General features: G+C 41.4%; 5 protein-coding genes across 11 annotated transcripts; 3 read left to right on the top strand and 2 right to left on the bottom strand.

Annotated features, from left to right (window-relative positions):
- Positions 1 to 41245: 41245 nt before the first annotated feature.
- On the bottom strand, positions 41246 to 45977 carry CUNH13orf42 (chromosome unknown C13orf42 homolog). Its single transcript, XM_057425072.1, has 3 exons — positions 45564 to 45977; positions 42114 to 42261; positions 41246 to 41487 (listed from the first exon to the last, which is right to left on the bottom strand). Exons 1-3 carry the CDS (start codon positions 45975 to 45977, stop codon positions 41246 to 41248), a joined length of 804 nt encoding a protein of 267 aa, XP_057281055.1.
- A 28890-nt stretch (positions 45978 to 74867) lies between these two features.
- On the top strand, positions 74868 to 115635 carry FAM124A (family with sequence similarity 124 member A). The gene is made up of 4 exons (XM_057425063.1): positions 74868 to 74992; positions 84194 to 84225; positions 101947 to 102686; positions 113504 to 115635. Exons 1-4 carry the CDS (start codon positions 74934 to 74936, stop codon positions 114302 to 114304), a joined length of 1632 nt encoding a protein of 543 aa, XP_057281046.1. The 5' UTR covers positions 74868 to 74933; the 3' UTR covers positions 114305 to 115635.
- Positions 114915 to 156735, top strand: SERPINE3 (serpin family E member 3). 3 transcript variants are annotated; one of them, XM_057425065.1, is made up of 9 exons: positions 114915 to 115053; positions 140510 to 140807; positions 145895 to 146128; positions 147409 to 147606; positions 149520 to 149718; positions 150793 to 150893; positions 151591 to 151677; positions 153007 to 153090; positions 155975 to 156606. In XM_057425065.1, the coding sequence occupies exons 2-9, from the start codon at positions 140549 to 140551 to the stop codon at positions 156013 to 156015; spliced, it is 1203 nt and encodes a 400-aa protein (XP_057281048.1). In that variant the 5' UTR covers positions 114915 to 115053; positions 140510 to 140548; the 3' UTR covers positions 156016 to 156606. The 3 variants fall into 3 exon arrangements, with proteins under 3 accessions (XP_057281048.1, XP_057281049.1, XP_057281047.1); XM_057425066.1 differs by lacking the exon at positions 114915 to 115053 and adding an exon at positions 139333 to 139687 and having other exon boundaries at positions 156488 to 156735; XM_057425064.1 differs by lacking the exon at positions 114915 to 115053 and adding an exon at positions 139333 to 139687.
- Positions 151747 to 200890, bottom strand: INTS6 (integrator complex subunit 6). 4 transcript variants are annotated; one of them, XM_057425061.1, is made up of 18 exons: positions 200695 to 200890; positions 200381 to 200458; positions 199415 to 199564; positions 180617 to 180706; positions 174093 to 174276; positions 172929 to 173054; positions 171927 to 172081; positions 168909 to 169061; positions 168623 to 168755; positions 168038 to 168132; positions 167524 to 167634; positions 165670 to 165885; positions 165435 to 165561; positions 164030 to 164172; positions 163128 to 163362; positions 162024 to 162395; positions 161448 to 161541; positions 151747 to 152742 (listed from the first exon to the last, which is right to left on the bottom strand). In XM_057425061.1, the coding sequence occupies exons 1-18, from the start codon at positions 200803 to 200805 to the stop codon at positions 152733 to 152735; spliced, it is 2583 nt and encodes an 860-aa protein (XP_057281044.1). In that variant the 5' UTR covers positions 200806 to 200890; the 3' UTR covers positions 151747 to 152732. The 4 variants fall into 4 exon arrangements, with proteins under 4 accessions (XP_057281044.1, XP_057281043.1, XP_057281041.1 ...); XM_057425060.1 differs by lacking the exon at positions 151747 to 152742 and adding an exon at positions 157096 to 158165; XM_057425058.1 differs by lacking the exon at positions 151747 to 152742 and adding an exon at positions 157096 to 157701.
- Positions 200891 to 222301: 21411 nt separating this feature from the next.
- WDFY2 (WD repeat and FYVE domain containing 2) lies at positions 222302 to 287616 on the top strand. Of its 2 annotated transcripts, none has more exons than XM_057425048.1 (12): positions 222302 to 222455; positions 259698 to 259765; positions 265264 to 265337; positions 272588 to 272642; positions 276732 to 276882; positions 278254 to 278366; positions 279278 to 279404; positions 281318 to 281423; positions 284710 to 284811; positions 286202 to 286332; positions 286630 to 286738; positions 287362 to 287616. In XM_057425048.1, the coding sequence occupies exons 1-12, from the start codon at positions 222319 to 222321 to the stop codon at positions 287389 to 287391; spliced, it is 1203 nt and encodes a 400-aa protein (XP_057281031.1). In that variant the 5' UTR covers positions 222302 to 222318; the 3' UTR covers positions 287392 to 287616. The 2 variants fall into 2 exon arrangements, with proteins under 2 accessions (XP_057281031.1, XP_057281032.1); XM_057425049.1 differs by lacking the exon at positions 222302 to 222455 and adding an exon at positions 233158 to 233215.
- Positions 287617 to 288358: the final 742 nt, after the last annotated feature.

Raw genomic sequence — 288358 nt, 5'->3', positions numbered from 1 at the left:
CCTACAGATGAGCAAAGCTAGTCCTGCTCTGAATGGAACCACCATAAGGTTCCTCTTGAATTCCCTGTGTAGCTGGCATTACTAGGAGTTCTTCATAAACTGTTCAAACTTAATTGAAAGGAGTGAAAGTAAAAGATGTAATTAATCAGAATGGTTACAGAGATTAGCAGTGAAGCTACCTTGAAGGAAGTCATTAAGGAATCATTCCTCCTCATTTTAACCACCTGAAATTTAGATGGCTACATAGCTTCTCTGCTATTAATAAAGAGCATCCTGAATAGGTGACTTCTGTATTCTAGCAGAATGGCCTACAGGAGCTGTGGCTTTTTCTCATAAACACTGAGATGAGCCTAGACACTGTGTGTGCCTGCCCACACATCTGTAGATGGCTGTCTTCAGCATAACTGCTGTGCCTTCAAGAACTGGAGGCAGTCCTGTGTTTGAGGAATTGAATTTAGCCTCCAGGCTCAACAGAATAGCTCAGGCTCTCAAGCTCTCTTTAGCTTTCCAGTAAGTATTGTTTCTCTCTCTCTTCTCCCTCCTAATTTTATAAATACATAATAAACTTAATTTTTAACCTGTTCTCCTGGGAGGGCAAACCTCCCCTCTCCACCCTACAGATTGTGTTCTGCACTGTTACCATACTGCTTTCCCTAAAAGTACTAAAACAATCATTGAAGTTTTGCCCTATTACTAGCCCCCCCCTATTACTAACACCCACCCCCAAATTACTGTTCTATGTTTGAGAGGGCAAAATTTGCTTGTAATAATTTTGCAGCCCCCTCCCTCTCTGGTGCCTGAAGCATTCCCGTCAGCCCACAGGGAAGGACTATCTGCTCTTTCTGCAAGAAATAAAGGTAGGTAAATTGATCTGGGCCTCTTCCCCCCTTTCCAGATGTACTCTAGTGAGTGATTTTAAGGAGTTTTTAGCCCTTAATTTCCAGTTATTGTTTCTCAGCTGTTAACTGCCCCCTGCCCCTTTGGCTGCGATGCTGTGACTTATTGTGCGAGGCACAGGCAGCCTTTCAGTGTGAATTAAAGCAGCAACCAACAGCCAGAGGGTTGTAACTGTTTAAGCTGTTAATGCTCAACTTAAAGAGTATATCCAAGCGTACTTCAACTCCCTGTCCCTCAGCCTTCAATCTATAAACTGTGAATTATGTCTCCCTACCCCATCACAGTAAGTTGTGACAGTTACTAGCTCACAGGATTTCAGTTTAAATAAAAATACATTTAAAACTGAATCCGGTGAACTCAACCTGAACTTCTTTGAATTCCCATATGCCTACCACAAGCAGGAATACCTCTCTGGAGAGTAAAGCTACACAGAGACACTGATTTGTTCTGATTTCAGGTAAAGCAATGTGAGATTACCACTTGGTTTGTAACACCGTGTGAGGCAGACAACCTGCTGCAGAGTAACTGGGCCCTGACCCAGGTTCCCAAATCTTCATGGAGGAAAGTTTTTCTATCAATTCAGGTGATGAGTTGTTGGTTTAGGCTGGGCTCTGCAGAATAGAGGCTTTGTGGAGGATTTAATGCTGCCATTTGTTGCCACAGACAAAAGCCTCTACAGTTTTTGTGTGGGTATGATTTTGCCCTTAGTAAGCACAAATTGTAATTGCTGTCCTTGCTGGAGTATGGTTATACCATAAACCTAGCAAAAAACAAACAAAAAACCATGTTCATGGAGTTTCAGCAGAATAGTTGCTCCCGGAATACTTTATTGAATGACAGGTTATTTGGGTAACTTGCACGATCCTTGAAGACAAGGAGAGATTCCCCATGCACACTCCTCCCAGGCAGGACAGGATTTTAACATTTGCAAGAGTTCCTCTCCCAGCACAGGCATAAGTATATGCTCTTCTCCAGCTCTAAGCAGATGGAGCAGTGGCAGAACTGGAGTAAGGTTGAAATGAAGAAATAAATTTGAATGTAGTGGGAAAATCTAGCAGAGGTAGGGACATGATTGTCCCATTCTGCTTAATGTTAGGAGGCACCTGGAGAACTGTGTCCAGTTCTGGTCCCCACAATTCAAGAATGATGTGGGCAGACTGGAGAGGGTTGAAAGGAGGGACAAAAAAATGATGAAAAGGCTGGAGAACCTGCTGTATGAGGAAAGACTGAAGGAGTTAGGTCTTTCTCCATGGAGAAAAGAAGCTTCAGAGGGGAAGCTCATCATAGCATTCCAGTAGTTAAAGAGTAGCTACAAAGAGAAAGGAGGCTTTCTCTTCATGAGGAGTCACATGGAGAAGACAAGGGGCAACAGGTATAAATTACACTTACCTTAAGAAAGAATTTTTTTACAGTAGGAGCCATCATTCATTGGAACAACCTCTCCAGGGATGTGGTGGAGTGCCCATTGCTGGAGGTTTTCAAGATGTGATTGGACAGGGTGCTAGATAATCTAGGCTCCCTTTCCCACAAAAGGCAGGACCAGATGCTATTTCGAGGTCTCTTCCAGCCTGGAGTGTTCTATAGTTCTGTGAAAACTATAATGGATGTGCTGCCACATAACTGCAGCAAGTGTGTTATGTCCTTTTTTCCCAGCCAGTTGGTTAGAGTGCAGCTTTGGCAGAGAGGAGGCCTTCAGGGAAAATTGTCGGCTGTGTCTTTTATTTCTACGGCAAGTTGTCCCTGTGTGCATATGCTGGGCTCAAAGAGACTGACGTTTCCCTTCCAGGGCTACTGCTTAGTGACCAGCAGCATGGGCCGAATGATCTTCTGCAGGGATCAGAGTAATTTTTCGCAGAAAATTATGGGGGGAAAATGGTTCAAGATGGGAAATAAAGGAGCAGATGTAGGAGGAGCAGAGAGAAGAGAGAGGGGTTGGATAGCACAGAGGAGCAAAGAGGACTGGGGTTCAGCACTTTCCCATCATCTCATTTTGTCTGGGAGTTGTGCAGTAAATGTTCTTTATTTGTGCCAGTGGTATGTGAAAACCACGAGGTAGCAGGCAACTACTAAAAAGCAGTAACTCATTAGAATAGTCATGCTGCTCCATGGCAAGAAGAAAAAGTTACTGGACCTTTTTAAGAGAAAACCACCACAGAAATGAGTTTACCAGAAACACTTGCAAGGATCAGAGAGATTCTGGGTCAAGAGTTTTCCAGGGCCTTTTTCAGCAGTTCTGTATGGAAGACTTTATTTTTACAGGGTACAGAAAAGTCCTGCTTCGCTTTGAAGACCACTGAGAGATGAGATATCTGTCCCAGAGGACTTGAGAATGACTGCAAACAGTGACATTCTCAGATGTCCTCGTACTTACGTCCGTGTGTTCTGTTCTATGTGTGTGTATTTTGAACTCTGCCAAAGTGTAACCACACAAATCCTATTGAGCAGAATGGGAGTTGTGTAGCTAATTTCTGTTCTGGAGTTTGGAAGCATTGAGTTTATATCAAGTGTGTATTAATGTACTTATGTTTATAGGTTGACAGAGCCTAAGCTTACAATACCTGGTCTCCATGAGTGAAGGAGAGGGCTTTGGGAGGAACAGATAGCTCTGGTGGGTCAATACCTGTTTGCACACCTAGTGTCCACAGGAATTTGGCATTTATGACCATGGGACCCCCTCTGAGGATTGAGGCCTTGTAGGAAGAGATGAGATCTGCCTGACAAGGCAAAACAAAAGCATCTTTGCCAATAGGATGAGCAACCTAGTAAAGGGAGCTGGACTAGGAAGGACAAGGGAGGGAGGTGGTGATGATGACCTATCATGAGTTAAGTGAGGTAGCAGTGTACAAGGTCAAAAGCAGAGGCAGCAGTATGTTGGATAAAAGAAAGACTTTATAAATGATAAAGCAGGGCAAAGGGACATTTGCCTCAAGTATAACTACACAAATGCAGTCAGTTTGGGAAACAAGCAGAAGGAACTAGAGTTCTGCATGCAACAGTGCAGCACCATTGGTATAACAGGCATAGTGGGACAGTTTGTCCAAGTGAAGAGTTGTTATTGACTGATATAAACTCTGGAAAGAGGCAGGGAAGATGAAGAGAGGTGTCCATACCTGTAGCAGGAGGGTTGGAACTAGATGATCTTGAAGATCCCTTCCAACCCAAACCATTCTATGATTCTAGCCACTGGTTTTCTTCCTTCTTTGTGGGGTGGAGAACATAACCGTGCTCTGTACCATGAGCTGTTCAGCTTTTTGGGGAGAAGATCAATAGATTGGAGTCTTTGCTATAAGGCTTACTTGCCTGTTCTCCTGGTTCAAGTCTGAATTTTTCAATATCTGGATCCTACTTCAGATTTTGCAATTTGATATCCAAGGATCACATTCCCCCTTTCGACCACAATGCTGCACATGGTGTGGGTGGTCCAGTACACTGGGCCCACACCATGCTTTTTTCTCAAATTCATTGCCTCCAGGGGTGGCCTGTGCTCTTTACCCCTAGGCATCACAGCATTAGCATGCATATGGGTTACTTGTGTCCCACTGTCCTGACAGTGACACTAACTTGTTTTTCTCCTTTAGCACCCAACCAGCTGCAAATACTCCTAGGAAAAATTCTGTGGATTTTGCCAAGTTGTTGCAAAACATGTATTTGCAGAGGGCCAAAAAAGCTCATCTCCCCCCATCCCAGCCTTGCTTGTCAGAAACCCAGCTGATGCTGATACTGATGCACCTTCTGTACTTACAGGGATCTCTACCATTGGGCTTGTTTGTTCATTTTTCCCACCTAACCTGTGGGGCATCGATTTTGTCGATTTTGTTGAAGAGGCCACATCTAATCTACTAAAGTGCTAATCTACTGGTTTTACAGCAGCACTTTTTTGTCCAGTGATCTTTAATCTCCTCAAGGAATGCTTTCAAGTTTCATGTGGTTGATCTTCTTCAAGGGGCTGAGAATGAAATAAATGAGACTGGAGAAAGGACAGGAGGGGGTGTCTTAATGAACAAGTGTTGCCTTCCCTGGAGGACCAGAAAAATAATTAAAACTGGAGCATGTGACCAGGGTTGGTGAGTGGATAGGAAAAGTGAGTGGGAAGCTGCAGAAGACAGGGACAGAAGTGTTCATGTCCTGGAGCCAATGGCATCAACAGTGGTTCCCAGCCTGAGAGCTATGGATGACAGTAGGCAGTTTCCCAGCAAGGCTCCTTGGGCTGTGGGGATGGGACAGGGTCTCCTCACATTCAAAAGATGTGTCCTGGTACCAACAAGTGTTTCTGCTCTGCATCTTGTGGAACAGCAGACCCTGGACACGTGCACCCAGGTGGACCCAAACTAACAACTGTGGGTTTTATTCCCTGCTCACACAAGTAAAGGTGACCTGACTGATCAGAGGAGGACCCTAAAAGCCCAGACTGGCATCTGGGTTCAGCTCTTGCTTCAAAACGCCACTGAGACCTGGAGTGGGATATTACCTTTTTTGCCTCATAGAGGGGGGAGGGAAGAATAGAAATCTCTGCTTCTGCCTTCCTGTCAATGGTTTTGTGATGCCTTGTATTTTTAATGCGAGCTCCTTGAGGTGAGGCCCATTTCCTCAGCCATGTTCATGCAGCTCTTGGCTTACAAGAGTCCTGATCTTCAGTTATCCCTCTGTAATCTCAATCAGAAGAATTTTGCCATAGTGAAGACTACAGGGTTTGCCCATCTAAAATATCCATTAAACAACTAAATCTTCCTGAGCATGCTTTTTGATCTTGTCTAGAAATCCATTTAACTGGATGCTTAGTTTTTGATGTACTGCACTGTAGTTCTTTACAGCCATTGCTGTAAAATGTGTGTGTTTACTGGTGAGCATTCGATTGAAACGTTTTTGAAAGACTTCATTTTTAAAGACATTCTTTTCCTTGGGCCCCAGATTCCTGTTGATTTCAACTGGGCACGAGTACAGCCCTTTGCCTGAGCTCACTCGCTGCCGGCTTTGTACTGCTGTTGGTCTATTACACCCGAGGGAGTAGCATGAAGCTAATGACCAAGGGCAGAGGGGAGTTACACAAAAGGCTGCTGAATAAAGCCTGTAACAAACCAGAAATCACTGGGGGGAGGCAAGGAGGAGGAAAGGCTGGTTGTGCTGCACGAGGATCTAGACTGGTGCTGTTCGCTGCCTTACAACGACAGAGCCACAGGGGCTAAGCAGAAAAAGTCCCCATCCCTATTTCATGCGTGGCACTTCATGCAGCACACGGTTCTCACCGGGCAAAGGATCCCCCAGCTCCCTGCCCCAAGGACACCACCTGGTCAGCTCAGTGAGAGGGCTGATGCTGAATAAACTGGGAACCAGCATGGCTTTTCACTCCTATGGTACTTGTCCTGGTGGCTACTTATACCAATTCCTAAATAATCAGTGCAAACAGTAAACACACAGTAGCGTCCTGGTTTATAAACCAGGCTGGAGGTGAAGACAGGGTGGAAAGCTTTTATTTGTGCTTTAAAAGGCTACTGGAAACCTCCTTTTCAGGGATGAGTTAAGTAGCCTCATTGTCATGTCGTTACTGCGTTTTGAAGTTAAACCGCTCCATGATCTATGAACTCCAATCACACAGTTAATTACCCCACGTTCCCCCTCCTTGCTCCCCTCCCCCTCCCTCTTTGCTCTTGAAATACATTATATTTCTTTGACAGTCCACGAGAACAATGTCTGCTTTTGTGACAGCGACATTGCCAGTGGTGTAAAAATCTATGCGTCTGTCAGGTTTCCCCATGTGAAACATAATTGCTTAATTTCCATTTGAAAGTACATCCCTGACATTAGAACAACGTAGACACACCAAGGATAACAATGATTTCCTGACACCTACAATGGGGCATAATGCAGTAATAAATATGTGTGCAAAATGAATGCTCCACACACAGAGGGAGCAGGTCTGAATTTACAGCTGCAGATGAAGTGTTCCTCAGGAAAAAAAAAATAATAAAAAGAAAGAAACCAACAGATTAGCATCAGTGTGAGTCTATGTCAACCAGATGGCTTGCTATGGAAAAAGAGCTTCCCTGCTTTATTCCAGTAACCCTGGCTAGCAAGCTGAATGTCTGAGATGAGAAGAGAAAAATGATCTCATTCAGTTAGGGTTTGGTTGTTTTTTCTTTTCTCTTCATGCATGCATACAGCTTGAGCTGAAGCAGCGTAAAAGCTCTGAAAAGAGCACAGAAGTTGTCCCCTTACAGTGGTGTGTGATGGACCAAGAGAGCTCGCGGACATGGGTTCAAGCATGCAGAAAGCATAGCAGAGAGCCCTGCCAGCTGGGAGGAGGGTAGCCCTCCAGGGACTGATGCTGGTTCTAGCCAGGCACCTACCCTGCACCTTGAGATGGTGATGTGCTTTTCCCTCTGGCCTCTCCCTCCCTTGTGTGGCCCCAAAAATGTTTGGAGCAGACGCCATCTCCCCTAGTACCCTTAGATGCTAATGCAATGCCAGTCATGGCCGGACATGTTGGTCCTCACCTGCCAGTGACCTTGGCAATGAAGCACACAGGCTGTTCATGTGGAGGCAGCTACACTGGGCTACTGCCTCATCCAGATCGCTTCACCTCATTTTAGGCATTTAACTGAACACTTTGTCAGGAACAGTTTCCTCCAGAGTCACTGGAGACAGAAACATGTCTTTATTTGAGTGCTGACAAAGGGTCTGGTGGTGCCTCCCTCTACAGATTGTGGGAAAAAAATCCTAATGTAATAAGACTTGCAACTTGGCTGAAGTTAAATGAGTCCAGGCCCATATGCCTACCTTGAGGGTGATGACTGCTCTCCTTGGCAGGATCAGGCCAGGATGCCCTCGCCATCAGACTCTCTGAATCGCATTATCACTTCTCCCTGGAGACACTCCAGTTTGATACCTATGTAAGGGACCTGGAACTGACAGTTTGAAGAGGACCAGTTTGGAGTGTACTTATCTTTATAGACTTGTGAGACCCAGTACTAGATTTATAGCAATGGCTTTCTGCTAAAATATCATTTAAAAAAAAACCCTGGGCCAATGGTCCCTAGGTTAGGCGTCTTTTTTTGGACAACATGCTTCACACCGCAGGCTTGGAGTTTGGCTTGGAGTTTGTGGATTCCAGTGAGAACTAAGTGCATTTTAGTGGCACTGTGATGAGAATCATCCTATAGAGAGGTTTTAAAAGTAATTGGAGTGATTTGATCTCTCTTATCTGCAACAAATGATGAGATGTGACTGTGCACCCAGAAACAGGAGATGAGAGTCCTCCTTCTCAGAGAAGGTGTGACACCATTTGTCAAGACCTGTCTCAAGGCTGAGGCACAATTCGCAGGGCAAGAGCTGAATAGCTATTTTTCGGTTTTCTTTGTTTAAATTCTGTGCCCAATGGAAATTTCTCACAGTACGAAGGGAGGATAATGTTTAACTTTGATTTAGTCTATGGCAGAATTAATGTGCGTAGAATAACCAGTCCTTGATTCTTTGCTTGTCTTTGGCAGTGAATGAATGTCTGTCATTGTGAATGTCTACAAAATTACTATTTTAATGACCTGTTTGCTTCAATTAAGGCCTGGCTATTATCTTTCCAAGAGGCAGAGGGTTGGGGAGGGGGAGAGGGAGTGGGAGAAAAAAGCTGATCACTAGGACGTGTGAGTAGAACATTTAAGGGGCCAGCTGAAACAGAGTGGATTTGGAAAGGCTGTGTGATGAATCTGTGACATTGCAATATTTCAATCATCACATTTCAGATTCTGGTTCATGCATCATTTGCTATGAAAGTTTTGAGATTTTAATCAGTGTTTCAAGAGTAAATTGATACAGCCTAATCATTTAGAATCTCTGGCACAAGACCAAAGTGTATTATATTAAGTGTATGTTATGTATTATAAAAGCTGCTTGCTGAAAATTAATTGAGTATTCCCGTGCTAGATAATGTTTCTCCATTCCCCAGAGCCCATCCCTTTGCGTGCGAGTGTTTTCCCAAGTGCAATGCAGATGCCAGAGAAAAGGTGAATATATAACATATGTAAAAGACTGGCTCAGTTCGACACAGCACAGTATCAAGCCTGCAAACCTCCCTGGCTAGATTGTGGGGCTGTTTATTTGTCTGCATGATGTGTAGGAGGAAAACTGACAGGTACAAAATAAAAGAAAACAAAAGAAAAGAAAAAGTAAAGTATTTTCCATAGAAGCAAGATATAATAAAGCCTGTGCCGTGACTCTAATTCATGTAAAAAATTGGAAATGTGTTTGCATTTCTCCTGATGACTTATGCGGACTTGGCAGAACAAGCAACTCAAGTAAATGACACGGTTAGCAGCCAGTGAGTCTAGGTAACAAATGTGCCATCATACTGTATATTCAAAGGCTCATGTTATGCTTGTCCTTCATTTTGTGTCTGTGGCAATGCTGATAAAAGGAATGCGCTCAGGGATGAGGGGTTGGGCACACCTTTAATTTGCCAAAAGCCAACAGTGGGTGACCACCAGCATTATTCATGCTCCATGCTGACATTTCTGATACAAACCATTTCCATCTGGAGGGGCTGATTTCTCAGGGGGACTTGGGCCCCTTTTGCAAACAGAGGGTTTTTTTGGAGCTGCCCCTAAGAACCCAGTACACAAGCAATAGGTTCAAATATTTCTGAGCTGAGTTCAAATACCCATGCTGACTTATTGACAGCTCTGCATCGTGGCTCCACAACAGAATCTCCCCACCATCAGGATGATCTCCTGAGCATCCTGGTTGAAGCTGTCCTGACTCATTTGTGGTTTTCAGTCATTCCCAATGTCAGGCGCAAGTAGATGGGTGTTCTCTGCATGCAGCTGGATCTCACTTCCTTCAGCTTCAGCCTCAAGTTCTCTTCATCACACAGTTACTTCCTCTTGCCTGCACAGCTACCATTTCTAGAAAGTGGAACAACATCAACACCCAAAGCGTATGCCCATCTTCACACCTTCTCATAAGATGTCAGTGCAAGTTAGTATGAACTGAGCAAACTAAAGGTTTGAAGCCCATTTGTACACATCCCAGGCATGAGCCCCTACTTGTTATTGCTTAAGACCTTCATCAACAGAGTGAGGAAAAAGATAGCATTTCTTTCAACAGCTTTGGCTAGGATACCTAGCCTCCTCCTCTAATTGTCTTTGCCTCTGCTTTTTTTTAAAGCCCCAAGGCAATGGAAGGAAAGCATTTGTTTGGGGTCACTTCAAATGCTTCAGTCAGACAGAATTAATTGTTTCATTTTGCTGAATATAGGGATTTTTTTTTTCTTTTCTGTTTCAGTTCAATGCATAGTTTCCTCCACAAATGGAAAATCAATAATTCTCAGTGGCCCTAATCAAAGCATACTCATTACCAGGCCTCTTAAGATCAGACGTGGTCCATAAGATGGAAGAGGGAGATAGCTGAAAGGAGGTGGTTCTGCTCTCCTGAGGAGAGGACATCTCAAGGCATTAGACTCATAGAATCATAGAATAGTTAGGGTTGGAAAGGACTTTAAGATCATCAAGTTTTAACCCCCCTGCCGTGGGCAGGGACACCTCACACTAAACCATGTCACCAAGGCTCTGTCTAACCTGGTCTTGAACACCACCAGGGATGGAGCATTCACAACTTCCCTGGGCAACCCATTCCAGTGCCTCACCACCCTTACAGTAAAGAACTTCTTCCTTACATACAATATAAACTTCCCCTGTTTAAGTTTTAACCCGCTACGCCTTGTCCTGTCACTACAGTCCCTAATGAAGAGTCCCTCTCCAGCATCCCTATAGGCCCCCTTCAGATACTGGAAGGTTGCTATGAGGTCTCCATGCAGCCTTCTCTTCTCCAGGCTGAACAGCCCCAACTTTCTCAGCCTGTCTTCATACGGGAGGTGCTCCAGTCCCCTGATCATCCTCGTGGACCTCCTCTGGACTTGTTCCAACAGTTCCATGTCCTTTTTATGTCGAGGACACCAGAACTGCACACAATACTCCAAGTGAGGTCTCACGAGAGCAGAGTAGAGTGGCAGGATCACCTCCTTTGACCTGCTGGTCACGCTCCTTTTCATGCAGCCCAGAATACGGTTGGCTTTCTGGGCTGTGAGCACACACTGAAGCCGGCTCATGTTCATTTTCTCATCAACCAGCACCCCCAAGTCCTTCTCCGTGGGGCTGCTCTGAATCTCTTCTCTGCCCAACCTGTAGCTGTGCCTGGGATTGCTCTGACCCAGGTGTAGGACCTTGCACTTGGCATGGTTAAACCTCATGAGGTTGGCATCAGCCCACCTCACAAGTGTGTCAAGGTCCCTCTGGATGGCATTCCTTCCCTCCAGGGTATCAACCGAACCACACAGCTTGGTGTCATCGGCAAACTTGCTGAGGGCGCACTCAATCCCACTGTCCTTGTCAGCGACAAAGATGTTAAACAAGAGCGGTCCCAACACCGATCCCTGAGGGACACCACTCGTTACTGGTCTCCAGCCAGACATTGAGCCATTCAAGCAACTCCATTCTGCTCAAATTTGTAGTCCCTTGCCTCCATACAGGTCCCGGTTTAAGAGCATCACAGGAGGGTCAAGAGTACATTTGCTGGGTGCATGTATACCATATCTCATTTCCTGAGCAGGAAAATCCCACATCTATGAAATACTCATCTTCTCTGTTTGTGTCATTTGGACACAGACAACATGCCTTCATGGACAGAGGCCTAGCAATATTTTCTAGATCATGGAAGAGCTTGGTAAACTTCCTTGGACTATCCTTCAAAGATATTGTACTCTTAACACTAGATGCCAGAAGACATTAATGCTTCTGTTTCTTTTAACACATACGTGAAATGACACAACCAGGCATAAAACCTAAAAAAGAGCCAGAAGTTCTAGGCTGCTAGAACTGAACATCTGCTTCCTGAAGCTCAGAGCCCATTTCCTGTCACTGGCTGTTTATTCACCATATGGCTGTGGCCATCTAACCACACCTGGTCCCATTTGCTGTTCCTTTCAAGAGGGAGCTCATGAGCTGTGATAACACTGAGTAGCCATGAAGAATTCAAACAAATGAGCAAACTGTCCTACTGGGCCAGCTGGGACATCTCAGAAAGCCTTCCTCCCCTGTCCCATTGAGCTGGTCCATAATGCAGAAATTGCAATGTTCCACTGTAATGTCACTGATAGGTCTTTTGTTTCCCCAGTCTCATCATTCCCCCATCACCACCCCTGCCCCACAATTGCTCTATTCCTCTCTTAGTTCTTCTTTGCATGTCTCAGAAGCACAAAGAGATGAAATGGCATTGGGATTTTCCCTTTGTCCCCTGTTCTCTGTATCCTTCACCTGGGCTAGGCAAATGCCCTGATGCTGAATGCCAAGCCTAGTGAATGAAGGCCATGATATCCATGAAAGTACATCTACTTGACCTCTTGTGGGCTTTGCACACCACTGCTGGGGCACACAACTCTGGAATTTGTTTGAATGGGATTAACACAGCCAACTACAACAGGACATAATAACAAGCACAGCTCAGCACTGCCTTCACTTGGTTTCCAGACAGGGGGGTTAGAAGTGGAGATGAGACAGTGTGAGTTAATGCTTGTCAGCACCGCAGGAGCCATGAGCACTCGTATCTCCCAAGGATGGGCCTGGGAGTGCTTGTGGGAGCTTTTCTATGGATGACCTAACAGAAAGTAAGAGGTTGTGGAGGTCGAGAGCCCCAGATTTCTCTTGTTCACATCATGATTTTTGCCAAGCCATTTTGTCTTTCTGTGTCTCCTTCCCCTTGAGCAAAATCAAATGGTGCTTATGCAGCTCAGTGAGGCATCTGGTGCTCTTACAATGAAGGTGCTAAATTTCGCCAAGGAATAACCAAGCTACAGTGAACTGTTAATGGGGTCTGACCTTGGGAATGCCTGCAGCAGAAAAGGAAGAAATCACAGGCAGAACATTCGGGCAGGTCTGCACAAACATCAAGGAGTGACATAGCCTATCAGCATGAGAATAAAGCAGGTGTCAGGGCCAGAAATAACAGCTCTATTCAATTCATTAAATTTGTGGCTCCCAAGTTTTTTCTTCCCTGTTTGCTGATCCCTGAAAGTTTTTCTAAGGGAAGGACACATCATGGTTTGGTGGATTTAAGTCTGCTAGTAAGAGGTATTCCTGGCCTCCATAGGTCACAGAGACCCCAGGTTCAAAATATTTCCTATGGCTGGAAGTAATAACTCTTAGGTACTTGCTGTTCCAGAACTTAGAGAACGACACAATCTGGGTTTCCTAGCCAAAGTATTACATGGGCCGCCTACTACCGGATCTCTGGCTCCCTGTGCTTAACTTTGTGCTGCGCTTCACTTGTGAATGAAATCAAGCAAGGGAGCCAAACTCCTTGGTGAATGTTACCTCTGAATCTTCCGTATAGCACAGGACTTGAATTATGGCTCCAGATCCAGCCTGTAGACACCTGCCCTCATCCTGTGTGTTTTTTATTAGAGTAGTCTCTCAGCGAATGTCATATTAGCACACCAAAGCCTGGGGGCTCTTTCCTCCTTTAAAGGGCAGTCACTGTTTCATGACATTATATTAGCAGCCAAAGAGAAAGGCTCTAGACTCTCACTTGATTCTTTAAAAATAAGCAGTAAGACTTAATCTCTTTTTTTTTTAGTTTTTTCATTTTGGAACCCACTGGCAAAAGCACTGAACACTTCTGTTTGCTTTTTTTATTACACAGTATTGGCATTCTTATAGCCTGGACCTAAACCTCACCATCTTGTTTCATTAAAGTGTTCAATATCAGGCTTTCTGCAATTTATTGTTCCTTCTTTTCCATGTGTTATAACAAACACTAAGCCTAGGATGTCTGTTGCCATTGCTAAAGCTCTGTGTCCTTGTCTGATTGGAAAGCCACCCTTCATTGTTCCCTCTCATACACTCTCCATTAAGCCAACTGGCTTCAGATGCTGGCACATAACAAGTGAGAACAAAAAGAGGTGTTAAAAAGAGTGCCAGGAAAATCTCCAAGCAGTGCTCTGTGTGAACAGATCTAGCTTGTTAGCCACCCCAGGAGAAAACTCTGGTGAAGTTGACAAGTCTTTCTCTTAGATGCCTGCAGAACTCACTTGTTCTCCTGGGTAGGGCTTGTTCATCGCATCCAGCACTGACACGGTTGCTACTTCTCTTCTAATTTCTTTTGTCACATGCCATATCACAAGTTCTACATGTCACGTAGAAAAAGAAGCAAAGCCAAAAACCTTAGAGTGACAGTGTGCTAGAAACTTGCTTATGGAAGGCAGAGGAAGACAGGAGGGCTGGAGCATAAAACCAGGCAAATGCGAGAGGTGGCTTGAAGGGACATGTCAGACCAAAGGAGTGGAGCACAAAGTCTTGGGAATGCTGCTTTTCTGCTTTGTGACTGTTACCCAGCAGACCAGAGGTGAGGATGATGGACTGAGGCAGCAACACTGTAGAAGCACAAGACGCCTGCATTATTTTACCCCTTTTTTCCCTTGGAGGTCTAGTGACTCATTCACCTTCATTTTCCGATGAAGACAATCGTAATTTTTGGATGTCCTTAGGAGACTCCAAAGTCTGCAAACTCAGCAATGACGGTGACTTTGTGACTTGAAAGTGAGGCTGCTGCAGGGCAAATGGCTATTGGAGGGAGGTGATTTGGCATCAGCAGGTGATGGTTTGTTCTACACAAAGTAAATGACCCTCATAGTAATTTGTCATCAACCCATGAAAGTGTGAACTCGTGCTGTGACCAGACCGGATTAGTATTGTATTTAAGGGTAGCAGTGTTAACAAAACAGGTAATAAAATTGCTTCACCTGACGTTAAAGTGTCCTACATAGTGCAAAATTTGAAATCCGGCTTTTAGCATGGCTCGCTGTGGTGGGAACCTGGTAGTAATGCCCTTTAGCTATGTTTGGGTTTAGTACTAGCATAAATCCCCACTAACAAATCCCGCTGCTGCTGTGCAGATACACCAGACTGGAGCACAGATTTCCACTGGCATTGGCAATTGTGAGTCTTTACCCTAGGAATAGCAAGGGACTAGATGCAAACCCAGCTTCCACCTCTCCTCCTGTCTCTCAAACAGAGGTAAATAGTTAGGGATGTGGGGACTCAAGTAGGAAAGCCAAATGGCCAGGTTTTGAAGGGACTTAGTTCCCTCACTTCCAGAACAATCAGGAAAAGTGGAGCACATAAATGATGTGGAAAGAAAACCCCAAACATGTGGCCCTCAGGTCACTGTTTGCCATAGCAATCAGATGAAGTATGACTTGGCTCTATTAGGCTTCTCCAGATCATCCTCAGCCCACCTCCATTTGTATAAAAGTATCAGGACCATTTTAAAATGACTTTGATGTACTCACCGCTAGCAGTGCTGCTTGTGGTGAGCAGCTGCTTGCCATCGGTGTGCTCTATGACAGGGGCCACCTCACTGCCCCAGCTTCCCAGCGCTGTCCTCGCTGCCCAAGCATCTGGCTCTGGAAGAAGGAACATCTAGTGTCCTAAGGAACCTGGAAACCAAGGACTCAGAAGAGGAGTAGGAGGGAAGGAAGACTCTTAAGGGCCAGGCTTTCTTATGTTTTATTTTCCTTTAAAATGAGCACAAGCTTGCTTGGACCCTCGCATCCATACAAAAGTGTGTGTGTACTTGCCAAGCTGTGTTTGTGTGTGCAGAGCTATCACAGAGCTATGGAGTCCAAAAAGGGATTAGACAAATTTAGAGAGTAAATTCATGATGGTTGTTAAACTTGGTGGTCTGGACAGAACCCCAGGCCTAGAAAGCCTTTAAGTTGCTGGTTGCTGGAAGCCAGGAGAGGATGCCAAGCTCAGCCTCAGTCTCTGCATTTCCCATTCTTAAGGATTTTCTACTGGCCCCTGCTAGGACACTGAGCTAGACAGACCTTTGATCTGACTGTGTTCCTCCACCTTCATGTTGTTATTCCCATATGTAATTTGGGCACAAAAGTGGGAAATGAGCTTAGCTGTCCTTCTCGATCTCAGCACCATCCCCTGCACGCCCAGCACATGTAGGATCTGCGCTCCTCGTTTGTGCTGGCTAAAGGCTGGTGGCTACATGCATTGAGGAGGAATTCATAAATCTGTAACTGTTCTCACACTCATGAGGTTCAAATATTCTTTGCCAGAAACAATAGCCTTTTCATCTTGCTAGATGGGAAGTGGGATCCTGCTGACTTGCTTTTTGACACAGATGCTCCTGCTCGGTCAGTATTTCACTCTTTCTCTATGGTGAGGTCCCATCCCTGTGTAGAGTGATATATGAGCCAATGAACAGGCAAAGCATTTTCATCTGGACTGAGGTTCATGGGCCACTTCATGGTACGTTGCTGACATTTGTTCTTTTTATTTACTGCAGGATAGGAGCAAACACCCCATCCATGGCCATTTCAAAGACAAGCCGCTAAGGAGCACATGTTGCAGTAAAGTCCCCTCCTCTAAGGGGCAGAGGTGTTTTAGTCACAGATGTTTTTTGGCTCCTACTGGCAGAATGGAGGGTGGTAGATGGCCCAGGGACCCACAACTTTCTGTGCAAGCATAGGCTGCCACTTGTGAAGGTGGGGCACAGCACATATTGCATATTCCAGGAGAATTCTGTTTGGAAATGGGGCTCAAAACCAGCCATTTGAATCATGTTTCTAGACCTAAATGAACCCTCAAACTTCCCTCTCCTAACCCCAGGGAAAGTTTCTATTTGTGCTTCTGACCCAGTGCAATGCTCTTCCCCTGATCCCATGTCCTTCTGTGTGCCCATCTCCTGGTATACCCAGACCATTTCAAGACACGTTCCCCTATTCCTGCCTCTGAGTGCTTGTTGGCTCTCCTCCCCCTTCCACCGACACTCTCCAAAGTATTAAAGTTAATGAGATAGAGAAAACATCAGCTCTTATGTCATTTGATACCCTATTCACGTAGGTTTTGTTTTATGTCCTCCAGTTCCAAGTGCTTGGTCACTATCTCTTTTGGGCCAGGACAATGTTTCCCTGTTTTACATGTATGGTTTCCCAAGCATGGGGAGGTATAGATCAAATTCCATGTCTACTGCTTCATTTTTCCTTTCCATCTACTTTCAAAAGACATCCTGCTATCTCATTTTCATATTCTCCAGTGTGCTCACTGACAGCCAACAGGGAAGGGGAAAAGAAGGTGTAACTGGACACTATGATATAAATTGAATTTCTTGAAGGATTTTCTTTGGGCTTTCAGAAGAATGGCTGAATTACTTGACAATTGCTTGACAATTTAAAATAAACTGAACTTGCTACCTTTTCCCAGAATTCAGAACAACATTGCTTTATCTGCTTTATATTGAGCCATCAGGCCTCCTGTATGTGCCTTTCTGCTCAGCCTGGCTGCAGTGAGACTTTGATTTCATCCTCAGTTGCATACAGATTCTTCCTCAAAAAACATGTGGCTCTTTTCCCTTTCACTTCCTCTTCAGTTTCTCTTCTTTCATCTGTTTTGAAGTTTTAATTTGGCAGAGCTCTGCACAAAAGAAAATGTGGAAGTTAGGACAAGGAAGCTTACGGCAACATGGGGACCAAGAATTACCAAAAGGAAATTAAAATCTGAAATGGCAGTGCAGCCTCATTAATGCTGGGTATGTTTTGATGGCCAGAACAATGGTACCCAAGGCAATAGCTTATTGTTCTAGGTGAGTTTGTGCTGTAATTGGTTCTGGGTGTAAACAGCTCCCAGTGTACTATGTCCTTATATAGCACAGCATAAAAGTACCTAATAATGTCAGCCCCAATCCTCCAAGCAGTCAGTATACAATAGATTGGTACTTCTGATAAGGATCTTCCCGGACTAGAAGAGATATCAAAAGCTCATTTATTTTTAGAAAGGAGACAAAAAACTGGATAAAGAATGGATACTCTAGATATTAAATTGCTGAATTCACTGAAACAGAAAATCACTCAAAAACTAGTTCATGATGTACAGCACATAGGTACACAGCTAAACCACATGGAGCTGTCCTGTCTCTGTCCCTGTACACAGGGTAGGACCCTGCCCAGGCATATCATGTTGCAGGACTGGGACTCAGTGAAGCTTCCTGTAATGGCATATTTCATTTAAGTATCCAAACTTCACACATGAATCAAAACAAGAAAACAGGAAAAGAGCCTGAGGATCCATATTTATGGCTTCTGGTCTGATTTGCTCAGTTTTTACCAGGAAACCTTCTTCACGAATGCCAGCTCTGCAGCCATTTGGCCTCTGCTCTTTTCTGGCTCATGCATCATCACCAGAAATAAAAAATCCTACAAATGGAACTTAACAATTCCACTGTGAGGCATGAATCAGAAAGGAATCCAGAGTTCTCTCCTACAGCTCCATTAGCTCTGCAGTGCTAATAAAAATTATTTGTTGCTAGCAATTTCATTTTTTGAGCAGAAAAGAGCTTTGCAAGACTTCTCAGGGGGGGATCTGCTCTAGGCATTTAAGACTTCATTTGCACACTTATTTTGCTGTTTATTATTGCACTTTACAGTAGCTATGGATGGTGTGAAATATGTGAAGGTGTTATACATACAGCACAGCAAATGGCATTTTGTGACTGTATTTAATGAGTATGTCTGTTCTTATGAGAGCATGTGTCAGTAATGCACAATACAAGTCAAAAACACTCTATGGTGCTCAACAAAAGTGGTTTTCCTCATTTATGTAACAACATGTAAAGTACTTGATCTCACAAACTGAACGTTGTTTTTCCTGCAGATAAAATCAGAATCATTCTGGGCTGCATGATACGAAGTGATGCCCAAAGTGACTAGGAATAAGATAGCCAGCTTAGAACGTTGGTTTTACACAGGGAGCAAGGCAGTCTAGTTTCAATCCACTGTGTCAGTTTTGTGGCCATGGAAGAGCAGATTGTAGACTACTGAGGCAGAAGTCCCACTAACATCAACAGAAATTTTGCCTGAGTGTGGAATGCAGAGTAGGACTCTTTATTTGTTCACTAGAGGTGGAAGTAATGCCACAGTAAGAAAGCTGTTATTTATTGCTGAGTTTGGGGCTGGTTAGGATTTGTGCCAGGTACTAAATCACTGTAGGTCGTGGAAATCTTATTTTTAAGCATTGCTCTTTTGGATGTCCCAAAAATTGCTTTAGCTGCGAATTATTCTGAAGACCATGACCAATAAAAATGTGCGAACCATAAATCAGAGCCAACACATCCCTGCTGAAGAACCTGAGTGTAAAATGGGAAACCAGAATCAGAACTACTAGGAAATAGGTTCATTATAATTCTGCAGGTAGGGGAAAGTATAAACCCTATGACCAAGTTTTCAAAGGTGTTGCCTCAGTTATTCCACAAAATATATATACCTGCAAAAACCTCAAGTTTATGTGACCAAGCAATATCTTTACATCCTCTATATATTTTGTTTCCTTTTCCCCCTCGTTCTTTACTCTCACTTTATTGCACGTTCACAGAAAGCCTGGTTCCAGCCTTTTAGTTCCACCGCTGTAATGCACCAATCTTGCAGAGAGCACTAGAGAACACAAGACTGAGGTGCTGAAGGACTCACCACATTCTCTGCAGTTCAACTTCCTCCAGGTAAAAGCCTGAATAGAAAGAGAAGGAGAGCCTGCCAGCAAAAAGTCGAAGCGCAGAAGGCAGTGGGTGATATACCCTTTCCAAGTTATTACTTCACTCAGTACACTCTGTTGCTGTGAGAAGCCTCAAGCCCATGGAAACCTGTCCAGACAGCGAAGCACGCTACTGCCGAGAGGTCTGGATCTGGCTGCCAACAATTGGCTCGTGTGTGAGTAAAGCATTTGCTAGGATTTTTACAAGGTGAGGGTTAGGAGGATCTTGCTCCTCCATTTAAGCACCTAGATTTTAGGTGGTGGGTGGAAATATTAAGTAATGTGAAAATAATTCTGTTCACATGATGTGTGTCTGTGGGTGGCACTGTTCACACCTCCATTTACAGCTTCTCTTGATGTCTGTCTTTGACATGCTAGATTGTCCCCTGAAGCGCCTACCTTTTTCCACTGGCTCACATATTGAACTGACTGATCATGGGGGTGTGCTACACCATCCTGTATGAAATCTCCAAAGTAGCCTGTGGCAGGTAATACCAAAATGGCCCTTGTATGACTGCTTTAGCCAGAAGTGATGGGGAAGAAAATAATTAGGTTATTTGCTCCATTTGGCACTTCCTTTTCCATGCCTAAAAGGTGCTGAGCTGAGGTGGATGCTCCTGAGAAGACTGTGACTCTTTTTCTGTGAAGCTGTGTTGACAGTGTCTCCAAGCAAGCAATACTTTGGCATTTTCTCATCAACAGCCTCAGTCAGCACCGGTTCAGTGTGGATCTTAACTCTGATCAGACAGTATGAATCAAAAAGGAAATATGATACATCACGTCTCATTGTCACTACCTAGAATATTTAGCAATCCTTACTGAACCACCATGCCATGCAATTTTCTGACTGTCACACTGGTGACAGTAATTGACAACAGAGAAGAAGGGATTACATCCCGATTGCAACCAAGGCAAACATCACTTTGGACAACTCCCACTGGACTGTTCTCTCCTCCTTGTTACCCAGCATGCTGAAGTCCGTGTTCTGTGCATTTACAATTAATGTTACTCTTTTGGAGCTGGCCAATAAAGAATGGCAAAATTCCATATTTTCAATGAACAATTTAACACATGCCCTTGTATAAAGAGATCTTGCAAACAAAAAGTGCAAAAAAATAAACCATTCCATCAATTATTTTGTGTCTGTGCATGAGTTACTAAAGGACTTTCTAGTTATCCCTAAACACAAACACCAACAGAGTTTGTTTCTAAGTACCTGTTTCTCTAAATTTTCAGTGAACTGACTATTTGACTACTGTTAAACGTGTGTTTTAGTGGATTACTGGATTCTGGACTGCAGAGTTCTCCTTGATACAAAATTAAAGCCCCACAGCCTGAATTCAGCATAGCATTTAACATGAGTGTTAACCTGAAGTGCAAGTATGTTGATGTTCACTGGAACTTGCTTAAATATCTACTGATATATAACATCTACTTGAAAGCAAGGATTCAGTCATCCCTACCTGAATGGGCTCCTCAGCTGCGGGTTTCATTGTCTCTTGTGAGGCAACTGTCATACCAAATGCAAGACTGGCTACTCTTAGTGCATAGATACTGATGCCTTCAGACACCAGCTATTCATCTCCTATTATTTCATCCTGACAGCAGAAAATTCTACAGTCAGAAAGTCCCCAATTCCTGTGACTCACTGAAGTCAGTGGAAAAGGTCCCATAGATGTGAGTTGGACTCAGATAATGGTCCAGTCTCCTGAGGTGGTAGATACTTCCATTTCCTTTCAAGGTATGGAATAAATCATTGAAAGCATTAAATGACCCTTATTCAGGATAAGCAATTATTTTTATGATTTCAAAGATTTTCTAGTGACAAATTTTTATTTTTTTTTTTTTTACACAGACAAGTGAAAAGGAAATTGAAAAGATCTCTACATTCTTATCTCAAAGCACTGAAAAGGGAAAGAGTGTCACTTTACATGGGATAATGTTTAAGTTCTGGAGGAACTCTATCAACCCCAAATTTTTAGCCAGTTCCACTTCCTATAATCATCACGGGTTCTATTTGGTTAGAGAGGATAACATTCATAATAAAAACAAAATAAACAAAAACCACAAACCCACTCGCTCCCCTCCCAAAAAAAAAAAATACCCCAAACCAGAACCAAACCAACACTGAAGAAATCAGTAACAGAAACATTTACTTTATAAACTCTATGGACATTGCCTAATCAATCAAACTTGGAATACATTTAATCCAGTCTGTTCACTGTTTGCATAGGCTCACAGGCAGAGCAGGTATTTGTGAATGTCATGTCACTGAAGAGTGTTGTGCAGGAATCAAATTCTCCTGAGGAAGAAGTCAGCTCTTAGATGTACATTTCTTCATAAAGGCTTCTATTCTTATTTGACTAAGTCAGTAATAGACATTAACAACAGATTTCTCTAACTTGCCAAAATTCTAATAATTGTTTTAATAGCTGAAGAAAAGCTCCCTGTAAGCATAGGAAAGGTTCCCATGATTCCCTGTTTGGTAGCTGAATTACACTGACTCATGGTATGGCCATTTCACTTCAATGTTTCTTTTGACATCCCAACATAAGTACTCTAATATCCTCATCCCTGTTAGGCAGAATTCGAGTCGTTTCTACCTTGCATCTCTTTAGAGAGAAGTTTAAGTGCCCAGAGCCACAGAGAGGCTCATGATACACAGCAGGATGAGACCAAAGAAAACTTATGTGCTGTGTTGTGGATGTGTGCTGTGAAGTCCTGGACTGACAAGTCCGCTGCCTGCTAACTAGATAGCTCCTTTCCCAATTAAGTGATTTTTCCTGCCTATGAAAGGTGGAGTGGGGAGACAAGGGACATGGTGCATTGTGAAGTTGTGAAAGGTGAAAATAAAGACCTGCACTAGGAATTTAGGAGCACTTTTGTGCCTCCCAGTTTAGCCATAATCAGAGAATCTCTCCAAACCCCTATTTTCAGTGAAGAATTAAAGGCATGAATTTGCAGAAGTAATTCCAAACTAATGGTCACCATTTTGTGCAGTCACACTTTGAAACTCAGAATTCTAAATCAAATAAGCACATGCAAAGTGGGCGGCAAATTGTGTGTGCTAAGCAAGAATTAGGCAGACATCTCTGTCTGGAGTGCTAAAAAGTGCTTGCTTAGCAAGTGCTGTATGGAACTTTGCTGAGTTGGTATGTTCTATATGGAAGACCAACTAATCCTCATGCCATCGATGTTCTTTTCTGCTGTGAACTACTTTTGCTTCTACTTCTTCATAACAAGGTTCTCTTTTGAAAAGCTTTGTATCAGTGGTGCTCAGGCATGGATTTACGATGCAATTCTCATAGCTGGAGTTTGCAGGCAAGGCCTGTTCTTTATGTGCAGCCATCTGTTCCCCATCATCATAGATGTAAGGGTCCCTGATGATGCTTGTAAGCTCTGGGTGTTGTAATTCATCCCATAGAGAAGAAGGATACCTTGGGACTGCTCTTGTAAATACACTGTTACAGAGGGAATTGCAAAGTTTAAAACTAGACATACCTGGACGACCTTACGCAGAGGAAAAGAAAGGAACCTGAAGTACCTGCATCCACATTTTTCCTTTACTTAAGCTGATTCCTTAAGCTTCCTTAAGCTGATGTGTTTCTACAGCATGGCATACAGCAAGTTCTCTGTCTCTTCTGTCTCCAAATTCTTGGAAAAGATCCTGAGCTCTTCCTTTTTCCTCTCCAGCTGGTTCGAAAGTTCTGTCTCTACTAGGTGTCACTGGCTCATCAGGGTAAGATTCCTTGCCACATCACGAGGTGCTATGTCAGGGAGTTTCATCTTCAGCTCCTATAGTTAAGCCAAGCTGCAGAGCTTGGGGGAGCACAAGTACCTCATGTATGAAGATCATAGATTCTTCAAATAAAAGTATGGGCCAGTGACACTACCAACACATACTTTTATTTCTTTACACCTTTGCAACCCAGAGATTAGTCTATGATAGAAACAACACAATCTAGCAATGCTTAATAATTTTTAGACACATGCAGTAGTACTTGTCCCAGCATAACAAGACACTTGGAAAGGAAAGCTGTAGTAATAGGCTAGTATAACCAATTGAGTAAAGCCTCCTGCATGGGCTGAGGTACAGCTGTGGCTTCTTCTCATGGAACTCCTCCATGGAAGAAGCTATACCTCATTCATTGGCAACACTATGCTCTCTCCTTTTTTCCATGCCTTAGATGTAGATAATCAGTTCCCCAATGAATCTGGCTCTTGGTCACAGAATAGAAGACCATTGCTAACCATCTAGGAAGAGTTCTGTACACACAGCAGTCTGCTGGGAAACAAGTCCTTGCTGCAAGATGTCATCTCAAGTCCCTGCCCTATTACACAATGAATGCAGGACTTGTTTCATGGAGCAGCATCAAAGACACTTGGAAGGTTTTTCAGACATTTTTACGAACACTGTCACCTTCATTTAAAGATGGACAAGGTGTTTCAAAAGAAATTGTTAAGAACAAGGACGGAGCTAACATCATTGTAATAATGCACTAATGAAAAGATTTTTGAATGTGTTCATTGGCAATCCATCTTTGTTCGCACTGAAGCCAACACTAAAGCCCACACTGGCAGCAGCTATGCCAACGCAAAGAGAATATGATCTTACCAGAAGATTACACTTAGGATCTTGGGTGCTTGGGAATGGAGGGTGCTAATGGGAAAAAGATCTCCAGAAGAATTAATATTCTGTATCACATTCAAGTTTCTTTTTCTATAAAACATATTTTCTCAAACTCTTCAGTTGCTCAAGCTTTTGTTTGTTAATTTTGGGTTCAGTTGCTTGGGTTTGGTTTTTTTTTGGTGAGGGCGTTTGTTTTGGGATTTTTTTTTTTGGTTTTGTTTGTTTGGGTTTTGTTGTTGTGGTGGTGGGGTTTTGTTTTGGTTTTGGGTTGGTTTTTTGTTATGGTTTTTCTTTTCTTTTTTTTTTCTTAAATCTTCTCTCCTTGCTTTCATCCCACAAAGAGAGAAGTAAAAAGATACTTCTGAGTTTCAGCATGGACTTGTTTCTCCATGATTTAGATGAATTTTCTCCTTTTGCTTTGAGAATGAAAGCTGATGATACATTTCCTCCTCCTGAAAATGTGGAAGGTAAGCAGTACCTGGATGATGGAAAAATATTTATTTAAACAGGTCCCTGGGTTCCACATTCCTGATGTGAACTTCTGAATATTCACTGCTTGATCCACAGCTGAAGGGAGGAAGATAATTCATAAATAAAGATAAAAAAAGGACCTTTTTCATAAGAAAAGATATTGCCACAATGTGTGTCTGCAGATGTGTGTGGATGGGGGATACAAGGAAAGACTGATATTATGGTAAGAGAGGAAACAAAAAGATAAAAAAGACACACTGGATGATGCGCAGCCCTGTTTCTCATCCTTGCTTTGGGAGCAGGGGCTGCTGCTACTATCGTCTTGAGGAAAAATCACAGGGGGCCAATGTTTATATGAGCACTGTTGATGCCTGATTAAGCCCGATTAATGTAGGGACATCATCACACTTAATGTAAAGAAACTGTCGCTCTAAGTTCCCTCTGTAGCCAAGGGATAAAGTCAGGCACTTTATCGTGGAGATCTCCCTCTCCCCACTGACTATAGGAGGGTCCTTGGCTGACCAAACTCTTAACTTCTGTGCTTCAATTTCTAACAGATTTGTGACTCCAAGATGCCAGACTTCTGTTTTAGTCTCAACCCCTTCCCTTAGGGAACAGTACTGATGAAGGTCACAAAGCCCTAGTCTCAGTGTCCTGAAGTACACATATCACTTTGGGAATGCTGACAAAGCTGGTTTTCATTTCCAGATACATTAACACATGCATGAAGTCAACAATGTGGTATTCCTTGATTTCCAACATTAGAATAGAAAGACTCTGAAAAACAAATTAAAAATCAGTCTGTCTATCTATCTGCATTGATTTCACAGTAGGCTGGGGCAATATGTACCAGGTAAGGAGCCAGTTTATAGACTTATTTCTCTAAAATAAAGGTTTAGTTCCACGGTCAACCCAAATATACTGCCCTACTGTTTCGTCAAACACAATGTGGGAAGCAAATGCACAGCTGAATCTTCTATCTTTAGCTCAAAGCTTCTCTGGATAAACAGGATCAGAAATAAGCTACAAGCTTTCTGTAAAGGAACATAACAAGACAAAAGAGAGACACAAAGACCAGGGAGAGGACTGTGAGTGGCATAAGTGGTGCTGAAACAAAAAAAGCCTTCCTGAAGTTGTTGGATGCCTTTCTTCTCCTTGTACCTTCAAAAACCTTTATCTATAATAAACTGGTCCCAGAGCATCAGTCAATTAATAAAAAATTTTTACTTTCCACAAAGCAGAATATCTGATTTGTAGAAACTTGTCAAACTTTTCCATGGAGTGATTTTTTTGGGGGAAAATAGAAAATAGTTTTGTTTTCAGGTTTTCAAGGAAATCTGAACTATTTCAATGAACCTTCATTTTACTTTGCCTGCAGAAAGGTTTACACCTTTCATGAAAAGAATGAATAAAAAATGTGGCTGGCTGGTTTATTCTGGTAAGGAAAGAGACAGCAGCTAATGCAGTAGTTTGGCATATTTCTATGAAGCAGGCTGAAAGCTATTTTTTTTCAGTTCTTGTGACAACACGCACATATGTTGTCTTATTCTCAGTGAATGCAACATTACCAAAGTAAAAGCAACAGGTTCATTTTGGTGTGCTAAGGGAGAGCCATGTAGCATCATAAAGAAATGAAATCTGCCAGCCTGAAACTAGGTACTGTCACATGCAACCTAGCATTGATCAAATTAATTTTAATTTCCCAAAATGAATATAAAAGCAAAACATAAGAAAATTGCTCTTTAACGCCAAATTTCTGCCCACAACAAGGTTTTATGGAGGCTGTATGAAGTCCAGAATACAAGTTTTGCGAAAATGTTGCCAGAAAAAGATCCTGAACATAACAATGCAAACATGATTTTTATTGCTATGCAAAACTTCATTGTGTAGAGCTGGAGGCTACCTCAGTGACTTCTGAAACAACGCTTTCTTCATTACAAATATTCTCATGAACACAGAAAAGCAATAGTTATAGTTCATGTGGCTTGGTAGAAATGGCAGTAACTTGGCTGCCTCAGCCTATTGAGATTCTGTGGCTGACCAAATTGGAGGGTTTTTTAATAATTGTGAGTTTAAGAGTTCAAAAAGAAGCCAAAGACAGTCCAAAAAAACCAGACTGAACTGTAGCACATCTGGGAACGTATATAAACACATACTGTGTATTAATCCTGTCATGTTCTAGATCCAGGATCCTTAAAACTGAGATCTTGTCTTTGGCCAGTGTACCTATATATAGAGAGATATATATGTGCGTATGCATGTATAAACATTAGTGGTGGTAGTAGACAGCCATCAACAGTTCATATCTAATATCTGAGGAGCTATCATTTTGCAAAGAATGAACTTTCTCTTCCTCTTCATCATCTTTCCAAACATCAGTGTCCCATCTGGCACCATCTATCAAAGACGTGTTGCATTTTTTCACTTCAAACACTTCTCTGGAAAGCTAACTGAAAATCATTCTTGTCTCCTCCTCCAGTTGCATGAGTAAGCGCAGCAATTATGTAACTGCTGAAAAATCAGCCTCCTTTCAGGACAAAATGTACAGAAAACAACTGAAAGAAACCAAAGGAGATCCTGGATACGTATTTTTCCTTAGCAGATAACCCAACACATCATACAAATGGAAGTTAAGCGAAAGCTTAACTACAGTCGAAAGAAAATAAGCTCACTGCATATCATGGTCTGGCTGCATTTAGACTAGAAAACCTCTCCCACCAAATCCAAACTCTGCAATCCTTGCATAAATCAATGACATCATCTTTTGTGACTCACTGCCTACAGTATTTATATTCAGCAGGCTGTCTCCCTCGTGGGAAAGTGTCTATACTGCTGAGACCCATAATTCATTCTGATCCTTGTACAGGAGGTAAAGAGGATGTTCTCTCACCTTGCCTTAATTTTACACACTTTGCACAATATCCCACTAGGATTTCTTTTCTCAATTTCACAACAATGTTGAACAGTTGTTTGTCTCCTGAGAAGCTTCATCTTGCGCTGTCTAGGGAATGGCTTAAAGAGGAACATATGTGAGTGTGCTCATGTCCTGGTGTATGATATGAATCATCTTGGTAGACTGTTTTAAGATGATACACTCAGATAATACGAAGGCTGAAATATAAGCATTTACAAGTTTACATGTTTACATGAGATGACAGTGGTGCATGCAATATTCATTTTGCTTCAGTCTGTGAAAGAGTGATGATGCACTCTTTCGTTACATGCTCATATGACCTTTCCCTAATACTCTTACATATTTTTGCTATGTTTTCCCATTATCTAAGTTGGTCACCCCAGGCTCCCTTTATAGTTAATAAGAAGAAACAGGCATTTCTGCAGTGCAATTCATCTCATCTTAAAATAGACATCTAAAGTATGACAGCTGAATCACATTTGAGAAGTACCCTTCAGTCATTTACCTGTATAAAATACAGTCATTTGCCTTGATTTACCTCACGGACCCTACATGGATGGCAAGACAAAGGACAATCCAACTCATCCGTCTCTCTTTAAACTTCAAGGCTGTAATGTGTGTTATCTCTAAAACATTACTGGTAGGAGAAAAACCCTCCAAACTCGCAGAGAAAATTGTAAGCAATTTTCCTCATTTTTGTAAATCATTGAATGCACCTTATTATCTTTATGAAATGCTCCATTTTCTGAATTTGTATCCATTCTTGTTTCCCACTTTGAGCTGTTAAACTTTTGCAGCACAAGGAATGCTACATGTTTCTCTCCCCCTTTGCAGTCTTCTCTTCATTAAAAATTTCCATTGTCACTTTACTGCTGAAGAACTCTGGCAACGGACTCTAGGTTACCTGTGATTTAAAAACACTCACAGCTTCATATTGTGGCCTAATGGTTTAAGGAAATTATTCTGCATCCTGCCGTTTTTAAAAGTTTATTGATGAAACACCTTTTCTCTTCTTCCTGTGGCTCAAACTGCATTTCTGCTGCTACTTAGCTCATCAGCAGGATTATTGGATATAAAATATGCCATGCAAGGAACAATTATAACCAGATTTAATAATGATTTATGTTCTTTCAACTTTGTAAATCTCAAAAAATATTAGTCAAGGCATAATGATTCCAGATTTTACACCAAAAGAACAGAGTTCAACATCTGGCTCAGAATTTCATCCGGAGTAAAAATGGTTCATACTGTGAGGCTTCTGCGTGTGTATGCTGGTAGGGGGTGAAAAGTGCGAGAAAGTGGGTGTTTTCTGAAATGGAAGCACCAGGCAATTTCATAATTACATTACTGAAAGCTGAAAAAGCAAGTTTTGTCTCCCACACCCAACATGAAATTATAAACCCAAAAATAACGATGTTCATCTGACCCTTTAAATGCTATCTCAATTATTTTCTGTCTGTGTTATTTATCTGTCACTACATACAGGCACCAGCTGCATAACCACAGCTATTTGGATATGATCAAGTTAAAGCCATAGAACTAAGAGTAACAACCATTAATTTCTACTATGATTCCCACTGCCCAAAACAATGTGATGCTCACAGTAATACGTACACACATACAGAAAATAAATCCTGATCTTCAAATGAACAGCCAGTGCTGTCTCTTTGCAAGTGGATAGGTCTTAAATACCATCCAAGATCTCAGATCTCAGGCACTTTAAAGCACAGATAATGCAAATCTTGCATTGAAACCAACACAGAGCATTTCTAGATGCACAGATATACGGCTCACAAGTAGCTTAGGCTTTGTTCAGAAAGCCACTTCTAGCTTTGATTGCCCTGGTAAAGGGAATACCATTCCCAGCCTGCCCAAGAAGTGTGTCACTACTTTACCTACTGGTTTAATCTGCAAGCTGTCATGTTCATGTAACTGTTCCCCATCTATTTCATCCAAAGCCCAGCATGTAGAAACGCACTGTCATTTCAGAAGAAAAAAAAACAGGGAGGAGTAGGAGGAGTTCAGAGTTGAAAAACTGAAGCATTTTGTATTATGAATCCCTGCATATGACTACACTTCCTCAGAAGGTGTCCTCTAATCACAGGTTTCCTTAAAGCAAGACTGTTTGGGCAACCTGGTCAGGTACAGTACATGTGAGGTAGCGCTTCTGAAGTGTCCACAGTCTGGGTCTGAACGGGGGCTACATGTCACTGCTTCATTTTGCACAGGTATGCTGATGCTCAGCAAAGCCTATCTGTAAGAAGACTGATCAGATCCAGCCAGCTGGAAGTGTCACTTTGGCATCAGATGGAAGGCCTGGGACATAGCAGAGTATATATACAGACCCTTTCCATGTCTTTTCACCAAATTTTGGTGAAAGACCCTGTCATCTGCAGGAAAAATCCTCACAGGGCTTTCCCTGGCATGGGAAATGATTGCCTCTTTCCCTCAGAGAGAGGCTACAGGCAGATATGCCACGATCTGACCTCTTGGTATGACAGCAAGATCTGCCAGGAGGAACTAGGATAGATGTCAGTGCTCTCTAAGCCATAGAGAAGTAAGAAACTGTCTTTAGTTACTGTGCCGGTCTTCTTGCATAAGTAACATCATCAGGTCATAAAGGTGTTTTTGACTCCTGCCTTGGTTCTGAAAAATACAGAGGATAATGACTTAAGGTGACATACAGGCAAAATATCCAATCTAGTTCCCTCAGAAAATGACCCTGTCAGTGATACAGCTGAACACAGGAGGACTAGAAAGCAGGGTCCAGCATTCTCTAAACCTCTTGATTCTATAAAAGCAATTTCCCAGGGACAGTAAAGAAATTGAGTCAATCCCTATTAAGAGATCTTTAGAGTGGCGGGCTGAGGGGGGGCATGCAGAAGTTTCTTTGTGCTTTCTCCAGAAGGTACAGTTCTTCAAACACAAACACAAGTGGAAAAAGAAACCATGTGAGAAAAGAAAATGTAGTCCTCTAGCCTTATCTCTTTAGAAAGCCTTATCTCTTTATGCTTATTTATCCTAAGCACTTTCAACTGAATGCAGAGCTCTCTTCTCTTCCACTATTGATAAAGAAGATCCATAGATGCTCCGGATAAGCTTCATTAAAAAACTAGGCAGAAGACCACAGTCATTCCCCAGAGCATGTGTGTAGCCGCTGTCACTCTGTCCCTCTGCATCTTCTGCACTTCAGCAACTTACAGAGGGCCCAGACAAGACCCTGGTCCTGGTGTGTCAGATGCTACAAACACCTGGCTAAAAGTCAGTCTCTGACCCAGAGGGAGCAGGGAAAAACTGAGAAGGTAAAAAAGATGTAATGAGTTTAGAGGAGTGGTTAACACCAAGGTTTCAAAACCAGGTTTTGGATACCCAGTCTGAAATACTTCAGAGGAACTGACCACGAAGTATTGTAAGCTGAATACCTAAAATCATTCGAAGTTTGGATAAGCCTTGACCTATACCACTGTGTTATGACAAACAATATTTTCCTCTACACATGGAACATTCAGGATTGAATGCTCATTTCTTAGTGCCCTCTTATCTACCTAGTGAATTTCCTGACAGAGACAGGTTCTGTCATAGCTGCTTTCTTGATCTGAGACACTAATGGCATAAAGCAGTCAGTAGTAAATTCAGATATCTTCCCAGCGCAGATACTGAGGCTGATCTAATTTGCAACCCTTTTCTCATGGCCCTGTAAGCATCATCAAAACAGCATAAAAACTGCAGAGGAAGGGACAGAGGAATATTCAGACTGCCCACAGTGTGCTTAAGTATGTGACTCCTTTCCACTTATGATCAAGAGCACTGGATTTGAGCAGCTCTGGGTAGCAGGCAGGCTGAATTGCTCTATCCATACATGTTGGAAATAAAACATTTGCAATTCATTTCACCTACCTTTGGGTTGCTGAAAGTCAGGCATGTAGTCAGAGCTAATTGCCTAGAGCTCTTTTATAGACTGCGAGAGAAAGGTGTTTTCAGAAAGTGATTCATCCTACCCATCCAACTCCCAAGATGAATAGCCTGCATGAATGGCTGTCAGCCTCTGGTGACTGCACAGGGAGCCAAAGCATGGCTTACACTAGATACATAAGTCTTTAGCTGTTAAGAGTCATTCCAGTCAGATTTATACAGGTTGAATATGAGCCCATGTACTCTGTCCAGAAGACTTCACATGTATGCATTTCTTTATATCTAATACAAAATGCTCAAATGAGTCTGTCCTCTTTTCCTTCATCCTCTTGTGTCTTGGCTACATCTATAATTAATCATTTTCTTCCTGTTTGCCTGATATTAATGCAATAACGCAGCATTGAATAAACTGAGTTATAGTGGGGGGAAAAGGAGGAATAAAACACACTGTGTGCAAACCCATTTCAGAGGCTGACAGCAGAAAATCAGAGCACAGGCAGAACAGCGTGAGTGTTTCTGGCGAGCTTGCAGGCACAACACAAGTAAACATCTGAAAGACAAAACTGCTATCAGTTCAGCATAGAAAGCAAGCTGCCAGGTCCACAAAAAAATGAGTGTCAGGCCCAACCTAAGCATGTGTGTGCATGCTGAAGAGAGCCAGAAAATCTCTACAAATGTCACCATCTACTCTGGTTTGATATATGGGCCCCAGAGGCCAAGAGCTTGACTCTTGGATCTTTTTTTGTGCAAACTGTGACATCTCAGACTCACTTCAAGAGCTTTCTACATGTTTTGGCTCAATATCTGCTCCCAGTTAGGTTGGTGGAAGGAACTTCAGATTCACACCAACCTAACAGAGTTTATTTTGCCATCTGTCTGTGTTTAGTCTTCATATTAATAATTAAGGCAAGCAATGCAGACTGGGAGGGAAGTTCTTTCCTGAGGAAGAGAGCTGTGTGTCATGCAAACTACCTAGCAGCCACTGAATCTGTTTCAAAAATTACTAGTGAGAAAGCCCACTACTCATTTTTCCACAAGGATTGGCATTGCTAGGATGTCCATTGCCGCGAGCCTGTTATTTAAAATTTCTGCTGAACAAGACCACACCCCAAAAGTAATGGGCTCTGTTAACAACATGCTGTGAACTTTGTGAGGGTTTTTTGAGCTATAAATGTACTTTCTGTGGTCTGTTAATAAAATCATACTTCCTGTCAAAGAAAGAGGGCTGCGGAGAGGCAAGTCGCTTGAGTTTCCCCTCATGGAGTTTTTCCCAGCCCACGCCACAGTTCAGGGTTAATTGCACAGAGGCCCTTTCACTGGCTCAGGAAACCCTTCCAGTCAAGGCCACCTCCCTCAAAAGGACCACTGGCATTAGTGTGGCTTTGGCTCGTGGCTTTCCTCCATCCAACAGACAGGTGGTGGGTCACCTCCAAGCCAAGTGGATCTCTGTCAGCCATTCGCCTCTTTCTAGCACAAGTCTGTTTAAAGATATGCCACATATGAAAACCCAGAGGGGGAATGTGAACCTGGCAGTAGGTAAAGGTGTTATTAACCTCATGGACAAATGCATCTGTCACCACCAGTGTGGGATGTTTTTGCCTCTTCTGAGTTGTTTCCTGATTTACACTGAACACAAACCACTCAACTTCTATAGGGATATGACTCAGCACTGAATTTTGGCACAGACTGCTCAGAATTAATTATAATTGTGAAGTGCAGAGCTGTGGGGGCCCCACTTCTACTGATAATCCTCCTCACCACGTAATCACATTTTAAGCCCCATTGGCCCCATTACAAAAGTCCCCATCCAGGACCAGTGCTTCTCATCTGAAGGATAAAATACTTACTTGAGTTTTTTCCCCAGGTTTCTCTACCAAAGTTCTCTATAATAAGAGATTTCAGACAGGAATTGATAAATCTATACTAAGGGAGGGTGAACATTAACATATTATACCTTGTGGAATAAAAGGGGAAAAACGAGCTCTTGAAATGCTAGTTAAAATGTAATGGCAAGCCTCTAAAGAAAATAACAATGTCCTCATTTCTGCGTACATTTGTTTTTTCAATAGCTCTGCTCATTTTGACCTGCAGTCCTAAATTCTACACATCAGTAATTCAAGTTTCCATAAAGAAAACATAGTAAATTTTGAAGCAAGATTGTAGTTAAAGACAGTTACAAGAAAATAATCTCTGGATAATTTGAATCCTTTTAGAACCAATATGGTTTAACTATTGACAGAATAAAGAGGGGGAATTAATGGATCTCATATCAGACTTGAGTGAAAGGCAACTGTTTTGTTTTGGAAAACCACACAGCAATTGGCATTTTAATCTGACTTACAAAGCTTGCTATTGACATTTTTCAAAGTCTTACCTCATATTTCCATCTTGAACAGTGATGCTGAAGGAAGCTTACTATGGTTTGGCTGTCTGCCTGCAGCTTCTGCAAGGCAGGTGCTCTTGTCTCTTTGCAGCAACCAAGTTTCTTCTGTCCTTGCTGTTCTGGCACACCAGAACAGAAACTTCGTTTCTTTTTTTATAATATACCAGGTTTGATTGTCTAGAGCCCATGGTACACAGGACTGAGAGATCTGCAGAAAAATATAACCCCCAGCATTTGACTTTCACGTATCCTGTCCCCGGAAAACAGGGCATACTGCTCTGAAGAAAACAAAGGAAGAAGTTATTTTCGTTGGGCTGAGTGTTTCAAGGTGAAACATGAAGCTGCTCAGGAGATGTTGGGAGTGGGTGGTGGTGGTGGTGTTATTTGTAGCAGAGAAGCCTCACTTTTGAAATCTATCGCTTCTGCTCACTTCTTTGAGTGCTGCTGTTAAGCTAGCTCAGATGCTCTCTGCCTGTATGTGTCTCAGGGTATGTCTAGCCAGCCAAATGCAGTCCATTGCCTCAGCTGGCCAGGTACCCTCCACAAGTTGCATGCCAACTGAATCTGGCAAGTCCTGCTGATCTTTGTCACCATAAGGCATCATACCACATGAGAAGTAGAAAGAGCAAATGCTGTGTTTAAAAAGGCAATACTTGCACTGAATCTCTTCATCCTGAGATCTTTTCTAGGTTATTTCTTTTCTTCCCATCCTCTGCTTCTCTTCAGCCCCCTAAAGTCAACAGACAAACTCCAGATCTACCAGAGTGAAGGGGATCAGACTCTGATCTTTGGTATCTCACTTCAGGGTAAAACAAGTCTGAAATCATCTTCTAAGGAATGGGAAGTGTGGTGGGATGTTTCCATAACAGCTTGTCTGTGTAAAATACCATGATGTCATGTGCAAGTACCCCCTGGCATACAGGTCCTTTTTCAAGAGCCCTTGAACATACTTGTGTGAATATAAGAGCAGCAGAATTTCTCAAGTCCACTTGGCATTCACAGAAGTCCTGGGTTTGTGAGTAATTGCACTTCCAGGTACATTACCAACAAATCTTTAGGGCCTGGGTTACATGGGAGCATCAGTAACAACCACCAGCCCTGCAGGAAGAGACCAGGAAGGGCTGCAGAAATCTGACAGACGTGTGGGACAATTCTTTCGTTCAGAATTACACCACTCAAGGTCTTAAAGTTACTGGGCTTAGAGGCAGACAGACTGGGCTAATTCTGGACTTCTTGTGAGTCTAATTTAATTCCTGGAAATGGAGCTGTGTCCGCTCAAGCTTGGCTCCAGACCAGCTTTTCCAAAAGCAGTCAGGCACCAGTGCAATTGTCACAGTCACTTAACTCCCACTGATGCTAGTTACGTGCCTTTTGAAAATACCACTAAGGGCGACTGCAAATCTGGCCCCTAGTATGCTCGTTTCAGTTTATTCAGCTGTAATTACAGGTCAGCTCTGCTCACACCGGAGCCCTTCCGCTGAACTGCTCACTTTCCTGGCACTCCAAAGACCTATATCATTGAGGTGAGGGAGGGGCAAAAATTAATTCTGCTTATTGGAAACTGAAAAGTGAAGCTATTAAAGGGTAACAATGTGATGAATTAGCTCTCCACAGTGAAGTGATAGTAAAGCAAGCTCCAACTTAGAAACAGCACAGAGTGATTTATTGTTGATCAATCCGCTTCTCCCTTTGTTGTTCCCCACACAGTTACCCGGAGACAATGATACTGCTTGTCAGTAAAAAAAATGGTGCAGTGTCATACATCAAACCACAAGCAAGCCCAGACTAAAAGCCTGTTTGTGAGCAGTCCCAGCTCTGATATTATACCAAGGCCTTACTAATGCAGGGAACCTCATTAATCTGAACTGTTTGTGACCATAGAGCCATCTGAATTAACGAAAGCTCCTATTGCTGATGTGGAGTCATAACCAGTGCAAGACATACTCCTGTTTTTGCTTTTTTTCCACTGTAGATGAAAACCTCTAGAAGTTTAGAATGCATGCACCAAGTATAAAAATACCCCTGGAAGCCACAGCAGCAGCTGATGTGGGAGCAGGTTAGCTTTTGACTAACTGAAATGCTTGGATTAACAAATTTTGGAATAACAGCAATACAGACCCCAAGAAGCTGGAAACCTCATCTATTGATTCTACTGGGCCTTGGAAGGAATTTCAGCATCAGGTCAGAAACTCTTAGCTCAAGCCTATCTCCAGATTGAACATCTGAATCTTCAAATCCTCTGCTTATTGTTTTTAATCCATCTTTATATTTTCTATGCCTGAGTGCATTGTTTCTGGCAATGACATTACTTTGTCCATTTGTTTTCAGACACAGTCAGGGGCAAATGGTCAGCATCTCAGACACAATTTACTGAGGTCTCAGTGCCCTCTATGATGTCATGGTTATTTAATTCTTTAGGAAATCATCTCCCTAGAAGAATAAACTCATTTAAAGAACTAATGTTAATTGGAAACTGCCGAACAAAATGCTTGTGAATTAAGGAGCCTAGGAGTGAATAACAGATACACACATTGACTGTTTGTCGATGAAGCAGGACAAAACACTTCCCTTTCCCTTTCGTCCCGATCTCTTGCTGACCAGAGAACTAGGAGGGCTGCAGAATAGCTAGGAATGAACTGCCACCGTGTGGCCAAGGAACAGTTTTAGCTACCTTCCTAGAAATCTCCTTCAAGAGCTGTTGCACTGAGACAAATGACAGTCCCCAGCACTTACAAGTGAAAGTTTTCTGCTCTATCGCATATTTCACTTCTGTGGTACTTGCAGTTCGTTCCTAGCAGTGGCCATAGGCTTCTTGCTGAGGACTTGCTCCCTTCTCAGACTCACTTTAATAAAAGGGTACAACACATCTCTTAATTCCATAAATCCATCCTATGTTTTCTCTAATAGGTCACCTCTTCTTCTGACGGGGGTCAGGGTATCATAATCCTGGAGCCAGTCAAGTGATGATTCCAGGTCTTGCCTTAAAAAAGAGAAGATGACTTTTTAATACAACAAGCCTGTTTGTTTGTTAGTAGAAAACTTATGACCTTGCACTAAATTATTGTTAGTCAAGTAAGACTCTGACCTCTGCTTTGCAGCTTGGTCTGAAGCAGCTGGACTCATGTTCTGACTTGCCCTCAAAATTCTTTTAGAAGAACAGGTTTTTCTAGCTGTTTAACTCAAGATAGATCACGAGTCATTCCACTGACTTGATGCAACTTTGTTCCACTTTACCATGGGCATAACTCAGAGCTATAGGTCTAAAAGGTGGCAAAAGCCCCCTAAACACACCATGTGGTGACTGGCCAGCTTCGTGCTGCTTGCATCTCCTTGTGGGCCACTCTATCATGAAAACATAACAGGCAGTCTCCTGAATTAGCCTAAGCAAAAGTGCAAACTGGACCTACAGCAGTGAAGATTTTGAGGACATCCACCAGGTGTTAATCCAGTATTTTTAGACACCCCATTCAATCTGGAGCATCCATCTTTGCTAAGCATTATCTTGGAGGACTTCCTGCATTACTTACTATAGTGCTGACACCTTCTGCCTTCACTGTAACTTTATGGCACTGCAAGATTCAAACCAGAGTGTACATCTTGTCCAGCTGCCAACTTTCCATTAGCACATTTATTTCTTCTGTTTCTGCCAAAGACGCTTACAATTTCAGCTCACTTATGTGTATCATGATTACACTGAGTTGCTGCACACAAAAGGACAAAATAATTTTGACTCCTCTGGGACACGATTTCTTCAACAGACTTCTTCTCTCTTCAGTTACTGGATTCTTGTACACAGTGTCTTTAATTTCTTATGGACAGCTGTGGATGTGGCATCACAGAAATTCATAGCCAGAGCCTTTTTAGAGCTAGTGCTCAGCAATGACAGCAGCTAGAAGAACCTGAAATACCCCAGTATTTCAGCTGACCCAGATTTGAAACAACAAAATAAGAGAAACCTTCCTAAAGGTCTTGCTCATTACTCCAGTGCACTCTTGAAAAGAGCTTTTGCGATCAGTGCTGCGGGGAATGCTCACACACAGTGGCCTTGATTGATATTACTCCTAGTTGATACTCTTCATTATCAGGGCCTGGGAGCCTGGGGGCATGACTGAAGGAGCTCAGTAATAATCTCTGCAAGGGATCTAGGTCATGAGGAGCTCTGCTGGTCATGAATAATTCTTCTGTACAATTTGCATTGTCAGAGCACCTATAGTAGATGCTTAATTAAGTAGCGCTTAATTCCAACTTTGGAATGCCTGAAAATAACTGCATGTTGCAGCAAGGTCATTTAGAGACCCTACCCAATGTAAATAGGGTTCCTTTAGTGTCCATGCAGAGAGCTCTGCCTCCAAAGGTCTTGGGGAAATAATTCAGGGAAGCCAAGGAGAATTAACTGCTCCTGGAAACTTGGAAAACTGCCTAGGGTGAGTCGATGTTAGGTAGGGACATGGCTCCCTCTCAGAGCATACAGAGGGCGCTGCCATCCACAATAAACCCTTCTCTGAGGACACAGCACGGAGGATGGAAATGCTTACCTTTCCTCTTTCCGGCTCCTTTTACGTTCAACTGCCATTTTCTCACACAGGTAACACAAGACCTAGCTTATGGGCCAAAGCTCCCGCAGCTTTCACCTCCCCAGAGAGTGGCCTAAGATGCTAGGACCACTCTCCATAGCCCTATTAGAGCTGGGACATGTCCAGTGAGGAGAACACAAGGGTTAATATGCTAGAATGAGAAAGAAGATTGTCTACTTTTATGGGATAGGAGGTAGAAAATGTTCTCAGAGAAAAACTGCTTTATTTTACTTGCTTAATTAAAATTTACCAAGAATGTAGCAGGCTTGAAATGACCTTTAGGAAAAGGAGAAACAAACAAACAAACAAACCAATCACAGAATTCAAATTGAAATTACACCTCTTATTTTCCTCCTCTGTCTCTTATTCATAAAAGCAAACACATTTCACACTAGAGTTTGAGTGTTGGACAGCAGGGGGACCCTGACCCTCTGTCACAGAGAGAGGATCGGAGACACCTGTTTTACAAGGACAGACAGAAGTCACAGGGAAGGTCAAAAATGCTGAAGCAGTTTGGTTCTGCACATCACAGTGCATCCTTAAAACTATAGCAAAAGATCAGCTACTCCAATGCATATAACCTTGGCACTATGAACATGAAGCACAGCCCAGGGCAGAACACCATTGGAATCCTTTTCTTCTTCTTTCATCAGTATTTTAATTATTCACACTCCTAATTCTATGATAGCAACTCAAAAAGACGGTGAAGTTTTCTGTCAAAATCCATCCTTGTTACAGGTTCTAGTAGCAAAACGGTGACCACACACTTACTAAAAATGTTCATTGGCAACTTCAGATGAGATTCTGCTTGGAGAGGGGTTTCAGGGTAATAAGGTTGCCAGAAATATGCAGGCTTGAGCACTGAGCCTCTCCCCTCACACATACACAGAGCTGCAACCTTGAGGCATGTCAGGAGCAACATGCTGTGCTCTGGCTATCTGACCTGGCCAAGTGGCCTTGAATGGTCATGTCAAAGGCAGAACATTTTTGATGACACGATGTTCAGTTCAGGACAGTCAAGACAGGACTGGGGGCATACAAAGGCAGCAACATTGTACAGAGAATACAGACTAATCAAGAGAAGCACCAACAAAAGGAAAACAAAATGTAGACCTTAATTTAATCTCTTCATGAATATATATTAATGCTGTTGGTTAAACTGGTCATTTTCAAGAGGATATAGACTAGACGAAGAGCAGTAAAAGTACTTCCAGAATTAAAGTGCTACAGAAACAATTCCTCCCCTTCTAGAACACCACCAGAAAAAAAAAAAAGCAGACTGCTTTAATCAAAAAGGAGATGCCAGCTCTGAATGCAGAAACACATGTTTTTTTGGCACTCTCCTATCTCATGACAGAAAATGTCCTAGATCAGTGAGATCTGAGAGGTACTTCCACATCATGGCAGAGGTGCTGTTTGATTTACTCAGTCCCAAAGACTAGGAAGATAAATCAGCAAGAACTGCTTCCAAATGTTCTGTGTGGTGGGCACAAGGTTCATGGAGTTTATGATATATCAGATGGGTTATATTGATGGCTAATGCCTTAGGAAATTTATCCAAGCCTGTGGGCATGAAAACAACTGAATATAGAAACAAGAATTCACCAGTAAATCACCAGCTGGTCGTACCAATGCTGCCATGATCCACCTGTCACAGTGAACCACCAATTGAACGCCAGATGGAAAAAATTAAAGTAAGCAAAGGCTTGATCCCAAATACCTTTGCAGTTTCTTAAGGCAAAGCATGATCTGGGGGTTGTGGCTCAGATTGATGTCTGTGATATAAATGGTATTGCATTATCTGAAGGGCCGTAGGCTAGTATTTCCACAGGGTGTTATTGCCTTGTCACTTTGTATGCATTTGCACATTGCTGTACATCAGTGGAACAGGCAGACATAGGTCTTAACAATTCCAAGTATGCCGTGGAAGATGTACCACCTCTAAGACTAAAAAGCCCAAAGAGGAACACTTCCAGTATAGTCTTTAATGGTGAAGTAGCAGAGTACCAAATTTTGGATATAATCTAAAGCTGATAGAGTGGATTTGCCTGCAGATTGTCTGCTGCATTTGAAAACAACCTTTGCTCCAATTTATTCTCAAAGTGCTCTTTTCCAAGACATTAAGCTTTTCTAGTATGCATTGGGATGTCTAGATTCAACAATTGGGTGTTAAAATAGAAAAAACCCTAACAGGTGGTGTAACCATATGAAAAAAGGTTGAATGCATTTTTGCATTCCCTTGATGTTGTATCCAAGGACAGAACAATTCCCAATAGCAAGCAGAGCACAAGATAGCTTGTTTTTTTCAATTCACACTGAAGCAGTTCCTCCAAACACAGGTTTCTAATGCTGATTCCTTCACTGCAGCTTTTTCTGCTTGTACCACAGCTTGCTTGTACCTCAGTGCTGTTGTACACCCTCAGATCACAGAATCAATGATGGCACATACAAATTTTCCCATGCAAAAAAAGAGAAAATTCTGCTTCACTGCTCTGAAGTTGGAAGCAATGGTGCAAAAAGCTCCAACATATTCACTGAACTGCTTGAACTGCTGTACTAGACTCAAAAGAAAAATTACTGCACCAGGCAATCTCTGAATCATTGCTTTCAATAGCAGCCCCAGAAAAAAGGCTTGCCAAGTTGGAGCTCCCCCCCAGGCTGAATGACAAAGCAGTATTGTTAGGCACAATGAACTCAATGAGTTAAACCCTCATATGAGCCCAACATTGAAATAGCCATGGCTTAGAATATGTCCCACACAAAGAACCTTCAGTGACTGCATAGTTCACTTCCACAGCGTAAGAGATGGATCAGAGGCTAAAAAACAAAAGCAAGTCTTAGATGTCCTATTTCAGATATTCTATCTTCAGCTGAAGAGGGAATATTCTTTCAATATTCTTTTTTACGTGTTTTGGGCTTAAATTTTAAAGTGCTATATGCCCCTTCCACAGCTTTGGGCAAGTACATGGGATGTCTTTCCAGCCTCTTCCTAGAGTTAGTGGTTCCCCGCTGGCTGTTTCTTTGAGACTGGTTTGCAGCCTTTGCTGTCTGGGCAGTCTCTTGTGAGTATCTCCGGGGAGCACGAAGGATCCAGTTTGAATGTAAACTGTGTTCGCTTGTGCTGGTAGCAACTGAAAGACATAAGATAATGTGGTGTTAACAGTTTACCTGTGATAATTTACATGCACAACTATGTCAGTTAATCCCTTTATACACACTTTTAAGGCACAGCTTATCAGGCCTCTTTTAGATATCCACTTTAGCCTAAGACAAAAGAGAGAAATGTCAGTTTCTCTCCACTGATTATACTAGGATAGAAGATAAGCTCACATGACATCTTCATTTAGTCAGGCAATCCCATCATTTCTGGTGGAAATGTACCATTATTTAGCCTTATTTCTAAATGACTTTTTTGTTTTGCTGGTTGGAGAGAAAACATCCAGCCATTTCTCAATGAGATGAAAAACAGATGAAGAATTCAGTACTGAGCAGAAAGCAAGCACTATTCCAGCACTATGCATGTTACATTTGGTCATGTTGCAATGGCCACACATAAAATAGTTGTACCCTTTCAGCAGGGAACAAGCAATATATTACTGTACTTTCACATGCTGCATGCAATGGTTCTAGATTTGGGAAACAACACTTGGAGGCAAACTGTGTTCATTAAATAAACACACATGGTCTTACAATGCCACTCCTCCCTCTACCCTTTGCACACCAAAAATAATCTTATTTTGGCTGGCTTATACTGCACCATCAAAATCAACATCCACATTTGGCAGATCCATGTCAGGAACTCTTCGCCATCTCTCTGAATCCAGGTCTGCAATAACTGAGTCAAAGAAAGCTATTGCTTCCCTTACATCTGAACTGGACTGTGGCCCTTTTCTTTCCGTGGATGCCTGTTGATCAGATAGGGAGTAAAAGGTTAGTTAAGGTTGGGCACAATGACCTCTTAATGAGCAAACTGTATAAGGAAGCTGAAAACATTGTATTTGACTCAGTACTTCAAGCTAGAAAAGGACATAGGTCAGACTGCTCCACAGGTTGTAGCCATCAAAGAAAGTGGGACAGCAGTTTAGCAAAAGTCCATCTTGTTACATGCTCAACACCAAACATCTTTCACTTGGACGCTGCCAGCCAGGTGTTATAAAATCCCTCAGAACCCCAGTATCAGTCCATTTAATTAGGCGGCTAAGTGACAGATGGGCTTTATGGCCTAATTTATTCTACCTAGCAGTAGGCACCTAATGAGACACACATTAGAAACGTAGTCATGCGGGGTTCCTTCTGTAATTAATGCACGGCTCCAGTATCTTCAGAAGATGAGTCAGGCCTTAGGTAGGCTGAATTCTCCTCTGCAGGCAGCTCGTTCTCTTAGCTGCAAAGGGATTGTGGGGTAACTTGGTTACTAAATCAAGCATCTTATTAAAATGCCTAGGTTAGGTGAAATGAATACAGATCTAAATTGCTAAAGTCCTTTTTAAATGGAAAAGGATCGTGTGTGCTAAAATATGAGTCATTCAACACTGTGCTAATTCCCACAGGAAAGCCACAGGGTTTAAAATTAGGAGCCTGTGTCTTGAGAAAAAAGCAAATGCCTTCCTGTAAATGTTGCAGCAGCCATAAAGCCTTGGCTGGCAATTCTGTAGGTCCATATGGGATGAATACTTCCTGCTGTGTTCTACCTAATGAGGAGCTGCGTATTTTTCTTGCCAGTCTGAGCTAGGTGTATTGTTTTGCAATACCAAGTCAGAAAATTGCTACCTTGGTTTTCAAACATGCAAACAAAGGATACATGCTGTAGCACATCTCTGAAGGACCAGCTTGTTCCCTGTTCTGTGGAGGAAGAGGGATGAGGCAGCTTATTCCCCTTCTGACATTATGGGTTGATTGAAATCCTCAAAAGTGCTAAAAGATAGCTGCTACCACACATCTACTGAAAATAGTGACTGCTATTATGACTAAGCCCTTATATGTTATAAACCATTTTAAAGAAATGCCTATGTACTTCCAGCATTTGACCCACCCCTCCATTTTTTTCTCTTTGTAGACCCAAGTGGCAAATTTTGAATCCATGCAGTCAGCCTGTAGTCCAGGTCCTAGACATCTTTGGATTAAACCTCCCATGATGACAAGGTTGTCTGGACAAAGTCCTTTCTTATTAATCATCCATCATGTAGGAGAAAGAAGCGAATTTCCACTGACAGCCAATTTAACACAAAGAGGTAGTTACGGACAAAACCATTCAAGACTGGTGATAAAAATGAACCTTGTAATCTGTCAACATAAAATCTGTAGTGAGGAAGCAGAGGATTCTGGCTATTCTAGAAGTCTCCATGACCTCTCCCTAATTTTTGTAAAGCCAAGGCTAGATAGCTGTGATCCTGCAATTTGTGTTGGCGATAATGACTTGTGGGTGGCATGTCCTGCTCTTGTCCCTGTCTGTTCTTAAGGGGGCAGCTCATGGAGTTAGCATGCCAGTCAGTAGCAGGGTTGTCCATACATAAGACCTAGCTGGCCACAGTCAGATGCCAGCATATTTAGACTCAGCCTGTAGGAGATTCATTTGTTTTTCCTAACTAGTATTTTCAGTGGCAAATCTCAGAGATTCACAAACCTGCATGAAGCCTAGTTGTGCAGAATGTATCTCCCAGCTTCCTGGTCCATTGTTTTAGTACCATTTGTGCTCATTTTTTTCCCACCTGGCTGATGGTTAGTCATGTATTGCTCCACTACATCACTGCTCAGCTCATCATGGAACTGGCATGCTGCAAATCTCTGCTACTTCAAGCCAATCATTGTCTGACAGTGTAAAAAGTCAGTTCACAGACTGTGTCTATAGTGTTGAGATTTGTCTCCTGGCACCTGGCACCACCAGGCCATTTTTCTATATCTCAGTCATTCTCTTCTGCTATTTCTCTGGCCTAAATAATAATGTCTTTATAAAATCTATACTCTCCAGCCCACTGAGCTGAATATTGTTTCCTCCTATTATCCCTAGTTTCTGAGAGTCACTGTGCACTGAAAGGATGACATAAAGCCTAATAAAACAAAATGAAAAATCCCACTGACTGAAAGGGTATTAGATCAAAATGTAAAATTGAAAAATGTGCTATCTAGTCCTAAACACGTGAGCCTTGTCATTTGGTTAAAAAATGCCTGCAAAAGAGCTTAGCTTCAGCCATTCTGACAATCTGCTGTAACACATCTAACTGTGGCAATATTTTGGGGAAAGTCTACCTAGCCTAATTGGTAAGTCAGCCAAACAGCCCTTCTTTCCACCATCCCCATTATTACCCAGTTTAAAGATTGCACTGAGTAACCTGTGTGTTTGCTGTCAAAGTCATGTTTATGGTTGTGTAACCTGAATGGATTTCCCCACCTGTTGCAATTCTTCCATTTGTCCTCACTGCATCAAGTCCAGAGTCAAATTAACCACCGAAATGTCTAGTGACACGCAATCTATATGCTGCAACCAGGACAAAGCTTTGCAATGCTTTTCTTTCTAGGATACGTGGAACTAGTCTGCACTAAAGATGATATTTCAGTTTTGCTTTTGTGGTATCATTACAGTAAAGGATAAAGAATTATACTATCTCAAAATGATCTGTCAACTTATTAATGGATAGAGTAAGAAACCGTTAAGAATTTCTCATTCCTGACAGCCCATCAGTAGAGCTTGCACTGATGCTAAATGTAGCACTGACAAGCTATCTGACCAGCCAGAAAGATTCCTATTTATTTCAATGAATTTACAATTATTTTGTGTAAGTAATTTTATGCCAATAAAAAGACTGCCAGTAAACCTAGGGATTACTGTGCTTGTCAGTCATTAACAGCTTTAAATAACCATAATGGAGAACTCAGAGGCATTTAAATAGCCTGCCAGAGTATTGAGAGAACAGCTCACTTTTCATAACATGTTTTCAGATACTTGCCCTACTCTCATGCCACTTTGCTTCCCATATTCCACACACACACACACCCCAAAAGTAGGAATATACATTTGTTTCCATGACCATTCATACTTAATTTCACACTACTCAGAAAGAGTTTCAGGTATTTAGCAACATTTCAACTGATGCAACAGTAAAATGACAATTGCATGAGACCAATGAAGCAGAAAATGAACACAGGACATACAGCATCAATTGCTTCGTAGACTAGGACCAAGCACATGACAAAAGCTCTTTAGAATTACCTTAGAAGATTCTTTGGAAGGAAGTGGAAGAAATGACTTCTTTCCAGTTTTGGATGATTTTGTGGACATTGGGGAATCTGCAGACATATGCATGGATTTCAAGTTCTTGATGTTGTCAAGGTATTTTTTCCTCAATGCTAACAGGTCCTGTAAGTACTTCAAGCAGTCCTGAGTCTTCGAGTACATCCAGTCTCTGTCTTCCTCTTTTGGCTGGAAGCAAGAGTCGATGCTGCTTGTACTTCTGCATTTTTTTAGTGGTTCACTAATTTTTTCCTGCTCACCTCCAAGGACATACATAGAAGTGCTGCGGATCAGCCTCACCGCAGAACCGGTGCCTTCACAGTAAGGGATGTCGTCTGTCACATTTCTTCGGTGGGAGTTGGGATGAAATATAGAATGGATCTTTTTGAACATAGTGTGCCACTTTTTCCCCTTTATACCTTTTCTCTTTTAGCTCCTTAATTTTACACTAGATCTGGTAATCAGCAGCTATTACCCTTGTCCTCAGCAGACAGACAATTTTGCCACTCACTGAAATGAGGAGAAAAAAAAACAAACTCTATTGCTGCACAAATTGCTTCTTTCAAACTAACACATTATGAAGAGCATGATGGTAATGAAGAAGCATGTTTTCAACTTCATTTGTTGAAACAGTTTTGTTCTTTCGTCGGTTTAAAATATAGTACAGGAGGTCAAATAGCATGCTTTGACCTTTTGTTTGACTGCTGCTCCCTGTGGAAACCATCAGCATCGAGGTAGAAATTCCTCCTTTTCCCACCTTCCCTTCGAGCTCCTGCGCCCCGGTCTCCGCCCGGCGCAGGTGGCCGGAGGGCGCCGTGCGCTGACCGTGGTGCTGAACCGCTCCCTCTCCGCCACGACCATCCAGCTGCCTCCCGGGGGCGCAGAGAGGCAACCTGGCAGCCAGCCTTCTACGGGACGCTTTTTGGGAAGAGCTTGTTGAGACCAGCCTCGTCAGGGATAAAAGTCTGAGTGGGAAAGAATAGTTTCTGTCGAGTGGAGTTCAGCTGATGAAAGAAGTCACCCTGGGTTTCATCCGCCTGTAACCAGGAGATGGCTACAGCTACCTGATACTGCAGCACTACTAGGAGCAAAGTGGATTCAGATGTCAGTCTCTATTACACTCAATACAAAGATGGCTTGTGTAAGGGATGCTGTAAAATAAAACACTCTTCCAAAGCACTAATCTAGCAAAATACTGCAAACAGAAACCAATGAATTTCTGTCTTTCAACATTAGTTCTTCTCTTAGATTAATACAAAACATCCAATACAGTGGTTTTGTTGACTGCTTTTTGGTTGAAAGGTACTGAGAACGTTGAATGTTATTGGCATATTCAAGCATTGCTAGTACTTGTAACTGTGTGACAATATGATTTATGACTTAGACATAGGTAGGTATCAAATTTGGTCAGCTTTCATGACTAAGACAATCAAAACATTTTAAAAGTGAGCAGTAATGTCCAGATTTACCATGTTCAAAAGGGTTTTCGTAATTCATCCTGATTGAGCACTGAATGCTTGAGAAAATAATTATTTTGAAAGACAGCGGATATCACTCTTCAGACTCGACTGAGAAAATCTCTGTTAATGCCACTGGAAGTGCCATGCGGAGGTTTGAGCATCCTAACAGCTCTACAATCTCAGCAGGAAAGATAAGTTCTAATAAAAATTTGCATTCATTCCCTCTGGAACTCTCATTTACTGAAACTAAACATATACCACAGCCATCTTAAACCATGCATTTTGTTCCTTTCACAGCTTATAAAGTTGAAACGTCCTTATAACATAGCTAAAAATTGAGACAAGCTAACTTCTGACACTTTTTCAGCATTAAAATACTAGCAGAAACATAAAAAATTCTCACTGCATCTGAGAGCAGCCTAGACACTGTACTTGTATAAAGGTATTTCATTATTAATAATCTCCAAAATCCTACTCAATCCCACAGCTAGATAATAGATTAAGTTGGCTTTATGTTAGCACAGACCATTAGAAATTAAAAAAAAAAATCTCTCCTCAAAACTGCACATCTGAGATGGGGAAAGTTTCTGTTCATCAGTACTAACATAGAATAAAAATAATTCCATTTATAGATTTATTTCATTTTCAGAGCAAAAGGCTACAAGGGGATTTTAATTTGTTGTCCTGAATGAGTAAGATAAATATGTCATAGTCATTCTAGACAATGTGTTTACCTTAGTAAAACTAAAGTTTACCTTACCTTAGTTGCAAAAATTTAGAGTTTTCCTGAATAGCCCTATTAAAAATGGCTTAGATTTGCTACATGTGAGGATACTGGTCTTTGCTTATAAACATTTTACGATGCCAGTGAGCCTCAGAGAGGCACTGTAAGTGAACTGATGGTCACAAAACCTGTGATTCAAGAAAATCAGTGGGAGTCCAAAGAATTATAGCCAAAGAGTGGAGCCAGAAGGGTCAATGGAACTCTACGAAGCAACTGCTGATAGGATCAGACATCGCCTTTCAATAGCAAATTGATTTCTAAGCTCATCTGGACTTACAAAGGGCTACAGGGTAAAAACCAATCCAAAACAACTAAAAAAAAAGAACAACAAAACAAACAAACAAACAAAATCACCTCAAGTTTCTGTTCATGAAACCATGGAAGATACACCTGTGAAGACTAAATCTGATGATATACACTGTGATTTGGAAAATTTTTTATGTGGGCCATAGATTTTCCTATCCTCCCTCAACTAGGTACTTAAAACATAAAGTGACATCTCACTAATTTAGATTAACGGTTTCAGGCTCTTAAGAGGATTCTCAATTTCAAACATGTTCATTGCCAATTTTTATAAAAGCTAGGTTGGCACATTCATTCTGTGCCAACATATATGTGGTTCCCATTGTTCACAGTGGTGTTGGAACAAAAAAGGATTAATAAATGTATGAGACAATACAGTAGCTGCATTATATACCAGAATTTAATTTTGAGTAATAAAGGGTCGTTTCAGACATTGTTATTTTATTCTATTCATCAGTTATGCACAGTCTTTCTCGCTATTATAAAAAATGAATGTTTGTTTTCTTCAGAGTATCTAATGTAATTCAAACAGCTCCATGGACTTAGAATGCTAAGGGAAAAAGAATGGATATATTTAAAGGTCACAAGTGTCTCTAGAGTGTTTTGTGAGAAAAGGAATACCCTGTGCCTTTTTAAGATATTTTCCTATAAGGCATTTGCATTGAAACGTGTTTCTTGAGTAGTGTTTTATTTATTTATAGTCAAATTCTGGTCCCCATGTACATGTAAGTGTCCCTGTTCAAGTAAATAAGAAAGCAATTATAATTCAGCCACCACAGATCACAGGTCTCTTCCCCAGTGTTGCTGCTGGGGACTGAATATGCTACTGTTATTTAAGAAAGCTGTTAATTAAAAACCAAGGTCTTATTCAAGAATTATTTTCTTCTGCACAATGACACTCATCAAATGGCAAATGAAAGAATATTTAGTCTGTTAATTCAAAGTACCAAGTTTATGAGCAGCTATTAAACCATAAACAAAGACCTCCCGAAGAAGAAGCTTGCGAGAGGCAGATCAAATAGACCACACTAATCAAACAGACCACACTAAATATTTAATGGCATCTAAGATTACTAACTTTGACAAGGCAATGCTCACACCTTGTTTGTTTATTTGGCTACTTGAATTTGACTTCTTTTATTCAATACTTTTTATTTTATGTGACTTCTCTTTTTTCCTGTTACTGTTTTCAGTGTTTGTGCCTTCTCTGTAGCTAGCAGAGTGATCTAAGTTCCATAGATCACCACCCAATCACTCCCCAAACTGCTTTGTTATTTAGCCTTGCTATTCTGGCAATTTCTGAGCCACCATGAATGGGTAGGAAAATCAAGCTAAAAAATTTAATGTATGTGTCCTGTTTGACTAAATTAAATGTACAGTTGGGGAAAAACAAACAAACAAACAAACAACCTGCCCACAAAAAAAAAAACAAAACAAAAAACAAACAGAAAACAAACAAAAACCCCCAAAATAAAGAAAAAAACACAAAACAATAAAATCAAATTTTTAGATAAATGCAATTAAAAATGGTCACACATATTTTGAGTTTTCCACAATAACTTGTTTGGCAAAATGCATTGCTATCTCCAGAATAACATTGTATCAAGCATATAAATCTACTTGATAGTTACATCTCACTCAAGTGACTGATGCACAGGAATGTCAAATCATCCTTGAAACAAACTAAAGCTCTGACGCCAAAGAAAAAAAACTTTGACAAATTGTAGACAAAAAGGTATTCTTTCTCTATCATAAAGTCGTATCTCATTCAGGATACTATATTTTATTATATTTTTTAAAGTAAAAACACTTTGCTTGTAAAGCAAAAAATCCACACTTACAAAATATGTGAGTGGATAGTGAAGTTCCTGAGCCTTTTGTTACTTTAGATAATTCAGAAATTAAATCAGAGCTGTCAATCTCTGTTGAATTCTGCTATGTATATATAGATACATAAAAGGGTAAACAGTTTGGAGAGAGCAACAAAACAGAGGAAAACAGAGAAACCAATTCATGAGAACAGGCATCTACACTTTGCTCACTAGTCCCTTACTATATGCCAGTTCATATGTTCCCTTGAAGTTCTACAAAGACACAACAAAAAAATTACAAGATCTCCTGGAGATTTAAGAGAAAATCAATAAATGCAGGAATGCTGAGCCCACAGTTCAGTACTAAAGGAAAATAACATCCCAAGGTTTGATACCTGTGTGGTTGTTGTGACACTTACTGTTTCCAAGGTCACACACACTTGAAAAGATTAGATGCTGGGACATTCCCGAATTATAGATCAGGTGCTGAATATCAGTGCTTTGGTGGGTGAAAAGAAACACCCACTATTAGAGGTAAAATACCACGAGACTCCTACCTTTCATTGACTAAAAGGGAAGATGCAAGAAGAATGGATCGTGTTATCAAAAGAAGAATCCTCAGGTTGTTTCTTCTCTTTCAGCCCAATAAGATAGCAGTCAGGAGGAGTTCTGCATCCCCAAAACTGCTTGGTATTATTCCTCTTTCAGGAGGCTCTCAAAGTATAAGAAAGGAGAGCAACTCTGATATCACGCATTTGAAATATCTACAATTGCTCATCTGAGGCATGAAGCTGGAGGAATAAGTTTCCCCAAGAATACAGCTAAAGATTTTCATTTGAGCTGATTTAGACATAAGTACAGTGAAAACTAGATGTGTCACCTACATCAGATTTAACAGGGATCATGCTTTTTCTGGGTACGTACTCGAGCCGTGCTGTCAACCAGGCAACACTGACCAGCAAAACCAGCTGAGTCAGAAAACTGAGGCTCCTGCCAGAGGATGAATAGTATTTTTGGTAAATATGGAGCATCATCTTTCCATCTAATCTAAATTTGAATCTGAGTATTTCCATTTGACTTAGACCCTGCATATTCTCCATAAATTTTCACCACATGCAAAATTTGCATTCACTGAATAGGTTTTCTTGCAGCATAAGCACTGACTGGGACCAACCAAAGCAGTGACTGCATACCTATCAGGCATGCAAAAATAAAGAAATGTCATTCATGTACACAGAAATGCTTAGGAAATGATCACACAAATGAAATAACAGTCAATTCTTTGATTATTTATTATTTCTTCTGGCATCACTTTTAGGAAAAGTTTTGTGAGCATCCTATGACAAAGTGGTAAATGCACTTCAGTGAAACACCCCCTGCTTTAGGCTATCTCTATAGATGTTGCCTGGCAGCATTTTCAGAGGGTGAGAGGTTACCACACTTATCTCCTGTTCTATTTGGCCTCCTCCTTCCCTTTGTTTCCTCAAATAACCCTGCTGTCATTAAAAACTCTATCTCTGTGACAAGCTTGACAAGGGAACTTTGTCTTGTCTTCTGTCACACAGGGTCAAGGGACAACCAGTTGGCTTTGCTTTTTTCATTGGAAGAATTCATGTCCTTTTAGCAGAAACACTGTTAGGACCTTTCAAAGCTTTGTTATTCTTTGTTGAATTAGTTATTGTCTCGCCTCTTGAATCTTTTGTTCCAAAGATGTCTGAAGAATTATTGCGATGTCTAGCTTGTTGCCTGTTACATCCATCACCCATTGATTAAGTCTTTGTAAGGAGAATGTGATAAACAGCTAAGATTCTTTCATCATAGCTCAATGAGGAATGAATGTTGTAAGCACCAGTTCTTCAAATTAGTTTATAGAAGTCAAATGGTTAAATGACCTGTCTGTCTTGGTCTTTAACTAGATCATCTGTTTCTTAGTCAAATTAAATTCTAATGCACTATTTATCCTTCCCACAAAGAACGTCCGAAGGAGGATTTATGACAGGGGACAGTATGGGACTTTTGGTAAGTCAAAGAGTTGCTAGACCATATCTATCATCTCCAGAAAAAGCCCGCTCACAATACCTGCAAGCATTCTCATAGCTGCCCTTGGAACCCTAATCCCCATTTCTATTTCCTACTCTGCTAACCCAGTGAAACAGGGCAGAGAGTAGTTTAATTGAAGAAGCAAAGAAGCAGTTTGTCTGGGAATGTACAAGTGACACATCATAGTGACACTAGGGAGGATGGAAAGAAAGAGAAGTATATCTTGAACTCCCAGTAGGGATTTTTTTAGTATATTAACTGTTTTTCTGCTCAGATCACGATGTCACTCGGGAAAAATACATCTGTATACAGCCTAACACACAGTATTCCTGCCCTGCCTCTGCCCCTGCTGCCGCTACATAATTAATGAAAAGGAACTATTCTTTTTCCTATACATTTCTTAAACATATCTCCTAGTTCATCTCCTTCAGCACCTGCCAAAGCAGTTTCTAACTGGAACAACTTTAGTCCTGCTAGGGAATACAAAGAGCCAATCAGGACCTTTCAACATAACCAGCCACCCCTTCAATGACACCTTACAAGGACTGAGTCCTATAACGCCACCACTACTATAAGTGCACACAACTAGCCATCTGCTCCAGCAACTGTTGTTACTACTCCATGGACAGTTGGAATGGAAGAGGTTTTACTGATCATTAGCTAGGATTAGCAGGACTAGTTTTGGTTGCTTCTCTCTGAGTGGTCAGCAAAGAAGTGGAAGGATTCAGATTCCATGTTGTTCTTGCTCATTTGCCAGTGTTAACAGGAAATACTGTTACAGATAAGTATAAATTCTTTCTCCTCTGATAGTCTGATCTTCTGCCTCTACTCACTTCCCACCTACCCTTCCACTGCACTTGTAACACAGCCATGTCAGTCTGTATTCAGTGAGACACATTCAAAGGATGGGGAAAACTTCAAAAAGTATTTCCCCTATATCAACAGTGAACAGTTAAATCACATACTTCTTCAAGCTGTAGCTATTTGTAGGGGCAAAGAGAGTTTGTTTATATCCTCCCAGGAATTTTCAGTCAATTGATGTCATCTTCCACAGTAGCTGACCTGCTGTGTGGAATCTAAATACGAGGAAAAACATGTAATTCTAAATCAGTGTCTGCACAGAAGTTGCAAAGACACCTGCCACCAGCTGCTGCACTTGAGAATGGAAAGGACTGAGGTAGCCTTCATTCCTCTTGTGATGTTTTTTCTAAACTCATTATTAAGAAAAAGCATCTCTAGGAAACTGTGGTAGTTACAGAAGCACACAGGCTGAAATAGCAGATCAAATCGTGGTCAGAGCTGGCAGCAAGCAAAGGTCACTGCATTTCTGAGTCAAAACACAGTCAGCAAGGACTTCATGGAGGATCTTTTAACACATTCACTGGAGCTAAGCTCAACAGGAACATCCAGAAAATTTGATGCAGTGGAAATGAAGTGCAATCTATCACCCATAATTCTTCCTGCATAAAGAGAAATCCAATTGTCTGAAAACATGAGGCAGCAGGAACTGAGTTCATAATTTAATTCACTTCAGTTCACCTTATTGACCTTAACAGTATGCAGAACACTATCTTTTATCACTCCAGTGTCACTGTTCTTCATTTTTTTCATAGTGAATATGGTTATGGTTATTGATGTGCTTATGAAATATGCACTTAGATTCCTCCACAGTGTGTCTGGATGTGTGCCTGGATATCAGTTATTGTTCTGTGGTGGCTGGGTGGGGTGTCTGGGGGATTGGAAGGTGTCAAGAGGGGAAAGAGGTAAGCTAATCTTGCAAAAGCTACCTCCACAAGGTCACAGACCTCTTTCTGTACAGAGTTCACTGCTGTTGCAGAGTCTATAATGACATTATAGTTTCCAAAAAGGGCTCTGTTTCTTCTTTTTGGCATATCCTTGCAGAAGTGATTATGAACCAGATTATAATTCTAAACCATGTGGGAGAAAAAGATTATCAAAAGCTCTTGACAGGATGATCGTAATCTGGAAAATGTCATTCTCCTCACTGTCCATAAGAGATATAGTTTTACGGAAAAATGAAATCTGAAAATATAGATCACCATGCAGAGACCAGGCTTTGCTTTCTGCCATGCCTGAGGCTGTGGGTTGTGCTCACAGCTCATGCAGTATACCCCGCTACTGCCAGTTCATCTGAAGAACGTCCTGCCTGACTTTAAAACAACCACCACAGTGAACTGTATTCCCTTCTTTCCTGAACTGTAATGCTCGACCCAAGCCTCGGAGATGCTGTGGATTGCCTGGCTTTTTTTCTCGTTTCATTTTCTTGCTCTTCTCCTCAGTCAGCTGTCGTTAGAAACAAGAAGGAGGATTCTCTCAAGGACCTCAGCCATCCTCACTCCAATCACCTGCTCCTTCTGCACCTTTCAGTTTTACCACTAGATGGAAGCCTTGACCTCCAGAGTTACTCAGATTTCTGACCATTCAATTGCACAGCCGAGCTTCTTGGTGAGGTGTTTACGCCGATTCACATATTTAAATAACAATTTGCTAGGCTCAGGCATTTCCAGAGATCAGTGATTCATACATTGAAGGTATGAAACCGTATAAGCCTCGCAGGTGTGGTGGCATTCTCAGATAAAGCTGTAGAGATTACTAGGGCTATGTAAATCTTTACTAACAATGTGAATCTAGATTGCATCACCCGTGATAGTCAAAGGAAAGAGAATGGGATCACTGCTTCCCACCAATCTCAGCACACGGGGTAGTCACTGGTACGTGTTGGGGGTTGCAGAGCTGGTTGAAGGCTATTCCCTTCAGCAGCACTGGAATGCCCAGCATAGCACTGAGGTTCCAGGACATAACACAAACAGTGGCTATATACTCTGAATTGCCAACAACATTTCTGGTTGTAAGCACCACATGAATAAAAATTGAGGTTTCAATTGTTACTATAAGAAAATACCGAATATTTCCTATGAATGAATACTTTTCATATCTTATTTCTGAAGAGCTCAATGTGATTTTTTATGTTTGGAATTCAGGGTGTTTAGGATATATTGTTCTCATGGGATCATTCTCTGACTGAGTTAGTAACTTTCAGTAATGGGATATGAACTGCTGAATACTCATGATTATGAACTCAGGATTTGCTTTTGAAGAAAACTCATGTTAGTTGTTAGCCAACATCAGAGATCAGTGGGAGATATTTCTGCTCCCAAGTGCCAAGTCAGATGCTGAGAACTCTACAGTTTTAGCAGACAGCAAATTCATTTCAATACTTTGACAAAGAAAAGAGGAAGCACAGTTTATAGAAATTTGCTTAGTAACTCAGAAGGCTATTTCTGAAAAGAATTTCTAATTAGTCCTTTCTTTTATAAGCCTAGAAAGCTCCAGGGGCAAAGGGGTGAAGTTCCTCGTTTGTTGCTCTTCAGTTATTTCTTTAATAATGTGCAGACATCTGATGTGATCTTGCTGGTTATCCCTGTGACTGTTCTCACAAGCAGTGCTGCATCTCTTATTTCTGTATTGCTACTAAACTGCAGAACAGTTAAGATTAGATGTTGCTCACGTCACCCAGTGGCATGGGAGGCTACATCTGTGCAGGTACATCAGGTAGTGAAAGACAAATTCTGGTTTTACCCCAGAATATGTGTCTTTACATCAGCTGGAAGGATTGTGCTGCTGCCCAAATTGTGACGAGTACTGTTCAATGGAGCACTAGCTGATACAGGCTAAAACTGCTGAAAAGCAGGCTAGTTATGATTTCATGATGCCATGAAGCTGTTTCATCTACCAGTATAAGCATAGCTCTTAAATCTAGGCCCTGAGCTGGTATAGATAAGCTAATTCAAAGGATTTACACACATTCACTCTAGTCAAGGATTTGGTGCACACTAGCACAGATCAGTACAAGTTAGGAAAAAACTTCTATGGATTTCTTTTTGTTATAACATAACTGGGAATTTCACATTGCCATTTTCAAATGAATTGTGCCTAGCACAGACTGCAAAAAAACAACCCTCTCATGGACCTCACAGGCATTTCTTTTCTGTTGGGCTTTGCCTGGGGGTTAGGATTGTGTTGTCATTGCTCTAGATGTCATTAATCCTTTTCTGTTCATTTCAGTCAATCTGTTTCATAGTTCTGCTTGATTTTAGTGGGTGTCTTTTTTGTGGGTTGGGTAGGAAGGGGGAGATGTATCACCTCTGTGAAGAAATTGTATTTTAACAAGCAATATTGTTGCTTATTATGAGGACAAGGCCTTATGTGTATGAGCCAGTCCACACCCTATATGTTATTTCAGTGGGACAGACTACTTAATGTCTAAATGTAGTATGTCTAAACTTCAGAAAGACACTGTAAAAAATTACTTTTCTTGGAAAATTGTTGGTTTGGTGTAACCACAAATAACACTGGGGTTATCGTAGCTGAAAGAAATGGAAAATCTTGGGCTTGGTCACAGTTTCTTGGTGTACACATTTCCATTCATTCCTTGTGGAGGATTAGGGCATGGTCCTTGTTGTGGTTTAACCCCAGCTGGCAACTAGGTACCACACAGCCGCTCACTCCCTCCCTGCCTTCCCCCGTTGGTATGGGAAGGAAAATCAGAAAAAGATAAAAGCCATGGGTTGAGATAAGAACGGTTTAATAATTGAAATTAAGTAAGATATATTTATAATAACAATAAATCCAATAATAACAGTAATGAAAAGGGAGATAACAAAAAAAGGGAGCTTTCCAGCGCCTAAAAGGGTTCAACAGAAAATCTGGAGAGGGACTCTTTACAAGGGGGTACAGGCATAGGGCAAGGGGAAATGGCTTTAAACTGAAAGAGGGAAGATTTTGATTACATATTAGGAAATCATTCTTTACTCTGAGGGTGGTGAGGCACTTGGACAGGTTCCCCAGAGAGACTGTGCCTGCCCCATCCCTGGCAGTGTTCAAGGCCAGGTTAGATGGGGTTTTGAGCAACATGGTCTAGAAGAAGGTGTCCCTGCCCATGACAGGGTGGCTGGAACTGGATGATATTTAAGGTCCTTTCCAACCCAAACCATTCTATGATGCTATGATTTTACGAATAAAGCCCACAACCGCTCACCACCCACTGACAGATACCCAACACAATCCATGCAGCAATCAGACCCTTCCGGGTAACACCCCCCAGTTTATATACTAGGCATGATGTGCTGTGGTATGGAATATCCCTTTGGCTTGTTTGGGTCAGGTGTCCTGTCTCTGCTTCCTCCCGGCTTCTTGTGCTCCTCCTGACTGGCAGAACATGAGAGACTGAAAAGTCCTTGATCAGGGTAAGCACTACTTAAAAACAACTAAAACATTGGTGTGTTATCAGCACTGTTCTCATACTAAATCCAAAACACAGCACTGCACCAGCTACTAGGAAGGAAATTAACTGTATCCCAGCCAAAACCAGGAAAATCCTTCAGCAGCTGGAGTTTCTGGCTAAGCTCACCTCAACTTCAGCATTGCAGGCTGATAGCATGAAAAAATAATATTCAGCTTGTATACATCTTCTATATGGGAACAAGGAAGGGAAGAAGGTATAGCTTAATCCAAAAAAGGCCCTAAGGCAGCAAGTGACAGGAATCATGAGTAGCTGCACTATCTGAAAATACTTTGTATTAATTTCTGAAACCAAATGCACTTCAGGTTGCCAGTGTCCCTTTAAGAAGTGCCATTGACTGTGAAAGCCCTTTGGAGAAAAGAAGCAGAAGTTTCACCGACAATGGTATCAGACTGGAATGAAGGATGAAGTCCCTGTATTTTATCACTGCCTTCTGTGATAGGGCTTGTGTTCATTGAATTGAAAACTGGAAATAACAAATAAGTGGTAAGCTGCTATAAATAGCACCTTTTTGTTATACTAATCATTCTCAGTTTTCCACGATTTGCAGATGCCTTGGATTTTGCAAGTGGAAAACGCACATAAACAGAGTGGACCCTGCTGTACGGGGAAAAAGTAAGAATGACATTTTGATGAGTAGAATTTGAATCCATAGTTGATTTCAGTTTTATTTTAATCTGTAGTTATAACACAGTCATGTGAACATTCATTTGATGGGCCAAACTGCTTAAATCTTTTCTTCCATTCATAAGCCAGCTGCTGCTTAGACATGCATCAAATTCAGTAGATTCACAATCTGTTCCTTAATTTAATTACTAATAAAGGTGTCCACAGAAAAAGTTTTTTGATTTCTCTATTTTATGAAGTTTAATGTAGTTTTATCAGTCAGATATACAAGTCAAAGGCTTTGCTAGTTCCAACGTCTGATACAATTAGGTTAATGGCATGAAGCCACTGGAGTGTGGGGAAGCAGGCAGACTGCTCTGTGCCCAGGAGTCAGAGCCATGGTCTTATTTGCCCTTGCTGTCAAAGAGAAGAGAATGGCAGTGACAACAGTGGCTAGGAGGAACTTTGTAGAAATAAAACCTGTCAGGCTCTCCTCGCATTCTCATGCCCATAGGCAGCTGTCCTACAAAGTGCCCCCACTTCCTAGAAATTTCAGTAGGGTTTTCTAGGCACGTGCAGAAAACTTTTCACAAAGAAAACCAAGCAATTTGGTCTAATAAAAGACATGACCCGCTGCTCTCCTCAGGTCTGAGTCTTTCCTTATGTAGGCAATAGCATAAGAACGTAAGAAGAGACCAGAATGATGTCTCTGCAAGCGAGAACTCATCTAACTTGCACACCCCTAGAAAAGTCACTAACTTGTTAAAATTCTTGCAACAGCTTCCTAAGCATAGGAGTTTTCTCTCCATTTTCTTCCTGCTCCTCACTTCCATTTTTGTGGAGTTTTTGCTTAGTTTCTATCAGCCTGCTTCACAGCTGTGTTTTCATTCAGCTGTAGCAAAGTCAAAACTGGAATGAGCAGCGTTCTGTCCTTTTTGACCATTGTCCTGGCTATATAATGGCTTACCTCAGCCACCCTTCAAGTTTGTGATCAAGATCAAAGATGTCAAGATTGATGTAACATCTCTTCATTCGTCCCATAACTGCTTCTCTTCTACAAAGGTGTGGATACAAGCAATTTCGACCTTGAACAACATGCTTTCTCATGTAGACTTGCCTGTGGCTTATATGGAAATTACTAAGTATTAAGAGAAAGATCCTAGTTTATGTAGACATGAAGCCTACTTTCATTAGGACAGTCAGACATCAGGTATTTATAGACTGGTTCTAGATTTTCTCTACAGGGAAAAAAAATAATTACTCTCAATCCTAATCCTCTTCTTATTTGATGTGGAAAAGGAGGTGACGAGGATGTACTAGAAAATGGAGCAGATTAGGTAGAACATTCTCATTAGTGAGACTAATGTGAGGTCTCAATGCAACAACTCATGCAAGGGTCAGACTTATTTCTCCCTCGCCCTGAGGGCCAGAATACGCAGTCTGTTAGGGATGTGCTATGCTGCATAAGTATGATAAAATCTCAGAGAGAGCCTTAAAAGAGCTAGAGATGCCTGCAGAGGATCCCTTAATATGAGCAAGAAGTGCTGTGGGGATGGAAGGAAGGTACCTGGATATGACACTGCTCAGATTCCAAAGCAGTCTATGTCCAGATGACACTGAACCCAGTTTCACAACCCTTGTTTCAGATGCACTGTTACATGAATTCAGTGCCTGTGATTTGGGACTCGAACTGGTAAATTGCACTGCTTGGGCGTATTCCCACCAGCTGGGGAATCTCAGTACTGTGTTTCATTCCCAGGTACAGACATCCCTTCTGACATCTTCCCTCCACAGTGATGGATGGAGAGATGTCAGACAAAGATGTCTGCTAGTGCCACAGGAACTGAAGTCTAATAAGACATTTAATTGTATAGTGGGAAAGGAAGCACTTAATTTTCTAGCACACAGACCTAGGATCCCACTAAGTGATGAAAGCTAGAGTGGATTTCTAATGCTCTACAAGCAGTCACTTTCTTCTCTTGACCATTCATACTTTCAAAGCAGTAGAAAAAGAAGTCCACCATTTAAAGATAGATGCTCTTAGAAAAGAGGTCTTGATCTCCTGGAGACTTTTACTGTAACTTGAATGCATCCAGGAGTCCTGAAGCATACAGCTTCTAGTGATTTTAGTGCAAAATAGAATTTGGATAAACACCAGTAGCACCTCATCACTCAACATCTGCCTTTCTTGTGGCTGCGTTCTATCTGCCTTGGCCACCCTGCTGGAAATGATCAGTGACCCATGAAGATGAATAAATGATCAATAAATGGAGTAACAGTCTACATATAGCTCAGTATCCCAACATCTGACCATTGTTTGGTCATTATTGTCTGGATGATTCAATGTTAATTACGTGAATTTTCTGGTTCAGAGCATGAAATCCACCTTGCAAGTCCATACACAGGCTGTGGATTTCACTAACTCTAAGCACTGAAATTAGATGTTTAAAATACCACATACTTGCAAAAAAGTGTGCTGACCAGTACTTGGAAGGGAACAAATTCTCCTGGAAATGACTCAGAGGACCTATTTCTCTTCACTGACGGGAGCCCAGAGCAATTGATTTCCCAGCCTTCATGTCTAAACTTCAGCAGTTGGACCACTTGCTGATGAATCTTCTCCAAGAACTATTGCTACGTTGGAAAGAGGGAGATCTCCTGGAGCACAGCCACAGTCCTCCAGCACCATGTCCCTAGTGCTGTGAGGGGCAGCAGACAGGCAGCCCATGCCCAATGGCCTTACTGCAACAGCTGCAGTGATACCATGTCCCTTGTTTCCCGTGCAGGACACTCAGGATCAAGGGAGCTCCTTTCTGCACAAGGGCTAACCTGCAATGTAGTGGAGTGAGGGCTGGTCCTCATACATTACTTAACTGCATGGAAAAAGAAAAGAAAGCCAAGATGTAACTGCAGAGCAGCCCTAAAATTAGTTCAAAAAACAATGTGATGAATAACATGGAAAGTTTTCCTCTTATAACCAGATCTGTATAAATAGTGAGAAGAGCAAATAGCAATGTGTCTCTGTTCCAGACTAAATAAATATTCTGCTACTGCAGATTCTGTTGAAAGTTGAGCTTACACTTGGCAAATAAAGAGACCAGATTAGCAGCAGGATTCATAGCCTTTTATATTTACTAACATATGCAAAACAACAAAGACAACACTCTTATAGCTCTTCATATCTTCGCAGCACTTTGTAAACATTACCTAGCCATACACCTCAACAAACTCCTATGTGTCCTCAACACTCCACCAACACCCAGCTTTAATCAGACACTTACTCTGAGGGAAGTTTGGCTTTCCTCTATGTCCAGCCTTTTTCCTCCCCTACTAGGTGGCTAGATATGGCTGTGGTCTTTCGTCATTTACACTTACAATGGGACACTTACAGCAGATAAATCAGTGTATAGTTATTGGACTGTAAACCGCTACTATTTTTTGTTGGCTGGTGAAATGATTCAGAGCCCACACTCAGTTCACTGAGCCATCTAATACCCTTTCTACAGCCACTGCAAAACAAGTCACAAGCTATACCATAAGCTTCCACTATAATCACCCATTAAAATTCTTCCTTACTTACAAAATGTTTAAACATGTGTTATTATATCATGGCTGATATAATCACGGCTGACAATGTGGGTGGGGAGGCGAATAAGACTTTTTTGGTCCATTTACTTTTTCCAGTGCCCAAAAGCTTTGCCAAAAATGCAAGAAAGGAAGCAATCACTCAAACAATCCAATAAACATCCTCTTCATGTGGGTGATCTCATGATATAGCAACCACAGTAACTATAATAGTTACTAAAAGAAGCTTTTCTCCACCAGATAAATTATCTTACCCACACAAAATTTTTTTTCCAGCAGAAATAGGTGGTATGCTAAGACATTTACACTAACTGCCATTTATTGATTAGCATTATAAAATTTCTTCAAGAATGAAGAATTTTGGAGGCATCTGTCTATATAGGAGAATACTATCACAAGCCTGGATGCCATTTCCCTACCACCCGTGTGTAGGCTTCTTCAACAATGAAGAGAGACACCATGCGATGTGAACCACCCTGAAGGTGTCTGTCCTTCTCCATTGACAAAAGAAGAAGATGACTGGGTCAGCTAAGCTGCTCACCTAACAATGCTCAGAAGAGGGCCTAATATTAAGGAAAATTCATTCTGTCTGATACCTGTTTGGTATGGTCCCTGCTCCCCCAAAGTACAAAATGGAGCTGCACACACGTCTTCACTCAGTGAACTGCTCCCTGCTTTCACGCATAGCTAATCTCCATTCTTCTCTTTCAAACCTTCTTACAGACAAATCATTTCCTTTAAACTTTTCCCCAAGTGAAGACTTTTCCTGTATCCTGTGCTTGTACCTGGCTGGTGGTTAATGCCTCTGGCTTTTTTTTACCTAGAAGTTAACACTACTAAGTTTTCTGGGCAAAAATCTGCTACACTCTTATATTCAACACAGACTCATGTACAGTAAGAGTAGAAGATGACATAACCCTTGTTTATAGCAGTACAGATTTTCCTGCACTGCCTTGTATTAAATATTCTTCAAACTTCAGCTGACTGCCTGAGGACAACAGGCAGATGCTGGAACTTGTAGTAAGAGGCATTTTCACTGTGGTTTCTTGAGAGTATCAGGAAAAAAGTAGATTTTTGAGGAACAAATAGGATAGGGACCATGTAGATGTGTTAAAAGAGATCAAGCTGTGGCAGTTAATTTAAAAAAAAAACAAAACAAACAAAAAAACCAACAAAACAAAAAACACTTCTAAAAAAGTAAGTTTCTTAGGGCTATAAGCCAGAAAAAAAAGAAATATATGAAACCTGGAGCAAAATAGAGGAATGGTGCAACCTTGGATAGGATAAGAGGATGCTCTGCTTCCCTGTTAATCACTCCATCACTTTCTTACACACTTGAGACGTTCTTTATCCTCTGCAATCAATATTTGAATTAATGGTTCATGTTCAGAGGGATAAAAGAGATGTAATTTTGAAGAACACTGAGCATCTGCATTGCCCATGGACATCAAGCACTGAAAATCTTGTCAGATTTATGTGGGAACCTAACCCTAACTTTACATATATAGGCTTGAAAGTGCTTGTCTAAATGTAAGATGAGATTTTATCTGGTAAATCCCAGGTGAATAAACTTGGTATCCTTATCATTACTCCCTGAATAGAAATTCTGGAGAGCAGTTATGGAAACAAATTCTGGGCAAGCAGAAAATTTCTTTTCACATTATTTGAGCAAATGTAAGTGCTTAAAATCATGTATCGTGCTTCTTCCTTTGACAGCTTTGGAATCAAATTTTTTTAGACCTTTTTTTTTTTTTTTCTTGGAAGTTTTTCTTAAGGGTTATTGTGTAACTTGACCTATAGCACTACCATGGAAAATAGCTGAAAATGAACATTTTATGAGATCAGTGCTGCAAACATACAATCCTGTCCATGGTGCATATAACAAAAATACTCTGTAGATCCATAACATACTATACAGTGATAGGCAAAATGTAACATTTTTGCATAGTGGTGCCATTTGCTGAACAGATACAAATAATGGTGTTGCCTTATATGAACAGTGTGTTTTCAGACAATGAGCTGCTTCATGGGTTTCATGCATTTCTATTTTGCTCAGTATCCATATCTAAACTATTTCATGAAAGTCACACACCATTTCTTTGCACATAACCAACCTTCCTCACATACAAGACCATGCTGATCAGCTTCCTTGAATAACTACTTAAAGGAGAGATGATGAATTTATTCCCTATTCTGTTTGGAGTGGCATTTTTTACATGCTGCCATGCTGTGATGAGCACTTTATGATGCATAGCTGACTGGTTCTAATACCATTTGATCCTTTATAAATTAAGAGGCAAGAGGCTACAGCCTATCATGTAACTCCATTATTGGGATTTGGATTAAGAGCGTCTTGCACATGTTATTGTCTTTCTTTTAGCTGCTACATGTTAGGTGCCTTGAGAATAGTTTTTGGAAACCTTTTTCTCTACTCATCCTTGCACTGCCCATCTGGGCTTTCTGAAAGGATCTATTTGCCAGTGAGTTGCATGGGCCTGAGTATGGGGAAAAATCCAGCAATCATCAGAGAAAAAAGTAAGTTTAGAAAGATTTTTTGCTATTTATTTCATTTCCTTCACTTCAAAACTGATCCCAACTACTAGAGCAAATGCTTCTATTTGGATAATTATTTCTAGGTTCACCCTATAAAGATTTTAGCTGTTCTACTATGGCAGTGATTGTATTCCGAAAAGATCCGTTATAGTAAGTATAACATCGGGTACAGTAACAGTTAGGCTTTTCCCTTTCTTTTTTGAGGGTTGGTGGGTTTCTAAAGTTTGAATACAGCTTGCTTGCTCTTGCATTCTCCTGGGGTATGGAACTTCTTACTGCAGGGCACCACTCCCACCCCAAGTCACACAGCCCCTGTACATCCAGCAGGTCAGCCACGTGGAATTTTATGGGAAGGAATAAAATTAATGGGGAGAAGAGAAATGAGAGTTTAGACCTCTTCCTGCTGCCATAGTGATACTTTTACTCCAGAGGGCCAGTGGAACAAGGCAGGGCTGTGCAGGGCCAGGCCAAATCCTATACCATGACAGAGAGAACATACACTTCACTCTTATTGTCCCTGAAAGGCAGAATGTTTAAAACCAGCTACATTTCCTTGCACTTGTGGGCATCTGGGCTTTCATTATTGCATCAAGCAGCTTGGAGCTAAGAGAGCAATTAGCAACTTTGATAGTGGGATGTTGTCTCTTAATATGTCTTCCATGGTGATTGATATTGTTACCTTTATTCTTCCAGACAATTATTTTCCCCCATCAAATCAAATCAAATCAAATCAATATACTCAGAGATGATATAACCACCCATCTGTGTACATTATAATACTTTTAAATCACCAGAGGCCAGCTCCAGGCAGCAGAGCTGACAGGCACCAGTGTGGAGGTCTTGGCAGATTCACCAAGAAGTTTTGCTACATCACGAAACTCTGACTGAGGGACATGAGAGCTGAAGACAACCACCATTAGGTGCTCTGTCACCTACACAGTGCAGCTTTCCAGGCATAATGAAATTAGAGTGTAACTGCTGCAAAGACAGCTTTCCTGGTTTGTTAAGAATTTTTCCCATCACTAGCCATGTGATGCTACCTGAATGCTACTAGAATGTATACCATTCACAAAATCAGGCATGCATTCTCATAGTCAAACTGTTATCACAGCCAGAGATGGGCTAAGTGTACCTATGCTCTGATCCACTTCATACACTCTCATGATCCCTGGCCTTCTTAAAAATCAGAGTTGCATCTTGAGATAAATCAAGGGATTATCATGAGAAGTTTGTCCTGTCCTTATGCTTTTTTTAAACATCCGCTTTTGGCTACTGACTGGGACAGATAGTGGACTAGAATCATGGGTATGGCCTAGTACAGCCATTCTTTCAGTCTCTACTAAAAGAAGATTGCAGAGCAGACAGGGAATCCAGGACGCACTGCTGTTTGAAGGAAAGGCATTCACATGCTCCAGTGATGGGCAGCCATCCAAAACACTAAGGTAGATGAGTGGCAATAAACTCTGCAGATAAGCAGATGGCTCCCAAGCTACAGAATGAGTTTACAACAACAAATACTAATGGTCTTAAGCTATTTTATGAACTTCTTACAAAATGCCAGAGCAAGATGTCTGAGCTCCTTAAACATCAAACCTATTTTTTAAAAGTTGATTTATACAAGCCAAAATAAATTATTCAATTTTCTGTTAAAATTTGCAGACCACAAAAATAGAATCCAAATTTTTTTCCTAATAATCCTTTCTGGCTAATGGAATTTTGGGCAGATTTTTTGGCAGATTTTTTCTGTCCTTCATATCTTTATATTGTCCAGTTATTGTTCTGCAACTCTTTCTGTGCAGTTGGAGAACAGCAGCTGAAGTCAGATTAAATCTGGGCTGCTGTGGCCCTATCCTCTGCCCTGGAGGAACCCTGCACTGACAGCCATGCTGTTCTGTCCCTCTCTGTTGTCTTGCTGATGGCATTGGTGCAAGCAGAAGGTGAATCTCTCCAGGAAACTTATTTGGCTTTAGACCAACCACTCCTTTCTTTCACTGGGCATGTTTTCAGTCAAATTAGCTCCTTCAAATTCTCCAGGTAGTGCGGAGACAAGGAGGAGGACATGCATGGTAAGGGACAGGGGAGATGGGCAGCCTCACTCTAGCTGACTGTTAGCTGCTGAGGAGCTCTGCTGCTAGCAACACAATGAGACATCCTGGTTCTGCAGGTCACTGGATGATGCAGTTTGCAGGTTTAGTTTGATCTGTAAACTCTCAGAAAAGGCCACCCTGTAAAATGGATCAACCAGAAAACTGGAATGCTTTACATTCTTTCAGCAATTTGCCTGCTGTGAGAGGGCATGAAAGAACTGCCTGGCCCTTATGTTGGGGCAGAACGTTTCTCCTCCTTTTAATTCCTGGTCTTGCTCTTTCTGTGGTTCCTATACAAGACTCTGCTTTCATTCCTTGCTAGTTTTTACAAATAGAAGCACACATTTATATCAAATAGGATTTCTCTCTCACACCTGTCTCTCCATATGCTGATCATCAGTAATGATGCCTCTAAAGCAAAACACTCTTGACTCACAATTCACTGGCAATCATTGCCTCCTAATATTCTCAGAATAGGTAGAGACATCATATATAGAAATTTTAAAATATCCCTTCTGACATGAAGGAAGGGATATTTTAAGATTTCTTCTCTCACTGTATCAGTACAAGGAGTAGTTATATTCTCAGTCCCCCCCAGCAGAGCAAAGGAAGGCTGTACAAAGCCACAGGACACAGGAGCTCCTACACCTGCCAGAGGAAATGTCTCCCTCTACACCATTAAATCTACTCTCAGAATTGGAAACAGAATCAAACATCTTCTAGAAAAAAATATTTATGTTTTATTTCTGTGATCTAATTCACTGTGTTTACCACAGCTTAGATTATGCATAGAACAAGCACTCCTGCTGATTGCTTGATAAATCAGTTGCTAAAGTTCACAACTACTGGATGAAGAGTTTTAGTAAAAAACTAAATTAAACCTAATAGGACCATCTGATTGTCAATCTTGCGATTAAAAATTTGTATCACAGGTAATTCAAAACTGGATTTTTGAAAATGTGGTAGAACAATTAAGAAATAAAATCTCCCTTGGAGATCCAACACTGTTTTAAACATAGCTGCTTTCCAGAGTAAAATGTTTTACTGTCACGACCATATCCAAAGCAAAAAAAACCCTGAAGACCATTTTCTCCTTCAGAAGGGTCTACGAGTAAATGTTGCTACAAACTTTACTACTGCTGCTGCCATAGGGGTTTTTTCCTTTCTCTTTAAAAAACAGTGGGTACAGGATGGGTCCTTAAAAATACATGTTTCCTCTTCCTTGTAAAGCACACTATTTCATGAAAAACTTCACTTAATAACAGTTGTCATGGTTACCACCATGGGGGTGCTTTTGTGAACAGGATGGTCATTCACTGAGTCTATGTGAAGAGCTCATGATGCTCACCAGAAGCCAGGACTGTCTCACTGACCTCATAAAAGTGACATCAAGTCCTTCTGGCAAACTTTTCCTACATGTGGCTCCATATGACACTTGCTAGCACTTCTTTAAACAAGAAACTTGTTTAAGGTGTTCAAGGCCAGGCTGGATGGGGCTTTGAGCAACTTGGTCTGGTGGAAGGTGTCCCTGCCCGTGGCACAGTGAGTGGAACCATCTTATGATTCTGTAATTCTGTGAAACATTTAAGCATCACCTAACCACACACTCTGGCACAAACACTGCCTCCCAAATCAACAAGTTCACAGAAGACGACTACATTCTCCATCCATCAGCCAGCACAGATCAGAGTAGCCTCAGGCCAAGCATGCTAAGAGTACCTGAAAATACATGCAAATCTGTAGGGCTATATTTGCTCACTGAGATCTTGAAAGCACCTCTCCAGTGTCAGTGGAGTCCCAGATGGCCTTGTTTGAATTGTGCTGGTGCACTCTCTTTTGCAGGGCCCCAAAGGAGAGGTGGACTGTAACACTAGTGTGACTAGCGTGACTGAAAAAGGGGCAAGTCACCTGCATGGCCTCCGCATCTCTTCACATAACTGTGGCATGTAGCCCTTGTACACCAGGCTTCACATTCAGGCCTGCCCAAACTGGTATTAAGCTCTTCCAGATTCTCTCACACCAGATTTGACATAAAGGCTCACCTCTTGTACTGTATCTAGGATGTCAGTATCAATCAATCAGTTCACAGAGCCTGGGGACTGATTCATCATTGCTTGACACAGAGCCCCTGTTTTAAAGTCCAAGCCTTGGTGCTGATTCTGGCACCTACATGCAGCAAACACACTGATTACAACCACTCACAAGACCTGGCTGAATAGGATCATTTTCAGCGTGAGAACAACATTAATTCCTTAAAGTCCACCATATGGAGTCAGCTCAACTTTACTTCCCCTGAAGAAGAGGGTTTTCCATTGCCCAGCTTAGCCTCCAACCAGATGCTTGCACAGTGATGGGGTGCAGCTCTGCTCATCCTTGCACTGCCATTGAGTTCCGGGCTTTGGGATGATACAGAAAGTGACTCCAAATACTCAAGTTTTTATAGCAGTTGTTACTGAGTGCTAGAAGTTTTCAATAAAAATTTTAATATACTAGAATTCAAGTAAAAAAAAAAGAGCAATTTACTTATAAAATACATATTTGCTGAATTGTACCATGAACTTTGGTAGGAGAGTGTGTGTGCTGTGGTTTTCAAATGAAACTTAAAAGAGTGGGACTTGGGAACCAAACTACCTTAAACTCCACTGAAAACCCTTGCCTCAGTGCTTTGAAGAAACAGCTTTTATTGCATAGTTGTATTTTACCTCAAAATTGTAGAATTTTAGGAGGTTGGGTGTCTGGCTGGAGACCTACCACAAATGAAACTGACCTCATCATAACCCTTAAAATCCCAACAACCCAAAAGTCTATGTGAGAAACTGCCACAAATATTTTGGCAACATTTGCCAGTCTAAAGTCAGCCTGTTAGGGCTGACCTAGCATGAAGACTGAGCTATAGGCCAAGTCGTAACTCTCCTTCTGCTTCCAAAACTGCAATCGCCACAATTTTTTTTTTAAGCCACAACCCAGTGCCTGAAGTCCAGTAGTGAGTGAATGTTAACAAAGTCTCGACCTGCAGAGTGCTAATTTCCATGGGGACTACTAAAGGAGAAAAGATTTTCTACAAATCCCAGATCCTGTAAACTGAGAAGTTCATTAATTCAACATCTAGAGTGGGATGCAAAGGACCAGGAATAGAATCCAGAACCCCTTATTAGATTCTGACTCCAGAGCCAGGTAGCAGAGGCTGGAGACAGCATGACTATAGTCAATTTTGAAAAGTTTTAGACAGGAATGAAAAATCCCATCCTTTAGCATCTTTGTAATTTCTTTGTCTATGGTACTGAATCCTCTCCTAAGCAAGGTTCTTGGTCTGTCTCCCAAAAACTAGGAGTATTTAATGTATCCTATAATCCCAGAAGGAACTCCAGTGTCATGTGTCTCTTTTTCGTATGGAATTCCACAGAAAAAGGGAGAGATCCAAAATGCTGCAAGAAAAGAACAAATCAAGTGATTTTTTTTTCCCCTGCAGAGTGCCCCTAACACCAGAATTTCAATTGCATGAGAAGGGACACGTTTTTCTACTCTCTCCCTACCCTAGAGAGAAGCTCTGCCACTGTTTAGAAAGAAATATAGCAGAGAAGCTCAAAATATCCCATAAGTGATAACAGAATTGGTAGGACATTCACATGGGGCAATGAGTCACTTCTTTCAGCTCACCTCTCTTTGGTCTGGAGAGCCAGACTCATGCTGTTCTCCTTACATTACATCCTCATGACTGGTGCTGGAAAGATGATATCTCAGCAGGCAGGACTCAGGGAGAAGAGATTGCAATTTGAATCCGGGGTGGATTCATCAGGGAAATCGATGCTTTCGCTTCGTCTGTTTTAGCACATGTATGATCTCATGTGGTTCATCTTTCAGCTTTCCACTCTGCCTTTCTTCAGCTCAGGGCTGCAGCTATCACTCTCCTGCACCATGTTCTCAGTTACTAAGATCATTACATGAGAGATGAGGACGAGGTTCTGCTGTGTGCATTTGCTTCTGCAAGGACAGAAGTCATGGCAAGTAGAGGCTGCAGTTAGGCGATGCTTAACTTTGATGAATGGCTAACGTTGTACAGTCTGGACACAGTGAAAGTTTCCTTTGGAAGGTAGACACCTCCTAATTAGCCACTGTCCATGATTTATCCTGATAACAGATGTGAATGCAAACATACAAATTTGCTCTACATCCTCTTTTAAGAACATAAAGTCGTATTTTAGATTCAGCCCTGCACAACTAGAAGCAAGAGAACTTTCTGCAGAACTAGCATTAATTTCATGTGCTTGGTGTTTGTTTTTGACAACAGAGTGCTTTATTTCTTTGGCATCTTTGAAGGTGTCTTCTGATGTTTTTCATCTGAGTTTTTGTAATCTCTACTATTAAATGCTATTTAATGAAAGGATTGAAATTTGAGGAAACTTAACCTAGGAATATTTTCAGTGTTGTCTTTAAACTGATATCACAGCCTCATAAGTATAAAAAAGTAATTAAAACTTCACTTCTTTTTTCAACAAACCCTACATAGGATATAATCTGAAGCACAGATAACAGAGGAAATTTAAGTAAAGGCCAGGAGTTAACACCTCATTCAATAAAACCTCTGAAATTCTTGGAATTTATTGAAGAGAAGTTTACTTTTCACCGTAATTACGTGAAAGGCCAGAATAAAATGGAGTTAAATGAGGCAAATATATAAATAAGAGAGCCCAGAGTTTGTGGTAACTTTAGTTACTATCTTAATTATATATTTCCTTCGAATGTTTCTTTTTTTCCCTCCCTGGGACAGATGGAATAAATTAATCTTAAATGCAGCATAAAATCTATTCCAGACCCTCTCATATGCCAGTGCTTAAACATAACTAACTAGAATAATAAAAGTCAGAGATGGAAAAGATCTATTAGCTGACCACCTAAAATTTTACACACAGAAATGTATCAATTTAACTAAACCTATTTCTAAATATTTAAGGAGGTTTGGTTACATCTTAAATCAGTTCAGCAGTGGCTAGGGTCAATTTATTTCAGTTTGAAATCAGATTTAAAAGCATATGGAAGTGACCTGCTTCTAGGGACCTTTGCACTACCTAAATAAATGTATGTGTGTAGACCAAGAATCATCAAGACAGCAAAGTCTGTCCTCTCCTGGTAACACAGAGTGCTGATACCTCCTTCTCCAGCTCAGGGTACTCCATGGCCACTGCATTTGATGGATAATAAGTATTTACCCAAACCAGATGTCTATAGATAGACAGATAGATAGACAGATAAATAAGATAGAGAGACAGACAGACTGAAGACAAAGAGACAGACTAAGTTGTTGTTTCAGTTTTGCCTCTCTCTAGCCTTGGATGAGTCTCTTTATGACACATTGCTTCTAAAAACAAGTTAATGCCTCTTACCTGAATATGATGATTCAAATACTAGCAAGCTGACAACCAGCTCATGCCATGGTTACTTTCACAGTTAGGCACAACATTTTGGTCCAAGTCCTAGAAGAAATCCCATGCATTTAATTTTGGGAGTAAATTGGTTTGGATAGCAGTTTCCCAGTCATGAAGCGTAGAAGAGTTTGGTTTTGTACATTCTGAGCTACTATGTAGGTACCTGTCCAGGGCAGTTCTGTATGAGCACTTGTAGCATTTTCATAAAATTGTAGAATCACAAACTGGTTTGGGCTGGAAGGGACATTAAAGATCCTCCATGTCCAACCCCCTGCCATGGGCAGGGACACCTGCCACCAGTCCAGGCTGCTCAAAGCCCCGTCCAGCATGGCCTTGAACACTGCCAGGGATGGGGCAGCCACAGCTTCTCTGGGCAGCCTGTGCCAGTGCCTCACCACCTTCACACCAAAGAATTTATTCCTAATATCTAATCTAAATCTCCTCTTTTTCAGTTAAAGCCATTCCCCTTTATCCTATGCCTACATGCCCTTGTAAAAAGCCCCTTTTCAGATTTCCTGTAGCCCCTTTAGGTACTGAAAGCTTCTGTAAGGTCTCCCCTGAGCATTCTCTTCTCCAGGCTGAACAAACCCAACCCTCTCAATTTTGTCCAAACTAGCTTTTACTAACTTGCAGGGGGAAGGAAAGGCAGAAGAGGGATCATAATTAAAGGGGCTTACATTTAGGTATGGAATTTGTATTTATGGGAATGTTTATGTGAAATCGTCCACATAAACTGAAAAATCATTTCTCTGCTTTCAAAATGACATGCATGTAAACCTAGCCAGATATTTAAAATGGAATAGATGCCAACTTTCCTATACAATGAGTCTTTTCTAATTCTTGATGAATAGTGGAGGCTGAAAGTTTCTTCTAAAGAAGAGGCAAACAGTGTGCTGACCTGCTGTAATGCCAAGAGGCCATGGGAGTGTGCATAAGCCCAGTATCTCTCCATGATAGAGCACCAGGAATTCACCAGTTAAAACTGATGAATATAATAAGTATTTCTGGGTTTGGTGCCTACTTAATCCTACTAACAACACCTTGACAGCTCTTCCCACAGTGTTTTTTCCTTTTATTTTACAATAGTCCTACCCTAGTCCTATTTTAGAGAACCAGAGCCATATACTTGTAAAGACAGCAGTGGCATGAGCTACTTCCATCCTGTTAAGCAATGCTAGATGTTATTGTTAGTTTATGCTGCTATATACAGCTTGATGGAGCACTGGCAAGCTTGAAAAGATCTTGAAATGGAGGATATGAATGCTATGCAATGTATACATAGCTAAAAAAGTACTGGTGGCAAGCTAAACCAGTTTAGCACTTTTCATGCAATGTAAGATTGTCTTAGAATCATAGAATCATAGAATAATTAGGGTTGGAAAGGACCTTAAGATCATCTAGCTCCAACCCCCCTGCCGTGGGCAGGGACACCTTACACTAAATCATATCACCCAAGGCCTCGTCCAACCTGGTCTTGAACACTGCCAGGGATGGAGCATTCACAACCTCCCTGGGCAACCCATTCCAGTGCCTCACCACCATAACAGGAAAGAATTTCCTCCTTATATCCAATCTAAACTTCCCCTGTTTAAGTTTTAACCTGTTACCCCTTGTCCTGTCACTACAGTCCCTAATGAAGAGTCCCCCCCCAGCATTCTTATAGGCCCCCTTCAGATACTGCAAGGCTGCTATGAGGTCTCCATGCAGCCTTCTCTTCTCCAGGCTGAACAGCCCCAACTTCCTCAGCCTGTCTTCATACAGGAGGTGCTCCAGTCCCCTGATCATCCTCTTGGCCTCCTCTGGACTTGTTCCAACAGTTCCATGTCCTTTTTATGTTGAGGACACCAGAACTGCACACAATACTCCAGGTGAGGTCTCACAAGAGCAGAGTAGAGGGGCAGGATCACCTCCTTCAACCTGCTGGTCACGCTCCTGTGCAGTGTATTTTTATTTTACAGTCTATTTTATGTCTCATATGTTGAGGTTTTCATTATTTTTCTTCTTTCTTGTAACACAAATAATAAAAGGTAGAAGAAAATACATTTTTTTTTAAACCACAACTTTTTCTTTCTTTACTTCTGATCACTTTCTGCAAGTGGCCATCTTCTGCAACTGATAGAGATTTGGTAGTTAGAGATTTTTCAAGAGAAAATTCCAATTCATCAAAGCTGATGTTTGCCAGAAAACATTAATGGGAGACGTTCCCCAGTTCTGAGGTAGGCTTGTTACTGTAACTGTCCCACAATATCCAGATTGTGATACCACCACCTCCGAACAGCAAGTTTTGTGCTTGAACCTGATACAGAAGCAATAGAGAGATGGTCTCCCTGCTTGGAGATACAAGCTAAGAAATCAGTTCTGCTCCTTCCCTTGTCATCTGCTACAGCCTGAATGACCAAGTGGGTTCAGGGAAGACTGATTTTTGGTTTTGGCTGTGTGAGGTCTTGATTCATATCTACATGGGTGAATAGCTGTATTTATGTAAGGGATGGAGAAACAGAGAGGTTTGTCATAGAGGTATTCATCTCCAAATACAAAACCAGGAGGCATGTGTGACATGCACAGAACACAGGTCACTTACAACTTTTCCCTGCACTCTCACATGACTGAATATGATGGCCCCACTACCAGCAGGCTTTCCTATATCAGCATTTCTTCACAGGCAGCATTCAAAATGCTTCTTTTGCATCACATCATCTTTTGTCATCATTACAGACATTCTCATGGGCTTGGAAATCCATCCCCTGCCCACTTCTGTGTGTAATTTCAAAATGATTGTATCCGATGTAATGAGCAAGTGCCAGGCAGCGCTGGGGAAGACTGCAGAAAGCTCAGCACAGCAAGACTTCAAGTAAAAGGCAGCAACAGCAGATACTCCAAAACCAGAGGGATAGCGAGTACATCTATCCAACGGGCTCCGCTAACTTTCGCTGGATACGGGGCTCTGCACCTTTTAGTCCTTCTTCCAACTGGAAAAACAAAAGTGATAGAATGAGGGTGCCGCAGTGGTTTCTAATATACGCGCACGTAAACGCGGTGGCCTGCCGACAGCCTCGGGTGCGCGGTTTTCTCTGCAGGACGGGGCTCTTCTGAAGGGACCGGTGGAGGCAGGCGGTATCCCCCCACACTCCGCCCGGGCTCCCCTGCGGTAGGAGGGCGGAGGGAGCGGGAAGCGGGGCTTGGTGCCCGCTGCAGCAGCGGAGGGAGAGGCCGACCCGGCGGAGCGGCTCCGACCCCCGGGACGGTCGGGGCGGGCCGGACGGCGGCGGCTGCTGCCTCTCTCACACGGCGGAGCGGCGGCGGCGGCGGCGGCGGCAGGGGCAGGTCGCGGCAGCCGCCGCTCCCCGCCGGCGGGCGGCCGTGGAGCCGCCGCCATGGAGAAGCAGCCCGGCGGCGAGGACGACTGCGTGGACTCGGGAGCCGAGACGGGCGGGTGAGTGTGCGAGTGGCAGGGGACGGGTGCGGGGCTTGTACATGGCCCCCGGCAGGGCCGGGGCGGCGAGGCGCTGGAGAGCTCCCCGCCGGGCCGCAGCGCTGCACTTGTTGCCGGCGGCCGCCGCCGGGCACGTCCCAGCAGCAGCGGGGCAGTAGCTAGGGCTCCACGGCAGAGCCTTCCTCCGGCATCCCGACTGCACCCCGGGGAGTGCCCCTGCCACCGGGTATCGCCGTGCTTGGGATCCCCCGGGGAATTCACCTCCTTCGCTTGTCTCCTTCCTAAGAACTAACCTCAGTCTCCCCTCTGCCAGCTACACACCTGTCCTGTCACTACACACCTTTGTAAAAAGTCCCTCTTCATCTTGTTTTCCACCTGCGATACATGGGGGGAAAGATACTAAGAGATCATGGCCATGGGCTTTGAGTTTGAGCTCCCAGAGCACGTTGTGCTGCCTCAGCAGTGGGGCCCAGAGCTGCGCTTTATGGGCTGTAGACACATTGGTGGGGGCTGGGTGCCACACCATCCCTGTGTCCCAGGAAAACTTGTGTTGAGGATAGTCTGGAAGCATGCCCAGCTACCTATGCTGTCCTTGTGTCAGTGACACCTGGACAGCACCAGGCAGAAAGCTGACTGCTCAAAAGGACCATCAAAGATCCACCTATGAAAGCAGGTTAGACTTATAGCAACCTGAAACTGAGTTGGTGTTGTCATGATACTCATCATACTGACCTATGAAGTGCTGTGAACTTTGTTGGTAGTTAAGTGTCATATTGGAGTCAAGAAGAATGACTTTTTGTCTCTGACTTTGTGACCCTGATGGTAGAGGTGCACTATGTTTGTTAGTTGGATGACTTCTCCCAATACCATATTGCTGCAAGGATGATCCGTGTGATCCCCCTTTCTGTTCCCACCTTCAGTCCATCTCTGTGAGGAGAGAGGGATGTGCTTTCCATCCTATTGTACAGAACCGCTGTGCCATCTTGTTGGGAGCAACACTGAGACTTTTCTCCTCTGGCTCCAGAAGGATAAAAGGTTGCCCACTCCTGCTAGCACTGTTCTCTGCTAGGTCTTCATTCTCCCTGCTTCTGGCTTTCCTCATTGTTTTTCTCCCAGCTCCTTGTCTGGTTTATCTCCTTTGGTCTTTAGTCCAACTGTTGCAAAACTGTAAAACTTCCTTGCAAAGTGGTGTCAGGTGCACAGCACCAAAACTGAAGTGTCAGCGTTACAATTATTTTTAAAGGTGGAAATGGAATATGGTGATCTTTTTCATACTTCCAGCTATTAATTCAAATTGATTTTTTTTTTTTTTAGTCACTTCTGTGGTCTGAGAAGGTTTTTTCTGTCACCTTGTACTAATGGTAAAAGTTTAAAAATATTTCATGGAGCTTAAAGGAAAAAATCCAGGCCTCCTTTCCAGATACTGTGACAAAAGGTTTTTTAGTCATCTTTGAGAAACATGAGCAAAAGGAAGACAAAATATCTGTGAATTCATGGTTGGTTCAAAGCTCAAAAAGTCCTTAATGGATCAAGTCACTCTTAATTTGCTGTGTTTATCTGGAGTAGAAAAAAAAAATGGGTTTCCATGGGAAGAACAAATGGAAGGATTTGACCCAGCTGGTGACATTATCCTTTAGACCTCAGTGACCAGCATGACAGCTGCTTGTGCCTGATGGTGGTGAGGTGCTAAAGCTGATGATTTTATGAAGCATCCCTGTCCCAGGCTTGGCTGGAAAGTGTAGGTTAGCGGAAGAGTCTGTCTGAGGAAACTGAACAATGACATACGGCAACTAATAACTGCAGTGCTTTACACCGAAGTTTATTTTGAAAAGCAATGGGTCTCTGCATTTCAATTATTGTTTTTAGCTCTGTTTAGCAGCTATTTTAGTCTGATAAACATATTGCATATGTCTCTTTCACAATGTTTATATTTCAGCTTTCTCACCAAACCAACTGTTATCAACACTTGCTTTTCCCTCTTGCCAGATCTGCTTTCTGCTTTCTCTCAGTCCCATCATAGCTATTGTGAATTGAGCTGTTTTTTTTCTCTAATTACTCAACAATAACAAAAAAAAAAAAACCTACCAACATTAGAACAAAAATTAAGAATTATTTTGAAGTTCAGCCATCATCCTCTTAAAGTAAGAGGAAATACAACTATCAGAGTAATTCTGTAACAGCTTTACATCAAGTGGTCCCTTTCTGTCACTGAGGGAACAATAGAGGATAGTGACTGTAGTAAATCCAGGCACTGCAAGCTCTTGTCATCTTGATGACTGTATGTAATGATGTGTGAGCTCTTCTACAGAGCTTGTATTGCTGAAGCTGCTTATAGCAACTAACCAATCAAATACATCAAGTACTCTACAGGGCATATGTTCCTTAAGGTTTTGCTGCACCTTCCAGTTGCAAAAGCAGGCAAAACTCAGTGCTACAGGCAAGATCAGTTACAGTTTGAAGCCTTCATTTTCCAAATCTGTTGAAAAATATGTTCCTCTTACAGCCTTTGCCGTGGTAAATATGGCTGGCAATGAAGCTGCTGAACAAACAGTGTATTTTGAACTCCTGAATCCAATAAGAATGGATTGAGCTGGTACTGTCAATACTTATATAAAGGGAGTAAAACATGTAAGCCAATTAGCGTATATTGGCTATTTATTAATGATATTTGAAAGAGTTTGACCATCCTTGATCTGAGAGACATTGCCTGTACAAATTTTCTCTTCTTGGGAAATGTACTTTTTGGGCTTTTGAATATAAACACCTCATTTCATCTGCTATTGAAGCCTTTTAGCCCAGAGGTATGGGAGACAGAAAGCTTTCTCTGGTAATAATTTTAGTAGTGGATTTGTACTATAAAACATGATGGTTTAAGAAAAAGGAATGGTCTTTCTTTGGTCTTCAATTAGAAAGCAAACAGAGGGCAAAACATGTAGAAAAAGAAATTGGACACCAAACATATACATTAAAAGAACTGCAGATAAATTGTAAAAAAAAAATCGTAACTAGGAAAAATTAATACTAAATTACTTAAAATGGGTGGTAAAACTATTCAATTTTAAATTTTCTTGTTTTTACAATCCATGCAAATGCTGTTACTTCACTGTCCTTACTCTGAATAGAAGAATAAAGATTTGGGAGACTGAAATACTCAAAATGACAAACTAAGACCATTTTAGACATTCTTAGGCATGTAATTTTGAATAACAATGAGACAGACTTTTGCTACCACTGATGTCAAGGGCAAAGCATCAGCTGAATTAATTGCATTCAGGACCAGTATCCTGAGTGGGGTGTAGCAAATGTGGAAAATGGGTAGTTTCTTGGACCTAAAGTCTTAAATTTTTTATTCCTAAACTTCCGTTTGGTTATGTTAGCTGTGTTAAAGGATTACTTCTATAGCAAAGATCTCTCCTATTTGTCAAGCATATAGGCCTTGACTGAGCATCATAACACCTCACTGAGCTGGCATTATGGAGGTTTCAATACATGTGAGTAGTTGGATGGTTTACTGGGGTCAGAGATTGCTTTCATGTCACATGTTTCTAGCTCAAAGTCATCAGTGGTTTCAGCACTTTTGACTTTGTCAGCTATATGGTAATCCTTCAACATGGCACATTAGTCTCTTGTCACCTATCTTCTCATCCACCTATGAGAAACTCAGGAATACAAATCACTGCTGCTGAAACCTGTTTTAAGGCCTATTTTTACCTTGGGGTTTCTTTTTTTTTTTTCCTTGAGACTTTCACTTCCTATATATCCGTCATTCCGGATGTGTAAAGGCAGACAACTTGTCTCTGACTTGACGTTCAAATAGTATAAAGTCAAGCTATTTGTCACAAATTGGTGTTGAGGCACCATTTCTAACCAGATTTACTTGGTGAAGCTGTTTGGTTGAACAGGCAGATCTGCAGTGCTAGCAGGCAGATCTGCTAGCACTGGGGCCAAGCTCTGAAACTGAGGTTGAAACAGACTTTGAATCACATTCTGGTGGCCAGGTGGTCAGTGCTGACACCTACGATGGCTAGGCCCCAGCAGGCAGTGAGGTTCACCTCAGCTAACTGTGGCTTTGTGAAGGTTTGGTATAAATGAAGCTTCTTCTGTTGTAAGTTAAGAGCATGAGGACCTTGGGAGGGTGACTTATCCCCTAGCTTTGGATGGATAGGTACATGCCACCTGAGTCCTGATGCATCCGTTTGGATGCAGAGCACACAGGCAGGTAGGTTTGCTCACTTAAGCACAGTGTGGTCCTGCTTCATCAGATGCTTTTTGAAGGACAACCAACCTTTCATCCTTGTATGATGAAGATGATGTCTCATTTGGGGCCTGAAACAGTACTGTTGGTAGTAAACTGCCAAGTGTAATAGTTAGAGCTGAGTGATGGGAATCCATCATCTGACTTCACTGCTCTACTAGAAATCCCTAGAAAGGCATTTTGAGACAAGCTTCTCTGAGTTATTCCATTGTAGGCATCTTCATTACACAAGTAAAAGTATGATGAAGATAACGGATTTGCATTGGATTGACATTAGTGACGCAGATTGTAATCTGAACCACAGGAATTTGGTGAGAAGAAACCCAAGAAAGAGCTACAAAGCCAAATCTTCTGACTCAGGCATTGTAGTTTAACTGCTATAAAATCCTCTCATGTGCCCCATGGAGTGCTTTTTGGAGGAAGGAGGGCAAAGAAGCTGTTAAATACAGCTTTCTGCATGAAACAGTGAAATCTTAAACAACTTTAGGCAGAGAAGGCATGGGAAATATGAATCCAGCAGGTACCATTCCATCATTCCTAAGCAAGAAAGGGATGCACACAGCAGAAGAGCTAGAAAACTTTCCACGATTTCATCTGGGAGGATTAAGGAGTCCTGGCAATGGAGACTTGCATATTGTGGTGTAGTATTTTGCTAGAATAACTTGAGAGATCTGTGTCTAGGTAGACTGCTATGTGGAGATGCTCCCTGGCTCAGAAACCTTAGTTACAGCATGTCACTGTGTGAAACAGCATGAATGTGTCCCTGAGCACATGGACAGAGTTGTCCATATTATTGAATGGTTAGAAAGGTTGATGGAATCAGTTTAGATGGGACTATCTAGCTATCTCCCATGTGATACTTGGGTGTGTTTTACTGTGGGCCAGGCACTTGTTTTACCATATTACAACTGCTCAGGGACCACTCCCAGCAGACCACTGGGAATGTTTTGGAAGGCAAGAGGTTTTAATGGTACAGGTGCAAACTGTTTCATGGCAGTTGGCTTTAGTCCCGGACAGTTCTCTTGAGTGTGTTTGTTTATTACCATAGATGTCACTGCTGCAGCTATGTTAACATGATGCTGTGCTTGGGTTACCCCGGCATGCCGATACATTGGTGTAGCTACCTTGCTTGTGTGATTCAGAGATGTGGCACAGCCCTGCTTCTTTCCTGAAGAAACAGGTTTATCCTGGTTTCATATACACCATACTCAGTAACTGCAAGTTGCACTAGCAGCTGCTTACTGGTATTCAGTGGGCTATTTCTCCTGCTTTGGTATTTTGAGACTCTGTATTCATAATCAACATTGAGTAGTGTGTGATGGTCTCAGAGGACTGCTCAGGATCTTTTGTGCTCCTGATGGTCTTACCATCTCTGATAATACACAGTCCTGATTCTTCAACAGTGCTAGTGGGAATCAAGGTCGCACATTTATCTCAAGCTTCTACATTCCTACTTTAATGTCTCTTGACAATTTCAGAACTCCTCTTTGCTGGTGGCTGACTATTGAGCACAGATTCTTTGCAGACTGATTTGTCTTTTGACTGAATGATGAGCCCTCCTTTTCAGTACCTCCCACTGCTTCAATACCCTTTCTGATCATGTTTTTCCTCATTATGTGCCTATAAAGGGAACAGGCCTCCATTTGTTCAGTTTCTGTCCTGAATATCTATTTCCTTTTAATTCTAATGTAACATCTACCAGAAGAAATAGCTTGCTGCAAGATCACATAATTGGCCTGGAACCCCTGAGCTCCAGTACAGCCCCAGTCTACCACTATTAAAGCCCATGAGTACCAAACTCTTCAGTTATCCTGATGGGAAAATCCTCTTCCAAGGGAACTGATAGAAGCCAATACTCAGGATGTTTAAAACAAGGATGGAAAGAATGGGAAGGAACAAAACTGCTTGATAGCCAGAGAGTCCGTGTGACTCAGGCGATGTTTATTTCGGTACTTAAATTTTCTAATGCATGATCTTTTCCAAAGGAATGTTTGCTGTGTATTCTGGTCTAAAAAGCATAAAAGGCTTACAGAAACTTCAGAATTCAGTATTCTAAATAACTGATTGTAAGGGGGAAAAATTTTTTTTGTAAGCCAATTGACGTGCATGACATGAATCTGACTGGTTTGTGCTGATGTTTTGAAAATACTAAGGATTTTACCAACACTGTTATTTTTGTTCTTAAGGACTAGATTCAAAACAAATTCTAAGAAAGAAAAAGTTGAAAGGAGGAAAAAGGTGCTTCGGGTTGCCCCAAAGAGCATATTGAGAGACTTAGATTCCTTCCATTTGGTTTTAGGCATGTAGCCAAGAGTCCTACATTAGGAATGTGTTTTCTGTAGGCTTCAACTCTAGAAAACAGCTAGGGAGAGACACACTTTAGACCTCTCTTTTTTATTGACTGTAGAGGAAGCTGAGGGAGGGTACAGTCCTCATTTTGGCATCTGAGGTTTACATGAGCCTTTGAGCTTAATTTTCTTTTTTTTTAATTCTGTGTATGTTTGTTATACAACAAACATGAATTAAATATTACCTTGAACCTTATTAGAATTACATGAAAACCCCAATACGATTCTCAAGCCTATTAAAATCTGTCTGTGCAATTAGTCTCCACACTGTTATCACCTCCTTTCTCGCTTCCCATCTATTTATTTTTCCTATTGTCTCATTTTTCATGTTCTGCCTGTACATAGATTGCCACTTCCTTGGTTCAGGACTTATTAATTCTCTATGTCTTATGTGCCTGCAGCACTTTGGGATAATAAAATAAGAGTGTGAAGTAATAGAACGCTGCTTCTACTTGCGGTAAGCAAAAAGCAAAATGTTGTCTTGCTTCTACCTAAAATCCAAACAGTGCAGATTCATATTGAATTAGCCACCAGCTGCTGAGCACAGCTACATTGAAGGACAGCCCAGGGCTGTTTTCAAACAGAAGTACTGAATAAATGAATCCTTTATTGGGATGCTTGGAGGCAGCTGGATGTATATTGCTTGCCTCTGGGCTTCTGAACAGTGACACATTACACAGTTTTTGCACCCTTCCGAATATACATGGTGCCAAATGATACTAATGGGACTTGGTGTGCAAATACTGTGCAGCTTTATGGCCTGCACTTCACTACTTAGCCAGTCTCTGGGATCACTTCCCCTTGGTCTCTGCTCAGAGCCAGACCAGCAGTATGTACATGTCCCAGCAGTAGCAAGATCTCCTCTGCTCATGTCATTACTGCTTCTGCCTTTGCCAGCTACTTGAGGGTCCTGTGGGAGGTGGGTTGAGGAATAGCTTTTTGTTCATGGAGGAGGTGCTACTTAGCAGGTATATATGGAGTGACTGAGAGGGGCTACTAATGACCTAATTCTGTGGTCTCTGCCATGTGTGACGAAGATGTTTCCTTGCTCCCTGGCATTATTGAAGTGGCTGGCGGTGCAGGATTTAGTAGAGAGTGAGAGACCTATAAGCCCCCATCAGCAAGCCTCTCCCCAGCATTACAGACCTTTCTCAAAAACTACAATAGCCTCATGGTACTTGATGGTATTGGAGGATTTTCTTTCACAAGTATTGTGAGAAATTCAGATTGTGTGATCTTTCACTGGTCCAGCAGGATCATGCTTCATGGTCTTTCTCATCTAAATCAACAGCCTTAGCATCTGATCTGCAGAATACTGACTGCTAAGCACAGGGCTGCACAGGGCTATGAAGTATTTGGATGAGTATAATTGCTTTGTTTCTTCTGCAGAGATATGTCCATACTAAAATTGAAAGCTGCCATCGTAGTTATGGGGGGTTGATGTCTGTTATTTCCTTAGATGTCTGAGACCCTAGAGTATGAAGGTATCCTGAAAATATGCTTCGATGGTATCTATTTCAAGACAAATATATTGGGAGTTAAGACTCACATGTTTTTTAATTTAAAGCAATATTGCAAACTTGATGCAAATATGCATATAAAACAAAGTTTGAATTCAAGAACTGTGTTACAGCTCCCCAGAGAGTTTGCCTGTTATGTTTAGGGCACTGCAAGGCATACATGCAGGATGTTAACTGTGGCAGAGAGCTCTTTTGAGTGGGGTCTAGTTTAGGGACCTAGTGAATGGTGACATGGAGTCTGTGTGACTGTGATCTCCAAAACCACACACTCTGAACTCATAGGTAGGGCCTCAAAGTGGAAATGAATCAATTTTTAAATATTCAGTGATGGCACATTTGTTTTACCTTAGCATTTCTGAATCTTTAGGGCATAAATGGACCATGTTTTAATCATCTCAGAAAGGGGTTTTCAGGAGTTTGGGGTTATATGCAGAAGCAAAATTTCATTGCACAAAATACTTAACTGCTCTGATTTTCTCACGGGTAATCCAGTGTGCACTGAAGTAGAACAATGGGAATATGGTTATATTGAGAGATGTCTTGAAGAGAAAAAGGGTTTCCTAAAACAAAAAGCTTTGTCATCTGAATGTTTATAATTTGGTACTCATTTTGTGTCTTCCCTGCCAGTTGTGACCAAAGAACAATAAAAATTTTGCTATTCAAGTAGAGTTCTCTTTAAGAAAGAAAGAATCTGCAAAGCAGCATTTAGAGGACATAAGATAAGGAAGAAGAGCAGGGTCAAACCCTAGTAGACTTCTTCTCCCAGCCTGTGCCTGAAGCAGCCTATTTTTAACTTACAGAGTGTCTTCTGAGCTTTAATTTTTATGCCTAAAGTTAGGTAGCATGAATAGCCATCAGACAAAACCTCAGTTTACTTTATGTAGCTGTTTTCAAAATTCATGTTAGATGCCAGTTCTTCTGAGCCATGTTCAAATCCTGTTACAGTTATTATCTTAGCACAAAAATAATGCTAAATGGGTGTTAAGCTATTTTAATATGCCATGTAACTTAGATTTGGTACATTTTTCATGATCTCTTTTAGATTTAATATGGTCTAACCAAAATCTTTGTCTTGCAGGTCTGAGTACAGCCGTATGTCTTCTACCAGCAGTAAGTATAACTTTGATATTTTGTTTAAATGGATTCTCATATTTTCTTTTATTCTGGTTGCTAATTTTATTAATATCAACCTAGTGTCATGATGAAGTTAACTTTGACACAGTTAAGCCCCAATTCCTTCTCTTTTTTGGTCTGTGTCTAGAAACAATATAGAAAATTCAACTGATTTGATATTGATGATCATAATATGAGCCATGTGTAAAGTCGTAAATAATGGAGCTCACAAGAATGCAAGAAAAATGAGAACAAAATCTATAGACACCGTGTGGCCGGTGTGAATGGGTCCTCCGGCCAATTGAGTTTGCAGTGATGGATGTCACTAGAGCTGGGGGATGCAGGAATAATTGAATGCTTATTGGAAGCTGGTGGCAAGGAAGGACTTGAGAGTAAAATATGTGAAGCATTCTCTGATATCAAAGATTATAGATGCTCTAGTAAGCATCACAGTCTTTCGAGACATTTACAACAGCCAGCTGAATTTCAGGTTATCTGACTGATAAAAGTTGAATCCTGGTATCTGGATTATCCTTTATTTTTCAGCAATACAAAATCACATTTTTAAGGAACAAGGAGCATTTCTTCAGTCCTCTCTCTGTCCACTCCAACTATTTTCTTAGCTGTAGGACATACTGTGTCCATAGCACTTTAAAATATAATACTACTTATTCAGGCACAGTTACTAGTATCTCTTTCTTGTCAAAGTGCAAGGTGATGTCTGTCTCCCCGATTCACACATAGACATGATCTTCACAAAACTTCACAGATGACAAATTGTGTTTTATAATCTGGATCTTTAAGCACCGTGAAAATCAGAGGGGAAGAGAGCTGCCAGTTTTTTCTCATTCACACATTCTGGCTGAAGTGTGGAGAGGGTTATTTTCCATCTTCCATGGTCTTCGGTGGAGGGCTTTTATTGATTTCAACAAGAGCTGGATCAGAGAATGTTCATAATGTCTGGCTCCTGAGCTGATGTGACTAGCAGGGAGCTCTCTGTCTTTCCTCCATCTGCTCAGTTTGTGTGTGTGTGTCTGAGAAAGAGAGAATTTAGTGTAGCTTTTTTCTAAATTCTGTTGTTTAAATAGATTTCTGGATTCCTGCTGCCAGATGCAATTTTTTTAATGATTGGGAGGCAATTGTGATTGTAAAAGCATATTGGATTTGACTAGTTACACCAGATGTGTGCCCTGCCACCCCCACAGCTCACACTTTTGGGTGATGGCTCGGGAATACGCTGCCAGCTTCCTCCTCTTTCTGGGTGGTGACTTACAGTTATTTGCCTTGTAGATGTGCTTATTTGGCAGAGAAATACAGAAGACAAGGTGTGAGGTATTTCTCATCTAAAACTTTGGGTTTAATCCCTTGCCAACTTTGCATGACTGCTGCACATTTTACAAATAAAGGTGACATTTAAAGGTAACATAAATTACAGTTGTAAGTCTTTGTTTTTATTTTAAACAAGACGTCTGTAAGGATTATTTTTGGATATGTGGCAGCTACAGTGTGTCATGTTAACTGTGGTCACCTCAGTGTCTTGCTGGCCATGGCTGTCCAGAATATGTGGGAATTACAGTTGTATTTCAACACAGTAATTTGTCAGTACAAGGAGGTATTATCATTCCAGCAAAGACACAAAAGTTCAAGAGATGGGGCAGTCTCCTTCTTTCTCTTTTCTGCTTCCAAGGCAAATTATATTGATACAGCTTCACAAGTAGCAGTGTTTAATTTAGCATTTTGTGGGGTTTGTGTGGTAGGTCTAGTCAGACGGTGCAGGAGTAACAGAAACAGCTACATAAGAGTATTTCAGTAAAATAAAAATGCTTTCATGTTACAGGCTGGCAGTCATGGGGTGCATGATGCATTTGAAGAAAAGAGTACTGAGGAAGAGCTATTAGGGAAAAAAGGTGATTTGGCCATTTTAATTTCTTTGGGGAAAAGATTTAGTAACTGGTATCATTCATAGCACAAAAAGCAGCCTAATCAATGATACTGTTAGGCCCTAACATAATACAAAGTAAACTGTTGTAAATTAAAAGGCAAAGAATTTCCATTACCTACATTACCTACAGCTGCTTCAGCAGAAGCTCCTGTTCTAATGAAGTGGAGTTTACCTGAACCAGAAAGATTACAGGCCTATTTGGTTTTGCAGGAGTCTTAGTTGGTCATACCAGTGAAGCTCCAATTTCAGTGTTTAATAAATGAATAATCTTCTAAATTGTCCACTGGACAGCAGTTTTCCACAAACATGCCAAGAAAAGGATAAGAAAGATTTAGCAGGTGAATTAACTACAGCTGTCTCTGTCATGTGTTGCGATGACAGCAGCTGAAGAAGCTGCAGGACTTAGCACCAATGCAAAAGTATACAAGAACCCTAGACACCCCCCCCCCCCCCCCCCCCCCCCCCAGTCAGAAGTAAAATCTCATCAGCTGCTAGATGCCAATGGAAGGATCATTCTGTTACATGTATTATTTCTTGTACTTTTTTCCCCCTATGCATATGGCAGCAGTTATCATTGGCAGGGTATCACTTCATCAAAGCCCTGCCTGGTGGGATGGTTGGACCTTGGGTCTTATTCAGCATCCCAGTTCTTTTCTCTGCCCTTGCATCCCAGCTTTGGGTAACCCAAAAAACCTTTTTACTGGAAGCATCCATCTAACATTTGTGGTTTTGTGCAGTGAGTACTTTGGGAAAGAGTACTCAAATGTGCAGAGTGTGTTTATTTCGGCAAGAAAATGCAGCAGTTATCTGCTTTGCGACCTCTGCCTGTTGTCAGGGTGACTGTGTGCCACTTTGTTCTCATTGAACAGAGTAAATAGGCCACACTAACCTGTCTGCTGGATGCTGAGTTTTGAGTTATTACAGCTTTGAAAGGTTCAGCAGTGTGATTTGAAGAAAGAGAAGTTATAAATTACTTTTGACATTGTTTTCCCTGAATCGTGGTGTGTAGAGCCACTTTTCCCTTTGTTCTCTAGCAGGAGGTGTCCTTTGTTTTATTAGGATACTTTGCTCACTCTTGTGCTCTTCATTAATCTAGGAAATGTATCAAGCTTGGTTTTGCTCATATTTTCTATTACTTTTTCAATTACAGTTTTCAATTACCATCAGGGACCTCTAATCCTATATGAGAGGGGGTTGTGTGAGGCACTTTACACACATAGAAGAGACCTTTACCCAAGGTACATAATACCAAGATATAAAGACCATAGGTGGCATATGGATACAGACACTTGGAATCACAAAGAAATAATTAATTAGTGTTGGTCAGCACAATAAGCAACAGTCTCTGCACATCAACATTTTAATTATCTTCAAATTGCTTTGAGATGTGTTTCAGGGATGATTTTCAACAAGGGAGGAGGAGTTTTGATGGGGGCTGCTTATTTCCTCCTTTGCATAATCTTTGCATTTATGAAAATGGCTCTTCAGAAAGACCCAAACCAGAAGTGGGCATTTTGAAGGAAGATTTTGTGATTTGTAACATTTGAAATATCCCTTATCTAGTCAGCTCTGGAGCCAGTTTAACCAGGTTGTCTTAGAAATAACTGTGGAAGCAAGTGATTTTATTTTCATCTCCTGACGTTTTTCAGCTAGGCAATCAGGAGGGAGCTGCCTGGATACACATTTGTGCTGTTCCAGCTAAGTCATTAAACAAAACTGGCCCTATGGGATAAAATGCAAGTATGTGACAGACTTTAGAGCACCTGAGATGGTAAAACCTTATAGCACGCAGTGGTTCATGATGTGCTTCTCAGTGGGGTAAAGGGCTTGTCACTTACCTGCTTTGTAGTTGGAAAGCTGGTAATTTGCCTTGCCATGCTCCCCTGCCTTTCATTTACCAGCTGGGAAATGATTCAGTCCTTTGGAGGTGTTTTTAGATTGTTCATATTCTTCCATGGTAAACCCAAGATCTGGGATATTAAAATTTTATGTCTGTGTTGCAAATATTTCCTAACCCATGGATTTTCACCCACTTTCTGGTTCTAAAATTTTAGCGCAAGACAGTTTCTTTTGGCAGATTTACAAATACGTGGGTTATTGAGCATGTTTCCTTTCAATATTCTTTTTTTTCTGTTGGTGTTCTATTCCTCTGCTAGTATAACTTCCAATCTTTGTTTGGGGATTTGGTCAATGTTTTGTCAGTGTCATCTGCATCAGCTCACTGGGCTGGGTTTGGACTCTTATTTTCTCTACAAGGGGAAAGAGTCCCTATGTGCAAAACTTGCAGTCTTTATGGAGGGTTGGTAAGGGTAAGGTTTCTCTTATTCTTGATTCCAGAGGCAGGGTGAGGTGCTAAGTCTGTATCTTACCTTCATGCACCAGGTGTGTATTGAAAGAGGCTGCCCTAATGGCACTTTGGATGGTAGATTTTATTTCCTGAGTGGAGTCTGCTCTTTGTGCTGGATCTGGCAATGGGAATGGGAATCTGGCAATGGGAAATCACCAGCACTACAATACTTGCTATTTATGAAAAGCCCCTTGAAACCTGCATTTGTGTATGTACCCAAACAAGTCCAAGACATCCTTTTTCTTTCAGACTTACTCCTTGTCCTTTTTTTTGCATGTAGTCAAGTGACAATGTTCAAACAAGATAAAAATGGTTGCCCAAAAGATAGCACTGTCCTGAATTTGAGGCAGACCTGTGCTTTCCTGAAGCTGTGTTACATTCTTTTCCTGATTCAGTGCTGTATTTATCTGCCCTCATTTTAAGTAACTGTGTTTACTCTGAAGCCAGATGTGATGCTAGGGCTTCATTAGAAGTAGAGATTGCACATTTGTGGACCTGAGGATCAATCAAGTGCCAGTGTAGTCCATCAGGTAGGTTGTGAGGGGTGAGTGTTAGGCCACATGTCCCATCTGTGCTTGTAGCTTGCCAAGGCTCTGTTACATGACAGTTTTCACACACTTCCATACCATGTGCATGTAACAATATGCTGCCTCTCTCTTTAGCTCTTTCTGGTTTGTCTCTTTTTCTCTTCCCTGCCAAACCCCCAGCATCTGCTTCATGATGTTACCTGGCAAGAATCTTCCTCTTCCCTCTCTATTTGATCTGTTAGATTGTAAGTACTATTGGAAGAAAATGTGAAGAGGAAAATGTGCCCTTGAATAAAACAGATCATAGAGCTAGCCTGAGCACTAGGTCCTTTACAGAGGAGAGCAAAGTCAGCGTCTCCAGAAGTTCTTCCATTTCTAATTCTTAAGAATTTTTTTACCAAACACTCCAGAGACCAAGAGGACACATCTGTCAAAATGGGCACTAACGGAGCTTTTGACAAAAAGGAGGTAGCCTTCCTGGTTGCAGGGATAGTGGGAGCTACAGGAATGTAAGAATCTACAGTATTATGGAGGTGTATAAGTGCCTTGTAACAATAGCGTATGGAAAAATGGCTTCCAGTTACTTGTGTATCATTTAAAAACCTGGCTGCCTTCACTTAACTGTTAAAGTTGATGACAAATAACCAGGACCAGGAAAGGGGCTAGGTTTGATTTGGGCTTTTAAATATTTGTCACCAAGCTAAAATTTCATAATGTAGTTGCCTATTGTACGTTAGGTTAGTTCAAATCAGTTCTGACCCAGCCACTGCTGGACTGGGTATCTACTGTTTCTCCAAACAATATAAGTGTAAGGTTATAATTATATTATTTTACTGCATACAAAGATATATTTTGGTATATCTTGTGATATACAGGTTGAGAAAGTTGGGGCTGTTCAGCCTGGAGAAGGCTGCGTGGAGACCTCATAGCAACCTTCCAGCATCTGAAGGGGGGCTATAGGGATGCTGGGGAGGGACTTTTCATTAGGGACTGTAGTGACAGGACAAGAGGTAACAGGTTCAAACTTAAACAAGGGAAGTTTAGATTGGATATAAGGAAGAAGTTCTTTACTGTAAGGGTGGTGAGGCACTGGAGTGGGTTGCCCAAGGAAGTTGTGAATGCTCCATCCATGGTGGTGTTCAAGGCCAGGCTGGACAGAGCCTTGGGTGAGATGGTTTAGTGTGAGGTGTCCCTGCCCATGGCAGGGGAGTTGGAACTTGATCTTTAGGTCCTTTCCAACTGTAGCTATTCTATGATTCTGTTATTCTATATTGTTTATGTCCAGAGAGAACTGTGATGCTTTTCTAATGGCTGGCAACAAGCTGTATTAAATACAATCATAAAAACAATTTAGAATAGACTTGTCAGCATCATGATGCATTTCCAGAAGGTGTTTGTTAGTATAAAAGGAAGTCTTATTAAAGATCTTTGATGAGGAAAAATGAAAGAGGAAATGGAACCCAAATAATGTAGAGCTCTTAGCCTGAAGCATCTGTCAATATTGCAGATTCATGTGGTTTGTATAGCAGTGAAATCTGAAGTGTCAGCTTCTATGGAAAATACAGGGAGCATATTCTGCATATCTTGCTTGGCCAGTTTATGCTGCTAGAGGTACAGAGCAATGCTGTTTCCCACTGAGGTTGTGGAAGCAGGAAAATGTCATTGCTACATGCCACCTAGAAGTCATTGAATGTGTGAAACATGTTTATGTAGCTGCTTATCATCAAATTCCACCACAGTGAAAGAGCAAGCACTTGTGTAAAGCATAGAAAAGTATAGTGCTGAAACACAGAAAGTTGAGGTTGGAAGGCATCTCTGGAGACTGTCTAATCCAAGACCTCTGCTGAAAGCAGGGGCAGTGAGAGCACATTGCTCAGTGCAGTGTCCCATTTTGTTTTGAATATCCCCACAGCCTTTCTGGACAATCTCTTCCAGTGAGTAATAACCACAATAAAAATCATTTTTCTTATGTTTAAACAGCATTTCCTGTATCTCAGTTTGGATCATCCAGAGCAACATCAGCAGATCCCGTTGCTCTCCAGTCTCTAATTGCTTCTCTCAGCTGGATAATTTTTAATCAACTTCTTCCTGCTTTGCTGGTATTTGATCACACAGTACCATTCCCCCTCCCTGCCCCGCCAACATCCCAGTCTCATCTACACATGATGCATCCTGATTTTTAGGAGCTGTAAATAGACTCTTGGCTATGTCAGGAATGGCATGGAACTACCACTGCTGCTAAGCACCATTGCCTGTAAACCATGCTGGAGATGCTGGTGTTGAGTTAACCTTGCTATTTGCACTTTTACCTTTCAAGAATCTGAGGTTAGGTTGCTGTTCTAGTAGGTAGATAGCATGTTGAGGTTGGTCTTACTGCACATGGTTATTTAGAAGCAGAAGGAGTAGAGAGGAAACATGCCCTTGAAGACATGACTAACAATGGCCAGTGGCCTGAGAGAGAAGATAAAAAAAGAAATGAGGCACAGTCATGTGTAAGAACATGCACAAATGGATGTGTAACTGTGCTTGAAATCAAATCTAGATTTGATTTTTGTATGCCAAGTGTGTGGCATTAACCATAAGAATGCGCATCCCTTGTAAAGACTGAAGTTCCTGTTTAAATGTACCCATGCATCTCTGTTCTTTGTTAAAATCAGAGTTCCACTCTTTGGGATCACACCAAACTGTGTGTCCCAGGGTTAAATTACTTCCTACTGGCCTAGTCCTGGCTTTGGATTTTTGTATCAAGGGGATAAAAGTGTACCCTAAACAGTTACTGGAGCAGAGCTATCAAAACTCTGATGTTGTTGTTCTGTATGTTATTTTCTGACCACATCCAGTCAGGTTTTTATGTTGTCATATAGATACAGCAGATATAAACTAGAGTAGTTGTTAAAAATAATAATAATTCGTGTAGGAATGACAATCTGAATGTTTTTTCTAGCTCATATTTTAACATGCATAGTTGTAATCAAAACCATATAAGCAAATATTTCCTTTCTCATTATCAAGTGTGATCCAGAAGCATAGGAAATCTGTGATAGATACTGAGGTACCGAGTGCCACACAATTCTAGTAAAAATTTACAGGAAAGACTATAGAGAAAGTCACATTGGATTAGGTGATGTGGGTTGAATTTCCTTCTTTGGAAGTGTTACATCTGCTGTCCCAGAAAACCACAAGGAGCTAGGCAGCTATTTAATGGGTCTTCTACCTTAAGCAAGGTGTTGCAGGAGAGATAGTGGCATTCCAAGTCCAGCTGGTTCAGTGATGAGGATAATTTGGAAATTGTTGAGACATCTGTCTGAATTGTTAAAGCCCAAAGAGGGAAGCTAAAGAAATAAATCTATCCCATGGCAACTCCTGACTCAGAGGCATTAATTGTGGCAGAAGGAGAAAAGCCTTCTGACTCACTGACTGACTTCACACTTGTGAAGGCTGAAGCTGTTAAGGCAGTTTCTACTAAATGAGTGCTGTTTTGACAATGCCAACAATTAGTTTCTCACTTTGTGGCCACAGCACATTATCATGGTGTATTTTCTTTAATTTGAATTTTTAAAAATAAATAAAATTTATTTATGCAAGCTCAGTGGGGAACTGGAATATTTGTAATTGGTGCTTGCCATGTTCTAGAGCAGCGGATGTCCACTGCCTGCTTCATTTTTCTTTGTACCACATATTTGTTGATTAATAGTATAGGAAAAAAATATCTCTTATCTGTAATGTCTAAAAGGTTCATGAAATAATTACCAGGTGGCTCCTGGCTGCCACTGTATGGGATGAGGTTGAAGCACCAACAACAAAGCATGTTTTCTCTTGCTTCTTTTTTCCACCAGCTGGTGTGGAGTAGGTATTTTGAGCCACATTCTGCTGATGGCTGAAAGGGTTATGAGATTCAAAATACTTTTCCACTTCTGTAGAGTCCAAATAGTTCCTCTGCTGTGATGCTAATATTGTTGATTGCCTATGGAGACACAAACATGGCAATGCTTGACCATGCCTCAGGGTTCCATCCCATATTTTATTTAAATGTGTCGTGAGTGTAACTGCTTTATTGTGGCTTCCGCCTTCTCTCTGGCTGGGTTTTCCTGCCAGCTCTTTGTGGTACCAGGAAGTTTTGTGCAAAAGTGCAAACTGATTAGAAGAAGAGGTCTGTCTGAAAACTAACATCTTTAGCCAGATCAGTTCTCTGACTGCTACCAGGAGGCACAATCCTGATTACTGCTTGTCTGAGGGCTTCTTTTCAGTCTACTTGGAAAGCTGCTTCAACTTGCATCTAGATCTGACACATGGGAAGAACTGGAAACACTTAGCTGGGAATAGTAAGGGTAAGAGTGCCAGCAGTGAAGTCTTAAATTGTCTTAAGCCCATCATAAAATCACACTCTCAGTTAACTAGAGTACATTGTGTGAGGTATGGAGCTCATTGCTGGACCACATTTGTAAGCTGCTCAAGTGTGCAGCGTTTCTTGGGTATTTTTAAGGCTATGTTCTTTCTGCCCTTTTATAAAAAAAACGTGGTTTTGAGAATCTCAGCTTTACATAGCAGTCAGATTTTAAGAAAATACAGTGATTGCAGTGATGACTTTGAACAGTATGGTGCTGGATGTAGTTTGGATGATAACATGTATTGTACAGCTTTTAATTTATTGGTGATTGCTGATGGGAGTTTTGCTGAATTACTACACATTGCAACTCTGTACAGTCTGACACTGATAGCGAAGATCAGCGTCTGGGTTCTTGCCAAGTGCAACAATACATATCTTTCTTTAGGAAAATGTTATTGGGGAAGACAAGAATTTTTATAAAGCTTAATCCACATTATACGAACAGTATAAAATAACAATAAAACAAATTAACATAATAGTCGATAATTAATAATTAATGCATCTTCCCTGTATTTCTCCACTAGACTGAATTTAGCAACAATTTAGGCTGTTAATCAAGTCCCATGTCTTATGTTGGTGGCCTAGGCCCATTTGTGCCAGTAGCATCACCAAAATCACCGTGGCAAATCCTGTGAGCAGCAGGTCATGATTGATTGTGCTTCAGTTCCTTATTCAGTGTGTTCTGATCATCATTTCTTCTAGTGTGTTTCTGAAATACATAGAATGGCAATTGCCAGCTCTTTTCCATAGATGAGGAGTATTTTTAGGGTATAAAAAATTTTTTCCTTGCTGTTTCTCTTATGGGTATTGGGTATCCTGTGAGAATCAATCTCTGTGTGATGTTTGATACTCTAGATGGGCAAAGAGAGGTAGAGTGAAGGCAGTTTGAAGATGCTTAATCATGTGAATCTGTTCTGTGTCGTGGACACAGATACAGACTGAGACACCAACACAGCTCTTGAATTGTGGTGAACTGTATGGGGAGGAAGAGGGGAAATGAGAATAGCTGACACTCAGGAGAATATCCCTGAAGGTGTGAGTACACCAACACTTTGCTTTTCTACAAGTTAGCAGCTAAATCTGTAATTGAGGAGAATATCGAAGTAAGACTTTATTGCTTCCCAGAGTATAAATAGATAATTTTAAAAAAAAACAAACCTGAAATTCTGATCATTCCTCACACCGCTGTTGCCAATGTAACGTATGGTGTCAACAGCATATTTTGAGGGAGGAGAGCACCAGGTTGCAAGAGAGCCATGCAATAAGAGTAAAGAGCTCATGGAGAAGACTGCAGCATTGGCAGAAAAATCCTTATCTGGATAGGGTGTTTGTGAGGAATTGCCAAGCCATTTGCTTGCTTGTAACCATGGTGTGAAAGCACCTACTGTGGACTCCTACGGTTTGTCTGTCTGAAGATCCCATACACCTTATTCTCAGAGTTGCACCCTTTCTTTGCTTTGTATTTAATATACTAAAGCACAGCCTCTTCTTTGACATGCCTACAGGATGCATAAAGCTTTGGTAGAAGACACAGGCACAGCAAAAAGTCTGTAGTGTCAAGGACATGGGATTACACAGCCAGAAACACAATGTGGCACTCGCATCACTTCTTTTTTAGCCTGTTTTTGAAGGGAAACATGATGTGACTGTGTGACATCTTTCTTCACAGGGACACCAACTTCCCACAGGTTTCATCAGAACTGGATGAAAGGCAGTGGGACAAACTTTAGTCTCCATGGAGAAAAAAGGCTGCAATGTGAGTTCAAGCTACCTCTTCTCATAACCTGCAGCTGGACAGTCAGCCCACAGGCAACTTTATATATAGTGTGAACTGTTTCTTTTCTGCCAGGTAGCTAGGAGATAAGTGAGAAAGCTGCAGTACTGTGAATGAGGAGATGAGGGAAACAGGGACTGAAGAGTGTGTCTGTGACCTAAGAAGTCATGGATCCTTTGCTTTGCTATGAGCAGTCAGCAACCTGACTAAAGAAGTCAAAGAATTTGGTTGTGGAGGATGTAATGGAAGATTTGACAATCACATAGTTCAAGAGCCATAACCCTTCCATAACCCTCATCACAAAATCGTGTCCTATGCATTGCAAAAGTGATACATCAAGATAAGATACTAGAACAAGAATGATCTTCAGGATAAGCATGTACACACAAAACTTTCCAATTTCCAATTTCCCTCCAGTTTTAGTTGCATGGTTGAGGGGCCCAAGATGGAAGTGAAGTTGCTTGGTTCCCACTACACTTGTGGACAGAGGATGGGCTTTATCTGAGGTTTGATTATGTCTCTCCAATGGACTACAGAATACAGAAGGAGCCTAGAACAGCCAGACTACTGCTAGAGGGACATCTGTCAGGTGCCTGACTTTCAATGGGATGACTCTGGACCATAATGGTTATGTTTCCTATGAAGAAGATGGGGGTCATATGGTTCTGAAAGCAAGCCAAGGTGGCAATCTTGGCACCATAGACCATATGACTACAAACAGGAGAACAAATATCAGGGGGAAGTTGCATGACCAGCTTAAGATGTGTAGCTACACAAGTAGCCACACCAACGTAAGGGAGTGAAGAGGAGCTACCCTTAGGCAGGTCAGGGGAATGTAGCTGGTGGGGGAAGGAATGAGAATTCACACTGTGCTGTAGCACGGCAGGGAGTTTAGCAATTGCTGCACCATCTAACACCAAAGGTATCACATGATGAGATTTGCCATTGCCTTTCCTTGATCATGCAGGGCCTCTGTGGGCATTAAGGTATTACTTATTGATAAGATTCATTCCCACAGGGTTGCCTGCATGCTGTAGGGCAATGATACCAGGTAAGAGTGTTCATATTAATGTACCAATGAAAGCTTTTTATCTCCATCAGGCAGATAATGGGCTTAATTTTCCAGCTTTATTTTTTATTAATACTACAACAACTGGATAACAGTACAGAGAGACTATATCATGTACCCATCTGAAAGAGTATTTTGCCATGCTTGTTATTATGCTGGGCTTCTGTGCAGACTACCTTAGTATAGATGAAGTTGTGAGCACCCTAGCACCGCTATCTCCATTAGAGAAAATTCAGCTTCAGCTCTACAGGAAAATGCTGTTTTGATGGGGGGGGTGAAAGAGCCTGTCACTGTGCTGTGCAGAATATCCCATTTCTCACTGCTTCTGAACATCCTTCATGAGCTTGAGGTGGTGTGCAAAGCAGGGCATGCTGAGAAGCAAATTATCCTGCAGCCCTGCATTTGTCAGATGCTATTAACAGCAGAGAAAGAGAACGGAGAAACTGGTGAATCTGTCACATCCTGCTTGTTCAAAAGATTATTGATGATGCATAATTCATCAGAGCATTGGGTTCTGCTGCCAGAAGTGTCCAGTTGCTGCTTCTGTTGCAGATGCCCATACAGTGATGCTCCTTGTTTATGAAAATAACCTCTGTCTTTGTGTCTGCCCATGAACCTTTCAATTAATACACCTAAAGCAGTCAGTCTTGCCTTGGATTCAGATAAAATGTGAAGGTCCTGTTCAGTGAGAAATGGTACCATCTTAACATTTCTTTGTGGAAGGAATAGGACTGAAATAGGGAAATATTAACATTTTCTTTGCAACAGAAATCTTGTGAAGTTTCAATTAGGAAATATTATAGTGCTTTTTTTCTGACATTATTTATACAGTCATTTTTCATTCCCACAGTTAAAATATTTTTATTTATTAACAATGAAATAATATGGTCTGTGATGTTCAGTGTGAATTATTTCATTGCTTCCTGATAGCAATTATTTCCTGAAAATAAAGTACTACCCAATGGGAGTTGCAGTTCAGGTGTTTGGTGCATTCACTCTGACCCTCTCCTATTGCCTGAGTTACATCTCTTGCAGTGCATCATGCAATTTGGTCAAATGAAATGTGAAATCTTACTTCCTGATGCAGTGATAAAGAAATCTAGTCTGTATGGTTTAAGACTGGTTCAGGCACTGGTTCCCAGGAAGCAGCCTACCACAGCAGGAAAATGGAAGTTGGTGTTGCAGGTCAACAAAAAAAATATTGATGTCAAGTATTTATAGGTTGAATCCTTCCTCCGAGTTTCCCAGATAGAAGATTGAAAATGTTGGTGGCTGGAAAATTTAAAATACTGGCTGAGTTTGGAAAGGCACTTTCCCATGCACAAACTGGAGCTGGGATCCAGTCTGCCCAAAATCTCTCTTTTCCAGAGCCTCCATCCTAGCTCACACACTTGCCAGGTTTGCCTAACCCTGTATATAACCCTTCATTAAGTATTTCCTGGTGAGTCTGAGAGGTCTTTAGGTCCGTATCTTGATTCACCAACTCAGGGTTACGAGAGACATTTCCTAAGAGCTTCCTAAGCTCTGCTATGTGCTGGTTTTAGGCAGTCAGTGGATTTCCAGCCAAGTCCACGGGAGAAGCCTGGAAAATGAGATTTGTGTCAAGACTGCTGAAGGTGGTGACTTCTCCTGAAATAAAAAAAATGGTTGGAGCACTGCCTTGAGAAGTTACAAGTCTTCATGCAGGGCAGCTCCAGCAGCAGTACAACCTCTCACAGATTAAAGAGGGACCAGCCTACCAGGTCTCGGCTGGATAACCCAGTATCCATTCTGCTGGAGCCAGGTGTGCAACAGTCCTGAGGCTAAAAAGCAGATGCAGGAGGGAGGCTTCTCTAAGCTAGGGTTATTTAGGTGTCATGGGAGAAAACTGCTCATTTCTTCCAGGGACATTTTGCCTCTTGTCTGGTTTAATGTAAAATGCATGCATACTCCTGGGAGAATGAGTTGTAGCTCCAGTTCCCTGTACCTCCAGATGAGCCTAGCTACTTCCCAACTGCTAGGGTTGCTGACCTGAAGTTACACCTGCTTGTGCCTGCTATGGGCCAGGAGCATTGTCTTCCTGGCCAGCTGCAGCAAGGATGGTGTTACCAGATACTGGAATCCTTATGCACCTCTTGAGTGGTGTCTGTGCCCTCAACTCTCCACCTCAAGGGAGCAGAGCACTTGGCCCACTGCTTCCCACTTCACCCTGGTGTCACCAGATCACCACTGTTGTCATAGCCCTCTTGCTAGGCACTTCTGGCGAGGGGAGGACTGGGTAGCTCTGGATGCCAAGACAGTTGTCTTCTGAAGACACCACTGCTCCCTACAGAGTAAGGGGGATGGCAAGGAATTAGGGAGGCAAGATCATCCTCTGCAGGTTTTTCAGAGACAGCAGCCTCTCTCTACAAGCCTAGCAGGTAGCATAGACAACTGGCCTAGACAGACAAGTACCTGTCCTGTCTGTCCTCACAACAAACAAGCTTGAATTTCAGTGAAGTCATACGAAATGAGGCAGCTGGCACAGTCAAACTTGACAGCACCCACTGCTTTCTGTCAGATTATCTTTCTGATTAAAACATCCTGGTTCCCAGGCAGGGGAAAGAAGGGAGGAAGAACCACAGGGTAAGACTGATATTCTGTTTTACAGGACTTTGTTTTCTCCATTCAGCAATATTGCATCAGCAACAAAATAAAAGTAATACATAGAAAAGGGCCCAGTCAACTCCCAATCATAAAATATCAGGACACCTTCAGCTTCCATCTTTAGGATCATCAGGTGAGACAGCCCTGCAGCGTTTGGGCTGACAGTTTGCTTTAACCTGTCATGGGTTGTTAATGCCACCTGACAGAGGAGTAGATAGTTTAGAATTATAAAATACTGGTAGCAGTTACCTCTTAGCAATGTTAATGCTTTGCCAACACAAAGAGAACTAATCCCCATCTGTCATAGGAAAGAAAAAAATGTAAAAGCTGTGAGAACAGTGGAGCTTATTTTCAAATGGATGCCTCAGCATTTTAATATTTTCTGTGGGATTAACTGGTAACACAGGAAGGCTAATACATATGCAAAGCTTTCATTCGCTTCTGTGACAATTTGCCAGGGGCAAATTGAACGGTGTCATGAGAAATGGTGTCATTTCCCCCCTTCCTTGTCAGCTGTAGCAAAAAAAAAACTTGTTAGTAACATAGAAACAATTTGCAACTTATCATCACTTCAGGGGAACTTTCGCTTAGATCCTCGCCTCATATTTCTGCTTTTCTTATGTTTCTCTTTTTCTTACAAAAACAGAAAGGGCTGCCATTTTATAAGCACAGAAGCCATATAATTAAAGGTGTAAAAGTGTTGCAGTAAAAGCATCTTTACTGGCATAGATACTGAAGCTCTGTCTGTACTGATTTGTTACACTTTTCTGCCTTCAGCATAGTTGCTTCTAGCTCAAAAAAAAAAAAGGGTGATTGGTCTCCTGTACATATAACCTTAGATCCTGAGGATGGCTTTGTGCCACGCTCTGGTGCTCTGCTGAGGCTGGCTCTGCAAGCATCTGGTGCTGATGGGCACAGGCAGCAATGGCTGCAGAATACTAATGCTAAGGCTGGCTCCCACAAGGCTCCGCTTTTGAAAGATGCTTTAGCCATTCAGCGTCCAAGCACCATGCTGAGCAACAGGAGGGCAGAAAAGCCATGCTCAGGGATTCCTTTTTTCAATGCAGAGCAAGAAGCTGACAGAAACGATGTTTCTGCTTCACACTGTTGTGCCCGAGCTTCTTTCAGAGCTGCAGTCATTTATATGCATAAATATCAAGGCTTTCACTTGTTGCAGGCTTTGGTAGCATTTGTATAACAAAGGAAACGGAGAGAGAAAAGAGCGGAACATCTTCCATTCCAGTCTTGGAAAATGAATGACTGCATAGCTATAGCAATTGCTTTCTTTCTGTTTTTATTAGATCACTGTCCTCTGCAATTTGTTTCCCTTCCTGTCCTGCTGTCCTATGTAAAGGACTATGAGAGGATCCCCACACACACCCCTTTTATCTTTCTTGTGACTATCTACAGGAAATATCTCAAAGTATTGCATACCAGTAACAATTGCCACAGCAAAGCCTTTTGCCATATAATGACACAGATTATTTTTTTGCTTCAGTTTTTTTCTTCCATTAACCATCTGACAAAGTCATTCTGCATCACCCATTTCATGCAGAGATGCAAGAACTCTGATGTAATTGTGTTTTTATTATCTACTTGCTTTTTCTATATTTGCCCTAGGCAAAATGCATGCTTGCTATTCGCTCTGCATACTATATCTTTCTGCTGTTTCTAAACTGAGGCTGATGGTATGTTTGCCAGTCATCTCTGGAAAGCTATGCAGTTGCATCTAGCTTTTCTCTGGATCTTGTAGTTATTCTGTATTGAAAGACAACTAAAATACATTACTTGTGTAATACTGCTTTTCCATTAAAACAATTGCTGAAGTATCACAGGAATGTTATTCTGGTGCCAGGAAGGAGGAGGGAGAGGTTTGTACTGATTGCCAATAGCAGGGGAAACAGCCTGTGAGACAATCCCCCTATTAAATGTGGTCTGCACAATGAAAAGCTTGGGAAGCCTTTCTAAGGCTTTACGCATTTAGGCTTTGTGCCCAGGCTGAGGGTCTCAGACATGGAGGTGGTTTCAGAGCACCACACAGGGGAAACAACTTCAGCAAAAATATCCAGATTACCTGGATAATTTATTAAATTGTTTTGGGCACCCATTCACATGCAACTTTATTACCATGCCGCTCCAGCAGAACAGAAGCAACAATTTCTCCTCTGCCCTCCAGCCAGCCATTGCTCGGCTTCTGAGCTATCAATGAAGTTTTAGGGACAACAACAGAGAGCCCCTGTGAACATTCCCAAGGCTAACTAGAAGGTTCTTTTTCTCTCCTGAGTAATTGTAATTTTTTGTGCTTCCTGCTCTTACCAGTCTTCCCTAATCTGATAAAAACTGTATAGTCTTGATGGTCTGAAGATATAAACAGTGAAGGATTTGTAGGGGCAAGTAATATATTTTCCTGAAGAAGGACTTGTGTGCCTGAAGGCCTGTCTGTTTTTTTTCCTAACTGTATCAGTTGGTCTAATAAAAGATATTACCTCCCCCTACAAACTTTGTCTTACTTATTAAACAGTTGCCTCCAGGACACAGAACACTCTTAACTGGCTGGAAAACTCCACCATCAAGGTGATAGAGCAGAATTCAGTGGTGTGATTTCCATGCCCGGAGCCAATTGGCACATGTTAAACCAAGGTGGGATGAACACTGTCCACCCTGATCATCCCACACATCATCAGTGTCCCTTCCCTCCCCCCCCCCCCCCCCCATTCTACATCAGTATTTTTGTCTTTTCTACCTCTCATCTGTATGGAGCAGCTCTTTTTGAACACAGAAGTGCACATTGGTTAATGTCTTTTGGGTGCTACCTCAGTAGAAAGAGCAACTTTCACGGTACGCTTGATGAAACCTCTGTCTTCTCATTATTTTGTGGTTGCCATGTCTCTGCATATTATTTTTAGTTTGAGCTTCATGGTGACCTTGAGAGAGCTGGAAAAAAAAGCCCAGTGTGACCATGTTGACCTTTTCTCCTTTAAGGATCATGTAAATGTTGACAACTTGGCTTCAAATCTTAAAGGATATTTTTCTTTTAATCCTCTCAGGTGACCTTTCAGTGGAAGGCATACAAGACCCATTCCTTGTTAGTGTACATATTATCACAGACCCAGGTGAATCCAAGACTCTTCAGCAAGCCATTGATAAGCTTCTAGCCTGGATCCATCCAGACCTCCAGCTGCTTCAAGTCTCAGAAAGACGAGCACCCAAAAAGCACAGGAAGCCAGGTAAGGCTGGTGTTTCCCAGCCAGCCCTTGCCATCATCCTGTTTCTGCAGGAAGAATATGGAGAGGAACCGATTTTGCAGCTCCACAAAACTTTTCAGCAGCCACCTTGGCATTACCACCACACAGAGCAAGTGCATGGGAAGCTCCTCCCTTACATGCCATGCAGCCAGGACTTTTACACTCTGGCTCCAGAGACTCCTCTGTGGGCCATTCGCCCAGTGCACTACGGGAAAGAAATTATCCGCTTCACTATATACTGCAGGAGTGAAAACTTTGCTGACATTTTGAAGCTGTACGAGTTAATACTGAAAAGACCAGTATGTCAGAAAAAAGCGGACTTTTGTGTTTTTCCTGTCTATTCTAACATGGAAATAGACATTCAGTTTTCTTTAAAAAAGCTTCCAAAGGGCCAGGTGCCAATGCCAACCGAGTCAGCGGTGCTGGAGTTCAGAGTAAAAGATGTGGGGCAGCTTGTGCCTCTCTTGCCCAACCCTTGCAGCCCCATCAGTGAAGGCAGGTGGCAGACAGAAGACCAAGATGGAAATAGGATCCTTTTGCAGGTAAGTTTAGCACAAAGGGAAACAGAAGCACGTTTACTGGTTTTGTGCAGGAAAGCTTAACCTGCAATGGCAGCAGAAAAGGAGGCTTTTTTTGGTTTTGCTCTATCCCAGGAGAGCAAGCCAGGACAGCACCACTAAGGAAAGAACTTGAAACCTCTTTCTGTAAGTGTGAAATCAGGAAAGCAATGATAATACTACCCAGATATCAGTCAACCTCAGTTTATGTAGAGTGATGTCAGACGATGTAGCTGTTTAAAAGAATGAGGAGAGGAAGAATTATGAGCCTGAGTGGAGAAATGATGGCTGATGGGTGTAGTTTTATAAGAAATATGGGCACAGAACTGACAGGGGTTTATAAAATAGCTCTCAGTTATGAGATTTCTTTTATGGAAGACAAGCAGAATTCCTGATGGTACTCATTATTTTCTAGCATCACAGGGTGACAAACTGCATCTCTTTGGCACAGTGATTATCAGGACAGGGTGAGAGGTGGTGAAGGAAAAGAAATGTGCCCTGAAGAGCAGCCTGAGAGAGACATTCCCACAGACTCTCCTTTTGAACTAATCTCAAGTGCTCGTAACCGTGTTCTGAAAGAGAGTTTATTTGTTAAGACATCTGTAGGCACCATTTCTGGGCAATGTATCAGCATGCTCTACTTAACTACACCACATCCAAGGGAGATAAAGGGGATAACAAGTAGCAAGCTTTTAATAGCTGCTTGTCCTGCAGAGGGGCTATCTGTGGCAATCCAGAGCCAGGTTAATGTGCATTCCTACACTGCAGAGGTATTTATTGCTGCTTACTGTTCAAATCTAGGAGCACAGAGCCTCACCTTTGGAAGGCTGTTGTTCAGATTTCAAAGAAGAGTACTTTTGTTTAGAGTAAATTGCATTCATGAAGCTTGTCAAATTGTCTGACCTGGTGTCTGTGGAAGAGGCATTGTGTGTGCCATCCCACCACTGCATGGACCACCCAGCATAGAGAGAGGTGTGTCCTGCCCCTTGCATCACAGTTCCTCTGAGATTGTAGCTCCTGGGACTGAAAATCCAGGTGCAAGGGGTATCTGTGCTCTGGTGAGTCCTATGCAGGTGGTGGTGAAACCTTTCAATGCCTCTTGGCAGATGCTACCCACAGAGACACCCCATGCCAGAGCTGAACAGCACATGTATAGGGCTTAGGAGGCAACTCAGCTTCCCTTCCCATCTGCCAAGACAGTCCCCGGTTTGTCGGGGTTACTGCTTGCACTGTGTTAGCCTGAGATTACTTGTAAACTTAAGCTTACAAAAGCCATCACCAAACTTCTACACAGCAACCACACTCACCTACATCCACTTTTCACTGTTCTTTTTCATGAGGTTTCTGCCATGTTATACAACTTTGGTTTATGGGATCTTGCAGTGGTAAATTGAAGGGAAGGGTAAAAAAAAAAAACAACAAACAAACAATAGGGCTTCTAAATAAGGCTTTTGATTTCAAAGCAGCAAATTTTCAGAAATAGCAGGTGCCAGGCAGCACAGAGATAAATTGGTACTTGTCAAGTAGCAGGCTGAGGTAAACCCTGCAGAAACCATCAGAATAAGATTTTACCCATATGTACCAAAAGAGGAGAGCAAATCCTGCTAAGTGTGGCCTCCAAGTGCAATTAATTTTCGCTGCTTTGTTCAGTAAGGGCAACGATGCTGAACAGGAGGGCAAAATGGCAAATAGGAATGATGTTACAGAAAGGGAAATTATCACATTTGAAGTGCAGTAAAGCAAAATAAGTTTAATATGTGCAAAATGGCAGGGGGAGGAATGGGGAGACTTTGGGTCTAAGTTATGTGCTTGTGAGGTCATGAGGACTGGTATACAGGTTTTAAACAAGTCTATTCAATCAGAAATGGAGCTGTATAACTAAACTGAAGAGGAAATGTCCTGTTTGTACTCAGATCACTACAAGCCACCAATGCAGCAAAGCCATTAAAAGAAAAGTTCAGTCTCTGGTGTGTACCAGAGTTAGTATACCCTGAGGTGACTTTAGAGAGGTGCACATACAGGGAAGGGCTCTCACCACATACAGAGGAATGGAGAGACTGTCTCACAAATGGAAACTGAAAAGTAAAGTCACCTAAGGGAATTTCCCAACTGAAGGGAGCTCTGATTGTGCTTGGAAAATATACCTGAAGGTTAAAGGCAGGAATGGAAAAAGGCTATATCACTAAATGACTCTTTTAGTACAGGAGCAAAATACTGTCAGTAAATAGATTTAAGTTGACAGTTGTAGATGTTGATGGCCAACTACGTAACAGCCACCCAGCACGTGCAAACAGGTTAATACCCTAATTCAAGACAGGATGGTCAGTTAAGGAAAAGGGATTGTATGATGGGATCATGGGTTACAGGAAACACTGGATTTGGTGATCCATGGCCTCACTATATTCTTTTATTCTTATATTCTTCTAACTCATTCTGAGTTCAAAACAATTATGGTATCTACCTTTTAAAGTGACCTTTGACTTCTCATTGAGTGCTGTTATTAACAGTGTTATCAGTGCCACGGTGTTGGCAATAATTTCCGCATCTTCCCATTTATATGAAACCTAAACAGTTGCCTTCTAGTATTTTTCAGCCCACATATCAGTTGGCACTTAGTAATCATCAGAATATTTTTATTTATGACTGCATTTTTTTAGAGATTAAAATTACCCATTATACCCAAAATGGTAGATAAAAGTCCCTGTTAAATTACAGGCAGTGTTTAATGGTTGAAGTTTGGTTGAAGACTAATGGTTAGTCTAATCATGAATACCTTCATGATTAGACTAACGAGATGTGACCTCTGTGTTTTTCTTGGTGTGCTTACAGGGACTTGGATACTGGCCAGCCAGATTGATGCTTGTTCTTAACTCATTTTGCAAATGCAATTACAAAGGGGCTTAAGTAGAATCAGTGCAAGAGAAAATAAAGTTATTCATGGGCAGGATAAATCTGTTTGATACCACAGAACCTATTCCTTCATTTGCAAGGCATCTCTTCAAAATTATTTTGTCACAGGAGCTTTTCCACGCTGGCAACTTAACTCCAAGGGTGCAGCTATATACCAGCTGAGCAAAGGGTAAGCTTCAGTTGGCTTTAGCAGGAGCAAGGCTTAAAAGCATGTTTGCATCCTGTGGGAAAACACCCATATTGCTTCACCAGTGCTAAGCCCAGAAGCAGGAGCTCTGGGGAACTCTTGTCAGAGTAGTCAGAAGAATACATAAATAATGTAGCTAAGAATATACCGTATAGTGCTATACTGAATACACTGCCAGTTTTATAGTTCTTGTCCAAATTCCTGGCAGCTTTTGGGCATAATCTGCTCAGAGACAGCTGAAGTGCTAATGAACTTGCACTCCTGGCAGTGCAACATTGGAAGCAGGAAAGGTTAATAACTGATAAGACTGGCTTGGCCATTCATGTTTGGGAAGCAGGGATAGTGAGCAGAGAGAAGAAAGTGCACAGATGGCTTCTTTAAATTATGAGAATGTCTTTGGATAGGGTAGGAAAAATAAAATACCATTTTAGCAGAATTTCCTAGCTTCTTTGTGTGAGGAGAAACATGCAGGCAAACTTGAGAGGAAGGTGGACAAATAAATATCTCACCTTGGTAGGATGCAGTGCTTAAGCATAAGACCTACTGCCAGTTTACATCCCAAAAGGTACCAGCTTGCTTGAATTAATAGAGCAGATAGGGCAGATCTGAACACAAAGAGGAAGAAAGGCAAGAAAAGCATCAAGTCTAAGCAAAGGCTCCTTTACAAAAATTAATTTTAATTCTTTTTAAACTGATGGAAAGGGTGAACTTTTGAACTAAAAATTGATTCAGTCAAGAGAGGGCCTTCAGGTGATTTAATTAATCTGTAAGTTTAATACTACCCCCCTGTTTCTAAAAATTATCTACTCTATTTTCTCTTTCCTTTTAGTGTTGTAGGTATTTGGTTCTTCTTAGTGCTAGTGATGGGATTGGAGGGTTGGCCATAGCAAATCTGTCACTAACTCAGATAGGAGGAGAATTTTTAGCTGATTTTCTTCATCCTAAAGGTACTTTGTCTTTTCTGTTAGCGCAGTTGTGTTTCATGGCATAGTAAGATATTTGATGACTCTATACATCCAACAAAACCTCTTGAAAGTTAATATATTTAGCAGTACAAAGCACCCACCTGTTCTAGCTTTGTAAACACTGTACGTGCTGCTTTACAAACATGTTCAATTCAATTTTAAATCAAGTTTGTACATTTTGCCTTTGATATGTTGCCCTTCTGAATACATTTTGCCTTTCAAGTAAGACTTATTATGGTGATCTTGATGAATAACCTCTGCCACTTTTTCTTGTTGACTTTTCCCTCCTGGGTCAATCCCACTGGTTTTAATACAGTTAAACACATCGCACTCTTGTTGAGCAAGGCAAGCAAAATCAGGGTTCAAGATGGTGATGTCATTGCTGTGCTGGCTGGGTTCTGACCTCAGTGGAGCCTTGCTGGCAACACTTAATGCAGATAATGTATAATGAGATCACTATCTGCTTTCTGAAAAAGCAGGTAACGTAAATAGACTTCAGGAGCACCCACGGATTTTTTGTGTCAGGCATAGACAGCCCAAGTGAAGTTGAAAGTGCCTTTCTGTGAGGTTCACTGCAGGTTGTTTATGGCATTCCCAGATATTTGTCATGAAATTCTTCTGCAGCCCATTGTGGTATACAAAGACTCTAAATCCCTCCAGGCTTTGCAAAGATTTGTGCAGAGATTATAAATGAGCAGCAGATTAGCCCCAGATGAAAAAATCTCTTCTATTAGAAAGCTAATCTGCTCAGTAAATGGCCAGGTTTGCTGTGCATGTTTGTGGCAGGGGCTGACAAATCTCCCTGTATCTGGAATTTCAGTGAAAATCGACAGGTCATTTTGGGTAGAGTCTTTGTCCTCTCATATGGCTGACACTCTCTCTGGCATCTCTGCCTCATTTTTGCCTGATGCAGGCAAGGCAGCATGGCAGTCTCATGCTCCCTGTGGCAGCACTGCCAGGCTGCAGCGAGGTAACGCAGTGCAGAAAGCAAGCTGTGAGAAGGCTGAAGATAAGGACTTAAAAAAGAAAATAATTCAGAAAATTAAAGCAGATGCAACTTCTTCCAAAGCCAAGGGCAGAATTCAGGAGGCAGTAGAAGGCTGTTCTGCTGCAAAGAGTAGCTGCATGTGCATCACACTGTCCTCGAGGTACAAAAATAGGTCTTGCTGTTTTCAGCATCCAATCACACAAATGGTAGTGAAAGATTAGCATCTCCCACTTGCTTGTCAAGGTTTCTCTGGTGAGCAGACTTCGTGGCACTGTAAAGTTAAAATGAAGAGGAGTGATCACATGAATGTGCAGGCTGAACACAGCTCTCCATTTGCCATGCCCGGATGGTACAAAGAAACACAGTAAATGGCCTTAGTATGGAACTAGAAGCTAGTTTGCCAAAGTTTTAATCCTGACTAAATCATTGAATCTTCTCTGTGATCTCTGACAAGTTACAGAATGTAGATATAGAAAAGTTATTAGTTCACATAATCCAGTTCCCTACAATATAGGATTAGCCTGTAATCTTTATTCAGTAGTATTTCATGAGCTGGAACTTCTGACACTCTATCTGTAGTGCAGTTGTGCAGTCTCGTATTTTCACAGTCAGGAAAGTCATCAGTTATGTTGCTTTAAGATGAAAATATTAAAAAAATCTCCCTTTATTATTTCCTCTTTGTGCTAATATCATGAAGAGCAGCACTGGAAAATAGATCTTCAATATCATAATGCATCTAAACATAAAAGCACTGAGGTTAGCAATACCTCCTATAAACAGAGCTGGTCAGAAAGAAGCTGTATTAGTGATGTCTCTTGGTCTGCACTGCAGGCCGCCATCCTAAGGTCAGATTGTACTTGTCCCCTCCTCCTTGCTGATCCACCATGACCTCCTGCCAGGCCAACTGGCCCTCACCAGGAGCTGTAACCCAGGAGCAGGAATAACAGCAAATACTTTGTATAAAATGAAATGCTTTTATCTGTTCAAAGAACATTAAAAGAGATAGGAAAAAATTTAAAATAAGAAAACCCTAAAACTAATGTCTTATCTAAAGTAAATTTTTCTCATTAGTGTAGGTATGTTCCAAGTTAGCCCAGGTACTTAAAGCTATTTAGTTGCACTTCTTTCTGATTTAAACTGGAGGGTTTGTAAATATTAGATAGAGCTCAAAACAACTATTCTTGTATCTGTGCTTTGTTGCCAAAGACTTTACCTGTATTAATAAATTAAACATGCTCAGGCACATTTCCAGACACTGAAATCTCTGATAGGGAGCGGCCTGTGCATGTGCTTGCAGGCCAAGCAGGATACAGCAGATAGATACCTACTATTTGAAAACTGAATCAGACCCAGTATCTCTCAGTAATGGTGACCTGAGAGACCCAATTAAACTACCTTTTTTTAACACGTCAAAATTTATGTCAGCAAATAAGAGTAACAAATAATTACCATCATCTGCATGCATGAGGCTTTTTGCTGGTGTGCAAAATACCTCCTCTAAACATCAAAGCCAAATGGACACATGGGAGTTATTTCTGCAGGATTTGGTTCAGCTCCAGACTGTAGGCATCTAAACCTAATGTCTATCCAAGTATTTTTGTGTGAGCTACAGTCTGCATTCTCACTGTCATTGATGGGTATGTACTCAGTACTGACCAAGGACCTAGAAAGTAGTTCAGATAGCCCAGCATAGGAACTTTCTTCAGAGAAAGCTGAATTTCTCTCCAGACTCCATTGACTGTATTAACTAGACAACTAAATCCTACCCATGATGTCTGATGGCTATCTTATACAAATATGCCCTCTCTTTATAGAGAGGGTGGTCAAGCACTGGAACAGGCTGCCCAGGGAAGTGATGCCCAGAAGCGTTCACAAACCATGTAGGTGAGTGACATGGTTTAATGGTGGCCTTGGCAGTCCTGGGGTAAAGGTTGGACTTGATCTTAAAGGTCTTTTCCAACCTAGTTGATTCTATGATTCTCTTTATATAGAAAGATGGCATGGTCTGCACAAGGTAAAGGCAAGGCTTTTGTGCTGCCTGCAGAACTCTCTCCACTGCAAGTGTCGGATCAGTTCCCAAAAGCCTTGTGTTTTCAGGTGCAGTTTTGTTCAAACTGTTAACTGGTGCTTGTGCTCCCAAAGGCCTCCTTACCTTTACATGAAAAAGAGGACTGTACTTGTGTGGGTCCTTGGTTTCTTTGGATATTTGATCTACCAGATTATCAACTAAGTCTACAAAAACACAAGAATATAGTGTGAAAATAACCAATGTTCAGTCAATCCAGGATTTTCTCTCCAAGAGGTAGGAGAAGTTTTAGGGGGTGTTTCTGTTGATTTCTTGTTGACCAAGCATAATGGTTGAGTCCCTGTAGTGTATCTGGTATCAGAGTTACCAGAGAGAAAAAAAAATTGTACCTTTGGTTAATATAAACAAAATAGAATGAGAAGTGAATTCTGGTACAAACCCATCAAAAGTGTGCAATGACTTGGTTGTGTATTTTCAGCATATCATATTGTTATTGCTGGGTTACCCAAAAATGTCTTCAGTTAAAAACCAGCTGGCATTTTCTTCCAGGCACAGGCCTTTTATGTTGCAAAGTAATTTTTTAAACAAATTAACTCACATCTTACACAAATAAAATAATGTTGTGTGAGAGGTCTAAAGTAATTTCTGGTTAATGTTTCGTTGACAACTTGACTCATTTTATTTGACTCATTACATTTCTTACCAGTTAATGAAACTGCTACACTACTGTAATTAATTTTCCCATTAATTCATTTAGTTCCTTGTGGCATTGAGGAAAATAGCTTACTATATTATACAGAAATAAGTTATGAACTCACATACCTCATTACAGATACACTGGTGTATATATATTCATCTACAATGCCAAAATGAACTCCTATGGTTTGGCTGTCCTAGAAATCACCTCTAGCTAGGCAATCATGGATAAGCAAAACATTTTTTGCAGATGTGAAAATCCTTTTTTGCTTATAAAATCACTGCAATAAAAACCAGAAGATGTTTATGGCAGATCTGGGTCACTAAGACAATGTGATGTGCGCTACCGAGATGTTAGAAGCAGCAATGTATGAGTCCTTTTAGAGACAGGGGATGCAAAGGATCTCCTTGGTTACCAGGGTCTCATCCCTTTTAGTCATGTCATATAATCTCTTTGGTAAAATGATCAAGCTCCATCTTTATCCATTACTTGCCTCAGAAGACTTTTCTACTTGTGTTGTGATTAGAAAGCTTTTATTAGTTTGTGGTTCAGTTTTTTTAATGGATAGATTTTATATTTTTTTTTCCTTCTGGCTGCATCTTTGTCAGTTTGATTTTTTTCTTTTTCACACAGGCATAATTTGAGTCATGTGCAGCATTCTGGATGAGGCCTTAGCAGTGTTGTCTATAATGCATTAATATTTTTTAACTCATTTGGGACTCCACAAAATAATGTTCGTCACAGTCTTCATTTTAATAGCACATAGCGACTTAGATACCTGGTTGTTTCTCCTCGGTTGCTTCCAACTGACAAGTCCCATAGATGAGATTACTAGGTAAGATCTTGCACTTTGACCCATTAGTACCCTTCCCTTCTGTGACAGAAATCTAGCATTTTGCATTACAGAATAGAATCATAGAATCATAGAATAATTAGGGTTGGAAAGGACCTTAAGATCATCTAGTTCCAACCCCCCTGCCATGGGCAGGGACACCTCACACTAAACCAGGTCACCCAAGGCTCTGTCCAACCTGGCCTTGAACACTGCCAGGGATGGAGCATACCCAGCTTCCCTGGGCAACACATTCCAGTGCCTCATCACCCTTACAGTAAAGAACTTCTTCCTTATATCTAATCTAAACTTCCCCTGTTTAAGATTTAACCCGTTACCTCTTGTCCTATCACTACTATCACTAGTCCCTCCCCAGCATCCCTATAGGCCCCCTTCAGATACTGGAAGGCTGCTAAGAGGTCTCCACGCAGCCTTCTCTTCTCTGGGCTCAGCAGCCCCAACCTTCTCAGCCTGTCTTCATACGGGAGGTGCTCCAGTCCCCTGATCACGGTCGTGGCCCTCCTCTGGTCTTGTTCTAGCAGTTCCATGTCCTTTTCGTGTTAAGGACACCAGAACTGCACACAATACTCCAAGTGAGGTCTGAAGAGAGCAAAGGGGCAGGATCACCTCCTTCTACCTGCTGGTCACGCTTCTGTTGATGCAGGATACGGTTGGCTTTCTGGGCTGCGAGTGCACACTGAAGCTGGCTCATGTTCATTTTCTCATCAAACAACACCTCCCAGTCCTTCTCCACAGGGCTGCTCTGAATCTCTTCTCTGCCCAACCTGTAGCTGTGCCTGGGATTGCTCCTACCCAGGTGTAGGACCTTGCACGTGTCATGGTTAAACTTCATGAGGTTGGCATCAGGCCACCTCACAAGCCTGTCAAGGTCCCTCTGGATGGCATTCCTTCCCTCCAGGGTATCAACCGAACCACACAGCTTGGTGTCATTGGCAAACTTGCTGAGGGGGCACTCAATCCCACTGTCCATGGTCAGTGACAAAGATGTTGAATTCAAGACTGGTCCCAAATCCGATCCCTGAGGGACACCACTCGTTACTGGTCTCCAGCTGGACATTGAGCCATTGACCACAACTCTTTGCGTTCGGCCATCCAGCCAGTTCTTTATCCACTGAGTGGTCCATCCATCCAATTGATGTCTCTCCAATTTAGACACAAGGATGTTGTGCAGGACAGTGTCAAACGCTTTGCACAAGTCTACGTAGATGACATTATGTGAGAAATTCCAGTAAAAAGAGTTTAAATTAAACTTTTTCTTTTTAAATTAAACTTTTTAAAATTCAAACTTATAAAAACCTTACTGAGATAAGTGGGTTGATGAATAACCTTATGGTTGCTCAAACACTAGGGCCTCAGTACAGTTACCCACACATCAGTGTCTAATCCCATAGGAAGGCCACCTGGCCTCCAGCTGCTTCTTGAGAAGGATATTGGCTCCCCATTTGTCACAGCTGCTCTCCCTGTTCAAACGCTCAAGTTTGTGGTGGACAGACAACAGAATCCTGCCCTGGGGCTGAGATTCAGGTCCAGACTGAAGTCTTAACCACCAGGTTAGGTCTTCACAGTCTAGGTAGCTACAAGCAAATTAGATGTCTGTGCTTAAAATCATTACAAGGTAGTCAATAGAGCAGGTTGGTTCTAGAGCACATTGCTCAGCTATCCAGATGTGAAAGAGTTGAAAGCAATAATAATTCCCATTGAGAAGCCAGAGAATGAGGGTGCTTGCTAAAGGCTTTTTGTCCTTTCAGAGGAAAAAATAAAACATTTGCACCACAGTAAGGAAGAAATGAGAAATTAGAATGATGGTAAATACATCTCACATTTCTTCATTTCTGTTCTTCAGCTACCCAGTAAGGCAGTAATGTTGGGACACAGAATATGAATGAATCTGAACAAGTCAATAGGAAGTGAGAATTCCGAGCTAGTGTAATTCATCCCACAAAGCAGGGCTCCTCTACCATTTATTCTTGTTGTCTTCAAGGCTCCTTATGTAAATATTTGGGATTTTGGCAGAGTACTTTCTCTTGTTATTGAAGTGAAACATTTGCTGCAAGCATACTGAATGAAGTCTGCTTCATAATTATTTGCAGTAACAACCCAGAAACAGAGAGTTACGGTTGTAAGACTGCCAATTCTGTATTAATGTGATCTTCTTTTCTCCCTCTCCCGGCTCCAGCAAGCACGCAGTTGGTGTAGGAAGTCTGCAAAACAGAGCAAGCAACCATATCCATCTGTGTCAACAGATTCCTGCTTCACCACACTGCCAGCCTTTCTTCCTCAGAGCCACCCATCTGTCCCTGAACAACCAAAAGAAATGGGTCAAGACAAGGCACATCACACAAACAGCCTTGGTCATTATCTTGGTTTCTCCCAGCAGGACTTGAGACACAGTGGTCGAGGATTCACACACAGATGCAGCAGTGCCTCCAGCATTTTGTGGTCATTTCAGCGAAGCAAGTCGCTGTTCTGCTTGCCCACGGTGAGCTCCTCTTCAGCCTCAGAGACTTCTCATTTCAGTGAACCATTTCAGTTTTTAAATACTGGGTCACCTGCAACTAGGTTAAAAACATGGAGATGCAGCCCCAAGCTTAACATTGATGACTTGGAGGGTGCCCAGGAGACTGATGTAGACACAGGGATGAAACTGTCCTTCTCAGACCTGTCTGTGGTCTCCGCATACTCTGCTCTTAATGGATTTTTCAATGACTTGGAAGCCTCTCTTCCCCCACAAAAACAAAGTGTCAGTAAGGCTAAACAGGCAGCCACTGGTGGAAGGCCTGTATCAGCCATGTGCAATACCTTTGAGTCAGTTGATTCTTCAATGCCTTCTCTATCTGAATGGTCTTCCAGCTCATTCACATCAGCATCTCTCTCCAAGCAGCACAAACAGTCCTCAAAAGCAGCTCCTTGTTCTCTGGATGATCATGGAAGTGTTTGCTCCGTTTCATCAGTTAATGAAGAAGAGTTTTACATCTGAGGTGTCTCTACTTTACACCTTACAGGGCAAACGTGGTTTACTTGTGAATGACAGCAGCGGGCCCAGCTTGAGCTTGAAGAAGGTTCTTTGCTGAGGAGCAGCTGATGCAGCAGATAATGCTAAATATTTGAAGAAAACACTCAGATCCCTCAGAGATGTGTGTCCCCAACCTATGTACAGTGAAGTAGTCTGAGCTCGCACCCTGTACCTTTGTACTGGAGGAGATGATCAGCACTGAGGCTTCTCCACAGCAGTGCAAGGTGGAAGGTTGCTTTGACTGACCCTTGATGGTGAAGACAATGCCAGAAGAGGCACATAATAATACATTTTTCTTTTGCAGAAAAGGAAGAGTAATTTCTGATACCAAGCTGCTTTAACTTTTCTGAGAAATTCCCTTAACTCAGGAAAGATGGAAGGAGAAAGGGGTCTTCTTTCTCTTTCACAAGTTCCAAAGGCAGCTCTAAGCACAGCAGATCCCAGTAGCTCATCTCCAGTAGAGTCAGACAAGAAGTCTTCTGTGAGGACACACACAGTTCCTTCTAATTTCTGAGAGCTGGCAGTGGTGAGAGGGGTGAGAAGTTTCATTCCTTCCCCAGGGAAGAAGAAGCTCCACTATATCCAATGATAGTCCAGGATGAGGAAAGTGCCAAAAGGGGAAACCTTACAGAACATTTTCAACTCATATTCTTTCCAGCTGGAAAGAAGCCATCTGGGCTACTGTCTGAACCCTGTGGACATTGGTAACCCAAGTAAACCACTTATAATTCAGGCAGTACAGAGTTTACCTTTTTGGAATTCAAATCAAGGAAGATAACCCATCATTTTTATACAATGCTACATCACCAGTCCCAAATATATAGCAGCTCCTTATTTTTTAAGGGATTGTTATTTTTCCACTAAAAATAATTAATGCAGAAACTTATTCTTTGTATCTCCAGTTCAAGCATACTTCTCTCTCAGATACCTTTCTCCAAATAGAGAACAACTCAAATTTTATTGGATTTTCAAGTAAATTTTTAAGTACGTGTTCTTGATAACTTGTTTTGCTCCAATTAATTTGGTATTAAAATCAAAAAGTAAGTTAAAAGCTGTTACTGTGACAGCTAAGTACTTTCACCAGGATTTAAGTTGTATAAACAGATTGCATCATGAAGAGTTACATTTTTGGCAGAGAAGAGGCACTGATTGTAGCTCTGATCTAGCCAATGAGAAAATGAACATTTTAAAATGCGTACGTATAATGCTGGATGTAAGCTATATACAGATACAGATGCTGAAGACTTGCCATGATGACATTGTGGTGGATAGAATAAAAACAAATTAATTTGTGGAGAAAAAATGTTTGCTATATTACCAGGCAGTTTTAATCAGAACAATTGCTGCTTGGGGGGGGGGGGGGGGGGGGCATAAAATGAAAAAAGCTCATACATACTCTAAATAACAGTTACAAAAAGTGGAAGAGTTTCTTCCTGTTCCCCTGGCTCATTTAAGTAAATGCACAGTTTGATACAAACAATTCTGGAAGGAAGCCTGGGAGAAACTAAGTACAGGTTTATAGGAAAGGAGGGGGAATTCCATTAAACCTCCACCCCCAAAACAGAACAGGCCAGAGAGATCATCAGGAGTCAGGATGTTGCTCCTCAAGGCTTTTTACATTTGCTGTCATTTTCTCCCCACAAAGAGGCATCAGGCTGAAGTCCAAGTCTCCTCTCTGTGAGATGCTATCATAACATGTACCAGAGGTAGATTTTGTCTTTTGTGCTAAACACAGTGTATAAATAGGAGCAATCTATTCAAGCTCTAAAAGAACAGATTACCAGCCTTCTCCCACTCTCCCAAGCTGTTTAGGCTTACTGCAGTTTTGAGTAAACTGTTCTCTTAAGAAATACCTGGAAGCGGAAACAGCACCAATCAAGGATTTGTCATGATGTGCACATGTTTACTTCTCTATGCTCATTCAGAGTCCACACAGCCTTTCCTCTGACTTTCCTGGCCTTTTGGTCAAACCCCCTCTGTACAAGTGGACCCAATTTATGCAAAGTTGCGCTCCACATTATTGTTTGCACCCTGTCAAAATACATGTAAAACACTGTGAGGTCAGCCCAGCAGCTTTTCACATCAGCTTGCAGTTCACCATACAAGCAGTGATGCCTATGACAGTCAGGCTGCACAGATTTAAATTTTTGATTCCCTATTTTCTGTCATATTCGTGGTAGTACAAAAATAAGTGATGAAATAACATTGCAAATTTATGGGACAGCCATTTTATCTACACTAGTCACTTCCAGATATGACAACCAACAGGATAAAGTCTGATAAAAATTACACTATTCATTATTTGCAACAGAAAAATAAAAAGTCTTTTCACAATTTTTTAATAACATAGATAACATTTGATCTGAGCATGAAATCAAAAGCTGGTTTGAGCTGATGTATGTCTGATCCTGGCGTTATGCCAATATTCAGACTCCTGACAAAAGCTGATTGGGGCTTTTAATGAAGAGGAGGCTTTGAAACATCTTTCTGCCTAGGGTGTGCCTCTGCAAGAAAGGGTTCAGCACATCTGGGTGCTGTCTTCTGACACAGCAGGAAACACTGGTACTGGAGCTCTACAAACAAGCACAGGGTACCTCAAGTGTCATGATTGAGGCTCATGTGTGGCATTAACTGCCAGCTCCACAAGCATCTCAGCTCCAAATTTTACCATCTTAATTCTAATGGGAAGAAAGCCAAATGAGCTTTCATAGACTCTGAATTTACGCTGTCTCCACTGGGTTTAATTGTTTACATTCATGGTGCTTGTAACCAAATTTTGCAATAACTGAGTGTCATACTGTCAGGAAAACCAGAGATGATCGTGTACAGAAAACTTTTTGTCTATAATAAAGGAAGCAAGATTTTGAAGAGTGCTTCACTGAGGGTAGGCTTTGTTAATTCTCTTGCCATTATTTAAGAAGGGGCTGATCTCTTCAGAGAACATGCAAGTTTCACAGCATGTACTTATTGTTTTGGTTAAATTATGAACAATGTCATTTTAGAACTACAGGTTTTCCCTGAAATTTCACTCCTTCTCACCCCAGAATGCATTACTTCTGTGAAATAAAATAGAAATGAAAAGTCAGTTGCTCTTAATCTTCTACGTGTTCATTTATGAAGTACTGCAGACTCACCAACTCTTTAACCGGGCTTCAAACTGACTGCAGTGACACAAGCTCTCCAGCTCTTGGCAGTATGTGTCAGTGGGATAATTACAAAATAAGCATAGCAAAAGTGTTTTTATGTTGGACTCAGCTTTGCCTCTGCAGGCCAGATCTTCTGATTCTCACTGTGGTGATGTAAATCATTTGCTCCAGTAAAGCTGAATGATAAAACAGAAGCTGCGACACATACTGGTAATCTTGCATGCTTAAATCCCATCTTGAATTGTTTCGTGTATGTTGATCTTCAAAGTAGTCCTTCCCTCTTATTTCCATCAGTGTGTGGTGTTACACATTTCTTTATTCCTATCATGGGACATGCCTGCATGTCACCATTACATGGTATATGCAAAGCTATGTGGGTTTGGCTTTGTTTAGTTTTTATGGTTTATGGTTTAACAGTGTGGGTTTTATATATGTTTATGTGGCAGTTATAGAGTTGTAGAAACATCAGGAGTTGGAAGAGGCCTCTGAATGTTGTCTAGTTCAAAGTGCCTGCTGAAAGAAGGCACAAAGCTGCTCAAACCTCAAAGCTTTGTAAGTTAAATCTGTTTAGGACTTTGTCTGGTCAGGTTTGAAAATATCCAAAGGTGGCAATTTCACAGTATCACTGGGCAGCGTGTGCCAGTGCTCAGCCATTGTCATGGTGTAGAATTGCATCCTAATCTGCAGTCAGAATTTCACACATTTGAGCCTGTGATCTTTCCCTCTTGTTGTTTCACTGTGTACCTCTGAGAAACTCTGGCTCTGTCTTCTCTGTAGTTCCCCCTTTAGGTGCTGAAAGACTCCAGCATCTTCTTGTGCAGCATATGCTCTAGCTCCCTGACCCCCTGAACTCTCCAGTTTGTCAATCTCTCTCTCATACTGGGGAACCCAAAACTGTATGCAGCCCTCTGAATGTGGTCTGAGGAGTGCTCAGTAGGCAGGAAGAATGATTTCCATCAACCTGATGGCAACTCCCTGGCTTATACTACCCAGTACGTTGCTGGCCTTACCACTGCAAGGGTTCACTGCTTAATCGTGTTCAACCTGCTATTCACTGGGACCCAAGGTCCTTTTCTGCAGAGCAATTCCCAAGCCAGTAGGTGCTTAGCTTCTGCTGTACCAGGTTAGTCCATGCAAGGTGCAGGACTTGCACTTGTCTTTATAGAACTTCCTGAGGTTCTCATTGGCACCTTCCGCCAGATAGTGAAGGTCTTTGTGAATGGCAGCCCTGCCCTTCAGTGTATCACTCACTCCCCCAGTTGGAGGGGCATCTAGAAACTTGCTGAGGGTGTCTTTCAACACCTTATGCAAATCGTAGACAAAAATGTTGAATAGCACTAGACCCAGTTTTGACCTCAGAAGAATGTCACAGCTGGATACCAGTTAGATTTAAACTGTTGTCCAGTACCCTCTGAGCCTGATGATCCAGTCAGTTATTCACCCACATTGTAGTACACCAGTCTACTCCATGTTTCCTTGATTTGGCTGCAAGGGTACTGTGGGATACTATGCTGAAAGCCTTGATAAATTCAAGGAAAATTATATTCACTGTAATTTCTACACCCACCAAAGAAGCCATCTCATTAAAAGCGGCAATCAGGTTGGTTAAGCATGACTTACCATTACATGACACCCCACTTGAAGTGTTGTGTGCAGTCCTGGTGTCCTCAGCATAAAAAGGACATGGAACTGTTGGAACAAGTCCAGAGGAGGGCCACGAGGATGATCAGGGGACTGGAGCACTTCCTGTATGAAGACAGGCTGAGAAAGTTGGGGCTGTTCAGCCTGGAGAAGAGAAGGCTGTGTGGAGACCTCAGAGCAGCCTTCCAGTATCTGAAGGGGGCCTATAGGGATGCTGGGGAGGGACTCTTCATTAGGGACTGTAGTGAAAGGACAAGGGAGAATAGGTTTAAACTAAAACAGGGGAAGTTTAAATTGGATATGAGGAAGAAGTTTTTTACTGTAAGGGTGGTGAAGCACTGGAACAGGATACCCAAAGAAGTGGTAAATGCTCCATCCCTGGCAGTGTTCAGGGCCACTTTGGACAGAGCCTTGGGCAGCATGGTCTAGTGCGAGGCGTCCCTGCCCATGGCAGGGGGGTTAGAACATGATGATCTTAAGGTCCTTTCCAACCCTAATCATTCTATGATTCTATGATAAATACATGCCGGCTCATCTTCTTGTCCATTTTGAGTGTAGAAATGGCTTTGAGGATTTCTTGATAATCTTACAGGGGACTGAGGTTAGACTGATCAGCCTGTGGTTCCCCAGATCATCCTTCTTGTCTGTCTTTAAGTAGGTTGTGACATTTTCTTTCTTCCAGCCATCTATAACTTCACCGATCACCAATCTTTCAAAACTGATAGAAGTTTCACAGTGACCTTGGCTAGTTCCTTTGGCACTGTCAGATGTAGCCTGTCCAGTCTCACGGACTTGTATATGTCCAGCTTATTGCATCCCTGACTCAGTCTGCTAGTGTTATTAGTGTAACTTCCTCCTCCAAGCTTTGCTACTAGATGCAGACACATCTTGTGAGTAAACATCTTGTGAGTGAAGACAGGTTTTTCTGAGAACATTTTCCAGTTACAGAAGACAGGAACTGCTCTAGTCTGTTCTGAACCAGTTTCCAGTTGCTCAAAGAAGCCTTTGTTTGTCTTCTCTTCTTGATTGAGTGGGCTGTGAGAGATGCACACACTAATATCCTTGCTGTTAGCTTCTCCTGACCCATGAGCTCTTGACTGTCTCATCCTCTGTTCCCTTGCAAAGTGATGCCACTCAGTTGCCTAGAACGCTAGTTGCCCACCACCATCTGCTGTCATTTCCTAAAGAACTGTATACAGCCATGGCAGCTCTAGTTACACAGATGTCTCATCACATCTATTACATCTGGTTTTACATCCTGAGACTGTTGAAGTCTTTCAGGAGTGATTTTCAGGTTCAGCAGCATGAGCATCGGCTCTGGACAGTCCATCTGCCTAGGACAATTGAGCTATCTTGGTCTTTGGTAAGACAGTCCCATTTCACAAAGGGCTTTGGAAACAGAGTAAAACTGTGGGGGTGTTAACTATTGAAGAAATCAGGATATTGGAACACATTGGTGTTTTCAGTGGCTGCTATCAGCAAGGAGATGAGCTCTTGTGATCCTGTACAGAAGCTTTTGAGTCCTGCAGTTTCATGCTAAGGTAGCTTGGACACCTGAACTGCCTTCATGAGACCACATCTAAAGGCTATACAAATGATTGTGTGGCTCAGGAAGGCCTGAGGTGCCATAGATGGTGCTTTTGTAAATGGTTTTCCTCTCTTGAATTGTCCAATAGCTTTCTGAGCTCATTTAACATCTGCAGCAGCCTCTGGCAGAGTGTTCCACTGCTGCATGTGAAACTACTGCATGTTGTACAGGAAAGGTTATCTGTCAAACCTGTCACCTGCTAACTCCATTTGATACCCCCTATGTTTGCTTTAGGGAGAGGCAGTAACAATTTTCAGGCTATTCATGGTTTTATGGATTTCTATAAAACCTCTGATTTCTCCTTTCAAGCTGTGAAGTCCTAATCTAGTTGGTTATTCTTTGAGGGAAAACCATTCCATGCTTTTGTTCATTCTTGTTACTCTTCTGCATAATTTTTTTCCCCTATTCTGCTATGTGTTTTTTGAGCTGGAAGGTCCATAACCACGTACAGTTTTGGAGATGTAGATGCACGGTGGATTTACAAAATGGCTTGAAGGTGTTTTCTATTTTATTCTCTGCTCCTTTCCTAGTAATGTGACTTGCTGCTTTGTCCGTGTCAGAGCACTGACCTTCCCCTTTCATAGATCTTTATATAGCCCAAAGGTCCAATTCCCAAGCAGTAGAAGTCAGTTCAGAGCCTACTATCATGTATGTAAAATTAGATTTTTTTTATGTAATTAATTTTAGAATTGGCTATATTGATCTCCTTTTTATTGCCCAATTTCTGTGTATTGTGAGACTACTCTGCAACTTTCCCAGTTGTCCATTATCTTTACTATCTTGGATGCTTAATAACCCCAACAAATTCCCTGCTCATAAAGTCCCCCTTTTTCCAGGTTTAAGTCATGCTGAACAATATAAGCTTGAGTACAAATCCCTGCGTGACTCCACTGCCAACCTCCTTCCACTGCAGAACTGGCTACTTATTTCTACCTTCTGTTTCCTGCCTTTTAATCAGTCTTTTATTCGCATAACCTTCCCTTGTAAACCATCACAGCATGGTTTCTTCAAAAGGCTCTGATGAAGCACTTTGGAAAATTGTTCTTAGTTGTACACCTATTTGTTGATGCCTTCCGAAGCCTCTAATAGATTTATGAGGAGTGATTTCCCTTTATAAAACCATTCTGACTCTTACCCAAACAAAATTATTTCTGTTCAGGTAATGAATTGTGTCTCATCTGAACCTAAGTGTCATTTGAGTACAGAGCAATCCTCCCTATGGCATCTTGTCCCAGCTTCCAGGACTTAGCATAATGTACATTGCTAAATTTACACAGAATCCAGACTTCCTGAGCCAAAAGCTGTGTTCAGATCACTGTGTGACCAACTGCTACATTGTGCTACCAAAGGATTTATCCTATGTCAGTTTTGTCAAATTTCCTGTTGAATCTCTTATTATTCCTCGGGTTTCCACAGCACTTCATGGCAATAAACACCACTGTATTCATACCCTCAGGAGAAGATAGTCACATTTATGTGAAGTCTTCACCCAGACAATTTAACTGAGTACATTCTGCTCCAGGAGAAGTCAATACAGAGTGCTGGGCAATGTAACCTCAGTACCTGGAAAGGATCCTGTCGCCTTGAGCCCAAGAATAAACAGGTTATGAGATAACAGGGAGGAAGTGCCCTGCATTTGTGCATGTGGGGAAGGAATCCAACTTCTTGATGTGTAAAGCCCTGCAAGGTGTTGTAAATCCTGTGATGGGAACTGTCTACAGTGGTAAATGGAAGAGGGACAGGGAGAAGGTTCAGACACTGGATCCTTCAGTTGCCTATTGGCTCTGTTTTGGACCTCTTCAAGCAGCATTCTCCAAAACACTATCTGGTGCCCTTCATACCAAGGACTGTTCCCACTATCGAAGAAGCTACATCAAACAGAGAGCCCTCTGTCTCCAACACTGTCCCACCTGACTTTGCATCTTCCTGTCCTCCCCCATGCCCTTGGGCAGCGCACAGGGCATGAAACTCCCCCCCCCCCCCCCCCCCCCCCGGGTCATCCTGTAAGAACACCTCTCAGCTGGGCTGTAACTTAGTCCTGACTTTATTTAGGATAACAACTTCCCTTGCAAAATGGAGTAATTGTGTCCTAGAGCCATAAGGATCCCACAGCAGTCCAGGAGGGAAACCAGGCCAGCTGCTTGTGGTATGTTTGTGACCGATGGGACAGCTCTGAAGGGTGTGGACACAAGTCACACAGTGCTCAAACAGGCTGGCCTTGGAGCTGGAGATCGATATTCAGCCGGCTCTTACTTAGCAATTTACAGATAAACAGTGTTGCTTCAGTTGGGCCACAGAAAGGGCATCTGAAGTCTTTGAGAGCTTCACAATTAAACAGGCACACCCGTCTCTGCTTTGACTCAGCCTTTCGCATTAAGCATGGTTCACTCTAGAATCACTTTTTAATCGCTTTTCTCCAGAATATATAAAGCATAAAATGTGAAATAGCTTGGTATGTGGAGGCCATGATTCCAATCTGCCCATTGTAAATAAAACCTGCTAACCATTAGTACATGATGAAATGGGTGGAAACGGATTTAGCCAACACTGGCCAGTCAGTAAAAGTGCCCAGTTCACATCTCCGTGACTGCGGAGTGCCTGTATTTTGCGACAGGATCACAGCAATGCGGTGCGCTCTGTTTTTGTGCGCTCCTCGCTGGGAAGCCGCTAGTCTGCAAAAGTGGCTAGTGCCATCTCGTGGTTTCCGTGCGCACGAGTGTCAGCGCAAGGAGCTGCCAGCCCAGGCTGGTGGCGGGGCACTCAGCGGGGACCCCGCAGGCCCTGGCACCGTGCCCTCAGCACCCCACAGCATGGGATGTGTCCCCGTCCCCAGGGTCCACAGGGCACTTTGCAGCAAATATCCCCAAAGGGTATGGGGTGAACGTGATGAAGTTTGCTTCACAGTGCAGTAGAAAGCAAGCCTTGCTCCAGCCATATCTGCCAACAAGACCAGACTGCCCTGCATCCTCTGTGTCCTGCATGTCAGTGTTAGCTGCTGACAGTGCCTGTGCTGGGTTTCCACCCTGCCACCATGCTTTCCTTCCCATCACACAGGACGGACATGGATCTCTTAGAGCAGGTCCATATGAGGCCACACAAATGGTCAGAGGGCTGGAACACCTCTGCTGTAGAGAAAGGCTGAGACACTTGGGATTGTTTAGCCTGCAGTATAGATGGCTCCAGGGAGACCTTATTGCAACCTTTCAGTATATAAAGAGGGTTTATGAGAAGGATGGAGAAACTTTATATCAGGGCCTGTAGGGGCCCTGGTAAAGGGCCAGGACAAGGATTAATGTCTTTAAACTAAAAAAAGGATAGATTTAGATTGGAAATAATAACTTTACTTTTTTTTTAATGATGAGAACAAGGCAGGACACTGGAACAGGCTGCCCAGAGAAGCTGTGGATACCCCATCATTGGAAGTGTTCAAGCTCAGATCAGAAGGGGCTTCCAACAATCCAGTCTAGCAGAAGGTGTCTCTAGCCATGGCAGGGGGTCTGGAACTGGATGATCTTTAAAGGTCCCTTCCAACCCAGGTCATTCTATGAATCTGTGAAAGCTGGGAAGCTGAATAACCCAGCAGCTTCGTGACCCAGACAGACCCAAACAGCTCTGACTTATCATTTTGCTGTGTCAGAGCTGCAGGCAAGGAAGTGGCTGCAGCCCTTGGGCAACCACTCAGGCGGCGCTCAGGATGAAGTTGAGCATCTGCTGCTAGCAAGCCCATGAGCACAAGGTGGCAAGCTGTATGGCTGTCAGAAATTCCACTATTTACTTTGCTGAAATGTTGGCCCTCCTGGTACAGAGATATCCTGCTCAGGATGACCCAAATCCTGCCAAGACAATGCTTCCTGTGAGGTTAGCAGTGCCATCAGAGTGCTCCTGCTCCCCAGGTGTCATGAACTTGGTGACAGGGCCTCCTGGGACAGACACAGTGGAAGAATGCAACATATAATACCAATTTTATAGCTCCTCCTACTCTGATGAATGAACAGCCATCTTTTTGCAGTTCACATGTCTTGTTGCATGGGCAGATTCAGTTTTGTAACTGGACTGTGATTAGGAGCAGTGTTTTTTTCACACAGTTTGTCATGCCATGGTTGTGAGTCCCACTTCTTCCCATTCTGTTTGGGTGAGTTTGGTCACAAGAAAGCAAAGCTTTCATTAATAACTCTGTGGCTCTGCTCGTGGATTTTGCCTAGGTACCAGCATTCCCTTGTTGTGCCGCATGAAGCCACAGAAATGCAGCCTCTGCCCTCAAGTTTCTTTCCCCAGCACTTTGCTACCTTGCTTTATTTCAGAAGCTGATTGCACTGTGGGTTTCCCACAGGAGGGTTGAGGATGTTTGTTACCACCCTGCCACGTGTATAAAGACTGTGATTGATAGAAATCTTGAAAAAGGCATTTCAGGGCTGCTTATGGCAGCGGTAGGAACAACCACTGCTGGGACTACAGCAGTAGGTAGGAGACGGGGAGACAAGAGCTGTTAATTAGGTCAGGGGGACCCTCAGACTGCTGGGACAAGCCAGAGGGCAGGAGAGGAGGAAAGAGGTAATATCCAGCTGAGACCTCGCACCCTTTTCCCAAACCCAGATGGTGCACCAGCTCCAGGCACACAGGGCCATGCAAGACCTTGCTCTTCAAGGCATGGGTGTGTGATGTGGAGGTGGTGTAGAGGAGCCACCAGCCCCAGCAGCTGAGGACACTGAAGCTGGGAGGTTGCCAACAGGACCTGAATGCACGGAGTGTTTTCCAGGTTTCCAGGACAACCTTTGCTCAGAGCTGACAGGCTGGTTTGCTGTTTAAACACCTTCCTTTGCAGATGGGTGTCCACCGATTCATGCTGCTTGTCCCCACGGACACTGCTTTTCCCTGTCCTTCCCTTCCTTCCCTTCATTTTCTCTTTTCTTTTTTTCCTCTTTCCACTCAGCTCACCCGTTTCCTTCACAAAACATCAGGCCCATAAAAATCACTGTTATTGCAGCACTAACCCCTCCTTGGCCAATGCAAGGCTGGAGGTGCTTCTGCTCTGCCCACTCCCCCATTTCCCAACACATCCCCTGTCTCATCTCTTCAGACAGGACCCAAGTCTGGGGCTGCACTATGTCCAGAATGAAGCAGGACAAGGCCCAGGCTCCTTTCCTCTTGCCCACTCTTCCCTTAGCATCTCCTTACTAAATCAATGGGATTTGATACTTACCTTATCTCTAGCACACTGCAGAGTTCAAAACTCTGCTTTCAGCATCACTGGGAATCATTCAGTGACATGACAAGGATGTGGCTGCAAGTGTGGCCTGCTCTTTTCTGCACGTGGAGGCTCATTATCTGTTAGACATACCAGCCAACAGAACTTTTTCTGATGCTGTGAGTTTTGGTAGATGGTCTAAAGAAAACCTGGCTGCTCTCTGGAGTGACAGCTAGCTTGCAGCCTGACACCAATGAAGCGCATAGCAAGCTGCAACAGGTTTTTGCCCTAGGCCTTCTCTGATGAGGTGGTAAGTTTGGCCGCATCATTTGAAGAAGTGAGTTAGTCATATTGAAGTTGTGTACAAAAAAGACTTGGGGGGGAGGAGAAAGGATGTGTGAATCCATGTTGATTATGGCATCAGAAAAGAATTTGACAACCATATGGACTTTCAGAAGTGTGAAATCTTCTGAAAATGATACGCAATCATATAAATATGGGCATGACAAAAAAAAAAGACTTGAGATATGGATGGAGGTGAAGTATAGACAGGGGACTGCAATCTGTGATACGGGAGTTAAGATTCTGGGTATATAAGAAGAATTCTGTATAGAAAACAAGTATATAAATTGAGTTAAATAAAGTTACATAAGAGAATTCTTCCAAAGGCGAGAGCAATAACAGTCAGTCCTCTCTCTTATTGCTGGTTCTTAGAACTAGCCTCTTCGGGGAACTTCAGTCTCAGGGGCTGAACAACTTTTCCATGAAAATAATCTTCATTTTTCTGGGAAGGTTTACTGAAGATGCCACAGGAATCTGTGTTTTGTACGGGGCAAAACCTACAGGTACAGGAGTGCAGTGCTGCTGAAGGGCATCAGCTGCTTCTAATGAGTTCAGTAACTAATGTGACAGTGCTGGGTTCTTCCACTGATGTTCACTAAGGGGACACTTCATATCCTAGAGCCTCCCAAGGTGCTGACACTTCCTCTGGGAGGCAGGTAGGATGATGTCCTGAGTTCAGCTGTAGCAGTCATTTTTCTCCTTCTTAGTAGAACAATGCTTGATAACACCGATGTCTTTAGTTGTTCACAGACTTTTCAGCCTTTTGCTCTGCCAGTGAGGAGGGGCATGGGAAGCTGAGAGGAAGCAGCGACAGGACACCTGACCCAAACTAGCCAAAGGAGTATTCCATACCACAGCATGTCATAGAATCATAGAACGGTTTGGGTTGGAAAGGACCTTAAGATCAGCTAGTTCCAACCCCCTGCCATGGGCAGGGACATCTCACACTAAACCACGCCATGCAAAGTTCTGTCCAATCCGGTCTTGAACACCGCCAGGGATGGAGCATTCACAACTTCCTTAGTTCCAGTGCCCCACCACCCTCATATTAAAGGGCTTCTTCCTTATATCTGACGCAAATCTCCCCTTTTTAAGTTTGAACCCATTACCCCTTATCCTGTCGTGCCCAGTATATAAACTGGGAGCAGTTACCCGGAAGGCCCAGATCACTGCTCAGGTTGTGCTGGGTATCGGTCAGCAGGTATTGTCCATCACTTGTGGTTATTGTTTTCTTTTCCTTTTCCCCTTTTAGTTTTATGTTCTCTTCCCTTGTTATTTCCCTTATTATTATTGGTGGTAGCAGTAGTGATTTGTGTTATACCTTAGTTACTGGGCTGTTCTTATCTCAACCCGTGGGAGTTACATTCTTTCGATTCTCCTCCCCATCCCTCTGGGAGCGGGGGAAGGAAGGGGGGGAGTGAGTGAATGGCTGCATGGCTCTGAGCTACCAGCTGGGCTTAAGCCACGACAGATGACAAGAAAGTAGATGTGCAGGTTTTGTAACTTTGGTGCAGCACATCTCCCTGTGTGCTCTGTGTGCATGTGGCAGGGACAGCTCCATGAGCCACAGGGCCTGGCAGATGAAGGAGCACGATGGGAAGTCACTCACACACTAAGAAAGGAGTTAAGTGCTGCTCTGCTCTCTTGGGGAAATGGGAGCTATTGGCAGGGGCAAGTCATCAGATCTGTCTGTACAAGTGCCACTAGTGTGTGAGGTCTTACCTGCTAGGAGGAAGGATACTTGAGAAGTCTGGGTTTTGGCTGGGGGACTAAGTTTAAACAGTGGCACCCTGAGCCTCTTTACAATGTGACCGTTCAATGTCTTTCCCCTTTAAGCTACCACAGTGCACAATACTGAGGATTTTAAATTATTGACTGATAAATATTTGGAATTCTTGAGGGTCACAAAGATCAAGGCAAATGAATCGATCACAAATAATTAATTTTGACACTGTGACAACTGCTGTTTCTTTTTTCCCCTAAACAAACTGTGTATATTTTTTGTCTTCTTGAAATGCTGAAGTAAAAGAAGGAGCTGCAGTATTAAATGTCCCCCTATTTGACAAGAGCACTTACAGACAGATGTAGCTGTTCTATCTCTAAAAGAAAGAAACCATTAAAAAAACAACAATTTTGTAATTTCTTGATTCATTCGTTCATCAGCAGGTCCTTTGATACTTTTTCTTAATTAATAGAGTTGTTATGAGACAAAGCAGCAACAGAGATACATTAAGCAAGGAGAAACAAATCCATTGAGAAATAAACGTTTTACATTTAATTACAACAGTTACGCAGTGAGCATATGTGCTATGCCACATCTCAAGCAAAATCAGCACATCATTGTGTCCTTGAAAAAGTGACCTTCAGAAAGAGCAATTAGCTTTGTGGCACTTTTTCTTTTCTGTTACTGGTAAGGTTTCTGCTGAAACAAGAGAGTTTAACAGTTTAGTTTTGTCTTCTTCAGGAGCACAGATGTGCAGTTTTCAAACATGCAACCTCAGGGGCTGGGAATATCAGTACTGAGGGTTCTAGCTTGAAAGGTATCTCAGGACAAAAGCACACAGAGAACAGCTCCAGGTGAGATACCAGCAGCCATCTTTTAGTGAATGGCACACATGCTTTCTGCATGGCTTCACACCAGACCCTCGACCATGTGATGCCCCAGTCTTCACAGAGAAAAACTGAGAATAACATTGTGCTACCAAACCTAGGTTTAGCGTAGCACTGCTCACTACACTACCTAAACAAAACAGTAGCATTTTGCTAGGTGCTTATTTGAGCAGTTTAAAGGAGGAAGAGGCAGTGCATCTTTTCTGTAAGAGCTGGGCCTGCATCAGAGTCCTGAAAGCTCAGCTTGGAGCTAGCTGCTTTCTCCTGCCAGACTTCAGCTGTGTCAGAAAGAACTCATGGCTGGATATGAAGCAGGCTACACACTGATACAAGAGAGGGCAACTTCCCAAATTTGCTGCCACTCTGGGGATTATTTTAACTCTCTTGATCTCTAAGAATTGCTATGGCTCAGAGAGGCATGCTTCAGAGTTAGGGGGAAAAAGAAGAATGAGCATGGAAAGCAAACAAACTACTCTGGAAACCAGCATTTGTTCATGCAAATACGTGCTTGTCTACTTCTGTGGCCTGAGCTGGCTTTTGGCTCTCCTGTTTGGAGCAGTCTGAACAAAAGTAGAACCCAGGCAGCGAAACATGTTGTGCTCAGAGGATTAGAGGTGCCTGGGTCACTATGGTATCTGAAGAAAGTCTTTTGTATCTCCTTAGTGAATTAGCCTAACGTTAGCCACTTCAGGACCAGCAAGTTATTTATCAGGATCCCATTTCTGGCAGATTCTTTCATACCTGGGAGAGTGTAAATGCTGCTGCCATGGGTGAGACCTGGATGCCAGAGCCTGAGAGAGCTGCCTGAATCCTTGAGCTGTGATAGGGTTGGTGGGGAGGGTTTGAGGAATGGCCAGCAGACAGCACCAGGCCATCACAGTTGAGGGAAATGAGTGGCACAGGGCCAGCTACTGGCAAGGGAATCACTGGATGGTTTTCTGAGCTCTGCCCTGAAGAGTAAATAAATCTGCTTTGCCTCCTAGTGAGAAAAGCCCCTGCCTTATTCTTAGCAGCTTGATCTCTCTCAAGGACAGCAGAGAGAGATGATAGGAGAATTCCTTCCACCCTCAATACTCCATTAGGGAGAGAAAGGACAGTCTGGACCCAGCTGCTGCATCTCCTAGTTCAGGAACCAAATGCCAGGTCCAAGTCTGAGTTGGTAGAGACCTGCTCAGGCCTGTGAAGGATGTGTGCTAGGACAGTATCCTTGTTGGAAAAGTAAAAAAACAAAAAGCCCTGCTATAAATGCAAATGCATACATTTCTGTAGAAGACTGCCGTCAGGAAAATTATGGTGTGTGACCAGGAGGGGGGGAACATATTCACACAAAGCGGTCCATTTCTGAGCCAATTCATCCAGGCCACATCCAATTGGACACCGGCAGCTCGTGAAACCCATATGCTCTACTATAAATCAACTCCTTAATGCTCTCTTCTGCACTTTGATTAACTTCAATTACCAGAGCCTGATGCCATTGTGAACTGTATTTATTGATCAACCCTTGGACCTCCTGCTTTCCCCTTGCTCTTATCCTCACTGCTGTAAACTAACCTTGCATTTTCCCCAGCATTTTCTCTTCATCTCTGTGAATAGCTGTCTCTCTAGGTCTCCTCAGTTGTCCTTCCCAGCAGTCACAAGAATGGGATAAGCCCATAGCCTGGACTATTAGGTAAGAATATTTGACATAGCACTTACCCTGCAGAGACAGTAAGCTAAAGGCTTTGACTTTCCTGATGCAAGACACTGTGGGCTATGATTGACCCTGCATCAGGAAGAAGGAGGAGAGTAGGAGTCTGTTTTAGGCATTTGGGTTGCATCAGGACACCTCGATCACGACAGCCTGAGAGCTTTGCTGTGGCCTCTGTGTTTCCCACAGGTCTCCGTTGCTCCTCTTTCTCACACAACAGAAGCAGACACATCCCTCTCCTCCCCAGCACTGTGCATGCAGTGCTCCAACAGTGCCAGGCTCTCACAGCTGTTTCTCCCCACTACCAGCATAAGACTCTTCTCATGACCCAGTTTGCTCACTTTGCTGCATGTTGGTTTTGGTTTATGGGCTACCGTGAGGCTGGGGAAGAGCTTCAGTCCTCTGCTTTCCATGTCGCATGAGGAGCGCAGAGCTTGGCTCCTTGTTAAGGGAAGATGTGAACCACAGTGGACAGCATACAAGAAAAGACACACACGCTCACACCTTCCTAAGGCTCCATCAGACATGGTGCTTCTGCACAGGAAAGAAAAAGAGAGAGAACTTGTAACCGCAAAGTCATGTTCCTTTGCACCTGAAAAAGAAGAAATTGATCTTCTCTTTGGATTTTCATGCTTTTTACCTTCTGCCCTGTTGCAGTGCCACACTGACAAATTCTATCTATAAAAAGGAAATCTCAATAGAAAGTCACTAGAAAGAGGCCTTCTGATTAGCGATTTCCCCTTTCTTTACAACTCCAGCTTTGTACAGCGGTCTCCCCATGCTGTTTCAAGCTGTATCTGCCTGTAACTCACCCACAACATGGAGCACTAGACCTCTGTCCATGAAGCACATGCACTGGCAGATAATCCAGATCAGTTTACCTCTGTGTACCTGGCAGCACGCTACTGTGCAGTGACCAAATATCAGAAGAGTTTGCTGTTAATTAGGATCAGATTAATCCCTGCTGACTGCCTGTCTCTGTGTAAAAAGGGCACCAGGGGTTAGAAAGTATTAAGTACCTTAAACATCTACTTGCATAATGTAAAAACCTATGAAGATCCAGACTTTGTGCTTGAAAGTCTTCATGTGAAATTATTTACCCCCTAGAGGCATTTAAACATGCTTCTTATCCTATCAAAGCAAGAAAATCCATTAAAAAATGTCCAGGAGGAAATGTAACAAATATTTGGCTATGGAAAATAATAAACCAGCAGCACAATGGAGACAAGACATTTACAAAAAATATCCTTAGAATTCTGAATATTATTTCCAACTTCTAAGAATTTAGTTCAGCATAAGAGGTATAAATTTTATAGCTGCAATAAAGCTTTTTTTCTGGGATACAGTTGTACCTAGTTTTCCATTTTATTAGTTCCTATTTATCATAAAAATACAACATCTGATAATGAGATAGCCTTCTCTGTGGAACTCCCCACAGAGCCCTGGGGGCAACACAGAAAAGATACATTTCCTTGCTCTTCTTATATGTTCAAATTATTTAACATATTTCTGACACTAAAACATATTTTGCTGAGATGTTTAGATAATCCTAAGCATGTAAGTGGTTATTTGGCATGTCAAAAGATGGAGAACTTCTATGCTTTTCTCTTAATTTTAAATGTAATAGTGTTTTTACATGAAGAAGGATCCTGAGATTGATTAAAAAAGGTGATCTTCATGTAAATGGAGACAACAGTAGGAAGATTTTCAGGGGCAAAACAGACTAATAAAGGATCTACAGACCTGTGAGAAAATGCCAAATTTACACACATCTTCACATCTGCTTCACATTTCTTTCTTATTTTTTGTTACTAGCACATTTGTGTAAGTATTAGGGGCATTTACATAATAACAGGATATTAGCTCCTTTTGAGGTCATCTGTTCATGTGACATTCCTCATTTACAGTCATAATCTTCTCATGATGACATCACTTTGGTGGCCACAGCCATACCTGTGATGTCACCAGAAGGGATTATAACCTGAAGTGGGGAGTAAGCTGCAAGAGCAGATCAGCTCCTAAGAACAGAGGTTTTGTTTTGCTCTGCTCGCAGCGGGAGAAGGAAGCACCCACTCTCCCTTCCTACCCTCCCTTTCTCCTCCCAGTGGAGCAGGACCATCTTTCCTTGTGGTAGTGCCTAACCCTTGCTGCTGCCACAAAAAACCTGCCAAGGTTCTGCTGTGAGCTCTGGTGGGGATGCCTCGTGAGGGACCTGGATCGGGCCCTCCAGAACTGGGACCCCCCTCGCCCTGCTGCTCTTTGGTGCTGCTGTGCCAGTATTGTGATGGCACAAGTACAGGAATCTGCTTAGGAAAAAGGAAGCCAATACTGTCCGGAGAAATGCTCAAGATACAGAGACATCTGTGAGCGACAGCTGAACTTTCCCACACCTGTTAATGTGAGGGGCACTCTGGTGAAGAGAAGCACTGAATGCCAGTAGGAAACTCCTGCAGGGAGGAAGACTGGGGCTGGCTGGGCAGGAGGGTTTGTAAACAGCTTAAACTGGTGCATGAGAAACTATGCGCAACACACACAGATACAAACTGTGTGCGACACACAGAGATACAAGCAGCCTTGCTTCTCTGCCCAGCTCAGGGGCACACCACAAGCTGGGGTGAGAGGGTAGGACAGCCTGCAGTGAGCACAGGAGGTACACATGAAAGCCACAAAGGGACTCACTGGAGATGTGCCATTCCTGCTGTGTAGACCCAGCAGCCAAAGGTCAGTCAAGTGTTGCTCACTTGGGTCCAATTGGTATTCTGTCCTGATCCCCAGGCTGAAAGGAGGGCATCTGTGGGATGACAGGCAGGATGTACAAGCTGTGGCTCAGTACTAAGCCAGTTTGGCAATGTGGCTTTCAACATGGGCCCACCTGGTCGATTCAGGACACAGGAGAAGTTAAACTGCAGCTGATGAACTTTCCTATGCAGACCTGCACTGTAAAAAACATTCTTCCACATGATTCACTCTGTAAGTTTCCATTTGATCTCATCTCTCTCCCCTATGCAACTAAATCCCACTTTCTGAAAATTAGGTTTCTTAGGGGAAGTCAGCTCTGCAATTTCATAAGCATCTTCATGCTTTTGTCTTCTGCTTGGTTCCCTCTCAGTTCAGCCAGATCAGTGGCAGAAATTGCAGTAGGCAACATGCTCACGAGGACCTCTTCCAATGGCATTTACTTGGCATCATTTATTTGGCACTGTAGGAGACTGTGATAGTCAGTTACATAAGCATTCGGGGGATATCTGCATTAAAATCAGTTTTTAACATACTTTATATTCCCTTGTCAACAGTGAATGTATTTTAATTGTCAGTTCATGTAGTCATCTGGGAGGAAAATGTGCTGCCACAGAGTTGCTCCCCTCTCTCGCTTTTGGCTCAGTGGCAGCTCTTGTCTGACTGTGAATTTCCACCAGGCCCCATGCAGGGTACTGATTCTCTCCCAGAAGCATTTTAAATCTGCAGATACCTAAGGGTGACTTCTGAGGGCAGAGATGGCATTTCACAGACCAGGAGGTCAACTCTGAACGTGCTGATTCAGCACCTTTGAGATACTGCTGGCAGCAAAGTAGCTGATCTGTGACAGCAGCCGTCACAGGTCATCTGTGCACTGAGGAAGGATCTTATCATACACTTGGAGTGCACAGGGAAGAGGCTTCACTACTAAGATCTTCATACAACACTGCAGGAAATATAGACACAGCTGAGATTGTCTCTTTGGAGCTCATGCCTCATTTTTCCTAGAGTTTCTTAAGCCATCTTCCCCTGTGAGACATGCATAGGAGAGATACTTGGATTACAATAAGTTTGTATAAAATCTTTCTCCTCAATAAGCTTTACTTCCTTTCTTTTTAAAGTCAAAGTTTCATCAACCTAAAAAAAGAAGTGATTTTGTGCTTGTGGTTTCTCAGCCCTCTTCAATTCTGTCTATTGAAAACCACATAATGAGAACAGTCACCATCAGTTGGAAGACTGACCTGGTTTGGGCTCTTATTCAGCCCACACTTCTGCAGGTGGAAATGTGTCACTTCACCGGTGTTAACGATGTTAACTTCATTCAGTGAAAGAGGAGCTGGTGTTGGCTTTGCTTTGCTTTCCACCAGAGAAAGGCACCGTTCTGCCCACTACAGAAGACATCACACAGCACATTAGAAATACCTATCCTGCAATTTGAAAAAGGAGTTGACTGATAGCTCACACCTATCGTTAACTTACTTCCTGGCTAAGTTTGGGGTTGCTCCCACTTACTGTCTCCAAAACTGCCCCTGGGTAGAATTCAGGCCTCGTTTATTTGAGGACTCATCCAAAAAGCCCCCATTGCAGAGCCTGAGCCAAACCTGTGTCCCACTCAGTCCTCCAATGCGAGCCTAAAAGCCCAGGCATCCCTGAGGGCACCCACGTGCCCTTACGCATCTCACAGGGCAGGAAACACTGATTCCCCGTGTGATGCTGTAAAATCACTGTTCCATTAATTCCAATTGCAGTATTAGAGATACAGGAAAATGAACCCCCAAAAATGTTGTATTCCTGGTTTAGAGTCATGGGGGCTGAAAGGGACTGAGTCAAGTGCTGCATAGTTTGGTCACAGCCAGCTTCTGCTACCTCTCTTGCAGCCATGGGCAGCGAGGCTGCCTGCAGCTGTCGAAAAGCCTTTACTGCTGCTAACAGCCCCTATTTCTATCTGGAGCTGGGCAGGAGGGTGTGAGGGAAGGGGTCTGGGGGCTCCTGCAGAATGGATCTCCACTGTGGGACTCTGCACTGTGTGTTCTCCCCAGCAGGTCCTGGCTGGCCAGGTGCTGGCACCGAGCTCATCTGTTCAGCAAGGGCATGCCCTGTGGAGGAGTTTGTTGCCATACCAGCATGTGGAGTTCGGTCTGAGATGCCATCACAGGGTCAGCTGGCTGCTTTATCCTTTAACAAAGCCCTATGGAAATGAGTGATTTCACTGGACTTCTTCGAAGGTGATCCTCTACAGTGTTCACCCTTTGAAGAGCCAGTTTTTGTACCCACACCCCAGCAGGAGGCAGAGGCAGTGCTGGTTTTTGCATGGCATGTGGATAGCAGTAAGGAAATTCACTTGAAATTGTTCCACTGGGTGTTCCATGGCTCTGCAGCCAACTGCCTCCTCTTGAAATAAGCTCTGTATGAAATGATGACGCAAAGCTTTCTTATCCTGGAATTCAGCAGAGCCACCTTCTTGACTGAGCAAGTGTGTTGGCAACTTGCAGTGTGAGCTTTCTGGTAGAGGAGAGATGTAAGAGGAAGGAAGCTGGCTTGGATTCAGTTTGATTTCCCCAGTGTTACATATGTTAGAGAGAGAAAGCACACAGAAAAAAGCAGATGCAGATAGAAGGTTAAATTCTGTTCTCACTTATGGAAGGGATAAATGTACTGATAAATCCTACTGATAACAGGGTTGTGCTGGAGTGAAAGGAAGACTGCTGGAGACAGACCAGGCATGGGAAAGCAAACAACAGCATGCTGAGTTGGAAAACCTGCTTCTCACCTGGTCCTCTCACCTTCCTCTGTTCCAGCCTCCCTGGGTCAAATTCTGTTCCAGATTGCTGCATAAAGTCCCTGCAGCAGAAGCCCAAACTGGCCAGAGCCCAAAAGCAGAACTGCTCCCCCTTTCCTCTCCGCAGCCACGTCAAACCAGGGCCCAGTTTTATTAGAACGCAGATTGATGAATCGAGAAACAGTTTTTTGGGGAGGAAAGGCTTCCAAAGAAATCTCCCTCTGCCTGCAGTGACTTTGCAGGCTGTGCCTTTCCCTCTAATTTCTCATTTCAGTCCTATGACTGACTAGCTGCTTCCAGGGCTGAGCAAGCTCCTCACCTTCCTTCCTGATGCCACCACCATGGAGGCTCAGCCCTGAGTCTCTTTTCCACCCTGTTCCCTGGAGGAACTCATAGTCACCCACCAGCTCCCCATTTGCCCTAGGACTCAAACTGATGTGGTTGGTTTGCATTCACAGGCCTGTACCTGAAAGTAGAATCTGACCCATGAAGACCTCAAAGATGAAGTTCTAGAGAACAGCTGTCTATGACCATTTCTCTTTCCCCCAACTCTCCTTTCTACTCTTGTGTATTTTTCATACCAGACATAGCAGAGCCTTGATGGTGCCTGTCAGTGCTGAGCAGTGGGGGATGTCTCAACAGTCTGTCCCTTTCCTCACCACAATGGTCACACAGGAGGACATCAAGGGCCCATGCAGTAACAGCACTGGCACACCACAGGTGCAGGCAGGACCTAATCCATCAGTGAAAGCAGTCACCACCTACTGCTTCTCTCCAACACTTCCCATCAGTTTTGCTCCCTCTTTTGGGGTTTGCTCAGACATCAGGAAGATCTTTGCTGTTTTCCTTCTCAAAGAGTGTTTTTTTCTGTGCTCAGTGAGGGCACAAACAGGTTGGGCTCCCTCAGAAGCTTTCAGATCTTCTCCTGTAGATGCCCAGAGGAGCTCCATGGGAACACAGTACTCCATCCTTCAGCCTCCTGCCACCCCTCTGCTATATTTCCTCCAGACTTCATCAGTTTGTGCCTTCCCTCATAGGCAGTCTATAAACTATCTCAATGTCAAGAAGCATTTCCCAAAATACAGCTGCTACCTTTGCTCCTTTTTGTCTTTGAAGATTAGTCTCAGGGACCAACATATTGCATTTTCTCTTTAAATGCATTTTCAGTGTCTTAAAATGATTGCCATCAAATTTATCAGTACTTTCCTCACTACCTTGTGGTGCATAGCCAGATTAAGACCCAAAGAAGGATGTGATGCCTAAACAGGCAAATAAAGAGAGACGGACTCCCTTTCTCCCCAGCAGCCCAATCCTAACACTTTGGTAAGTCCAGGATACCTCTGTTTCTGAGAGGGAATTTCTGTAACGAACCTATTTGGTTTGCAGCCCCCTTTAACTACCCTCACTTGGACACCTCAGCTCACTTCATAAGCTCTGTTTTCAGACTCACCCCACTCCTCGGACAGCCGGTTTGTAACTTTGGATCCCAGCTTGGGGAAGAAAAACTTAAAACCTAGGCTGCTGACCTGAAGGTGTGTGAGAATTTTGGGTTTGACCCTGATTATGACAAATGTTCACACCCATCCCCTGGTAATTCATCACTTATTTTTTAGGCACAGGTATTTTCACTGACCCTTCTCTCTTATTCTACTGCCCTTTATGTTTCTAATACTTTACTAATGGATTTTCTTTTCTATTCATTATGCATAAAGCACATTTTTTATTCCCCACGCACGCTTTGAACAGCATTGATTTATTCTTAGTTTTCTTAAGTGTTCTCTCCTTGTCCACTAACACTGTTTTTGCTTCTCAGATTCCTCCACAGCTTTCCTTTCCTAAATCAGGTGCAGGGAGGAAGAGTTTGAAGCAAACACCCAAGCTTTTAAGTCTCCTCTGTGGTAAGACATGACCCAGAATGGCTTTCTCCCCTTTCCAACAGAAATTACACTGTCCTACCACATTTAAACTGGGTCCAATTTTCAACTGCATCTTCCATAAGTACTGAAGAGCAACATTTTTGCCCAGTGGGAATTGAATGTCAGTTTTTAACAGTATTACCTTAAGCATTCAGGGGTTCCCCTATCTTTCTTCCAAATCTTAATAAATCCACGGGAGAGTATCAAGCAGGGCACAGAGGAAATGGCTTATCAGGTCTGGGGCCTCTGGGAACATCACATCAAATACAGCTCAGTAGTGACCAGAGTTAATTTACTCATCGACAGCTCAGAGCCCTTCAAGAAATCACTTGGTAGCATCTGTTTCATTCCCTCTGAATACACCTTCAGTCCAGTGGATACTGTTAATGATAACAGTGTTATCATTATCCTCACTCAGCAAAACTCTTAAGCCCAAATGTAATATTCAGTGTGAGGTTACTGTCACTTAAATTCATGGCAAAAACTACATCCCTGCCTGTTGCACTAGACTGGGACTGGACAAGTTCTTGTCCTACATCTGCCCTAGCAGGAATCTGGTCTAAACCCCAGGATCCTGAGACAGATCCCGGGGGATCAGTGGTAGATCAGTGTCTATTCTGGCATCTCCTCAAAACAGCAGAAAGAGGAAAAGCACAAGTACAGACAAAGAGAAACCCATTGCTTCATTCTCATTTGGGCCCTGATTCAGTTGTGTGGCTGCTCCTTCCCTGCTAAGGATGAAACAGGAGCACCTAAACACTATTTCTTGATTGCAATGACCTTTTCCCCCATGTCTTCTTTCCCAGTAGCAACAGGAACATATGCTGTAAAATAGCAAAGAGTATATATAATGTCAAACTCTGAGAAGATCAGTAAGCTGCAGGTTCAATAAAAATGAACACTCATTTTTAAGCTGAAACCTTGCTTGCCTTTGATGCAATTGTGAAGCTATGAAGCTGAACTTGCGAATATGATGGTCAGGATTTGATCCTGTTGCATTAAGAAAGCCATGAACAGCTGCAACTGCTTTTAAAGTGGTCATAACCACAGCTCTTCTGCTTCTGATCAATTCAAAGTGACCTCTTCCTTATTTGATCTCCTTCAAGTGCACTTCTTTGTTGTTTCTTTCCTCCTGGAAACTAAAGAGTGAATGAAAATCTTGCTATTTGGGATGGCATTAAAAAGAAAAAAAAAGGCAAATAAAGACATTTTAATTGCATGGGATTTCTGAGTAGGGTTTCAAAGTGAGGGGAAAAAATAGCTGTGTGCCTGGTACACAGAGAGCCCTTTCTCTTCCCCTTTGTGGCAGAGGAATCAATGGAATTCATACAAAAGAAGCAGGGGGGTGGGAAGAGAGATAGGAGATGTCTTGCTCGGTACCAGCAGGTCACAAGCCTCATGAGGCTCGAGCAAGGCTTGCAAGGAAGTGGCTGACTGTATCTCCATGTGTACCTTTTTGTTCCTTGCCTTGGATTTGCTGGTCAGTGGCATGCTGCTTTGCCTGGCTCTCCATGGAGCTTGTAGCCTACAGGAATTTGGACAGAGTGGTACAGACATCGCCGACAGAGACTCTGATCACTGACTATCCCTTTAAACACAGTCTCATGACTTAGTCTTTACTCCACTACCTATTAAAGGAGACAAGAAGTACATAGACAGCTTCTATTCAGACACCCAGAAGAACACAGAAAGGCAAGACAATTTAACAGAGCTAACTGTGAGTAAATACAAGGCATTAGAGGTGCTCTCTAGAGCAAAGGGCATGGAGAAAGATTTGTAGGAAATCCTGAAGTGAAAGACGGTGCAGTGTGGTTTAATATATTCTTGCATACAATGTTCGAAAGGTGAAATTCTGTCAGGAAAGCTGTTCTGTCATTTTAGCATTATTCCTTTAAATAAGGATCTAAGTGTCTCTTAATAGAACATTGACCAACGCTTGATTTCCCATCAAATTCCGAAGCAGTCATTTTGTGCTGCAAGCACTGGTGCCTTTTGTAAATATAACCTTTTTTGCTGGGATAAATTTCATAGAAGGAATAATGGTGGAGGTAGGGTGTGGGGAGGGGGATTTGAATCCAGGCTTTAGCAAACATGGATCTAAAACCCAGACTGGAGCCTCCAGCTAGATACCTGCACCTCACAAGGGGTTGCCTTACTTCTGGTGTGCTGGATGTGACCCCCTTTCTGCTGGGAACAGAAGGGAGCTGTGGGTGCTCAGCACCATGGAGACTGCACTAAGGTGTCCCACCATCTGTGAAGGTAGCTAACTTTTTAACCAAGGGGTTCTGTGTCTCCATACAGTGCGATGGCCAAACAGCCTATACGGTATAACATTCTGGAAAACTCAGTTCTTGTTAGTCAGCAGAGTCATCAGCATGTCCCTACTCATTTTTTATGACGTTACTGGGTAGACCTGGACAAGTATTTTAACAATGATGACTACTATTGCAAGTGATATCTTAACACTGATGGAAAGAGAAAGCTCCTCTATCAGCTCAACCTATTGATTTTCTAAATGAATCTGTATTGTTAATTGCAGGTATGATTAGCTGGTGGAGAGTGTTCCCAGCTCGCCTTCATGTTGCCCATTTTCTTCTTTGCTTTTGTCCTGTCTGCTTCTTGCTTTACCAAAGCAAACTGCATCTCCTATGGCGAGCTGAAAGAGCTGAAGACTGAATTTGCCATCAATCTCTACCAACATGTATCTGAAGCAGAGAACAGAACCAATCTGGTAGTCTCTCCAGCAAGTGTGGCTGTTTCGTTGGAGCTTCTGCAGTTTGGAGCTCAAGGAAATACCTTTACGGAGCTGCAGGATGCTCTAGGATACAACATTCTTGGTAATGTACGGCTTATAAAAAATACTTCTTGTCTTACATTTTGCCATAAATTCACAGCTTTACTAAGGAGACAGCAATTACACACGTCATACTAAACTTCTGTCTTCTGTCTCACTGTAGGATGTAGTTCAGGAGTGTTTTCCCCATCTTTGATAACCAGGTACCAGCTGGAGAAAGAAAACTCAAGGGAATAGTTGATACACATGTTATTGTTCCTCTTTTCTCTTGGTCAGTGCTTACTCTTTTACTGCACTGAAATACAATTACATCTAGAAAAGCTACTTCCACGCACAGCAGAATTGGTCCTGGTTTCCCAGAGATCCACCATGTCCATTGTGTGCTGACGTCCCTGTGTCCTCTGCGAGGAGGTGCCGGGCAGAGGACAGCTGTTTTCTCTCCATTCCCACTTATGTTTTCTCTCCTGTCCCATTAACAAATTTTATGAAACCTATAGAAATTGAATTATCTTTAAGACTTTGAACCTTTTTCTAATGTTTTTACAACTGGACAAAAAGATGAAAAGTTACTAGAAGGAGACTGGCAGAGACATACACAGACAGATGGATGATGCAGTTGCATCTTTCCCTGAAAGCAGGCTAAAATAAAACTCACAGGGAATCTGGAAGAGATATGGAAAAGGCAGATGTCTCAAAATCCAGCATTAAGTCAGCTGAATTTAAGGATGCTGTTTGCATTTTAGTTCTGGATTATCCTACCATCTCACATCACACGTCAAAAACTATTTTACATTATGGGCACAATGTTTATGAAAAGCAGATGACTGTCTCATCTTCAAAATTTGCAGCTTACATACAGAACTTATGTATAGAGATGACACTGCTATTTCTCGGCATGAGATTTACTCTCAGCGTATGAAGACTAAAGACAAAACCTACAGCAATTTCATTGGCCTGTGCTGTAACTGCCTTAGTCACCATTACCATTCTGTATAGCATTGATATTCAAAACCACACAGAGGTAAGAGCTACCTCTGGCTGATATATACAGATACAGCTGCATGTACTGACACAAGGACAATACATCTCTATCAAGAGCAACTGATACAATGAAGTCTTGCCTATAAGACTCCCATTTCTGTAAATTCAGTAGGGTAATTTTAAATAACATTAATTCATACAGGGATTATAGCTTGCTTGACAATTCTGTTCATCAGGGGTTCAGTTAGTAAGAAAGAATCCTAAAAATAATATTGCACAGTGAAATTCAGGCACACATCTCCACACAAAATGCAATGAAGTGCAGGGGTTGTTAATGACCTGATAGCTCTTTTTTGCTGCCTTACTTCCCATGTGGCACACCATACCAAGCAGATGTTTTATATCCATTTTAGTTGTCTGTGGCACAAGGCACATGAGCTTTGGCTTTCAGTAATATTAATGCATGAATGTGAAGATAAAATAGGATGGGATCTATTGCAATTGGTTAGAATAGCACATTTCCAGTGATAGAGAAGAAAACTTCCTTAAATGGTTTAAATCAAATAAATACATCAAAAAGATCATATTTCCTATCAGATGTGTAAAACTAAATCACATACATATGCATATCCGACAAAATTCCTTTCTTCCGTTAGATATTTGCATTAATGTTTCTGATGGTCTGTCTTGAACAATAGTGAAGGATGTGGTTAAAAACTTAACAGGCTGAAAACAATGAAAACATTGATGGTTCATTCACTATTCATGGAGAATCTGCTCTTTCATGCACTTGTAATCTTTTAATGTTTGGAAGTCTTGTTCACCTTTATTCTAGTACTAACAAGAACCATATTGAAAGGGATGTTTCTCTAGACAGCACAGACAAAATTACATGCTTTAACATGATTTCTCCTTGCTGCTTTATTTTATTGAAGGTATTTTAAAGCAATTTTGAACTGTTCTCCAAGTAAGCGTTCAGGACTTTGGTTAGCTAAGCACTTTGATATGACTGAAGTTACAAGCTCAGGATACCACACCTCACGTTAACATCTGCTTCCAATTTACCATCTTTGGTTTCTCACATCCTCCAGAGGGAGCTTGCCAAATGCTCCAGCATTAATGAAAAACACACGAGAAAAGCACTTTACACCTCAGACTGTGTGAGTTTTCTTGTCATCTGCTCAAGGAGTTCAATAGTTTATCCCTTAAAGAGTAATAGATCTAAATTTCAATACCAAATTTCCCATGGGTGATTAGTCTTTCTGTACATTATTGAAGGAGCACTACAGAATCATAGAATCAACTAGGCTGGAAAAGACCTTTAGGATCAAGTCCAACCATTACCCCAAGACTGCTAAGTCCACCACTAAACCATATCACCAAGGGCTTCATCGACATGTCTTTTGAACACTTCCAGGCACGGTGATTCCACCACTTCCCTGGGCAGCTGATTCCAATGCCTGACCACCCTTTCTGTGAAGAAGATTTTCCTGTGAGGTCAGAAAACATGCACTTGATTCTCAGGTGATAGAAACCGGTGGATGTGAAACTCTCCCTTTACCCCATCAAGAATCTGAACTGATGCAGTAAGTCTCCTGATGACCTGGCTGGCAGTTAGAGGCTCACAGTGATCCTGCCCTTGACCTGACACTCAGCTTGGGACACATTGGTCCAGGCAGGATGGACATCCCTCGTTAGCTGCCCCAAGCTGCCCAGGTCCCAAGCAGCAGTCCAGTCTGACTTCCCTCCAGCCCTACCTACACACACAGGTGTCTGGAGAAACTGGGTGATTCTTCCCTTTAATTTCATGTAGAGCCTGTAAACATTGTTCAGTCTGGGTGCAAGTCCCAGGCCTCAGGAGGTCACCTCAGCATGAACCATCCCATGACAAATCATTACAGCAAGCAAAATAATGACAGACAGAAATGGAGGAGGAACCTCCTAGAAACTGTGAGATTTTAGAAACACGAGAGCCTCTAAGTTTGCAGGACTCATGCTCCTGTTGGGCCTACACCTCAACCTTGTGTCCATCACAGAAGCTACCACCGCTGAACTACCGTGAGGAACAGGAGATCAGGACATTATTCAACTATTTTCATTAGTAGAGAACAAACTAGAGAATACATTACTGAGTTTTTGAATGACACTGAGCTCATAATTGCTACAAGCATTTTGGAAGACCAGAATAGAATTTTAAAGGATCCTTGAAAATCAGAGAAATGCATGAAGTGAATATGACATAATTCAATAAGGACAAGTGCAAAATTCTGCATTTAAAGGGAATAATCAGTGTTCAAATCAGGGAACAATGGGCCAAAGAAGAGTGTTTTTAGGAAAGGATCTGAGGGTTCCTAGGAATTAAAAAAAAATAAAATTAATGGGAAATATAATTGTACTTAAAAAAAAAAAAGATACTGTTGGGGTTCATATAAAAAGAAAAGTTGCTTGTAACACACATGAAGCAACCTGTCATCTCTATCTGGCACTCCCAGGGCTCACCTGCAATAACAGGCTAGTTCAGGATGCCATCCTTCAAGAAACAAAACAACACATCAGAGCCAAGGGTAGCAGAGACAGACCTGGGGCAGCCAAGGAGATGCCTTTCCTGGGATGGGTGGCATTGATAATGGCAGGAAAAGGAGATGGCAGTATTGTGGCATTGGCAGCTCAGCCAGTCACAGTCAGAGGTGCTAGATCTAGCTAATCATAGAATCATAGAATAATTAGGGTTGGAAAGGACCTTAAGATCATCAGGTTCCACCCCCCCTGCCATGCAGGGGCACCACACACTAAACCATGTCACCCACGGCTCTGTCCAACCTGGTCTTGAACATCACCAGGGATGGAGCATTTACAACTTCCCTGGGCAACCCATTCCAGTGCCTCACCACCCTTACCGTAAAGAACTTCTTCCTTATATGCAATCTAAACTTCCCCTGTTTAAATTTTAACCCATTACCCCTTGTCCTGTCACTACAGTCCCTAATGAAGAGACCCTCTCCAGCATCCCTATAGGCCCCCTTCAGATACTGGAAGGCTGCTATGAGGTCTTCACGCAGCCTTCTCTTCTCCAGGCTGAACAGCCCCAACTTTCTCAGCCTGTCTTCATACAGGAGGTGCTCCAGTCCCCTGATCATCCTTGTGGCCCTCCTCTGGACTTGTTCCAACAGTTCCATGTCCTTTTTATGTTGAGGACACCAGAACTGCACACAATACTCCAGGTGAGGTCTCACAAGAGCAGAGTAGAGGGGCAGGATCACCTCCTTTGACCTGCTGGTCACGCTCCTTTTGATGCAGACCAGGATACGGTTGGCTTTCTGGGATGCGAGCACACACTGAAGCCAGCTCATGTTCATTTTCTCATCAACCAACACCCCCAAGTCTTTCTCCACAGGGCTGCTCTGAATCTCTGCTCTGCCCAACCTGTAGCTCTGCCTGGGATTGCTCCGACCCAGGTGTAGGACCTTGCACTTGGCATGGTTAAACCTCATGAGGTTGGCATCAGCCCACCTCACAAGTGTGTCCAGGTCCCTCTGGATGGCATTCCTTCCCTCCAGGGTATCAACCGAACCACACAGCTTGGTGTCATCGGCAAACTTGCAGAGGGCGCACTCAATCCCACTGTCCATGTCAGCGATGAAGATGTTAAACAAGACCAGTCCCAACACCGATCCCTGAGGGACACCACTCGTTACTAGTCTCCAGCTGGACATTGAGCCATTGACCACAACTCTTTGCGTTCGGCCATCCAGCCAGTTCTTTATCCACTGAGTGTAATGGAAGCTCAGAGATGCCCAAGAAAAAATTATGTACCTTATGAACTGTAAAGGCTGTGTTTGCATGGAAGTGTGAGCCTGGTGTGAAATCAGCCACTTGACATAATCTGCATTAGAGTGATTTCTACAGCAACATAAAGAGTGCTTTCCTATGCCCAGTGCATCACCATCCTTGAAAGCAGCACTTGACAGTAATACCCTATAAAGTCAAGGGTCCTTCAGTTGTGATAGTGATTTAACTTTCAGAGGAACATCATCAGTGCTGCTTCAGCATCAGCACTGGAGTTTAGAGCTGGAGAGAGCTGTGCAATCTCTGCTTTCCTTAACCTCAACACACTAATTACATTTTTTTTCCCTCTCTCTTGCCTGTCAGATCAAAGTGTGCAGGAGTTCTTACATGCAATGTACAAAGGAGTGACTGACTCCAGCCAAGGCATGGTGGTTCAGCTGGCATGTTCCTTCTTTGTGGATGCCAGAGTGCAGCTCTCACCCCATTTTGTTGCATGTGCTGTGCACTGGGCAAACAGCAGCCTGCAGCAGATCAACTTCACTGACCCAAACAGAAGCACAGCTCAAATACAGGACTCGATCACTGGTAACCTTGGAGGTAATGTAACAACCCATGAGAATGACTGCACATGAATAGAATCTAAAATGAAAGTAAAGAGAGAAATTGCATTTAACCAAGTATGAAGTATTTTTGCCACACTGCGTTGTTCAAACCAAGGCTGAGAGCCAGGAATGTCCATAATGCTGATTTCTAACGTGAAGAAAGAGCTGTAATAGTCTGAATCTGAGAGTATACATTTGCAGTATCCAGCTGGTAAACTTTTGACCTTGTTCCTCTAATTTTTAACATGGCAATCCTTCACAGTATTTTCAGTTTTAATGAGGAGCAGCCATATTCCCCAGGGACTGAGTCTGCTCCATTGAATGCTTTCATGCTGCTGTTGGGAAAGTACAGGTCCATCAGCTCAGCAGTCACACTCTGAGTTGAGGAAGTCAAAATGTGAAATAAAAAGAATTTACTTTCCACAAGCAAGGAAAGTAATGAAATTAAATTCTGTGTTAATGAAAACAATAATTGAAAAAGCAAGTCTTTAGAAGCCACAAAGCAAATCAATCCCTGATTTACCCCATCAGCTTAAGTTATGTGAGTGTTAATTTGGCCATCAACATGCAAGGTGATGTTAAACTCACACATTAAAGATACTATTAAAAAAGAGTTCTATCCTTCTCAGATGAACTGTTATAAGTGATACAGCTTCATGGTAGAAAAGTATTGCTCTAGAAGCAGGTACTAAAATGGGAGTTCATATTGTGGTGCTCACCTACATATCAGTGGATTAAAAGTGGATTGCACTGTCAAAAATTGCTGAGATACCCAAAGCAGGATCATTTGAACTGGCAAGTGAATAGGAGAGGGGGAGAATTAGGATATAAGCTTCAGTAGACTTAGTTACCTTGTAAAGTGGCCTGTCATCATGAATCCATTTCATGAGAGTTTTCTGGTGCTAACGATACACTACTCCAAGATACGGGCACATTTCAGGTAGAAAACCAGTTAGGGCCAGAGCATGATGCTGAGCAGTGAGCTACTGTCATCTGTGCTGTTCAGTGAGAAGCATAGTCCTGGCAAAACTTCAGCCCTCAATACTGACCAACTCAAGCTGAGGAGAGCATAGATCAACAGGAAACCCCAGTGAGGTGCATGTACAGTTGGGGGGGGGGAAGGTAGAGGGTTTAACAGTGCCTTGTGAGTTGTGCCTCTTGCCTTTAGGGATGAAGAGCAGTCCCAACTTGCTTTATTTACTCACACAGATTTGGCCTTCAGGCCTCAGCGAGTAGGATGACATGTGTCCCCCTCCCCATCTCTTTTCCATGCAGACGGGGATGTGTGCAGCATGAGCTTGGAGAGCGCTGTGTCGCCACTCAGCCGGGTTGCCTTGGTGAGCACCATGTACTTCAAAAACATGTGGCAAAAGAAGTTTTCCTTTATGGATACCCAGATGTTGTCTTTTACTACGGCAGAGGGCTCAACACTGAAAGTGCCCACGATGCATCACACAGCTGAAGTTAACTACGGTAACTGTCCTTAATCCAGATTTGCTCTATTGTATGACATAGAAGTTTTATTTATTTAATTTCCACAGGTACCACACTAAGAGGTGTTACTTTCTCAGCTTGGAAAGGTAAAAATTTTCCCACCCCCTTAGCTTTATCACTGTTTGTTCATTGAGTGCGTAAGCCCCAGAGAGAGGATAATATCATTGCACTGCACTGAACTGCACACCCATGCCCCCTGTCTCTGGTCACAGCCTGCCCCCAAGGCTTTAGAGTAAAATTGGAGATCTTTAGGGCCAAATTATGCAACAGAGAGAACGTTTTATGGACCTTATACCCAATCAGTGGATTATCTCAGGACAGGCTTAAACCAGTATAAACATAGGTAAAACTTTTATTTGCATAATATGTGAATATAGTGTTTGCTCCTTTCAAAGGCTTGGAGTATGTGGGTTGCTGACAGAAGGGCTCATGTTGTAGGCTGAATTTCCTGTCACCAGGAATTCAACCATTTAGCTCTACAATCTTTCAAACTGTAAAAAGCTCCTTTCCTTTCTACGCTAGATTTCAGAACTGCACTTGGGTAAAAACCTTCCTAATTCCAAATCTAATTTTTTTCAAGACCAATTTATATCTCTTAGCATTGCTCCAGCTTTATCCCTTCAGTTAAATAGCTCCTCTTCAGCCTCCGTATTTACTCCTAAATGCATTTGCAAGTCACCAAGCTGCCTCTGAATTTCCTGTTAGCTAAGCTGAAGATGCCAAGCCCTTCAGATACTCCAATTCTCTACTAGATCTTTTCTGCACTTTTCCAATTTAATCTTTCTTGAAAACTAATTACTAGCAATGTCCATAATGCTTTCAACGAGCCCATACACATGCTCAATAAAATACTCTTGGTATTTCTATGACTTGCTAAAAATACCGTGCATAGTGCACTACAGAATCAGCTCAGGGTGGTAACTCAGGGTTGACCACACCTGAATCTTTTTGCTTTCTCCATTTTTTTTTCCAGCTGATGGGTCCAAGGTAAATCAAGGTGAGAGAAATCTCTATAGGTACACACCCGATATTTCAATTCATCTCACTTTTTGTTTCTTTCTGTGACTTGATTATCCTTGATAAAAGGGATCATTTAAAATTTGCTGATTGTCAGATTTGATAGGGCCAATTCAGTTTTTGCCACTAGAAATGCAAGAAGCATGTCTAACAAGTCATTTTGAAATTAATACAAAAGACAGGCCCAGTACAACAATGGAGAGGCATGAGATAACTTTCTTTCATTATTAAATGAAAACAGCTGTCTCCCATCAGGATCCAGAACACAGAGCAAGAAAGATTAGCAATGACTTGTTATAGAGAGCAGCATTTACAACATTGTTTATCCCTTTAACATGGCCACACAGAACAAATCAGCCTGGGGACAGTTAACACTGCTCTAATAAAATGTCAACATTACTGTTTAAACATGCCTATTACTATTTATACGTGCAGTGTACTGCAGCTACTTTACATATTCTTTTTTCCCAGGCAATTCGTCAACTATATTTGAATACTGATTTAGAATATATATAATCCTTATGGGATGCTCCAAATTAGTTCAAGTAAGGAACGCTAAATATTTTGACTCAGTCATCTCAAGTCTTTGATTTTCTTTCTAATTAACAAATAAGGGATGAGGCATCCATGACTTCTCTAGGGTATCTGTATCTATCTCTCTCTATAGAGGTATTTCACACAATCAGCTCTGTTCAGATGAGCCACTGTTGTGAGTTAATAGCAACCTGAGCTGGCTGCTAATGCGCTAGAGACAACCTCTTATACCCCATCGCTGCAGTCCTGAACTGTCTGCTTACCAAGGCCTAGGTTGTGAGTTTTGGGGTTTTTTACCCACCTGAATGATGAAATAAAGATCTGTATTTGCCCACCCACAGGCCAGTTCAAGACAGCAGCTCTGGAGGCTTTCAGCATGGTTGAATTACCCTACCTGGGGGAGAAACTCAGCATGTTCCTAGTGCTTCCCAGCCACAGAAGAACATCTTTGTCCCAGATTGAGTCACACCTTTCTGCCAAAAACATAACCGTTTGGGCCAGCAGCTTAAAGAGAACAAAGATGGACATTTTTCTACCTAGGTAAGCAATGTCAGTACTCCAAGGTGGCTTCACTACTTCAGTTGTCAGAATTCTGTGTGACAGCACTGATACAAGCATTGTACGAGGCAAAATCAAAGGAGGTGCTTTTGATTTTGTTATTCATCACATGATCAGAAAACCTCCACCCCTTTCTTAAGCCATGAAGAGATGAGCTAGGAATGCCAAAACTTGCTGTTTCGTTCTGCACTGTTTCAGACACCAAGTATTTCAGTTGATCCTACAGATTTCACTTAAAATTTGTTTGGGGTATAACAATCCTTTAAGAATCTACAAAGAGAGAAATGTTCTTGACTCTTTCCCACACTCCATTTTTCACTTTGCTTAAGGAAGGATAAATAGATAACCTTTAAGAAAACACAATAGCTTATTTTTACAACTTGTTAGTGTACTACGGAAGTACTCTGCAAAGAATTTGGGGACCCCCCACCGGTCATATCCATTTTTCTGTGCACAAAGAAAACTGTGCACAGAAGTTTCAGCCACCAGTTTTCTGTCTTAGTCATTTGCTGCTGCTAGAAAATGCACATATCCTGGAGGTATTTTCTATCATCTATTCAAATGAAATCACATAGCAGGAGGCATCAGGTGCAGGAAGCCCTTTTGCAGCTGTACCTATTGTACGGATCAGCATGGAAGGGCTACATTATACATCTCACAATGCATTCCTCGTGTTAATGAAGCACTGAAAACCAATTTGTACATTAATTTCTTTTTTTTCTACAAGCCAATCTTTGGCAAATGTTTCAAAGGGCCCTTTGCTACAGCCAGAAAGATTGTTAACAAGAGGACACCTGGGGAAATGCAGAGTTCCTGTGTCAAGAACACTGAGAGGCAGTTTGATTGCAATAGATGAAGGCAAGGGATTCCTTCTGTCATTGTCTTCAGGTTAAGATGACTTGCTTTTCTGCAAAGTACACTTATCAGACAGAATGCATTGGGCTAATACAGAAATAGATGAAATGCAAAGGCTTGAAATAACTGCATCTATTCCACCTTTCAGCTCTATGAAACTGCAAATCCTGCATTTAAATAAAATCTCTCTATTAATTTCAGGTTCAGTATCCAAAGCCTTTTTGATCTAAAGACAGTTTTTTCTGCCTTGGGAATCAGAGATGCATTTGATCCCATCACTGCTAATTTTAAAGGCATTTCAGGTAAGAGGCTTGACTGCGTAAAAATGATCGCTGACCCAATAGTTCTAGACTCTTACATTGAATGATCCAGTAGACCTGAGCCTTCTGAGTTGATTGTGCTACTTCTTCTGTGAAACTCTAAAACACAATTCACACTCAGCTGTTCTACTTTTTACACTATCTGTCCAGCAGCATCAGGTTACAACACATTTGCTGCTGTTCCAGCTAAATGCCAAGGGACTGGAATCCTTTGGCTTAGCCAACCTTTAGGGAAGTTCAGGTTCAGCCATTGAATTAGTTGCCTGGCTGAAATACCTAACAGTTGTGTGATGCTTAGATTCTGCAGAAAGAAAAGGTAGCAGCATTCTGAATTTTAATAAATAGAATCACAGACTGGTTTGGGTTGGAAAGGACCTTAAGATCACCTAGTTCCAACCCCTGTGCCATGGGCAGGGACACCTTCCACTAGGCCAGGTTGCTCAAAGGCCCATCCAACCTGGCCTTGAACACTGCCAGGGATGGGGCAGCCACAACTTCCTTAGGCAACCTGTTCCAGTGCCAAATTAATTTAAATTTATTTATTTAAACAAATGTGTTTGCACTGAAATTCAGAAAATAACTATAAATATCCATTTCTGGCTTTGTTTTTTTGTTTGTTTGTTTTTTGGTGGGCTTTTTTTTGTTGTTTTGTTTTGGTTTGGTTGGTATTTTTCTGCAGAGCAAGATAATCTTTATATTTCAGAAGCTATTCACAAAGCAGAGATTGAAATAACAGAAGATGGTACAAACGCATCAGGAGCTACAGGTAAATCAAATATACAGGCTGTACTTCTCACTTTAGGAGCTTATTACTACAAAAATAACTACTAGTCTTTATTTATTTATTAAGGCATAGTGGCATTTAAATGTGTTCCTACCTAAATTTAAGCTTTTATAATTAACACACTTCCATTTTGCCTTTGCAATTGCTTATAATAACTCTATCGTATTTGATCTCAGACCAACACTAAAGACTCAAGTGAAATCCAGCTTTATCAGCCCACAAAAAATCCAGTTTGAGAAAATAAAACACTTATTTTTCTGTCAGTTAAATCTGTTTGCTCAGATTATAAAAGCAAAAAAAAGGTTACTAATATTTTATCTATAGCTCCTGAACTGTTACAAGCTTTGTATTTTGAAGATGATCTCTTTGATAGCATTAAAGGCAACGACGGGGAAGTTTTGCCTCCTTGAAGGCAGGCTTCTTGCTTACACACTTTGCAGAGTGACCTTCATGTGCAGTAGCTTCTGCTAAAAGCTCATATTCATGTGAACAGCTGGGGCTGGCTGAGTGGGGAAATCTAGAATAAAATCTCAGCTATGGACTACAGAGTCAATAAATGACTCTCACAAGCTGAATGGCATCTCAACAGAAATTCTCCAGTATAATTTACATAAAACTAAAATTACTGAGCTGTGCAATCCCCATTTTTCTTCTACTTTTGGTCACATGAGCCTTATCAAGAAAAGCTCCTTTTTTGCTTCCCTTTTGGAAGCCTCAGATGCTCCAGAGCTGCTGCAAAGTCCGTGTGAAGGGCAATGGCAGCCCTAGACCCCAGTGTAGTTTATGCACGCATTACCATTGCTTGCTTGCTTCTCTTGAGATGCTGAACATGTTTCTCAAGCTGTTCAAACACCAGCACAGTAGCAGGGTGATAGTTAACCACATCTCGCCTTTCTGCTTCCCTGGTCTGTGCCAACTGTAGATGTACTCCACATGCACATTGCAAACACTGGTGGCCCTTAACTGCAGATCAGGGCAAGAGACAGGACTCTCCCATTTCTTTTCCTTTCTTTCAGGTGGAAATCCAAGAGGCAGCATTAATTGGGGCTGTGGTAACAGCAAAAATTGTATTACCTTTTCAAAGCCAGACAGACTCACTTCAACAACCCACACACAAACCACCTGCACGTTGCCTCACAACGCTTACCTTGATCATTCACCCAGACCAATTTCACTGCTGGATAAAATTGTTTTATTCTTAAAGCAGAAGAGCAAAACTCAAAGTACTAAACATCAGCACTTGGGGGCACTGTACAGAAGATGGAAAGAAAATAGACACATTTTACTAATGTTTTCTGTGTTGCATTACAGCAATGGTGTTACTAAAAAGATCTCGAACACCTATTTTCAAGGCAGACCGACCTTTCACATTTTTCCTGAGAGAAGCTAATACAGGTATGCATGCTCTGTGTTTCAGCAGCAGAATCCTTCACCAAAATCAATTAACAAGTTCTTTGTAAATAGGACATCTTTTTCAGTCCAGGAAATTTCGGCAACTACAGAAACAGTAGCCTTAGGGATTTTAAAGCATGAGGAACACAGTTTAAAAAGAATGCATGATAGTCATAGAAGTCAGGGAAGCCAGGTTAGCCTCTCTTATCTTGGTTTAGTATGGTTTAGTACATACTAAACCAGGTTTTTACTACAAATATAAGGCCTAGAAAGATCTTACAGGTCTTGAGTTGCTGCAGTGGGTCCAGAGAAGAGCAATGAGGCTGGTGAAGGATCTTGGAGCACAAATCCCCAAGCTGAGGGACCTGGGGTTGTTTAGTCCGGAAAAGAGGCGGCTTTCTACCACTATCTGAAAGAAGGCTATAGTGAGGTGGGGGTTGGTCTCTTCTCCCACGTAACAAGTGACAGAACAAGAAGTAACGGCCTCAAACTGCCAGGCAAGGTTTAGATTGGGTATTAGGAACAACTTCAACAGGAGAGTAGTCAGGCATTAGAACAGGCTGCCCAGGGAAGTGGTGGAATCACCATTCCTGAAAACATTCAAAAAATGTGTAGATGCTCTCAGTGATATGGTTTAGTGGTAGACTTGGCAGTCCTGGGGTAAGAGTTGGACTTGATGGTCTTAAAGGCTTTTTCCAACCTAGTTCATTTTATGATTAAATGCCATAGGATTAGAGACTGACCTCCACAGGGCAATTCAAATTACAAATGGGCTAGATCAGCTGGATTAATATCTGAAGAAAGAAATCCTTTCCTATAAATGAAACTTATTCATGCATATACAGATGGCACAGAGCAAACAGACTTCTGCCTTTAGGCACGAAGACCTGAAACACCCTGTATTAATTCCTACCTTAGCAGTTTCTAGGGGGATAACTCAGAAATTCTGAAGACCAACAATCTTTTGCCTAGCTACAGCTCACAAAAATGCAGAAAGTTTCTCTTCCCTCATATTTTGAAAATCAGCACCTTTGAGAAGATAGTTTTACACATCTGGACCCTTCGCTACTTAGCACCCTCATGAGCATTTAGGTTATCAAAAGCCACAGGTATTCACTGTATGTCATCAGGTAACTTGGCTCTGCAAAAAAGCTTAACTTGTATCTTCACTTTTGCAAAGAAATGACCAAAAAAAAAACCCCAAGAACCTGTATTTCTTTTGCATCTTACAACTTTTTCTGGCAAATGAACTTCCCCAGCCCCAAAACAAGACCAAGAAAAACTCCAATCCAAACAGAAGTGCAGAACACATCTGAAAAAGTGAAACATCACAGCACTCCCTTGCTTCAGTATGAGATGTATAGTCTAATTTCAAATGTCCAATCACACAAGTTACTCCAGATCTCTGCCAAAGGAAAACACTATATAGCTCATTAGCAACAATAAAGGAGAACTGCATTATTGCACCATTTAGCATGTGCTTGCTCCTCCAGAGTATCAGGCCACCTCCAACAGCTCTTACCATTCTTAGCAATGCAGTAAATTTGCACCTGAAGTATCTTCCTAAAAAGCTTTCAAAACCACAAGTTTCTCTTGTAACTGGGGTCGTATCTATTTAGATTTTCAGGGAACATACAGCCATTTATAGCACTCAGTAAGACACTGGGGCCTGTCAAGAAGCCCAAAGACAGTCATTTTCCTTTTCCACTGCCAAGCAACACCCACTGTTCTCTCAGTCAGTGAATACCTGTGTATGTAACACTCTGCTTTAAAAACCTGGATCTTATGTTTTAAAAGAGATGTGTTTGCATTTTGTTCAAGAGAAAAGCACTACTTTGGTGTTTCAAATATGCTTTTGGTGATCACTGTCATTTAATGAATAGAAGTACTTTTACTGGGCAAATACAGAATCTAAAAAAAGGCACTAAAGCTAATCTATGAAACCAAAGCCACAGACTGTTCAGGATTAAGAACAAATGAATTTTGATAAATAAAATTGCTCACTTTACAGTGTATTTTTATATATAAAAAGGAAGGAAATCAGATTGTAAAATAGGATTTTTATATGATAACAAAATACATAATTTTTAATCAACTCAAAATCAGAAGCACATTTCTGGTATTTAAGCTTTCTAATGCAAAAAGTGAAAACTGAAAATATTCAGTCATTTTGTTTGTTTAGACTTAGTGACTCAAGTTGTTTGGATATGAAAAGGGGGAAAAAGTAAATAAGGCCTGCTTGTAATAGATTTTATTAACTTAGAGGTACTTAAAACCTACTATCCCCATAAATTTAACAATGAATCTTCATTAAGACCAAAAGTCTTCAGTGTATCAGTCTTCTAGTAATAGCAGAAATACATTTTCTAGGACTTAAAATAGCATCGTTCTGCCTGAAATAATAGAAAAATTTTGTGTGTGTGGGGGGTAATCTGAATTTTGGGTTTGAACACATTTCCTCTGAAGGATAGGCAAGGTAACAGCAATACAAGCAACTGATCCACAGATGCAATTAGTCTGAAACAGTGATTTCATTCAAGGGGTTGTAATAACCTCTCCTGAAACTACAGTATCAACACAACGGAATGAAACCAGGCTGTTTTGCTCAGTTCAGAAGCAATTCCTTAGGCAATGGTTTGAGTAAGTTGCACGGTTTTGGCAAATTTCTGATTTGGGCTACCAATATTTGGAAAGGCCTTTCAGTTTCTTAATACAGAAATGTTCAAATCATTCTAAGACAAGCATCAATTGGAGTTGATTTTTCCATACAAGGAATGCATGATCACAAATCTGCTAGTTTCATGCTTAATTTATGTATTTAAACTGTACTACACTTTGAAAATGCAGTCCCAAACTGAAATAATGTTAATATGGCTTTCATTTACAGGTTCAGTACTCTTTATGGGAAGAGTTACAAATCCTTCATAATAAACACTAGGCAAACAAACTGTCTTCTGTTCCTCATATGGCGCGCTTTCCTTCAATGAAATGAAAGGCTACATTATATGTACTTATTAAAACACTGGTTTAAACATTATAACTTTTGCAAGAAAAAGCAAATCTTTATTTCCCTGTTCTAAAGTAAAAAACTTAAGAATAAAATTGAAATTAAAGCCTGGTCCCAGACTCAGTTATAATCAGCTGAGACAGTAAGGTAACCAGCAAATAGCAAAATGCTGTGAAAAGGAAATCAAGTTCAGAGGCTATTTCAAGACTGACAGAACAGGTAGGAAGCAGAAATACCTATTCAAATCAGTGACCAAATAAATAGTATTACTAAAAAAATGTACTACATTTACTACCTTTTATTTTACTTTTTAAAGAGAATACAACATAGAATGGACATTCCTAAAGAACACTGAATGAGGCTAAAAGCATCTAGAAAAATGCTTTTTTCCAGCATCCTGACAAAAACTGGGATACACTGAGTGTTTTAGTACAAGATTCAGCAACTCATGGTACAAACATCGGAAACCTAGGCCCATAAAGATTTTTGGGTGAAGACTGCAAACCACTGATCCCTAGGAAAAGCAGAGGGGAGCTGTTCCCACTGAACCACAGCAAACTTCCCAGAAGTTAAGAGCATCTAGCACAGATGAAGAATGTGGCCAATAAAGTGATACTTTGTGTCCAAGGAGCAGCAGCTTCTGGCTGTTCTGCATTCATAAGCACGTAAAAACTTCCGACGCAGAAAAACTGCGCAGCAGCCTCAAAGGCTATTGACGTCTGCTTTACTATATTGTATCCTCATATAACTGTGGGGTTTATCATTGCTGCAGATGTGCACATGGGATATCATTTTGTTATGCCAAAGTCACCAACTTTGGCATACACAAGGTATCATCCTACTGTAGTTGCAATTCAGGATTAGCTTCCTCTCGCTCATTCTCTTGATTGAGAACAGAATATCCAGTGATACAAAATTGCTCTTCATTCTTTAACACTGATATTAGAACATACAAGCTGTGGAAAGTGAAGGCAAAATAAAATAAAAACTGTACACAATCCTACACAAAGGTTAAAATAGAGATTTTATTGATGGAATAACAAAAGTGCTTTTCTTAAATATTTCTCAAAATACATTTATACAACTTACAATAATATATCCAAAATAACTGTATATACAAAACATTACCTTGTTTAATGTATGTGCTTTTTTTTTTTTTTTGCCTTTTTTTTTTTTGAAAATTACAAAGCAACTTTTTGGCAAAGTTCAACCTTAAGAGGTGATAGTTTTGAAGGTTGGATTAAGAAAAATAGAACCTGAGGGAAAGTGACGCTTAAGTCCATAACAAGCAAGAAGTTCTCCATTTCGTTAAATAAGAATGTTTTTGTAGTATTTTTCACATTACAAAAATAACAGAAGTGAAGAAAAAAGATGATGGATACTTTTCTCATTTTATAGAGCAGCTTCTCATTCTTTCAGATACAAGAACTTGAGATAAAAGCGCATGTCAAAAATGAATGCAAGTAAGGACAGCAGAGCCCTGCTGTGGCTTTCTCTCATGTGCAGTTTTTTCTTAGGTGCTGTTGATATGGTTGACCTGATTGGATCTGCGATGGATTTCTTCCAGAAAACTCTCAAGCTGTTCTATCAGCATTCGTTTTTTAAACCTGCATTTAAAAGAAAGCATAATAATAGATGCAGCACACAGTAACAAATGAAACATCATTCACAAACCTTTTAGTGAACCCTGGAAACTTCAGTTGTTATTTTAGGTCCTGTGCATGCTGAGGTGATTATATCTCATCATAAGTACATATGTTGTCTCTTAAAGTTCTGGTAAGCTCCTAACTTGCTTTTCCATTTAATACAAAACTATGCTTACTACAATCTATTCTATCATGTTTCTCAACATCACTCAGCCCTCAGAAATCCAGGAAAAAGAGAGTCATGTATTTGATGTTTCTAGAAGTTCTGAAGTATAGAAGTAAAACATATGTCAAAAGAACTATAAACTTAAAGCTGGCAAGGATTATTTAGGGATTATTTACATGCCTTCAGGGTGCATTCAACAAAGTTAAGTGAAGATGGTACTGGTGAAGGAATGGCCATTATAGGGTACAGAGCAGATTTCCTGACAAGAAAATACAAATCAGAAGTTTGAAAAAGAAATGAAAGAAAACACAGATGTAACCCAAACCCGGAGTCTCTGCAGTTCTATTCCATATTGATTACGTACATTTGTAAAGCAGACCATTTTGTCACCTTCGCTTACACCCCTGCCTCGGCACACAAAGCTCCTTGCTGTTTCCAGTTAGCCTTCCCCTCCCTTTGCAACGTTTCTGCACCACTTTCTCAACTTAGTACTATTCTGAACTATACACTGAGTTCAGTCCTGTGACCTTTCTTAACTCCAGCAAAACCCTCTAGTCCCAGCCAGGCCTCCCAGGCCATGTTCTTGTCTCACAGAAACATGGCATCTGCCCCTAATTCCCAGACCACAGACCTCCCCACAATCCCAGTTTAACTATTGGGAAACAAGCTCCCATTCCCAAGCACATACTATCTTGTGAATACCTGTGTTCTGAGCCCTTTCCCATCTTTCTCATCACAGTTCTCCTCAGTAACCCCATGGAAATCCCACACTTCAATTACTGCTTCCCCTCCATTCTCCCTCATTGCTTTCACAACTGCTCCCTGCTTAATGAAAAGCATTAACCTGGAAAACAGACAATTATTCATTCTTATTCCCTCTAGCAAAAGCCTTAAGCTAACAGCAGTGCTATAATATATAAAAACACAGTGAAAATTTAGCATGCTCATATTCTGTGCAAGTGACTGCGCAACGTTACTTCCCAGAATACCTTCAAGCCCCTCTGAAGCATCTGTACAAGTCAGCAGCAGATAATTCCTACAAACTTAAAACATGATGGAAGGTGGAGAAAAAACACATTGCTAACTATTCTCACCTTACTGTTGGCACAAGAATTTGGGTTTACAGTGCACTATGTCGAGCCCTTCAGTACATCTCACTGAAAGTTCCTTTCCAAATGCTGAACACTGCAGCAAACAACTTTTTTTTCAAGGCAGCAGAAACAATTTACCACATAAAATATTATAATTAGCATATTTAAGCACTGACTACAATTCAACTGCTCACTCTACTAGGAATATTAGTACCCTTAATAAGAGAACTTCCTTGAGTAGCTATTGAGCTTAAAGCTTCATTATTATTTTGTAATTGGTTTTATGAATTCTTGCCAACACTTTTATCACAAGTGGGTATTGCTCAGCATTTTGCCTAGGTAAACACTTTGGGCTTTGCTCTGTGTATTGTTAGCTTAAAGCTCTTAATTTAAAGAATAACTGAACGGGAATTGAATTTCTTATAATGAGAAGTTGGCTAATTTGGAGAATGTTAATATGTGTTTTGTCAGATTTTGCTCTATACTGTTTAGCAGAGAATAAAAAAAATAAACTTATTCTTAGTGCTAGGACCATAAATGGATTGCTATGCCAACTGCAGAAATACTAAAGACTTCTCCACTACCTAGGCTAATTCTTTTTAGCCCCTTCCTAAACAGCTCTTCATCCTCCAAAGTTACAGCCATCTATTGGTGAGATGTGTCTCTTGTGTTCAGGAAGGACTCTTTATAAGCACTGAGCCAAATGTGCGTCACTAAGCATTTGAAAAGCCTTTGTCAGACTAGCGAAGTATTGAAATAGAGATGTGTTATCTCCTCAGCTTTAGTATTTTCACAATTGAAGAAATGGAAGAATGTAAGAAAAAAAACATCAAACCATTATCTACCTCATCTTGATTTCTGCCTCTCAAAAATGATAGCTTTTCTGCTACCAGAAGAGGAACTGTTGAGGTAGTCAGTTTGCAAAGGAAGCTGAAAACTGCGGATTGTTGTAGAAATCTTCCTCTCTCTTCGTAACTCTCTAGTGAACTAATCTCCAAAACTGAACCAGGACTGTTTTATATGTACACTTTGTTGCTGAAATGCTTGAGAGTTTACAGATCTTTGGCACAGGGAAAGAAAGCAGGCATCCCAAATTTGAACTGCATTCTGTGGCACTGCGAAGGTCAGCTATCAGTTAACAAAACAAGACTTTGACAACTCTGGAGAGCCTAGAGATGTTTTCTGCAGGGACCAGGTAACCTTGGTTAAATGGGCTTGCCTGGGTAAGGAAAGCAGTAGAGAACTGCACAGGGATTGTAAACAGTGTTATTCAGTCAGATAAAATGACCACACTATAAAAATCTAACCTAAGAGAGAAGAGGAAGGAGAGATGAAGCTGTTCCTGCACTCCAGCCAGTAACAGTTAAAGTCTAACAACACTCAACAGAAACAGAATTGCCAGCCTTTTCTACCAGCAGATGCAGTGAACTGTTGGATATGGTGGGAGGTAGGACTTAATTCTGATGCAACATTCAACTTTTGCCAAATTTTGTAGGGATTCAACTCAAGATGATTGGAATAGAGAGGCTGTGCAACAGAGATAAGAATTACAGATTATCTAAACAGCCTAACTTTACAGGCATAAATATTCCAATCCCATTAAGGACTGCCCCAGATTCCAGAAGCAGTATTGTTTTGGTGTGCTGAGGCAGTGAGGAAGCATGTATAATATACAGACTATGACCTACATGGCCTTCTGAAATAAGCCTCAAAGTTACAGTTGTATTTATGATCCAAGCAAGATGTTGGAATTATTAGTTCACTTCAACTCAAACACTGCAGGTTCCAATCATAATTACACATTTCTCCTTTCTTTTCTCTAGAAGGTCAAGCAAGTATGGTCAGTCTAAGGATGCTGTAATGTAGTTTCTGCCTGGATTAACAACACGGGGTTTAAATCCACAGCAATTCTCTCTACTCCAGTGACAAACTACCTCCCATTTCCAGAGCTTCAGACAGGACTTTCAAGGAAATGCATCATCTGAAGATGAATCTTTATGGAACATACCTGGATCTCAAAACTGATTTTAGGACATGATTTTGAGTTGATGCAGAATAATGAATTTCAACTGTTTCTGGAAGCCTAATTCACAGTAACATTCAGTTGTACCAAGTTTTTCAAATTAGCAGTATGCTCACATCTGAACTTTAGCACCTGAAGCCCTTTCTATAGTTAACTTATCTTTCTATGCCATTGTCCAGCTACATTTCTGGCAATTCTGCAGTTACGGTTGCTAACATTAAGACAAAATCTGAGGCAAAAAGGTAAGGTCGTGCAAACTGCACACATCAGGAAGTTTATGTGTTTCTGTTCATTTCCTAGGGAATTATTTACTTGTGGTGTAAAACACCGTGGCAAGTTTCAAACAAAGAACTGCATCGTTGTCAAGCAGTTATGTATGGCAGTACATGGTGCAGTTTTAGAAGATTAATACAGTTCAGTTACCTACCTTGAAGCTTCTTTAATAACATTTTGTAAAAATATCAGTCGGGTTTGTAAGCTTCCTTGTACATGCTTTAGTAAAAAGAAGATTCTTTCATATTCTTAAAGAGAAGAGCAAAATCACAGTTACTTAAATGCCTATACAGATATCTGTTGTCACAGATCTGAGTGAAATGCAACACATTTCATTTCACTTTTGTAAGCTTTTAGGATATATTACCTATCAACCAGACCTGTAGCAATGATATACTGTTTAATAAACACTAACATCAAAAAATATAGGATATTGCAGTTAGGAATGCATTTAGGAATGCAGTTAGGAATGCAGTTACTGGAATACCTAACAAGTTCATTTTAATATCAGTAATACAAAAAAATGTGACTTTCATAAACACTGATAGGTAGAGCAATGTTTTAATCACTTATCCAGGAAGTTTATAGCAGAGGTTTAAGAACAAATCTTTTCAGCTTTATATTTATTTTGCTCCAGTCTCATGGTTCAATATGTTTCCAAAATAGTGATCTAATATGAATTGTCTAACTCTCATGCCAATCATCTGAAAGAAAGATTTTGTATACTTACTCCTTCCTGGTTTTCGGATTTCTTTCATAATTTGTGCTCTTAGCTCTATATTAATCTCTCTGGAACTTCTGCAATGCACTGGCTTTTTCCCTTTGCTGGGTGAAGACATTGGCAAGTTCTCTTCGGTACTTTGTTCTTTACTACCTGATTCTTCATGATTCTCCAAAAACCCATCAACATTCATGCTATTCCCTAAATGTTCATGGCCTACATCCTCTGTATGAGCTGCTGGTCGATCCAATGAATTGAACAAAGAGGAGGACGTTGAAAACTCTGAATCCACAGTATCTGGGAAAACATCTGATGAAAGTGTATCTGTAACATGATTCTCAACCACATCATCTATTGTAGCCTCATTATTTGTTTCTGATGCTGAAAAAAACAAAGATACATTTGCCAGCTTCACATTATCATCTGATAGAAGTCTAAGAAACAGTTCAGTATTAAACTCTCGTAAAATTACGCTCCAGCTTATGTACTTTAGTGTACATGCCAGGCATAAGAAAATGTGTTTATGAATTGTAACACTGAGCAGATCTCTATAATCTCCTGGCAATTAATGGCTTAAAAAAATCACAAGCATATTCTTTATACGAAAATGGAAACTGCTATATGGACTACCAGCAAAAGAAAAAGCACCTGTAAAATGTGCTTTTATGACATGCTTGTTTTCCCATATTACACTGAACTGACAATGTTCACTTTAGGGCTGAACAGTGAACAATATTGTTACACAGGGCCTCAACTCCACTCTAAGGGAAGTGAATTCACCAAGCTACAGCAAAATTCAAATTAAGTTCATGTTGTGATACTTTTGGAGCATCTGAATTCCCAGGCAAAGGATGAACACCCTTCTAACTGCTTACAGTGTCCCCTCATTTAGTACAGGAAACACACTGTTTATAGTGGGAAGTTCATATGAAAGAGACTGAAAGACTATCTTAACTGTTTCTGTAATTAACTCCAGATGGTAAGTACTTCATTTTCAAAAGTGAGGGATAAAATAGCCATATTTGGGAAATCAGCCAAAGGTATTTTTAGATAAATAACTTTTTTGCATAAATTAAAATGCAAACTCTCTAAAGATAATGAAGATTCACTTACTTTTGTGAACAGGAATAGGTTTAACAAGGTCAGGCTGTGCTTGTGTGATTGGTGTTGGTGGCCCTTTTCCTCCAATGTGATTATTCACAACTGGAGGAGTTTGTGGTCGACTTCTGAGCAGGGGTGACATACAGCGTCGTCGTTTTGGAATCCCTTGCATATTTGGTTCTCCAGGTCTTTTATGTTTATTTTGAGGCCCTGATACAAACTCATCCGCTTCATCTATCATCATTCCCTGTAATTAAATTAATGGGGAGAATAAAACTTATGCCAAACCCTCATCATATTAAAGACAATTAATGCTTTGTATACCATGCTGTATACCATGTATATGATGCTGTTTACCATGTACAACACACCATTATGCACTGAACTCTTAAATGTTGATCAGATCGTTCCTAGACCAAATCAATGTGCTTAGGCCCTTATCCAACCAACAGTCTGCCAACACAATTGAGTGGGCTGTCAAGCTTTTCTTTTCAGTAAATTGCAAAATGACTCAAGCATTAAAAGAGCAGCTCAAAATGATATCGGCAATGTGGTCAAGTCAAAGACAGATACAGACAGAAGGGAGAGTCCAAGCTCTCAGAATTATGGAAAGCTTTTTATGGGGGAAGTTTGGTAAAGGAAACATGATTAGATAGATATTAGCTACACTACAGCGGCAAACGTATTTCATTTATAATATAATTCAGAGGCATAATACTGGATTTCCAATAGAGACTGCCTTCCTTAGGGTCCTATCGATGGAAAAACATCTGAGACACTCTCTTGTAAGCAGTACTTGTCCAAACACTTGAAAGTATTTCTCCACTATATTGCTCTTTGAATGGTCAAATCAGAAGCGCACACTCACGCACACCCACAAGCACATTTTTTGAGAAGCTTTCCAAAAGAGTTACCTTTTTGTCCAATTTGAATGGATTGCCAAATGTATGAAGCCTTCGTGGTTGATCAGGATCAAGCTCTCGGAGTGGAGAAGGTACTTGTTTTAGATACTCCTGGTAGTTTCCCATTTGTGCTATAGGTACACTGTGAACTTGGTCTGCCACAACATAAGGGTTTATTAATACATTATACTGCTCACCTTATGACATTTTAGTCTATATCCACTTCAGAACTCCAGTTTTCAGTCTTTTATCAAATGCATTAATAAAATAGATGTGCAACACTTGCCATTATTCTTGTCTAACTGGCATTTATAACATCATGGTTTGAGTGCAGGAAACTTGCTTAAATATATGCCTTGCATATTTATCATTTTGACAGGGAAATAAACAATAGTTGTCATGCATGGATATTAGTTTTCCAATATGTCCCATAACTTTTCAACAAAGTAGATGGGTTAAAAAACTGAGACACGAACAAATTGTAACTAAAACATTACTACAAACAAAGGATACATTCATGCAAAGTAGCAATGCCATGCTACATACAGCTTTGACATAACCCTCTCCAGTTTTAGCCACCCAGAATTAAATTGAGACTGGCATTTCCCCACAGAAACAGTGATTTTTGGCCACTGAAATCAACCAATTCTTAAAATCCATAGGACCTGATTCTAAACTTGTTATGGATTTAAAGATGCCAAGCCTTTGATCAAGCAAAATGTACACTAACAGAAATAGCAGAAATAACATTAGGTTTTACGTGGTTTAACTCCCTCCCTAAAGGGCAGCTTCTCACCATGTCACATTACATTGTCACTTGATCACAGATGTTAATCTGACCTTAGTAGTGGCAGAACTAATGTAGCATACAAGTGCCTTTCACCTGCATTGCCCTTCTCATTTTCTTCACTTATTTCATCATCATCTGTTAGATGCTGTAAAGCACTACCAGAAGACATAGTAGAAAGGTAAAGGAATAAATTAGCAGACTACTGAACTATTTGCTGTTGGCCTGAACGGCAAAAGGATCACACCGGCAGCACCCAGTGAACAAGCTTACTTTTCCACTGCTCGCAATACACTTCTATGGAGAAAGATCGTAATGTTCAGAACTGCCCTGTGACTTTTTCCCTCAGATACCCATGACAGTTGGAAAAAACAGTGAACAAAATCTTATGTAAAAGCCCAAGTCTCATACAGACCAAAGGACAGAGCAGTGAACCTGCGATCTTCCCTCCCCTCACCGTTTTTTCTTCCAGCAAGTTACTTAAGGAAAAGCCTAGAGTATCCATGGAGTTTAATGGCAGTATCAGACACCCACTAAGTTTTAAAGCACTATCCTATTTGTTACTGTCTTCAGGTTTTTTTTTAGCACCAATCATATCACAGATAGACAAAAAATAAATTGTTGTCTAACCTTCATCTTGTCCTTTGAGGAACTTGCGAGTACTCTTCAGTAAATTAGATCTCATTCGTGTTAACTGATCCAAAAGATTTCTTCTGGGTATGTCATAAGCATTTCTAAAAGTCTGAGGTTTCAAATCCTATGGTTCCAATAAATAAAGTTCCAATTAATACTGTGCATGAAACAATATCTAGCATTTCAATGGAAGTATATTGAAAATAACAACATTACACACAATGGTGCTTACCTTATTCAGCAAAGCTATTTGGAACCCAGCATACTCCTTCATATTGAGGTCTAGAGGTCTATGAGGAATTTCCCCAGTAATCCCCTGTAGCAGATGTTGAAAATCGTTCCTATGTGCCATAGACAGGTTGTGTGATCTGCTTCTGACCTTAATTCCAGTCTCTTGCGCTACCTTTTTGCCTACAGAGCCAATGACTCTATCGGACTCTATTTTGGCCTTAATTTGAAATAAATAAATAAATAAAATTGACAATATGCTCTTAAAAGGATTAGTCAGACTTATTCATTTTAAATTCCTACCTAGAAGATTCAACAATGTGCTAATAAACTATGACGACCATAACCAGGATGAGTGCTTAAGGAGTGCTTAATACATAACCACTTAATGCTTACTACAATTTTAAATATAGTGAACAGTTTGTGCCTAGGTCTTCTGCATATTTCTCCTCTGCTGCCCTTTATGGTATCTAAGCACCAATATGCATGCAATGCTTTTATTTTCATAAAATGCCATAATCTGACTAGTAATGCTCTGCAAATCTGTGTAGTCTAATAGATTTTTCTACAGTAACAGCTAAACACTGTAACTCTCAAAAGACTGATTCTCCCACAACTATAGTTGTGATCAGTCACACAACGGAATCACCTTTTTAAAACCACAATATGAATAGACATAACATTAATAAATAAATGCACAACAATACCCAGTTATGTTTGATTACACAGATCTAACCCCTAATATTATGTCAGATTTGTACCAAAATCAAACATGTTCATAAATGCCAGATTTTTGGCAAAATACAGTTAAACAGAGAGCCAAAAGTAATTTAGCAATACACCTGCCAATGTTGGTTTTACAGATGCACAGAAATTTATAGACTAATCAAAATCTGAATTTTACTTTTTAAGACTGGTGAGTACTACTGGCAGTGCCTTTCAGAAGTTAGAAAAGCTGTAAGTACAATTTGCAGTGCATGCTATTACATTATAGGAGTCTAAGATGCCTAAGTTGAGAGATCAGTTCACAGAATACTGAGCAGTATGATTATGATTTAACAGGATATACTGTAAACTTCAAGAGGTTTGCTTCTACCAATAATCATATATGTTAATGTTTTAAGAAAAAGCTGGTCCATAAGAACTCATTAGCTAAGTTATGGGTATTTGCACTGCTGTTTCTTGAAGTTTCAAGCCTACTGCATCATTTTATTATTTTGAACAAGAAAGCTTAACATGCACAGTTCAACAAAATAAAAGCAGAGGTAGCAGGGCAGAAATGCTTTTGCTGGTGCAGGAGACTAATCAAAGATAAGGGCACTACTGTGAACACAGTCAACAATTTCAAAAAGTCACTTGCCACTTCTACATCTGTATCCTTATTTGAGATTCTGAATTTTGCCAGTTTGTATTTACTGAACACTTTCCATTTCATTTCATAAGCCAAAGAAAAGACATTTTCTGATTCTGATGCACAAAGTACAAATATCTATTTTCTGAAAAAATACTATAACATCTTTAACATCAAAGACAACATGTTTACTTTTGGACAAAAGTATGTTACCATCTGTACAAGTAAAAATACTCCTAAAACATATTATTTAAAAAAAAAAAAAACAAACCAATCTCAATTTGTACCTCCATATCTATATCTTCATAGTCCAGACTACAAAGCCTATTTAAATGTTAAGCTTTCCTTCAATTCTGAAAACCAAAATGCCTTTTTTGCTAACTGCTTATGGGAAGTTATTAACTTGATATTTCTGCTCTTTCTTCCTTCAAAGTCATTGAACTTGAGTATCTTAAGATCATCCTGATATTAGAATAAGCTTTTACTGCTCTTTTGCTTTAACATTACCTGCTGACTCAACTTTTTGAGATAGGAAATGACACTGTAACTAAGTCCATATTCCACATTGTCAGCTATAAGATTCGGTGCTCCCATCATTCTCACAGCTTTCTTCAAAGGCTGAAACGTGAATATATTGGACAGTCATATTTAACTTTACATTAGTTGATGTATACAACATTTGCATTCATTGCAAATAGAACCTGAGGTCCTCAAAGTCAGAAAACCAAAGACCTTCAGGGAAGCATTTTTTGTTGTTGCTTTAAAGCACTGCTGCAATTCATATAGAATCAATTAACAGAAATATAATTTATATATGAGTCACAGCTGATGAAACTGTCATAACGTTCAAGTCTCAAGACTTCCACAGGACTCCAGTTAAAACAGCAAGTACCACTATGCACAAAGTCTAGCTATTCTTTATTAATACATATTCTACTTTAAATAGGGAATATACACATAGTGGAAAGATAACTACAGTTACATGATAAAATAGAAGTTTTAACACAGTAAGTCATCTTACCCCAAGATAATATGGAGGCATTGTCTTCAAATAGCTTTCAAATGACTGTCGCCATTTCAATGTAGGCTTTGCCTTGTGTACTTTAAACAAGTCATCTGATGGTTATAAAAAGAAGAGACAAAATGAAAGACGTGTCTAGGCAGCACTGCATCATTTTTTCTAATAAAAGAAACTCTCAAAGAAACAAATTCTTCAATGCTGAAGTTAACATATGTATTTTAACATGTATATGACTTAAGTATATACACACACAAGTTTAAAAAAAAAGCCAAAGGATGAACTTAATAAATTATTTATCAAAATGAATTTGTAATTGAGACAGACTGATGGGGAAAAAAACGGCTCCTAAAATAATGGAAGAAGTGAGACCAAAGCATACTTTAATTAAAACATCTCACACGGAGTCTGAGTCACAGAGTAGTCAATTGGTGACAAGTGAAACAAGTTACTGATGACATTGCTCAACATGCTACCTTTCTATAGGGGTGTGATTAATACTGCCATTAGTTGCAGTAAATCTGCTTAGATGAGATCAATTTTTCAATTGCTTACCACCTAAGAAAACTTTTATGAAGTTGTCTTTACCTAGCAGTGGAAGGAGGACTGGATAATTGTAAGGCATCACAAATAAATTCACACAGTTCAGTGCTGTACTAGCTTTCAAGTAACCAAAAGGATGACCAAGTTCACTGTATTTTGCACTATTGCTCACATATACCTGCAATAAAACACATTATGTTGTATGTAAATAAAAAAAAACCCACATTACATTATATGTGCTGAAATTTTACATCCTACTTTAATTAGAGAATAAAGTCTATGAAAAACAACATTTTATAAATAACTTCAGTTCAGCATGCACTCTACTTGCCTGCCAGCAGGTCTGAGGGGATTTTCTTTCCAAGATAAACTGGGTCAGTGGTGAAGGTTCTAACTCGTATTTATCAAAAGGCAGTTTGTCAATTACCATCGGCTCACAGTCAGTACAGGAAAATTTCACCACAGGATGAGATGTGCGAGGTGGCTAAACATAAGCATTCCACTGTTAATAAGTCTGCACAATGATTAAAATGCAATGGTGCTATGACAACTTAAGTAATACCTGTTCTTTGAAAACAGTCATATTTAAGGAGCCTAACTCAATACAGGATTCATACATATTGTTAATGAGTCCTAAGCAATTCATTTATGATGTTAGCACTGTCTCAAAATCTAAAAGAATCTTATTTTCTATATAAGCACCAGTTATTTTATCTGGTAAGCCTAGAACGTCAGAGTACACAAGTAAAACTTCTTGCATATACACAAAAAACTTTGCAAATGAAATTAAATTGTAGGGAGGACAACAAAAAACAACAAAAAAAAATAAAATAAAAAAAAAAAACAAAACAACAAAAAAAAAACAACAAAACTCTTCAATGCTTCTCTGGGGCGTGCCCATTTTTATTCCCACAGAAGCAGGCACTGTACTTCTGCATTTGCTGACTTCCTCCAGCACTTTTCCTTCTTGGCAAATTTAAGTTATAAAATTCAAACTGAATTCTAATGATCAACAGCAGCATGAACTTAGAAAAAAAAAAACAGGCTTTAGAAGAACTTGCATTTTAACTAACCCGGTGAAAATGTATTTCAATTCAAGCAATTTAAGTGCTTGGATTTTCACCTTTTTATTAATCAAAGGGAAAAGACCTTTGTACCTCAAGTTTCAAGTATAAGTTAACAACATAGTTGACATTTCTTTAGCTGAAAGGGAAAACTGATTTCTTGTGTGATGATGGTTGGAGCTGTACATCTTCTACTGAATGTTTTCCAGGAGAGGAACATAAGCTCTTATACTTACCCTGAGCCTCCTTCAAGGCCACTAGAATCTGGGGAGGAGCTCAATTGGGAAGGCTCCTTCCATTTACTCTCTTTACAAGAAGGTAGCTAATAAATACATAAGATCAACTAAGGAAATACAGGGTTTCTTGGACCTTCCTATCATCTCACCTTGAAAGTAATTTTTCTACATCTATAAGCTCCAGCCTCTTCCTTTTAGGATAGGCCACCCAAATGTTATCTGCCCATAAAGTTGGTCTTGCCTTGAGTGTCTCCACTCTGAGAAGGTGTACTGTCCAAGTGCATACAAAACAGGAGGCCAAACCAACTGCAGGAACTGCAATTCTCTTCAAAGAAGATGCCTCCAGTAAATAGTTGTGGTGGAGTTTTTGACCAAGCCATGAAGCAGTTATACTAGGAATAAAAAAAGCTGCAAAAGAAGTTCAGTGCTAAGACTTGAGAAGTCAAATAACTCTTGGCTGGACAGAACAACTGCTCCTCAGAGCAATGGGAGCAGCCATTTTACGTGTTGATCTCCCAATGATACTTGAAAGTATCATTACCTACAGTTCACAAAACAGTTGTTGGGGTAGCACTGTTTGAGAAACTGTATTGTGGATCAGGTAATAGGCAGGAAATGAAAAATATCTAACTACAGACTCTTAAGTAGACAAGTTACAACATATGCTAAATTTTAACACCGTATTTTCAGAACACTAAGGAAATAGAAATATTGCAACACTATCAGCAAACTTAGCGCCCCAACATTGCATAAGGAAGGTTCAAATGTGGAATTTCAATTGATATCAACAGGAATTTAGATGCATATGCAACAACCCAGTGCTTTATGCAGTTATGGGAGCTATACACGCTGAAACTGAGAGAATTTTTTCTCGTCTTCTCACCAAGTCAACCTCATGTTTTTAGCAGATTGAGTTCAACAGCTCTTCACTTGGCAAGATCTATTTTAGCAATCTCGATCAAAATCTGCAGCAGCAGGCAAACTGTACTGACTCTACAGTGAATGGAGGCAGATATGCCACTGACAGTGATTACAAGGAGCACAAGGGACAGTTTTCATACAGAGCAACTTGTTAGTATCTAGTAAACAATGACATTTTGTTTTTTAAATTACTATAGAAGATTTAATTTTATTGATATATGCTAACTTGCAGTTCAGGAAGGCATCCATGTCCTTCAATGAATGTGGCCACAGACACCAGCAATATCAAACCTGTAAATATGACTAAAATTTCATACTTGTATCAATCCTCAACAACCTTATTTCAAAGAACTTCATATTTTTTTAAAATATAGATAAAAAAATTTATTAAAAGTCCAATCAGTTTGCTAGTCAGCACACTAATTTCAGATCAAAAAACCCTACAAAAATTCAATACAAATTGTCATAAAATATAGTGAACAATTATACAACTTCATTATTTCGACTTCAATGATTAGCAGAAATACAAAAATACATACTAATGATTAGCTCTCAGACCGAAAGAAAAGACAGTGGCCTACATTTTTATGAAAAATGTAAGTAAAATTAATTCTGTGGGCAGTATTTAAAAAAAAAAGATGAGTTTCTCCACTTGGGATAAATTGAAGGTGTGACTACACTGCACAACAGCAGATAAAATTACATTCAACTGCTAGAAAATGAAGACAAAGCTACCCCAGGGATACGAAATTGGGAAGATAATACTGTCTCTCTTAGTATCATCTGCAAGGCAATAGAATTTCATAGGCTATTATCAAAGTGCCACTATATTTCTGGTTTGATATTTTAACAGAGTCCAAACAGAAACACTGTAGGCATGTACTAGGTTGACAAATGTGTTATGGGCAGTTTCTCAATGCTTTGAAGTTACTAAAAAGAAACCCCGTAATATTATTTTCTCATCCAACTGAACTGCAAAACTGGTTCAAAAGTGTCATTCCTTCTTGGGTCGCACTGTTTTTACGGTTGCTAAAATGAAGCACATATCTTAACATTTAAAAATCGGTGAACAGGAAATCCTGAAATATTCCCCCATGCACAGTCCTTTGCTTTAACTTCAGTACCTACCAGTGTTGGAGAATTTTGATCTGGCCAAAAGGATTCAGGAACAGGCCAGTGACCTATAGGAACCCCAGTTTTAGGGTTTGGTCGGACATAAATAAGTTTGTGACAGCTGTGCCAAGGTTGGGGTCCAAAGGGTCTAGATATATCCACCTGCCCATCTACAGAAGAAAAAAGCTTTATGAGTCACAATAGTGTTAAAACTCAGACAGAATACTAAATAACTTCAGTGAAGTTTAAGAAATATTACCCCTAGGGAAGCTCTTTCTGCAGTTAATATTATTTCTAAGAAAAGCAAACAGTTGTCAGTAAGCATTTCTGCAAAAACCCAGAAACCATGAGAAACCAAATAAGCATTGAATGTTTACAGGATCAGAGCTGAAAAAGCCAATTATCTGGAGCCCTTCTTAATAACCAGTTTCTTTATCCTCCTATTATTATGAACAGACAACCTTCAAATCTCCATGCATACAAAAAAGAAAGATACATATGACTAATACTACTAGACTTTTTATTGCAGCAGAGGATAAAAAAAAAATACCAATAGCACTTCACAGTAACATCCTAAAAGGAACCCAGCTTAGAAGCCATTTAGAATGAGAAGTTAGTGAAGGCTCTACAGTCATATTTGCTATTTTAACTCTTAATGCAGACCCTTTACTACATTAAACAGAAGGATATGTGTATAAACCCACAGTATTTCCATATCAAGCTCTTTACGTTTCTAACTGGAACTACTGCTTAAAATTCATGAACTATCCTTGATATGAATAACTGCATTTAAGACTACCTGAGCAACACGACCAAATGTAGAGGTTTTACATAGCGTGTAGCACCTATAGCCAGAATTCTGATAAACACCCTTATAGACAGAACAGGTCCTTTTTTATAGTAATGTCTTTTAAATTACAACATTTTATCTTTTGGCAACTATTACATGAAGTTCACTAAGTTATATTGACAGTCATCCCTGCCATTTGATACCACACTGTAAAAAATGTCAAGTACCATCAATTGGTGAGGGATCCGGTCCAGCTTTTTCAAAATTTATTACCACTCCACTTTGCACTTTTTGCACCAATGACTCAAGACACTGATTCAGCATTCTTGGGGAGCACACACAATATGATCGACCTAGAATAAAACAGTCAAGATCAAACTTGTTCAGGGTTTCTATCCCTAATTTTAACTTGGATCATTTAAAACTGTTCACCCACCGTACACATTGATTTATCTACGAACCACTCCTTTAAAGCTTCTCCCAAACACTGTCTTTAAGCAGAAAGGCAGCCTAGTGGCACAGTGACAGTGTCACATGCACCTCATTGGAAATGTTCAGGTTTTAGCCCCTCACTGACTTCAGCTCCAATTCTTGGCTGCATTCATGGAAAATGGGCTCCCCCTTGTGACAGACAAACACTTAACTGTCCATGAATTTCAGTCAAAGCCCCATCAGTATAGCCTGACACGACAATCAGAAAGCAGTGGAAAGAAATCCTTTTGGAACGTTTTTTAAATTCCTCTGCTCTCCAACACATCAGAGAAGTCATGTTTCTAATATCTGATAATACTAAAAACTTTCACAAACAAATTATAAAATAAATGCCTGAGTTTGATCTGGAATACAATTTTTAAAATTATAATTAAGATTATAATTAAGATATATAATAACAGTTATGAATTATGATGGAGACAAAAGTATTGATTTTGCAGAATTATTATACATCTGCATTACAGGAATTCTGCATTGCATTCTGTATGTTCTGAAGAGGAGGGCAAAACCAAAACAACCCAACACATTTCCTTCACTTTTGGCTTCTTTAGATCAGAGTATGACAGGAATTTAGCAAAACTGTACTGCAGAAACAACAATTTTTATAATTTTAAATTGTGATATCAAGATGTATTGGAAAAAATTAAGTTTTCTCTTCTAAGAAACAGCTAAGGAAAGTAGATTCCCACTCTTCCAAGGCAGGCTACATTAAACTGTCTGTAGCTTTAATGCAATAAGTGTCTTTAATTTTATTATATTGGAGTTCTGAGTTTTTACAGGTAATATGAGAACTTGGAAATACTTATTCCACAACATGTATGTGATTAATAAACTTAATAAATTGAATTAATTTTCATTTTCAAAAGTACTGACTTGTCAAAGGAATCCAGGGCACCCACCTCCTGTGACTTCACACATAGGTGTGATTGCAGAGTCATCCACCGGTACTCCTGTCATCTGCTCCGATTCTGGTGCTGTAATACCAGGCAAACGGAGAACCAAAGCAAATAACCTCTGATCCCATCGAAAGGGTTCCTTAGTCAACTCACTTCCAGGTAGAGGGGAATTGAGAGGTAAATGGAGCTGAAAATTAATTTAAATCTGTGAATATAATGCTTTAAAGAAAATCAGGTTACATAGTGATGGCAATTCACTCCATACAAACATATTTATAACCTCTCCACAGATACTTATAATTTGATTCAGGTACTGTATTTTAATCAATACTTCAAACATTTCAAGGCCAAGTAATGCACAAAGTTGAAAGTTACAGACTGAGTGGGAACGACCACTTTTTAAACCTGACCTAAACTTCAGAATGAACAGAATATTTTCTTTAGAATTTCAGCACTAAGAACTGCTTCACCGCAGCGTTCTTCTGTTCAGTATTCTGCAGAACAGGCCCAGTCTTTTCCTTGATTCGCCAAGATAAAAAGCACACCTGAATGAAAAGGTAATGTTAAACTAAGACTCCTGCGGAAGAAATACAACTTAGGTGTAGTTGCTCAAAAAAAATAATCTAGCTGCCAGGATGCCCTACTCCAAAGAACTCAGCTCCAACAAGTGAACTAATGCAGTAGTTATATTAAGGAATCAAAAGGCAGAGATTTTACATAACTTGAGTATATCCCACAACTGAACTCATGCCTGTCCTTTAGATAAAAGCATAGATTAAAATCAACTCTGAAATGCAAAATGAGGTCTCACTTATAGATAATACGTAATAGTAGAAAAGGCTACCCATACATGGAAGAATTGCTTGCCATGTGCCATTGTGTTGCCTTTGTCTGGAAAGAACTGCACAGAAGTTTTAGTTCAAAACACTGAAGATACCATCCAGGGACACACAATACATGGGAGCATTTCTTTTTGCTTCAGTTCCCAGAAGAGACAGTAAAGATATTCAAGTTTCAGACTTCACATCCTTGGGTGACATGGTTTAGTGGGAGGTGTCCCTGCGCATGGCAGGGGGATTGGAACTAGATGACGTTAAGGTCCTTTCCAACCCTAACGATTCTATGATTCTATGAATCCTATTATTGGTGAGCAGGCCTTCTGCTTATTCTGAGTACATGCTACTACATACATTTATGCAACCATAAACAGCAACACAGCTTGAAATCCTCAAAAACCAGAGAACCCTATAGACCCTAGGTTGAATAAAAGCTAGGCAAGCATTAGAGAACTCTGCAGTGGCACAGTAGTTGGTGAAAGAGAACAGCTATTCTGGCAATGACTGCACATACAGCTTACACATTACAATAGGCAGCACTAGCACTGCTTAAGGTTTACTACTCAGGTAACTGCAGGCAGCTCTATCTTAGGAAATGTCATAAAAGATTGTTACACACTTAAGCACTCAAAAATATCCATACAGTCAACTTCTCTAAGTTGACTTTCTTTTTCTAAAATAGTAAAAAGAAAAAAAAACAAAATCTACAAGTAACCCTGTTTGAAGGCTTTTCTGGCACACATAAAAAGACACATCTAACATTCCAAACAAATGCAGCATTTCATCCTGAAGGACTAAGGATAGCAACAAAATTCAAGCCCAGCTGAGAAAACAAACCCTTGAGAGACTGACTAACTCTACTTAAAGTTAACAGTGTTCTATTTTCCTATTTTTTCCATCCAATTGTATGCAGTTGTAACACAGAAAGCCACAGTTTTTTCTTCCACAGGAATTAACTTCAGATCACAGAGGCACACTAGGTCATCTGACACACCATGTTAATGATACGCTATACTTGGCCATTCTGATACTAGCGTTAACCATGAGCAAGTGTACACCGAGCTGATAGTTACACAGAATTCATGTCACGAGCTCTGGGGCCCAGTGCCAAATGCTGTGATCATAGCAACTGCTGCTTACAGGAATAACATGGATAAGGAAGGACAAGAACATACAGCTCTCTAACGAGAGCTGCTACACATTTCTTGCAGAATTTGTTTAGAAATCAAGATATTTATCTGGAGGAATAACGATTAAAAATATGGAGTGTTTACAGTTCCTGGTTACTCTTGAAAGTAAGCAGGACCTTGCCACTTGTCAGTTATTACAGCAGAGATACAAGATGACCAACCCTGGGAAGAATCAATGTGACAATGCCAAAGAGTTCTGAGAAGAGGAGTCAAGAAAATCACTGATTCCTCCTGTAAGAACCTCTCATAACTGGAAGATCAGAAGAGTGGCAACATAGAGATGCCAAACAGCATTGCCCATGCTTTTTATTTGCATGACCATTCATCAGAATGTATCAATAGCTCAATAACCAAGTCAGTCTTGCAAACAGGAGTTTAATGCTTCCTTTTAAAACAGAGGGCATGTAGAAGGAAGATAAAGAAACATAGCTCAGCAGCTGCAAAACTGAAGTATGACATTTTATTTCATAACGAAGAGGAATAAAGAGAAATCCCCTGAAGCAGTTAAAACACTTGTTAAAGGAAAGATTGGGAAAGGGCTAAGACTAAATTTGAGGGATCAGACCAGAAGTGAAAGCCACTCTGAGAGGAATTCCTAGCATAAAACCAATAATTAATGATGGTATTCCAACAGAATGAGCTCATCTCTTCCTCAAGTTATGACTGGGACAAGGGAATCCAGGGAAGAATCTGGTCTACATACCACACTGAATGTAGAACTGGCACTAGCCCTCTTCAGTGTATTGGCACTGGTGCATTTGGAGTCAGTGCCGGATGGGACAGGGCTGAAAATCCTACTAACTTGTGCTAGTGGAGATGACAATTCCATAGACTGCATCATTTCCATCTTCAGTCTTGAGGAACTACATCCATGAGAGACAAAGCAGTGCTGAATGGGTAAGGCTCTTTATCTGCAAAACCCATATTAAATTCCACAAAGAAAAGTCTTGACTGCTTCACTCTAGGACAAATGACAGTGTTCACACAGTGGTAAAGCTGATTTCATTGGTAAGAATACAAATGTCCATCTGAATGACAAAGCTTCGAGACAACTTGCTTCCAGGTTCCACGCTGGCTTCACATGGAACAAAACCAATGTTCTGTCGGTTCTCTTGTACATAAGTTTTAAAAGAACTAAAAATATACTGCCTTACTACATAAGAACTTTTACATAGGAAGTAAAAACTTGTCATAGCCAGTGGGATATGATCACTTCCAACACCGACTCTGAAAAGCCTCTCCAAAGTCAAACCCAAAGAACAGAAGAGATATTTCAAAGTGACTGAAAAGCTTTGTTATTGAGCAGAGGAGCAAGAACAGACTTCTGTATCTCCAGGGTGATTTACTGTATCAATTTCTGCATGTCCAACCTGAGAGGTAACTGTAAAGGACATTCAAGCGACACCAAATAAAATTCTGATCAATAGGACACATGTTGACTAAAGTAGATGATCATCCCTGAAAGACAGAAGCACTTTTGGATTGTTTCCCTGCTCTTTGGTACTGTTAAGGACATTCCTACCAGTACAGCTATGGCAAGAGAGAAAAAAACAAATAAAACCACATCTATTGCTGGGTATGAAATACATACTTTGTAAACACATATGGAAGAGCACTCAAAGAAACTTGCATTTTGTCTTGCAGGAAGGAAGAGCAGTGGTCACTATCAGCTCCTCCAGAAGAAAATGCCTTTAAGTTTGCTCACTTACAAAGAAGTCATTAGTTCACTATCATTAGCAAGAGTATCTGCTTCTCTAGAATGCAGTTTAATCATCAAACCATGCAGGTGTCAGATCTGGCACAACATCACAATCATGATACTAAAACTCCAAGTATAGCACACACTCGTCAGCCAGCACCACTCATGTGCTAAGCCTAAGTTTAGTAGGTTAAAGCAGTGTCCTGAGTTCATCAGTAGCAGTCATTTTTTTCCTTCTTAGTAGCTGTGTTTTTGACTTTCAGCCTGGGAACAGCGCTGACAACACTGATGTTTTCAGTTGTTGCTCAGTAATGTTTAGTCTGACCAAGGACCTTCTGAGTCTCATGCTCTGGCAGGGAGGAGGGGAAGCCGAGAGGAAGCAGAGACAGGACCCCTGCCCCAAACTGACCAAAGAGGTACTCCATACCACAACACGTCATGCCCAGGACGTAGAACTGGGAGCAGTTACCCGGAAGGGCTAGATCACTGCTCAGCTGGGCTGGGTATCAGTCAGTGGGTGGTGAGCAGTTGTATTCTCTTCCATTGCTATTTCCCTTATCATTATTATTATTGGTGGTAGCAGTAGTGGTTTGTGTTATACCTTAGTTACTGGACTGTTCTTATCTCAGCCCGTGGGAGTTACATTATTTTGATTCTCCTCCCCATCCCTCCAGGAGTGGGGGGAGGAAGGGGGGATGAGGGGAAGTGAGCAAGCAGCTGCGTGGTTCTGAGTTACCACCTTAAACCATGAAAAGCAGCCTCCAGAAAAGCCATTTTCTCAGCATAAGTTGCAACAATTTAAAGATGTGAATGTGTGACCAGATGGTTGCCTAACCATAAGAAAATGTCTTCTTGGGAAGACAAAGGTGAGGAAGTTGTACTCACATTTGAAGACAAAGGAACACAAAATAACTTGCTGGCTGTAGAAAACAATGACTCTTGCTGTAAGCAAAGAGTTCATGACAGCAAATAGAGCTTTCTTACCCAAACCATTTCAGATAAATGAACAAGATGAAAGGAAATCTAATGCAGAATCATTGAACTGTGTACATGAGAAGGGACACATGAAGGTTAGACAGTCCACAGTCTTCCGATTGCTCAGGGTCTTGTCCAACTCAGTTTTGAGCATCTCTAATAACAGAGATCTCACAACAACTGGACAACCTATACAAGTGTTCAATCACCCACTGTTTTTTTTCCTTTATATCCTATGGTACAATTTGCAGCTGTCTCATTTCAGACCTGTGTACCTCCAAGTAAAGTTGGGCTCCCTCCTACACTAAGTTGTTGCAGGTAGTGGTAAGACACTCCCCCCTTCCCCATCCCTCAGGCTTCTCTTCTAAAGGCTAAACCCAGTTCTCAGCCTCTACTCAGATGTCATTTGCTTCGCCCCTCTGAGCATCTTCATGTCTCTCACTCCAGGATGTCAATGTCACCTGACAGCAGACAAATTGCTTCCCCTCAAGAAAGGACTTACACAGCTATGGCATTACCCAATTAGTTCTTAAAAAAACAAAACAGTATTCTACTGGTAACAGCACTAAATGTTGTAGAAGGCTCTAAAAGTGTCACACTATCCCTCTGTTTAATTAACAGTATCTCACTGACAACCACTGTAAATATGAGGCTGCTATTCTACTCAGTATTTTGGATCACACCCAATCATTCACTGGATTAAACTGAAAAGAGCTTAGTGGGTAAAAACATACAATGAAAGTGAAGTCTTATACAGACATCCCACTTGGTATCATGGATCCAAGCATTCCCTTTCAGTTACTGGCTATGGCTATTCGTTAGTAGCCCATATAGAATTATGTTGCCATTCAACTTTCTTCCTCTAAGTCAGACAATACAAAAGCATCCAAATAACACTTTTCATACAAATAACTTCTGTAAATGCTGTAATAATGTGATATAAGAGAGCATTAGGAAAAATCTGAGTAAGTAATATATGACTATATTGTCAAACGCATTGTACCACGTGGAAAAGTCTGGATCCTCCCCTTTAGCTTTAGGACAGACTTTTGAATATTAACCTTTTCCCTGAAAAGGGAATGATCTTAGGGTTTTATTGTTGTTTGCTTTTTCTGACTACTGCATGGAATGGGTACTGAGCTGGCCAGACCAACCCCACCCCTAGTGACCTCTTTCATCTTTTTCAGGAAAGAATTCAAAACAGCCAGTAAGTTAAAATAGTTCAGTGCCTCAACATTTTCTGTAGCTCCAAATTTGCAAGATGTCTGAGCAGGTACTCACTCCAGTATGTTAAGATCTACTGTTTTAAATTGATCTACAGACTTAATTTGAGAAATATTTCTTCAGCTCTTGTCTTGGATAAGGACACTACCAATTTTATTATAATCACTTTAAGAGCCCAGTGTGAAACAACCACGTATTTTATACACTCCCTAGTGACCACATCCTTTGGGAAAGCACTACATTAATTTGGGTCTGCACATAAAGAGCTTATATCTAGACCAGCTAAACACATACAAGCTTTACAGAAATCCATTTCTTCTGTTTGTTGAGTTGAAAAGCATGAACTCTCTGGATAGAAATAGCAAAGTAAGCCTACTAAGCGGACCAACAGTTGTACTACATATTTCTGTAACATGTGATAAGGAAAAAGAGCTATTCAGATTTTTGTAGTACTTCATAAAATTACCTCAAGTAAAAGGAAAAAATATGCAAGTTTAAGCTATTAATGAGCATACTTTTTACAAGTCTTCTATGCTCCTACTGTACACAGTATTCTAACACAAGGTTTAGTACACATCACTGTAAACAGAGGTCAGATCTTACCTCTTCCTGTATCCCGCTCGTAGTAGTTAATTTACTTCCATCAGTGACTGTTATAATTATTGCTGGCTCCAGAAAAAAGGGGTTTCGTCCCTGAAGGGGAAAAAAAAAAAAAGGACATTTCATTTAAAATGTCAGAACAAACTCAAAAGCTTCTGTTCAGTCCTTAAATAACCACTGATACCCACCGACAAAAAAAACAAGGCCTGAAGTATTTATTCTCATGTACTATGGGTTTCTGAGTCTTTTTGCAACTAGGCCTTGTAAAGCTAGACACTTTCTATCTCTGTATTCAATAAATGCATACAAAAGCATGGCAAAAATGGTTAACTTCAAGAACAACGTATACTGCAGTATTCTGACAAACCAGCAGCTGTTTAGAGGAACAACAGTCTCTTTAAACCAGAAATACTGCCAATTCCTCCTGTTCCAGAGTTGATTTTATGTGTGATTTAATTACCGTGTGAACAACTAAAGCATTTGCACAATACCTTGTGATCATGATCCCCAGGGTAAGAATCAGTACCCTATGTACTAAGGCAGACTCTGACATGAATAGTACCAGTTACATTTTGACCGAAGTGGTTCAACCATGCACACAAGACTTCAAAAATAAATATCTGAAAAATAGATAAGCTTTCTATAGACATTTCTGCCATTTAAGACAGAAACATAGAAAAGTAAGACATTCTGTGATGCCACCAAGACATTCAAATAGTCTAGCTGTAACAAAAAAAAAAAAACCCAAAACCACCTTGGCTTGCTACTGGAATTTCTTTTCCTACTGTCAGTAAATTAGAAACTTCTGTCCCTCCTGAAAAAAATAGATCCCAAAGTAATTTATGTACATGAATTACTCCAAGCCAGGTAGCACACTCCACTCTAGCCAGGGTTAAAGACAAACTGGATAAAAGCCACCACAAGAACAAGCAGGTTCTACTCTACTATTGCCAAGCTTAAGGCCTTGATTTACTTCTTCAGAAAACAATAAAGAAAAATACAACCACACCCACAGCCTAGTTCTGCTTATAAAGACAAACAATCTCATAAATGCTTACAATTTAATAATATGGGGAGAGAACTAACAGGTTTTAAGAAAAAGATATTTTAAATAGGTGGCATTTTTTACAACCCTTTTAATATCAGGGATCATCTACTGATTGTGTGCTTAGAACAGAAATATCACCTCATGATTTCTAACATATTTGGTGAGGCATATCCCATTTGAAGTGGCAACACCACATTTATTGTGATCAACTCACTATATCCAACAGAAAAATTAAAACTTCATTTGCTTAGTATCTTCTCAACCCTTAGTGAAAATCCTGAAGTTTTCTTTTAAAACAGCATACCGTTAATACAAACAAAAAATACGCAAAAAATAAAAATCAAACAAGGAAGATCAATCTCTCCCTCAAAAGCTCAGCTAGTTCATAATCCAATTTAAACAATTAGTCAAAAGAATTTAAGGACTCTCAAAATACACTCAATTTTAATTAAAATAATTTCCTAAGAATATTTCACCTTATTTAATTCTGAAGAACAGTTATGGTACGTTATTCTGCCATCTAATACTTCACCACAACTGCAAAACATCAGCTGGAAGCTAATTATGTTGTACTGAAATAATATTGAAAGCTGAGTTTCTAACTAGAGGAAAAGGATAAATTTTCTCATGAATACTGAACATAAAAATACTTTAATCCTATTGCGAATAAATTATTGTAAAAATTGACAATTGATAAAAATAACAGGATTTTAGATTTAAACTATCATATGCAATACTCTGGTCCAATCTGAAATTTAACTATTAAAAACTTAGTCTCCAGTAGCCCCTATTACCCAGATATCCTCACTATCTTCAATGCTTTTGTGTACATCAACTATAAACCTTTCTCAATTTTACCCATCTAAAATTTAACCCTTAAATTTTAACACTTTGGACTCAGAATGACTATGAAATTATAATGAACAAGAAATTCTAAGCTTCAGCTCCCTCTCCCCCATCCCCCTCAAAGAAAAAAGTCTGAAGGAAAAATTACTTCATCTTCAGTCTTTTATAATTTCACAAGCATTTTACCTGTACAGTGGATGATCACCAACATACTAATTCAAGCGTCAACTCACACAGCAACACATTTACAAAAGCAAGAACATCTTTCTACTAGAACAATACTCATTTGTAGCCAGAGTAACAAGTGACTTGAGAACCTCTGATGCCAGAGACAAAGTAACCCACATTTCCGTATCTATCACCTACAGGATAACTGTGGAAACACTAGCAGTGCCCTGTTGCAAAGTTTCCCCTTGAAATCTCTTCTTCACTAACTAGATGTGAAAATACAGTAATCTCAAGTTCCTTGACTCATCAATACAGCTGTAAACATTATTCTTTCTAGAAAGAATTTATGCAATCAAGTCAAAAGTACACTATTTACCATTGAATTTGTTAAAGACAAGTGAACAGAGCTGAATTCATTTAGCTGCACTTAGCTTCACAGCCTCATGCAATTTAGAAACATGAATGAATATATCTACATTCCACCTAAAGGAGCAGAAACATAATTAGCATACATCAAGGAAGAATTTCACATAAAATAGCTATTATAGAGGTTTACCATTTTTGACTAAGAATCTCCATTATATTAATTTTACAGCAACACCATTAACTCTTTTGACCCCACTCCTCATCTTAGCTGTATGAAGGCATACAAAACCAGTATTAAGTCAGGTATTCAAAAAAAAAAAAAAAAAACCAAAACCCCAAGCAAATAAAAAAAAAAACAACAACAAAAAAACAACAAAAAAAAAGCCCTACCCAACCTGCTCTCAAAATTCAAATGTTTTGGTAAATTTGGCAAAATGAAATGCCAGAAGACTTACACTTCCCAACTTTTTGAACTAAGCAGCAGCAGTTTTCTCAATTACTGGCTTAGAACTTTATTTCAATCTAATGAATCTAATTCTATGATAATAAAATTATTTTATGTTGCTTTTCCTCTAGAAATATACTATTAAAACACTTTGAAATTACATGTCTTAGAAAAACTGCTTCAAAACACGTAGCAGCATGGACTGTGAATGTATAGGAAATCAATTCGGCACAGCTCAATTATTTTAGTTATTTTATTATTTACATAGTAGAACAGTGGGTGACAGAGCATGCATTACCAGATCTTTGGCAGCTTACAGGTATGCTGAAATGCACTGGAAATCAGCTCAACATACCAAGGTGTAAATAATATGCCTGTTTACAACTTACTAATCATCATGAGCTTTTTTTCCATTTCAAAAGCAAAAATAATCCAGCAGCTAATGTTGGTATCATTTTACATTCCCACACAGGGTAGTATAAGATTCAAAGTGTGAAATCCTGAGTTCTTAAAGTAAGTAGGGTAAAGATCAGGTCAGCCTCAATACCCATACCTTGGGAAACATTAAGGGCGTTGCTCACAATTTAAGCTAGCATTATATATTCTTCCTACACAACATGTTCAAAAACATTCTATGTATATTCTATATTATATATACATTCTAACAAGCATACAAGGATAAACACTTCTGTTTCAGACAGATTATAACCACTAATAGTGAATAAACATTTTAAAGTCTAGAAACTCAACCACTACATTTAAACTGTGGCAATTTGAGTCCCAATTTACTTAGGCCACAGTAAATTTAAAAGTATTTTCAAATTTTATTTTAAACCCTTATTTTTAAATAGATTTGCTTCTAAACAAGAATTTTGGAATAAATAATATTATTTCTTTTTCCAGCTGAAAATTCAGTGGCAACTAGCTCCCACAGGGACTTCAGCTAATTGCCTCATGTAGGCAAATTGTTTCACTTAGTATCGTTTTCAGTCTAAATAGCTGCTATAGTAATCTGACTGCAAATTCCTTTCAATAATGCACTTTTCACTCTGAAGGTTACTAGCAGAAGGATGAAGTACCTAAGGTTTTAATGGTTAATCATCCCATTCAACCACCAAATTGTAAAGTCGTACAAAAGGGTTTTTTCATTCACCTACAACCTGCATTTTCAAGGACTGATAGGCATAAAGACCACAAAAAACCCCAACACACCTTTTTTATGAAGTTATTTAAAAATCAGCAACAATACCAGGGCAATCCTGCTTGTGCCTTTTTAGCCTAGCAAGCTTGTAAGAGACTCAAAGCCTTAAAGCTAACTTATGACACACAACAGACGTTCTTTTGGACAACTTGACAGCTTCACAACTATTTGTTCCAACTCGCAAAGTAACTAAGTTACACTGGTTGACATTTCTCCAGTCAGCCACAACAGTTCTATGCTCAGATGATACAAAGCAAATTCACAGCACCAACGAGTTCCACACCGCTCACCAGGGGTCACAGAAAGAGGCACAGCCAGCTTGAGTGATGCTTTCGGAGGCGACGCTTGATCTGATTGAGTCAGAAGTGTATCAAATTATCAAGACACATTATTATTTGGTTAAAAGTCTCAAAACTAAGAATTCACTTTTGTAGGCAAGTGAGCTTAGCAATGAGTTTCAGTATGAATAACATTCATAGATTCTTTTTTCTTCAAAGTGTGCAGGTAAAGCAATTCAAGAGCTATTGTGACCTTTAGATGTGCAAGTATACAATATTATGCATACAGTAAGAGAAAATTGATTTAAGACTATTGTTATCTCAATGCACATATTTTAATATTAATTCCAGAGTCAGAGGTGTTGAAAAACTTATGAAACAGCTGAGGTAGAAACATGACCAAAAAAACCGCCAAGTCAGAGACTAAAAATGACATGTTCGACACGCAACTACTATAAAAAGAAGTATTTAGTAGTACAAAAGCTTCATGCCCAAGAAAGGCTAAAAGTTGAAAATAAATGTAAACTGACATAAAGTGCATATTTTTAACAGAACACATTACTAATCACTGGGGAAAAAAAAAAAATTAATTTTTCAGATCACAATCACGTCCAAAAGTTATGCATTCACAATGCAGTAAATCACAAAATTTAACAGAAATTGTATTGCTCATCCACCATTCATTATATATCTCAGCAGAGCCTTTTTATTTTCAGAAGTATCAGGCCTAACTGCTAGTAAATTTAGTCATCTGACCAGGAAAACAGAAGTGCACTATCAGTTTTTTAGATTCAATCAGGTTTTTTTTTAGAATTCGAAAGGTCAAAATTCTCATAAATGCTCACAAGAAACTGTGAGCAACCATTGTTCAAAACCAATAGTTTAAAATGAAGTCTAGAAGTCAGAATTATGGAATAATTAATAACTTTAAGGCTTAAAAAATACCCAACAAAACAAAAAAACAAAACAACAAAAATTCTATAACAGCTTAAAAATAAAATGCCAAAAAAACCCAAAACACTCAGCTTGAATTTCAACAAACTAAAACAGAAGGTAGAAATCTAACATAGTTTTCAATTTTTGTACCTTGGGAACTTAAGTTACCCTTTAGAAAAAACATGAAATGTCTAAAACATTAATTTAACATTTATTAGAGACTTTCCTCTTCACTGCCCAAGGCAGAAATTATCAGTCAAGTATACAGAGGTATTTAACAGCTGGTCTATCCTCTTATAGTTAGCTGCATAGGAACTGTAGCATCTAGTGCAACTTCTTACTTGTCCCAACTCACATACCAGCCACTTTGACTACCTTCTATTATCCCTGCAGAACCAATCAATATAGTTGTGAAGCACCAATTGTATTTTATGCATTCACACAATTGTTTCCCAAGTCACAAACACAGGCACCACAATAATATTTTAGTGGATTCATAACTGGCAACATAACTCTTCACAAAAACTACTTCACCTTTAAGATTTTTTCAAATATATGTAGACATGCACAGTAGTCATGCAGATATATGTGCACACTACAGCACTCAGGAATAACCATGCTTTCTACTTCAGTAGACTAGGACATACTTTCTACCAGTTGTTAAGCGGCAAAATGACTTTAAGTGGAAGCTTGCCCACATGAAGCTATGCTGGATATCACCTAATTAATATTTAGCAAACGCTAGAAAACTCTAATCTACCAAAACACAAGGAAGAATATGATGGAAGAAAACAGAGCAAGGGCAATCAGGTTCTACCAGAACATTTGCGTTGATAAACCTGAATTCTCACAGGATATGCCACAAGGGCTCCATGATTCTGTGGCCATACTGAAAAGCACAGCACCTCTGAACTGCATCATAGTGTTAACGCAACTAAGCCAACCCCTATGATAAAACCAGCTTTGAGACCATACTTGTTTGTTACAGCTGTTTTAGAATAGAAACTGACACCATGAACAGGAACCACTTAGGTGTCAGAGACACTTTAGCAATTTTAGCATGAATAAGAGCTGAAGAATATATTGGAATTCTGTACAGGATTAAGACCTCTGGCAAGTCAGGCTTCATGCACAAAGTTAGTTGGTAACTCATTTCTGGTAATGCAGTTTTGCAGTGGTGGCAGTTCTGCCTTTCTAGTAGATGATCAGATATTGGATTAGTGAATATGCTTTAAGATTGCTTTCAGAAGCCTCAGAAGAAAGTTCAATGAAAGCTACACTAACCAGCTCCAGTTTTACACAGTAGAAGTGTTTTGAACTCTGTTATGAAGTTTAAGTCATAAAAGAAATTTTAACATAAACCAGAAATCTCCCTTGATGCCTGATTAATGGCAAGATAGATGCCAGATCTCAGATCAGTCAGAGACTGGAATCTTATAAAACAACCTAATGCAACACTACTCCGGGAATTACACTACTAACAAGAAAAAAATGCACAGTGTTTTTCTCAAAGGACTGCAGGACAGGGGCAGGATTCTTACTATAAGCTCTAGTCCACAAACATCTGCATTATGGACATACATTCTCTGTCCTAACACTGAAACCTTTTAGCTCTCCTTGCAGTATCAAGGATGGGAGGACTTATGTCCTACCTCCCTCATGCTAGGCAGCTGGGAATACTACCTCACTTGCAAAGACAGGTTTTGGGAAGAACACAGGTAATCATCTGCTAAAGATAATTTGAGAAGGCCCCTTACTACACCCAGAGGAGGAGAGCTCTATATCTTATGGGGAAAATGACTGCTACCAGAATTGCAGATGATAGTAGCAAGTTTTAGAAGCTTGAATTATAGTACTTCATAGTCCCAAGAACCATAAAGATCTAGTTCCTCTGTATGTGAAACAATATACACACACATGGTGGGTAAAAAGACCAAGTCTCTTCAACTGAGGAATGAAGGAAAGAAACAAGTTTGACAAATGCTGAAGTAGTCTTGACTGAGCCCAAGACAATAACTATGCACTTATGAAAGCACCAACTCTCAACACCATTGCTGACTCTCACAAATTAGGACTCACAGAGTTTTTGCTGTAGTTTTACCCCCATAAAAGGGTCTTTTATAAACTGATGTTTGACCAAAACTGTGTATCAAAGTACCTCACCTGCATTATTTTTACTTTGTAATTGGAAAACCAGCCAGCAGAGGGGGCACAAGTTAATAAAATCTACACTTTGTATGAGGTGATCCAATAAAAAGGAGATAAAACATGTGAGGCATGCTTTCCTTGAACGCTATCTCAAAATATTCAGGAAACAAGTAAATACTTCTCTAAAACTGTGTATACATGAAAATCCCTAAATGATGGTACCAGTACAAATAAGAAGCAATCAATTACTGAACCCTAACGTCTTGATCTAACTGTACGTTTAATCCAGCAGTTCATGGGTTCTGACACCAGGGATAGCACATACTATATACTCTCCCTTTCTTGCTGCCAATTGCCCATCTTTTGGAAGACTCATCCACAAACATTCAACTGTATTACACACACACTCCTTTTTGTTTTGAAGTTAAAAAACAGTATTCTACCTCCTATTACTTTATCTTCTGGAGAAGATCTTAAAAGAAGAGCTTTAGGAAAGTCTACTAGAACTTATCAAGATCTAAACTCATGCTTCCATTAAATCACCATCTTTACCCAAGGAAACAGTAAACACTGTTTAAGCAATCATTATTTCTCCTGCACTCATTCACACTCCAAAAGTCGGGGTATTAATGTAATGATTTTGTATTAAGGATGGCTACCAAAAAGGTCCTTTCCTCCATGACATGAGGAGATTCCAAAATTTAAATTTAGATATGTACAGCTGTCCTTCCCTATAGGCTACAGCAAGGTTGCTATACACAAAGCAATTTTTCATGTCCTAGACAGCTCTTTACTTAACTATGTTACAAATACCTAAGAGTTACTACAATGCCCAAGACATGCACTGATCAGCTTCGTATTCAGGATGTCCTGCGGAGGATAAGAAGGCAGTTATGTGGTTTTTGCTTCATCCCTTACTAGTACTACAGATTAGCAGTAGATAAAATTATTTCTGCACATGCAGCTAGGACACTGATTTGGTGGTACAACCGAAGCCGCCTGTATTTCAGGCAACTGGAACAAGTAAGTTGCAGGTTTAAACAAAAAAGAAACTTAGCAAAAGCTTTTCAAAGCAGAAGACTACTGAAAGAGCAGACATTGCCCAAAGCCAAGCCAGAAATCAAACTCCCTGCCACACCAGTTGCAGAATATAAGAACGGAGCAACCTATGACTGAAAAATCACACCATGTCTGTAACACAGACCATGTAAATTCTATTTATGAAAAGGAAAGTTAAGGTATTCAGGAAAATAAATGGGATAGAAAAGTAATTTGTTCATCAGTATTTTGCTCCTAAGCATTTTTTTAAATATTAAAAAAAAAAACACAAAAAGCATTTACAGCTTCAATCAACTATTGAAGCTCTAAACATGTCATCTTATATTCATCCTGCCCAGTCTGAAAGCCCTACAAAGAATCCAAGATTCAGTTAGATATTACTTGTATAATTAAAAATACTACAGAGACAGAACAATGATCTGAATTGCAAAAGGCACCAAACTTTGTCCAAAAAACGAAAATCACAGAAATATATTCAAGCACATCAGATGCTTGCTGATATAGAACACAGACTTGCAAGCCTGAGCTTGCAAGTTTGTTTTCTATAGGCAATGATTTCATTGCATATCCATCTTGAAATGTGCAGCAAAAAAAATTGTCTGTGCTTAGTATCATTTTTATAGATGCTTGTAACCACACATTCTGGGTTTCCAAGTCTGGCACTGAATGTACTGCTTAAAAAACTATTTAATTGTGCAACTTTAGTCATATTGGAATTCTAGTCAGAAACAAGAAAAAAAAACACCAAACCAAAACAACAAAAAAGCAACACAAAGCAGCCTGGAGTCTCAATGCAAGAAATCATTATTTTTGAGTGCAAAACCTCCATATCAAATAGTGCACATGTGAAAACAGACGGGATGTGTGTCAAGAAAGCATTTGTAGACTACATTCATAATGAACAATAAAGGAATGATGAATACATAGTAGGATTTACTAAGACAAACTTAAAACATCAAGATACACTGATGTCTTCATGTGCTTGAATCACAGTTCCCAACATTACTAAGTCACTGAGTTTCAAAAATACCAGTTTAAAAGGTTTGTCCTGTTTCTTTCATCTAGGAGCAAATTTAATTGAGTTCTAAATAACGTATTATATAAGTGATAACTTCTTGATTAACTTCTAAGTGCTCCAATTTAGATGAGGTCCTTGGTAAGTTTCAAAAACAATTCAGTCCTTGAATCTTTCACAACCCTGACATCCTTACAAAGAAAAAACAACAAAGTTCATACATAGAATGGACTCCATACATATCGAATTCCAGCAAGTGAAGAAAACATTTGAAACACATAGCACTGATGTGACAGATACATGATAATCCCCAAAAGGAAAGAATTTTAACTTGTCCTTACATTAATTAAAATACATAAACAGCAAAGCAACCGTGATCACAACTTTCACCTTAAGTGAATAGAAATTGTCACTTAAAAACAGATGCAACTTATCAGTTAGTTACAAATTATTAAATGAATCACTACTGGAATCATCTGAAATTGGATAAATCAACCAACAAATCCTGGTGGTTTCCAAAGTTATTTGACTGAATACAGCAAATGCAACCTCCTAAAAACAGGTTAGATTTAGCTTAAAAGAAAAAAAAGCTAAAATATACATCCACACCAAACAGGACTTTAAAGTCAACCCCAAAGAATCTGGGTTTAAAGATGATTTTGGTCATATTTCCTAAAAATATTTCTGAATGTTTTATTCCAAAAATAACTGACCTTGTCAAACCTTGGATCAAGTCCCTAATTACTGCAGCCTTTCTGCTTCACAGCAATGACTTTACATAGCTGGTCCTGGCTCAGTCAGTGCAATTCACAGTGCAAAGCTAGGCCTCTGTTCTCCCTATAACTAGAAGGGTAATGAATGTCACAGTTGCCAGCAAGCTGATTTGGGAGAACACAAAAACCAAACAAGCAAATAAACAATGAGGGGGAAAGACAAAGAGTGAGTTGTATACAAAATTCTCCCCACCTTTTTAGGGGTTATCAATCCAGAGTACTGACAAGCTGACTGAAAGTAGCTTACTGACTCATGAACATAGGCCAATTCTTCTGAATAACATCCGGAGACTTCCCCACAACTCCCTTCCAGAGTTTATTACCACTACATCAGGAGCAACTTGGCTGTTTTAAAACAGATTTTGAACCACCACAGTTCACAGTCCAGCTTATTAAGGATCTGAATCGATCACTGACTTATTTCACTACATGAAGTCATACAACTTGAAGCAAGTTTGGCACAATGATCACAGGAAGCCTTAAGTTCAGGATCAGAGTAGGCAGCTAGGCTGAATGTGTCTTACATATAGATGCATACAGTCAAGTCAGCATCCTGGGATTCAAACCTGTGGGTGCATAATGGTGGAAGAAAACAGTGGCCTCTTTACTCTCATTCTGTATGCTGAGCATACAAAAAAAAAAATGCCAGTGCTCTAAACTGATTTCAATGATAAATATTCAGGATTTGTTCAATGTAACTTTTTGGCTCAAGGAGATGTTGACAAAATGCACAATGCATTTAGGTAATTTATCCTCATATATTATTGTTAGACAAAATCAGATTAACATCCTGCTCTCCACAAGCAATAGCAGCTAAATGTAGATAGAAAATAAAAGAAACAAACCACTATAAATTACGGAAATGGAAGTGGCTACACCAAGCAGTCACCAAGTGCGATTATACAGGTAAAAGTTTCCTGGCAAAGTCAACAAGACAGTAAGCATTATCTTCAATGTGTATGCCCCTAAATCACTCTCATTTACATGGCAGTTCCTGCTAGGTCAGTCTTCTAAAAGACCTCCAATGTTAGAACCATGGAACTATGCTAGACATAATTAACACTTACTTACCCACTATTCTAGGTATCTACCACTACAGTGCTGCAAGATCCACACTTACCACCCATATTAGAATAACTAGAGTAGGACAAGATTTCTTCTCATACAACCAGAAGTCTTGCCTACTTGATGCTCCAGTCTGAGTCATTCAAGGTTCTTGACTAAGGCTGGTGTCGTAACTTGCACCCATCAACTTCTTTAACCATCTATTTTAATTCAGCTGTAGGCATTAACCTAGTTTCCCCACTGGAAAAAATTAGGCTTAAATCTATAGTGGACTGTAGATTTATGTGAGGTAGAGCAAATCAATTAACTGAGGCTGGGACACTACCTCTAGAATGAAAAAAACAGGTGCTTAGATAACAGATACTTGATTTCTCCTTAACATTAAGACTGAAATTGCCTATGCAATGTATTTTTGAAAAATCTAGTTGATCAGGGGCCAACTGTATGGTACCAAAGCGATTATTTTTGTTTCCTTTTTTTTTAAAAAAAAAATTATACAGGCAATAATAAATAACCTGAAATCATCTTTGTAGTCAATATACAGAATATACATAGTAAAAAATATGCTGGTACATATAAAATACTTCATGAATGTGTGATATTCTTTGTAGGCATCACAGGATCACCAGAAATCTCTTATGGCTCACAGGCTAGTCCACTTCAAAAAATCAAGGATCTTTCAATACATATGGAAGATTTACCCTAAATACACATATAAACATTAACTCCTATCTGCAGTATCAGTTTCTCTTTGAATGAGTGAAACTGGCCTACACTTTTGACAATTAAAATCAGCACCGTAACCACACAATGCAAACTGGATGTTTGACAAGAGTTCTGTATTAGCTAGATATTAGCACTCAAATGAGATTAAATTCCAAACTGTTGCATAAACAAGAGATGAAACCAACCTGAAAAAAGGGACAGACAATACAATGTTGAGTAACACAACAGGAAGTGGAAATATTAATATGTTCTTTAAGTGGGAGATGCACATACGAGGATATTCTATGAACTAGAAGACTTGCTATGCTGTTAAACATACAGAATGAACTACAAGAAAAAAAAGCAACAGCAGGCAAGACTCTCAAGCAAGACAATCATAGTTTCAACTGAGGCTCAGCCGAATTAAAATTCAGGCACATATACAAATATGTTCTTCCCTTCAAACATCAGAGAAATAGACTGTCTACAACAGAAACCCAAGACTGGATGTAACTATTCAGTAAGAAAAGTAAAAATTAGCCTAAAGAAAATAACTATAGCAATGGAGATACTGGGGGGGGAGGGGGGGGGGGGGGCAGGGCGATAAAAAAAAATACTTGGGCTTCACAAGATAACCAACTCCTGGCTCTTCATGTATTTGCTTTGCCTCCCTGAGAACTGACTGTGTTGATGCAGATACAGTTCAAAAAGACAAGAATACTGCAACTATGGAACACATACCTTTAAGCACTCAAATAAAGCTAATATACCTAAGGACTCTATAATGACCTGAAGCAACTAAACTGTTCCAGATACAAAGTCAAACCAAGGGATAAAATTGTGGCACTCCTAACTGTCCTCAGCCTTTCTCTGATGACTTTTAGCAAATCCAAGAGTATCAGTCAGAAACAGACATCTCTAGAATTTGCTTAAGCTTTGGCAGCATGACTGTGCTCACCTGACCCCTAAAATCAAAGCCACAAGGAACATGTTACAGGGCCGCCCCTTCCAAATCAATTTTATTGAAATACTGAGCACTTTAAGATTCAAAGTAGTCAAAGATTATTTGATATTCAGAACATGACAAAGTATCTTACTTCTTTCTGCTAATTCTAATAATTTTCATTGGAAAAAATCAAGTACCTTTTGTAAGCTTGTTTTAACTTTTTAATTCTTCTTTCAAAAAATGCTAAATTAGAAGTAGACAAGTGATTTTATGAACACTCAAGTCTGATGTGACTGAGACTTTCAATGAACTTTGTTGCGCTGGGAAAGCTGAAAGGCATGCAGTTGCACTTCATAACATGAAAAAACACTTGCAGCAATGCCTGCCATAGCTTTCATTAAAGGATACTATAAAACAAAGCTAACTAAAATCCCAACATTTTAAGAGTAGACAAGATGGTGTGTTTAAATGTTACAGCCTAAAAAGTATAAATTGGAAGCAATATGCTTGATTTCGTCATGTAGGAGGTGAGAAAGACTGACTTTCACCAGCACTTCACATACAGATCTTTGACATTAACAGGCGTATAGGTTTACATGAAAACCATTCCTATTCTACAGAAAACAGGAGACTATAAGAAATCCTCCTATTTCTGCCATTACCATGCTTAAACTTGCTGCTTTCCACTGTCTTAAATTCTCACATTTGGTTTTGTTGGAGAAGGGCAGGGGGAAGATAATAGGAGAGCTACTCAAGAAGAGCAAACCCCTGCCTCTACCAGCAAAAGAAGCAAACTCCCTGTGCAACTGTGCCAGCATGACAAAGCAGGAAATGCTAACCTAAACTTTGGTTCCAAATTTGGATGCACACTCAACAGAGGCCATTCCAGTGCAATGCTTATGACCTCAGAATGCCAAGACAAAAGTCATGCTCAAAGGATTTTGACTTTTGAAAGCAAGGAAATCCAGCAGCAAGTCTCAAAAAAACAATGGAAAAATGAAATTGCTCAACAGTTTAAAGAAAGCAGAACGTATCACCGCAAAAGCATAACATGTGCAAAGTTAGGGAACAACATTTCATATGTATGATTGTTAGGGGTTTTTTTTAAGCTCAGCAGATCTTACACACATGTAAGCACATAAGCAAGGAGTAAGTCTGCAAGGTGTTACTTAAAAACAAAGCTCCTGTGTGCCTGCAAGCCCTATTAAGACTTGGTCTCCTAGGTATACTATTTACATATATTTGGAATACTACAGTACTTAAGCACTCATGGGAAAGCATGCTGATGTTTACTGACCAACACTAATATGCTCATTGTGTGAACATACCAGCAATACTGCTACTGTAGTTACAAATGGGTCTAACCATATATTCAGAGAGAATTATAAAGTAGCAATTACACTAAGATTGTACTGTTTGATGGTCACACACAGTATGAATAAAACACTTGGAAAAAAAAAACCCAAACCAAAACAAAAAACTGTGGCAATGTCATTATACGCAGGACACCTTCCAATTTCCAGGTCAGAAATAGGTCTTTCCAAACCTTAGCATATTTTTCAGTTCCTAAAATATTCTTAATTGGTTGAATTCCATTTGGGTTTTAGTTTGTCTCAAAATGCCTTAATTATGCTTTTGTATGTATATGAAACAGTGCAGAAAAACAAGCTTTCACCAAAACTGCACACAGTCTGTCAAGTCATCAAAACAGTGTTTCTTGTATTAGTCCAGATCCAGAGAGGACCTTATTCCTTGCTGTGAATGAAAAAACCTATCCCAAGTCCACTTGGATTACAGAAACATTACAGTCTGTTTCTCTGTTTCAAAGCAACTAATTTAGCATGTCCTTTTGTTTAAAAGTCAAACTCATCTCTAAGCCAGTTTTACCATATCAATAATTATGATGCTGAAGAATATGTGCAAGATACTCTAGTGAGATAAAAAGCTCATAAAAAGCTTATGTTATTGAACAGTGCTGTTTCTAGCTGTGACACTAAAATGAAATTTCAGCCTGAAAAATTCTGGAAAAATAGCTTGATATATCAACTGAACCACTTTGAAATCTGCTCAGGTAAGTACATTTTATCCTTCCAAAACCTCATTCTATCCAATACTGCTGAAAAAAAAAAAAAAAATAGACCCTCATTGCACAAATAACAAAAGGCAAGGTGAAATACATGGGGCATCAGAGAATCAAGAGCTTTAGTAATTTTAAGCATGCATCAGATTCAAGTTTTGAGAGTGTTGTGTTGATGCTTTGCATGCATCAAAACAACACTGATATATATTTGCCGACCTTAGATTCACAGCTCAGTCTTAGAAACTTCACTACAAACAGCAAATAACTCAAGTACATAGATGGCCCAATTCAACCACTTGTTTACACTTTTACTGTACTATAAAAATAGCTGTTTTATGTTTCCATAGAAAGACATTATTAGTATCTAACCTTTCCGTCCACTGTAACACATTTGCCTCACTCAAAAATATTTAATTAAATTGTGACTACACATGTGCTGCTGAACAAACCATAGCTGCAAGATTTAAGAGTGTATTCCAAGAGGACAGAAAATCTGCTAGTAAAAGGCTTGGTATTTCAGACTAACTGAAACAATGGGGAAGCTGAACTGGGGAAAAGTCAATCAGCCAAGTGCAAACTGGGCTAATGAAGTACAATGGTTGGGGTTTTTTTTTTGTCATATGACAGTGAGCTCTTGCTGAATTTAATGTGTTTAAATTGCTTTTTTCCTGAAGACATCCAAATCCTGTATTTTTAACTAAGCTTTCTTTAAAAACGCAGAAAGCAAAGAGCACCACTATTTTTAGCAAACGCTATAACCTCACACCCTATGTGAAGGTTCATTCTTCTGCTACCATAACAAGCACAAAGCATACTACAGGTGAAAAAGCCTATAACTATTGCTGGACTCAAGTATTATAATACAGAATTTACCCGAAAGTGCTGCAAAAATTAAAGGAACAGTCACCTTAAAATATGTGCACTTTCCAAAATCTTTTGCTGCCAAAAAATCTTTCATAAAAACATGGATCTAATGACCTTACGGTCAACAAAGGGTTTATAAAACCATACCATAGCATTAGTATCAGAAAAAACTTCAAAGTCTTCCAGGTTCTTGACAACTTAAATGTGTTGACAGTATCTCTTTAAGAGCTGAATGTGAGATACTGTGATCAGCTAATACAGCTGTACACTTGGTAACTCAATCTTCATGAACAACTGAGTCAGTGCTTATTTACTAAAAAAGCAGTATGATAAAGACTCATATTAAAAATCCAAACATTAATGTTGCAAGAAAAGATGAAGCAGGAGATTTTCCTCACTTTCAGAATGACAGTTCAGCCATCACTCTTGTGCAGGAAGTCAGCTGATGAAGAACTCTGGTCTACTTTGAAAGAAATCAAGTATAGTGAGTCACGCTGCCATTTAAACAAACAGTTCATACTCGGCTGGGGGACAACACACAATGCTTGTGTCTCTATGTTCTGTGACATAACCACACAATCTCATCAAGCTCGGATCATGTCTTATCATTAGTACATATAATAAAATCCTCTTTTTACAGTTTCTACATAGGAAACAATTGGACCTTAGCAAATATCTTAAAAGTTTGTCAATACAACAAAAAACAATCATGATAGTCAAAAGATGTTAAGCCAGAGAAATTTTCCAGAGAAAAGCTTAAGAAAAGTTAGGATTTATTACTACTTTATATAATACTACAACTAAGATCATCTAAACATTGTCTTTTTGTAAAATTATCTTCTCCCACTCCAATACAACCACTCTTCAAATGCGTCTGCTGTATTTTAGCTAACTACTATTTTATGGTCCTAACATTTGTAGCTGCTTTAAAAAAAAAAAAGTGAATAACCCCTTTATGTTCTGAGTGAAAAATATTTCAAATGCAACTGAGCATTCTAGTCACTGTCATTATTTTTAAGTTTCTTACAGCATGTTCTTTTAAATACCCATTTATATTGAGCAAATTTGAGGTAGCAGACATGAACAACAGCAAGTTGACAAGATAATGTGACATATGCTCAAAGGCCAATGTGAACTTGAGGAAAGTTAACTGCTCTGGATCTCATCCTGCCAGCACCAAAGGAACATTTAAGTGCTCCAGAATTTGATCTGGTTTACAAAAAAATGCTACTTTGATTAGTACAGCCAAAATGGCGCCTGTGACTTCAGCAGCAGATGACCTGGCATTTGCAATATATTCATCTATTTTTGAAGATGCTAAAAAAAGAGTTAAAAATCCTATTTAGTCACCTGACAGCACATGTGAACACCTCTTCAACAGCCAGTTCCACATGTGGAATAGAGCAAAAAACATGCAATAGGCAAGGATGGGTTCAAGCCCAGGCTGAGACTTGTAACCAAAAGATCAGACAAAATCATTGCTCCACAGACAAAAGAGCAGCTATCTGCAGTAATAAACACTGCCAGTGAGTCAAAACAGTATGACAACTCAACTGCCCACTTGATTGAGTAGCTGAGCACAGCTGGTTCACTTGGAGGAAATTATATGACATGGGTTTAATTAGAATATTGTAATTATCAGTAGCAATGGGAAAGAGCAAGTATTTTATGTGTGCCTACAGTGGTATGTGTTCAACAAAGCTTTGTATAGCTCATGTAACCAAACAAAACCATCAGAAAATGGGAAAGATTAGCACACAGATGTAAAAGAGGACAGCAGATGGTAACAGAAAAAAAAAACAAGAAAATAAAACACAACCATGTGTGGAACTAGCTTTTCTTTTTCTTCCCTAAAGTTTCATCACTAAACTGGCATTTTAAAAACATTTAGGCTCACTTGATCACCTGGTGGCAAAGCCATACAATGCAACATGAGACACGGAAATTTCCTTCCCAAACAAACACGGTGTTATCACACAAACTGACTGGTTTGGAAACAAGAGGAGGGAGGAAGGGGACTTATTTTCAAAATCCTATTCCCATGTTAAATACCAGGAGCAGTAACACATCCTCAAATAGTAGAGGAAGCATTACATAAGAACAAGCAAAACTGGGAAATTTAAGTTATTACATCCCATGTGAAAAATACACTATATACTTTGCCCAATACTAATAATGTTCCTTATAAAAAAATCCAGGGTTTGACCCAGTGCCAGGAAGAACTGGATACACTTCCTAAAACATGTTTCACCTACAGTTTCAGTCTTTTAGCAACTCATACTACTGAGCAAGAGAATGCTGGCCCACCCCTCAAATGAAGTTCTGCTTATAAAGGGAAAGCTGCAATATAGACACTAGAAAAGCACAGCTTCTCAAGACTGATACAACAGGCAGGTTTATACAAATATATGAAAAGCTGCAATAAACTCATTGGAAAGAAAAGGTTTTGAAAATGTTGTGCTCTATTCTGTACTTTTGGACATGCCATGTTGTTAGACAAATGGCTCATCTCCCACACTGTATACAGCAGTGTATAGAGAAAGCAAAGTTTTCACTACCCCACCACGCTCACCAGCTATGGATCTGAAACACAGTCTTCATACAAAGAAAAGACAAAGAGAATGTCAACTTGGGAGCTATGCCACAGTTTGCAAACTGAAGAATAACTTAAGTTTTGAAAAAGGAAGCTGGGTATCGAACTATAGCCAGCAACTGCATTTCTTCCAACTGTGAGTTCTGCTTACTTTTGAAGAAGCCCCCATACTGAGTATTTCATGAAGATGCCACTTAGGAAAACTACCTATTTTCTCTAGGAAGTCTGTGTTTTACAATTTTCCACCTATTAATAGTCAACCTACCTGCCCATAGTTGTCTATGCCAGTTACTAATCTATTTAAGTTTAATAAGTCAAAAGCTGTCCTTAGGGACTGGCCAAGAGTTGTGAGTCCTTCAGCCTGAAGGTTTTTCAGTTCATTCATAAACGTTGCATGGTTTTCCTTCCAGCCAGCCTGAAAAGAGAAATGTGAGAAGACTTATTCTCCAGACCCGAGCTTCGCTTTCCTGTGAGGCTACAATGTACCATCCTTGTCACATGCAGCTCATTACAAATGCTAACAAACCACCTTAAAAGTTATTAATAACATTCAGTGTTGCTCCATAAGGACTGGAAAGATTTACTTCTCTTAGATCCCCCCACCTATCCAACTAAGGTAGGTTTTGTATTGTTCCACAGGACAAATCTCGGCGAAGTCACAGATGCACAACCCTCACACCTATTCACACCGCTCTCGCACATCCTTTCCTAGATGGAAGCCAAACTGCGGGGCGAGCCGACCTCCAACAGGTTCACCGTCCTGTGTCATGCGGGCCCCCCGCCCCTTCCTCCCTCCCCCCCCACCCTCACGCGGTACGTCGGTCCGCCCCCCGCCCCGGCACGGGCTGAGGGAAGTGCCGTCCCCTTCCGAGTCCAGACTCTTCGGGCTGAAGTTGCTGCTTCCCCAGATCGCCCCTTCCAAGCTGAACTCTCCTTGGAGTTGCTGTCACTTCTCCCAACTTGAATAAATATCCCCCACAGTTCATTGCTGCTCTCACACACCACACAGGGAAAAACCGTCGGCCATGTTGATGTCAGCGCTGCCGCCGCCGCCACGGGAGCCCGTGTGTGCCGCGCTGTCCCGGACAGCCGGCAGCATGGGCGACGCGATCGGGCGGGGGGGGAGGGGGGGGGGGGAGAGAACGCTTGCAGAGGACCGCGGCGGCGCGGAGGGGCCGGAAGGAAGCCGGGGGGAGCAGCGAGGGGGTGGGGAGGAGTGAGCGGGGGTTACCTTGATAGCGTAGGGAGGCTCCTCGAAAGTGACCAGCATGTACCTGTCTCCCCGGCTGGCCGGGTCCCGAGCTCGGAGCTGCGGCGCGGGGGACAAAGCAGAGGGTGAGCCGAGTGGCGGCGGCGCCGCCGGAGCCCCTCGGCTCGGCCCGGCCCTCCCGTCCCTGCCTGCCCGCACAACACACGCACGCACTCCCGCCCGCCCTCGCCCCGCGCCCCCGGCCCAGACAGCCCCCCGCGCCCTGCCTCCCCCTCCCCTCCCCGCGCAGTCACTCTCGCTCTCTCTCGCCTCCTCTCACAAGGCAGAGCCGGTACCTTCATGAAAGTCTCTACAGCGCCTTTGGCTATGTCCAGATAGGTGGTGCCCAGATGGGTGCGCTGGTTCATGGAGGCGGACGTGTCTATCAGGAAGAGTAAGATGGGCATAGTGCGGAGGGGCCGGCGGCCGGGCGGCTACATGGACAGCGGGCGGGGGGCTGAAGGGAGAACCGCGGGGCGGGGTGGGAAGGAGGGGAGAAGAGAAGAAGACGGGGACAGGAGAGGAGTAAGTGGCTGTGAGTGCTGTGCACGGGCAAGGGCGCGTCCCGGCAGGCCTGTTTGTCGGGCGGCAGCTTTCGGGCGGGGAGGAGGGAGTTTAGCTGTTGCGCAGGGGCTCTGCGGCGCCGCGGCCCATGGTGGCAGCGCCCTGCTCGAGTCGCCTGCTTTGGGGCGCGGCGGCGCTTGGGGAGAGAGCGGGGGAGGCCCCGGGGGAGCGCGGCTCCCCACGCGGCTGCTGAGGCCGTGACTCCGGCGCGGGCGGTGTGTCCCCGCTGGGAGCGGGCGGTGAGTCACGGGGGGATGGAGGAAGGGGGGGACCGGGCGCCGCGGCTCTTCTTGAGGCTGCGGGAAGGTGCCCAGCCCGCGGGGAGCCCCCGCCTCCTCTGGCCGATCCTGTCCTCTCCTCCGGCGTTCCTCCTTCCTCTTTTCGGGGGCCTGTACGGCGCTCAGGGGCCAACGCAGACCCTCAGGCTAGAGGGGACGGCCAGGGCAGCCTGAAACCCGCTGGATCAAGGCGGGCAGCATTTGCAGTATCCACTGGGTTTAGGACGTGGAAAAGTGTTTCGTTATCATTTAATGGTGAATTCCCAGCCCAGCCTTTCACTCGATGCTTAGGGAAAAAGAAAAGCAAAAATAAAGTAAAAGGAAAAACAAAGTACTGGCTAGCCCTAGCTGTGACCTTTTCCCCTGCACACAGCCAGAGATTAACACTAATGTTTCTTTGATACATGTTACGTGAGGGCACTCCAAATATACTTCCTATAAATCGTGTCATCGGGGAATGTTTCCAACCAATTAATGACGAAGATTTCTGCTGTTTATTTGGTGGTTTGGGTTGTTCTTTCCCCAGCAGTTGAGTCTGCTGTTTCTGCTCTCATAGCCTTGGAGCAGTAACTCTGGAGCCATTTCTTAGCATAATCTGTTCAGTAGATTGCTCTGCTTCCTATCTGGCTGATATTTTTTTTTTCCTGATCCAGCCGATATGTGCCCACAGCCACTGCTTTAGAAGGTATGAAGCCATTTGTGCTCCTTCCTTCTCTCAAGGTAAAATTGGCAGTGTCCTGGTTTGATTCATCTTGTTATCCAGGCAAGATTTCTGTCTTGTCAGGCAAGAGCTGGTTTGGGCTTTTTTTTTTTTTTTCTTTTTTTTTTTTGGCTAATGAATGATTAGCATTTAGTCTCTAGGAAGAGGGAGGGATAGAATCCTGTTTCCATTACAGATTGGTATGCATTCTCCTGTCTGTGAGCAGCTTATTTTGGCTTTCCTGTCAGCACTGCACCTGTGACCTGTGCCATCCCTTCTCAGGCACTGGGCTGAAGTCAGGGATACTTCCTTTCAGCCCAGTTCACCATTCAAGGCACTAAGGAATCTCCAATCTCTGGAGATTCTCTGAGAGCTGGGAAGGCATTTTTGGAGCTAGTGCAGACTAAAATTCAGCAACTGAGTTTCTTTGGAAGCAGCATTTTTTCCTATTTCTCAGTGTAAATGCTTTTGGTGGTAAGAGTGGCCAGACTCACCCAGGTGCACCTAGGGGCTCTTGAGCTGCTTGCATCTTTCCAACAGTTCAGTGTCAGAGCCCCAGCAGTGATGGTGTGTCTTGTGACCAACAGCAATGCTGTTTTGGTCCATGTTCTACTGGTTCATCTGAACTGCTCAGAGGAAGCAAGCCAGCAGGTGCCACAGAGGCCACCGCCAGTTTGCCCTGGAATCCAGCTGCATGCCAGCCCCCGTTACACAATAAAACATTTGGACTCTCAGGCTTGGCTCACAGTCATTTTCCCTCTACAGAGGTGTTTTAGAACACCTTTCTTCCCCTCAGCTACCTACAGAAAGTTGCAGCTCTTAAGGTCAGCAAGACTGGCTGCTACTGGAGTAGTAACTGTCTCCATAAAGTGGTGGGATTCAAGCTGTTAAGTAAAGGCTGCAGTGCAGTGCTGCGTTAACAAATCAGGCTTTGGGATTAGTAACGTCATTTGGGAATAATGTTGAGTGAGTGTATGATACTGGCCTCTAGCTGGCTTCCTTTTAAATTTGAGATAGGCACCTTCTTCAGACACACCACCTTCTCTCCTGTTCATATGTTGCTGATATTTCATTGACTGTCTTAATAAAATCAGCATTACTTTTATGTGTTAAGCATCATGTATCTTCTTGGAGATTATCCTAAAAATAGGAAACATCTGGAATGGCTCCTTCTCCAAAGTGCTGTAAAAAAAAAGCATTTTAGAGTCCTTGCTGTACCAGGAAAATGTCATCGTAAAAGGTAGCCTGGGCCATGGAGGCTTCACATAAATCCTGGAGGGTAATTTGGAATTCTCAAGTAGTTTTGTTGCCAGTAAATGAAGGGGGGGGGGGGGTGGGTGGGATTACATGTTATCTCTTAGTGGTAGAATTAGGCAAAAACCAGCATGAATTCAGAATCAACTTTGAAAACTGCAAACTGTAGGCTGTAATTTTCTTACCAGAAGGTGGGACTGAAGCAGCTGGGCCTGCTGTACCCCTAGTCTCCTTAGTGATTATCACTGAAGGGAAAATCCCACAACAAAAGTTTCACAGAGTTCCAGTGGGATTTATACAAGCAGAATCACTTTTCTGTGTGTATTTGCTTTTCACTGTTATCTTTGAAGCTGTTTGGAACATTCAGTTCTTCCTGCTCCTGTGCATCTTATATTAGATCCGTATTAGATCCCCTATAGGGCAGAATCAAGGCTGGGTGTGTGTTGTCTGCGGTAGGCATTAGTACTTTTCTGCTGGGAGCAGGCCAATTTGATTAATATTGAGAAAGATTCTTTTAAAGATAGATAATCAACCCAATCCTTAAGTGTGTATCAGCCTCTTTATGTGAGAATCGTAATGGCTAGTACTGCCATCAGAGTCAGATTTATAAATCTGTACAGGAGATTTGCTGTGAGGGAGCAAAACCCAGTAATATTAGTGCTTATGCTTATTACTGGTAGAGCTGACACAGCTGAGCAGGGGGAGAGCTTGAGGCTGTCGCTGAAAACAGATGCATCTTTCTTTGGTTTCAGCTTTTTTTTACATGGAGGGCAAAGTTATACCCCATGCGTGGTCTAAATGAGCCAGTTCCACCTTTTCTCCTAAAACTGGATGAATCATTTCAGCACAGCTTTGTCTGTAGGAATACTTTCGCTGTCCTGACAATACAAGAGATTCCAGATACTTCCGTACTGGTTTTGTTTGTTATTTATTGTGCATCCATGAGGAAATACAAATGTATATGTATGTCTAAGAATGCTCCTTTTATGATCTTCAGAATGGGCAGTGTCCATTTAGGGACAAATAAGATAGTATTTAAAATGCAAATTTCACTTTAAATTTGAAGGCTAAATTAATAAATGAAAAATCAAATAGACGTATGAAAATGCACCTAAAAAAATCATATGAGAAAGATGAAGAGCATTTTTCGCATAATTTGCTGTTGTGGTGGTTTTTTCCTTAAACAGTTTCTTCTCCCAGTTGATACGTGTGAGATTTTTTTGTCATCACATAGTGTTAGCCTTATTTTGTCCTAAATTGCAGGTGGAAATGGAAGATGTTATGGTTAAGACCTTCAAGCAGGTCTGAGAACTAAAATTGACAGCGTGACTTTTTTTTATTATTATTTTTTTATTTGTTTGCTTTCTCCTCAATTTGTTTCACAAATAATAGTTCAAAATCTCGGTGAGTCCAAGTTTTAATGACACAGGTAAATTTATCAGAGCTTCCTTTAGAATGCCATTCCACAGCCTTGTAGATTGTCATAATTGAACTTTTCCCTCTTTGAAAGTCTTTTATTTTCCATTTCCTGTTTTTATGTTGCTGCTTATCATTGAGGTATAACTCTTTATACAGCATTCTGAGTTTCAATTTTTTATCTTTTAATACTTCCGTTACATTATGTTCACGGTTGGACCCAATCTTAAAGGTCTTTTCCAACCTAAATGATTTTCTGATTTGATGATTCCATTTAGTCTTCCTTTAGCCAAGTTCTGTGCATTCAACATGCTTTTTTTGTAAATAAAAGTTTGTTATTCACTTGTCTGTGTATGTAGTACACAACAGCTTATATTTTGGGGGATCTTTTGGTTGGTTTTACTAGTTTCAGTTCAGTGGGTTTTGACCCTAATTTTTTCTCTCTTTCTGTAATTGTTATCAAAGAGAAACTGATTTAATCTTATAATTCAGGTACCTTAGTTAAACTTATAAAGCTCATCCTAGAGTGAGTAATCACTGAGAAGGCTGGGATCAGATAAGATGTAACACCAAAAAAATTCAGAAAAGTGCCATTAAGATAACTGGTTTTTATGTTCTCAGGTTTTTATGTTCTAGGGCTTTGACTGAGGATGCCTGTTTTTCTAACATTTCCAGAGGCAGCTGTTTTCCTTTGAAACTGTCTAGCACCTTTTAGAAGCCTGTAGTTTGGCTTCCCCAGCACCAGAGCACAGTGAAACTACATCCCTCTGCAGAACAATGACCTCTAAAAGAAAGTTGCATTCTGTCTCCTCTTGGCCCACCTTCAAAGACAGCCTCCTTTCCATTGTTCGTCCACCAGGAAACCCAGAGGATAGCCTTTGAAGCTTCCTAGGGATTTTTGTATTCCCTACCACCCCTCCAGTAATCCAAATCCCTTGCTGTTTCCTGGCTCAAGAGTTGGAGCTGCAGCAAACAGCAGTGTACCATCCCAGGGAAGAACAGTTAATGTGGAAATGCAGGGAAATGGGTATTATAGTACGTTGATATATTGTTTTCTAATTGTACAGGCTGAATGTGGGTACTGGAAGACCAAGTTCGTGAATATTTGTGAAGTACTTCAATTCATCCAAATAAAGTTATAATAGAAGTGCACAATAAGATTATTTTCAGAGGAAAAACAAATCTCTGAGGACCATCTGTGCTGTGACGGCAGAAGTCAGTCAGTTAGTGATGGATAGGTTGCAAGGCACCTGAATAGAAGATAAGGAGGCTTCTGTCATTAAAATCAAACTGTATGCTTTCCCCTTAGTATTACTGGCCTTAGCTTGAAAGGTCTTCCTGGCTATGAGTTGTATTCATACATATTTCACCGTGTTTAACAGAGCAGGACCTCTATCATATGTAGTACCATGGGGGAATATTAAATGTGACATGGAGAAAGCTGCTTAAAACAAACATTTCAAAATTACAGTTGTAATAAGGTAGCACATACGATAATTCAAATAGATCTGCAGTTCTTATACATGCTTACTTATATGTTACATTGCTCTTTTCAATTAAGGTAGAATTCTGGTCAAGAACAAAAACCCATCTCAGCTCTGGGCCTTTAAATTTATTCCCTCTCTTGGGTTTCTCAGCTGGCATGTCAAGGCCCAAAGAGAACAGAAGACACCCTCTAGCATACCCCATTTTACCTGGGGTTTTGAGATTATTTATTTATTTATTTATTTTTCTTTCTTTCCTTCTTTCTTTTTGAACTTATTTCCCATCCTTGAGATGCTGGTAGTAGCAGGCAGCAGCAGTCCACTTGATTCCTGGTAACAACAGACTGCCCAGAGAAATACTGGTAGAGTTCTCAGCTTCCCTCCAGCCTTTTAGGCCATGGAAACAGACAAAGTCTTCTTCATTTGCTAAAACAACAGGACTGAGGAGACCTTTGCTTATTATGCCAGGGGCGAAAAAACAACAAACAAACCTCTCTTGTCAGGATGGCCAGAGATAATCATACAACAATATGTGTGGGAAAAGACCTTAAAGATCATCCATTTCCAACCCCCCCGCCATAGGCAGGGATACCTTCCACTAGACCAGGTTGCTCAAAGCCCCATCCAACCTGACTTTATAGTTACATCTATAATTTGAGAGAGATCATTTGTAGCAGGCCACCCTGGTTTTGTTTAGCTTTCTCGTAGCCCTGGTTAAAAGCTCCCACATGTGTGGTAGGGAGTTCATGCAGCCCTTCACACAAACACCTGTAACACAATGTTGCCATGCAGGCTCTCCTCAGGATGACAGGAACAGAACTGGAGTATTTCCCCACACCACCACTTTTAAACAATCTTTCAGATGGTTGTTACATCCTTCCCTGGGAAGTTTTCCTGGCCAGTACCCGCTGTCCTGAGCAATTCCCTGTCATCGTTCCAGTGATGGCTTTTGTTCGTTCCTCCAAGCACTCCTTCTTGCCCACACTAAGAAGTTGCAGTAGCGCCAGAAATCATATCCTTGCTGAAGTGCTGGACTCTCTCGCACATTTTATAGCATAGCAACATAACTCCATTACCATGGATCCCAGACACAGGCATGCAGAATTTATCTAACTAATCGAGCAGCTAAGGGAAATCAACTCCAGCTACAGTCAGCTTGGAGTGTAAAGCAGTTACAGCTGAAGACAGTCTACAAGCACATCCCAGGGAGGCAAAACAATGAGGTGTGTTTTTCTTGTTTTCTTTTCTTTTTTAATGGCCAGTGTAATGGGTTATAGTCTTGGTAAACAGGACAGAATTATTCATACATCCTTAAATTGCTTCCCACTGAGGTATCACACCTGCATGTGGTATTTGAGAGCTGGGAGCTCTTTCTTTAAAATATTGCCATGCTGCAGAAGTTTATTATCCAGCTTTTACTCTAAATGTGATTATTATGCATTGCCATCTTTTGCCCAAAATCAAAATATGCTCTGAAAGAAAGATCCACTTGGTTGGTCTCTGCAAAGCAACTGGCATGACTGGTGTCAAAGGGAATATAGACCAGTTGCCCTGTCTTTTGCCACTTAGCAGTTAATGAAAACTTATCAAATTTCAACTAGTAGCTAATTGGAAATCTCTACAAAAGCCATCTATAAAGCACAGATATTGGTCTTCTAGAATAAAAGAAACCTGATAAAGCCTCTTTAATCCAGGGAATAAATCTGTTCATTTCTACTCCCTGATCTCAAGCACCTTTGCAAGGTGTTTGGTTCTGTTTGCTTAGCATGTTACTCAAAAGATACACTTAAAATGAAGGGAAATGTTGGGGTTTTTTTCTACTTTTATGCACACACTGAAGTTGTGATATAAGACCTATTTGTTACAGAAAACTTGAATGTATGCCATGGTGAGCAAATCTGTCTTGCACCAACGTGGAGAAAAATAGTGTCTTGTTTTAGTTGTGGTCAATGGCTCAATGTCCAGCTGGAGACCAGTAACGAGTGGTGTCCCTCAGGGATCGGTGTTGGGACCGGTCTTGTTTAACACCTTCGTCGCTGACATGGACAGTGGGATTGAGTGCGCCCTCAGCAAGTTTGCCGATGACACCAAGCTGTGTGGTTCGGTTGATACGCTGGAGGGAAGGAATGCCATCCAGAGGGACCTTGACATGCTTGTGAGGTGGGCTGATGCCAACCTCATGAGGTTTAACCATGCCAAGTGCAAGGTCCTACACCTGGGTTGGAGCAATCCCAGGCACAGCTACAGGTTGGGCAGAGAAGAGATTCAGAGCAGCCCTGTGGAGAAGGACTTGGGGGTGTTGGTTGATGAGAAAATGAACATGAGCTGGCAGTGTGCGCTTGCAGCCCAGAAAGCCAACCGTATCCTGGGCTGCATCAAAAGGAGCGTGACCAGCAGGTCAAAGGAGGTAATCCTGCCCCTCTACTCTGCTCTTGTGAGACCTCACCTGGAGTATTGTGTGCAGTTCTGGTGTCCTCAACATAAAAAGGACATGGAACTGTTGGAACAAGTCCAGAGGAGGGCCACGAGGATGATCAGGGGACTGGAGCACCTCCCCTGTGAAGACAGGCTGAGGAAGTTGGGGCTGTTCAGCCTGGAGAAGAGAAGGCTGCGTGGAGACCTCATAGCAGCCTTCCAGTATCTTAAGGGGGCCTATAGGGATGCTGGAGAGGGACTCTTCATTAGGGACTGTAGTGACAGGACAAGGGGTAATGGGTTAAAACTTAAACAGGGGAAGTTTAGATTGGATATAAGGAAGAAGTTCTTTACTGTAAGGGTGGTGAGGCACTGGAATGGGTTGCCCAGGGAGGTTGTGAATGCTCCATCCCTGGCAGTGTTCAAGGCCAGGTTGGACGAGGCCTTGGGTGATATGGTTTAGCGTTAGGTGTCCCTGCCCACAGCAGGGGGGTTGGAACTAGATGATCTTAAGGTCCTTTCCAACCCTAATGATTCTATGATTCTATGATTCTATAAATATTTGGAAGGAGGGACACTTAAAACATGGTTTTGAAAAGCACAGAAGGATAATTCTTACTGAGCTGAGATTACAAAAAGCGTTTCTCATTAGGAAAACCTGAGAACTGACTTGAGATCAGTTTATAATGAACCTCAAATTACAAATGGAATCTTATGAAAGCAGTCTTCTCCAAGCAGTGCTATTCAGGTCAGTGATGAGTTCTTTTGTTATTGGAGATGGCTTTCAATTTCATGATGTTGCAGTCGGAAAGCCTTGAATGTTTCTGGATCCGTTCTAATATTTTCCTGTTGGTAAGCCATTTTTAAGGCAATATATAGTTTATGGTTATTTTCCAAACATGGGTCCAAAATAAAAAGTCCAGGAAAGCCCTTCCCATAATTCAGGTTGACACTAAGTTTACACTTCTCTAGGTTTGCCAAAGTATGTTGTGTACACAAGTTGCATGATGAATGTAGCATTTTCTCTGAGATTCTCCTGCTCCATTCCTCTTTTGAGGTATTTCTATTTTCCGTTATTTCTGTTTTCCTAGGCCTTTGACACTGTTATATGCATTCATGTTGCCTGGTTTATGTGAGTTGTGAATATAGAGCTAACAGTGATTTATATAACTGGAGTCTTGAAGGAAGATGAAATTTAACAATGCAAAGAAGACAAAAAAATCAGGCTTTTAACTATTATATCCATTACATTTACTTTCATTATATTGGGGGGGGGCTTGTGTTTTAATTTCCTTTATCAGTTCTTATTTTTCTTCACATCTCCCACTTCAGGTTCTCTTTATCTTATTTTTTCCTTCAGAAAAAAAGTTACTATGTTTTTTTCTACTCCAATTCTTTTTCTTTCTACTTAGCTATTCATATTGGTCTCCTCAGCTGGCCAAGGGAAAAAAGCCAGAACTACTCATTTGCCCTGATAAGTGTTTTCACTCTCCGTGTTTTTGATGATTGGTTGTGCTGTGTGCGTGACTTCTGCAGCAGCTAATAGGTAACTCCTGAATCCAGAGCAGCTTCTGATTCCAAAGGTTGAGAGATACCACTTGATCTCTCATTTCAGAGGTAAGTAACAGCCCTTTAACCAAATTATAGTCCAGCGCAGCATAATTGGACACACTTGTGGTCCTCTACCAACTGGCAACTACAGTTAACTTATGGAGAATAGGAGAGTATGCCTTTTTCAAGGGGAGTTAGTGTCTCTTGTGCTTTAATTTATACAATGTTTGGAATAATCTAGCCTGTTTTCACTGTAGCATAAATTTTTCCATTGCTGCATCCACTCATTATTTCCTAACTCCCTTTTTTAGACTGAAATCGATTACTGCTGTGCTAACACTCTTCACAGTAGTTTTCACTAAAACATTTGGAATTTTTACTTTTGCCTAGTTATCTGGACACTTTTGTCAGTGTCCCTCTAATTAATATAACCAGTATTGCTATAATGTCAGTTACTCTGTGGAATATGTAACTGTTACAGTGACCACTGTATAAATCTGTTCCTTATTGCACTGGTAGCAGTCCAGCAGAGTACTGCCACTAGCACCAACCTTTCCTGTAATTCTGACATCATAGTGAATTCCTCCCCAACTAGCAATAGAAGGTCTTACATGGCTTTTTCTCTGCTTGAATTCTCTGTTTTCTGGATTGTGAAATTATCTTCTGCATAATTCAAGAACCATTTCATGATCTATGTTTAGCAGAATTTGTTACCCAACAGATGTCTGGACAGTTAATGACCTCTGTAAGTACAGCCCTGTGATTTCTTGCTACTGATGGTCCAAGAATTTTTAATCTCTCCTGCTACAAGTTAGCACTAGGGCAGCATGTCACCTCTTACTAAAAAACAAAACCATAAAATGTGGATAAATTTCCCCTTCAGAATTGTTATGCCTAGTCGCAAGTGGTATTTCTCCCTCATTCTCTTTTGAATCTTTATGCTCATGAATGATTGCATATATAAATTCATGTAGTTCCATATTTTTCTGGCCAAAACAAAAGGACATGAATAAAACCTCCTGAAATTAAGCAAAATACAATTTCAAAGAAAAATTATCTATCTCCCCTAAATATGAGTTAGGACACTGCCAGCCTTCAAGTGGAAGAAAGGGTAGATGCCTAGAAAAGTCCATGGGAACAAAGCCTCTCTGACTGCCACTTTTATGCATACGGTAAATGTAGTCTTACAAGCGGATTTGGAGGCACTGGAGCCAGATCATTAGCCCTGGGCAGTGATGTATTTGTTCACAGTATGAAATCATGCTGCAGCTGCACAAGTATTCCCTCTTTTCTCCTCCCCATTCAGATCAGGCTCAAGCCCATCTCTGTATAGGAAAGTTGTTCTAGTTTCTCTTTTTTTCTTTTTTCTTTCCCCTCTCTTTTCTATTATTAGCACTTGGAAGAGGAAAACTATTGAGCAGGATTGTATCAAAGAGGAGGTAAGAGAGTCCCTAACATCTGGCATTCCCCTTGCAGGAGGACAGAGGCAAGGAGTTGAATGCTGATTGAAAGAGGTCCAGTCAGACATCTCTATGGAAGAATTTTTCAAGAGAGTTGTGAAGTCCCTAGAATATAAATCTGCACAGTGGAGAGGATGGCTAATACTTCACTGTGTGCCACTGTGAAGGAGAGAAACTGGATTACCTGCACACAAGTGCTCCTATAACTGTCAGGCTCCTGGCAGCTCATATTTCCTGAATCCCAAGAAGTTTGCTAGATGTTCATTCTATGATTTCTGTGAGTCTATGTCTCAGCAGGTACCTGCTCCTACAGTGGAAGGGTCATTGTGGTCACACTGCTGGATTGGAAGGTACCAAAATCCTGGAGAAAGATTCATCAGCTGGATCTACACTGGTATCGGGCACTCGGGCACTGCTAGGCAGAGCTCTTAAAACTGAATTGTCAGCATGTTACCTGGCAGTTTTGGAATGTGACTCTTGGCAACCACTCAGAGGGTACCTGGACATGGACTGGAGGACAGCATGGAGCAGGGACCATTTATTTTCCCAAAGGCAGTTTTACCTCTGTCGTGGTTTAAACCCAGCCATGCAGCTCGTTCACTAACTCCCCCCCTTCTTTCCCTCCCCCTACTCCCGGAGGGACGGAGAGGAGAATGGAAAAGAATGCAACTCCCACGGGTTGAGATAAGAACAGTTTAGTAACTAAGGTATAACACAAATCGCTACTGCTACCACCAATAATAACAATGATAAAGAAAATAACAAGGGAAGAGAATACGGTATCTCACCACCAGCCAACCGATAACTCACCCCCCAGTCAGACCAAGCTCTGACCAATACCTCCTCCAACCCTGCAGTCCCCCAGCCCTTCCGGCTAACTCCCAGTTACATCCCAGGCATGACGTGCTGTGGTATGGAATACCTCTTTGGTCAGTTTGGGTCAGGTGTCCTGTCTCTGCTTCCTCCCGGCTTCCCCTCCTCCCTGGCAGAGCATGAGGCTCACAAAGTCCTTGGCCAAACCAAAACATCATTGTTATCAGCTCTGTTCCCGAACCGAAAGTCAAAACACTGCACTGCACCATCTACCAAGAAGGAGAAAAATGACTGCTACTGCTGAACCCAGGACAACATCATCACTCTTGGGGGAAGAAGAAAATGTAGTTCTGTGATGCAGGCTGGGACACTCTGGCTTCAGAACCCAAAGAACAACCTGTGGTCTGTTTAATGAGCTAATATAGCTGGACTCATCCTGTGGCAGGTGCCAAAATTCCCTGGTACAGTTTTAGCCTTAGGCTCTCTAGCCTTAGAGAAAGGCTTCTTTTTTCAGTTTGGTTTTGTGGTGCTGGGTTTTTTAATGTGTTTATGTGCATACCTACCTATGCAGCTTTTCAGATGGAGAAACCTGCTTCCACCACTTACTCATTACAATTTGAGGGTCTTTACATTCTTAATTGCTACCTGTCTTCTCACTTGAACACTTTGGGAGCACTAACATGGCCAGTTCTTACAGTATTTGTCATGGTTCAGTGAAAGATAACTATTGCCCTGGTACCCTCTTATTACTGCAGACTGATCTGCCACACTGAACAAGTTCTTTTAACTTCGGGAGCATCACTTTTGAGCACCTTTATTTTTAACACTTCAACCTGATGGAGAAACTGTTTGAAAACTGTCCTGTGCTCACATGAAGCATATAATACAGAGGTTATTCTGGGGCAGTCAGCTTGAATATCAGGGGCTAATCAAAACTACCAAGAATGCCAGACTCTCTTCTTTTTTTTTATTCTTTTTTTTTTTTCAGTCCTAGACAGGCTGACTTGAGGGTTTCCTTTGTCATCCCCTTTGGAGCTTCCTCATCCACTTTCAGAGATGCAAGATGTACATTTGCCAGTTCCACAGTCTTCAGAGAGGTATTTCTACTGTCTTGACTGATGATAATTTGACACAACGAGGTCACCAAGGTGAGGCCATGACCAAAAAATTGGTTTTCTCCACAAACACGTGTCCTCTTGTCTTTACAGCATTTACTATTTTACAAATAAAGAGTATTTCTCCAACTTTCATGAATTTTCTCATTTGGTAGCTCTCCTGGAGTGTGCCAGGGCTTCCACACCCACTTTTGTCCCGAAGGATGTCTCCCCAAAGCAGCTAAACCTGACTCAGATATGGTTATCCCTTTGAAATCAAAGGGCACTCTGTAGATTATGACTGCAGACATACGGGCCCACTACTGTGCAAGATGTTCAAAGCAATCAGACATTCTGGCTGTTAATCTATGTAGAATAAAAATGGTACTTATCAGGAATGGCCATGAGGTAATTGAGGAACCAAATGCTCCACACCACCATCCACAATAGTGCCCATCTAAATGTGGCATCACTGGGACACATATATACACTCAAAGGCTGAGGAACCTCTTCCTGCGATGATGGCCAGAAATAGCGACTTACCTCCTGAAGTGAACATGACTCATAACATTTGCACAGAATAAGACATGAAAAAGTTTGATTAGATAATGTGGGATTCTTTTTAACTCCACAAACACCCCTATGGTACTGAGTCATAAGTCCCTGTGTACACTGAAACTTCTGCAATTTTGCTTTCAAGCTGACTCTCAGGACTTCCTTGCAGGAACTGTTTCCCACAGAAGAGATGAGTTCAGCCACCCTGCATCAGGAACCACTAGTTTTTAAAGCAATATTTTGTCACAGATTTGAGTCAACAAAAGTTGACAGCTTCAGCGGGGGTATTTTTTTTAAGACTCTCATGCTTATTTTGTACAATATGAAGCTTTTCATGTAGTTGCAGTAAGAGGTAATCTATAATGTGTCTTGACTTAAAGTCAACTGTCCATCTCCAAAAATTTTCTATAGAAAATGCATATTAACATGGCGCTAGAGCTTCATTAGCAATAGCACTGTTAGTACCTTTTTGACCATAAATTGTATCAGACTTTTTTTATAAAATATTTAAAATATTCCTTCATTCCTGATTCTCAGATACTTTCAAAATTAGCAAGCAAAACCCAGTATTTAACAGTTTAATAACAGGTTTTTTTTGTTTGTTTTATTTTCTCTTTGTGTGCTCAGATCATAGAATCACAGACTGGTTTGGGTGGGAAGGGTCCATGAAGATGACCTAGTTCCAACCCCCTGCTATGGGCAGGGACACCTTCCACTAAACCAGGTTGCTCAAAGCCTTGTCCAGCCTGGCCTTGAACCCTGCCAGGGATGGGACAGCCACAGCTTCTCTGGACAACCTGTGCCAGCGCCTCACCACCCTCACAGTAAAAAAATTTCTTCTCATGTTCAATCTAAGCTCACCCATTTTCAGTTTAAAACTTGTCCAGTCACTACAGTCCTTGGTAAAAAGTCTCTCCATCTTTCTTGTAGGCCCTGGTTAGGTACTAGAAAGCTGCAATAAGGTCACCCTGGAGCCTTCTCTTCTCCAGGCTGAACAAGCCCAACTCTCTCAGTGTGTTTCCATACCAGAGGTGCTCCAGCACCCTGAGGACTTTTGTGGCCCTCCTCTGGGCCCACTCAAGCAGGTCCATGTCCCTCTTGTGTTGGGGGCCACAGAGCTGGACACAGTACTGCAGGTGGGGTCTCACCACAGCAGAGGGGCAGGATCACCTCCCTTTACCTGCTGACCATGCTCCTTTGGATGTAGTACTGGATATGGTTGGCTTTCTGGACTGCAAGTGCACACTGCCAGCTTAAGTCCAATTTTTTGTCCACTATTATAGAATAGTTAGGGTTGGAAAGGACCTTAAGATTATCTAGTTCCAATACCCCTGCCATAAGCAGGGACACCTCACACTAAACCATCTCACCCAAGGCCTCACTCAACCTGGCCTTGAACACTGCCAGGGATGGAGAATTCACAACTTCCCTGGGCAACCCATTCCAGTGCCTCACCACCCTTACAGTAAAGAACTTTCTCCTTATATCCATTCTAAACTTCTCCTGTTTAAGTTTTAACCTGTTACCCCTTGTCCTATCACTACAGTCTCTAATGAAGAGTCCATCCCCAGCATCCCTATAGCCCCCCTTCAGACACTGGAAGACTGCTGAGGTCTCCATGCAGCCTTCTCTTCTCCAGGCTGAACAGCTCCAAATTCCTCAGCCTGTCTTCATACAGGAGGTGCTCCAGTCCCCTGATCATCCTCGTGGCCCTCCTCTGGACTTGTTCCAACAGTTCCATGTCCTTTTATGTTGAGGACACCAGAACTGCACACAATACTCCAGGTGAGGTCTCACAAGAGCAGAGTAGAGGGGCAGGATCACCTCCTTTGACCTGCTGGTCACGTTCCTTTTGATGCAGCCCAGGATACGGTTGGCTTTCTGGGCTGTGAGCACACACTGAAGCCGGCTCATGTTCATTTTCTCATCAACCAGCACCCCCAAGTCTTTCTCCACAGGGCTGCTCTGAATCTCTTCTCTGCCCAACCTGTAGCTGTGCCTGGGATTGCTCCGACCCAGGTGTAGGACCTTGCACTTGGCATGGTTAAACCTCATGGGGTTGGCATCAGCCCACCTCAGAAGCGTGTCAAGGTCCCTCTGGATGGCATTCCTTCCCTCCAGCGTATCAACCGAACCACACAGCTTGGTGCCATCGGCAAACTTGCTGAGGGCGCACTCAATCCCACTGTCCTTGTCAGCGACGAAGATGTTAAACAAGACCGGTCCCAACACCGATCCCTGAGGGACACCACTCGTTACTGGTCTCCAGCTGGACATTGAGCCATTGACCACAACTCTTTGTGTGCAGCCATCCAGCCAGTTCTTTATCCACCGAGTGGTCCATCCACCAAATTGATGTCTCTTCAATTTATAGACAAGGATGTCATGCAGAACAGTGTAGAATGCTTTGCACAAGTCCAGGTAGATGACATCTAGATTATCACCAAGACCTTCTCCACAGGGTTGTTCTCAATTCATTCATCCCCCAGTCTGTATGGATATTGGGGTTGTTCCAACCTGGGTGCAGGACCTTGCAGCTGGCCTTGTTGAACTTCATGAGGTTTCAGAAGGTAAAAAGCATTTTGTTCACCTAACAACATTCACTGTAGCCCCATGTATAGTAAAGGTGAGACAAAAAAGGTAGCAGAAAGAGAAAAGTTGTTGAAAGAAAATGTTCCATGATATTCCCTGTTCTTAATTGTATACTTCAGATGAACGAAAAGGAAACCTTTCAAGTGTGTTTTCAAGTCAAAAATGTATTTATTCATGATACTCCATGATTCTTCAATATCATACAGGGAAGGAAGGTTTAGGAAAAAAGAAACAAACAAAAAACAAAACTGAAGTGCTGAAGTCCTGAGGCCTAGAGAAATAGAGGAATAACGAGCTTACAAGAATTAGTGGTCAGAAAGTTCCACCAAGAAAACAACGAATTAAATTACAGAGGGATTTTTACTGCAAATTAGGAGGCCAAAATGCGAGTAATAGCAGGATCAATGAGGACAAAGAAAACAGCAATAAGACTGCATACAATGCTAGAACTGCTTATGGGGCAAAATGTATGAGTTAGGAGTTCTCATTTGCAGCCCACACACTGACACAGCATCACTTTTTTTGTTCTCACATATTCACAGTCAGTTACAAAGCCAACAGCACTTGCATGGAAGCTAAAAATGAGTGTATTCCCCTTCAATAAGGTGGTGCACAGTGATACTGACATGTATATTTCTTAAAGCTAATCTTTTTCTTCACAACTTTGTCCTACAGCGAATTCAAGATGTTTCTGATACGTCCTCATTTTCTGAGTGCCTACGTAAAACAAAATTAATGAAATATAAAACTGTTAGAATGAGCGTATAGGACTTATTAATAGAAACATGATAGGATGTACCATTCATTGTGTGGCCTGTAAATACCTAGAGCAAAATAATGAGCAATGTCTAGATTTGAGGGTGCATTTTTATAACAAGTTTTGTATTTTTAAGCAAGATGGACAAGTGAATTTTCCACAGAACATTTTGGTGCTCTGTGAAGTTTGCTTTTCTATATAAAGAGCTCATCTATATTTGTTTCCCACATGCTTCCAAGAATGATGTAGCATCTGAAATTAAAAATATTTTTCAGTAGCTATCTTATGAAGGCTATCGTTGCAGACAAAACTGAAGAAGGAGAGAAGTGCACAGAAGTACAAGGTTTGAAGGAACTGTAAATCCCATATACTGCAAAGCTGGAAAACATTCTGTTTATGAACAGGCAGGGAAGAAAAGCAAGGGAGAGAATAACGTATTCCACATTCAATGGCTGTTGAGAGGCAGCTCTACTTGTTGCCAAGTGGTTTTACCTTTCTTATGTGATTACCTTTTGTGTATATAAATTCTTCGGGTTTGCAAGGGTGACTGAGGAAGAGGCCTCTGAAGCCAAAATCTGGCTTACTGGTAACAGAGCAGTTTTAAGTTTAAGCACTGAATCAGTCAAAGTGCAGTTTTGCTTCAACACGAGTTCCCCTCTTGCAGAGTAAGAGCAACTGGAATCAGATTACTTAATGGCTCAAAGGGACATATGTTGAATAGTCTGGGCCTAAAATTTAATCACCATAAAATAGTTTTCTTTATTAAAGACTTGTTCTTTGGATTGTTAATATTACTTTTATTATTGTTGAGCACTTTATAAAAAGACTGTATTTCTTAGTATCCATAAAGAGGCCAATCTATTTATTAAATTCTTTTACTCAGTGGCCCCTGTGCTTGCCAGTTTAAGCTGAAAGGTATGAGAGATGTCACTGTGTTGCCAGATCATGTAATGATCATCATTTTGCAGAGAAGTTACAATTACGCCAAAACAGAACATATTTCTGAGCTTCCTGGCCAAAGCATTTCTCCTCCTCTTGTAACAGAAGTAACTTTGCAGACAGGAATACGTAAACACAGGGCTGATAGCATAGCTCGTTATCATTCAGCTCCCTCCTCTCTGGGCCAACCTTTTCACCTGCAGGTCGGGGTTCTCTCCTGCTTGTCTCAATTGCCGCACAAGACGTGATTACCTACATTTTAGTTTGCAAAACTCAGAAGAATCTTACCCTGACATGCCTAAATAACTAAATAAGCAAATAAATAAAATCCGCAAACCAATCAACGAACAAAACAGAAGATGGAGCCAGAGAGTAGCTTTTAAAGCAAATTGCCGGAGAAGATGGGGAATTCAGTTTGCTCCAAATCTTACAGCTTCAAACAAGACTGCAAATAAGGAATTGGAGAAAGCCTTCCAAGACTCTGGGGTGCAGTACGAGGATATCGAAAGTGGCTCCATTGTGTGAATGCATCAGTTTAAACTGCTTCTTCCCAGAGGTCTGTTGTCATCCTGTATGTGAACCCATGAGCCACTGTTACGGCTCATATGCAGGCAGCCTGATTCAGCTGTATCCAAATCGAAGGAGTAAAAGTCAACCCACATCAAGAAAATAAAGGACAAAACTAACATAGGGAAGGATGTTTCATTTACCATGGCAATACGCCAAAAAGCAAAGTAAGAGAAATGACACTAAGAAACAAGATAAGGTAATATTGATATAAAGTAAGCTGAATTTTTCAGCTTGTTTTTCACTCTGCTATGGGTATACTCTTCCAAGAAAGCTCAAATAAACCAAGCATAACATCCTAGTGACCACACACACCAGTTTGGAATTTATATTAACAAGAAAAAGAACCTTTAAATGCTGTCATTTTTGTTATATCCTTCAAAAAGCACATACCAGAGGTACATAATTTAATTCTTAACCCTACAGGTATTTTAAATGCAGAAAAAGAACTGGATAGGCTTGCTTTTCTTGGCTTCAAATTCAGTTACTAAGTCATCTTACTTTCAGTCCTAACAATAGTTTTAATCCATGTGATTTGATCTGAAAGTGGCGACAGAAAAAAAAAACAACAAACAAACAAAAACCTGCTAGGAAGTATTTGTAAGATTTATTTTCTTGACTTTTCTTTTTTTCTTTTTTTTTGGTTATAAAGGAAAGCACTTTTCTAAACTAACCCTAATTTTGCATCAGAATATGTTCGTAAAACTTGATGTCTACAGCAATTCTAACTTTAAATCCTTTTGTCCATCAGTTTTGTCAATATGGGAAAACTGTTGTTTAAAAGTTTTTTGTTTAAATGTGTGTGACAATGATAGATCTTGGTGGTAATTTCAATGCCTTTTCCACCATTATGACATTATTCTTTTAGCCTGTTGGGTGGAATGCATGAGGAAGCTTCAGGTTTCTGTCTCACTTTGAAACCTGTTTCTTCTCTGCTTCCCTTCCTCCTCTCCCCAGGTTTCTGTGCAGTATTTTTTCTTCCCTCAGCCATAGCAAAACTGTTTTGGTGTGCAATAATTTCCCAATCATATTTCCCCCTCTTATAAGGGAAGACCTCAGGTCTGCACACCTGGTAAAGTGATGTACTAAACCTCAGGACACCTATCTGTTATTCAAGTGCCTTCCTGGTCATGCAGAGGAAGTCAGCAGTACAGATAAGCTCTAAAACACGCCCTTATGATTCTTATCTTGACTGGCCACTGCTGGAGTCTTGTATTGTGTTGTCTTCCACCTCCTCCCCTCAAAGGGTAACTTATTTACAAAGATCAAACCTTTATATAAAGCATATATTTCCTTTCAGCATATTGTTATTTGGCTTTGGTCCAGAATACATGCCTACCTTCCAGTGTTTTCCCTCAATGTCTTAAACCTTGAAGGATTAGTCTTGGACCTGAACCTGTTTAAAGATACAGGAAAGACAAGGTTAATGGGGAAATGTAATATGTCTGAACAGGCAACTGAAGAAAATCCAGATAATTTGGGGAATATGCAGGACCTATTTCCAGTCCTGTGAACCACACTTTTGCCTATCAAAGCCACTCATTTTCTCCATTATTTGCTTCCTTAAAGGCACATTTAGCAAAAAGTCTTCTGGGTCTCCCAAGAGCCTGCAGTCACTTGTGTCCAACATACTCTCAGTTTATCTGTCAGCAATGCACAGTGCCTAATCTTGAACAAAAACAACAAGGCCAGCAGACCTTGACAGACTTCAGTTTTATCGTTCTGAAAGCTATAAAGTATATTGATGTCTTCGGAGACTACCTCCCGTATCTCATCTCATCAAGCAGCAAGGCAAACATTTCTATCTGTAGGTCTAACCTAGGACCACAGGATCATCCATAGCAGTAAGAGGATTGGTCTCTGCCTCTTTAGCAACAATTTCCTTCTAAGAATTATAAGAAAGAGATGTTATCTTGTACAATCACACTTCCTGTGGGAAATTGTTTGAGAATGCAGATTCATTTCCTATATGCTATTATACAGCCATTATGTTGTTGACTGGACATTTCCCTCCACAGTAGACTTCTGTACCTCTAATAGTTAAGTTGAGTAAATGTCTTGCTGTGGTCCTGCAGATAATGCTTGTTTGTTTAGCATAACAGAGATTACTATACATTGTGAAAATATAGTTTCTGCCACAAAAAAAAAGAAAAAAAAAAATACTGTATCTTTTCTCTATTGCCTGTATCTACTACGTAAACAACATAAGTGCCAAGTGGGCAGCCAGGATTTGTTCTGTTGCTGACGCTGCTGTGTCACTCCCAGAGAAAAAGTAAACCCCTGATCTTTGAGGGTTTTATACCTTTTTTTTTTTCCCTGCAGAGAAATGTTGCTCATTATCTTATTGTGGGCACATGTAACATTACAACTCACATAATGCTTTCCAATCTGCTTATTACTTCTGCAACGCAAGACAACAGTTCAGACACTGAGCATGATTTTCCAGACTGAGACAGATTATGAAAGTTTGGTGTATACCTCAGGAGGAGTGCTTTTTCACTAGCTTTAGCACAGATTTGGGTATGTTATCTGACCTTCTCGGACCTCAATGAATCCATCAGGAAAAGTGAGCGTAAAGTAACACCTTCTGGAAAATGAGCTGCTGGAAATCTGTTGCATTTCCCTTAGGAATGAGCTGTTGGACAATAAATGACTACTGCCGTCACTCAAGCAGCCCTGCCGCACTACAAACCTCCTACCAACAGCCCCTGCCGGCCACAAGGCTTGCACTGACCGCCACCTCTGTCCAAACTGGCCCTGTGTCTTATGCGCCCATTTTCAACACTGAATACTGAAGTTTACATAGAAATTGTGCAACTGTGTAAACGTTGTTTGATGCAGAAAACGCTACACAAAGTTTAGTACAGCGAGATCCTATGGTCTAATGCAGCACCAGAAATCCCACCTCTACCTCACATGCCGACCTTCAGACCCCAAGATAAGCTCAGGCTGGAAAAAGCAGTGTAAACACCCCTTTCTTTCGCAAAAGGGTGCGCAGCGACTTGACTACGGGACGGACACCACACAGCCTCACCGTGCCAATCGAGGAGCATTAGGCAGTCGCCATAAGCGGGACACGTTTACCTGGCTGCCCCCTGAGGCGTGCCCGCGCCCAGCCCGGACAGCCGCTGGGAGGGCGGTCATTGAAGGAGGTGTGTGTTTAAGCCCCGTTCTGATCGGAGGGTTTCCTCAGCTAGGACACCACAACCCAACACAACGAGATGGCGGCGGGCTGCCGCCATTTTCCCCCCCCTCCGGCCACCGCGCCCCGCCCCGCCCCGCCCGCCCCAGCCCAGACCGGCTCGGGGGCGGTGCCGCCGCCGCTGCTTTGGTTCCTGCTTCCGAGGGAGCCCGCGGCGGCGCCCGGCTCAGCCAGGTCTCCTCTCCTCTTCTCTCCGGCTCGGCTAGTGCGGGCCGCCTTCCCCGGCAGCAGCCTCCTCCGGCCGTTCAGCGGCGTCTGCCCGCTGGCCCCACGAGGCCCATGGCGGCGGAGCCTCAGCCCAAGGCGCTGACTCGCAAGCCCCTCCTGCTCCATAAAGTGGAGGGCTCGCAGGAGGTGGTGAACATGGCAGCGATAGTGCCCAAGGAGGATGGGGTCATCAGCGTCTCCGAGGACAGGTACCGGGGATCGGGGGTCTGCAGGTCCTGTGGGGCTGTGGTGGTGGCTGTCGTCTCCCACCATCACTTGTCTGTGATGGTGGTGGTGATGGGCCACCACCAACACCGAGGAGTGATGGTGGGATGTGGCAGGTCCTGCGGTGATGGTCAATGACCAGTGATGATGGTGGTGACAGACCACCACTGTTGCTGATGTGGCTTTAACTCCATCAACAGACTGCAGGCAAGAGCCAGGGTCATGGTGGTCCAGCATAGGGACATGGCTTAAGACAGCCACATCGAGTCCTGCAGGAGAAGGAGCTCGGGGGTCTCACCTTGGTGTCTGTCTTCTCCTCCACTGCAGCATGGGTCAGGGCAGTGAGTGGGCTGGAGCGCTGCTGAAACTTGCAGGACTCGAGTGACTTTTCTTAACCAGGTTAAAATGGGATTTGAGATCACCTGCATTACAAAGATTTCTGGGGAGGCTGTGGAGGTCTTTGACCTTGCCTAAAGATTGTGGTGGCTTCAGCTAGAACAGTAGTTTTGGTTCCTGATTCCCCTCTCCAGACATTTCTTGGTAATTGTTTAAAAATACCATGTATCAGTGATAAGATCTTGGAGTTAAATCTCTTGTTGTAAAGCTGCCAAAGAGGAGAATGTCTTCAGGCCGTTTAACTGGGCTGTGCGAGGTCTGAGGCTGCCCAGCCGCGGCCCTGTCTCTTCTGAAAGAGCTCAAACTCAATGTAGCCCTGCAGCTGGAGCTTCAAAACTCTGTCCTGAAGGTGTTTTCCTTTAAAGTAGGAGCGTTTTTTTTTTCTTTCCAGGGACCATAAATAGTTATTCTAAGCAGTTTCTTTGCAACTCAGGTGTAACCTGTGTCCCAGCTTGAAAGACAAAGGTTGTCCACTGTGTGAATATGCTTTGATTCTTAAGGCTGGGGTTTTATTCTGGTCTGTTTCTTTTGGATGCCTGCATCCTGCAGCTGCTTTTATGTCTCCACTGGTTTTCTGGAAAACTGTCAGTATTTCTTTCATCTTGTCTTTGTCCTCACTGTGAGTTAGTTTTCAGCTAGTTGTCAAAAATGTGCAAGTTTAAGATCATTTCAGTTCATCTAAGCTGTGGACTCCAAGTGAACTTTCATGCCTTATAGAAAGAGGAACTGAGCTGCTTCAAACAAGTACACTGTCAAAAAGCAGTTTTGCATTAGTATGTGCTCATGATTTTATTGTCTTTACGTTTTTTATGTGTTTGTTGTGAAAGCTAAATAAAACTTGAGTTTGTTTTGGCTCACTGTAGCTGTTACGCTTATTCAGTCAATTCTGTTTATCTGTAAGAAAGTATTCCTGAAATTAATTTGCTCTCATATAGATTCTCTCAGTCTGTCTCTCCCCCACCATAGACAAAATACATAGCTTCTGCTGTTTTAGAACGTATGAGTTGCTGAAAACAGGTTGATGCTCCAAGTTTATAATTATACATACAGAAAGGGATTGATCAGAGGTCTTTGTTTCACTAGTAACTGTCATGTCAGGTTCAAGTAACAAGTGGTAAAGCAGAAAACGGTGTTTTAACACTTAGTGTGAAAACTGGTGATGCTCACCAGTTCATGAGCATCACCCTTTCCTTTCCTGTCCCAGAGTAAACCCTGGGTGCATGTCAGTTAGGTCCTGCTTGCTGATGAAGCTGGGTAAATAAATCTGTTTCTAGATGTGCTGCTAGATATCTAAAGTTTTGATGATGATGCAGAATAGCTCTGCAGATGTTAAAATACTGTAGTAAATCTGGAGGTTCCCAGGCTGTTTTCTGTTTGAAGGTGCTAACCAGGTAATTTGCCTGCTTGTGGGGCTGGTTTGCAGTGTTTTCATGATGCTACAAGCTATAGTCATGCCTTTTATTTCTTTAGGTATGAAGATGTTAATTGATAGCTTTTTTTTTTTTTTTTTCATTTTCTACCTACATTAGCATTTTAATTGTAATTAAAAGGTTGAGAGTATGTATCTTATTTGGAAAGAATAGCAGGTTGGAAGTCAAACTTGGAGGTTTCAGGATACCCGTGGTGGAAGCATAATTTACCAGACTTTCAATATTTGTGGCTTATGATTAGGTTTGTGCAGATCCTTGTGGTGCCTTTTCCTGCTTGGACCTGCCTTCTAATGTTAGTGTTGATGTAGTTGTTTAATAGCCTTGGAATGTGGAGGGCTTTTAGAGATTCCCGAAAACTGTAAAAGACAGTTACGGAGATGCTGTCTGCCTCTTTACTTGTTAATCGAGTGAGTTTTGGTCCTGCTTCCCAGCCTGTGACATGTACTGTTCATATGAGAGAAATGTTCTGAAATTTCTGCAGAGAACTTCAACAGGAAAAACTTGCCATCTCCAGTGCTTGCTCTTCAGGCTGGGGAAGATGGGTCTTCAGGAGATGAAGAGGAACGAGTTCTCCATTGGTTTGCTGGCTAATGGCTGAACATATATCATTGTCAAAGTTGCTAGTAGTCTTAATAGTCACAACAACTGTACCACTGTAGAGATTTTCTTTAGTGCACAATGTGGCTGTATACCTATAAGCCCTCCAAAGCAGAGGCTGTCTCTGTTCTCTATTTTGTGTGGTACAAGTGGTTTTAAAAGACACAGAAGTGGTTTCAGCTATAGCTTGCAGAGATAGTCATGCATTATATAGCCCTGAATTATTGTATTTGTAGCACATACATGCACATATTTTGAGAAAGAAAATGAGTAATAGTAGAGTGTGTGGCCATTCCTCTAATGGCTGGGGGGGGGGGGGGGGGGAGGGGCGGGGAATGAATCTCGGAGTGGGATTTACATATTTAGCTAGTTTTTTCTAACCTTTACATAACCTGCAGGGTTGGAGTTTCTTTTCAGTGTGCATCACCCATATGTTTTACATACTTATTCTTCTAAGAAAAAGGGGTGCACCTGTCTAGGCAGGTGAGAGTTAAGTTATCCAGTAATGTATAAATCTGATGCAGGAGGGGTGTAAGAAAGAAATTACTAGCTTTCATCCATGGTCTTTCACCTGCCAGCAAACATCGGAATTAACAGGCACATATATCCAAATATGTAGCGTCTTGAGTGATCCATAGCATTTCATGGCCTGGGTGCTATATGTGAAGCTCAAGTGCGATTTTCCTTACATGTGCAGGTGGCCCTAAGCTGTCATCAGCTTCCTGTGCATTAAAAAGCATTTCAAAGTCACTGAGCATCCTTGTCTTGTGTTGCCTTCAGAGGGAGATGTGGGTGTTGGGCATATCTGAAAACTAGGTCACTGGCATGTCAAGTTCAGACATGCCTAACTCCATGCTCCAGAGAAAATTTAGTGTCACTAATCTCACCTGAACATGGGGATGCAGTGGAAGAAGAGCACTGACTCACCCAGCTTTCAGTGCAAGCAGTTCTGCGTGGTGTTGCCACACTTCTATATTTCTCAAGAGCCTGCCAGTGATGTGAGGGCTAATTCAGCTGGGTGTCTTGATGTGCTGATCATGTGTCACTGTGCAAGACTGGCAGGAGGGAGGTAGGTGTCATGTGTATTTTGACACTAGCCATCTTTTTTTCCACTAACTATGTTGTAGGTGAGGAAAACTTAGACATATGCTTGTGTAGGCAACTTTCCTGGTAGCTATGAACTCTGGTCTGTGCCACAACAGTGGCAAATGTGTATTTTGACACTAGCCATCTTTTTTTCCACTAACTATGTTGTAGGTGAGGAAAACTTAGACATACGCTTGTGTGGGCAACTTTCCTGGTAGTTATGAACTCTGGTGTATGCACTCTTATGGATGGGTTCTGTGCTCACTTAAATGCTGCAGACCTTGGAAATATAGGTGTTGAAGTCAAGAACTGTTCTTAAAGTATCCACAGAAGGTAAAAGCTTTTGTAAGCAACTGGAAATTGTCCAAGTCCTTTCTTTTTTAAAAACCAAGCATTCTTCTCTCCTGAAAGGTGACAAAATGCAGGAGAAAATATTTATGCCATAGAAATTATTTTATATATATATATTAATAATGGAAGAGAGACCTTTGTCTTCTCCATTACCTTGTACCACATATTAAGTTCCTTTTGAACTGAGATGTCTCTGCTTCTTTGTATCGATAGCTGTATAAACAGTAAGCCCAGACTGTTTGTCATTTACATTCATATTAGTGTCTTCATCTAACATAAAGAAAACTGTGCAGAGCTTGTTGCTAGGTTTGGTTTACAGTTTGAGGGCTTCAAATGCAGATGTGGTTTTTAAATGTTGATTAAGCTGTTGTCCAGGGATTGTCTGTGGGGCATGCTAACTAGCAGGATTTTTAGGGGGTGCAAAAACCGAATGACCATCTTGTGTAGGTGAAATCTCAACTTTTCTAAACTAATGGTGAACTAGGAATGGGAACGTGCATATGTGACGAGAAACGTAAGGGCTGTCTTTGGTGTCCTGCTGGCATACCTTCTAGTGTGGACAAGTGTGATCTTTCCACCCTTAAACATATCAAAAGCAATCTTTTGCTCTTTGTCGTTTTCTTGTCCACATCCAGTATGTAAAGTGTATAGGAACATAATTCATGCCTGTGAAATATCTCTAATGGAAAGATGGAATTCTTCACTCAGTGCTGCATCCAGGTAGGATGCAAGGAACGGCAGACCCTTGGGAATTTCTGGGTTTTCTTTCTCCTGTGGTGGAGTGGTAGAAAGTGACTCCTTTGCCCAGCAGTATGGTTGCAGTATAGGTCTGTAATTCTCATCTGAGCACAGGGTTATGTTACCGATGGCCACTCTGCTTTGTGTGTGGCTGCAGAACTGATTTTGTTGCTGTCTGTGCATGTTTACCAGTCTAAGCCTGCAGGTTTCACACCCAGGTTATTGGCACCATGAAGGTGTGCATGCTCTTCACAGGTGTGAAAAGACTTGTCACTGCCTGGAGGTTCTTTAAATTTTGATAAAAACATCAGTCACCAACAAGATTGTTGAAAGGAAATGAAGGAACTCTACATTAACAGCGCAAAGGCTTGTAAGAGACTTATTGCTGTAAATGCAACTTGTTTGCTCTGGATTTTTTAAAATTAATTGTGTGTGTTGCAACTTGATGACTGTGTTAGAAATAAAGCTCAGGGTGGAGGTTAGTGTTGGCTGCTTGAGTGAGAGAAGTGGATGCTGGCCAGAGGTTTGAGAGAAAACAAGAGGTCCAAAAGCTGTTGGAATCAGAAATTGTTGCAGATGTTGAAACGTAACTGTTCCTGGTTTGACTAACATGTATCCTGTTGAGATGCCAAAATCCTGGGACTAGCACATAAAATGTTTTGCTGAGTACTTGTTGAGGATCATAAGCTCTACTTAGTCACTTGTGGGAGACTTGTCATGTATTTTTTTAACCCTCTGTGGCACTTTGACCCACCAGGAGATACCAGAGCTTATGTAACCTTTGCATTGTGATGCTCTCCCCTGAGTGCTTAGTATCATTTAAAGATTTAAAGCACAACCCTTAGTCTTGTCTTCCTGATTTGAGCCATCCATGATCTATGCTAGATCATGCAGGTCAGTGCACAAATTGGTGTAACTCCTGTAGTTGTATTAAGTTCACGTCTTAACTGCGAAAATGTGGTAGAACATGGCTTGGACCACAGCTTGTACAGATTCACTTTCAGCTGCACAGTTAGGCATCAAAGTAAAGTTGAACATAAGGTGCTTGAGTATTTAGAGTCGGAGATGCAGTGGTTTTTACTTACTTCTCTGGTTTAGGGATTATTCATTTCTATAAAGGTCTAGATGCATGTATCTTATCTTACAAGCTTTATTTGGAGTAAGAAAACCTACTTAATATGCCTTCTGTTTGCCTTATGGTAGCTTCTTTTTCTGCCAGTTGCTGAACAATGCTTGAATTGCAGTAAGTTTTGAGATGCTGAATCCATCTCCCACATTACCTAGTTCTCGTTTTATTTCTTGTTTTCCCTGACTCCATTTTAAATGCATTGGCATCTGCTTGCACAGAAACTGCATCTCTCATCAGCATGTCTCATGTCTGTCAGGCTTGGTGACCTTCCCCTGCAGTCTCTCCAGTTCTACAGCTGAACAATGCTCCTTGCCAAGAGGAGACTGCACAATGCCACCACTGTGTGTGCTCTGCAGCCCCTGGAAGAAAAACTAATGGCAGTTATGGACTACGTGCAGTGTACAGAGCTGGCATGTAACTAAAAACAAAGGTGTTGCAGGAAACTAGTAATTTTTTCTCCTCAAGCTAAAGATGGAGGATGCTGCAGCACTAAACAACTGCAATACCTTAAAATAAAAGAATTGCAACTGTTTTGAAGCTATCAAACTAGTTCAGTAAGTCTGGCCTTTCATTGTGGGTCACGTAAGCAGACTGAAGGTCTCAAATAGCATGTGACGTTGTAGCACAATAGAAATATGTCAGTAGCTTGTTTGACCTACCTTGTAGGATTTTGGTTACTGAGGCAGACTCTGTTTTTCTTCCCTCCAGCTGCACTTGTTCCTGCATGGTATCTGCTAACAGTGATCTGTGCATGGGTTTCCCAGCAACAACTTTCAGCTATGTGATAATACATGCAAGACAGCTGCTCAAAAGTGGCACACATTTTGTGAAATACTGTTTGTAACAGTCTTAAGAGAAGTTAGAAAATACTTAGTGGATCAGAGAACAAATGGGAAGGAGAGGATGGGAAGGTGTAATGAAGACATGAATGTGCTTCTGTGTTAAAGAGCTCTAAAAGCTTTGTAAATGATGCATAATGCCCTAAGGAGAGCAACTGGCATTTGCACAGGTGTCTTCTGTGCGTCATTGTTTTTTGTGCCCTGTAACCTCTCATGCATTGGAAGGCTATTCACATAAAAGCAACCCCAGAAGCCATGTTTTATTGCCTTGCCCAAGGTGCTTCTGTCAAATGCCTGTGAAATACAAGTGGGTTTATATAAAACTCTGCCAGTATTTGCATGTATTTGCCCAGGGATTTGATGAATATTGCAGTACTCCCTAGTGTGCTCTGTTGCAAAGACAGCAGCAAGGAAAACTACAGTGGTTTCCCTTCTGCATATGATGTGAGGGAGTGACGGATGCAGGCGTGGCACTGCAGGATGCAGCAGGCTGGAAGGGGCACCATGGAAGGGGACAGAAGTGGTGGAGTGCTGAGAATAGCTACATGCAGCAGGATGCAAAACTTCATTTTTTGTACTTTGTGAGGTGAAGTATGAAATGCAGTAAATGGGAAAACTATAAAACAAGCATCCACACAGAAATGGCAAGTACCCTAGTAAGCAAGTTGGCTGAGTGGCTGGAGCAAGCCTGGAGAAGGAAAAAGACAGTTTCATGAAAGGAGAAGCAAGACAAGTTTGCCAGGCAGCCCTTTAAGGAGGAAGCTTTACATAATCATGAAACCATATGTATCTCTCAGTGTTCTTCATGTGTCACAGACTCCATGCCTGATGGCTTGAAACTGCAAAAATAATGGTCAGAATGGATATTTGGCTTTCAGAAAGCAGGTAATAAATTTTGCAAGTTAGGCTGTGCTGAAATTTTAGATGGATGAAATACAGCTGTCATCCTAATGGGAGGAGAGGGAGAGCAGTTGTAGAGGCTGGGTTAAAAAAAAAAGTGGTGTTTTAATTTTTCTCTTAGTCAGGCCGCAGGAAATAGCGTTGTGTAACTAACCTTGGCCAGACATTGAACATATGGGCTTTGCTTGTCATACCATGTGTATTCACCACTAAACTGAGTTTTTCAGGGAACTCTTAAGATTTTGAGCACTGAATCGAAGGCACTGCCAAAGCACAGTTCTGGGTAGAAGAGCACTGCTGTTGTGCTGCCAAGTTTACAGAGATGTTTGATCTAACATTGTCTTTTCTTCTCCACGACCTATACTATTCCCTCTTACTTTAAAAGAGAGTAAAAGGTCAATTTTTTTTTTTATCAGGTTTTTGAAATAACTGTAGTGATCGATCAGACCCAGAAGGCAATGCTTTTGACCTTTACAAATCTGTAATCTTGTGTCGTGGTTTAAACCCAGTCAGGTAATTCGTTCACTCACCCACCCCCCCTTCTTTCCCTCCCCCTACTCCCGGAGGGACAGAGAGGAGAATCGAAAAGAATGCAGCTCCCACGGGTTGAGATAAGAACAGTTTAGTAACTAAGGTATAACACAAATCACTACTGCTACCACCAATGATAATAATGATAAAGGAAATAACAAGGGAAGAGAATACAACACCTCAGCACCAGCTGACCGATAACTCGCCCCCAAGCCCGACCAAGCTCCGACCGATACCTCCTCCAACCCTGCCGTCTCCCAGCCCTTCCGGCTAACTCCCAGTTACATCCTGGGCATGACGTGCTGTGGTATGGAATAGCTCTTTGGTCAGTTTGGGTCAGGTGTCCTGTCTCTGCTTCCTCCCGGCTTCCCCTCCTCCCTGGCAGAGCATGAGGCTCACAAAGTCCTTGGCCAAACCAAAACATCTTTATCAGCTCTGTTCTCGAGCCGAAAGTCAAAACACTGCACTGCACCAGCTACCAAGGAGGAGAAACATGACTGCTACTGCTGAACCCAGGACATCTTGGTTTCCTTAGGAGTTAAGTCCCGTGGAGAGAAACCTGAGAAACGGCTGTCCTAATGTGAATTGGCCTATTTTGCCACCAGGTTGAATTATCTGGATTAGAATTATCTGGATTCAAATGATGGAACAAATATAGTGCCCTTTTCTGAAAGGATATAGAGAGAAGATCCTTGCCTGTGTTCAGAATACCTTTGGCTTCGAATTCACTTACAATAGCAAATAAAGGCTGCATTGTATTTTTTAAGTAGGTGGTGAATATGCCTTGTGGAGTACTTTAGGGTCTTAAAGTAAATAGATCTTTTAATTTTTTTATTTAAAAAAAAAAAGCTCTACTGAGATATACTCGTAAGTTGATGCTAAAGCTTTCACTTCAGCTTAAAAGGTAATAAGGTATAGCAAAAGTGTAATTACATTCATGCCAGCTAACGCATGCTAGAAGATGGGAAATGAGAGAGTTTTGCTATTAGTTCAGAGTAGTGGTATATATTCTCCTGGTATAGTGGTTTCAAAATTTAGATATATAGGTAGTCTCTGACTGCCATGCTAGTTAGCTTATCTGTGGCTTGGAACAAAAAACATGTAGGCATATAGAACAGGAAATCCAGTAGGTTTACTGTGTTCCAAGAAAGATGAAACAGGAGAGCACTGAAAATTATCTGTTCTGATGTTTTCTTTCTTGTTGCTGTTTAGCCTTTCTGAAGTAGTACAGCAAAGTTTATCTCATAGATGCTTCATGATTTGGATGCTTCTCCGAGAAGGGGAATCCAGAAGGGATTGCCTTTTAATTTAATACAATTGCCCTTTATCTTGGAAAACCATGTGATGTAATCCCTTTTAAGAGACAGGTCCTCATTAAGTATTTTGCTCCCTTTATGTATGTTGGAAACTTTAGGAATCTGTGCTGTGAAACTGGAAATGAGGGCTTAAATTTCATTTGTAACTAGTTTGCACTCATGTTGCTTATGTGCTGAATTATCCTTACTTTACATACTTTATTCTTGATCCTTAGTGTTACTAAGCTGTATCTTCTCATTCCCCTACTCCATCTCTGATTTCCTGTTTGATACAGAGAAATTCTGTTCCTCCTTTCGGCTCTGTGTTTTGCTTGAGCAAATGTGGGCTATGGAGTCATCCAATGAGTGGTCCAAGTTGAGGTTGCAAAGGCCTCATGTTCTGCAGCACCATGTGCATGGGTTAGAATGAAAGAAAAATTTTTGAGGGGATGTTTTGCACTTTGATGATGCGGACATAGACTGTGGTCCAGCCTGGCTTCTGCTGGGTTGACTAAAGACAATTGCAACATTCTGGTGGCCCAGGAGATCCTCTACATGGTGTCTTGACTGGACTTAACCAATCATGCCTTTGCTTCACTGGTTGTTTCAGCAGCTCTGCTAGAAATAACCTGTTAAAGGCTGACTGCACTTCTGCAATTATTTCAAGTCCAGTAAGAAAGCTCATGCCCACTTATGCCTGTGCTTTCCTCCAACATCAGGCATACAGCCCTTGTACCTGCTCTTGTCCTGTTTGTCCCATTGCTTTAAAGTTCTGTGGCACAGGAGGCTTTGGTCGGCAGCAGCCTGAATGTAGCCTGTTTTCTGATGTCCAGGAGTTTGAGGGGAGGTGAAAAGGCCTTTTCTGAAAAGCCTTGCATTTGGCTTCTGGAGTTTAATGATCTCTAATGTTTTTGATATGCCATGCCATGGTAACAGTTTACTTTAGCACAGGCAGCAGCAGATACTGGTAAAAACTAGAGTGTGAAGTATGGGAATGCAGTAGTACTAACATGGGGAAGGGAGGACTACAGCTGGCTCAAAATCAACTGTTCTCTGTCAAGTCAAAATCTATACCTTTGGCTTTATTGTACCATAGGCCTGGAATAAAGTTATTTAAAGACTAGAATTAAGAGGTTGATACTTTTTTTGCTGCAGTGAAATGATGCATTTTATTCTGTACCACTGAACCCTATTATATGTCCCATTCAGTCAGAATAATTCTAATTAAGCTCCAAAAGTGTGTGTCAGATCTACCAGAGTATTGCATGGGCTGCTCTGTGTGCTGTCTTATCAGCTGAGGCTTTTAGTGCTGTCTGAAGAGCAAAAGCCTGTCTGATATTACCTCATGTTTTCTAGGTTGCGTTGCATCTGAAATCAGGAGTAATGGGAGTTTTCTGCCATTGCTAGCTAAGAGTGGACATATGCTAGATTTCTTCAGGCAGGAGAAAACAGGTAAAGCAGCTAGCATCAGAGGATCAGCTGCAATGGGTGTGCTTTGCACGGTGTGTTATGGAGCAGGGGTTTGTTACACAATGTATAGGTGCTAATCCATTTCCGAAGAAGAGCACAGTCTCTTCCCTTCAGGCAATGAATCAGACTTTGTGAACAAATCTCTTCTTGCTAACTTCTGCACTGCCAGTAAACGAGTGGGAACAGATGAATCCGTCATCATGTCTTCAAAATATGAACTGGTAAATGATCCTGCTGGACTTCCAGTAGGGACATCAGCTCAGACCCATACAAACACTGAACTTTCAGGTTCATATGCTGATGCTAGGTTTATTTGTTAGCCAAAAAGTAAAAGAACGTAAAATTCTGGAGAGCTTGATGCTGTACTTGGAGTCCCATGACAGCCAGAGCTGCACCAGCAGATGAGGAGCCCTCCTGAGTGTGATGGGCTGTTGCAGAGACATGCTCTCAGCCCTGCTTCAGGCAGGGTTTCTGGAGGCTGCACAGCTGTGGATGTGGCTGTGGGGGACATTTGGGATCTCTTGTTCAGCATCTCTTCTTCTCCTTTGTGCAAACTCTTCATGGTTGCTAGAATGGATGGGGAAAACATGACCAGCAGGAAGATAGGAAATCCTACTGTAGCTTGTACTGCTAATTCAATTCCAAAGTGTTGGGTTTGGAGTTGAAGATTAAAAGCAAAGGCAGGGGTTTTTGTTAAACAAGAAATGTTTTAAATGCTGGTGGTCATGGTCCTTAGGTTTCCAGCAGTTAATTTTTCCTCAAATACCATGGCTAGTGTGTTAGATACCAGAGAAAACAGTAGGGAAAGGGAGTCATGAACGTACTGATTGTTTAAGAGAAATCTACATGGTGTAGTGCTTGGAAATGCATGAACTTTATCTGAATTCTGAAAGCTCCTTTGTGATTTAGGATGCTTTTACTCCTCCTTTCCCTCCTCCCCCATAAGCTCTTTTGTAGATGAGAGGTAAGCTTGGTGAGATTTTCCTTACATTTTCATTAACAAGAAGCCAGGCCAAGAAGTCACCATTCCCAGCTAGTTTCATCCACGGGATCCTTTTGGTCACAGCTTGTATTCATCCTTGAACGTTGTTGTCTGCTTTTTATGAGGTGTGAACACATCTAAATGAATGGCCCAAGGTCTGCAAATGTTGAGGTCACCAGGAGGAAGCTTGGATAAACCTAATAAATGGCCTGGTCTGCCTAATAAATGCCACTGGTCTCCAGTGTTGTTAGCTCTAAAACAGCTTGTTTTCATGTGGACTTTTTGACATGAACATTTTTACATGGTTTAAAGAGACAGTTTATTTTAGAAACAAGTGTAATTGTTATTCAGCTCCTAATTACAAAACCTGGACTATTACCTGTGTAGGCATGTTTCATATGCAAAGTGATAAATAACCATTTTGAAAAATATTCTGGATGTGGGAAAAGCAAATTATATGGGTGATTGCTTAGTGACCTGTTTTGAAGTGTTCTGCATGTAGATTAAAAAGTGCAAACGGTTTTAAAAAGCAGTGTGTGTGCATGTATTGACACCCCAGACTCAATGGCATTTTTCCAGAAATAAATGGTATTGCCTGTGCTTGCAAGCAGGCTCCAAATTTGCAAGCCAGCCATTGTGATACTCTGAAGCATTATCCTGGTAATGGTCGTCTTTTTGTTTTGAGTTTGATTTTCCCTTTATTGCTGTGTATGATGACCCTAAGACAGAAACTGCTGTTTATTCAGTTGCTGGACAATGCTCTTACACTGACCTCATGCTAATAAAAACAAAGGAAGGAAAGTGGAAAAAGATGGAACACCTTGAGATGTTATTGTAGTGTACAGGGTGACAAGAAAGCAGGGCACTGGTTTCATGTCTCTGCTCACCCCTTGTTCCGACTTCCCAATTCTTCTAAACAAGCCCAGAATTGCACATGGTGGTGTATGTAGGGTAGACTTCACCAGAATCAATATTGTTTCCTCTTTTCAATGACTGCATGAACCAGCTGGGAGAAACAGGCAGCTGAACCCAGAGCTGGTTGCTATGACTATTTAATAAATTAAATAGCATGAGGATATGTTTTCAAGCACAAGGATTTGGATGGCTGTACCTTATAGTTGATACCAAGCGCTGTTCTTGCAATAAGCCAGTTCACACAGCATCAGCCCTCAGTCAGGCTTTGGGAATCAGCCTGGACCAGGGATGGTTCCCAGTACACAGCTTGGATGCAGCTGCTGGTTTCTATGCCAGGTGGCCTCGCTGCCAGAGACGGATTGCAGGCTTGGGTCATTTATTAATCTAGGTGTGTTTGACATCTCTGGGGCACATAGATCATGTGCCTGTCCCTGCTGGTGTAGTGTCAGATTGCCTATGGGAAATTTGTTTCATGATTTAAAACAAAACAAGCCAGTCCCTGGTTTGAACAAGACACAGCCCTTAACAAGACACATTCTGTAAACATTTCTGCTGGTTTGAGATATGTAACAATAAGTTTTAAAAGCCTGAATTTGAGACCAAAAATATTTTGAGATTCATAAGACTAACTTCAGCCAGATGTCTGGGGGAGGGCAGGTCTCCTGAGGCTGCAACACTGAGCGCCAAGTGCACATGCTGCCAAATTCCTGTGTACAACATCAGCCAGTGACCCATGGGGCTGCAGCCAGGGCTGGAACCCAGATGGAACACTGAGTCAGTCAGACCCCTGTATTCACTTGCTGCACCACCAGAGGCCCAAGCTTTGGGCATGTAACCTGTGTGAGCATATCTTGTGTTCCTCAACAGCCACAAGATAATTTGTCTCCATGAGCCTTTGCTTCTGACATCCAGAGACGTATCTTTGGTTTGAGAAGAGCATTGCTTCATCATGTCCTATAGGACTGGGAGACGGGACATGAATTCTTCTTTACATGCCAACTCATTCCCTGCTTACACTGCCTGGCGGTGGCATCCTTGCAGTAGGTGTGGTGTCATTGCAGCTGCACTGGGGCTGCTTCACGGGCTGTTAGTAGAAGAGCCCAGGCTTCAGTTCTGAGAAGTGTGACAGCCCTTCCACTGTTTCAAGACAAGTGAAACCTCTAGTCTTGTATTTTTGAAGTCATAGAACAGTGCTAAGCTGTTTGAAATACAAGCCACTAATCATCTCCCTCTTTCAAACACAAGTACAGTTGGGTCTTACTTGCTTCATCGGGGTGATCCAAATGTAGAGCACAGCTTGGAGAAGATTAAGCAAGTCCAGAGGATTTACCTCAGCTTTACCTCAGCTTTTAATCTTTGAAAAGACCTTCAGTCATAAAAATGACATTTCTGTTCCTTTCAATCACTAAAATACTTGAAATAATTCAGGCATACTGTCACCACAGGCCTTACTCCAAGCATTGTTTTCCACCCATACATCTTTTCATGCAACCAAGGCTTCAATAGGATCTTCAGTGTTGCTGCCAAATGACTGTAGAAAACTGTAATAGGATGTGCAGCTTATTAAAACTTCAAGGTGGACAGAAGATAAGAAACTTTCATTTCCTAGTAAAACTGGTGATGCCACAAAGGAGCCCAGAAGAGGAAGTGTGCTACTTCAATAGCTTGTGATCTTTTCTGCCATAGGAAACTTAAGGTACAATAATTAATTTAATCTTCAAAGGACATTTGCAATAGAAAACACTGTACAGCTTGATATGCTTGTTCTGTAACTATTGTGTAGGTCTTTCTGCCTTGTCCAGTTTACCTGTCACTGATAAATGTAACAGAAGTTACCCGTCACTGGGGCAAAGGCTTGGAGAGAAGAGAAGGTCTCCCTTCTGTAGTCATACATAACTTACTTTGTACAGACTGTTTCCATTTGGGTATCTGATTGAGGATTCGCATGATATTTATCTCAGACTATTTTATAATTTACTCACTGATGTGGGGACACTGATGTGTCTCCCGCTAGGAAGAAGTGGTCTTTGCTTTTGCTTCAATACAGAAACACTAAAATTATAATGATTGGTTTCATCCTCCTCCAGTGTCATCTGAGAGTCTTGCAGCTGACTTCATTGTGAGCAGGATCAGATGAGCAGCTGATAACTTGCATTTACTGCAAGAGATGCTGGGGTGGGCAGAAGGATGATAGGCTTCCCTTAGCTGTCACTGCCATGGTAATTGGGGTAGGGAAATGGTGGAGTCAAAATACATGGGCATGTATTTTCTTTGGCATGTTGCTGCCCCATGACAGTTGCGTTCTCCTGCTCCTGAGCTTGGACCAAGTTGCTAAGCTGGGTTTTGTGTCTTGGAGCCAGGTTTTCCAGTGGCGAAGGGTGTCAGGATTCCCTCACCCCTCATGGTACTTTTTTGTTCCCTTCTGGATTGTGAGGGAATTTATATATTCTAGTTTGTGTTTCTGTCTGCTCATTTTCTATGAAAAGTTTCTTGTTTAGTTTTTAATATCTTTTCAACTGTTCTCAGAATGCTTCTTCTGAAATGATCATCTGGTACAGGTCCTCTAATACTGAGAAAATTGTGTCACATTTCTTTAGCCCAGCCCTATGATGTTATGTTATTATGACTGCCTTTTTAAGGTCCAAGATCAGAGGATAAAGAAAGCAAAAAAAATTGCCTTAGAACCATATATCTTGAATACCCAGGACATAAGGGTTTTACAGCATTCTTTGTTGTAAAGCATTCTTTGTTCTACAGGACAGTATTTTTCTACAAAGTCTGCTGCTTTTGCTATACCATAAAATTGCACTTTCTTACTGTGGACACAAATAGAAATTCTGCTTGGCCTCCATTGTATAATTTTGTAAGACCTTGTGGAAACAGCAATTTTAACCCAGATACTAAGAGAGAGGAGCAGATTTGGAGTCAAATAAACTTAAATTCTGAATAGCTATCAATTATGCAGAAATAAAAATAAACTGAACAAGATGTTTAACTTGTTTCTATGCCAGGTGGCATAGAAACAAGTTGTTTAACTTGGCTCCCCTTCCTCCTATGTAACTACATTGATATTGTTTCCTGAAACCACAGATCAGAGTGACACTGGTGTTGCCATTTGGCAGTATGCTGTGGTTATGTATTATCTGGAAAAAAAATAAATAGGGAATTGGGGAAAAATCAGTTGCTGAAGATACAAGTTGAAACAGAAAGTTTCTTTGTAGGGGGAGAGTATGAAGAGAATGTATGATTATCCATCCTTCCTAGCAGAGGAGTTTAATTCTTGTTCAATTGGTACATATCCGGTCTTGATGCTATGTAAAAACGTAACTGCTTCATTTTTAATAAGTTTGTACAGTGATGAGTTGCGGTTGTAAGAACTTAGTAAGTGCAGCTGACTTCTGAGTCTCCTGGGGAGCAAATGGCCAGGTTAATGTTCATCCTGCCAGGGGATATAGCATCAACTGTTTATTTAATAATTTATTTTCCCCAAGAGTCATATTCAAGATGAGGTTCTGGGGATGGTGATGTCAGTCAGTCCCTGCTTCCTCAGGACATCTTATGGTCTGCCTTGTCTTCCTGGCTGAATCTTTTTACTGCTAAAAATGGGTGTCATAAGGCAAGAGTTTGGGATCCAGGTGCTTACGCAGTACAAGATAGAAGTCCAGGGCTGAGGAGGATGTGGGATTTCACACATCTTATTGGCATTTTGTGGTGGTTGTCTTGAACTGCCATGCTTAATGAGAGGCCCATTTTTCAGTACCTACCTCTTTAGTGAGAGCAGGACTCCCAGACGTGTGCACTTACCATAGACCTGCTGGTGTTTGATTTCACTGGCCTCATGTTTTCCTCTGGAGCTGGGTCATGGTGCTGCTGTCTTTAACTGTCCAGGATCAATTTAGAAACATGTCAAGCGCATGGTTTTAATTTTTTACTAATATTCATATTTTGTAAATATTTCCCAAACAGGACCAAGTTTAATTCCATGTATGTGTTTAGTCAAAAGCTAAACTGCTTTGAACAGAAAAATATTTTATTCCCAAGACCCAGTAGTAACTTGATTCAAGTTGGGGAAGAAACAAGAGGAGGAACTTGTGAAGAGCCGGTTCTAAGACTTGAAACTTACCATGGTCACTGCAGAGGAAGCCAACTGAAGTGGAGCTTTTCTCTCCCTGAAAAAATGTACAGTGAAAACGTTTTCTTTCAAGTACAAATTTTGCATTAAGAGGTGGGAAAAGATCTCTTGAAATTTAATCCGGATAGTCTGTTTTTGTCATGACTTCCTTTTTCAAACTATTGTTTGTTTTCCTCTATGCTTATTTTGCAGTGAGAGATAATAAACCTTTGTTTGTCTTAAGTGCAAAAACCTCCACAAACAACCAAAATGAAACAAACAAAGCTAAGCAAAAAGAATCCTGTCTGTTAAGACAAAACTGACACAGCTTAATGGATTTAGTCACCCAAGTAGCAGAGCGAGAACTTCATATCTGTGATGTACTGAGGTAAGTGCAAGTGCACTATCTAGAGAAGCCTTAATGTAGGACATACTTTCCATGTTACATATTTGGAGGTTACATGCAAGGAAGTGCTCAGTTGTTGAGTGTAGCTGGCAGGGTTTTCATTACCATGTCTGTCACCAGCAGGCTGCTTCGTAAATGCAAAGTTTGGAGCTGGACTTCTTCCTTCTGGTGACCTCATGCCCAAAGCCGCCTTAATACCACAGTAATAGGAGTGCAGAGAGCGTCTTGGGGTCTGAAGGGTTTGTCTTGAGCATGTTGCCTCCATTTGGATAGATCTGTTATTACCAAAACACTGTGCTTTTTCAATTTTCTTGTCTGGGGTTGCTGAACCAGATGCTTGATGCCAATCCTTACTGTAGGCTTTTTATTTTTTGTACTTTGTTACAGCTCATTCCTCCCATTCATGTTTTATCTTTTAGTACAGCTCCCCTCAGCTCACTCTCCTTTCCTCACCTTCCTGTTTATTAATTCTTTCAGTGACCCTATCTTATCAGTTTAGAATTCAAAAAAGGCAGGCTATCTCCTTCCTGTATTAACTCAGAGCAGCAGCTCATCCTTGCTAATGCTGAATGCTGTTAAATACCAATATCCAGAAGTCATCTGATATGAAAGTGAAATGGGGCAGCTTGGATCAGGAAAAACACTTGTGCCAAGAATCTGGTAAAAATCACCTGTGTGTTGGTGATGTGGAAGGCCTTTGGTGTGTTTAGTTTGTTTTGCCAACTGAAAAGCTGAAGTACCCACTGTATCCTTCTATGCTCTTGCAATAGTCCATAGTAATTCCCAATTTATTATTGGATATTTTTAAACTTGTTTAAATATTATTAAAATGCATTCAATTGTTATGAATAATTGAGGGATAGTGAATACATGATGCCTTTAAGGAAATGGGGAGTGGGCTGGGATGCCACAAGCAGTAGAGAAATGGAAATCAAATGGGAAGAGATTCTTTCCTTTGCATTGAGGTGGAGGGAATGGCAATATTTGCCTCAGCACTTTAAAGCCATGATGGACTTGGTGTGGAAGGGGACAGCAGCTACTTGAGCAGGTGTTTAGGGTATCTCTGCAGTTGCTTGAAAGTGTGCAAATGCTGACCTTTGTATTCTGGTACCCTGCTAGTTAAGAGTTGTTTCTGAAAACAGGAAGACTGCGATATGTAGGGAATATTTTCACCTTTCACGCACACACATACACATCTGAAACGTATGTTCTTGCCAATAGCATGAGTGTTTTTGAAAAGCCAAGTCTAGCAGCACTTGTAAATCGCTGTCAGCTTTTGCTGAACCAAGGTGATGGAGCCAAAACTCTGGGGAGAGGAGTAGCATGGTTGAAATGTGTATAAAAAAGAAGGGTGCCAGAGGAGCAGACAGTGTGGGATGACTTGGAGAACTGATGGGAGTACAGAAAAATGTCTGAGCTTCTAAGTTCATGATTTGGAAGTAGGCTACTGGACTGTCTTCTTTGGTTCCTGTGTCTTGAGCAGGGGTTACTGGTTGACCACAGGGAAAGCTAGTTCGTAGACCCTCAGCATTCAGTGGCTTCTAATTAGCATGTAGCTGCCGTACCATGAGCTTCTGTTTCCCTCTGCAGAAATATGTTCCTTTCAGAAATTGATGAAACAAAACCATTTCATGCTTTGGCCAAGAAAAAAATCCCACAAGTGAGTGGGAAAAACAAAGACAACCCTTGATCTTTCAGACTTACATGAGTGAAGCAAGTATTTTAAAGGTGCAGTGCCAGGAGGGTAAAGATGCGTTTGTGAAATTATTAGGTTGTTGCATTTCTAAGAGCCTTTGTTAGCTTGCATTTATTTTTGTTGTGCAGTACAGATGATGAAAATCTGTGTCTATTCCCAGAACAGCCCGTTTGGTCAGTGCAGTGTTCAAGGTCATAACTGTTCTTGGGTATTGTGAACTTGCTGTTGTATACTGGTATCACTTAGAGCAAGCTGTCCAGCTGATCTGTTTTAGGGGCCAGATCCTGTCCACAGCACTGCTCTAATCTCCCTGCTACCCTCCAACTGGAATGAAAATTATATAAATTGTTCCTTGCCATTAGCCTCTGGGTAAATTATTAAAATACTGCCCTCCATGTGGATGGCTTTCCTCTGGACGCTCAATAGCTGGGACATCTCTGAATCAAGTAAACTGCTTAATCTGCTGCAGCTTGTTAGTGACTTACATTTCTTGGTAACTGCTCACAAATTGGGTAGAACCCTCCAAAGCTCACTGCATGTGTTTGAGAAGACACAATTCACTTGTATTAGATATGACATGTGAAAGAGACTGACTGGACTCTGAGGTCATTCCACCTGGGTGTTTTCAGCATGCCTCTGATACCAGAACAGGAGAGTAGGAGGAGGAACTGCTTGACACAGCAGAACACACATGGGTTTTGAAATCGAAAGAGTAGGGTTTAGTTTGTGGGAAGCGTTTCTCCTGGCTTGAGGTAACTGGATGTAGCACCTCAGCCTTTTTGCATAGTAACTGTCTGTAAAGAAAGCTGTTCTTCACCTCCCTGCCCTCTGTGTAAGAAGCAATCCTGTCTGACCTGTGAATAGCTGAGCCGCAATTGCAAACCTGTTTTAATTTTTCAGGCAATGCTGACCCTGCATGGCAGCAGGATCAACAAGGACCCTTACCTTATTTACTGCTTTTACTCCATCTCAGCTGATAGTTTTCCTTGGCAGGTGTGGTGAGCTGATTTTATGCTTTAACTAGTAGCACAAGGATTTACTTGCCCAGTGGGTGATCTCTAGCTGTCTTCTACCTTGTGTTACCGTTTAAAATCTGGTGTCCTCTGCCAAGGTCAGTGACAGATCTAGTCTGCTTCAATCTGCTGCCACCTTTTTCTGCCAACAGCCCCCAAATAGCCCACAGTCATTACTTCAGACACCTTTCTTCACACTGTCCATGCCTATGGTAACTAATGGCCTTCTGCTGGAAGGCAACATCTTTGAATGAAGTGGTGTAAAACAAGCTGTGTTCATGTGTGTGCAGCTCCTCTAAAGGTAACTCAGGCCACTGTGAAAATATTACTTAAGTCAAGGATCTGTAATGCATAATTGTCTTGATTTACACCAAGTTACCCTTTCCTAAAAAGAAACATAAAAGTAATAGAGTCATAGAATAGTTAGTGTTGGAAAGGACCTTAAGATCATCTAGTTCCAACCCCCATCATCTAGTTCTAGTCATCCACTTCTTACTAGCTTAGTCTGTCTACATCTTTACTGTCCAAATCCTTACTACTCTTCAAAGAGGATTGCTTGATTTATTAACAGTAGTAATAGTCATGGCACAATCCTGACCATGATAGGGATGGGTGGTACAGCACTTAGAGCATGCACCGTCTCTGATGATGTAGCACAGTGGATGATTTTTAACCTGCACTGTGCTGTTGTTGTAGGCCAGTTCTGTGGTAAATATTAAAAGATATTTTGCATCTGTTGTAATCTCTGTACCTGTCAGTTGTTCGTATTCTTTTACATGAGTTCAGGAATCCTTAACTATCTGAATTTGGACAGGCTGGTGCAGGAGCTTACTGAAAAGAAGCTCCTAGTAAGAAACCTCATCTTTATTCAGGATAGGGAAAGCTAATCAGCTTTTCCCAGTGATTGTGTACAGTTGCTCAGTAGTTAAATCAGCAATGACATTGAAAATCCTTTCTTTGAAAGTACTCTGTTTGGAATCCCTGTTTCCTGTGATTATGTAAACACTGACACCTTTATGTGATCACCACATTCAATAGCATAACCTAGTAAGAACATACTAATTTGGAACTTCAGGGTGTTGCTTTTGTATTAGCTTGGAATAAAATCTAAATGTGAGATACTGCAAAACAGAAGCAGATCTTTAGAGCTGATTTTATTTCACAACCTCAAATCCGTTTCTTCCAAGGTAATACTGATACTTCCCCTATGATTGGCAGCAGTAAAGATCTGGAGAATGCAGGCTGAGAGAGCATCTGCACAGGAATTGCACACTCTTGTAAATTCTTGTAACTCTCTACAGAAAAATAAGTCAGTAAAGTAAGCTGGTAACAGGGTGCCAGCAGGGAGGTTTTAATAAGTTTGATGCTTTTGCCTTGAAGTAGAACCTATCCCTTACAGCAAAGTAGAAGTTGCCTGTGAGACAACAACTAGATAAATGAAGTGAAGCTGCTACAGGCTTTATTGGTTTGGTGGATGGGTAGCAGTCACCTAAGCAGTGGCCTCCTGTCAGTACCCATTTCTACCAGATGTCTTTACCAACTGCACTGTAACATATTGCAGCATTTTGTATATTTAAATAATGTATCTTTCCATACCTGTAGAGGGAGTTGGTCCTGTGTCCTGCGTATGCTTATGTAGAGACATTGCTTTCCTGTCCTATTTTCAAAAGGAAAAAGTGTGATGTATACTGTCAAGGTTTTTCCTGGCATGTGATTGCCTCCACCCATTGATCTCCTTCATAATTTTCTTTCCACCTCTCTTGCCAGTAACCTGTGGTTCTGTGGTTGCCCAAGGAGCTGTAGCTGATGAGTCCTTTGTTCCCTCCCCTACCAGTGCAGTCTCAGCCAGTCGTCTACCCCAAATTAGCAGATAACCTGATTGGGTCTGCAGAGATGTGAAGAGCTGCAGGAGAACTCAGCAAGTGGATAGCTATATGACAGAGAGAATCTAATATTGATAAATGTACATTTTTCCCTCATCCATAGTTTGTAGGTTTCTAAATCATGATAGTGGGAATAAAAACCGCATGCAGCTGCTGCCAAACAAGCAAAAGCTGCTAGGGTATGTATGGGGAGAAGATAGATAAAGAAAAGAATGATAATGCTCTTAAAATTTAGCAGGTGTCTGGATTGCTGTGTTTAGTACAGAAGCAGCCAGTTCAGACAGAATATTGGCTCATTAGAGGGACTGGAAGACAGGTAAGGAAAACAGGACACGGGAACAACTTTCCAAAGAGACTGGAAATATCAATTACCTTGAAAATGAAACATAAGGCATTTTAGGAGTATGCACAGCAACTAACCAGTAGAGAAAGTAGAGACAACAGAACTTCTTGTAACACAAGAGTGAGAGAGCGTTCATTGAAATTCACAGTTAAGTATATGAAAGATGATATAATAAAATTAGCATTGTATCAAGTTGAATGCTGAAGAATGGGAAAGCTGCAGTGGGGCTATATGAAAGAAGCAGCTGAATGTGAAGAGGCATTGCATGTTTGAGATGGTGGGGTGTTTAATAATAAACCCTACAGTTTCAAATGTGATGTTCAGTCTTGCAATACAGGTTTGAAGACAGCTACTATTTACTTGTGTTGATTTCCATCTCCCTGCACAGCCCCCATGAGAATGCAGAGGTGACAAACTGACTACCTTCTAAGCCTTTGAAATGCCAGATCACATTTAAAATACAGTCAGAGATTTGGGCTTTGCTGGCACCTCACAAGGCACTCCATGGTATGTGTGATAAGAAGAAATCTGAGAACCCCTGTCCGTGAACTTCAGGGCTGCAATTCCTTTGCCTCTGAAGAACAAACCTTTCAGGACAAGGTTGTGTTTGCACTGCTTTGCCCTGCTTTCTCTGTCCCTTTTTGCTGGCACTAAAGCTGCAGAGCTTGCTGTTTTCCAGAGTACTGTGACTCCCCCAAGTTGTCCTGCTAGGTCAGAGCAACACAATGGCTTCATGCCTCCTCTAGAGGAACAAAGCAGGTAGGAGTTGGGTTTGTGTGAGGACAGTGAAGATATCTCTGAGTCAGGTGGCCCTGAGAGGAAAATAGCAATGAGCAGAAAAGCTGAGGGAACATTTTTTCAGCCATGAATCATTGTTCAAGTTCAGTGGTAGACTGGAGGAACTGGAAATGGGATTCCTCTACAGAAAGTCCTTGATGTCTCAAGGAGAGCACTTCCAGAGGCATCTTGTGGCACAGAGCATGCAAAAACATTCCAAGTAGATGTGTTTGCTGAAAAAACAGTGCTAGAATTGTTTATTAATATTTGATAAACAAAAGCCTATCTGTTCTTAGAGAGGACGTTTGAAAATGCCTTCAGCATCTGCAGCAGCATATGACCAGCTGATTGCCCTGTTTGCTGGCTAAGAAACTTACCTGTACCATACGTGTACAAGGGTTGGGGTTTGGGTTGGTTTTTTGTTGTTGTTTAGCCCCAGCTGATGCCTAAGCACCACACAGTCATTCGCTCATTCCCCCCACAGTGGAATAGGGGAGCGAATCGGAAGAATAGGAGTGAGAAAACTCATGGGTTGAGATAAAAACAGTTTAACAGGTAAAACAAAACCATGTGCACAGGCAAAGCAAAAGAAGAAATTCATTCACTACTTCCCATAGGGAGGCAGGTGTTCAGCCATCTCCAGGAAAGCAGGGCTTCATCACACATAGCAGTGACTTGGGAAAGCAAGTGTGATAACTCCGGATGTCTCCCCTTTCTTCTTCCTCCTGCTTTGTATGCCGAGCATTACATCATATGACCTGGGATATCCCTCTGGTCAGTTGGGGTCAGCTGTCCTGTCTGTCCCCCCTCCAAACTTCTTGTGCACCCTCAGCCCACTCACTGGGGGGTGAGGTGAGAGTCAGGAAAGGCCTTGACTCTGTGTAAGCACTGCTTAGCACCGACTAAAATATCCTGGAATTATCAACACTGTTTTCAGCGCACATCCAAAACGTTGCCCCATACCAGCTACTATGAAGAACATTAACTCTATCCCAGTCAAAACCAGCACAGTTCTTTTGGGGATTTTTAGAACAAACACAGAAAAACAATTAATTAAGGTTCATATAGTGACAGAAATAGATATGCAGTTTGAGAAGTAATGATTTTATGGGAACTGCGTGGATGTTAGGACTTAACAGCTGCTTACTTGGAAAGGAGTTCCTTTGCATAGGAATATAGTTGATGATCATCTCAAAATTCAAAAAACACAGGTTTTGCCCTACAACTTTGTGTTGTATGAATTAAGTGTTGGGTGCTTTCTGTCTGAATGTGATAAGTTTACTGTCAGGGGAAAATAAGATTTTTACAGGTTATGTGTGCTGTTGTCTTTTTGCAGCTAGAACCTCATTTTCCTTAAGCTAGGATTCTGAAATATCAGCACTTAGTAGTTATATGCCATTTAATACATCAAACATCCATCAAGAAGCAGTGAAGTTGTTAATGATTTAATTTAGTCTTTTGCAGTGGATGATGCAGATGACTTGCATCCAGAAATTCAAATGCTGAGAGAGGACGTCATCCTATGGATGTAGAAATGTGGATTCCTTCCCCTGCAGTAAAAGCATAATTTACTAGACACTGCACTGTATATTTAAACAAGGAAAACATTTCTACAAAAGCAAATTGAGGCCTAAGGATATGGCTATTTAGGCCTGGATCTCTCCTCTTCCTCCATATCCCTTTCTTACTTGCAAATTTTTCCTTCTTCATTCTTCTCTCGTCCCAGATGCTGTGCTGTTATCTTACTGATGCCATAGCATCATTTCAGAACAGAATGGGAAAGAAGAATAAAACTGAGGAATTTTTTTTTTCTACTCCGCATACTAGCATTTATGCTCAGTGTAAATTCTGGCTAGGGACTTAATTTAGTGTCTGGGATAAAACGTCAGTCTTTTCCCCTAAATTAGCCTATATATGAATATAATTTCTTAGAAATGCTATGCTGATGGTATGTATATTGAAAATGGATATTTCCAGGTTTCACTTCATAGATTCAAAAGCATAAGCTTTTTTATCTGTTGAGTAATTAATTCATTTTTAGGCAGAGTGAAGCATGCATAACGTAAAATTATCACTAACTTAGCTGATAGCCCATAGCAGCTTTGGAAAGAAAAAGAAAAGCATTGTGTTTTGCTGCCAGATGTTCCTACCAGGCAGCTGGAAGCAGGCTGATTACCTGGTAGGTTCTCGTTCTTCACTTTTGCTGTTGTGGACAAACTTAGAGGGGAGCTGAAGGGTTGCTTTCTTGCAAATCGTGTACCTAATAGGTATTTTTAGCATGGTTCCACTGAGTCACTTACTGCATAGCAGGCCTTTATTTTAATCAAATCAGGATCTTTCTAATAACTTCCATTACTGAAACATTTGAATGTGGGAAGGAGGTGAAAGTAATTGGATTGCAATAATTAAATCATCCAATGCGATTACCTTCAAAAGGTTGTGTGTTTATGCTTCCCTGAATGCAAACGGGAATTGCTCAGTACAAGAAGCATCTGTTCCGGGAGTGAAATCATTTGGTGGGGTGCAGATGGAGGAGGTCTGTGGGTAAGAGGGAGGGATGAAGATCATTTTGTTACCCCAAAGCTCTGTAAGGAAGACTGATGCGTAAGTCTTAGTGAAGGAGTTAATTTTGAAAATTTGCTTGGAAAAAAAATCCTGGTGTGATACAACACTCATTTAGTAATTGCCAAATCTGTAGCTCGCTGACAACTCCAGCCCTGCATTTACCTGCACTTGCAGATAAAATTAACTTCCCTACAGCATTTATGTTGGAATGTGGTATAGTCACTGCACTGCTTCACATGATGCATGATTGAGCAGTGGTTTTGTAGAGCTGTTGAAGACCTGAGGTAACTCAGCTCTCTGAACCTTGTGCTAGTAGTCTCAAGGTAACACAATATTTTTCAGTGGTTGTAACTTCTGGTTCATTTTGGGGGTCTCTCTTTACTTTCCTGATGCTTCTGCAATAGAAATTGGTCAGAATCTGATTTTGGTCCGGTACCTGAACAGCAGAGCATGCACTGCTCCCAGGCATACTTGCTTGTGTAACTGAAAACATCGCTCAACTGCATTGCTCATTGTCCAGAAAACTGAAAAAGGGGTGGAAACTGTTTCACAGCTGAATAGTAAAACTGTCATGTTGCTATCTTTATCTTTTTTTTTTTTTTTTTTTTTTTTAGTCATGAAAATCCATTTCTCCTGAGATTGTTTCCCAAGAATCTTTGTTTTCTAGTCACTTCCCACAAAATACCAAGAAAGCCTTCTATGTAAACCAAAACTGTGTTAAATAAAGTGATGTTTCTTTCTCTTGGGTCGAAGTACCGCTCATGATTGTAACAGTTTTTTCCTGGCAAACCCATGCAATTGAATAGCTGCATATAACTTAGCAAAACTTTGACATTTTCCTTATTATGTACTATGCATTTGCATTTCATTTATACAGCATGAATTAAATGGGGAAATATCTTATAAAAGGTAGTTTGAGTTACGATGCTGTGTAAGCTTTGTGTAAAAATTCCTGTCTTTCAGTCAGTCTGTCTGCCTGCTTGCTTGATGTACTGTTTTATGCAGTATTTTTTTCTGAAGATAGGTGGTAAATGAGCAATACTTAGTTTGCAGTTTCTTCCCTGGTGTACCTTTGCACTGAGCTTCATTCCATGACTTTCCCACCATATTCCTCCTAAGCAGAAAGGAACTAGTAAGGTATTCTATGAGATCATTAACCTCTGAGCTTAGTTTGCGCAACACTTGAGTAGCTGTGTCTCTTCTGAAGATGTTGGCTCAAAATCAGATTCTTCATGAATCTGTGGAAGACAATTTCCTTCTATTCTATGAGTCTGTGATCAGAAGTTTTATATAACATAAATATACTTTGATTTTTCTTGGGTCCAGGGTCTTAATTTGGTTCATGGCAACAAACTATACTAACGACTGAAAACGGATGAGGTGAGAGACATTCGCAGGGGCCAATTATGAAAGAACAAATAATACTATTTAGATTTATTAAGTAGAATCATTAAAGGTAGCCTCCAGCTGATGGTTAAAAAGTCCATGAGTGAACCCCCTTGTGCATTTCTCCCCTACCCTCTTTCCACCAGATTGTTGAGTTGCTCCTGAGTTCTCTGTTGAGCATGGGTGCTCTGTTGAGCACCCATGCTCAATTCAGGTGGGTGCCTGAATTGTAAATTCTGCATCTGGTGTCATTATGTGGCAGAAGGAGAAATTAAAAGTCTGGACTTTTACTGACCCACATCTGACAAGTGATGTGTAGATCATAATCATGGGATTGCTGTAGTGATGAACCTCACCTAAAATGTTCCCTGCTAGCCTGGTCATGTATAAAATCAAAGCGGTGGCATTTTATATCACTGGATGGGACTGACAGTGCACTTGAATGTTCAACTCATCAGATTCCTTTCCCCTACAGAGTTGGTGCCTGAGCTACTGCTGCCAGATCCAGCTGCTTGCACGTGGTTTTCAGCGTGCTTCCTGTGCAATTGACATCTAGGACTGTGTGCAGCCATTATTTGGTTCATCTCCCTTGCAGCAGTCATGTTCCTATGGTGCTTCTGAGCTTTGTGCAGGAGGTTTGCTGGTCTGGCAGCAATGGCAGCAGAGTTTTGGATACAAAAGCAGGATGTCAAAGGTGTTGGGAGGTGGCCCAGCTTCCTCTTGAAACCAAACTTACCACTCCTGTGGCTTTGTTACAAGGCTTGAGGCGTACAGAGTAAAGAATGCAATTATTGTTCAAAAGGCTTTCATTTTATAGGAGAGCTTCCTATATCATGGAGGGCTTCTTTATCACAGGTGGAGGTTACAATGAAGATACTGTGTTTTCTAGAAATGCCTTTATGTAATCACTTCAAAGAGAGAACTTCTCTAAAACAGCTCTGTTTGGGGCTGGATTTGTGGGGTAGTGGTGTGAAAGTGGGTTTTGGGTTGGTTTGGTTTTAGTTTTGTTTTTCTTTTTTCAGGAGGACATAGGTTTAGGACTTGTTATCTAAAGTCCTCTTGGTACCTGAGGTTTGGGCCGTCTGCTGTTAAATTTCTTTTTGTTTTCCCTGAAATACAGGGTGGCTCTGAAATGAGTTCTGATTTTGACTTTTGATTTCATATATTTGCAAATCAAAACTCATAGTTGCTGGTTCCAATAGAGTGGCAGTGGTTTGTGAGCTGCCAGTAAATATGGAAGATCTTTTATTCTTTCAGCAAATCTCAGTAGCAGCTGTCATTAATTGGTGGGAGCCAGACTCTCTTCACATCTCTTGCTCACAGAAGTCCCTGGAAAAGTTGGGAGGTTTATAGTACAGTAGCACCCTTAATGCAGTTGTTAAATAGTTTTCCTTATCCCACTTCTAATTAGAATCTCTCTCTGTTGAAGGCAGTAAAACTGTCAGTGCTATACTTGGACTTCAAATACTACTAGTGTCGTGTTATTTAATGACAGCAGATAAAGCTTTTGCTGTTTCTACTGTAGATATTTACATTCCAGAGAGACATGGCATTTGAATACTTCTGAATTGTCTATTACTGAATATTTAGGAACATTTTAAAAGTCTTTGTTTCAACACTAAAGAAGACTTCAGTATAGTGGGTTACATGTGTTAGTTCTCTGTCATATATGCCTGAAGCCTCACAGATTCTACTAACCATAATCTCTTTTCCTTTCTTCTGTCCATTGAATCATAGTATCGTAGAATAGTTAGGGTTGGAAAGGACCTTAAGATCATCTAGTTCCAATACCCCTGCCGTGGGCAGGGACACCTCACACTAAACCATCTCATCTCACCCAAGGCCTCGTCCACCCTGGTCTTGAACACTGCCAGGGATGGAGCATTCACAACCTCCCTGGGCAACCCATTCCAGTGCCTCACCACCCTAACAGGAAAGAATTTCCTCCTTATATCCAGTCTGAGCTTCCCCTGTTTAAGTTTGAACCCGTTACCCCTTGTCCTATCACAACAGTCCCTAAGGAAGAGTCCCTCCCCAGCATCCCTATAGGCCCCCTTCAGATACTGGAAGGCTGCTATGAGGTCTCCACGCAGCCTTCTCTTCTCCAAGCTGAACAGCCCCAACTTTCTCAGCCTGCCTTCATATGGGAGGTGCTCCAGTCTCTCTTCAGATGGTCTCGAACCAGATCTTCTCCTACAGTGGGCCCAAGGTCTTCATTCTCACAGTCCCTGTGTCTGCCTTCCAAGACTTAGGTGGTGTGGTCAGAGCCTTTGCCAGTGAAGACCGAGGCAAAGAAGTCATTCAGAACCTCAGCCTTCTCCAAATCCTATGTAACCTGTTCTCCCAAGAGCTTCCTGAGGGGGCCTACGTTCTCTCTAGTCTCTTTCTTTATTTGCTATGTAACTGTAGAATCCCTTCCAGTTATCCTTAATACGCCTAGCCAAGTTTAATTTTAACTGGGCCTTAGCCTTCCTAACCTGGTCCCTAGCTTCCTGGACAACATCCGTGTACTCTTCCCAGGCCACCTGTCCTTGCTTCCACCTTTTATAAGCCACTTTTTTCCTTTGAATTTTCCTCAGGAGCTCCTTATCCATCCAAGGAGGTCTCCTTGCCCTCCTGCTGCACTTCCTTCTAGTTGGGATGCAGCACTCCTGAGCTTGTAGCAGGTGATCCTTGAATATCAACCAAGAGTCTTGGGCCCCCCTGCCCTCTAGGGCTATATCCCATGGAACCTTACTAAGCAGGTTCCTGAAGAGGCCAAAATCTGCTCTTTTGAAGTCCAGGGCAGTGAGCTTGCTGCACGCTCTTCTCACTGTCCTGAGGATCTCAAGTTCGAGCATCTCATGATCGCTGCATCCAAGGCTGCCCTGGAGCATCACATTTCCAACCAGCCCTTCCCTGTTGGTGAGCACGAGGTCAAGCATGGCACCTCTCCTTGACAGCTCCTCTATTACTTGCAGAAGGAAGTTGTCTTCCACACAATCGAGGAACCTCCTGGGTTGCTTGTGCAGGGCCGTACCATCCTTCCAACAGATGTCATGGTGGTTGAAGTCACCCATGAGAACAAGGGCCTGCGAGCGTGAGGCTTTTCCTATCTGTCTATGGAGTGCTTCATCCGCAGGCTCTCCTTGATCAGGCGGTCTGTAACAGATCCCCACAGTAATGTCTCCCATAGCTATATTCCCTTTAACCCTGACCCACAAACTCTCTGTGGACTGCTCACCTGTCCCCAGAGTTCCATACTCTCCAGCCTATCCCTAACATAAAGGGCAACTCCCCCTCCCCGCCTGCCAGGCCTGTCTTTTCTAAAGAGCCTGTAACCTTCCATTCCAACACTCCAGTCATAGGAGCCATCCCACCATGTTTCTGCAATGCCTATTATATCATACCCCCGTAGACGTGCACACATCTCTAATTCCTCTTGTTTGTTCCCCATGCTACAGGCATTTGTATGGCGGCATCCAAGCCGAGCTCCAAATGAAGCCGGCTCATTGGCCACATAGCTAGATGAACATTTTGAAGAATTTTCCAGGATAGTTTAGTGTTTTTCTTTTCCTGTTTGGAAGCTGTTCTTTAACTGTGTTAAATCAGTTCTGTGGTTAGAACAGCTGACAGCAGGGGATGTCTTTCTTTTTAACCACGTAATGTCATTTGCAGTGGTGACCTACCTCCCTTTCCCAAGGAGCAAGTAATACACACAGGATAGGGGCTGATCTCTGGATGAATGTGATATGACTTTAGGACGTGACAAATGAAAATTCTTGTGCCAGGTGCTCACTACATATAGGAATAAAACTCATCTCACACCTTGTACTGGGTTTGATGTTTACCTCTTTTGGTCCCTCGGCAAGATAGAGATCAAGAAGACCCACAATAAGTCCAAGGTATAAACAGTAATAACAGGACAGGAGTATGTTAAAATGCCATTTAAACCAGTTTCCTGAAGCCCAAGAATACCTACAAAATGCTGTATTAAACTGTATGTGTTGAGGAATCACCTGTGCTCTGTGATACAGCTGGCGTATGCCAGGGTCATGAAGGTGATACGTTACACAGCTGCATCTCAGCAAACAGAAGTGTTTAAAAAGGCAGGAGTGAGGAAGGAAACATTCACAAACGGGAGAGAAGGGATCTGATGTGGGAAACTAATATATTGGACTTCTTCACTCACAGTGTACAACTGGAACTGGTGAGTTTATGTCTATTCTAGAGGAGTGGGATGGAGTAACTTGTTTCTCAAGGCAGTGGTTGTGTTGGATCTCCCTACAACAGAGTTCACACCATTGCAACATGCAAACATCTTGGGGCAGTGCTTAGACATGTCTGTATGTTTGTGTATACCACCATTATTTCTCTTCTGTCTTAATTTCCATGCAAGACACCAACGAGGAAAGACAAGAACCCTGTCTATGGTTCAGTCACAGAGACTCAGCTTTCTACGTGACACTGTATTTTCCAGCAGTGAGAAGACTGCTTAGGCCAGGGATCAAGTAGAGAATCTTGCATCCAGCCCAGCAGCATTCTGCAGAATTTAATGGAGCACACTGCAAGACAGGTTGGGTAGGGCTTTGAGCAACCTGGTCTAGTGGAAGGCGTCCCTGCCTAGGGCAGGGGGTTGGAACTAGAGGGTCCTTAAGATCCTTCATAACCGTAGAATCACGAAATCAGTGGATAGTTAGGGTTGGAAAGGACCTTAAGACCATCTAGTTCCAATACCCCTGCCGTGGGCAGGGACACCTCACACTAAACCATCTCACCTCACCCAAGGCCTCGTCCAGCCTGGCCTTGAACACCACCGGGGATGGAGCATTCACAACTTCCCTGGGCAACCCATTCCACATCCTCACCACCCTTACAGTAAAGAACTTCTTCCTTATATCCAATCTAAACTTCCCCTGTTTAAGTTTTAACCCATTACCCCTTGTCCTATCACTACAGTCCCTAATGAAAAGTCCCTCCCCAGCATCCCTATAGGCCCCCTTCAGATACTGCAAGGCTGCTATGAGGTCTCCACGCAGCCTTCTCTTCTCCAGGCTGAACAGCCCCAACTTCCTCAGCCCGTCTTCATACGGGAGGTGCTCCAGTCCCCTGATCATCCTCGTGGCCCTTCTCTGGACTTGTTCCAACAGTTCCATGTCCTTTTTTTGTTGAGGACACCAGAACTGCACACAATACTCCAGGTGAGGTCTCACAAGAGCAGAGTAGAGGGGCAGGATCACCTCCTTTGGCCTGCTGGTCACGCTCCTTTTGACGCAGCCCGGGATACGGTTGGCTTTCTGGGCTGTGAGCGCACACTGAAGCCAGCTCACGTTCATTTTCTCATCAACCAGCACCCCCAAGTCTTTCTCCACAGGGCTGCTCTGAATCTCTGCTCTGCCCAACCTGTAGCTGTGCCTGGGATTGCTCCGACCCAGGTGTAGGACCTTGCACTTGGTATGGTTAAACCTCATGGGGTTGGCATCAGCCCACCTCAGAAGCGTGTCAAGGTCCCTCTGGATGGCATTCCTTCCCTCCAGCGTATCAACCGAACCACACAGCTTGGTGTCATCGGCAAACTTGCTGAGGGCGCACTCAATCCCACTGTCCTTGTCAGCGACGAAGATGTTAAACAAGACCGGTCCCAACACCGATCCCTGAGGGACACCACTCGTTACTGGTCTCCAGCTGGACATTGAGCCATTGAACACAAATCTTTGCATGCAGCCATCCAGCCAGTTCTTTATCCACCGAGTGGTCCATCCATCAAATTGATGTCTCTTCAATTTATAGACAAGGATGTCATGCAGAACAGTGTCGAACGCTTTGCACAAGTCCAGGTAGATGACATCAACTGCTCTAGCCCTGTCCATCAGTTCTGTAGCCACATCATAGAAGACCACCACATTGGTCAGGCAGTATTTCCCCTTAGTGAAGCCATGCTGGCTGTCACCAAGCACCTTGTTGTTTTTCATGTGCCTTAGCACGCCTTCCAGGAGAATCTGCTCCAAGATTTTGCCAGGCACAGAGGTGAGGCTGCCTGGTCTGTAATTCCCCGGGTCATCCATTTTCTCCTTCTTGAAAATGGGGCTTATATTTCCCTTTTTCCAGTCATCAGGAACTTCACCTGACTGCCATGATTTCTCAAATATGATGGCTAGTGGCTTAGCAACTTCATTTGCCAGCTCCTTCGGGACCCGTGGATGGATTTCATCAGGACCCATGGACCTCTGCACATTCAGGTTCCTAAGATGGTCTCGAGCCAGAACCTCTCCTACAGTGGGCCCAAGGTCTTCATTCTCACAGTCCCTATGTCTGCCTTCCAAGACTTGGGTGATGTGGTCAGAGCCTTTGCCAGTGAAGACCGAGGCAAAGAAGTCATTAAGAACCCAAACCATTCTATGATTCTCAGTGCACAAACTGGGATTTGTATGAGCAGAACATCTTTATCAGAAGATACCATGGCATATACCACTAAATGAATAAATTTCTGTAGATGGTGGAGCATAGAGCTGCCGTGCTGAGGTGACCATGCTGCTGTTGACATGGGCACCTGTGTGAGGGGTGGAGATGAATCCTACCTCCTGCACAGAGACAGAGCCTAACAGTGTGCTTCAGACCTGCTGATACCACCACAACCACCCGTACCTGAGGCACGTGCTTTTAACAGAGAGAAGCAGTTTTCTTTTAAAATACACACTTTTGCATCTTCTTTATATATGAAGATGTAGCCTGTCTTTCGCATGGCAGAATTATTTTTGTATAGCCTGTCTGATTTTTAAATAAATCATCTCCGTTATGAAAAGACTATAAGAGTATCCATTGAACTGACAGATTCTAAAAATCTTTCCAAGCCAATTCACTGGCAAGAAAATGAAGGGACAACTCATTTCCATGGTGATACTAACTGAATCACTCTGGAGCAGTTGAAGAATGGATCCTAACATGGGTGGGTGCTGTGTTTAAGTCCAGTAACCATGCAACCAGCAAGTACTCCTCGTGCTATATAACCATTAAAAATCTCATTGTCATTCATGCTTGTTGTTCTGATGTTTTTCTTCTTTGCATTCTTTAGAAGCTTCAAAAGCTCTGGGTTTCACAACTAGTGGGTAGTACTGTGTTGAGAGGTATACAAAACTGTGCAGAACTGCAGCTGAAAAAAAGATGCTCCCTTCCAAGAACATTTAGCTTCTCCAAAGTTCAGTTACTGGCACAATCTGTTTTTTAGCCTGAATCTACTTTGAGAAAAATGTTACACAGAAGAGTCTGATGAATTGAGATCCGTTTTTCTTCTTTCAAAAAAAAAATGCGTGATCTAATCCAGTGATGTTAAGTGAAGAAAATAATGAGTCATTGTTTTCTGACATAAGGAAGAATTTTTCTGCTTTTACATCAGCACATATCCAATTCTATCCAATAGATATTGGAAATACCATTATAATGCTTAACTTTTAAATGCTTGTTTTAAAGATATGCATAGTAATTGTCCTTAATTTTAAAATGAATTGTTTACAAGATCTTCTGTTTTCCTTCCTTCAGAATGATTTACTGGGGAGATAAGTATTTCTGTAATGAGTTACATGAACTGACTTGCTGGTTATGTTCCCTTTCACACACCTTTGAGGTAGATAACATCTTTTCGTAGCCCTTTTATTCTTAGAATGCTTTGTTTCTCATTTTGCATGGATTAGTCATTGAATTGAAATGTATTTGACTATGTAAAGAAATTAACACACTGTGTACTTAACAGAAGAGGCCTACACTAGTGAGGGCCTCACTCTTAACTAAACCTCCACCAGAGATTTTTGTCGTTTTGTTTGGGAGTTTTTTGGTTTATTTCTAAGCTTAAGCAGAAAATTTTTTCTTGGTTCAGTATCATTCAACTGCCTTTAGGTTCGACATAAATATCATATTAAGTAGTAAATCTGCAGTGGGTACAATTTAAAAAACAACAACAGAAACAACCCAAAGCATCCAAATTAATGCCATTTTTTGCAAATAAAATTGACTTTCATTTACTCCAGCTTTTGAAAGATCTCTTGTACATAGTCCTTTTTCAACAAGCTGAATTATCTGTAAGATATTGTACTGGATTTCTTATTTACCAGAGCCTTGAAGTGGAGAGGAGAGGCACCTTGTTGAAGCCTGGGAGTTTTGAACCCAGTGTCACTGAATATATAGATTGGGATGATCAGCAAGGACGAGTCTCTCACAGGATGTTGGCACACCTCCTCAGGGCTGTTTTGTATTGAGTTACTTCATTTCCCTGTGATTCATATCATTATTTTTTTTCTGCACTGTCATTCATTCCCATGATAACTTCACCTGTAGAAGATAAACATGTTAGTAAGAGCTCATCTGCTTGAGAAACAGAGCAGCTGATCTGCCTCCAGAATTACAGTGACCACCTTCTTACCAAAGGTGGACTCCTTTGGGTAAACCTAAAGGTTCTGGACCGTGCCCCAAACCTGGTGTACAGCCCCACAGCTGTAGACATCTTCCCGGACCTGTATGCTGAGGTCTGGAGGCAGAGCGCCACTCTAACAGCTGTGTCCCTAAGGTTCCTTCCAACCAAATCATTCTATGATTCTATGGTTTAGGAGGTAATTTTACTGGATTTTGTATGTTTTGAGTAATTTGTGAGAACTTTGTAACCATGGGACTTGTTAACCCAGTAAAATTTATTTCTTAGAGCAACATACTGTGTCATAATACCAGGAATGCAGCGTAAGTGTATGCATGTGTATACAGCTTTTATAGTTGCCCAGATATGCAGGTGTCTGAATTATTTGCTGAAAAATTAGTTTGGGTGTAGGGCAGGGTGAGCAGAAACCTGATTTTAGGTATATGCAATCCCAGAACACAGTGGTTAAGCAGGCCTTAGCTTGAAGTTTGTAAGACAGATAACTAGATCTTGAATTGCTTTATAATGTTGCATAGCATCTCTGTTCAGACTCAGTTTGTGTATCTTGGTGTGATGTAGTATCTTAGATCAGTATATATTAATGTATTGCTCTAAACTTTTACTGGCTAAGGAGGGTTCAAATCTGCTTTACTAAATTCTGTGTAGAAATGGCCATGTGGTTTTCTCCATAAGCTATACTTCCACAGGTTTCATGAATTGGAAGGGGCCATTCTTGCTTGTTTTTTTTTCCTTGATACTATCAAATGCAAGTTGTAGAAACAATAGCTTTTTAGATCCCTCTTGTATGTACTATTGCATACTAACTTTGGTGGGAAAGATTAAATAGAAGTGAGTGATGGGTTGCAACCTATTGTGCTACACTAACACAGTGCTTGCTGTCTTGATAAGTAATTTTTTGAGAAGGTTAATACATTTTGTGTAAATCGGTAAAGTGTGGAATACGGTATCATATGGCGAGCTGACTAGTTAAGATTGGAGATTATAAGGATCTGAGGAACAGAAAGGCAGGTAATAGTTGGCTTTAATTAAGATGACAGAGGGCTGTGCAGGAATAAGTGGTAGAGATTACTGGTTGCCTGCTGCTTTAACTGTTGACACAGGTACAAGGCATGTTTTGATGAAGTTAGCTGATAAAGTTAGGAGAGAGCTTCAATTTGAAAAAGGCCTCAGAGTTTGGACCAAAACGAGTAAATGACAATGAGGACTGAAATAAGAAACGTTTAATGACCCAGGTGGTACATCAGTCCAGATTCTCTGCTCATGAAACAAGCAACGAGTCTCAAGTGTGTGAAGGACATGGATTGAGTGACAAAGAGCTACCAGTATGATATCATTATGAAAAAGCAAAAGTAATCCTGAGGTACATCTTCTAGCAGAGAGGAAACCACTGATGGTGTTTGTGGGGAGTTGTGGAGCACTGCATGATCCTAGGTGCCTCTATTGAAGGATGGCAACTCCAAACCGATGAGGCAGAGGAGGACTGCTAGGCTGCCTGTCATCTTAATCATCCTTTTCAGAGAAGGGTAAGAGTTTGGATTCTTGAGCCTGATGCAAAATGGGCATTTGGCAGCAGTCTGAGTACACTGAGAAGAGGGGGAAGGTCCTGAATCTAAAAAGCTAATTTCATGCACAAATGAACATAATCTTAGTAAATGGAAGCTGAAAATCTCAGAACCATATTCATTTGCTTAGAGGTGTTCCTAAAGCAGAACAGTGAAACAACAGGCAGCAGATGAACCAAGGGCTACCCAGAGGGTAGGGAGACAGCTTCTGCGGGGGACTGGATGGGCTGATCACCTCATCACCTTACAGAGATTAATCTGAGACTGGTGTAGAAGTTTGCTGTAGGAATTTACATGTTTATTTTCCCTCTCAGCAACGTAATTTAATTTTGAAGAAGGTCTTGTGCATTCATCATCCCATGTTTTCATTTATGGTTACTTTTTTATTCTTCTTTATGCGTGTGTTATGTTTTTTCTTTTGTAGAACAGTTCGTGTCTGGCTGAAGAGAGACAGTGGGCAGTACTGGCCCAGCATATACCATGCAATGCCATGTAAGTATAAGGTGATGTTTGCTATTTACTCTGTATTTGCCAAATGGCTTTTCTGGTTTTGATGAAGTTTCATGTTTATGACCATTTGCAAATTTACTAGTCCATATTAAATTTATTCAGGAACAATCCTCTTGGTTTCTGTGAAGCTTTACGAAGTTGCATGGTAATGCTTCTGAGAGGCATCAGGGATTACAGCAGCAAAAGGATACAGATATGCGAGCAAGGGATCAGCATTTAATGCAAACATGGAATAAAAAATATGGGAGCTCAAAATGTAGGCTTGCATTCTGCCACTAATGGAGTCCATAAAGCTTTGTAAGTCTGCACTATAAATCAGCCTGCCCTTCCTACTGCACGTGCTTAGTCCATTAGAGTGCAATGGTAAATGGTTTTATTTGGTAAGAACTTCATATCCTGTGGCAGCTAATATGATAGAGAGGATACTAGATAGGGAAGGTAGCTCTTCCAGTGAAGAAGAATCATTTTATCCCTGCAATTAAATGATAGAATCATAGAATCACAGAATTGTTTGGGTTGAAAAGGACCTTAAGATCATCTGGTTCCAACCCCACTGCCATGGGCAGGGACACCTCAAACTAGGCCGTACCATCCAAGGCCCTGTCCAGCCTGGCCTTGAACATTGCCAGGGATGGAGCATTTACCACTTCTTTGGGCAACCTGTTCCAGTGCTTCACCTCCCTCACAGCAGAGAACTTCCTTATATCTAACCTGAACTTCCCCTGTTTTAACTTTTAACCCATTACCCAAATGTGGAAAACCAAATCTCCTTGATGGATCCCTCCCGTATGATCTGCTGTATGTCTTCCTACCAGAGAGTCTTCATTCTTCAAAGCAAATGGCAGATTGATGTCCAGTTTTCCAAGAGGCAGTTGGGGAAATCACAACCCTAGCTGTGTTGAGTGCAGGAGTATAATTCTGCGGGTCACCAGAAGCAGGGTTATGCTGATGCTCCTCAATCAGCTTTAGATGTGCTTGTTTAACCTGTCTTTGGAAAGCTTATGAAGCTGACTTTAAATCCACAGACTGGGTAGCATTTATCAAGTCCCACTGAAGTATTCTTACTGTCTGGAGAAAGAATTATTTTAAGCTAAGATAGCTAGATTTGGAAGAGACCTCTATCTTCACAATGCATAAAATATTTGAAGAGTTTTAGTAGCACAACAACATCAGCTTGGGACCCTAGAATGGCCACAGTGTTTGCCTGCTCTAAAAAAGCATTCCTTAGTAGAGAGGAGAAACTCTCTTCTTCCTGTGGTGATGAACTGGCTCATAAGAATATATCAAGCCTCAAAGGTACTTTGTGCTTAGGACTGTGCACAGAAAGGTATTGGAAACCGGCTAGTGATGTGGCAGTCTGTGGAGCTCAGTCACAATCACTAGCAATGGCCTGAGTTCTCTTGACCTGTCTTAAGAGGTTTGCTTCCAGTTAAACTGTTATGAAGTCAATATTCTAGCAGTTTGGCATGGATACTTCTCTTTTTCCATGTGGTGCTTTTGCATGCATTTTCATTTTAAAATCTTAGGTTCTTCTCTGGTCTTAGCAAGGCTGCCTTATTGCCAGTAACAACAGCTTCACTTGAAATGGTGGAATAGATCCAGATCCACTCAAAGGGAACTATTTTAAAGCTCCTTCATAAATTTGAACACCTGACACTGCTCCTTCATTTGAAAGTCTGATAAGCTTTTAAGCCATGAGATAATAAAATTATGTTGTGTTATTCACCAGTTTCAAGAATGCTCAGGTATAATTAATGACTGGAGCAATGCCAGTTAAGTTGTTATCAGCCATGGCTTTCAGCTGTTGGAAATTATAGGAAGGGATCTGAGTCAGCCTCTGCACAAGTCTGCACTTGACTGGAAATGATCGTTTTGTCTGTTTCTGTGTGGATCACATTTTTGATTGTCCTCTGCTTTAGGTTCATACTGGTTTTATTGTTTAGAGAATGACAACGGCACAGAGGTTCTCTGTGTAAAAATGTAGTAGGCATGATGGTGCCTTTGTGCTGCTTAGCAAGCTGTGAGTGGCAGTCCCACCTATAGATACCCTGTTAGCGTGACTCGTCGTGGTCATGCTAGTCCATGACCATGACTAGACCATGACTTGTGGTGGTCATGCTAGTCCATGACCATGACTAGATCATGACTTGTGGTGGTCATGCTAGTCCATGACTGGTCAGTGGTTACTGGTGGTACATAGCCTACACTGTTTTATGGTTTAATATCAGGTAGCCTTAATAACTGAGTTTGCACCCTGGCTATTTTGGGAGGTGATGAGGATGAGGAGTTGGGCTGGGACAGCCATGTGCTTTGGTCAAGCTCTGCACTCAGATGAGGCCATCAGTGCATTCTGAATGTGAAACCCATTAAATAGAAAAAATATCAGGATTGTAGATCACTTTTGAGGAGGGACACTGCTGTTTAGAGCTGGGATTTTCCCAATTGCGAAGTTTTATGCCTTACCTATGGGTGTTTCTGTGGTTGGAAAATTTTGGACAGGATGGCTACATTTTTTATTATCTCTAGCATAAGAAAGAAAACTGGGGGTGCTGTATGCAATGTTACATTGTCAGTAAGGCAAACTAGGTAAACTGGTAACCTGGCTAACACATTGTCTTTGTGCCAGCATTATCTTAACAGTGTTTTAACAACAGATCTCTGATGAGCATGTAAACCCTCCTCATGGTTAGGTGTGGACCCTTGGTTACGCATGCGTAACAGGTAATAGATGGGTAACCATGGTTGGATATGTGACAGGAGACACAGAAAGGAATTGTAGTCAAAAGAAGTAAGCAAAAAAAAAACAAACCAAAACAAACCAAAAAGACCCAGTCACCCAAAACCTCTCACAGATGTGAACAGAGTAAAGGATTTATTGTAGGGAGGAACAGTACTGGAGTATCCAGTCTTTAAGGCAGATAATACACAGTCTTATAATGGCTTTCATAGCTAATACTTTGTTTTGAGAAGGGGGATAAAAAACGTGCAGCACAAAGCATGCTTCTTTGGTCTTAACCTATGCCACTTAGGCACTTCAGTGTGGCAGGGGGAGGCTGAAACTGTCGGTACAAAGTTTGTATTTCTCTTCTACTTCTGTCAGCCTCTAATAGAGGTGAAACACTGCTGAGAACATGAAGTTCTTTGAAATGAAGTACTTTTCCTCAGTAATTCATTGTCCAAAGGCTAAAATCAGTGTTTGTTTGTTTGCTCTATATTTAAGACAAAGACTGCAGCCAGACTTCTGCATCAGGAATATCCTGCCTGTCCTCTGCAGTAGTTCAGATTAATCTTGTTCCAGTCTGAAATCCAAATTATAGCTAGGTGCTGAAGTAGAGGGCTGTTATTTTTCCTGGCTGTTATTTTAAAAGAATCTTAAACATCTCAGAAGCTCAGAGTTGGGGTTCTTGGGGTTATTTCAGGGGTACTTTTTCCTTTTTTCCCCCTTCTTCTTAATGAGCCTAAGTGCTTAAGTATCTGATTTTCACTGAAGTGTAAGCTGCTGCAGTCTTGTTACAACTGGCATTGGTTTAATCACATTAGTGTAGCTAGTCTGGATGTAATTTTAGTGCTGACATAATGATTCTTCTAAGAGCATGTGTTACTGAAGAATTCCCTTAGGAAGATGACTATAGCAAAATAAATATCTTTACACTGCTATGACTGTGTACACACAGGTCTGGAATTTAAAAGTGACTGTTTTTTGGTAATCAGACTGTGTCAAGGCAGCTGCTTGTACCTTTTGTGTCTGAAGTGTTTCAATCTATTTTGGAAAAGCATACTTCAGATAGCCAATTCACCTGAGAACTTCTCTGTGAGCTGTTTATTGCCTGCAGAGTTTCTAGTAACTCTTTCAGTGTATGCACAGTGTCTAGAATTTGAGAGCTGATGTGTGGAATATGGCTGTTCTGTCATTAAGTGCCTTTAAAAGGATTTGATTTTTACTCTGCTTAGATTTTTTTTTTTTTTTTATCTGTTTTTCCTACAACTGTCTCATTCAGCTGCAGTGAAGAAGTCTCAATATAATAGTAATGCACTATGATATGAAGGGAGAATTTGAGTTTGCCTTTTCTGAGGGAGAGTTACGGGAAGGAGCAATTTTGGTAGCCCTAACTTAGGTGTTTCCTTTCGGGCAGTTTCCTTGAACTGAAGCCTTTTCTTTGATTTAATTCTGTCAGCCCTTGCAGGAAAGAAATAAATTGAGATGCTTGCCTGTGTGTGGATCTGGTAGGCTTTGTGCTTGCAGTTGGTTGTAATTCGGGAAATATTTTAAGGGAGAGATAATACTGAAGGTAGAAAAAGTTTTGTTAACCAGTCAACATAGACTTTCTTCTTCATATAGCTTTGTTGCCAACTAAACCATTGAGGAAGATTTGCTGAGCTGTGGACTGTTTAATCCTAGGTGAGACATTACACAAATTGTGAATATACCAGATACAAAGTATTGCAAAAAAGAGGACTCCAGGCTTGTTAGTAACAAAACCACTGTGTAATCGCAGTGGAGAGTAGAAACCAAGGCGGATGGCGGGGGAAAGCAGAACTAAAAGCACATGTGACTATACTCTCTATTTATCACAAGAATATGATTTTAAAAGGTCTCTTGTCACTAACAAAGGAGCAAGAATGCCTGCCCCTGGCTGCAGTTGGCAACTGCTGCTGAAAAATAATTCCTGAAGGTTTCTGTTGGGACAGGAGGACTTGCACCCGCATGCTGCTGTGTTGGGTAGTAAAAACAATCCCTGCCTTCAGAATGCAACTTCACAATTTCTCAGTGAAACCAAGCATAGCTCTTGAATTCTTGCAAGAAAATTCTGGTTCTATCCTTGATGCGAACCCTGCCAGATCCTCTAGGGAGCTTAGTACAACTGATCTGTGTGCGATTGAAGAGCGTAGCATGGTGTTTATTACAGTAATAGTGATATAATAAAACAGTGGCTAGTTTTTGTCACAATCTTTTACTTTGGCCAGAATATGTGATACCATCATAGCATTGTCTGTGGTGAAATGGAGTAGGGGACAGTTGGTCTCAGAGTCCTTAATATTGGCTGATATGTTGATTCCTACAGGTTAACTTTCTTACTGCAGGTATAGGCTGCAATAATACAGTGACATAATACAGTGTTTTGTTGTCAATGAGCTTCAGGCAAATGTAAAAAACTAAATTATTCAGCTAAGTAATCTCTCAGATTTATACTGAAATGTCAGGTGCTTCTTATATCAAAACACCACCACTGCTCTTGTATGACATGCCTGTTCTCAGATAACTAGTAAGAAAAAAATGAAGGAGCTGGAGCAAGAAATAGCTGTTGTTCCATGTCCTAACAAGATACGGTTAAATGAATTGCAAGAACACTTTGCTTGTCTATCAGAAGCAGAATGCTGAACAGCATCATAAAGCATGTTTGCTAGTTTTAGGCTTTCCAGAGCTTCAAGAAACTGAGAATCAGTTTTGTTAACTTCATCAACATGTTCATTTTTTTCAGCTCCATGTTCATGCATGTCTTTTAACCTGGAAACCAGAAGGCTGTCCATAGGTCTAGACAATGGTACAATCTCAGTAAGTACATCCAAAGATTTCTGGTTGAAATGCTTCCCTTTTGAGAAGTATTTGTGTGATGTTGTGGTGAGGATATTTTTGCTAGTGTTTGGGAGAGAAACTTAACTGCTAGTGGAACTGAACCTGTAGTGTAGAAAATGGCAGATTATTACAAATGTAATTCCAACTTCCACAAAGAGACTGAGTGGGGTTTACAATACTTATTAGGCAACTCAACAGACTGTCTTAATTTGCATATTCCTTTTAAAATTAACAATGCAGAAAAGCAGCTGTTGCTTTATTAAATTTGAGTGCCTTGTTAATTATTCTGTACCAGTGTTCTGAAAGCAGCAATTATGAGGGGAAAAAATCATCTTCTGAAAGGCAGAAAGTGGATTTCTGCTCCATATCTAGCTGCTTTTTCAAATTTCAGAGTTCAGACTTTGTTTTCCTCTCACTTCCTTCAGAGGAGTTGCTCCTAATGCAGTGCTGCTTCTGAGAGATTTGGTTTGTTAACATCTGAGATGTGTGTGTGGAAAGGAAATGGGATTAAAGCAAGAGTGGTTTGTAGATCTGGGGCAGAGGGTAGCAGCTGACCTTATTCATTGTATTTTTCTTGTGGGGTGATGAGTAAAGAGCTATATCACTTTGTAGAAGGGTCATGAATCAGAGAGGTATTTTTTGCCTGTGCCTTATCAATAGACTTCTCTTACTGTTTAAGATCATTTTACCATCATTTCAGATTTTTACTGCTGTTCTCTCTGCCTTACGTACTTTATAACTGAATGAGCATTGCAGGTTGATGTAAGGGCAGCTGTCTACACTAAAGACAAAGATGGTGTTTGGGAAAGGGTGTGTGACCCTATTAGCTGTTGCCTGTAAGCCGTATCAAAGATATGAAGGTTTTGACCTATAAAGCTATTAATGGCTTGTAGCAGAGATTTGTCTTTTTTTTTTTTTTTTGTGCCTGTAGAAGATTTCTTCTTTTGTACCTAGGAAATGGGACAGCTGCAAGAGAATTCCCTGCACCTCTGAAATTCCTTCCTTCCCACTTTTTCAAATAGCTGTAATTTGCCAGTCCTACTAGGCACTTTCGTTTTCATTAGGCCTTTGAGGAATGTGAAGGCACTGTAAATTAGGTATTTAAATTCTTTGGCATGATGGAAGAGATGTGTCCTTTGTCTGGGAGCATTTTGCATTGAAGAGTCAGAGGGTGCTTGACTCTGAATGGAGTCAAATATTTTCCTATTCTGAAGCTAAAGAAGGTAAAGAGGGGGGAAGGGATTGTCTGTGTTGCTTGATTTAGTCCCTTGTAGCTGCAGGCAGTTGTGTGGTAAAGGATTGTGCAGAAGATGCACTCCACAAACTTTCACAAATGATGAAATGTTACCATCCATAGCAAACCTAAGGCTTGTAAGAGAAGCCTCAACTGTCATGTGCTACAAGAAGTAGTGGAAGTAGGAATGGAAGAATGGCACAGGTAACCCCCTATTCAAGTCCCAGCAGTATTGGAGTGTTAGAAAAAAATCCCCAGGTACTTGAAGTGGGTTACAACTACCCTCTGAAGGAAGAATTTTCCTCCTGGGCACAGCGATGATGATTAGTTTAGCACAGGAGTATACAAGCAGGGCACAGTGACCACACAATAAGAGAATTTACTTCAACAAGGTGACCTCAGGGTACTTATTGTTGATTGTGTGGCCCTTGAAGGGAAAGTACATGGAATTTACTTGAGTAACTTGAAATATTTGGGAATTAGTCAGCTATTCCATGTTAGTACTTCTGCAAATGCGCAACATCTTTTGGTATGCTGAGTGCAGGGCCCAAAAAAATTGCTGAAAATCATTCTACATCTTCACTTTGACTGTGTAGAAGGAAAGGACTGCTGGCAAGGGCTGTAAGCTGGTACAATACCCTTGAGTGGGCCACATAATCTCAAACTAACCTTTTGGTAGTGCCCAGAAGTACTGCTTTTACTTTCAGGTGTAAATGGAGATAAGGAAGCGGAGCTGCCTTTTTTGTTTTGCATGAAATTTTTGTAAACTGTGTGGAATTTAGTTACAACATCAGGAATGTGTATGGTGCATTTTAAGAAGGATGGGCAGCAATGCTATAGTCACAGACAGATAGATCTTCCAGCAAAGCCACCATGAGGTGAGCTTGTATGGCAATCTTTCCTTGTGAAACAGGTTGACAATTTTTGTTTCTACAGAGATGAAAAGATTGTTTTCGACCCTTTGCAACTTCTCAATATGAAGGCTGCACACGTTTCACCATTCTCTTAGTGAAGGGTTGTCTAACATCTTGCTTGAAAAGCAGTGGTACTTAAAGTGGAAAAAAAAAAGTGGTTTTTTTTGTTGTTGTTGTTTTGTTTATTTTGTTTTGGGGGTTTGTTTTTTTTTTTTTTGAGAAGGAATGTCATTTCTGTTGCTTTGTGTATTAGCGAGTGCCTGAAGTGCCTTTTGGAAGCCAAAAGACTTTGTCATGGTCATAAATTCCTTGCTCAGATGTGGAGAAAAACATGTTTTAAAGGTGCAAATCTCTCAAGAATACCACAACAAGAGGCAACAGAGGAAAAGTCTGTTACTTGCAATAGACAGGAAACTCCCACAGCCAAGATGAGGTTCCTCACCTAATTTTATTCATCTGAAAGTTAGCTTCCTAGATAAAGTTAATCATTAGGGTCTGCAGCCAGTAAAGAAGAGGTGAATTAGCTTTGGAGACAACCGTGTTACTTATCCTAGAAACTGTTTTAAAATAGCATAAATCTCCCCATTTCTGGTTAGATTTAAATGAGGGTTATGGTTTTCAGGTAGCTGATTAAATTGATCCTTTTAGCTGACCATGCTCGTGTCTAGATGAAGGTGTTAGACACTTTGAGCAGGGTCACAAGGACCAAAGGGCACCAGAATAACCCCTTCAAAATTCTTCCTTAGGGATGGTACTTATTCGGGTAAGTCATCTTCCACATAATCTGATCTTGCAGATATCTACAGGGTTGGCCATAAACAGCATTTTGAATATCTGAGACTGAGTCAGGACCTACCTGTCAATGTGCACCCTTACCCTCCACCACTGTGGGAAGTTTTCCTTCAGGAAAACTACATGATAGTTTTTGTCCTCTCCCAGTTTTTGTACTTTCAAAAGTGAAAAAAAAAGTAATAATTTTACAGAGCTTTCTTTGCAGTAGGTACAGTGTCTTGACAGTAGATTTAAGAGTCTTCATTCTCTTCCATTTCTGAAGCAAGCTTCTTGTTCTCTGGGAGACATGGCAGTGCTATCAGTCACTTGTGTTAATGGGATGAGGTCAAGCCTTTAAGGAGATCCATAGTGTGCTGTCAAAATGGCATCACCTATCAAGAGTTTAAATTCCCTGGGTTGGGAACTAGGCTGTGAATGTGTAACACAACTAATTTATTAAGATTATTAACTTTCAGAAATGTGTTCAGTGGTCTAAGCAGAGGTCTCTAGTGTTATTTGGGGATACATCAGTTGTCATCCACCTGCAGCTCTGGGAAGGTGTGGCTCTTCCTTAGACCCTGTGCCATGTCTAGCACCCCCATGACCCTGAAATGGCACAGACTTGAGCATGGGTTTTGTTTGCCTTAACAAGAGTAATTTGAAATAGGATACTGATATTTCCAGGATGAGGATTTACAGAGGTCTTAGGCTCAAGAGAAGTTTGTGGTGGATGTATATGTTTCAGTGTGAGGAGGGTGTGCTCCATGAAGGTATAGTTGAGACTACACAACAGTGGGCACTACATTGGACAGTCTTTGCAGATGCTTAAGACTTCCTTCTGCTTTGTGAAGGCTTTCATGGTACCAAGTCTTATTATTGCAATAATAAGCTTACCTGAAACAGCCAAAACTGATCATTAACGGTTTCAGTACAGTAAAAAAAGATAGTAAAATAGCTCCAAAAAAAAACTGTGAAGAGCAAAGAGTGATCTTCCCAGAAAAAAAAAAAAAAATGTTTTTAAGCCCTACAAGGAGGGGTTTTGGTTTTACCATCCTGTGCACTCTGATAGATCTCAACCCCTCCTGCGCAAAAGGACTCACACATGACTATGACTAGGAAATCTTTCTTCCTTCTGTTAACAAGCACTGACTAAGCTGTGTGGGTCACCCCAGCCTTTCTAGCTGATTAAGAAGAGCCAAAAAGCTGCCTAATGAGAATTGAGTGTCAGCAGCTCTGAGAGGAGCAGAACATCTATGTACGGAAGGATTGAAAACCAGTTTCTGCTGCTAAAATGTTAAAGAGATGTAGTTGGTGTTTTTGTAGTGCATATGACACAATGTATGTGCAATAGGGCATGAATTTCTTGAGCAAGGTGCCCTGTGGTAAAATACCTGTCTATTGATGCAATTAATATGGTCGGCCTTGAAGGGGAGAGGGAAATGAGTGCAATCGAAGAACATATGATAATAGTGTAATGGGGAGCAGGGAGTAAAAGACCTGGAGAAAGATTAGAAAATGCAAAATAAGAAAATGCATTGCAAATTATGATATGCTTTCAAAGAAGAAAATGAGAAGCAAGAAGTCTGGGGGTTGGGGAGAAGGAAAAAATTCTATCCAGTGTTCAGGTTAATTGGAACTGTATTTGGTTTGTACTGTATTAATTTATCACTTTGGATGGAGCTGTGTATTAATAGCGCGTAGCTGTGGTTTGTATTAAAGCATACAGAGCTAATCAATACTTGGGTAAACCTTACAAACTGCAGTTGTGTTTGATTCACTGTATTATAATGGAGACTCAAAAGCCTTTTCAGTATTCCGATTGAATTATGGGACTGCTCCGATCATGGAACAAACAGTCCACATCAGATTTATCAAGGGGAAAAATGCAAAGAAAAATGAGAATGCAGACCACGTTCTTCATCCCACCAGCATCTGTGTGCCACCACAGTCAAAGCTGAGGACAGCCAAGTTGGTAGGAAAGGTAGACATATTATCCCACCATGTGTTACAGTAGTTGAAGCCATTTCTTTTTAAGTAACAATAGTAGAAAATCGACATTGATAGCAAATGTCCTTGCTTGAAGTAGGCTTTGTAGTAAAGCATTTCATATGGTGGTTTAGTGTTCTTTAGGGAGTGGTTAGTGAAAGGCACTTCTCCTGTAAGTAGCTAAGGAGGTATAGCAGATTTTTAACATTTGGTGGTTTATAGAGTTAAGGTGACCCTGGTATAGAAATTCAGCTGACTTAATTGATTTGTTACTGCTGTTTAAATAACACTCCCTATTGTAGTCCTCAGCTGCCAGGGGGAAAGCTAATGGGAGGCAGAACAGATTAAGGAAAAGAAGATGAAGTAGAGCAAGAGAACGCAGTTATAACTACTTTATAAACAGAAACCTGGAAACGGCAGAATGCATAGCTGCCTCAAATCACTCACAGTTGTTCTCCTGGAAGCTGGGACCTGTAGATGTTCTGCAGATTAGTACTGTGGCCTCTGCACCTTGGTGCCAAGCAGTAGCTGTGATGTGTTAGGGTAGTCCTAGTGCTTGAAAGCCATGCAGATTACCTACAGTGACCCCACAGAAAATGCTGAGTGACTTTTTTTTAAGTCCTGTTTGGAAACTGTGGGTAAATGCTGGCTTTTTGGAGATTGGAATGTCTTCTCATGCTCTTTTGCCTTAAATGTTTGGTTTGCCATAGAGTCTGTAGGCTCGTGAAATCCAGTCTTCTCTACTGTTGCACAGTGGTTTTGGCAGTGCTTACAGCCAACATTTCACAACTGTATGCCTTAAAAATTAGCTTATTTTGTGTTTATAATGTTTCTGTCTTTTTTTACCCTGTTTCAGATTGAATTAGGTTTCACTTCTTCAGTCCCCTTGGTAGATTAGCTCAGGGAGCTTTTGTGTAGGTAGCTATAAATTATTAACGCGATGTGTTTTTACATACCTTGTTTTTTCTTGGTGTTTCCCTGAGTATGTTGTGTACACATTGTAGATACCTGACAGCAGTTTGAAAGCTAATTCATGTGGTGGTGCCACAGAGCCTACCGTTTGCTTGTGTGTTTCCTCCAGAGAGATGTTGCAGGAGTTTTGTTGTGGCCACTTTTTTTCCCCAGCTTTGAGCAACTCTCCTCTTCAAAACAAGTGTCAGGGACACCCAGGTGCTCAGTCAGTTTAACCACATGGGGTTTTTCTCAGAACCAAGGCTGCCATGCAGACTCTCAGCTGCTGTTTTCATCATCTCCTTGTGCAAAGCCATACTGGTGGTTAAACAGCAGCACAAAGGCAGCAGGCTCAGAGCTAGTCCCCATAGATGTGTTCTTTCCTGGCCACAGGAATGAGCCCAGCTAGGTCACACCACCCATCTCTCCCTGGGTAGCTACATCGTGTGGAAAGCCACCCTTCATCCCATGCACATCTGTTTGTTAGCCACAGTGAACCAGTAGCAAAGTAAGAGAGTTTGGTTCTAAGGCACCAGTATAAATGCTAACCAATAGTTGAATAAAACCAAAGGGGAGAGAAAGTCTGAGTTTCTATTTATCTGAAGCACTGAGAGACTTTTGAGCAGAAACCTAAAATGTTTTCCCAGTATGCATTATAGACAGATTTTTGTTAGGTATTAGGAAGAAATTCTTCACTATGAGGGTGGTGAGACCCTTGTGCAGTTTGCTTAGGGAAGCTGTGGATGCCCCATCCCTGGAAGTGTTTAAGGCCAGGCTGGATGGGGCTTGAGCAACCTGGTCTAGTGGATGGTGTCCCTACCCATGGACGGGGGGTTGGAACTAGATTACCTTTAAAGGACCTTCCAACAAAAACCATTCCATGATTATTGGTACATAGTTTGGACTGTGTGATTTCAAGGGACTCTTACATACTTAGACTGAGTTTCCTGAGTGTTCAGGTGGGGGTGTAATGTATGCATACCCACGGGTACATGTGTATATGCACATGCAGGTTTCTGCCCAGGCAGTCCTGAGTAATAGGTATTTGCTACAAGCCAGACCTCAGGTCTCTCATTTCCTAGTACCTTGGCTCATAGCCAGGAATTACTGTCAGCTTTTTTGACTCCTTTTTTTAGTAGTTCATCTTTTATCTCCACCATTCTGTTCAGTAAGCACTTGTGATGTTGTTTCTCAGGCAGCTTTACAAAGTTCAGTTTTTCAGAGGGAGGTACTCAAAATTAGCAAAAGTGTAGACAGTACTGTGGTTGCAAAGAAGGGAGAGTTTACCTTGGTAACGAAATTAAATTAAACCACTCTCAAACCTTTCCATTTCCAAACACTGTTTCACTAGGTTTTTCTTTTCCCTCCCTCAGGAATTCATTTTATCAGAAGATTACAACAAGATGACACTAGTGAAAAGTTACCAGGGTAAGAACCATGATGCATGTTAATTGGTTTGTGTTATCATTAATTTTTGTTAATTGTTCTTGTAAAGATTGGGAATGGAGAGGTGAATTGCCGTGATTGATTTTATTTTTTTGACTAATGTAAATGCCGGTTTTATCAACAGATTTATAATGTGCTTTGTTCTGAGGTTACAAGACTTTTAAAGAGCTGTTTCATGTTCTGTTTTTCCCTTTAAATGTTCCTTTGAAATATCATTCTAGACAACAAACTGGCCAAAATCCAGGCTGCATTTGGGGAAGAGGAGTATTAATTTTTAATCTTTAGTGATCCAGTGTATCTAATGAAACGCTGTAGGAAACTAAGCCATCTTTTAGGGCTGAGGCATTCAGGACTGTAGCTTTTGGGGTTAGTCTAGTTATATTCCAGTAACTGTTGGCTTCAGTAATCTCAGGATTATCAGTGAGTACCTGCCATAGTAAAAGGTCAAGAAATGCTAATCCATGCCTTTTTTAACTATATTTTGGTATTCACTAATGTGATGTTTTAAGAAACCTAGTTAGTTATGCTTGTCAAACCTCTAAAGGACACTCTTCTTGGGACAGGTATTCTTACAAAAGTAACTAAAACATGTAAGAATTTCTTTTTATCTCTCATCTGCTGTTAGACTAGGAGGTGACATGGTATTATCTGGTATCATATCACATATGCTAAGCATTATGTTTCCGTATAGAGGCATCTTATATGTTGGCTTGAGATTTCTCACATACATTTTAAAATATATATGTACTCATGTATTTGAGTCTTACACCTTGAAAGGTTGAGAGGATAATTCAAATCTCTAAATGGAGTCTCTGGAGATCACTTTGTAACATTTAGATTTTAAGGCCTGAAGAGAATCTTGATTTTTGCAGAACACAGCTAACATGCACTGGCCTTTGAGTTTTACTTCAGCTGTTTAATGAATGTCTGCTGTACTGTAAAATTGAGATAGAATGCCTTCATTTTTTTCTTAGCTTGTAAAAGCTGAAGTAGAACATCCAGTGATGATAAAATATATATGTGAATCTTAAATATGATTGCTTCAGTCTGACGGTACAAGTCTTTAGTATCCAATTTTGTGATTGCCCCACAATCACCAAAGTTTCACACACTTAGATTTTATATTTAAGGGTTGTTGCACTGCACTGAAAAGTCCTATGACTGTTCTGTCACACCCTTTGTTATTAGGTCATATGTTTGCCTGCTTGGATTCAATCTTGCAGGCTAATCACAGCTGAGGAAGAGTGAGCTGAAATCTGCTGTATATGCAGAACAGCATATGTATGAGACCAGTTTTCTTGCCAAGCTCTTGAGGGAAAAGGCTGAAAATTTTGATGGGGGGAACATACAGCATATATCTTGGCAGGATGGCAGAATGGCCATTTGACTGTGGCCACCCACCCAAGACCTGGGGAGAACCCCTCATAAAATTAAAAGAAAAGATAAAGGAAAGCGAAGGCTGTTCTGGCCTTTTGTTGCAGTGTGCCAGATGTGCTGCTGCTGCAGAATCCTTTGCATAGGAAGATACCATGGAGAACCTCCATGGGTTGTCCTGTGGAAGAGCTCCATGCGTTCATATGGCATCCCCCAAATGCTGGACAACAGGGGATTAGAAGAGAGGTGAAAGAGAAGGAGATCAGAAGAGATCACAGTGTGACCACAGTCCCAACTGCAGTGGCCTCCTTCCTAGATTGCCCATCTCAGCATGGAAAAGTTTTTAATTTCTGGTCATTTTGTGTCAGGATTCTCAGATGATGTGTTATCTGAAAGTTGTTAACTTATTTTGGGGCAAGTGAAGCAATACTGAGCCCAGAATAGAAATTGAATACCATTTCAGTTGTAGCCCAAACCACAGTGACTGCTGACAGTAAACAGTGTCTGCCTTTGGGCTCTTTAAGCCAGTGTGCGTGATGCTCACTGATGATGTGTCCCTCAGGGACATGGAGCCCTGTCCCATTTTACTCCCTTGCTCCCAGAGTTTGATGTTTGGTAATTTCCTTGTTCAAGCTGATGGAAACTGTAAGATGCAGAAACTGGTTTTGGGAGTGGAAAGAGTGTGGTGATTCCAGGCTGCTGGGATCCCCAGACTGATGTGTGTGCGTGTGTTCCTCACATACCTGTGAGGCTATGGGTGTTGAAGAAACCCTTCCCTCCCTTCAGCAGCCTCAGCTGAAAGCTCTTTTGGGGGAGAGAGGGTAAGCAAAGCCTTAGCATGTACATCCCTTCGACCTCTTGGAATGTACTTATTTCATTAATGTCTATTCCATACCTGCCAGAGAGCACTGTCTCACCATCCATGGGCACCACTTCTAGTAAAAGGTACAAGCCCTGCCTTTTAGAAGAAGTTTTGGGAGGAGATTGAGGAGACTTGGGTGGTGGCAGGTATCCCTACAGCCAGTTCAAACCATGAGGAGCCAACGCTAGCAGTAGCATTTGCCACGTGCTGAGAAAACGTTCCTGGACAGGCCTTGAACAGTCTGATCTCAGCCAGGTTTGCAAGTCCTGCAGAAGTGCCTAGGTCCGCCTGTAGCACTCCTGGTGTACACAAGCCCCTGGGGCCTGTAAATGAGCCCATCAGATGATTGCAAAAGCATGCGTCCCATTATGGCCCTTTCTGCAGTGTACCGCTCCACCAACTAGTGCAGGTGAAGCGACCAACGGGTAGGTAGAGACAAGCATTAGTCACCTGTGGGGTCACTGAATTTCTTCCTAGAGATACCTGGAGGGTGGAGAGGAGAGAGGATCTGTTGAAGAGCTCAAGTGGCTCCTGGGTGGTCCCATCTGTCTGCCTTGATTACAAACTTGGAGTTTAAAAGTGTGTGGAAACAAGAGCCAAAATCTGAGCTCTTCTCTGGGCAAGGGTGAAAGCATCAGGGCACCGTTCATGTGTAACGCTGTAAACTGGTCTAGCTGCCAGTCACAGTTATGGCAACTTGTATAAATGCATCTATTGACTTTTCTCCTCAGGGAGTCTGGGTCTAAAAAGCAGCGTGGATCAGGAGCAGATGTTGGCTTGTGCAAGCCTTCTGTTCTTTGCTGCAACTTGCTCCCCTTCATAGGATTTGAGCACAGCTCTCATCTGTGCTGTATATTTGTATAGTGCAGGCAGCTCATACCATCTTCTTATTCCATTCTGAAGAATTTTTCTGCATTTCAAATGGAGGTTTCAGGCTGGGTTTTAAGCTTCCAAAGATATTTAATCTTTCCAGTGTGTCAGCTTTTACAGGAACAAATACAAGCACCCTGCTTTGCGTGACACGTTGCTGGGTCTCAGAACACTAATAAACCACTAGGGCTGCAGATTGAAGAGTGTGGCATTTGCTGCTAAATTACAGCTGAGAATAACTTTGCATGTCTTTCCAGGCACTTGTTTTATTAAAAAGTCATCTCAGTCAGCACTTCACAACCAAGCCCACTGGCCATTCATAAAAAAACCCATCTGTATAAGCCTGGGTTCCCTTGTTTTAATGAAAAGCTTTTGCTGGCTTTATTTAGGTAGCAGTAAAGATTTATTCCTTCAGCTGTATTGTTCATCTTACCCAGCTGTGATGTTTTTAGGGATTTCTGTTTTTTCTTTTTACTTTATCTTATTCCAATTTCCTTTTTTGCTGGTTTACATGCAACTTGCCTTTGGTGCAGGGTTGTGCCTGTGCTGTAACTCATCATTCTGCTGTGGTACCGCAATCTGCAGCCCAGATCCACCAGACCTCAAAAGAGGTTTACGTAGAGCCCAGAGTCTTTTGCACAATGGCAGCTTTGTTGATGATGATACAATGATGGAAGGAATACTTGTGCTACTGTAGAAGACACATGGCTGCAATAGGCATAGAATGAGTTAAGTCTTCCCTCTGCTCTTTTTCATGCAAACACTGAACATGCAGAGCAGGGACCTTACAAGCTTGCATGGTAGCTCATGTCAGTGGGATTGTCAAACACCAACTTCTTCTATAGGGAAGTGTGAGTGGGTGATTACGGATTTGAGGAGTTGGGTGCATCTGGTGTTTGCTGTGGTCTTCTGCCCCCATATTCTTCTCCACAATACAATTGTACGTCTGTCTGCTTAATTTCCAGCTCATCAAAGCAGGGTCATGATGATTCTGTTTGTCCTGGAGATGGAGTGGGTGTTAAGCACTGGACAAGACAAACACTTCACATGGCACTGTTCAGAGAGCGGCCAGCGCCTGGGAGGGTACCGCACCAGCGCAGGCGCCTGTGGCCTGCAGTATCCTTTGCTGAGCTTTCAGCTTTATTTCTGCTCTTTGGCACTCAAACAGTCATTTTCTAGTTGTGCTCCAAATTCTGTGCCCTGTACAGGTTCTGTACTTTGTGAGAGAAACTGTTATTTAAAGCCAATTTTAATAACTGTTCTCCTTGCTCTGTCTCCTTAATTTGTGGTGGCATATTTAGGTCTAAGCATTTTTGAGCAAAACAATGGGCAGTCTGCAGCCTTTTGTGGTCTGCTATTGTAATAAATATGGACAGGGCTTCATTTAAACATGCTTTCTTCTAAGAATTGATGGTACCAAAGTAGGTCACTGATCAGGTCAGTGTGCCTGTGTGTGCATGGTAAAAATTAAATTGCTTTAATATAAAATAATGAGTACTTGTCCTTCACTCTGGAACAGCCCAATATGTATTGGGAATTTGGCTTAACTAAAGACTAAATGGCTCCAGAAATGGCACTCAAGTGGCTTTTGCATCTACAGCTGCCCCAGCTGCCTGACAATAAAAGAAATATTAATTCGGCTTTATTGAAAATGAAAGGGAAGTGGAAAAGTAGGAGTTCTCAGGCTGAAACCAGGGGTTAAAATAAACTGACTTTTTAGTGCCCCACAGTGTACGTGGTATAGAATAGCTAGGGCTGGAAAGGACCTTAAGATCATATAGTTCCAATCCCCTGCCTTGGGCAGGGAAAAAAAAGTAGGTATGGATGATGTGTGCTTTGCAAGCTCATGGGAAGTGAGGTTGAATCATAATTACTGTCTGAACATGGGCTTACTTTATATAATCTGGTCATTGGGCCAGTCTAAATGGCATGAAGACTGAACTTAATTTTTAATTGAATGTTAAATACTTTTGAGAGTGTGATAAAGGAATTTGTCATGTATTTCTTTAATCTCTTCAGAAAATGCACCATTCCAAGTGATTCAAATTTTTGGAGGACACTTTAATTTGGGTCATCAGATGATGCTGGTGGAGGGCAGGTGAGGAGAGAATCATTGACAAATATTACAAAAAGTTTGGCAGAGCCAGGAATGTGGGATTTTCCCCCAGTGTCCCATGTGCATAAAATCAGTGCTATAATTCCTCTGTTCATGGGGAAGGGCTACTTCAAAGGTGTTTCATAACAAACCACAAATTGTGTTCTTTGAAATAGTCTCATTTTTCTCACTCTTTGCTTTACTAAGAGAGACTACATTATTAATATAAAGAGGTATGAGCTGGATGCCTAAAAGTACGCTCTGAATACCTCCTTGAGACTGAAGTACTATTCACAAAGTTGCAGTATACTTGTATTAAAAGAATTAATGAGTCATGAAAGGAATGCAAAGCTTGTATAAGCAATATTTTTGCCTCAACATTTGTCCACCAGATTTGATGTGGAAACACGGCACGTGTTTGTAGGTGATCATTCTGGGCAAGTGACCATACTCAAACTAGAGCAAGAGTCCTGCAGCCTTGTTACAACATTTAAGGGACACACAGGTAAGGCCTCAGGAGGAGACCCAGTTTGGTTCTTCATCTGTGCTTATTAGCATCATGGTGGTTTGACACGCCTAGGAAACACTAGGATGGCTTTTGTTAGTGCATAGCATTGAAGGAAGATAGACCTTAAATTGTCGCTACAGCTCAGGGAGGTTTATTGTTAAAAAACGGAGTGATCATACCTCTGATCAGAAAACTTCTAAGGCAGAAAACATCAGAATCAGTAGCTGTTAGTTAAAGCAGAGTGAGACTAGAATTAGTTGTGTTAATCTGGGGGGGGGGGGGGGGGGGGGGAGTGGGGGGAAAGGTGCTTCTCAAAGAAAAACAGTTTTGATAGACACTTGCCCAAGTGGAATACACACATCTTGGATGTTGCTTGTTTCACTGCTGCGACTGATGACAGTCCCACTTTAAAAACAGCAACCCTGGGATGTGATCCTGCCATCTAACAGAAGAAAAGGTTTTTTTCTTCAGTATTTTCTCTCCATATCTCTCTCTGATTGAAAGCTAATAGCTCAATCATGAGGTAGCACAAAGTAGTTCAATCCGTGTCCTAGGATAACGTGAAGTTGTCCATAGTATTGCACGCTTGCTTCTCTTTTGTAATCTGAAAATGATGGAGATGAAAAGCTGTAAAGTCACACTATGACCATCTTTCTGCTACACTATGCTGCTCAGTGGATTCATCCATGCAAGTGGCAGCATAGCCCTCTGCCCACAGAAGAGCGAAATGGGGCTTCAGCAGGTTTTCAGCCGGCAAGCACAGTGGCTGCATTTAGCCTTTGCTAAAGAGACCTGCATTTTAATCACTCCATGTATTTTGTTGTATCTTTATATATGTGTATATATACATACATATCTACAGTCCTGTCTTCCACTGAAATGACCGTTGTATGCATCTCCTGTTTCAGGTGGTGTCACTGCTCTTTGTTGGGACCCAATACAGCGAGTTTTGTTCTCTGGCAGTTCTGATCATTCCATTATAATGTGGGATATTGGAGGAAGAAAAGGAACAGCCATCGAACTTCAGGGACATAAGTACGTTCAAAGACCTTCCTCCTGCTTTTGTGGGAGAAAAACTAAAGGCAGAAGCAACACCTGGAAACAAACAGCCCAAAGTCCTTCACAAGCCTCAAGCTTTTATGTGTGACTCCCTGTGGTCCATATGCAACAGGAATAAGTTGCTTATAGTAAGTTTTCCAGCACTGGGCCCACAGGCTGGTTTGAGAGGCTGCAAAGGGTGGTGAAGTAAAACACAGTATCTACAGTCCTTAATGTTCTGAATGTGTTATGCCAGAGCCTGCGTCTTTGTTGTAAAGAGGGTCCTGAAAGGAGAACAGCTGCAGAGAATTCTCGGGGTTTAGGTGCTAAGGTCTTTCCTTCCTCTAGAGGGAGCATCAGGCTTGGATAATTAGTCCTTTTTTCCTCCACGCTGACTTTCTGTATGCCACTTTACCTACAGCATGACTTCTAAGTAATGTGCTTTACCCATAGGAGCCTTCACTATCTCCTCAATGCAAAGAGGCTTCATCTTTGCACTTAGAGAGCTCATACTTGCATAGGATAGCAAGATGTCTTTGAAGAATAGGCGTGTGCTGGGCATTGAGTAGAGATCAGAACGGCTCTAGTTGCAGTGATCTGCTAGCCTTTTAACACTAGCAATGCAACGGGGTTGTTTCAGTGTATAGGGAGTGCATATATTTGGGGCTTGTGTGCAGGCTTAGGTCTGGAGAGAAAAAAATCTTGTGGTTTTGGTCTAACAGTTTCTTGCATACTCATACGTTTCTTTTGAGAGATACTTCACTCTGCTGAGCGATTTCATGCCACTGGAATTTCAGAGCACTGCAGAGCCTTTGCTGAAATTTTCTGATCACCCTTGTACCCTACCAATGGTGCTTGCTAATGCACTGCTGCTAGATTTATTGCTGTGGAAATTAGTTCTCCTAATACAAGGCTAGTCTCTGGATCTTAGTCTGTGACATGGCTGTTGGCTGGCATTGTACAGCACAGAGACCTGGTTGCAAGGACAACAGGGACTAAGAAATATTACACCTGATGGTGCTGCTGCCATTGGCAGGAGGGCACTGTGAAGGCAGGCTGTACTGTACCAAACTGTTCCATAAACACATTTTCCTTTGGAGGAGCAGCCACATGCACAAGCAAATGCACTAGCATTGAAGTCCTTTGAGTAGACAATGCCAGTGGTGGTAGCAAAGAAAACAAAATGTTATGGTTATTTCCAGTCACTGTACACTCAGTTACTGTCTCTTTGTAATTGTTTTTTTCTATCATAGTGTTGTATGGTCTTTGTTTCCTAGGTTATAAATAGCTTGAGAAAAGACCTGGGTTTCTTTCTTTTAAGAAGGACTGAACCCAGCTTTGGGGGTTTAAGCTGAATTATTTCTCCCATGCTGCTTTTTCCTTAAAAGAAGAAGCAGAAGCACCTAAATCTTCTACCTTGCCTTGAGAAGGCCTAGGAACAATTTGGTCATTCCTTTATTATTTTTTTAAATACTCTTTGCTTGTTAATGCAAAAAGAAAATCTTCAGTAGCTTCTCGGTGCTTCATTCCTAGGAGTTGCAGAGATTTACAAAAACAAAGTTGTTACTGTCTGACAGAGAAGGTGCCTTACTGGGGCTGTGTTTATGCATCCAGATGTGCCTTCGGAGAGCAGTTCAGGCTTCCCAGTGCAGCTGGGACTTTCCATCTCAGGAGCAGCCAAAGCACTTATCAGGACAGTTATCTTTTTGTTTTTGTGGATGCTGCCCAGATGAGCAACACTGTGGTTTTGGTCCCAGCTAGACAGCAATGGCTGGTTTGCGTCCCATGGCTGCTGTGTACAATGGGGAGGGGGGAACATATGGACAAACAACTGGTTTGTACTGGTTTATTTACTTACTTGTGTGCTAGGCATAGATGGCTGATCAGTAACTGTCTTGTTTCTTTTTCAGTGATAAAGTTCAGTCTCTCTCCTATGCTCACCACACTCGGCAGCTCATCTCCTGTGGTGCAGATGGAGGAATTGTTGTCTGGAACATGGATGTTGAGAGGCAGGAGGTAGGTGCTTGGTTCTTGCCAATTTAGTGTGAAACAATCTTGGGAAGAAGGGGCCTTTCTAAAATGTGCAACTTTCAATCTGAAGAAAATTATTCCAGGCTTTAAAAATGTTTTTTGGACATGCTACAGTTGTTATTACAGCAATTACACTGTGCCTTTGATAATATGGTACAGGGGAAATTGTCTGGCAGAAAATGTGTGTGAAGTAGGCTGCTAAAGTGTGAAGTAGGCTGCTCTGAAAGACAACCTCTAAGGGGAGGGTATTGTGAGATGTTCTGCTTTGTTTTTCAGCACATCATGAGAAATATTATCAGTTCAGCGGTAAATGAATGGATTGATAATTATTAGGGGGGTTTAAGAAAACGTAACAAGAAAATTCTTTGTCATCTCTGCAACTCAGGCTTTTTCCTATACTTGCTAAAAAGATATTTAACTAGGACTTCAATCTCACCCACTACTTGATCTTGCTTACCTCTGGTGTAACCATGTAGAAGCAGGGTAAGCGACTTTGCTGATCCAGACAGTAGGATTTCACCCACGCCTTCCTAATTCCTTTTGTGCTGTGCAGTCAGTGAATGTAAGTGGGGGCAAATGTGCACTCCAGGTCTTCAGCACTGCTGGAGCAGCCTCTGCTTGGTGATTTCAGAGACCTGACTCAGGAAGGGGGAGAGAAGGAACACTGTGCTGAGTGAGTCAGGCGTCAGTGTGGCAAATCCTGGTGACATGAGTCACAGCAAACCTCTGCCGTGTTCCTGCAGGGGGTAGGGAGGCACCCTGAGTACCTGCAGCAGGTGGGTTTGAGCAAGGCTTTTGGCCTCATGGGTTACACCAGCTTTGCTGGTTCTCAAGAGGCCCTGAGTCATGTGTGATTCCCTTGAGCAAGAAGGAAAGCTAAGTGGAAAATTGGATTTTAAAGAAACCTGCTGAAATAGGCATAGGGAGGAACTGAGCTCCCTTTTTAATGTGAATTAGCATTCCAGTTGGCTGTCTTCAATGCTAATCTAATGGCCAATTATGTCATCAGCTCCCAAAGTGAAACGAAAGCAGTGTGGCTTCCTCTTTCCCAACAGATGTTTCCTTTTTGCTGCAACTCAAACATCCAGAAATACAAACTTTTTATTTATTTGCTGCCTTTGAAAGGCTACAGTAAGGGTAAAGGACTGGCTTGTCACAAACCAGGCAACAATGCTGTGAGAAGGCTGGTTTAAAAAGTGGAGGAAACATACCATTAGCTAAATGGGGGCTTAGCAGCAAGTGCTAATGGGTGCGCTGCTTTCTCTGACTGTGGCTATGTGGGCTTGTTCATTTTATCAGTAGCACAATAGGGTGCTCATGGTGCTGAACCATCCCCAAAACATGAACCTTTGAGATTTTAATACCGACCTTGGCTTGGGGTCCCAGAGCATTTTGTTCTGGAATTTGGCTTTTATATTTTTGCCCTTGTTTAAGGGTTTTCTCCATGTGATGCATGCCCAGTACTCACTTTGATGTTATCAGATTTTCTCATATCTCTGAGACTGCATTAGAGTGAGTGAAACCATTTTAGCCCTTGATTCTTTATTTCCTTCTCTGTTTTTAAAAAGCTGTAAGAAGACAACATCTGAAGGATGCTAGAAGCTGTGTTTCTATTTGACTACAAAGTGGTTACTTGTCACAAGCAAAATGTCTTCATCTATAATGTTATGTGTAAGAGATGAAAACTGTAACACACAATGTAAATCTGTAGGCATTAAATGGAAAGACTGCTGTGGGTAGAAAAGACAATTATTTGCCAGTAGAATGAACTGCCTTTAGAGTAAATGGCAGAAGAAGGTGATGCAGATGGTTGCTTTATGGCTGGGGGTCAAAGCTGTTCTTAGAGCTGAGGGTCTACACCAGCCTTACCTTATCTTTGTCTGGCTTTTGTATTATTTTCAATTCTTAATCTCAGCTATGTTTCTTGCCATTTTAAATTGTAGCACATGGGGAGCCAGTGGCTCTGGTAAGACAACTGCAGTTTGCTTATAGGACTTCCTCACAAAGTTTTAAACATTATTTACTGTTCATTTAATCTCCTGGGGTTGGTGGGACTGGTGGGAGTGTGTTGCAGTGGCGCTGAGACAGTGCTGGCAGGGCTGTCATGGTCTGGCTGGGGCTGCCCCACTGAGGGGACAAGATGGACACACTTGCCAGCACTGGCTTTGGGATGAGCTCATGTCGTGGCAGAGCAGAGAAAGGAGCAGAAGTCATCTGCAGGGAAGGAGTATGACTCTTGCTAGGTCAGGTTAGGACACAGACTGACAGCCCACCAGCTGCAGAGGGGTCAAGAACCAAGAATCTTCCCAAGTCTCGCATCTCCCAGAGGGTTTCCTAAACACTGTGGGGAGACACACCATGTTCCCCAAGCAGCTCAGTGCAAGACAAGTGTTGGGGGAGCCAAATGTAGGGGAGGAGATCGACTGTCCCTTCTGTGTACTCCCCTGCCACTTCAGGCATCTCCTGAGCTCTTTCAGGATCTGGTAAGACTTGCTTCCCTGCAGGGTGTCTGGTCTATACTACTCTGCACAGCAAAGCCTGGCCGCAGGAGAGAGAAGCGCCTTTAATATTTTCTTTCTTTAAATCTTCATACCCTCTTAATTCACAATGTGAGTGCAAAACTACACACTGTGTTAGAAAATGGAAAACCTCTCTTCTTCATCTTTGTGTAAAAGCGGGGAAAAGAGCTGATTTAGGGTTTAGACTTGTTCAGGTGAATCTCGTCTTTCTTACCCTTATGTGTGATTTGTATCATAGATACCTCTGACAGCAAGAATGCCTCTTACAGTATTAAAGAAAGAAATACTAAATAAAAAAACCAAACCAAATCAGCATTTCATATACCTTCCACTTCCCTCCAGATGAGCTATTGCAAATACTAATTGTCCTCAGATCCTACCAGAGGCAATAGCAGATGGTAAATGCTGTCCAGACAGGACAGAATATTTTTATATGCTTAATTCCAGATTTGGAGAGGTGAGGGAAGCTTGTCTGTTGCTGGGTTATTTTTATGGTCTTATAATCAAACCCTGCTTCATGATTCGGATGAGAAGTGTTCTTCCTGCATCCTTCACAGATCAGAGCTGAGCCAAAAAAGACATCCCAGGGAACAATTAAGATGGCATCTTGTGAGAATGGGGATTTTTAATCAAGTTTTGTTGGCCAAGTCACTGCACCCCAACATATAATTTTTGTCCTATTTCTAGGATCCATTGGAAGATTTTTTGTTTGTTGATCAATCCCATTTTGTCTTTATGTGTGTGTGTTGCAGACCCCGGAGTGGCTGGATAGTGACTCTTGTCAAAAATGTGATCAGCCTTTCTTCTGGAACTTCAAGCAAATGTGGGACAGTAAGAAAATAGGCCTCAGGCAGGTTTGTATGCATTCCTTTTTGTGTTAACAGTTAGGTTGTTCTGTCATAATAGATCGTGATAACCTTTTTCCCCTACAGCCTTGAGAACTTGCACCTTATTCTTCTGCTGATGAGGCTTGATTTATGACACTTCTTTTTTCTCCTTTTTTTTTCTTTTTCTTATCCAGTCCCTATAATAACCACATGTAATAGGCCTTGAGCTGTGCAAATTGGTTTTGGCCCTTCCATGGCTTTAGCCATGTGGGATTTTGCTTATTGTTAGTTGAATGTGTTGTAGAAAGAAATTTGCAGCTGATTTTTGGAGACTGTGCTGGAACGAAAGCTGTTTTAAGTGAGGTTGGGTAAACATCTGTAACTGCTCAGGCTGTGTTAGAAAAGGCTTATTGGTCTGCTTGGAACATGCTGCTGCGTTTTCCTGCCCAGTAGGAGACGGCTGCGGATTGCAGGCTTTTGGTAGAGGGGTGTAAAAATGCTACAAGGGATGTTCTCATGAAGCTTGGAGAAGTCAAGTGCCTGGGGCACAAGTGAGCTGCATCTTCTCTTTATGTAATGCTCATCACAGCAGATCCTGTCTATCCTTTGGCTGATGAGGCAGCCTTGTCATCCTACACAGCCAGTGCATGAGAAAACGTGAGGTGGGCAGCATCAAAATACAGAAACACAAGTGCTTCTGGGGCTGAAAATGGCCAAAGGAGTTGACCAAGGTGATTAGATGGTAGATGTTGGTACTTAGAGACTGGGATGAGACTCCAGAATGACACTGTGCTGATATATCCCTGTCCTGCCTCAACCTGGAGATGTTTTAATGTGTCACATGCTGCTGAGTGGTGTTGTCACCCCTATAATCCCCCAAAGTGGCACTTTTGGTGTCAGGGTAATTACAGCTCCCAGCCCTGTGGCAGGTGCCGAGCTGGCTGGGACACATCTGGGTGCATAGTAGGGCTCTTTGCCCTGTCCTCCTTGTCTCTAGTTGTGCTTACCAAAGGAGGACAGCTTGGACTTCCTTCTGCGTTCTACCCTGTTGAAAGCCCCCCTGTAACATTGGTCACACTCGATGTAGAAGCCCAGGTACATCCACACATGCCAAGTGGTGGAGGCAGGGATGATTTACTAGGTGGTGTATGGTATCAGCCTGGAGCTTGGGAGAGAGGTAGAGTCCACATAGCTTGTGTAGTGCTTTATCTGCCACTTCCCTGTGTCCATGCTAGTGATCAGCTGCTGTGTGCCGAACAGGAGGAGCCTGTTTTCCTTCATCTTCCCTGGAAGTCACTTTCCTGTTTGCTACAGCCTTAGCTGGGTATTGCTGGAGCAAGATGATAGAGCCAGCAGGACCTGAGGAGTAATATGGATTTGTGGCTGAAGATGGCTTTCTGTGTGTTGTCTCTTACAGCATCACTGCCGGAAGTGTGGCAAAGCTGTGTGTGGCAAATGCAGCTCCAAGCGCTCCTCCATCCCACTGATGGGGTTTGAGTTTGAAGTGAGAGTCTGTGATAGCTGTCATGAGTCCATAACGGATGAAGAGTAAGTGTGGACACTGGGCTGGCTTGCACTGGAGTAAGCCAAAACTCCTGCCTCCAGGAGGGCCCAGGCAGATGCGGTCTGAGAGGGAGCAGTGAAGCAGAGCGGTCCCTGGAGACCACCAAGCTGGGAGGGATAGAGAGCTCTCATGCCAGAAAGTTCTTAAAATGGCACTTAAGGAGAGATTGCTGAATTAATGACTTAAAGCAGCATTCAAATATTTATTTCCTCAATAGAGAACATTTTGGGGGAAAATCCTGCAGTCACAGTCTTTTCTGATTCTTTGATTCCTTTCTTCAGGCGGGCACCCACAGCTACTTTCCATGACAGTAAGCACAACATCGTTCACGTACACTTTGATGCAACCAGAGGATGGTTGTTGACTTCGGGGACAGACAAGGTTATTAAGGTAAGAGCAAGCAGGTGGCTCTAGCTCCTGTATTTCATTTCTCCTTCCTCTCCTGTGTGGCTGCAGGTATGTTCTACCCGCTTTCTTCTATCCAGACACTTCTTGCTAATGGACTTCTGCCCAATAAGGATTAACGAAGTCTTGGTCTATGAAGTTATTGTCTGAAGGAGCTGAGACAGGTGTTCATTGTAACTTTTCCTCTGGGAAGACAAACTGTGTTTCAACATGGTGAACCTCAGTTTGGGTGGCTGGATAAAGAAAGAGCTAAAATAATGCATAAGTTTATAACAAAGCTTGAATAATTAAAAACCCCTAACAATTGCATTGTGTTATGTCTACACTAATCATTCAAGTTAGCAATATAGTATGGGGGTTTTGGTTTCTCTTAAGGCCAGCTATGAATCCGGCTCATAAGGGTAAAGCATAGTGACATATAAAATGTGATTTGGTCAACCTCCACCAGTCTGACAGAGTGCTGGAAAACAAACTTCTTCAGACTTGCAGCATCCACCTCTAGTCATAGAACCTCTATCAATCAAACCAACACAAAAAGGATTACATTTATACTGTATCTTACAATGTTTTACCATTATTCACTATGTTATATTTTACTGTATTAACAGTTGTGGGATATGACACCAGTAGTGTCTTGATGGTACATCGGTGGAACTTGAGAAGTGATATTTACAGAAGAAACAGATATCCTAACCCTAATCATCCTGCAGAAGATAGATAACGCTGGGCATACACAGCAGATGAGAAGGCAACTAATGTGTTTACAAGAATTTTACGTCCTCTGCTTGATCAAGGCTGAACATTTGCACGAAGACTCTTTCCACTTACTCTCAAAATATACAAGAAAGTATTTTTTTAACTAATGGTTTGTACGATCTTATTTCTGTTGTCTTGAGTTTGTTTGGGAAATCTGTGTGCAGTGCAATTTTTAGTTTTTATATTTTACTATGTCGAGATACTTGCTGCTTTGTACAGAGGGTTCTTAGGGTGTGTCTTACCATGTGAGGGATTGCTAGCAACTTACTGTATAAGGCAACCAGCTCTCCCCACAGCAAGTACCCGTTGATTTGGGATGTGCCTGCTGACCATGCTCTCTGCAGTGGAGGACTTCGAGGCGCGGCATTGCATGCTCTCTGGGTGCATCACCAAGGAGCTGATGGACTATTGCAATTCCTAAAAGGGCTCTACCATCTACTTGTCCTAGTGGGCATCATCCGGAGAGTGTTTCATTGGTTTCTAGTAGCTAAAGTCCATCTTTCTGCCTCGTCCCTTGCTGCACAAGTTGCAAAACCAAGGGGCAGGTTGCTTAGCAACTAATTTCTACAAAAACTGAAATACTTCTCTGGCTCAGAGCATTACAGGGAGCACACAGGCCTGCTTGAGTCTGATGAGGCTGACAGGCTGATTCAAATTAAATTATTAGCAACATGAACTTTTGGGAGTATGTGCATGGAGGGGGGCAGGTCTAAAACTGGTCTAGGTCTGAAAAGTCTGGTTTACCTCTACCTCTACCTTGCACAGCAAACTTTCGGCATTTATACCTGTCTGTGTTGTTGAAGATGAATTTGATTCTTCTGATTTCCATACAGTTAGTCATATTTATTT

The sequence above is a fragment of the Pezoporus wallicus genome, unplaced genomic scaffold (genome assembly GCF_028554395.1).
Source record: "Pezoporus wallicus isolate ANWC-B61680 ecotype Strahan unplaced genomic scaffold, APGP_CSIRO_Pwel_v1 contig_6488, whole genome shotgun sequence".
NCBI lineage: Eukaryota > Metazoa > Chordata > Aves > Psittaciformes > Psittacidae > Pezoporus > Pezoporus wallicus.
The sequence above is the reverse complement of the archived record's forward strand: the minus strand, read 5'-3'. Positions and strand labels throughout refer to the sequence as shown.

Bases quoted from the DNA above. Each gene is read 5' to 3' on its own strand.
- CUNH13orf42 (XM_057425072.1), bottom strand. From the start codon at position 45,977: ATGTTCAAAAAGATCCATTCTATATTTCATCCCAACTCCCACCGAAGA. The intron at 42,262-45,563 runs GTAATTCTAAAG...TCTGATCAACAG, and splicing joins CTTCCAAAGAATCTTCTAAG to GCATCCACGGAAAGAAAAGG. The intron at 41,488-42,113 runs GTGCAGTATAAG...TATGTCTTTCAG, and splicing joins TGTGGATGTTGATTTTGATG to TTGCTACCAGCACAAGCGAA.
- FAM124A (XM_057425063.1), top strand. From the start codon at position 74,934: ATGGAGAAGCAGCCCGGCGGCGAGGACGACTGCGTGGACTCGGGAGCC. The intron at 74,993-84,193 runs GTGAGTGTGCGA...TTTGTCTTGCAG, and splicing joins TCGGGAGCCGAGACGGGCGG to GTCTGAGTACAGCCGTATGT. The intron at 84,226-101,946 runs GTAAGTATAACT...TAATCCTCTCAG, and splicing joins CCGTATGTCTTCTACCAGCA to GTGACCTTTCAGTGGAAGGC.
- SERPINE3 (XM_057425065.1), top strand. From the start codon at position 140,549: ATGTTGCCCATTTTCTTCTTTGCTTTTGTCCTGTCTGCTTCTTGCTTT. The intron at 146,129-147,408 runs GTAATGTAACAA...TTTTCCATGCAG, and splicing joins GATCACTGGTAACCTTGGAG to ACGGGGATGTGTGCAGCATG. The intron at 147,607-149,519 runs GTAACTGTCCTT...GCCCACCCACAG, and splicing joins CACAGCTGAAGTTAACTACG to GCCAGTTCAAGACAGCAGCT.
- INTS6 (XM_057425058.1), bottom strand. From the start codon at position 200,805: ATGCCCATCTTACTCTTCCTGATAGACACGTCCGCCTCCATGAACCAG. The intron at 162,396-163,127 runs GTAAGTGAATCT...TGTTTTTTTCAG, and splicing joins ACCTATTCCTGTTCACAAAA to CATCAGAAACAAATAATGAG. The intron at 161,542-162,023 runs GTAAGTATACAA...CTTCTCTTTAAG, and splicing joins AATCCGAAAACCAGGAAGGA to AATATGAAAGAATCTTCTTT.
- WDFY2 (XM_057425048.1), top strand. From the start codon at position 222,319: ATGGCGGCGGAGCCTCAGCCCAAGGCGCTGACTCGCAAGCCCCTCCTG. The intron at 278,367-279,277 runs GTAAGGCCTCAG...CTCCTGTTTCAG, and splicing joins AACATTTAAGGGACACACAG to GTGGTGTCACTGCTCTTTGT. The intron at 284,812-286,201 runs GTTTGTATGCAT...TGTCTCTTACAG, and splicing joins AGAAAATAGGCCTCAGGCAG to CATCACTGCCGGAAGTGTGG.